The following is a 288,358-nucleotide window of genomic DNA, read 5'->3' on the forward strand; positions in this document are numbered from 1 at the left end:
CCTTCTCCTATACATGACCTGGGCATGAAAGAGCAGCCCATGGTTCCCCTTTAGTAAGGACAGTAACATGAGCGTGAGAGCACCAGAACTTGAGAAAGAAGCAGCAACAGGTCTCATTCATCTTTCCAACACTGAAACCAAAACACAGCTGTGGAAGGAAGGTGGATGGGAACAGCTTACTGGAGAAGGGCCAGGAGCCTGACACCCACCTCCCCTCCTCCAGCTGTGCAAGGAATTGAAGAGACATGGAAACAAGTCTCAGTCTATTAAGTTTATTTAAGAAAATTAAAGAGACAACTTGTTCCCAGTGCACATAAATACTGAAGCAAGGAGAAAATATCTGACAGCATGGTTGTGAAAAGGTGAAAGCAAGCAGGCTCAAGAAACAAAAGATGAAACTCAAAAATTGAGTCTAGAAATAAAGCAGAATTTAAATCATAAGGGAAATCATCTATTAAAAAGTAATCAGGAAAGAGTTTTAAATATATCGTCTGCCTTTCTAAAAGACAAGCAAAGTTCAGCCCCATCTCACTGGACTCTGACATGGACTCTATATTATAGCAGGTCAGACTAACTGATCAAAGATAACTCTTCCTGCCATACTGGCATTTTTTTCAAGCCCTTCTCTCCAGCTCTGCTCAGGTGTTTACTGGGTTACCAAGGTCCCAGACTGGGCACAGGCCTGGCCCACACACACCTGCTTCTCACCCCAGAGTATCCCTGCCCAGGGTCCCCAGCTGAGGCAGGTAGCCAAAAGCATCCATTTTTTTACCCTCTCAGACTGACTTGTTGTCTGATTTACTAACCTATTTGCTGAATTTCAATTTTTTCCTGGGATGTATTCTAAATTCTCTTTGGCCAGGAATCATAAGTGTCACAGAAAAGTAGATGCTAGCTCAGCTGGGAAACTTCTGCTCCTACCAAAACAGGTTTCTCTGCTTAGAGAAAGATTTCTGGATTATCTTCCATACAATGGCCTCCTAAGCTTATGCCTCACTTAGTTTTCTAGTTATAGGAGAGATGTCTTGGTTCTAAAATCGTAGTGTTTCCTTAAGACAGATAAGCCTCCCATTATGTTTGTGGCCCCACACTGGGGCCCATCGCCTTCTTTTTCATCGGTAAAATTGTTTGGCGTGTCAGCTCTCACCTGAAATTCTGCAGACTACTGAATTCACAAGGAGCTATTTGACCTGTCCTGCTGTCACAAAAGTGGGAATGCAGTGCTCTGTTATACCAACCAAACAAGAAAAGCAGTACAGCAAGCTTCCTCCCAGTACCTGCACTCTCCAGAAGTATATAGCAAGATTCTCCAAAAGGGCAAGGCTTTGAAGGACATTGGTTTCGAAGGAGGGTTACTGTTTCCTGCAAATAATGACCACAGTTCTAACAAGGACAAGGTATTAACAGCTAAATGAGTTTTTCTTTAGATGACAGTAAGAGTGAGTTACTTAGTTCCAAGGAGACACCCACCAGGGAGTTATTACCTTGTTCGGGAGCATCAGGCTCCATTCTTTCCCACACATGGAATAAACATTTTCCTTTCAAAGAACCTATGCCTGATGTGATCTCCATTCAGGCTGTGGTTTCATGTGATTGCAACAGCTAAGTGAGGTTATACCTGGTCAGAATTTAGCTGGGAAACCTCAAAGTATAAAGAGGGGTTGTAAGAAGTGGCAGTTTAATAGGTGATGCTGCTTCCTGAGTCAACACAGAAGTAATGTTCCAAGAGAAAGGTTTAAACTAACGAGGAAAGGCTGGAGGCGGCTGGATGAAATGTAAATCAGATATCCTGAGAACTTGAGGTGTCTGTTGTGAGGAAGATGATAACCTGGATGTCCTATGAAAACAAGTCATATCAGCCTAAGCTTCTCTGATAGCCATCAGTGCAAACCACACACCATTGTACGATAGTCCACTCCAGAGGGGCTGTGTTTCCATAGAGAAAGCATCGACCATTGCAGTTATCTGTAGAGGTGGAATTGACTCTTTATAAGTAAATATTTTATTGTGTTTAGAATTCTTACTTTCTTTTGAGAACAAAAATTCTTATTAAAAAATAACCAAAATTCTCCCAAGGCAACGTTTCTATGAATCAAGGTCCTATTTATTTTCATGTCTGAAATAAATTCTCAAATACAAACAGGTGAATAGAAAATTTAAGTGCTCAACTATTTACAGGAGATGGATGTATGAGACATCTGGTGTGTCAGAGCTCTATGGGACACTGAGGTGGTCCTCCCTCTCCAACTGTCCCAGGTCCCACTCAGTCACTAGTTCTGATGACACCTCTGTGAAGAGATGGTCCCAATCCCAGCTGACATCATCCTACCAAGAGGAAAAAAGACAAACATGCTGAAATGTTACTGGTGTCACCCAAAGTTCTCTGAACAATGCCAGAAGAGCAAAGAGAGAAACCCAAAGGCAACTGCCCTGACCAGGGAAGTCTCATATTCAGCTGGCTAGAGCAGGATTACTAGCCAGAATGAAATGTGAGTATCTGCTACAATTTTAAAATGTGGACAAAATTATTCCTGTTCTAAAATTCCAAAAAGGACATATTTGTTGATACTTGTTAGTATTAGATACTCCCAGGCAAGGCATAGAAAGGAGCCTTTCCACTCCTCTGCACTTCTGCTGAAGCATGTGCAGTTCAAAGCTGCAGAAATCCTTTGATGAAAGTCCTGGGCCCAGTTGTATTGAGGCTGTTCTGTCCTGCTTTAAAAACCCCGTGGCCAAACCCAAAATGCTTTCTGCCTTTGTCCCTCTGTACTTTTCTGTAGAACCACCCGTAGCTCATGGTGGCTACCAAAGGACAAAGCACTGTTTCTGCAGGGATCTCTGACAGTACTCGGCCTTTCACATTTTCCTGACCAACTTCTTCATACTGAAGGGGGCCAATCACAGTGATGCCATAAACTCACACCAAGAAAGCACTATCTATCTTTAAAATCACCTTCTGGGGAAATTAAACCTCCAACAGCTTGGACAAGCTCCTCCTCACATCTCTTCTTCACCCCACTGACAAGGCCTCCTTTCCTAGTACAGTCTGAGACAAGAAGTGCACAAGAAGCTTTTACCTTGTTGGTGTTTCCACAAAACAAAGACTTACCTCTCGTAGTTCATGCTCTGGAGCCAAAACTTTGGTGAGGAGCTTCAGGTCTACCTCCCCATCCTATGAACATACAGAGTCACAGTCTTACAGACACTGAGGAAACGAACACCATCATTTCACCAGATATGTTTGTTAGACATCACCACATTTGCCTCATAAGGGACACTTTGTCCAGGACAAGAGCAAGAACCTCATCTGAGCAACAGATATCATATCCCCATTATTTACAGACACAAACAAGTACAAAAGCCAAGCTGCAGAGAGGAATGGACTTACAGGGAGACTCCAAGTTCTCTGGATGATAAGGCTGTGTATTTTGTGCAGCTGAGTATCACTGTGGAGGATGTCATGAGCCCGGAAGGAGAGGGATTCACATTGGCCAGCCCATAGCAAGATCCACTTACCAGAGTCTGGAAGGCAGCATATTTCATTAGATCTTTGTCCAGGTCATGGTAGGTGAGCACTCGGTTCACTTGCACACTGCAACCAGAAAGGGTCACAGAACAAGCCTGCGTCAGTGTGGAAGCACGTGTGAGGAGAAGGCTGGCATGAACCGTAGTCTGATGACGTCTTGAGTGTCCACATCCCCCATGCAGACTCTTGGGATGGATGTACCCAGACAGAAGCACAGCTCAGTCAGCAAATTAACAGCCATTGACAAATCTATGTACCAGGTTGTGCACATGCATAAAAATAGGATGTGGAACAACCATGGATTCCCTCAGAGAAGCCAGTATGCCAAAAGAAGATCCATAGACTAATTGCAAGGGCTAGAAAGAAAAGAAGACCAAAGCAAGCATTCAAACAGCAACAGTGCCTTAGCAAAGGAGCCTCTGAGAGCAACACCATACAAGCTACAGAATAGTAGGGATTTTTGGCTTTTCATGTCTGAGCTGCATCAGAGCTATAAAATACGACTTCCTACAATGTAGCCTTCCAAGAAAAACATGGCGTAAGGGGGTGATACACTGTTGTACCACACCTGCCTTCACAGGTGATCCGACATGATAAAAAAGACCTCTATTAATTGAAATTGATTGTGTCTGTCCACAAAAATCACTTGTCCTTTCTACTGCAAGAAAACTATAAATACAGGAGGAATAGATCGCTTTATTAAAAAAAGAAAGAGAGAGGAAAAGAAATGAATTCCAGTGAGAGACATGGTAGTTTTAAATTTACTACTACAAACTGTCAATTATTTTTGTTAACATCTATATAATTACAATAACTACTCCACACTTGTGAGAGAGGCATCTTGGCCAGAAGTAAGATATCCCACCCCTCCAAATAAGGATCAACAGTCTGTAACCTTGGCAATCAGCCCAATAGAGGAAAGAAGACTTTCCTGGTATGTTTAAGACAGTACTCCAAGAACTTTAATTTCTTAAAACTTTCTGGTTTCCCTTGAGCTGACTCCAAGGGTACAGCAATAGCACCTTCAAACAACAGGATTGTACTTTTCAAATTAACTATGCACTTGAGTAAGGATATCCTGTGGAGGGCAAAGCAGCCTACAACCATCAAAATTAGAGTGTGTGATAATGCATGTGTATTGGAGACATTTGGGGTTATGCAGGCAACCTTAAATCAAGAAATTCCCTACTTTTGAGAGCTTGATTTTGCAACATCAAATACGTTATTCTAATGTAGGTTTTTTATGTAGAGAGAGAATACGCAGTAGTTGCTTTCTCTGTGTAATAGAAAACAAGAATTTTGCGGTGTTCAGCTTGGAGCATTACTGTCACAAAACACCACACCAAATCCAGCTGAACAGCACTGCTGCTGACATCCAAAGAGCATGAGTAAGATGGGTTTAATTTCACTAGCCAGTTTGCACTGCTGATGAGAGCCTCAAGAGCACCTGGCAGTGCTCTTACCTGGGGGGAGCTGCCACTTGCATGGCCAGATCTTCCTCCTGGACATCCTCCAAGTCAGGGATCACAGGAATGTCTGCAACAAGAGAAGGCAGCAGCAGTAAGTGGGGTGTGTTGTGCTGTCCTTTCACTGAAGACAAAGGTTCCCTTGCTTCACAGATATAAAGCACCCTGTTTCTTATTAGAGGAAAACACAAAAGGGTTATTTAGCAATAATTAAAAATATATTGTTTAATATTAAAACAAGGCAATAAAACTTTGAAGTCAGAGGTCACAAGAAATCTTGCAAGAGGAATAGATTGATCCAGGTAGGGCTCTATAGGCCACGGACTGTGCATCTATGAACACAACCTTGAAGCTGAAAGAAGCCACCTGTACTAAACCTTGCTATCATGAACTGGCATGAATTTGCTTGTTATGTGTTATCATTTATTCAGACACCAGTCACCTAGAATATGTTCAAAATGAAAAGTGGGGCAGAAACTGAGAGAATCCACATAAAACTACATGTTGAAGGATCTGCTATTGGGGTCTCAGGCTGTGTAGAGGCCCATGACCTTCCTCAGGAAAGAAGTGCTGGTGGTCTAGCAGATACAAACACTAGGGAACACATGTCTAGTTGTATTGTCACAAAACTTTTAATGATTTCCAGTGTCATCCTGGAATGGCTGAAGGTCACTGGGTATTCCCAGCATAAGGACAATGGCTACTCCAACTAAAAAGGATGCTAAAAACAAAAGAATTGAGGATAGGAGGATGAACTGAGTATGCTTTGCATCCTGCTAAAGAAGCAAGGCCCTGAAAGCATTGCAGTTCTGTCATTTGACAAAGCACTGCAAAAATTCAGTGCAAAAAAAGGAGAAAGAGAAGGCAAAGTAACTGCAGGCACAAAGGACAGAGTGCACCAATACAGAGCTCCTTTTAAGACTCAAGGCCACAAAGGCCCTCCAGAGACCCCAGGCCCTCAAGCCATGGAGAAGCTGGTTTGGCTCAGGGAAAAGGTTTCACTTGCCCAGTGTGCAGGCAGAGCCGGCCCTTCAGAACTGAAATGAGCAGCTTGCTCCCAGCTCCGCCGGCAGCGCAGCAACGCTACCTGGATGGCAGCAGGCAGCTGAGCCTGGCTTTGCCCCGTTTTGCAGCCCAGGCTGAGATGAATATTCAGGAGCTGGAGAGACATTCCCACCTGTGGTGCCCAGGGCTCTGGGCAGGGTGCTCCCGAGAAGGCCCTAGTCCTGCCGCCCGTCAGAGCTGCGCAGGTTCTCAGCTGCCCTCCCCTGCTGCAGCGCCGCGCGGGGCCTGGCCGGGCCGCAGCTGCCCATGGCCCAGCTGCGGCAGGGCACGGGTCAGCCGGGCCTGGCGCGGGGGCCGCCCGGAGCTGGCCACACAGTGGGATTTCTCGCTAATTGGTCGCCTGGCGGAAGGCTGAGAGGGACGGGGGCTGTCACGAGCACGGCCACGGCAAGAGTGGTGACAGCTTGGCCAGCCTCAGCAAAGCTCTGCCTTCGAGCTCCCCAGCCGCCCAAGGAGCAGGTTCTCCAACTGCAGCAAGCTTCCCAAAGACATTTAAAGGGAAACTGCAGCAGCAGCCCCTAGGCTGGCCCTTAGACGGAGGAGGCAAGAGCAAGGAACGTGTCACCTGTGTGTTGCTGGGCACTCGGGGCAGATCTCCCCACCTCTGCCTGTGAGGACAATACCTGCTGCTATCCCGCTGGTTCTTCCTTGCAGAGGCTTCCAGCTCTTGGTAAAACTTGTATCAAAATTCACTTATGGGACAAAAGCATCTCCAGGGACAAACGGACCGACACGTGGAGGCAGCTGGTAAAGTCTGCTCAGGGATAATGTGGGAGAAAGTCCCTGTATATAAGCAACAAGGACTAATGAGGGAACAGACTGGTGAGACTGGTCCAAGGCAGGGAATGAAGTTCTGTGCAGAAGTTCTGTTAAGCCCAGGAAAATGAGCATGGGAATGAGAAACCATTTAATCTCTCCTGGAATAATTTATCCTTTTATGATGAGACTATGAAAGTTTCTCAGCAAACACAAGTAAATTAAAAACTACCTGGGAACAGAGCTGTCTTCACCCACAGAGCAGGAAAGGTCAGATCCTTATCCACTTTTGACATCAGAAATGTAAAAGGTGTTTACAGGAAACTGAATTTTTTCACTCAGTGCTCATTTTGGCAGCTATTTCAGGAGTCTGTTCTCCCAGTTCTCTTTTGTTTTTGTTGATCTCTTTTTACACTAGAAAAAGGTGTAAGCTTAGGGCCCTGATCAGTGATGTCCATTCCATTTTGCAGGTTCACAAAGACTCCTGGGTTTCCTAGTGCTGATTTTATCTCATTGCCATTGAATACCATGGAGAGATTTCTAAACCCCTTGCAGAGCATGACCTCCACTCTGTACTAGCAAAATTCAGGCAATCACTTAGAAATTCTTTCCAAAAGAAATTCAAGGCTCCAATATTTTATAGACACTTTGAAAATATTTCAGACAGATGAGCTGGAAAAGCTCTGGAGGCCCCTGCCAGCCCCTCCAACAAAGGCCAGTGCACGCTTGTTCTTACTGCAAAGTGCAGATGCCTTGCCCATTTCTAGGCAGAAGCAATGCCCTTTAGGACTGTGAGACTGACAGGAAACAGTACAGAAATGTCTCAGATTTTAAGAGAATGCCAGGTCCCTGGGCTAACTGCTATCAGGGGCAAATAATTCCTGAAATATTTGGGTCTTTATTTCACTTGTTACTCATAATTACCTCTTTCCTCTGCCAATTCCAATGGTGCCACTCTTGCACTATCCCTCTCCCTTCTCTCTGTACAGGTTGCAAAGTATCTCAGTTCTGACCTATCACCAAGGACCCAACCTTACCCCCACTCATTCTGCAGCCACTTAATTGTTTTGGTTGCTCTTCTTGAGACTTTTTTTTCCTATAAGCTCTGGTAACACAGCTAAATTGTGGCACAATGTTAGCTGCAGGGGGAATAGCACAGCACAAACTGCTGCGCTGCAGGAGAGTAGGCATATGCTCTACTACTAATATTCCCACTAGCTGCAGGGAGGCTTTACATATAACATTAGTACATTCAGAAATGTTCACAGGACCATATCCTCCTAATCTCACACAGTATCTTTTTCCAACAACAAAGTTGCATGACAAACCCCCACTCTGTGTGCTTTGCCCCATGACCCACATTTTTCCTCTCCTGTTCAGTGTGGGGGTTACAGATCATTTTCCATAAGCCTGTGTTTCTAGTGCAGAATTTTGACACAAACTTTACTGGTCAGGCTCTCATGCCCATGTAGGCAAACCTTAGAAATGACTGCAAAAAAGGACACACCTTCACAGATACCAGTTCACTGCAATATCATGAACAATGAAGTGAGCAAATGGCAAAGATGAGTGAGCACCAAATGCTAGATGACAAATTCAAACTCCTCTCCATCTCCCAGATGGTTATGAACAAGTGAACAAAGAATGAAATCAAAATGAGTGCACTCATATAGAAGTTATGGTGGGGCAAGAGGTACCAGTACCAAATATTGGCTAATTGGAGAATTAAGTCACTGCACAAAACTGATTGTCCCAGAACATCTAAGTCCCAGCATATAATTAAGAATAATATTTTATTTCAACAGCTGAACTTAGCAAGATCTTACATAAAAAGAGCTTAGTGACTAAGTTATGGCAAGGCACCAATGACATAAGACAGAAGTGTGTGAATGGGAGGAGGAGAAGATGGAGGGGGAAAGAGTGAAGGCAACCCATGCTACATGCAGACAGTCAAACAATAAGCAGGGAACAGCAGCTTTTCAAGTCATGCAGAAAGGGGAGTTTTATGTGTTCATATTAAAGTACATGTATTAACCATCATCTTTTTTACCTCTTAGCAAATAACTTACTGACAGGCAAAGAAGACAACCACAAAAGCAAGGAGCAGGAGATGGGAGAACCTGTACCAGTCTAATACCCAGCTGCTCCTGAAAGTTGGTAAATTGCACCTCCTCTCCCAAGCACAGCTGATTTTAGGTTTAGTAGCAACATCTGCAGCCTGGGTGTCTTAAAGTCCTGTAAACTCTCAGTAGGATCTGGTCCCTGCCCAAAAGAACTAAGTTGTCTGCTAGATACAAGATGGCACATAAATAGGGAGAGACAGAACCTCTTCCAGGTCAGGCAACAAATCACTGGCAAAGCTACATCTCAAAACCATGTTCCGGTTCAGGCCTGCAGTTCTGTGAGTGTTGTCAGAGTGTGGTTGCTGCTTACTCCCTAAGCTGCTTTAAAAGTACCCCGAGTCCCCATCCTGGCAACTATAAACAAAGAAGACTCCATCTCACACAGTCTGATCCACTTTCCCCAGCTGGGTCAGTGTTTCAAAGGCCAGTTGAGAATGGACACTCTTGTAGTGAGTACTGTGCTGCCCTCCCTGTGCACACACCACCATATCCAGAGAACACAAAGAGGGTAGTGGAGCTGGGAGTCTCCTACCACCAAGCAGGTATAAAAATGAAACTAACTTTTTTTTATGTTGTTTGCTTATAAAATGTAAAACTGAAATAATTACGATATCTCTGCGGCTGCAAAACTTTGTTTTACTGAATGCTGTTACCTTCTGCATCACGTTTGGGGAATTTTAAACAGGCAAATGGAAGGTCTGATTGAAGATGAAGTTAAGTGAAAGAAATTGGTCTCATTTAGCACATGACAGGATTCATCTGTGTTCCCAGGTCCACTGAGGTAGCATCATGGGCGTTTCATATTCATGAGCTGCTGCGACACTGTGTCCCCTCATTTACAAAGCACTGTGTTCAGCAAATTCTGTCCCTGTGGACACTGTGCATTTCATGGTCTTGTCAGAGAGACATCAAACACTTCAGTAACCAAATACCAGAAAATGGCTTTAATTAGTGCATCTCAATGCAATAAATAATTTTTCTAAGTGGAAAAATGGAGAATAAAAAAAAAAAAAAAAAAGAAGTTAAAAAGTGGAAAGCAACAGGCAAAAAATCTTCAAAAAACCATAAAGAACAAGGGACACAGACAGCTTCTGCTGAACACACAAACAAGCTTGAAGCCTTTTGGAAGCTTTCTCAGGAGAGCAGCAGGCAAATGGAGAGAATAAAGAACGCTTCTTTGGATGCTTGGACATTAATTTCATAGGGATGTCTTTCCCTGATGGAAATTGCCCTCCTAGCAGGCCAACATAGAGCAGTGCACCTGCCTGATCAACCAGCAGGGAGATGAAAACAGTAGAGTGAAAAGCAGACAGTACTACAGCTACCAGGGCAGTGTCGCAAAAGCTGAGATAAGCGGAAGATAACCTGAGTGTCCCATGTCCCAAAGCCCCCTTCTGAGACGAGAATGCTAACAGCACAACCTGGCCAAGCTGATGGGAAAAGTCACCCTGTGAGCGGGTGCCAGAGGAGTCACAGAATGTAGGGAAGGTCATACAGCAGATTCAGTACTGACCCTACAGCCTTGCATTAAAAGGTTATACATTTGCTTTGCATAATATTGCATCTCACCTAGATGGATGGCTGGCTGGGGGGGTCAGGTGGTCCGGGAGACATTCTACTTGCTTCAGTAGTGTGGTGCTTTCACAGACTGCTTGGTGTGGCATGACTTCTTCTGCACCTGACAGCTTGCAGGGGACAGGCATCAGGCATTTCTGCTGCCTCCCAAGGCTGCTGCTGACACTGCTGCCCAGTTCCAGTCATTTGAAGTGTGAGGAGAGCCCTGTCAGATGGGTCGCTGGGCTCAGTGCAGGGCTTCACAAGCAGTAGTGCATGGCTTGTACTTATGTAAGAAATAGGAGCAGACCCTGACGGCTTTAAAAAGGTGACCAATCTCTTAATGCATAGGTTAGTTCAGAAGCAGAAGAAGACAGAAGCAACTGGAGGCCAGGCCCAGGACCTGGAGTCCACCATGCTCCTGGGGTTATCAGCATTTAGAGTGGTAACACAGCTCCAACTCTTACAAACGGCCTCCTGGCAGGGTGCTACACCTGCCCTCCTTTCCAGTAACATATGTTTTCCTCTTTTCAAAGGCTGTTCCCTGTTCCTTTGCAGTATTCCCCTGCTAAAACATACTCAGAAGGTAGTGGGGCATCAGATGAGAAGGTATGAGGTGTCCTGAGAGGGTCTAGTGAACTCAGAAACACAAAACCCTCTTCAACATCACTGGAGATGTGGGACTGCGTTAGAGCATTACTGGGGCAGGGAAAGCAGCTTCTCAGGATGCTCCTGTGGAAGTATGCTCAGGAGCAGGCGTGCCTGATTCTATTTCATCCTCTTCATGTTACACTGGAAAAACAAGACAAACTACATTTCTTTTATGCTAAATCCTTAGGTTTTTTATTTTTTCTTATATATATTTATTAAAAAAATGCCTCTTTGATCGGCAGCACCCATGACACCTCCACATCCAGCAACTCCTCAGAAGCCTCCCTCCCTCCACACAAGGCCACCGCTGCTGACAGCCAGCCGGGTTTGATCAGAGCCACTCAGAATCGGATTTTCATAAGACAGATGAGGAATCTTACTGCTGCTCTCTCTCATTTCAGATGAGAAACTGAGGAGGAGGGGGGATGGGTCCTGAGGGAACGACACTACAATCAAGGGCTACGCGGTTCTCTCTCGGTCCCTCCACTGCTGCAATTTTCAAAGGAGTTTGCCTCAGGCAGTTTTAAATGATGGTGTCTCAATTCTATAATCATCTTTCAAGAGCTTTTTCTTAAAGGGTATTTTAGGTAAACCTAGTCCGTCAACTCCATTTATGGACTCAGCAATCACAGATCCAATATGACTCTGTATCAACAATATCGCAGAATTTAGCAACAGAAGATGCTTCCCCAGACTGTCATTTTCAGCCCTGGACAAGCTGTGTGTGCTCCCTTGTAATTAAGGACCCCACTGTGCCTTGGCCAGTGGTCCACTGCTTCAAATAGAACTTCAGACAATCTCTTGGGACATACTCTCTGCTCCCCCCTGCCCACTGTGGCTCTCAAGAGATAACCTTCCTCCAGCATCAGAGGCTCTAGATCACACTGACAGCAGTTATTGGAGGAGTTCAAACTGTCCTGGCCCAACAGTTCAGTGGAAACCATCAGGCTGGGCTGAGTCTGCCCTTCAGAGACCTTGCACAGAGCCTCAGAGTAGTACATTGTGTGGGGGAGCAGCAGAGGGGAGAGCTGTGGCGTGCTGACAGAGCCACACACAAAGTCACAGTGCGGAGCCCCAGACACCCAACAACCAGCGACACTCTCTGCCCCAAAACCTTCTATTCAGTCCACTCATACCACTTCCAAAACAGCATGTCTTTCACTGTCTCCATTTCACTGATGCTTAGAACTTTTCACCCATTTAGCTCTCCCCAAATCACTCCAACACTGCCTTCTGAGCCTGTGAAGTACCCACTGGCCATACCCCTGACTGTTCCTGCAAATTCTGCCCTCTCTTACCCTCACGCACTCAGCCACTGCAGCTGTCCTTGCAGCTCATGGCCTCTGGAATCCACCAGCAATTGTTGAGCTCTGTAGAAACAGCAGCTCACCAGCAAAGCAACTGGCAAAATTGATCAGGGATAATAGAGCCAACAATAACTCTCATTGTGCTTTATTCTCAGATCTGTTTGGAGCAAGATCATCATTGGTGTATATTTGCATGCAGCTCAAGAAGTGTTGGATATTTTATGGCTGTGAATTAAAAGATCTCCCCCCTGACAGATATCACTACCCAGAAGAATTGGGGACCATGGCATCTGCCCACTTCCCCTCTGTTGTTCAGAGTCTGGACTCTCATCTTGTTCAAATGCAAAGGAGCAGCTGGCACATGCCAGAACGGTAAGAAGTCCTTCTAGAGGTTTGACATTGCATAGAGAGATCCAATCATCAGCTCTGCTTCCTTGAGGAGGCTTCCCAGCAGGCAGGAAGGGGTTTTGCCTTGAGGGCACAGATCTAGTGACTCTCTCCTGGCAGCTTTCCTCACCTGCAGGTCAGGTTCCAGTTGTCTGTGTAGCATAGTCAGGCTTTCATTTCAATCATCTGTCTCATTCACATACACTATCTGCTTTAAAATAACAAGCTGTTGTTCCTGCAGACAGGAAATCACACATCACATCCCAGTCTTCCAAGAAAAGCCCTTTTCTAGGAGCTATGCATCTCAAGAGTATCAGAGAAAGCAGAAAGGGACTTCTGATGATGGGGCAATAGTCTGTGTGGGAATAGCTGGGAGGGAGATTACAACCTTAGCTAGTAAGTTCCTATAAAGTGCTGAGGAGAAAAATCCAAGAGCAAAGTAGTAAAAGTAGAAAGACATCAAGTGGGAATACAACACAGGAGTGTAGAACTGGTGGACAAGAAAGGAATAACAGAAACTTCTAGCCAAAGGACAAATCAGATTGCTGAGGACGGGGAGGAATGTTAGCATTTCTTGACCTGACAGGAAACAGCCCTGTCTAGCTCTGTGCCAGAAAGAGACACACAAGCAAAGCCCTCTATGCCCTGCTGGAGAAAGGAGCAAAGGGAAGATAAAGCCCTTCAGCTTCAGCGTGGTTGTCCCATCTTCCCTGCCACCTCATGACAAAGGACAGTCTGCACGTGGCAGAAGCTCTTGGCTGCTACAGAAAAGGAAGCAGTGCACTGCAGATAGCACCTTTTAAATCCCACTGAGTCTCACATCTCCCATCTCATGCAGTTTCCCTGCCATACAGAGCTCAGTCACTGCTGCTCATTTTCCCTGTTGACATGGACAGAAAATTGAGCAATTACCCTCAAACTCCTCTCTCTCAGATTGCACAGATTGCTACATACAAAGCATTAAGCCCCCAATTGCCCCTGGCCAAAAGTGACTTAACTAGGCCTGTCCTTTAGGAATTAAACACTTTTGTGTTGCTTGTGAAGGTTTATTATTCCTCAAGTGTGATGCATTAAATCCTGCTAAAGCAGGTTTCTCACCATGCAGAGGACCTGGTCCCCCACAACAAGGTCCAGTGGGCACATACCCACTAACTGAGGTGTTATCCATTTGCTGTGCCTGGGTCCTCATGAGTACCAGCATGTGTTCAGGAGGGTGAGCACAAAGATCGCAGTGGGTGCTGCAGGAAATCAACCTAGCTATCAATTAGATAATCCAGGGCTACTTTTGGAGAAACACTACACTTTTTCAAAACTGTCTTCCATCTTCTGGGTTTCCCCAGAAACTGTAACGTATGGCTGAAACTGCAGATCATTCCGTGCATCTCCCTGTCTGCTCCATCCACTTACCACCTCCCATACTGTTTGTCATTCCACACAGCCTGAAAAGTTTGTCTGTCCTTCTCTCCCAAACTCCCACAGAGATAAGGAGTCAGATGCTATTTCATACACAGGCCAGGAGCAGTGAAAGAATTCTACTTTTATTTCTGAAACTACAAGGCCTATCAAGCCCAAAAGTCTCCACTTGGCTGCACAAACTTCCCTCCACTCTCCACCTGACAAATAGGGCTCTCTATAGCCCCTATACTTTTTTAACACATTCTCAAATGGGCTCCAAACTCAGAGCCTCTGGTTGTTAGTGATGTACAAACAATCACAACTGAGCACATTTCATATTCACAAGACCACCTTTTTAAGGGCATATACTTTTGTCCTTCATTCTTCTAATGAAAAGGTTGGATGGGGGACAATGTTAATGGAATGGTACAGCTCAGCTTTCTAATAGGTTAAAGGAAGGCGATCCAAATGTATTGGTTGACAGCAGCAATCATTACGCAACCGCGCCTGTTCATATTAAGGTGTACAAGCAAAGACATTATGCAGCACAAAATAACCGTGACCCATCCTTGGGGATCCATACACCAATATCTTGATTTTTGTATGTTTAGGATCTGAGCTTTACTGCTACGGTTAAGGACACAAACTCAAGTGCAGTTCTATGCAAAGGAGAGGCTGATACAGCTCAATTTACTGCACAGCCACAGCCACTGTGTGCTACTCCCTGCCTTCTACACTAGGCAGTTATTTGTATCTCTCTGCTTATTCAAAAAAGCCATTCTATTCTATTTCTGGAGTTTGTTTATATGTCACTTTTCTTCACTCCAATTGCTGAGCCCACAGGCAGAATTCTTCTCCCAGAACAGTTTACCTAATCTCCCTGTTGAAATAGGACCACAACCATGCAATGCACCATCTATTTAGAGATTTTCTATATGCAAATTAGATCCACAACCCAGCACATTTGTACAAGAAACTGCCTGGGTAGGAACCATACTATATCTTTCTTCTAATGCATAGATTTAATCCAAAGCCAAATGCCAGTTTGCAAACAATCCAAATTCAACTGCTAACCACAGGTTAGGCACAGATAAATAAGTGAAGTCTATTAGGCTTCAACATGTATTCATACCACACTCTGCATCAATTCTATTCTATATTTATTACCCAAGGTCCCTGAGTGCTGAAAGTCACATGCTACAAACAAACATGTGGCAAGCATTTTTATGCCTGGTTAGCAAAGACAGTCATACTCCAAGTACATGACCAAGGTTCAACAGAAAGGACAGCATGTATGCAAACAGTCAGAGGTGTTCAGAACAGACTACCAGCCTCACTGACATACGCTGAAATTTAAGAAGCCCAAGGATCTTCCCAGGGGGAACATTTAGTCTGTTCTGAAGATGCCAATGCTATAAAGGTGCCACTTCTGGCAGTCATACGTTGCAATGCTTAATCTGTCTGGAAGACCCAAATAAGTCTTCATTTAATCTCATAAACTTTACTGATGTCTGATCCTTCATGACTCCAGATAACTCCTCTGATGCTTGGTGATATTTTACACATGCAACATTTTATACTGTATAAAATTCTTAGCCCTTGAATACTGAGGTACCTCCTAGAGGCTTTAATGAATTTAATGCTCCCCACAGTTGTCTAGTGCTTGTCTTGAAACTCATACTGTGGATTTTTCCTGAGATTTCTCTTGACTCATCCAGTCCTAGAAGAACAGGTAATATACACTATAAAGAAAACTAGTGCTAAGCCAGGAGTCCAGCAGATTTCATAGTAGCCTGTACAGGAAGGAGATGGGATTACCCACCAGTGTCTATGTGTAGCTTATGATCTATGATCTTGGGTTAGGGCAAGCAGATTTTTTAAACTAAGAATTCCATCATGACAGAAACCCCAAGAAACAAGGGTATTGCTATAAATGATAACAGATGCTTTAAGGAGAGCCTACTATCACCTAAACTAGGGGAGAGCAGGGACTTCTTTCCCTGCTTTTAACCTTTTATTGTGCTTTTAGCTCTCATTTTCCCCTGTCCACTATTCTCCACGGAGGTAATTACAGAGAAAAGTGTGTCCTTGCCACTTTCCTGCTTTCCAATGGTCCTCTATAATTCTGTGTTCTTGAAGAGCCAGAGTTAGACTACAAGTTCATTTCCTCATCTTCCCTGTCCATCTCCTTTACCCTTTCTCCCTCATTCATCTGGGAAGACCTAAGCAGCTCCTACATTTGTATACTCCCAGAGTGGTTAATTTCCTTGCAATTTCTTACAAGATGCCTTTGCTTACTTAACTGGAGAGCCCCTAGACATGCATGAAGGTATTTCTTGCAGTCAGGTAGGTGATAGCTTACCTCCTCCATCATCTGATGCCTCCAGGCTCTGCTGTCTGAGACGATGGCTGCAGCAAAGCACAAGAAAGAATTTCAATTGCAAGCCCAGAAAAACATCTTGTTGTGCCCCCCTTTCTCCCCGCAAACTTCACAGCCGGTCAAGGAGAGAGTTTCCAAGTGTGCCTAGTGTGCAGACCGATCTTCCATTACCCCTCACTGCTGGGCTCAGCAGAAATCTCAGCTTAAGCAGGATGTACCTAAGACAAACCCCTAGGCTGCAGACAGTACGGCCTTGGGTGGGTCTGGGAGGAAAGCAGCGGCTTTCTAATTTTCCTTCTTTCTGTTTTATGGGAATGACAGAGCCATCATCTACTCCATATCCAGGGAACTACAGAATGACCAGCCCTGCCCCATCCCAGGACACATGATATAAATTCCTGACAGGCTCTGCATCCTTCCCAGCTTTCAGATCTTGGTGTACTGGTCAGATGATCAGATCAGATGTAAAAGTTGTGGAAGAAGTCTCAGCAACAATGGGAACTTACTCTTCTACTTCTTCTGCATGCTTTCTTCCCGACCTGCAAGACAAGGAAGGCTTATGTTTAGAAAAGGCTAGGGAGAATTAAAAACTTCACCTTTCTCCATACGATTGTGAATGTCAAAACAGCTTCTGCCTCAGGTCTTGTACAGCACATCACACCTTAAAAAGTTCCGAGTGACTATTCAGCCAGTGTATCAAAAAGTTCCTGAGCGCGACAGACTGAAACAAAACCATTTGGGTCCCAAAAGACAGCCATGCCCAGATATGGCAAGAACCACACTCTGGTTCTTTAGTTTCTCCGACACTTTTTCATCCCCTTTGCCATCAGCTGCAGGAAAAGCTGGCCATACCTGAGTAGAGAGGTTGGTGCATTAAGGAGTTAAGAAGGTGCTATACTTCTTCTCCCTACTCCTGAGAGATCAACAGTTTCCTCCCCATGGTTGTGCATAAAGACCTTCTGGTTGTCCTTCAGGTTAGGAGTCCCACCTGAGCTGGTTAAGCTCAGGTCAGACATGCAGTCACTGCAGAAAATCAGGGTTGATCTGGCTGAGTTAACCGGAGTTCATAATAATAACATGGCAGGGAGGTGCTGCCAAATGGCAGCTCCCTTGCTCTCCACCTCAGCAAGCCCAGAAGTAATTCAGTCCCGATTAGGGACGCTTGTTCAATATTCAAAATGTAAAACATGGAGATTGCTGAACCAGCACTTTGAAAAGTTAATTAAATGCCAGGTTTCTTTTTAGCAGATACTCCATCACTCGCTGATTGCTTTGGCCATTTTGCAGAGTGAAGTTTCATGTCTATGCGTTGGGAATAAATATTCTCCCCTCCCCTGAAGTCAGGGTGCCAAGACAAAGAATACATGGGACTCTCCTCCATCACATGCACTGTCCCAGGACACACCAAGATGTAAGAAAAGTTGCTTTACTGCCCTGCACTGCTCTTTTCAAAGCACTTTGTGACATGGCACAGGCCTCTCCTTATCTGCTCATCCGCAAGCCAAGTCTTCATCTAGCTCTCCTGTGAATAATCTATTCTTTTAAGAGCAAGGAGTAGGGCAGAGAGGATGTCTAGTTATATGAAGAAGATGTATGAGGAGAAGAAAGTCCTTTGTCTCTACTGCTCTCTCTGGAGCTTGCAGTCTGTGAGAAGCTAAGATTACACTGAATCAGTGATCTGAGCCCAGTAATATCAACTACTATAATCTGAACTGCAGCTGTGCGGTGACATCTGCACCTGGGCTTTCAGCTACATCTGCACCCTCTGTTCAGAGGGAGAAATGCAACATAACCAGGGATAAAGCTCTTCCAGTGAGGATGAAGTGTCCAGTTCCATCCTTCTCCCCAGTGGCAGTACAAAGCACTTTTTTGTGAACCTCCTGATACCATGGAGAAAGAAATAGATGGCTTCGGAGAGCCCCCCACCAGCACTCAATGGCATTTGGACTCTGAGGAGATAGAGGCAGAAAGATGATGCAAGATTTCTCCCATTTTATTCCTCCTTTATGCCTTCACAGAACTGGTTCCCCACATAGCTTTGCCCTCTCCAAGCTGAAACATCCCAAATGATGGCATTGCACAGCCATGCACAGTGAGATGATTTCCTGGGGGTTCAATTTAACATCTTCTTGGCATGCTCCCATTACTCTTGATGATTGTCCAACCCCAAGTAACACTCTCTTCCTTACTACTCACACTCCTTACATTTTTGCTCCTGTCTCCAGGCAGGAATGAAACACTCCACATGTTCATACTTCCCAGGAGAAAAGATCACTACTAGCCATCCCTGTAAGCAATTCCTGTTTCTTTTTCCTAAGCTCCCTGTCATGACTGATACCCAGGAGGCCCACAGGGAAGGCGGTCATGTTAGTGCTAGAGGCAGAGACTGCTTTGCTTATGTTCTGAGACTTAAACTTTCTCAACATTTCCATGTTGTTAGGAAAGGACTTATTCAGGACAATAAGCAAATACCTCATTATAAAACAGCTGCACTATACATTGGAAAGAAACAGTAATTTGGGGAACAAACTCATCAGCAGGGAGGGGGGGGAAATAGTACTGGCCCCTTTAATCCCAGAGCCCAGGTGTTAGAACACTCCCACCAAACAAGACCATTCCTTCCCCTTCCCAGGGCAAGTTACAGCCCCATGGTCAGTGCCCCCAGGAGAACACTGTAGTCCCTGTGTCACAGGTGCAAACAAGTGGCACTGTGTGAGGAAAGTCTCTCATGCTGACAGTACTGCTGTTTATACAGAGCATTTATATACTAATGGCACTGGAGTGGGAGCTAGAAATGACTGATCTTCTGTTTAGGAAAGACATCCGCTTCCAGTCACCTGTACTTGATATTTCTGTTAATATATGGTTTGGTACAGCATTATTTGATGAAACTAGCATTTCAAGCCAGCTCACAAGCTCACATGTAGAAAAGTATCCCAAAAATATAGTATGAAGCTTCTGTAGCACAGGAAAGAATTGTATGTTTTACACTCTCTGTGGCCTTAATGATCAAGCAAAGAAGATACCAGGCAACCTGCTATTTCCTCTATTTTTTTCATAAGGCTTCCTTTCATTTTGTTTGGTGCCAAATTACTTTTTGAGTTCTTGTTTCCGATTGGGGAAAAAAAAAATCACAGAATATTTTTGGTTTCACTAGTCTTTTGCTTTTTTGGCAAAACTGCAGTACCTAAATCTACGTAACAAAGTGACTCTGAGAGGAAAGACAAACTTTGTCTAAGCTTGTCTAAGTCCTAAGTTTTAAAATGTTCAAGGCAGCAAGACAAAGGTGCCTCACCTTCAATTCTGTCCATTCCATAAACTTAGCTGAAGGCTAATCTATACCTGGAGATAGTATTCCTGCAGAACCAATCAACAGCTTGTCTCTTTGCTTTCCAAGTACTATGGGGAGCCTCACAGCATTTGTTCCTGATGTTATCACATTGCTTTAAGGATTGTGGAGTAGCCCTTCCTAAGAATAGTCCCATCTTACCAACGCCAATTGTCTCACATTGAGACCAACATTTCCTTCTTCAGGAATATCAGGTCTGAGTAAACAGCACCCTCTTCATTCATCTCGTGAGCTTTCTAGTGGTGAGTGAAAGCAGACGTGGAACAAATCCAACTAAATTCAAGCCAGCATACACAGCTTTCTTACTCTTTTCTCATATTCTCAACAGCACAAAGTGCACTGCCCTGCTTTGTCTGCTGCAGCAGCAAGCACAGCCCAGGGAGGGCAGCAACAAGGACCTACGAAATGAGCAAGTGAATATGACTACAGACACAGTCACTCAAGTAAGGATAAACAAAACAATACAATCCCAGGAGCAGTGCTCAGAAATACATCCAGTCTGTTGTATTATACACCAGCCAGTCCCCATTTTTGTCAGACAGGGATATATCTGTTGTTTTTCACTTATGCTCCCACATGTATTGCATCTGGAGGGGCAAAGAACATGGACTCACTCCATCGCCTGGAGAGTGAGACCAGTGCTTTAAACTCCCTTTTCCTGAGAGGTCGCCAGCACTCCCAAACATAACCATAATTCCAGAATATTCCCTCTGGCTTTCGACAGCTGCTTACCCCCTCTCTATTTCAGGGTAATGAATAGCTGTGAAACCGGGTGAAAGACCCTGACAGTCCTCGTGTAACCCCATGTACAGAATGTAACTCCTAGTACAGAATACCTGTTTCTCTCCTAGCTCTGCCCTGGGGCAGAGGATATAGATCTGATCTCTCTCTCGAGTGTTGTCTTTGCTCAGTTCTGCCCAGCAGGAATCCTTCGTCCACATGAATGAGAACGGGTTAAACTTCAAATCCAAGACTTTACTCCCACACAACCCCCTGATGTACAGCCGAGCTGCATGCAACTTCTGTGCTGAAGGGTGAAAGGCAGTTCCAACGTAGACACCATCTCTGTTAAACTGTTTCTTTCTCATTTAATGGACAACCACGGAGATCTAAATGGAGATAAAGTGGCAGGGCTCAGAGAACAGCCAGGATGCTATCTTTATGCAGCATGACAATGTGCAGTGGTTAATTAGACACCGTTAACCTATTTTAGCAGAGGACATAACTGGGATGAATGGGGAAAAACGTCCTTGAAATCTTTTAATGTCCGCAGCTCATGAGAGCTCCAGACACACTTGCGTCCTGCGCCGCACCACAGCCAGGCTCCAAGGGACGCACTGTGCAGGACCGGAGATTCCGTCGTTCGGCCCGGGCAGGTGCGAGGGCGGACAGCACAGCTAAGGAAAAGGGAAGAAATTACCGCAGCTTGCTAAAAGGCATTCAGAGGCGGCGGGACGGGCACGCCCAGCATGGCGCGGAGGAGGAGAGAGGGCTGGCAGCTCGGCGGCCCGGCTGCGCTCCGCCCGGGCAGGCTGGCGGCTGTGCCCGCTCCGCTCCGGCCGAGGCCGCGGGGCCGGGGCCGCTCCGGGCCGCGCTGCCCGCGCCGCCGCCTCAGCCGCAGCACGGCCGGGCCGCGGCCGCCCCCTGCCGGGCACAGCGCGGGGCTGCGAGCCCGGGCCGGCCCGCAACACGCCGCGGGCTGGCCCGGCAATCGCCGCCAGCGCGGACCGAGGGCTGCTCTCATTTCACAGGGCAGCGCGGGAGAAATTCATCTGCCCGTGTGAGTGTTGGCGTGTTTCCTGGCATGCCTCAACCACGTCGACGAGTCACGTGGAACCAGAAAGCCGCTCCAAGCGTCTCTCTTGCTAAAAGAATGAAACGGGGGAAAAGGACAAAGTCGAGATGTTCAGAGATGCACTTTGTTTGGAGACAGCAGGGCGATCAAAGGGCGGGCAGAGACAGGCTGGATGCGCAGGAAGCAAGTCAGCAGCCGGCGTTCTGCCTCAGTGCTTCCGTCCAAAACCATGTCCCACCTCAACACCGAAGGCTTGGCTCAGCCCGCAGGGAGGCACGAAGCTTTTTGCCTTTCGGGCAAAGACTGTAATTCAGGTCTAGGCCTGAGAGAGGAGGGGAAAAATATTAAAAGAGACGTCGTACCCTCTTGCTCAAGTGTTCTTTAAGTGCCCATCACCACAGTGAGTGGGCGGTGAGCTAGGAGTTGCAACTTGTTCCATAGCCTAAGGCACAACTAAGTTACACATCCAATATGACACACAAGTGCTAACTGATAGTTCTCCGGGCTCTCCAAGTATGGGTCTGGGTCACTGCTTGTTTGCTGTGGCACATGAAAAGACACATTCACCAAGGCTGTCTGTAAATTACAACTACTACCCGTGCTGGAAAGCACCCCAAGGTGCCTTCTCAGCTATTCCATTGCACCTTCCCTGGGGCTCTGATCTGTTGTTTAAGTTTCCACCCTCCATTCTGGCCTGTGGCAGCCTAGAAAAGCCAGGTTTTCCTTTACAAAATAAAGGAGTTTAATCTTCACACCCCCTACAAGCAAGGCAAGTTTTGCCATTGATTTCAGTATGCTATGAGCCTTTATTTTTATCTTAGGATGTCACCTCACAGCCCTCCACTTCCTAGCCCTGGAATGCATGGCTCTCGGTATCATTAGAACGGGGTTTTGGGCAGACACACATTTTTTAAACTGTAATGGCCCTACCATCCACCTTCTGGCCCCTCACAAGCTGCCTGTGCTGGTCAGACTGCAAGCTGAACACACTGCCCCAGAGCATGGCTCTGGAAGAGGATGGATGCAGCAACAAGCAGGCATGCTCTGGGAGATGGGATCTGACAGACACTGCTGCTAGCCAGCTCCAGCTGAAATGGACTTGTGAGGCACTTAATCTCCAGATGAAGCGGTTTTGTTTCTTCTCATGTCCTAGTATGTGGGCTTACTTAACAGAAACAACAAACAGGAAAGCTCTGGCAAGCAGGACTTTAGGAACTGGCACAAAAGAACAAGCTGACAGAGAGTGTTCCCGAGGATCACTGAACCTCAGCCTACTCACTGCATCATCCCCGAAGCAGATGTTCCCAGGGTTCCCCCTCTCGCTCACTGCTAGAGAGCTGACCAGCAGAGCTGTTCAGAGCTCCCACTGAGCAACAGTAAAAACAACAACACTCAATACAAATTCCTGCTGTGTGGGAAAACAGAAAGCAGTGCTGCTGTTTCTAGAGGTATCCACCACATATCTTTGGTCCCTGAGAACAGAGGCTTCTATCCAAGTGATCACGTTCTTGACCTCCAGTAAGCACAAAGCCTAACTCTCACAAAAAAATGACTCTTGAGGTTACAGGAGCATTTCAGCTTCCATTTAAAGGAAAAAGCACCGTTCTGGATCCTCATGGTTACAGGAAAGAACTGACTGCTAAAGGAGACAGAACATGTATTTAAGGTTGTTTGGGATTTTTTTTCAAATCTCACAAAAGAGAACAAACCCATGATTACAAGGTTCAAACACCTTTCGCTTGTGACTGGCCTCACTGAAAACATTTACATGAAAAATAATGGAAATAATTAGGTGTTTATTACTGAATGCTATCTTGTTCTGTCATCTGAGAGCAACAGCTTCTGAACAAGGATATTTTAAGAACTTGGATTAAGAATTTGAGAATAGTAGAGGGGTTTATGGGGAAGGGGGCTGGGGGAGGGGGAAATAGGGCCAAGCAAGTAGATCAAGTCATCTCAGGTCCCTTTCAACAGGTAAACTGCATTAAGCTAAACTTAACCAATATACAGGTGACCTACAATGGCCAGACAAGATTTTAGCCTTGGTTATGACAGATACAAAAGGGCTGGAAGTTGCATGTGTTCTCAAAAAAGGTTTTGCTATTTTAAAATAGAAATGTTTGGGACAGAAATTATAGCATCCCCTAAATTTGTTGGGAAATTTCTTGGAGATGCAGAGAAATAAGGAAGGAAGATGCTTTGTCCTCAGTCAGTTAAAAAAAAAAAAAAATAGTCAGAGACTTCACCCTGAGAATACTCTGCAGCTTGCATGGACCATTACCAAAAATGCCACACTTCTGTTCCATTTTTGTCATGCAAGCTTCATTTCTAGGCGAGCAAGAGGCTGCAATCCTACTAGATCTTCCATTGCCCAGTACCTTTCCAGAAAAAGAAATCAAAGAAAACATCATTACCTGGGAAAAATAAGCAGAAATCTAGGTTAAAAATAAGAGAGAGAGGAAAAAAAAAAAAAAAAAAAGGAAAAAGAAAAAATGGTAAAAAAACTCTTGAAAAGAAAAAAAGGGGAAAAAAAAGAAAAAGAAGATGCAAAACTCTTTTTCCAGGCTCCTCTGAGCACTGCAAAGACTTAAATGGACATGAGTATAACACTTTCCCCTTGCAGGAAACTCTTGCAAGTCACACTAAGCAGGTTTAAAAGGAATAAAAATCCCCTGTGACAGCCAGGACACTGAGAGATTCTCAGGTGACTCTTCTGTCTTTTAGCGACATTTCTTTTTCTGCCAGTTATCTTTACTGAGTCTAAACAGAAACACCAAGGAGAGCTCACCCCAGCAATGACATGAAGGGACAAGAGGACAGGAGCTTGTTAGCATTCCTGGAACATCCAGCCTATTAAAAAAAAAAAAAAAAAGAAAGAAAAAGAAAAAAAAAAAAATAGAGGAGGGGGCAGGGAGAGAGAGGGAAAAACCCACCCTGGGCCGGCACATTGCAGCTTACCGCCATCTTGATGTCCTTGATGCGTGCCGATGGCATGGAGGTGGCTGGCACCAGATCAGCCCAAGAGAAGGAATGAGAGGCCAATGGAGATTTATGTGAGGAGAGTGAGATGGACAAGGTAAAATTGTCAGGAGGAGTTGTTAGAAAGTAAAATATATTGTGACAATTCCACTCCTGCCGTTCATCAATAAACTGACAGATCATTTAGTGTCAATTAGGAGTGATAGATGGACAAGTCCCCATGATCCTGGGCCAAAATTAATGGCTGGGAGGGAGAGGGTGATTGAAAATGACGGCTGACATTGAGAGGAAAGTCCTGAAGGTCCCCAAGGGGCCATTACTTGCCTCATTCCCTTGCAGATCAATGCAGGGACAAACCCAAAAACAGACACTTCAAGACAAAACTTAATCAGACTTCCTTTTCTTTCTTCTCCTTCTAAGTTGTGTCCCCTCACTTGGCAGCCTTGATCCTCTCTGCCTATACTCTTCACTTCACTGAGGACGTCTGCAGATGGCTGCAAGCTGCAGAGTGAGGCTGACATCTCCCATGCAGCCAAGAGTCTGGCTCTGCTCCTAACGTGGCAGTGTCACAGGGGATCCAGACAGAGACTCACCTCAACCCTGCTGGATTGGGAGTAGAGAACAGAAGCAATGACACAAGCTTTTTCCCACTGCTCCAGACAGAGAAACTCATGAGCACTTTACTACTCCCAGCTGCAAGATAGGGATGGCAAGAGGTTCTAAAACCAGGCACTCTCAGGGGTCATTTCTTACAGAGAGAATACAGGATAGTTTAAGCCCATATTTTTGAAACAGGAGGTTTTTCGCTTTACTTATCTCTAGAGACCTTGAATCATAAAACCCCTTAATCTCTTAAATAACTTTCCTCCAGCTCCAGGGCGCAATCTCACCACTGCCCAGCCTTCAGAGCCCTAAATGACATCTACACAAGGGCTGGGTTACCCTGATCTAAAGGTCACCCCAACTGCATCCTCTTCCTTCCTACAGGCACATAATATTCACCTTCCTGACAAATGCATTCCTGGACACCGTACCACTGTACCATTTCTGCTCCAAAATACTTCAGCATGGTCATTTTTCTAAACAAGCTTTGATTATTCAAATTCTGTGTGTCTTATCAGTCAGAAAGGGGAAATTCCAGTTGTAGCTGAAGCACCTGTTGAGTTAAACTGCCATGAGCCATAGAGAAGAAACGAGGTACACATGCAGGCACTGGAAGGAATTTCCTATTGAAAGCAGCACTTGTGTTTGCTTGCAGCGCCACCTGAAATAAGCTGTGTTTATTCTTCAACAACCCTAGCTGCTGGCCACAGAGCTGTAGGAATTTTAGGGGGCTCATTGCAAGACCAAAGGGATTCAGCACCCAAGTAAATTGAAAGAGACCCAAGAAGCAAAGAAATTAAGATACTGCTAGAGAGGAAACTGGAAGAAATTCTATGAGGAAGGTCAGAGAGATGAGATCAGAAGAAGTTGGAATTAAATAAATCATGGGAGATCCCCTCCTTTATCAATCCCTCACCAGCATGCAAAACTGAGTTCCCTTTTCCTTCTCCCACTAGCAGGCACTTTGTGTTTCTTCCTTTTGAGGCTTGAGATAGCCTGACAATAAAACTCTGCTTTGCTTGTCAGGAGTGTCAGCGCTGATGTCATTAGGGACATCAGCACAGCTTTCAGAATGGCACTTGGGCTCCATCCAGTGGTTAGAGAGTTGCTTCTGTAGAAAAACCCAGCTGTAATTACTGTTACTTATCTCAGCAGGCTACTAGGCTCTAAGCGGCTGCCCAGGTTCTTGGCTGCTCCGCTTTCTGCTAAACCGGTGTTAGAATGTTGCTGGAGCAGCAATGAGACCGCCTCTTCTCACAGAACGATTCTTCTGAGTACAGGTTTAGCTAGATACAGCAGATTCAGGTAGAGATGGCCCTGGTAGTATGGAAAAATTAATTTCCTGTCACTACTTTGAACCATTTAGTTGCTGTTTGCAAAGGACCAGCCTGGACGCTTGCTCAGACACTTACCAGTGGTCCTCATAATTACCCAGATGTACAAAATGGGATTCCCAGCAATGACAACTGTTCTATAAGAGTACTGGGAGTCCAAAGTAATCTTCCCACATTTGGCTTTTGAAAACTCAAGTAAAATAGATAATTTTGATAGTTCTCAGCAATTTAAACATCTGATACTTGCAAATACTATGGGAGAGCATAAAATACTGTATCTGATAAAATACTGTATCACACACACCATCTGTGCTAATTAATTTTTAAAATAATTTAGGCTGGAAAACTTTAAGAGCCCTCCTCCTCCTCTTCCTATCTTGCAACAGTCTGATGGAAATAATCTGCAAGATGGTGAGAATACTTACAAGTTTACATAAGCATGACATGAGCTGGGCAGGTAGGGGACTAAAAGAGAGCACAAAGGTAGAAAAACAGGTTACAAACTAAATTCTACTCTAACATGTGCCAAATGGAAATAAAAAGAACAATTTCAAGCGATTGTTTCATACTGATAAGACTCTGAACTAGAAATATAGCAGAAAAGCATCCCTGCAGGAAAAGCAATACATATGCAGTTGTAGCTGACTGAATCTGTCTTATATGCAACTAAAAGCTAAGATTTCAAATGGACAAAGAATAACATAAATAGTATAAGAACATTGCACAAGTGGCCGCAGTATGCCATCTGACCCACAATATATTTACATGACACAGAAAATCTACCTGTAGCCACTCTGCTCATCCTTTCTTTCTAAGTGAAAGGGGAAAAAAAATCAGATTTTAACATTGTCTGAAAATCAAATTACTTCTTACAGAAAAATTCCCAAGTGTAGGTTTAGTTATGCTGGCAAAAAAGGGCTTAAACTTAGATACATCAACAGAAGCATGTTATTCTAACTACATCTACACTAGTGAACTTGGAGCAAGTTAACTTGATGGGCTTCCAAACTGAGTCAAGTTGGTTGAAAAGCTGTGGGGAGATAGAGCCTGAGAAAACAGAAACAACAAAGCTACAGCAACATTGGTATGACATCAGCCAATGACTCAGACTTTTCACATGAAGGCTTTACCCTGGGATATATCACAAAGCAAGCCCTACAGACCAGCATGTCAGACCTTTTTTAAGGGAGAGAAGAAGACACATCAACTTGGGGAGAATACACAGGAAAGGAAAGATGGGAATTAGTTGTACAACACCCTTGTATTTCATATGACTGGAGAAAGTCAGAACAAACTTCATAAAATTTATTTGATAAAAACCCTTATTAAAAATGAACACTGTCAGATATGACATATTACATGCATGATGGAGCAAGGGACACATCTTGGTCTCATGTCCCAGTGTGCAGCCTCTCAGAGGCAGAAAAGTCTGCAGCCCTGAGCCCTGTTCTGCTTCTCCAGCTGAACTACATCCCATGTCATAGAAGCCTTTACTCCAGACACTTACAATGTCTTGTAACCCATGCAGTTGAGATGCTGGGGGAGCACCACCCACAGCTAATGCTGCAAATCTATAGGATAAAGCTAATGTCAAACAATGGAAAACATGGTAAAATAGCACATGGCACAGTGCTGTTACATTAGGAGCCTGCTCACTGTCCTTCAGGGCACATTAGGTACAACCCTGCATATGTATTACCTCTGATCCAGTCCTTCACCTAAACAATTACATAACTTGTTTTCCCTAAACAATGAAATTGAACCTTCTTGTCTGCTGTCACATTTCCATAAAGCTTCTGCTTGGTCCTACAAAGATCCAGGATCATTGGTGGCACTTTTTTAATACCCTGAGGTGGATGCATCTTTGCAATGACAATTTCTAGCTGCAGCCAGCCTATGAAAAATAACCATTATCAGGGTTAAACTGGGCAGCAACAGGTGTTCAGGCTGAGATCTTTATTCCCTTGCTTTATTCTATTCTCCAGATTTCCAGACTATTTATTTTTCAGAGACAAATAGAGTGATAATTTTCCCAGAAAAGTAATGGTTTTTAGAAAGGCTACCACAGAATACAGACCACCTTTCTCCCCTCCCAAGAAACACTGTCTGTATAACAGGTTTCTGGATGTCTTCACCCATTCTCAATTTCAGAAAAGAAAATATATAATTTTTCATAAATCAGAGTGCCTCCAAAGTATATATTAAGATATACAGACTTTTATTACGGGCCTTCAACTACACAAACAATCTCACATGACTCCACAACAGAGCCCTTCAGCTCTATGAATATGAAATACAACATCAGCATAACTTCTCAGCTTGGAAAACCACAACTATTTGAAAGCAAATAATGACCTCCCAGTCCAAATTATCCTTTAGTTTTCATACCTATTCTATTACCATGTCCAGATATTTCCTTTGTCTTACGTGTCCTTCATGTAAGCCTCAGGCTTCTCAACACACATTCTACAATTTGTATACTTTTTCCTCCCATCTCTTCTTGCTGACCATCTCCATCCATCTCCATTATACCATAACCCTATACACACATAAACATTGACAAATTTCACCTTTACTGTCAAGGCTGATCACTAAATCCTGATGTGTTCATTGCCCTCTTGCCAGTGTGGTGCTGTCATGTGTCACACTCCTGGAAAGGACGGAACCAGTCAAATCCCCCCACCCCAGCTCCTGCATTTCACATGCTTATTATGCTCTTGACTCATTGCAGGCACTGTACCAGGTAAGGAATACACTGCCTCTGGCAAACAGGGACACGTACACAGTTCAAAGCCTCGCCAAGTCAATTAGCCAACGGAAACAAGCAAGAGCAATACTTCAAATGGCTTGAACAAGTTACATTGACTTTGGAAACAGAGACCATCTCAAAGACCCAGGAAAACTGTTCCAATGTCTGTGACAGCAAGGTCCAACTAGTGATGCTCCTTTATTCCACACCTAAGTCCCTCTTAGTAAGGAAAGAGGTGAGGACTCACTTGGTAGGTGCCAGTACAGGATCATCGGCCCAGCCTCCTTGCCGGCGTGGGGGTTTAGGTGGTGGAACCTTTAGTAAAGAGAAGAGACATGTTACAGACAGCTCTGGTCAAGGCAAAGTCTAGCCAATTGAGACACCAGGCCCACACACACTAATGTAAGACTTTACCAAATAATGGAGAGATAGTGTTTAAAATGCTCTTTAATCATAAAATAAAAGGAAGACATAAACTACAGGACAGGTTTTAAGCTTGTCTGTAAACAAAAGATGCATCACCCTAATAAGTATCCTGACAAGTTTCAGGTCTGTGTGCCTTAGAGTTTTTGAGGACACACAATACAGTAACTGACTGATCCACAGAGGATGTGCTCCCCTGACAAAAGAGGGTTCACTGGAACTTGTTCATCACTGTTGCCCACATATCAGTGGGAGGTATCACAATATGCCTCTCCTAGGGTTCAAGACAGCATGTTTTACACATCGTGTTTTATATGAGGAATTGTTCCTAAAAAGTCTGCTTTTGTCCACTGCTTAGAATAGGAGGATAGATGCCAAGTTCAGATAAAGTGATCCATACCCAAACTCTTCCAAAGTTAGTTGGGATGAATCCCACCACTGCCACCATCAAAATCCAAAGGGGAAGATCATCTGGAGCTTAAAGACATCCCCTGCTATTTTCTTGCATTGTCTTGTGTGGCAGTCTGCCACATGGCAAGAGAAAATGGGAATTCAGCTTGGGGCTTATGATGGGAGTTTTCAAATGGGGGCATGAATTCCCACCATTTGGAAGCCGCCTGGTGCCATTTTACCGTTTTGGGCTTAGTTCCCCCAGCCTGAGGCACTCTGTACAGCACTGCCTTCAGTGTTCTGCATGGCAGGCAATGCTGAAAGCAGAGGTAAGGTGAACCCAGCTTACAGAGCTCCCAGTTGATGGTGCCCAGGGAGAGCAGATTGATTACAGGGACCTGTGAATATTAGAAAGAATGACTGGGTAAAAGATGTCCCAAAACAGAGAAAAAATGCTAACTGCAAAGGAATGGTGGGGGCACAGGTGGCTTTCACAGCTTTTATTAAGAAAGTGAATACGTGGGATGACTCCTTAGGAGTTTTGACTTCAGAAAGGACCTTGCATGTGTGGTGGGGTCAACCCTGAGCCAAAGCCAAATGGCCTTTTGCCACAGATGAGGACAGGGTCGAGCTAGACCCTGTCGGTAGGGGTCTCACATGTTTATTTCTTGAAGTAGAAGCATTGTTTGTGAGTGTGGGAAATTAACAGACCCTGCCAGGGGCAGCCTCTGCCTGCTGCAGGGAAGGGGTATGACCCTGCATAGCTCCCTGATAGGAGCAAAAATAGTCATCCTCCAAAAATAAACAGGGAACAGGAATGAGGCAGGAGCTGCAGTCCCAAAATACCAACTTTCTTCGGCAAAGGGAGCACAGGAGGGCAGAGGGACAGGCAGGGAGCGTGAAACGCAGGAAACAGCCTCCTTATATGGGCTCATCCGTAGGGGACAGAGCTCAGTCGACTGGAATGACCATGTCACAGAATGTGAAGCCTTCAGGGGCCCAAGTGAATGGAGTTTTCTGATCTTTATATGATTCCTCCAGATTCTTAAGATGCCAAACCAGAGAAGAGGCTATAGTGCCAAAAAAGGAGCATTTTGAATTCAGTTGATCTGGACACACCCAGAGCCCAGGAAAAAGCGGGAACACACACCACATATGGGCGTGCATGCCCACATAAACATCCCTATTCCCATTACACACACCCCTAACTCAAAAACACACTCCTTCCCACACAGATGCTTCCCATGCAAACAACCCCCTTTCCCCTCACACTATCCCTCTGACAGCCAGCAAGCCGTATTTCCAATACACAGCCTCAGAACTCCTCACAAAGGTGCATGGGGATACAAAAATGAAACCAAAGAACCTGGGCCATAAGGCTGATGGAAAATGCAGCATCTCCAGGACATTTCAATGCACCTGCAATTTAATTTACTCATCATCAAAACTAGGCTTCAGATCAAAGATAACTCAAGTGGGGCACATTAGATCAGAGGGTGATGACAATGTCTGGCCCAGTCTTTGCACAAGGCATGACTCCAGGGCATCTAGGGGTTTGATTCCAATGTCTTGCCAATGTTATAACATGTTCCCATTGATCATACACACCAGACAACCCTGAATGTCTGTCAGATCCTGAAAAACACCTCACATACACCTACAGGTCTTTTATTCCTCTTGCAATAAATCAGGTAATTCTCTCTGAATTGCCTACAGGAGCACTAGCAACAGGAAAGGCGATGTTAACTGTCAGCTGAGGAGAAATAGCTTTTCTTTGTTAGCTGCTTGGAAAGTGCTGCAATAACGTCACATGCCACATACACTTTTGTCAAGTAGATAAACTTACCTTCATATATTTTCACAATTCCAAAACCTCAGCATAGTTTACAATTGAGAATGCAATGTCGTGCTTTGCCATAATATGGTGACAGGTAGGGACTTTGCAGCTGCAAGCAAGAGCTTGAGGCAGAAAGTGGGACAAATGTCAACCCCAGAGGGATCAGAGCAGAAACAGAGTACACTGTTCTTCTGTAATGCAGCAAATGTGCTCCTAAACATACCTTTTTGGTGAAAAAGACTGGGGGATTTAAACAACCAGAACTTGTTGGTACCTACTCTTATACCTTAGGTAGGATTTGTATGTGTGTTCCCCAATGCAAAGCTATACATCCAAACAGTTTAGTGTTCAAAACACTGAGATTCCATCAGCTCCTGACAACAGTGTGGTCTCTCAGCCCTTGCTTCTCAGTCTCTTTCACAGCATCAACTAATCACTTACTTGCTGGGATTTGCCTTTCCACTTCAGTTTTGTCCGTTATTTATCTCCAGAAGATCTCCTCTGCTTGAGTTTCTGCAGATTGTCTCTTTTCCAAGGAAAATTACAATAGTCTGAGGTTTTTGTTTTGTTGTTTTTTGGGGGGCTTTTCCTCAGAAGTTCAGCTCACCATTTTTGTGACAGCATTCTTCCAGTATTTCTCAGGCCACCTTCCTTACCGACACTTTGATACTATATCCATAAATCAGTATTTTATCTCTCCCTTGGAAAAATTACTGGCCTGAATTCCATCTCTCCTTCATTTAAGTAGAAACTCTACCTTATTCTTTATTTTTTTTCAGGCCCTTTCTTATCAGACAGATGCAGAATTCTAATCTGGCTTCCCCATTAAAGCAGAAATTTCCAGGCTACTTGTCAGATCACGTCTACAGTTCTGAAGGTGCCAGCTGGATGCTGCTTCCCTCATGGAAGCAACTACCCTGTGTGTCTCTAAATCCTGAAGGTCCAGCAAAGTTTCTTTTAGGACCTACAACAACAGAGGCAGGTTATGGGCATGTTAAGTCCCTCAGATTCTCAGGTGGGTCTGGAAATACGGATTAATTTACCTTCATCAACATGACAACTCCTTTGAAACACTGAGCACTCTGTGCAGGGATGCAGGGATTCAAATGACATTGACAGCATGCAACAAAGGACACACAATTCATGTCATATTTCTTCTAAAAATATGTAGGATCTATGTTTTTCCAATATACAAACACTGTGATTTTACACAGCATGTAGGTGTCTTTTTTTTATCCAATATTGACCATGAAAGTGAAAAGAAAGAAGTACAGACAGTCTCAAGATTCTCAAGGATTCTCTTCTCCAGCAAGATGCCAGAGGCTCCCTTGACTGAAGAAAAGCAAATCTCCACAACCAGGCCTGATGAATTAGTTTTGATTGCTGCCATTTTAGGAGCTGTAAGTCAAACAGCCCCACTGCTCCTAAACAGACACATAAAATAATATATATTGATCTCAGAGCATGTATGATATCAAAAACACATCAATTCCAAGATCTAGACAAGCCTGGGCTTTTTGGAAAGAACAACCCACCTCTGCTGGCTCTCTTTATCCTGTCCATAGACAGTTCAAATAGTGCACCTGATCTTAATGAATGCCCTTCAAGGACTTCTGCATGTCTTAAATACCGAGCAGAAAATACTGGATTTGCATTTCCTCCCCAAACTGTCCTTCTTTTCTCAGTCACTGACTTTCCTTTACTAGGGAAAGAGTTATTGAGACAGAAGTTCTTGGGGGCTTTCAAATATTCTCTGCCATCTATCACAGGTAAAAGAGCAGTTCATATTGTTAACCAGCTACCAAGAATTGCTCCCCTAGAACAGTGGCCAGCTATTTGTCAGCTGACATGCTTTCCATGAGGAAAGCTGTCACCTTTGCAACATTTGACACCTTAACCTGTCTGAGGAGTTACTGCTCTTCCCTGCAGGAATCAGCACACAACAATCTGATTCTCCGAACAAGGGATCACCAGGCAGAATCTCTCACAACCCACAGTTACAGGGAAGTGCCCCTCCAGCCCTCTTAGGCATGAACATTTCTCAAACAGTTTGCTACCACTTTATGCTACATATGGTCAGACATTTCCCCATCCACCTCCCCACCTCCTGCAGTTCTTTTGTTGCCTTGAAGTGGGTCCAGGAGCACTCAAAGTATGAAATAAATGTGTGGAAAAGGAAAAGCTTTTAATAAAATTATTCTCAAGGAGATCGTCCCTAATCCACATCAAGGTAGACAAGCAGGCAGGATACTACTAGAAAATGCTGGGAAACATGGCTTACTAGAAAAGCTATTTCAGATGTCATCAAAAGGCAAGGAGATAAGCTCAGGAAGCTGAAAATAACTGCCCTGCATGTCAGCCAGTCGGGGTGCACGGGAGAGAGGCTGCACAAGGCCTTGGGGAGCTCCAGGCCATGCAGTGCTGGGGCTCACACTGGGGAAGTTGGCCTAATTAGGGAACAAAAGTTCAGCTGCATTTTTAAGATTCCTCCTGAAGAATCTGGCCAACTTCCAGATGAGAGGTCCCCAGGAGCAGGCTGGGAGTCCAGCATTTCTACAAGCAACCAGAAGACCTCTGGGAAAATTTAAAAAAAAAAAAAAAAAAAAAGCAAAAGATGTAAAATGGAAGCAGGTAAAAAAACCCAGTGCTTCCTTGGATGCTGGGTCCTTTTGGTGGAAGGTATTTACTAGAATAATGCAAGAATCAAAACAGATGACAGAAACTCTGGAACATGGAAGGACACATGCAGCTCAGCCCAGGACCACATAAATGGGAGGGCATTCCCAGTGTGCAATAGCTACAGGAAATTCTGCCTCAGAGAACCCTCCCAGGTTCTCAGAAATGCCAATTGCTTCAAGAGCTATCTACTGCCAGTCCACCCTACTCCCAACTGCATGCCTGAGAAGGCAAAACCCTGGCAACATGCTATAGACAAAATGCAGCTTCCCCTGGTGAAGGCTCCTCTACAAGCTGAAGATCATAGGAGAAAACAGAATGCTAGAGAAAAACATTGCAGTTAAGATCATAAGGTCTTTGGGAATAGGAAATTTTTGTTCCAGCCATACACCAACACTCTCTAGATCTTATTGCAGTGCAAATTGTAGATACAGAAATGACTGTAAGTGACTGCATTACAACTTCTGAGGTCATGAACTCTCTAAAGCAGAGTGGAAGGACAGTGCCCAAACCACTGTGATTATTTTTATGCAAATAAGGTCCCCTGATCAACACTTAGCGGAGTACAGCCAGTGCTGGGTTCCTCACTTATATGTTTCTAAGTTTCAGGGAATGTAGGGGAGAGCACTTGGGGGGGTGGCTGCTGCACAGATCCAGACCAGACAATGGAATGAGAGTTTGGAGCTGGGTGCCAACCACTGAGCAAGGGTAAGAACTGGGTCAGGAAAATACCGCTCTGATTAAAGGCCCTGATCATGTCAAGCCCCAGGCCATGTCTACACCGCAGGTGCAGACACACCTGCAAGCACGATCCATGTGAGTCAGCTCAAGTCTGGAAATTGGCTTGTTTTAGGTACTGCTGGTAACGAAGCTGGTACCTCCCCAGGTAGTGTGCAAGTTGCTTCTCACTAGGGGATCTCCACATCATTCTGCACTGTATTTTAGCATGCAAATACACTCACTCAACCCCACCCAAATGGGTGACCTAGCAATGTAAGAACACAACTGGCTTTAGATTACAGGTACTTACATTTTTTTTAACAGTTTTTCTTCCAACAGACATTCAATGAAAACAATTGTTCCTGATATGTTGACTTTACCTAAAAAGCAACAGCCCATTTTCCCACCCAAATATTTTAGAAGCACTGGCAACTAGAACTACAGAATGACTTTAATGGAAAGGTCAGATCTTCAAATCCTCTTTCCAGTTGTTGCCTTAAAGCATGTTGTCACCCAAACACTGAGTGATATAGAGCCACAGAGGCCAGCATCCACATGTATAAGGGTCAGAAATCAGGTGCTGTCCCTGGGTTTTTTTCTGTGAATAAAAATACTTGAGACTCCCTATGGCATGTCTACCAAAGCACAGCTGGAGGATGAGGTCCCAGCTGGACTCATTGGAACTGATGTCTTCCTACTCAAATGTTGCTGCCTTCAGTTAGAAGGTCTTTCCCTATGGTACCAAGATTCTTTTGGTTCCATTTGCAAAGCAGAGCAGTTTCAGGAGAAAGGACTGAGAGCCTTCTCAGATCCAGGACAGCTCATAGGTTTGTCATTATATACAATATTCCCTATGGAGGTGGCAAACATTACTTGCTGCATCTTTCTCAGAGAAGGAAGAGGACAATAAAATCAGTGTTTTCCAGCTTAGGAAGGAGATGGCCAGTTTAATCTCTATGTCTAAAGCATGAAGTTCCAACACTGAAATGAACATCTGCTTATTCAGGACCTGGAGGTCCCTGAAGGCAAGGAAAAGCCCTGCTCCACCTCTGAAGGCTAGAAAACACAGGATGGGGATCAGGGCCTCTCACTGGTAGTGCAAGGACATGCACTCCCAGAGCTCAAGGAATGGGGCCAGAACTCCACAAAAGGACAGGGCTGCAGACACACTGCCATTCCCAGCCACTCTTCACCATCTCTAAGATCCACCAGCCCATCCTGAGATTATCTACATACTATGTAGGCACCCAGTACAGGATATGGATTTTGTTATGAGGATACAGCATCTAAATCCCCATGTGGATCTATTTAGGGAATACCCACAGTGCTTCTGCATAAAGCTCTAGCTTTCCTTTCAGATAGGGACTAAAGAAAACTAGTGGAGGGACTTCTCCAAGGCCCCAAAGCAAATCTGTGGCAAAGCCACAAAAAGAACCTAGCAAAATCTTGGCTCACAACCACATTCTTACTCCTGTTTATTCTGCCTATGCAAATTAACAGAAATATTAGGATACACCCTTTATTATACCATTGATTAGCCTTACAGCCTTTGGCTAAATATCCCAGGCAGTCTTGGAAGGTGCAGCCAAATGAGTGATTCAACTGGCAAAAATTCAGATGCAAGATGAGTGGAACTTGCCAAAGGATGCAAACAAGTTTCAGAGCAGGCAGATAGCTGGAGGGCAGGACTTCAGCAGGTACGTTCACATCACAACCCAGATGGGGCTGTTTGTTAGTATTCAAGCAGCTACAAAGTTATCTTCAGCACAGCAAGAGGAAAGGGACCAAATCCAGGAAGAGATCAGATTGTCACGCTCAGCAAAGCCCAAAGGGAGTTCAGAGAAGGGTTATATGAGCCACCAGGGGACAAAGGGGCCAACTTCGGACAAATGATCCAAGAAGCCAAGTATTTCAGATTGGCCAGGCAATGACTAAGGGAGGGTTATACTGCAACAGGATTTGAATCACACTTTATAACATAAAGTTCCACTAGCAGTTGATTTGGAAGAGACTTATGATACAATTAACAGAAGGCTGTAAGCATACAGTAATGTAAGTTACAAGCAGCTTACTGATCAGTCAGATTTCTGAACATTCAGTTAATCACTTTATACCATTTACAGACTTTTACAAATGGAAAAATACTATAAAGTGTGACTGTCATGCTTAGGAGCATAAGCCTCAATAAAGGACACAGGAATTATCCAAACAAGAGGGTTTTCAAAGCAGGAATCCCCTCATGCTAAGTAAAATCTCCTTGCCAGGCACCATTGCATAACATCCCTGAAGCAACAATTGCTCATGTGGAAGAGTCACATCAGTAAAGTTATTTTAATGAAATTTAGCAGCCAGAAGCAAGAAGGCGCTTGCGGCATGTGACCAGTCAGCACTCAACAGCAGACCTTGGGAATCAATGATTTAGGGCACTGTATGGAGGTGGAATTAGTTCCAGTGAAATGACTGTAAGGACTGGTTCCAGCGAGGCGGGGGGGAAGATTAGATCAATTATCAGTAAAAATTTCTATTAGGCAACCAGTCCCCAAAACTATACCCATCAGTGGGAGGTCTCTTGGCCTGATAAATGGAAAAGTGCTCTGGGCATAGTCCTGAACCATCCATCACTGCCAAATAAACCCAGTGGATCTTTTTTACAATATCATCTCTTGCACTACCAAGAGAAAACTGAGCTAATCTGAATAGTCTTGACTCCTTGTGATGAGCATACCCTTCTGAGGCCAGAATTAATGAGATGGGTGATACGGGTTTCTTTTCTGGGCTTTATATTCCACAGACGAATCTACTGCGCTACCAGTACTGGAGTGGTCCTTCAGTAGAAGGAATTAAGAGCACAGGAGAGGGTGTTTTAATTATCTAACAGAGAGCAATTCTTGGCAGGAAAAATTGGGCAATGCCAATTCCATGGTTAGGAAGAGTGCAATGCATTTAGCCTGAAGACTTCAATAGAAACAGGCAGAACTTCTCAGGTTGTTCTGAACGGCATCATCCTGGCTTCTAATGCTAAATTAATGCTAAGGCATATTTTAGCTTTAGTGCAGGATAACAAAGGATATATGTATTCCTTCTCTGTGTGTAACAGGAGCCTGGTAAGAAGCACTATGACATTATTAATTACAGATTCTGGCATTCAGTGCTGGTGCAATAAAATGAAAAAACTCATACTAAATACAAAGGCACCTGTCCCTGTTACTACTGCCTGGCCTTCTCCTCTGGGGCACCAGCAAGACTTCATCATTCCTGAAGATAAGTTTTCATGTTATAAGAGCAAACTAACCATACTGGACAGCAATCTAGGTTCAGTCAGGTTTTGTACTCTATTAGCTGATTGCTTCCTGACTTTTAAATGAAAATGGAGCATCTTTTCAGTGGCCACATATACATCTGTGACCTCAAAACAAGATGCAGCAGCTGGTAAGAGCAGCTGTTTCAAAGATAATTAAAAACCTGTCAGCAACAGAAACAGAGGATGCAGGAAAGGACTGCATCCAATGCAAACTTTATATTATTCTCCAGTACTAGAGTACTCTCTTAAGGTAGCCTCCAGACAAATAATAGGTTAATCCTACTAGTCCCCTTCAGAGGAGCCAGTATCTACCTAGAAAGCCTCTAGTCTTACATGGTCAACCTTTTCCTGAGAGTCTTCATCCTAGAAGGGTCAGGAGGGAAAAAGAGAGAAGGAAGTTAAAATGAAGCGCTATGGAAGCCTCCACAAAACAGCTTGAAGATTGAAATTTATGGCTGTCCTGCAGCACATGCTTTGCAACCTTATTCACTTGAACAAAGCACAAACTTCATCACACCATTATAACATTTTATATCCAATCATTTATGCAGATGCCAACTGTGATACTTAAAGAAAAAAAAAAAGAAAAAAAAAAAAAAACCAAACAAACATAAGCAAGAAGATAACAGACCCAGTTCATTCTCCCTATAGCAAGATAAAACTCAAATTATTCAGGTGTGTAGGATCCTAGAAAGATTCATATGGCGAGTCACTGCAGCCATGCCAGAGAACAGAATTGATGCTGGACCAGTCATACTAGGGGTTATACACTATGGCAGGCTACAACCCTTTTTTCAGAAGCTATTGTTTCTCAAGGCAACCTCAGATTCTCCCCTGAGAGCACAAGCTGTAGCAGTTAGCGTAAGATAGGCACAACTCACATCAGTGTTAGCTTCAGCAAATGGGAGCACTATAAGGGAGCAGCTTAACGCTATAAAGAAGCAGCTTGGTTGCAGGGTAGATAAGTAACTCAAGAAAATCAACCTGTTAATCACCGTGAAAGTTGCAAACTGGTTGAGAACATTTAGATGAGCAGACTGTCAGTACAACAATCAGTGCTGTTAGGCACCAAATGCAAGGAGGTAACTAAGAACCCAATAATCTCTGCCCTGTTCTAGTAATCAGTGTTCAGAACCACTCAGGAGGAGAATGTAGAGTATGCTAGACTGACCTATGATCCTACACCAGGAGTATGCATAGGATGGCTGGAAAATCTCCACTAACCCATTTGACTTTTCCTCTGGATAAATCATCTCTCCTGTGGAACATGGAAGCCATGTGATTCATAAATTGCATATATCTCTGATGGAAGTGGTTTGGTATCTGAGTTCATTTTATGTCTTTGCTGTCTTAAGATCTTACTAAGACAAGAGCAGAGGGGCCTACATGCAGGTTAGGGCAGCTGGGGTACAAAAGTGTCTTTACCAATGAGAAGCACAAATGAAATCAGATTTGCCCAACTGGTAAAAATCTGTTGGAAGCATGTATCTGTCAGCCAGGGGCCCGCTTGTTCCCACAGCCAAAAGCAGAAAGGTTTCTGTGGGGTCCAACATGACCTAAGCTTCTCTGGACGTACAGAACTCAAGTGGGACAAGACTTGCACTAGCATGGAAGAAAATCCAGCTGGGCAACACATGCTGGGTTCCACCCTCAGCAATTCCCTCTCTCTCTCTCTCTCTCTCTCTCTCTCTTTTTTTTTTTAAATTCTTATTATTCTTTACTCATTTTGGTTAGGTAATGGAGTCCTGTTTAAACGATGCCTGGATGTCAGCCTAAAGAATCACTGCCAGCAGTGTTTGTAATATGGGTGGTGGAAGTCCAGATAGCTGCTTTGCAAATTTCACCTGTGGGAACATCCTTCCAACATGCAGCAGAGATGGCCCAAGTTTTTGTCTGCCTACCTGGATCTATGCTGAATAAGGTATTTTTTACAGCAAGAAATGCTTTTTAACTACCACCCAAGGACCACAACTACATAAGCAAACTTACAAACACCTAGCTAGGACAACAAGAGAAGAACATACTTTCAGAAGTGAAAGCACAGAGCCTTTCCCCAGGCTGAGGTGAAATGTGGCAGAGAGAACCAGCAGGGAATTCAATTTTGGGGCAAACCCTGATATAAAGTCATGTTGTCCTACCTGTCTGGAAATATTCTCAAAATAGGAAAAACCTTCATCCTTTAGGCTGATCATTGCCTAGTAAAGCAGTCTTCACTCAAAGGATCTACTGAGGGCTGCCAGAGACACGCTGACAAAATCATACTGAGACTGTAAGAGGCAGAAACCAGGGAACCCTTGAACAAGGTCCCAAGGGAATCACAACACTGTAGGATAAAGAGAAAATAGACCATGGAAGTAGGATAACATTCAAATATTTTTGCATACAGATTTCTTACAGAACAGCAAATACTTCATTCTTGTTGAGAGAAGAAACAGGAAAGGAAAAATCTGCTGATACACTTTTTAAAAAGGCTTTTCCACTCAGCCTTCCAAATCAATCTCATCAAGAGCTCCAAACCTGGCCCAACAGCTTCTTCTGATGGATGTCATCAAACCAACATTCAGGCTGTTGGGTGCAGTGATGTTAGAGCCAGGAAAAAGGCTTGACTTTTATTCTATAAAAGTGTCCAGAAGTCCTGTTAGGATGGGATAGCAAAGATCTTCAACAGATCTCATTATATGATCTGTCCCTCCCATTACACAAATAACATGCCTAGCTAGAGTTTCTCCCATTCTGTCAGAAACTTGATAGCATCGAGATGAGTAAATGTACCACATCAAGCCAGGGGATGGGAAAGGCCTCTCAATGGAAAAAGAGATACATTACCCTTCTGAAAATGAATGTTTGAAATGCAGAGTTCTGGCATGCAGCAAACAGATTTATCTCTAGGAATTCCCATTTACAGCATACTCCCCTGGGTGCCCAAGAAGTGCCTGCTGAATTGCCAAGGAGCTCTGAAGGCCAGGAATACACACAGCCTTTGCTGCAGGAGGGTGCCAAGTGCACCAATGACAGCAAATAATCATGTTCCATCTTGCCTGGTGAAATAACACATATCTGCAGTGTTGTTTGTTAGTACTTGTACTTCTGAAAAGGCAGGAATGCTCTGCATGTCACATGGGCAGAGTGTGAGCTTTGTGACCTTTCATAAGCCCCTTGAGGAAGTCTACATTTGAAGATGATGCAGGTACTTCCACACAGAATGGGAATTATGAAGTGGAGATTTGGGCAGGGGAATTACAGATTTGCTGCTGCAGTTAAGAATATTCTTGTGGGAGATACATACAGGCACTGTATGTACACCACAGGCACTGAAAAAAATACTAAGATATCACAGTGTTTTCACAGTGCTTGGGGAAAGTAGATTAGGCTACAAGGCACAAGACACTGCAACTATGCCCTGGGGAAGGGGGTTTTCACAACACATTTGTTGTATAGAGCAACACAGTTTGGAGCCTCTTTTGGAAGAGAGGGCCCAAGCCAAGCAGAGATCAGCAGTAACCTGATAAGATCTATGCTCCAAGTCAGATGATTTGCCTATTGACTTCAAAACAAAGATCTTTTTAATTACAATAATTGTTCGCCCCCTAAGTGAATTTCCTTGTAATAAGCCCAGATGTTGAAATATGGATAGACAGGTACTTTTTGCTTCCTTCAAGCAAGTTGCTCTGACTGGAAAACACTTCCTGGATGCTTCTCAGTATCATGAAAAGACCTGAACAATAGCACAAATGGTACGTTCATACCAGAAAATTGAGATGGGTAGAAACTGGGTGGAATGGCATGGAATTTTAAAAAAAATAATTAAAAAAGAGTCGAGGTGAATTAAACCAGTTTTAAAACTCTGAGGAACCTCTGAAGGCAAAATATATGGCAAAGGCTTAAGACAAACCCCTCTGTCTTCAAAATCAGTAATAAGAATAAAACCTTCTATGCTGAAATTAATTACACGAGGCCTATTCCACTGCTGCCAGTTCCAAAAAAAAAAAAGACTGTTTATTTTAATCTTACATTCCTTCTGGGAAGATTTCTTATAAAGGTTTCAAGATGACTAGATGGCTGAATGAGACATCCATTTTAACAGCTGACCCCACCACTTAACAGCAAGCCAAGGCCAAGCTTCCAGAAAAGTAAAAGGTGATTGCAATCTAGGGTGAAGGAAAAAAACAATATTAGTGCTGTTAAATACTCACTTTGTATTAAAAGCCTCCAATTTTGGAGCAAAGGAAAAGGCTGAGGATTATTTACAGTGGATTTTGTCTTTCTTCCAGTAGCTCCAAGGTTTTCAATTAACACAAACATTTAGCAACAAAGACCTGTCTGAAGGGAGACTATTGACACAAACTGATTCTTCCTGGTGGTTAAGATCCAGTACTAACATATCTGAATGTAAGGCATGGGAGTCCTCACCCTTCCGCTGCTGAAAAGCTCACTGCTTTCAAACAGAACACTGTAAATATTTCTTAGCCTTCTTCAGGGTTGCCCAAGGCCTGGAGCCCCTATGATCTCTTCCCAGCTATTGAAATGGTTGCGATGTGAGCAGTAAGCACAAGCAAACTGCAGTAAGTTACAGTCCACCAGCTGTACCTCTACATAATGCCCTGGTCTCTTTAAAACCAGGGAATCAGCCCATGAACTAGGATGGCCAGTTGCAGCGAGAGAACAATCTGACAGCAAGCCACCCTAAATGCAGAGGTGTCCCAGGGTGACTTTATGATGCCTGTATCCCCAGTTGTCTGTTCTGTTTGTGCTGGATATTGTGCCCTGTACCTTTAAGACTGATTCTGAGAGTGAAGCAGGGGAAAGAAGAAGCATGGAGTTTGTTTTGAGAAACTGCCCTCCCTCCTCCACAAACTGCTCCTGGACTGTGCTCGTCTGAGGCACGGACAGACAGGGGGACAGAGATCTCTTTGCTTTTACTTAGTTGTAGCTAGCTGAGGCAGAAAAGTTCCCTGGACTGGTTTTTTTTTTCCTTTTTTTTGGGACAGTTTAAACCTGGTCTGGACTGAAAAACCCAGAAGAGCATCAGGAGCTCACACCTGTGGCCCATTGGGGCCTGGACCTCGGCATTTTCCAGCAGCGCCAGAGGGACTGGGACTGATAAGAGACTGAGCAAGCCGAGCTACACCCACAAAGACTTTCTGGGTTTGCCGTCTCACCTCAGAGCAGTGAGACGTTTTATTATCTCATATTATTAATTTTTGTGCTTGTGAGCACTTTGTCTGTTCAATAAATAGTTTTTTCCACTTTTCTCTAAGGAGATTTTTTTTTTTTTTCCTGGATCGATTGGTGGTGGGAGGCATTTGGGACCCTATACAGAGGTTTTTCTCCCAAATTTGCCCTAAACCAGGACAGGAGGCCAGCTAATGATTACATCCCCTTAAACCACCAGCTGGTTTATTTAAGATTTTCTTTACCTATGAGGTTGACGGTTACTTCTATTTCTTAAATTGCATCTTCTGCACATTCCCTCACAAAATCCATCCTGAATGCCTACAGCATATCCAAGGGGAGAATCCCTAGGTGGATGATGATTCTCCATTATGCCTATCAAAATCAAAGAGCATGCTTTCTCCAGAAAAAAGCCTGCTCTATGAGGTGTCATTGTAAGCTAAGCTGTAACAGTGTTATTTTCAACAGCATTACAGGGTCTCAAAGGAAAAATCCCCCCACAACCATTTTGGCACAGATGTCTGGGACACAGCTACTAAGTGCAATAGGAAAGTTTTGTCACTGCACAGGAAATCGGGGAATAGTCACTCCAAGACAGAAAGCCACGGAGCTCTGAGCACAGTAACTTGAGGCAGAGTTGGTGTCAGGGTGGCCAGCAGGGCAAAACGGGTTTCCACTTTAAAGAAGCCAAGAATACAATATGCTGGAGACCATTGACTGGCACTGCAAAAAGGTAAGCATCACCTCATTTGAACAAATATCACTGCCAACATGGTAGAAGTTGGATGACACGTTTGTCCATCTGGTACGTGTCAGGGAGCAAAGAACTGGTATGTCATTTCTTGAGAGTTGCTCCTTCTAGCAGAAGATGCCTGTGGAGAAGCCATGCTAACATCCAACAGCAAGCTTCCAGGAAGAATTTCAGCACTCTGAAACACTAAGCAAAAAAACTCTTTGAAACAGTTCAGCTCTATTTCTGAATACCTGAGGATGTTGCCTCACTCTCCTGAGAAAGAGGGGTTTCTGACCCCCTTCCACCATTTGAAGATGTACTGATAGAACAGCCTCTGAACCAAAGTTTTCCTCCAAAGACAAGTGGGAGCTGAGTTTGCACATTATTACCCACAAGGAAAAGTCTCAGATGCTGCAAAGCTGGCTCCTACCATGACCTTTGTAGGCGTGCACAGAGAAAATGAAAAAGAGCATGACTACACAAACTTGATAGAGACCATACCAGATGTACTCTGGCTCTAGCAAAGCAAAGTACAAAAGTAAGGCATCTGTTTATCTGCCTTGCTACCATAGATGGTGGCAAAACTGGTCACAAAGTGGCGTGCCTGCTCGTATTTTAATTCTAGAAATTAAAAAATCAGGACGATATGCACGCACAGGAGGGAGAGGCCCCAAGTCCTGTATGATACTAATCTCCATACCGGACATGTGAGAAACCATAGCCCTGTGTGGAAACTATTATACAATCGGCAACACTAGGAAAGGGTCAGGGCAGTCACACGAGTCCCAAATCTAAGGATAAAATTCAAAGGGCAAAACACGCCATGCTTTGGAAGGAATCTCAGAAGAAATTAATAATTCTCTATTAGAGGCAAGAGCAGGACGACAGACAAGTCCTCCTGACAGGACACCCACCTCTCCAAGAGAAGCAGACGGGGAATTCTTCCTGCTGAGATTTTCATCTGCCAAGAGTTCTTGGCGGGCTCGACGGCCCATCTTTAGTACCTGTAGTGCAGGGGGACGCAGGAGCAGAAGGACACAGTTACTGACAACAGCCGTTTCAACGCAGGGAGCAGAACGCCAGGCACGGCCCTGCCGTCGCGCCGCACCCCGCAGGGCGGTGCCCTCAGTGCAGAGGCATCACCTGCCGCAGGTGAGAGCCCCGCAGCCGCCTCCCGGCCAGGCCCGGCCTGCCCCGCCCCAGCAGCGCTGCTCGGCCCCACCGGCTCGGCTCGGCCCTTCCGCCGCACGGCGCCCCCGGCAGCCGGGCCGGCCCCCGCGTCCGCTCCGGGCCGCGGTGCAAGGCCCCGCAGCCCCCCGCTCGGCGAGGCTGGGCCCGCCCCGGCCCCGCTCACCCCGGCGACGCCGCCCCTCCGCGGCGCCTCCGCTCGCTCCGGCTCGGCCTCCATCCGCCGCCGCGGCCGCCGGTGCTTCCGGCCGACAGCCCGCCCCGCCGCCCCGGCAACCGCGGGCACGGCCCCGCCGGGCTCGGCCGGCGGCCCCGCACCGCCCGGCCGCCCGCCCCCGCGGGCTGCGCCGCCCGGCCGAGCACCCGGCGCCTGGCAGCCGCAGAAACATCCGCCCCCGCGGCAGTCTTAAAACCTTGGCCTGAATAAGGGGGACACCGGCGCTGCAACACCTCGGGTACTCTGTTAGCCCTTTCTAATTCCACTCGCGGTGTGGCAGGCCAAGAACGGTCTGATGCTCTGCCTTCTCCAGCTTTCTGCCGAAGACGCTTTTCAAGTTCCCTGTAAGGCAGATAATCCTAGCCTTACAGATCTGCCTCCTGATAGAGGCTTTTGCCAAAGTCTCCTGATGGCTTCTGATGCTCTTCCCAATTCTCCCTGGCTCTCGGAGCTTTCCAGATGGGGCAGCCGGTCCCCAGAGCACACGGTGGAGGCAGTGCCAAGGATCAAATGTAAGCACAACGATCATTACACACGTCCTTCTCGACTGTGAGTTGTGCAGAGATTTCCACTGAGCTGTATAAAACGACCCCGGTCTGTTTCTTGGCGGGACAGATGTCTAGATTAATTGTAAATAGATCTGGTTTTAGTTCCACGTGTTTAACAAACATTTGGTTTTCCAGTATTTTGTCCCTTTGCCTATATTTTTTTTCTGCTATTTCACATTCCTTGCAATTTTCACCCATACTCATTAGCCTAAGTAATTTCTTCTGCTGCTGCAATAGAGAACTGTGCCATGCCACAAACTACATTGCTAACACTTTGCTACGATGAAAATCGACTCTGTAAGTCTAAACTTTTAAGCCTCCTAGGAATACCTTTTACTAAAGGCACCAGATTTTACTTCATACCTGCTTAGCTTTTGTAGAAGCTCATGATTTGGCTGAAGAACTTTAAGTCATCTAAATGACTTTGTATCAAATAATTCTCCTTTTTTTCCATTCCTACTGACATGTTCAAGTAGTTGTGCTCTGATGATCTAAGGATTAAGTGAAATAAGATTTGTGGGCAGAGGTAATAACTTTTTATTAGACCAACTGATATAGCTGGAAAAAACATACAAGAAGGGTTTCTGTGCCTGAAAGCTTGTGTGTTTTTTCCAGCTGTATCAATTGGCCTAATAAAAGATATTATCTCCCTTTACAAACCTTGACATGTTCAAGGAATTCAGTAAGTGAGACATGATTTTCCTTTTTTGAAGCCAGGCTTGCTGGGTTTTATGAAATTATGACCTTCCAGATACTTTGTTCTTCTCTTTTAATTACAGATTCAAGCATTCATGAGGTAGAGAGGGCAGTTTGCACCTAGCCCCATGCTTTGCCACCAGGACCATGGGAATATGGCCCTGCATTTCCCACTTCTCCCCAACTCCTCCAAACAGCTGTTGCAACAACACAGCTACACACATGCCAGGAGACAGAGAGGACTGTAGCTCTGGGGTTACAATACACTTACAGCTGACCTTCTTGATGAGAAAAAAAGCATCCTAAGAGGATCATGATAGCAATGATCCAGAGCAATGTTTTCTAAAACACGAAGGCATCCCTGGGGTAGGAATCCTTGGGTAGGAGTACATTGCCAGCTGTGCCCCCACACAGGTAGCTGGCAGGATGATCCTCCCAGAGCCAGGGTACAGCCATACAGTGTGCCATCCTGGACAGACAGATCATGAAGCAGAAGACCGGTGAGTTCACTTGTTTGGAACTGCCCTCCCCCTGCAAGCTTCTCCTCACAATTCCCCTGGGTCCCCATCCCAGACAGTACACCTGTACTTCCCATTTCCCCCCCAAGACACTCTGTGCTGCTTGCTGCCTATCCCAGGGAGAGAAGTCTCAGCCTACCTGAGGGAGGGTGAAGTCCATGTGAAGGAATGAATACATGTAAGGACTTGGGGAACTGAGCCTTGCCTCATAATTTTGACTCCTGACTTCAGAGTTTTTCAGTGAGAGAGCAGATGTGCAGAAAGAACAAAATCTAAAATCTGTCCTACCTTGAGTCCCTCTGGAGTCCACTTACTGGAATGGAGTTTGTCACCCACCGCTGGCAGTTTTGCCTATATGTGGAGGGCAACAGGAGGAAAAGAGTTTTCATCCATCATTTTGTTACTAAAGTGGATTTTGCTTTCCTTAAGTGTTGGAGTCACATTTTCTGAACAGTTTAATTCTCCTCTGTCCTACTGGTGACACCACAGGCAGCATTTGACCCTGGGCCTAGATGGGCTCCACTCAGCCAACCAAGGAGCCAGGTACCCTAGATGGGCTCCACTCAGCCAACCAAGGAGCCAGGTACCAGGACAAATGTCTGGTGCTGCTGTGGTTGTCCAAAGCTGTTTTCAGTGCTTGCTTTCTGTCCCGTTCAGGTCTGTTGTGCCAGGGTTTCTCTTTCCCAGTGTACAGTTTCAGGTGTATTCTCAGCTCTCAGTCTGCCTTACTTGTTTGGTTTTGCCCTCACTGTAAATCACACTGCTGCCACTCCCTCTCAGCTGAACAGCAAGTAAGAACTCCGCAAGCATTCCTTTCACAGACAAGTTCTCACATCTAAGCATGGACTCTCTCCATCTGGTTTCAGCACAAACCTGATCACACAGAATAGGACTAATAGAGTCCTCCACTAGTGCTGTTTATAGTTGATTTCTCCTTGACTCGCAGACACATGGATAGAGCTTGTATCTGGTCCTCCTATCCATGAGTAAGTCTGGGAAAGCAATCACACTTGAGCCCTCCCATATGCTTCTTGTCCTAGACCCTCTTTAAAGCAAAGGCACACGCATGTAATTAAAGCTACATGGTAGCACAATGACCACCTTATTCAGAATGGCCCAAAGGTTTTCTGAAGCGGCTCTTTGACAGCTGGATTTATGGGATGCGAGGCAATTCCAGTAGCAACAAGTGACACAGCACTGCACTTTCTTCCTCACCCAATCTTCACATCAGGCAGCCAGCCAGACTCCTGATTTTTGATATGGGCCAATTCATTAAAACATTAAGCTTCCACTGGGCAGCAAAGCACTCAGCAAAGACTGTTGCTATAGCCTGCTCCACATTAGCAGCATGCTCAGTTTAAGTTTAGCACCTCAGTTTAAGTTTTCTGCATTTTTTTTTTCCACCACACACCTCCCAGATATCTACCCCATCTCTAAGGCGTTTTGGAGGAGGGAAACAACTGCAAATATTTTTTATTTCTGTAGGCTCCAGAACAAAATCCCCTAGCAATTGCGAAGCTTCAAAGAAAATGTTGTTCCCTCTGGAAGGTGGAAGGGGCTTTGACAGGCAGCAAAGACCCACATGTTTGCCTGTCTTGGTCTCCATGAGGACAGATGAGGACAGCCCCAGCCAGAGTTGCCAAGTGTGCCATATTTCCTATGATACTCACAGGTTCAGTAGCCCTGTCAGGCTCTCCCTCAGCCTAGCTGGATTCCAGCATGAGCAAGACGTGCAGCCTGTTAATGACTGCTGCTCACAACCACCAGCATCACTTCCAGTGCATGTCAGACCATGGGGCTTCCCCACCTCTTTGCAACCCACAGAGCAACACTTGGAGCAGAAAGTGAGTGTCCCAGTACTGGAACCAGCAGGACACCTACATCCTTCTCCACTACTACTTCCAAACAGCAAGATCCCATTGCCAGCTTGTAACAGAAAAGTCTGATCTCAGTCATTAGCAACATAACCTTGCATTTTCTACTACTGTATTTCATCCCATTTCTCCTGTATTAGCCTTCAAAATTGCCTACCCCCTCCTACAGGATATCCCAGTCCTCCACTCTATCGACAATGCCTCCAGTTTTGGATAAGCAGCCAATTTCATTAGCACATCCATTTTGGCGTGCCAAGATCATTAATAAAGCCTGGGCCCAGGACCAGCCTCTGGGAAACTCTCGTAATTTCTTATAATTTCTGTACTTATCTCCATCTTAACTAATAACTCACCATGCGGCACTGCAGCAAATGGATTACTGGAGTCCAAAGCAATCAGTTTGACTGCACTGAGTGTGACCTCCAACCTGGCAGCAAGGTAGAGAAGATCCAAGTGTGGAAAAGCATCCAAAATTCATTTCAGAAGTGCCCAGGGAGCTCTAGAAACATCCACCCCAATCTACACAATAATATTCCATGGATAGTTAACGTCAACAGTCAGAATTTGCATCTTACTTCAAGTCAAAATTTGCCTGACATCATCTTGGAGCCACTAGATCTTGTTACATCTTTGCTCCATCAAAGAACTCTTAATTCCTCTTCCCCACGCAAAGCACAAGCAAACAGTGAACAGCTCACCATTACGTTTCCTTAGAGCCGCACAAAATGGCTCACAGGGCATCCAGCACCCCCAGCTGCCCCGTGGATTTTCTGTCAAGCTGTTTCACACTCCATGTCTTGGGTGAGCTGCTGTTCTCTGAGCTTGCAATGCTCTCCTAGCCCAAGGCCCCCGACCACGCAGGTAAGGGAATGTTCCCTGCAGCCGTACCCGGTGTTTCCAGACGCTTCCAGCTGTACTGTTGCCTATTGTTGCTGGACACCACCGCTCCAAAGGGCCACATGCCCTTGGGGCACCGCCTCTCCCAGAGCATGAAGATCCAGGACTTGCTTCCACAGAGGGTTGTGCCCACATCCCACCTTGCCCACAGCCGCGCAGGAGCTGTCCCTGCCCCGCTTTTCCAGCTCACCGCCAACCCAGCGGCTTGGCCGGTTCCTTTGCCAGCGCAGCCCGTGCTGCGAGTGGCTGCCATGGGTTGGGAAGGCACAAAGCCACTGGTTCAGGGGCTCTGGGTCTCAGCCCTCTGCTGGCCCCGGAGGAAGGGCTGGGTGCTGGGGGCAGGGTCCAGGCGATGCCAAGAGAAGGGCTCTCTGCGGACCGGGAAGCCCTCTCTGGTCCTCGGGAGAGCGGGCACGGGCCCAGCCTGCAGCGCTGAGGCGGGAGGCCAGTGTGGCGGGTGGCCGTAGCGAGGGGACACCCCGGGAGAGAGACTGGCATAGGCCCGGGTTATGAATTACAACCCCATCCACGGACGGTGCTTTCTCTCCCGCCTGTGGTCCTGGCCCCCTCCGAGAGCAGCGGATGCCCGACGTAGCCCCTTGACCGCAGCGAGGGCCGCCGTTACCGGGCACCCCCCCGAGCTCTCGTTGCCACCTGCCTTCGGGGCCGAGGGGCATCGCCCCGACCCTGCCGCCAGAGCGCTTCGGCCCGCGGGGCCGCCAGCCCCGCCGCAGCCCCCCGTCCGCAGCGCGGCGGCCGAACCCCGCCGCTTGGCCCCTCCCTCGGAAAGCAACCACATCGGGAAAGTATTCGGGGTATTTTTAGCGGCTTTTAATGCGATTTCGCGGTTGGAAGCGGGAGGGGCCTCCCCGCACCGCCCGGACCACCGGGAAGGGCCCGCCCGCCGCTGCGCGAGTGGCGCCAGCAGGGGGCGCCCGCGCGCCGCCGCCGGGGCGGTACGGCGGCCACGTCGGAGGGCGCGCGGGGCCGCCCCGCGCCGAGGGGCCCGGGGTGCGCGGGGCGAGGCGGCCCCGGCGAGCGCGGGGGGCGGCGGGGGTGCGACGTGGGGGGGGGGAGCGGCGGGGGCCGCGCGGCTGCCGGAGCCGTTAGCGCGGGGCTGGCGAGGCCGAAGGCCGGGCTTGGAGCTCCCTCCCCCGCCCGAGCTCCGTCCCGGGGACGTCATGGGAGGGAGGTATAAAATTTCAGCGTCGGGGCCGGGGGAGCGGCAGTGTGCGCCGGCGGGCCGGTGCGGAGCGGTGTCGCTGCACGGACCGGGGCACGGCGGCCGGCGGAACCCACGGGCGCGGCGGACGGCCCGGCGGCAGCGCTCCCGGCCGGGCGAGAAGCGCCGCGGCGCCGCGCTCCCGGGCGCCGAGGGCCGGGCGCCGGGCGATGTAGGGCGCGGGGCCCGGCGGGGGCATGAATGGTGCAGCGAGAGGGGCGGGCGCGGCGCTCCCCCCGCGGCGGCGGGGCGGCGCGGGCCGCTGACACGTGCGGCGGCGCGGCGCGGCGGGGCGCCCCCTGCTCCGCGGGGCGCGGGGCGGCGCATGGGGAAGGAGCGCGGCCCGGCGAGGCACGGCGCCTGCCGCTTCTCCTTGCGGAGCGCTGCCAGCTCTTCCTGGAAGTCCTGAGTCGCGCGCGGCGCAGTGAGTTCATGCACCTCCTCGCCAAGCCTCAGCCTGCGGGTTCTGGCGAGGCTGCCGCCAGCACACCGCCCGGTCCCCCGCGCCCTTTCGCCGCCGCTCGAGGGTCTCTCCCGGAGGCCCCCGCTGCCGCCCCCTCACACATGAAGATGTACGTGCAAAGGGCTCTGGTACTGCTCTCCCTGCTGAGCTTCGCTACCGTGAGCCTCTCGCTGTCCTCCTGCACCACCTTGGACCTGGACCACATCAAGAAGAAGAGGGTAGAGGCCATCCGAGGGCAGATCCTGAGCAAGCTGCGGCTCACCAGCCCCCCGGAGACCGTGGGGCCGGCCCATGTGCCCTACCAGATCCTGGCTCTCTATAACAGCACTCGGGAGCTGCTGGAGGAGATGGAGGAGGAGAAGGAAGAGAGCTGCTCTCAGGACAACACCGAGTCCGAATACTATGCCAAAGAGATTCATAAATTTGACATGATCCAGGGCCTCCCCGAGCACAGTAAGTGCGGGGCTCCCCCGTGCCGGCCGGGGTGCCGCGCCCGCGGGGCAAACTGCCCGGGATCCCGGGCGCGGGGGAGGGGCGGCCAGCCGGGGCCGAGGGGCGCCGGGCCCCCGCGGAAGGGGCCGCTTCCCCGGCGGGGCGGAGGCGGGCGGGGGGCGCGTCTCCGCCCGGCCGCGCCCGGCTACGGAGGTGAGCGGGAGCCGCGGGGCGGGGGGCGCTCGGACCGGCGGCAGGACGGCGCGGGGCTTGGCCGGCAGTGGGGACGGTGGGTGGCAGGGTCCGGGAGCGGCACCGGTCTAGGCCCCGGCCGGCAGAGGCGAGCCGAGCCCGCGCCTAGAGCCTTGACATCGGGACAGGGCGGGGAGGGGAAGCCTTGCGGGCGGCGGGGTGAATACTGCGCACCGGGCTGCGAGACGGCGCAGGTCTGGTGTTCGGGTGACAGCAGGTAGACGGCCTCCTCCCTGCTGAAGCTCCAGCGCCTGCCGCAGAGATACGGGCAACTGTCCGGTCCGTGCAGCACCCGCGCCGGCAGTAGAGAAGGTGGAGAGGCACTTGCTGGAGAGATTGCTGCTCGGAGGACACCGATGAAGGTGTTAGTCAGACAGTGTGAGCGTTCAGAGAGCTAGAAGAAGACAGCAGGGATGCTGAGCAGGTGTAAAGCAGACAGTGATGCCAAAGGGACCCCCAAGGGAACACAAGCACTGAAGAAACATGACAGATGTTGAGCAGGTGTGGAGCAGATGATGAGCAGGCCCAGATGTAGACACTAAACAGATTCAGGTGCAGAAGCTGAGCAGATACAAAGAGACTGAGCAGACATGAACCCACAGCAGATTGCAGATGCTGAGCACATGTAGGCACAAGCAGTCATTTTGGTCTGTTTAGGATTCTTTGGAATTGGAAGATGCGGTCATACCACTATCCAGGGTGTTCTCCTGTGATGTTGTGCCGTCCTGGGGATAAGATTTGAACACCAGCAGTTCTGGGAGGAGCTGTGACTTGGTGCAGGCAGTCTCAGAATGCAGTTACTCTGCCAGGTTTATGTTAATCTTGACATATGATGAGCTGGAATAAGCTACAATGTGGTAATGCAACAAATTTTACTTAATCTCTAGCAGACTGCATTCCATATGGTTATATGATTAGCTCTTAGCTCAGGAGACACCGAGATTCAAGGAACAGAAAGGGCAAAGGTTACTGTATTTCAGCATTTTTGACCTACTGAAGTATCATTCGTGAGATTATAAATATATGGGAAAACCAAGTGTCTGCAAAACAGTACAGCCACACTATGCACTAGCATTTTTGGGGGAAGAAAATGGGGAAAACACAGAGCACAACAGTGGCAAATGAAGTTAAGGGTGTGGATTTGGCTAAAATTTAGGGGAAAGTGGAATGAAGAAACAGTGCATGAAAAGGAGTGATGAGCAGGGATTGTGGCTTTGGGAAAATTCCTGTGGAAATGAATGATCCTGTCCCATGTCCCCATAGGACACTGGGTTCAAAAGACCAAACGGTGCTGAGATTAAATTTTTGTGAGTGGGCAGTGTGGATGCCACCACCCAAAGAGAGAGGGAACTTTGTAATTTGGTCACACTGGGGGAGACTAGATCCAGACAGGTCACGGTGGCAAGAGACACTCTTTTTGAAACCTGGGGAGTTTCATCGCTTACACCATGGCTGAATTTGGCCCCACATCTTCAGAAGTGGCTGGTGTTCAACTTTCCCATGACTCTGTCACTGTGCCAGGTGGTGATCTAAGAGCATTCTCTGAGCCAAAGTCAGTCTCCTGGGGGGGAGGGAAGAGGAGGACTACTCCGTTGAAGGAACTGCAGTGATCATACAGAGAAGTCTGAAATGTGTGCACGCTCACACAAACTGTTCTAGCTCCAGACTATTAGTCAAGTGTCACATTGGCTCTGAGAACCCATCCTTTTCAAAGATGCAAAGCCCAAACCTGAGGAGAGCTGAGGAGCAAAAATAGCAGGGGGGGAGAGCCAAGTTCTCCATCCCTTCTTTGAGTTGCCTGGTGACTCATGGAATGGTCTTTTCCCCTGTGCCTCTCAGGTACACTGCTTGAACTAAAAGTGATTTTCTTTCAGAGAATAACTCACTTTTGACCAGCCATTCACTTCAGGGATCTCATAAAACTCAGGTGGATCAGACCTCCTTAACCACTGACTTGGTTATGTTCAAGCTTGGGAAGCATCTGTAACAGTCCTGCAAATAGCTTTTCGCTTACCTTCCTGAAGGAAAAACAGATGCCATTTTCCAAGGCAGCTTGAGAGACAAGGCAATTAAAGTCATGGGTCACTAGGGCCAAGCATCTATTCCCTCCAAACTTGCCACCTGCAGAGTTCCAGATGGATCAACTTTTTTCTCTAAAGTCATGCAGCTTTGGCATGAAACACACCTTGGTGATTCAGGGGTATAATACAGAGTGAGGCAATACCTGCTCACAGACAGCCTACCCTTCCTTCTCATCAAACTTGAACTGCACAGCCATCAGCCTTCCCAGGGCTTGCCAGAAACAACTGTTTCTGCTGGATCCAGCAGCATGTGGTGAGCCTGCATCTCACTTAGAGCAGTGGTAGGAAGGTGGAAGCTCCCAAAAGAACCTACTCTCCGAATCACATTATCCACACAAAGAGGCCACCGGTCTCATCAGTGGTGCAGTGAATAGTTCTGGGCTGTTGACTCCACAGTAATAGCAGGGTCCAGTTGTGAGAATATGTCATATGAGACATAGCCTGGCATGGGTGCACAGTGTCACAGATTCCTGGTCTCCAGGCTTAGTTACTGCCACTGAGAGTTGTGGACTGGGAGAGCTTGCAGGAATATTGCCTCCAGGCCTTGTTCTGTGCTGGTGGTGAATAGGTCTGGATTCCAGTGTGATTAGCACACCTCAGCTGGGTCTGGACCAAATTCCCTGAAAAATCCCCTTGCTCCCTTTGCCTGTGCCCTCATGCAAAAAAGTACTTTGCCCCAAAGCTGTCAAGTTTCCTGGGAGTGAGACCTCTATCCTGAACCCCATGCTGTGAGAAACAGGCTCCAGTCTCACAGGGCTTAGAATGAAACAAAAAACACAGCTCCATTTCTGCATCACAGAGGACTTCTGTCCAGGGTACAAAGGGATCATGAAACTTTTAGGGAGGAGAAAAGAGCTATTACTGTTTTCACTGGGAAGGTCTCCCAAGACCAGCACCTTGATGGTGAAGTAAGTAGAAAGCAATATGGCTTGCTTTCTTTCACAGCAGGTGAAATTCAATAGAAGTAATGTCATGGCTGTCTAATTTAGCCAAAAACATTAAGGAGATGATAACAGATTAGTTGTTTCTCATCAGCTCTGTGCTGTAGGACCATATATGCAGACTCTAAATAGATTGTCAAATAAAGCACTGCTGTTGGAAACATACTGAGCTAGACTGACCAGTGGTCTGATGCAAAAAGGCATTTCTGATGATAATTAGAACACCGCTTATGGCCAGGCAGTCAGGTCTGAAATGAAAGAGCAGGCTGTTAACAGCACTATTAATAGGGCTAGGTGTACAAAGCAGCCTCAGGGGCTATTGAAGCACAGTATCTGCCTAGGCTAGGACACAGTCTAACATCAGTGTTAGACTTAAGCTAGGAAGTTGTCTTTAGGTACTTAATGAGAACTTTGGTTTTTGCTGGGCTTTTCTGCAGCATCAAGCCTCGAATTGGTCACAGGGATGGAGTCCCCACAGTGGGTGTTTGTGTGGCTGCAGGTACCCTTTGTATTGCAGGGTTTTTGGGCTGAGTGGGCCAGCTCGTGCCTGCAGTGGGGTGTGGTCTCCTGGGATTCGTGAACAGCTACCTCTTCAGTAACAGCCAGAGACTTTCCCGTATGGGAATGCTGTTCTGTTCATTAGTACTAATGACAAAAACTCCTCCAATTAAAGTCCAATGTCAGCATCTGGTCATTAGTTTACTGAGTAAAAATTCAGCACCCTAAAAACACATCCTTGAAAACTGGCAGGGTCCCGCTTGCTGAATTTGTGTGTAGCACAAGAGGAAGACCTTCATCTCCATCGATATGAGCGTACATCAGTGTTGCCGAAATCAGAATTTGGCATGGGAGGTGGACATCTGCACTCAGGTGCTGTTTGACACTATCCTATTTTCAGAAGCTGTTTCTCAGGGGAGATAGTGATGGTGAGGTCAAAAGAGGGGCCTGCAGGACTTCAGGAATGTAACCTGAAGATTGTTCCAACTAGGGCTTCTAGCCTGTTTGTCACAGGCTGGAACCGTGTCTGGGAACAGGTGATAGTTTTTCTTTCTGTTTGTTTAGAAGCAACTTAAATATTAGCAGATAAAAGAGCCTCCTGCTGCATTGGACAACAGTCAGACGTCATCTGAGAGACTCTGCAGGGCTGCAAACAAACCTGCATGTGGACATAGAGCAGGAGCTGCTGTGTCTTGTCTGCAGGAAGCTTTCATGATGCTAGAGCCTGGAAGGCTAACAAGGTCAATAGGAGAGAAACGACAGCAACAACAAAGACTTCCAGGAGACCAAAATGGCCCCTTTGATGAGAGTGTTACTTGCTCTGTTTTGGACCCTAAAGGTTTTACCTCCTCTCTTTTGAGGCTTCTGTGAAAGGGGTTTTTCTGTTCAGCAGGCACACATGGAAGCAGAAAATTGCTGTATTATTTCCTGTCCATGTGTGTGATCTCCACAGGCCCAGTACTATTCATGAATTCCTTCTCCAGTTCATGAGTGAGAACCAGTTTTAAACCCTAGTTCTTTCAGTACACACTGGATAATCACTGCCCTGAAGAGTCTTTGACACCTCATGCTTTGTGGTTTTTGACACTGGGTGGCTTTCATTCTAGGAGGCAATGTCAAGATTCAGCAGCAATGGGATCACTTCGTATGTGGCTTCATGTCTCCATCATGAGCAGAATAACAGCATCCTAGCTGTTGGGAATAGGCCCCACTAACTGCAAGTGAGGTCGTCCCATTGTCTGGGCTTAGGTTGTCATTTTGGTTGCAGCCAACTCATGAGTATTAGCAACATTTGATAAGCAGAGTTAGAAGACAAAATAATAAACATACTGTGGGTTGATCTTTACTTATTCTTCATCTTATGGCATTGAAATTATAATGGCAGTAAGTGGGAATGTTTGCAAAACGTTGCAATGTGGACCCAATTTGAGTTCATTCATCCTGTGTTATGTTGAGCTAGATTGCCGTGCTTCACAGGTGGCAAGATGTTTGAGTGACAAGTCTACTGGAAAGCTCTTTCTCAAACAATATTTATAATATTTATTTGAGATCCTGCCTCTCAGAGATGCAGTTCTCAGTGTTTCTATATTTATTTCTCCTAGATGAGTTGGGCATTTGTCCAAAAGGTGTCACCTCCAATGTGTTCCGCTTTAATGTGTCGTCAGCGGAGAAGAACAGCACCAACCTATTCCGGGCTGAGTTTCGGGTGCTGCGCGTGCCCAACCCAAGCTCCAAACGCAGTGAGCAGCGCATTGAGCTCTTTCAGGTGAGTAATCTTATCACTTTCCCCAGTGTCTGAGCCCAGAATAGCTTGAATCCTTAATGGCTGTCTCAACTGGTATGTGCAGAGCCATAGAAGAAGGAAGAAAGAAGAAAGTACATACTGTAACCCAGGCTTCTTCCACCATATGCAGTGATACAGTCACCTTCCTTTCCTTTTACAATATGATGCTGCCCTTTTCCCAGTTGGAAGGGGAGCCCCTCATCAGTGGAGCAGCTCTGAGCCTTCTATCACATCATGTGTAGGACCCTTGGCAGTTTTATTCCTTTGACTGTTGTAGTACAGTTGGTGCTAATCCAATGGATGGAGCTCTCTGTCTTGTCACTGATTTACTGGAAAAACAGTGCTTGCTTTCAATGTTCCCTTCAGCAGCAGCTCCCCAGAAGCACAATTCAGGCCACCTGTTAATCCAGATACTTCATCTGGAGTTTCCTTTGAACCTAGGGACTGACAGAATAAGGTCTGGGTCAGTCTTGCAAGTGGTAATAGGCTGAACTGGACCACATAATTACAGAGATTAGCACATTCCCAGAGGCTCATGTCTGTCCACTTTTCCATAAGCATGCAGCTAAAATTGTCTTTGGGTGGTAGTTCTTGAGGACTTCTTGGAATCCAGCATCAAAGGTCAGAGCAATTCTCCACCACACAACTGACAAGCAGGTGATCTCAGAACTTCTCCATAGGTTCAGTGGTCTGTGGAGTCGATCTGGGGTCTCCAGGAGGAAACACCTTGAATGTGCTGTGGTTGTTTGTCTGGAAGTGGAAAGAGATGTCAGAGCAGAGGCAGAGGTCTCCAAACCTGAACAGCCCTGGTGTGTTTTGACAAAAGTTGAAGAGTACAGGACACCTGAAAATGCCACAGTGAGCACTCAGTAAATTGGCTTCCTGGGCTGGTGACTTGTGGCAAGATGCAAGAACACTGGTGGTTGTAGTCTGAAATCCAGATCCATATTCCACAGGTGTATACAAAAACAAGTCCATCCATTAAATGAATTGTCGTGTGCTTCTGCCTCTATATGTGTGCTCCAAAACAATTCTGAATTGAGAGAGGTGGGCTGCTTAGGACACAGAAATAAGCATTGTGTAGATGATCTCTGGAGTTCCAGTTGGTTGTGAAGCATGTCCTTCTCACCTGACCCAGGGTATTCCTGGTGTCTCACTTGCCAAGACCAACCTTCTGAATTGGCTTTTAGCAAGCTGTGGGAGAAAAAAAGACAGAAGACTGTCCCTTCCTTCTACCCAGCACTCGATGATTTTTTTCTACCATTCCTTCTGACACAGATCCTTCGGCCAGACGAGCACATAGCAAAGCAGCGGTACCTCAGTGGCAGGAATGTGCAGACTCGGGGCTCCCCTGAGTGGCTGTCCTTCGATGTCACCGAGACCGTGCGTGAGTGGCTTCTGCACAGAGGTAGGGGTCTCAACTAGACTGGGTGTCAAGGCATCCACAGAACTAGGGATCAATGTTCACAGAAGTATCTTTCTGCTCCCCTTGTTGCAGGAGCTTAGTTCACAGAGAGGACAGGTTCTTTCGGTCTGAGAACAGGCCTTCCTCCAGAGAGCTTCCTCAATGCTGACACTTGCTAGATTCTTGCCTCTTTCCTGGAGGCCCCACCCTGTACCTCTGTGGGCTGAGTCAGAACGAGGATTCATTCCCTGGAGGAAATTCTTTACAACTAAGCCCAGAGGGGACCACTCTGCCTGTCTAAATGATCACAGAAAATGACAAATGCTTTGCTTAAATTTTCATGTGAATTACAGCAAATGTAGTATGGGAAAAAGCAGCAAGGATCCTGGTTTATTTCGCTGTGTACAGCTTGTCAGGTATAAAGGCGAGGAAATACCAGAGACTGACACACCTAGACAGATGGAGGCTTTAACACTGCAGAGAACGTACCTCTGCTACCACTGGACAGCCCAACAGATAGTTACAGGGCAGTTCCCGGCAAGAACACTGACCCCATTCACAGCTGGAGAGTAAGGCATCGTGACTCACAGCTGGATTGGCTTCACAGATAGAAGCTAGGTGCCACTGAAGACTGGAATGCAGGTACTGGCAAGCAGCTACTCCCTGAAAGGGTGAGCTGTGAGCTAGCAGGCTCCTCCTGTTTCAGGTAATCTAAGTTGTGTCCTGAAAGCTGAAGTTCAGAGCTGAAACTGCAGCAAGCTCTGGGCTGGCACACTAGCTGACAAGACATCACAGAGTATATATAGTACTGAGGAAAAAGGGTGCTAGGCACCTTGTCAATGCCCCAGGAAGCCAGGTGTTTTAATTCATGGCACAACATAAAAAAGGAGCTTTCATAAGAGTCTTATGTTCCTGTAGTCAGGCCCACACAGCATGACTGGTCCAGGAAGTTATTATGAAAGTAGATTTGCCTCTGGAAAGTCTGTGTGACTTAGACTGCTAGCAGTTCAACAAAACAGGAGGTTGCAGCTGCTGAGAAAAATCCTTCCAGTAAAATTACTTGTCCATATCCAACTTGCTTATTTTCAGATTTCTCCTTCAGACACTAAGCAGAAGCCAGATAATAGGTACTGAGGATGGCAAAACTGATTTAAGAGGCCAAACGTCAGCTCTTCAAAATACTTGTTTTCCCAGGGAAGCTCCTTGAAGCTCACAAATGTTTTTGGATGCTGAATAGCCTAAAAAAAGTAACAAGAAGCACCCTTCTTACCTCTCCAGAAAGTTCCTTTTAGCAAGATCAAGACTTTTGGCAAAGGTGAAGCTGGTGGATTTTTCTTCCTATTCTTCCCAGGGCAGCGTCTGTTCCTCAACTCTGATAACATTCCTGACTCTGAGACCAACCCATTGTCTAGGAGTTAGCACAGCATGTGTAAAACTTCCTTATGCCAGGAGCTGTCCCAGCTGAGAAAGACTGTTTCTCACAGAGTCGTCTTCTTTGCAGAGTCCAACCTTGGCCTGGAAATTAGCATACACTGTCCTTGCCATACTTTTCAACCCAACGGGGACATCTTGGAGAATTTGCACGAAGTGCTGGAGATCAAGTTCAAAGGTGATAAAGAGCTGGGTTAGGGGAGGCTGTTGGGGAAGGAAAAGCCTCAAGCATATAAAGAAAAAAATGAGGTCCTGCTTTGTGTATTCAAGTACTTTACATTGTGTAACATTTGTCTTAAAACATATACATCTGGGTTTGTGTTCGTTATATGGGTATATCCACTATATATACAGGTTACAAAAAGAAGCAAGGGCAGGCTGGGTGGTTTTGCATGAATGTCTGCAAAAAGGAGTAATTTTATATTTCAGCTTCTCTCTGGGAAGTTCAGCTTGATGCCTTCTCAGATTTCCACAGAGGTTCTACTTTCCAGTTAGGGTGACTGAAACACAAGGAAGTTAGGCATCCTGTGTGAGGTGGCTCAGAAAGTCAGTGGCTTGGCTGGCCTAAGAACTAGGAACCTCCTGGCTTACAGCCCTGGGCAGCAGCCACTGGCCCCCACAGGCTCCATTTCTGAGGCTGTTCTGCAGAGTGCCAATTATCTGACATCTTCTTTAAACCATTCATCTTCCTGCCTATCCTGGGACTCAAGCCAGAAGTGAGTGGGATGGATTAATGGCCCCACCAGCAGTTTGCAAATGGTAAAACAGGTGGCCCATAAGCCTCTATTTCAGGCCTGCAACAGTCAAATTCATCAGAAATAAAGGGGTCTGTGTGAGGGAAGAAGTAAGTAGACACGGTGCCTGAAACCTGGTTCAAGAGCAAACATGAGAGTGGTAAATGTATTGAAAGGTGTGGTTGCATCCTCCACTTCCATGCTGATTTCTTCTTCGTGCATCCTCTTTTTCTGAAGGCATTGACAGTGATGATGACTATGGCCGTGGGGACTTGGGACGCCTGAAGAAGCAGAAGGACTTGCATAATCCCCACCTCATCTTGATGATGTTACCCCCACATCGACTGGACAGCCCCGTGTTGGGAAGCCAGAGAAAGAAACGGGCCCTGGATACCAACTACTGTTTCCGGTTAGTGAGAAACGTGCTCAGATCCTGTGCCTGAGGTGGGCAGGCCTGGAGAGACTCCCTGCCACCGGAAAAGGCAGAGCCCTTCAAGTGGGTCACCCAGAAGGGCCACTGGCCAGTTCAGCAGAGGTGCTGTGTGCTTCTGGCAGAGCCACCGGTTCAAAGAGACCCACAGGCACCTTCCAGGAGCTCAGGCTGGGCAGGGCCCCGCAGCAGCCCCGTGGAGGTTGCTGGAGCAGCTGGGTGCTGCCTCGCAGGGCGGTGCGAAAGCCGCCTGCCAGCAGCACGAGCGGTGCCCGGCTGCCGAGCTGCCACCGCTGCCTGGCTGTGCCACGCCTGGCACATGCAGCCACCACGTCCCACCAGCACTGCTGGTGCGAGTGCTTCTGCTCAGGAAGGTGCATCTCGCAACTGCATGTAAGGCCCCCCTTTGGATTCACTGTGTCTCACTACTTTGTTTCAGGAACCTGGAGGAGAACTGCTGCGTGCGTCCTTTGTACATTGACTTCCGACAGGATCTTGGCTGGAAATGGGTCCATGAGCCCAAGGGCTACTTTGCTAACTTTTGTTCAGGCCCTTGTCCGTACCTTCGCAGCGCAGACACCACTCACAGCACGGTACATCAGTATATTATCCTGCCAGGGCCTGTGGCTGTGATTGCCCCTTCCTCCCTAAGTCTGATCAATATCCAGTCTCTTTAAAGCAGCTTAAGTAGTTCAGATCAATATTCGTGAAAAACATTGCAAGGAAACTGCAGAAAAAAGCCTTGGTGGTTCAGCAGGGAAAAGGTGCTTGCTTTGGAGTCAGTACTGAGTCTGCTTTCAGGTAAATCTTGAGGAGAAAGATGCTGTTGTCTCTTGGATAAGATGTGAAACAGCAGGACTGATGGTTTTAGGGTATTTACTTGGAGTGGTCGTAGCATTAACTGAATTGTTCACATCAAACATCAGTTCTGGTAATTATCTTCTTCCTAAATTTCTCCTGCAATCTGCACTATGCAGAGGATTTTTCAACACTCTGTGCCAGGCTGTCATGAAAAACTGCTGTGCAGTGGCATGTGCCTGCCATCTGCTCCTAAAGGGGCAGCTATAGCTCAAAAGTGCATGGAAATCCATGTCTGTTTCCAGAAGTGAACACAGCCATTCAGTAAGATCTCCTTTCTCACAGGTATCCTTTCCAGCTGCATAAATCCTACCTGACCTACAGCAGGGAGGAAGCTACTAGGCAGTGAGATTTTTGAGTGAAAACTTGGCAGAAAGCAAATGTCTTTAGGTAAATTAGGCATAACCTCTGATCTTTGGGAAGAATACAGTCTGAGCCTGGCTAGAGCAGAAGAAAATAAATAGAATAGCACAGGAATGGGAAAAGTATCGAGAGGAAAAGACAAAGGATCAGACAGCCCACTGCTGAAGCAGGAAAGGACAGAGGAAAATCATGTGCTTCTGCCCACAAAAGACAAAAGGCAGCAATCCAGATAATGCAACAGCTCACACACAAATTAACTTCAGATTTCACTAAAAAAGCTTCTGGAAAAAGCAGATTCAGCTGAAGAAAAATAACTAGGTAAAGATGGTATTTCAGAAAAGATGCTAACATTTTCTTGACAGCTTGGCAGTCTGCATAGCAGTAAGGTTCACTGAAGCTCAAGGACTAATATCAGTGGGAACAGCTGATCTGTGGGAATGAAGAAGTGAACAGATGCTGGGCAGTAAGCACAAGACAAAGCAAGGGAATGAACAGCTTTGAAAGGGTAATGGGCATGTAGCTTTACCATCTGGTTGTCCTGAGAAGCTCTCTAGAAGGTAACTGGACTGAATCAGTGTGAGAGACAGGGGACTTTAGAATGACTCCTAATGATCGTAAGCGAGAGGAAATGAGCAAGCGTTAAGGTCAGTGAAGTGATCAAAGAAAACTTTAGAACAATATAGCTGCTGACAGCTTGCCAGCACCACTTAGGAAAGACATGATGAAAAGAAAACTTCTCACCAGTCTGTTTAATTTGCTGTTGAGTAGTGGCCTCAGAGCACATGATACCCTGTGGACAGCTAGGGGTACTTTGCTTAGGATCCCAGAGAGTACCACAACAACAGTGATGGATGGATCTGGATGGTAGAACTGGATGTATCCTTAGCACCTGTCATTCCCAAAGATTGTTAAGTAGATAAAATGCAATGTGCCAACGTTTGTACCAGAGAGGCACTGAAAAGACCACACTAGTGCAGGTGAGATCATGCTCACTGCTGAGAAGTGGTCACCTCTGGCAAGAAATGTGGCAACTGTTCTGTAGTGGTTACGTGGCTGTAAAGTATAGTCATCTGTGGGCTGGGGCCAGCTGGGAGGAAGAATCCAGTGGGGTCCCACAGGACACTGTCCTGGCTCCAGTATTATAGTGTAATGACTTGGAGGAAGGAGTGGAGGGAGAAGGCATCAGACAGTTCAAAGCTGGGAGGGAATTGTGGATACTTGAGAGGACTGGCATCCATCCAGTGCTATCTGCAGATATTGGTTGAAATAAGCAGCATGGATATTCTTTCTTCTGGTTTCTTTAATAGAATCCAAGACAGCATGGCCCCAGGCTGGTTACACCCAACCTTTTTAAAAGCAAAAATTGTGACACACTGCTGTACCAAATTAGAGATTAAAGGAGACAACTACTTGTACTCCTTCAACCCTTAAGCATCAGTTGCAGAGAGCTAGGGTATTACAACTAGGAAAACAAAACAAAACAAAACAAACCCACAAAAAAACCCGCAATACCTCAAAACAAAAAATTCTTAAGAGTCAGGCCAGGGCAGGTGAGACCCTTTAGAAGCAGGCCATGATCAGGAAGTGACAGGGGAGTATTACTCATCTCAAGGGAAATACCTCTGATGAGCATAATACAAACACCTAGAGACTTGTTGACTTGGCAGCCCCTTCCTGTCCTCAACTAACTTAAATATATTCCTGACTTTGTCATGACATTTACTTTGTTCCTGCAGGTGCTGGGTTTATATAACACACTGAACCCTGAGGCATCTGCTTCACCCTGCTGTGTTCCCCAGGACCTGGAGCCACTCACTATCTTGTACTATGTCGGGAGGACCCCCAAAGTGGAGCAGCTCTCCAACATGGTGGTGAAATCCTGCAAGTGCAGCTGAAAGGCCCCCTGGCCCACCCAAAGCCAAGGAAAAAACTGTCAGCACCCACTCTCCTGCTCCCAGGCTAACAAAAAGAGAACAGGGGGTCAGAGACTACGCATGCTGAGGGCCAAGTGCCAAATCTTGAGAGTCTGGCAGCCCTTGGGGATTTCTTCTGGAACACTCCTTGGTCGTCTTGGCAGTGTAATGTTCCTTCTAGGAAGTATATTGTGATACAAAGGCCACACTCTCCAAAATGGCTGGACAGTTGGTTTGGAAGAAAAGGATAATGTGGAAGAACTGCTGTGTTTTTGAATGCTGGGTGGTTGAGATGGGAAAGCAAGAGAACGAGAAAGCACGTGAAAGGGAGAATGGAAAAGGGGAGATGTTTTCTATTCTTGCTTTAGCTATCTTAAGACCTCAGCCCTCCCCATTAGCCTGAAGTATTAAAGGTTCTCCCTGTAGTAGGAATTTTTGAAGGTTTCCTTAGAGAAGGAAAATGCACCAAGCAGGGAAGCTGCTAAGAGAAGAAGTGCTCAGAGATACACTTAAGACTTTTGTTCCTCAGAGCTGTGCTCCAGGACTCCTGCAACTGAAACTGCGTCTGCCAAAACCTCTAAGTTCAGTTGATAGGATCCTGGCTATTGGGTTCCAAATGCAAACTGCAAGGCTCCCAGTCAGCCTACCAAGGGCGAGCAAATACAAGGAAAGAGGGTGCTGAGTCCATCTTTGGAGAGACTGATGTCTCCATTCAGCTCATTTGCCTTCCTGGAGTTTCTAAGAGATGGTTTCGGGGGTCAGGGCAGGAGCATCTGTGGGTACCTGAATACGGGACCTGTTCATTTGTGATCTGATACACCCTGAGGACCTCTTGTCTGTTGTGGTTTGTGAGATGCTTTGGGGTGTTCTGCACCTGTTCTGCATGATGACCTGAACTTGGTCTCACCTGCCAAGACTTAAAAAATAGTAGTCTCAAAAACTTTATAAAAAATAAATATTTGGGGGGGTGGGGGGAGATGTAAATTTTTTCACAAGCAAGTTTTTTGTTGGAGGGTTAGATGATTTGCTGGTTTTAAACTGCTACTGCTATGGCATACTCAGTCTAAAATTTTTACCCTTTCCAAAATGTTTCTTCAAAAGAACAGATAGAATTTAGGTCAGCAAGAAAATCCAAAAATGGAAATTTCTTATTACCCTCAAACTGTACCTGGTGTAAATGTGCCCTGTTCCAACCTAGTCCTTCAGACATGTACATCACCGCTGGCATCTGCTTTTGATAGATTCATATAAAGCTCCCCTCAAACATAAAACACTTTCAGCAATACTGTTTAAATGTCCAAGGCAATGCAGTTGCCACAGCTGACAAATGTCATATGTGCATTTGAAGGTATGTATTGTCTGCCAGTACAGACATGTACATCCAGGTAGATAACACACCCTTCCTCTCATGTACCGATTTGATGCTCATAAAAAAGATTACAGATGCTGCCCGGGCAAGAAATCAATGTGGTCTTTTAAATGGGCTTTTGCAGAGATACTCACAGAGGTAAAAAGCTCTGGTGCTGAATGCCACATGAGACTCAGAGGCTGTCTCTGACTTGTCAAAACACAGCTACTTAAAGGTCATATTCTAGAGACCACAGAGGTTCCTCCCTGTCTCCTCCCAATTCCCGGCCCCCAGCAACTGAGTGTAAAATGACACCTAGCTGTTAATCACTTGCAGCCAGGGCTCTCCAGGGTCAGCTCAGAATCCAGCTCTTCCATCAAGCCCTTCACAATAGTGGCTGCTTCCATATAGTTCATGAGGCTGCCAAACCGTGTAAACTCAATTGTCTTAATAAACCATAAACATTTCCTGAACCATCACTGACTGGATAGAGGTTAGCAGCTGGATAGAGGCCAGTGTAGGCAGCCTGCCAGCCTATGTGCCATTTGGCCAGGGCACACGTGCCCTGATAGAGGCACTCCCCAGTGCTTTATCCTTTTCATCTCTCTGGGGCTCCCTGACCTATGTGATTGGTGTGATGATGAAAGCTCTGATCAGTCCTGCAGCACTACAGTATCACTGTGCACCTCTTCATGCCCAGGCTTCCTGCCACCTGCCCAGGGAGGCAGCAAATAAATGCACTATGACTACACCACCATGCTGATAGACAGGCCAGAAATTTACTAGCTACAAGAGAGTGTGTGTGAGAGAAATCCAGATGCCTACTGGCATAGGAATTCTCTCTGATCTTGTAGTAGAAGCCTCAAGGGAGGTTTTGGTTTACAAGCTGCAGTCTCTTCTTTGGTCATTGTTCCTCCCAAGCCCTGGGCTTGCTTTGCTCCCCATCCAACTGAAGGGCTTCCTTGCTAATAAACAGGGAAGCAAGGAGGGGGAGCTGCAAAGGGTCGAGCTAGAACACTTGCACACTCAAAGTTCTGCATGGTACTTGGAGAACATTGGAACCACCCACGGATTAACCCTGGCAGCCCCTTGAGATGGGACTGTCTTACCAGCCCTTGTTCACTGCTGCTCCTCAGAGACAGGAAGGGGCGGCAGAAAGACCAAGCCTTTTGCCTCTTGGCAAAGGAGACAAAATGGCAGTGGAAAATCAGGGGTGAAGAGTCTTAGGGTGTCCAACCAGTACAGACACAGGTACACTCATGGGAACAGTAATTTTTAAAATCCAGCACATTTCAGTTACTGCTTTTCTGTTCAGCCTTCCATTCCCGTAGCAACATTTGAGAATTAGATTTGTGAGACAGGCTCTGAATTAATTTTCTTAAAACTAAAGTAACTTTTCCAGGTGTGCTTTAGCTGTAATTCAGCAACAAACTATACTAACTACATGGGGCTTAGTAACAGATGGAATACACTCCTGGGCACAAGTGCACCAAAATGTTTCAGGACACTTGTGTGAGAAGGCAAAGGGCAGTTACTGTGCTGTTACTAGCTAGCAAATTGAAGAAGACAATGGGAAAGAAAAAGTGGGATCTTCATTGCCAACACTGAATACATCTCAACAGTTCCCTTTTGTTGTTTTCAGAAACAAACAAAAGCTGATGAAAACAATCCCAGCACAGTTTGTCTCTTTAACAAAGATCAATGGTTATAAAGAGTGAAAAAAAGCTATTCTGCAGTGCCGTAAGGCAGATCCTACACAGATGATCAAACAACCATCTGTGCAGTCCCTGTTTCTCTATGGCAAACTATTTCAGTTTGCAAAAGGCCTAAACCTGAACTTGAACACCTTGTTTTTCAGGCTGTAGTGCACTGTGAGGAACACTGCTTGAGTGAGTGCAGAACATACACTTAGAGCTCAGCAAAGAATGGTCTTTGCAGACTAAATGAGTCTTTGTTCCCTGGGCTTTGAATTGGATGGTCTCTAGCAATCCCATTGCACTTACATAAAGCCCATTCCTGTTACCACTGTGTGAACTGGGATGTGCTGCTCTGGTGTTTCACCTTTCCATATAACCATCAATGCACTCAGTGAGAAAGACAGACTGTGCCCCAAAGTAATGAAAAGACAAACTTACCTGTCCACTTCTCTGGCAACATCCTATCTCTGTTCTGCTGGGTCCTGGGATGCCTTGTATCGCTCTGTTGTAGCTATCAAATTTTCATTTTCTCAGTTCACAGACGCTTTTCTCATCTTTCTGTGCTGCTCTGAAGTTTTCCTTGTCTGTGACTAGAATGTCCTCACCAGAGCAAACACACAGGAGGTCTGGCTCAGGTTTCTTTGTAAAAGCCATCCCATGAAGAGGATCCATTGCAATGTATTATGAAGCAGATGTCTTCAATATGATCTCAAGTCCAATGCAGGGCAGGCTGAGTATCACAGTGACCAGAATGCAGCTCTAGAGCCAGTTCCACTGTGCAGGAAAGGTTTTTGCCCACTACAAGTGTTTCTAGTGGCATACAAAAGAGCATCTCTGTAGTACTGGCTTGTCTTCTCTAATAGGTGATTGAAAGGCAATGAAGTCAATAATGAAAATACAGTTTTCAATACATATAGAGTCAACAGTGTGGTATCTAGACACTTGGAAAACTATACTACTTTGTGGTCTTATTGGCTGCCTATAATTTACATTAGTTGTGGTTTAGAGTACCAGCAGCAATTTGGAGATAACGCAAGGATACAAATATGCCTTCTAATTCTTGAAAAATAACCTCTATTATTTTTTACATTCAAAATCAGTAGAAAATAGTGGTTAAAAGCTGTATAAAATTACTATGTTTAGTAGAAGAAGACCTGGACTTTCAGATCTCTGCTTTACCAGTATTTTGTTTCGCACAAAGGGAATTAATTTAAATCCTGGTTAATTTCTTATGCGGTCCCAGACGTGAGAGATGGAAACAACAAAGCTCAGTGTCTTCTGTCCTCTCTTGAAGAGAGGCTTCAGACACAAATGCAAGACCCTTTATCATGCAACAAGTCAACATAGAAGAGATGAGACGGTTTACTCATTATGAAATAGATTGTCTTAGAAATGAATTCTGGTGTATCAACAAGAAGTACAGCAAATGAAAACTGTTAATTTATGGTTGCCATTTAGAGAATGGTTGCCATTCTCTAAATGACAGGAATGCATCTGAGATGCCACTTATGCCCATAATTACAGAAAAATATGGTACAGCACTTTGGATGTCACAGTGTGTTTCCAGGAAACACCAGTTTCCAAGATTACTTGACTCAGTTACTTGGCTGCTTTATAACACTCATATAGGGCTAGGTTTCTTAGAAAGATGCAGAGATGGTCTGAAGGCATTCAACCAAGCAGCTGGGCCCTTTCCACTACTGGCCTATGATTTAATGAAAAATACACTTAGGGATAAGGACCTTTCTATCTGGTAATGAATAATGGTTTCTTTACAGCTGTGGTTTATGGCAAACCACTCCTCCCTTCCTCCCCATTATTGGTTTCCTACATCCTGCAAACTTAGTAAGCAGCTTCCAGCCAGAAACTCTGTCCCCTGTGCTGGTTTATGCTACTACTGTTAACTTAAACCAACCAATACCAAGTGGTACCATCTGAAGGCAAAGGCTTACTTCTCCCTCTTTCAGGAGGATGGTGATCTTTGTGCAGTCATATTCTTTGCCTCTCATTCCACTTAGTTGACTAGGAAAGATCATAGAATATTTTGTGTTAGAACGAACCTTAAAGATAATATAGTTCCAACCCCCTACCATGGACAGGGACACCTTCTGTTAGACCACGTTGCTCAGAGCTTCATCCAGCCTGGCCTTGAACATCCCCAGGGTTCCAGTATCCACGTTTTCCGTGGGCAGCCTGTTCAAGTGCCTCACAGTAAAGAATTGCTTCCTAATAGCTAATCCAAAGTTACTCTTTCAGTTTGAATCCACTCCTTCTTGTCCTGTCACTACATGATGTTGTAAAAAGTCTCTTTTTGTCTTTTAGGCTCCCTTCAGATACTGGAAGGCCCCAGTTAGGTCACCCCTAAGCCATCTTTTTTCCCGGGCAGAATAAACCAAATTCTCTCACTCTATCTTCACAGGAGAGTTCCTCTATCCCTCTGCTCATCTTGGTGTCTCTTCACTCATTCCAACACGTCTCTGTTCTTCAATGCTGGCGACCCCAGAGCTGTACACAGCACTGCAGGTGGGGTCTCACCAGAGCGGAGGAATCCCCCTTCCTCACCCTGCTGCCCATGCTGCTTTGGATGCAGCCCAGGGCACAGCTGGTTCTCTGGGCTGTGAGTTCCTGGCTCACCTCTCATCTCACCCCCAGGTCCTTCTCATCACGGCTTCTCTCCATCTGTTCATCCCGCAGCCTGTGTTGATACCAGGGTTGCCCTGACCCCGGTGCAGCACCTTGCCCTTGACCCTGTTAAACCTCATGAGGTTCCCATGGCTCCACTTCTTGAGTTTGTCCAGGTCCCTTGGGATGGCGACCCATCCTTCAGGCGTGACAGAAGAAAAGGAAGAAGACACCTCATTGCTGTCCACATGGGACTAATACAGGAAAAAATTAACACGTAGGCATTAGGCGTGTTGCAGAAAGCAAAGCAGGCTTCTTTTTTCTGGTCTGCCAACACTCAGCCATTTCTCACTAGCTGTTTAGACATTCACTCATCAGATTCAGAAATGAGGCATTATAATAATATATCATGGCCAGTGCATATACATCACTTGATGAAAGAAACCAGCTGGGTCATATCAAACCAGATTTCCTAGCCTTTTTCAGGAAGGATTTCTTTTTTCTCCTGAAGTTATTATCCTCTTCAGGAAGCAGACAAAACAAAGTTTTGCTGTGCAGCCAGGGGCAAATCTTACAGGATTTGTGCAATGCATGTAGTGTAATGACAGGGGAATGTCATGGTAGCCATATTCTGGCCCTTTCTTGAAACAAAATTTTAAACTTGAAGTGCTGAAATCCTCTTGCAGGTTGACTACATGCTTGGGACAAATCCACTGTTTTCAAGGATTTGTAAGAAACTCCACTTGCGGAGGAAAGCAGTAGCAGACAGTCTGACTCACAAGAAGAGTTTCTGAAAGACATCCAGCTTGCAACAAGCTGCCTTGCATGACACAATTTGATGTCTGCTCCCTCAGAGGAGACTTGCTACAAAAATCTCTAAGTATGCTTCAGGATCTGAAGATCTCATTTAGATACTACCATGCTAAGCACTCTGTCATGCTAATCTGAAGAACTGGAAAAATCCAAACATTACAAACAAAGAGAAATAAAAGAGATGGCAATAAAATCTCAGGAAAGTGTAGTGTGGCAGAAGTTACACTGCACTAAATACACATTTTAAATTTTCTTCATTTTTGTCATTTACCTGCCTTCATTCAAAAGACCCAGGCCACAATTTAGCAGAGAGAGCCGCTAATCTTTATTCCTGGGTAAATTTCAAAAGGAAGTTTTACTACACATATGGAGACATGAGTTTTGTAGGTCTGTGCATAAGGAAAAAAATAAAAAAAAATCTGGGCTGGTATCACAGACAAAATGTATTCCACATTGAATTTCTGGAATTAGAAATAGTGGAGAAAACACTTTCAGGAAGGAAGACAACCCCAGACTGAATGGGGGAAGCATCATGCAACTGGAAGCAGTAATAATGTAAGTAGTGGCACCAATGGGATGCCTAAAACTTCCCAGCCGATTCACAGCTCTCTATCTGCACCTTGAAGAATTGTGTATTAAGACATCCTAGGTGTATTAAATATATTAAATATATCTGACACAGCATAACTTTTTCAGAAGATCATACAAATAAGGCAAAACCACATGAAAACCATGAGGTAAATACAATAAATACTGGAAGCGGTGTGGAAAAAATCCCTTGTCATTTTTCTTCCCTAGACACAGAAAAAAACAGTTTTATAGTAGAATGAGGGAGTAATGACAGTCAAGCCTTTTGACTTGTCAGCACAGAAACTTTTCAAAGATTCCCTCTTGACTTTTGACATGATAATACTCAAGATATAGGGATCAGCTCACTAACCTCAAAATATTTTTGGTGGATTTTATGACTTTGGAACATAACTACACTGAATATTGTAATTTGTCTCCCCTTTGTGTAGGGGAAGGAGACTACACTTTACCATTGCTATAACTATGGTGAAATAAGATTTTCTAAAATATTCTTGCAGGGGCACCAAATTGAACAAATGTTCTAGGGTTGTCTTCTGTTGCACATCCCAGAACAGCAGAAGGCAAAATGTAAAATACAGTGTTGAAATTGCTTTTAGAGATAACAGCATTTCTTTCACCTGCCCCAAACAAATGACAAAAATTTTGTTAATAAATGACGCATTTTTAACGACCCCAAAATCCGTAACAACTGCATCAAATTTGGTCTTTGTAAGACAAATTTGATTTGTCCGATAGGTCAGATAAAGAAGCCACTTCTTTTCAAAGAATAGAAGATTTCTCAAGCTCACTGTCTGTGCCATAGGCATGGACTTGGAGACAAGAGGCCTTGTTAAGTACAGTCTTTTCCCTTGGGAACCACTATGATTCACTGAATACCACTGGCAAAAGCTTCATACCAGGGTCTCCACAGTGATCAGTGATTCTTCCCTTTTAATTCAAAACAGCAGTGAGAACTCCTTTTCAATGAGGGCCAATAAAATCCTTTTTTGGTAAGGTAATAGAGCAGACTCCTCAGGGCAGACATAGTGTTATTTGTCACCTTCAGTTCAGTGGAGTTGTCCTCTTGCATTACAACTGCAAAGGAAGACTCAGAATCCAACAATTTTGAGATCTTTCTTAACTACTCATCTCTAAGTCAGCAGGGAAACTTCATTCTTTGGAAAAGGACAGCAGTGTTCTAGGGTGGGAAAGAACAAGTTACCAGGTTCATTAAGACATGCTGCGGTTGCGCACATTCACCTTGAAGATGCTCTGCACTCCAGCTCCTTGGAAGACAAAGATGGCAAGAAGTGAAATGTGTATGAGTAGGATAACTTTAAAACTTCAGTTAGATGAAAGTTTTTTCTCCATGCTTCTGCGATTAACCATTTACAAGGATCATATTATGGATGACTTTCATATAACAAGCTACTTTCCTCCAAAATCCCAATTTGTCTAGAGGTGGATATTGGTGTCCCTTATGTTCTTTTAAAAGTTCCATCATTCTGAAAGCATTTGCAATATATAGTGCCCACCCAGGTGAAAGCATAGATAAGTTGCATGTGACAACTTGGCATATGTCAGCAATAGACACTCTTCTTAAGACAACTCAATACCACAAGATGAATTCTGATGGAACATGCTATTGTCATGAAAGTAGCTTTGTCTTGGCTGTTCTAGTAGTCTGTACTGGAACTGTCAAAATAAAAAACCCATACAAAGTCAAACTACAAGACCACCTAGCTCAGCTCTTGTTGGACAGAGGTCAACAGCCCATGCCTGATGCACAAGTTAAAAACTGGAACAGCCCACTGTGAGACTTCCCCAGAATAGTAATTTGAAAAGTCTGAGAAACTTCCTGTTTTTCAGTTTTAATACTTAATATGCCCTAACAGATTACTTTTTCATGGATTTGTCTACTTGTCTTTTCAAACCACATACTCTTTTCTGTATTTACATCTTGTAACAAGAAATTCCACAGGTCAAGTACATACTGTGGAAAAAAGCTGCCATCTCCCCCCACTTTATTTTTTTTTCTTTGAACCTTGTATCTGTTAGTTACATTTGATGCTCCTATTTCTAGTGGGCATGACTGTAAATTATTACTCCTTTTTCAACTTCTCCCATACCTCCTTGCTCATCTCTTTTCCAATTAACCATTTTCTGCATAAATAAAACTATGAATGTTAAGCTGTTGGTATAAGCAATCTCAGTTCTGTAAAGCTAAATATGGTTCTCCTGATGTTTGGTGTAGACAAAGATGTCTCAGCTCTAGAAACATGAGGTTCTAGAGGGAAAAAAAGCCCAGCCCCAGATTTAGATAAAGCTCAGATGTTTCTTTTGGAAGAAACCTATGACAGAACCATGAGAATAATGTGTCCAGAAAGGAAATAATTTGAAGAGGGTAAATCAGCCACTTACTGCAACCAAGAAAATAACCCATTCCGATTCAAACAGTGAGCCCAGGATTATCAGCAAATATAGGACAGAATGAGGAAAAAAGTCCTTGGCAGTTTTATCAAGCAAATCTTAAAAAATAAAACAGAAGCCAGACTACTTTTGCTTCCAGAAAATAATCCAAACTTACTGGAAGTGTGTATTAGTACAAGGTACAGGCCTTAGAGAATGCATGCTGAGAATCCAAGTCTGTTCTGTAAAGTCATCAGTGTACACTGCACATCAGTGAGCTCCTCAGGTAAAGAAGAATGGTCTAGCACTGCCAGCCATTCAACTCCATGCATATGGAGAGTATCTGTTATGAGGAAAAGGCAAAGCACTGAGATTCCGGCTAGTAAACAAAGGTCTTGACACCAAAACTTCCTTCCACAATGTGGAACCAGTATCAGAGACACATCTGTTGATCTTGCAGGCATCATAGTGAGGAGCATTTCCAACAAATCATGATTGTCCAAAAACATACCTAGTCTTAAGAACAGAAATTTCAGTACATCTTGTTGGCATCCAACACTAAGTGGTTTGTCTAGGGTCACAACATGATCTCCCACTGATGACATGCCTTGTGATGCTGTTTTAAAGGTCAACACCTAAAACACAGCACAAAATGCTGTATGAATTCACCATTGGCTTAGCCTCCAGGACTCTGATGTGCACATTACTGCTTTCAAGACTAACAAGCCTGTTTCTCTGTCACTAGAACAGGCTCTGTAATTTAGAAGTGATACAAACATCACATTATTCTTTGTCACCACTGAGATAGATGTTGAATGATTGTTGGGGCTTTCTGTTAGTAATTTTCTTGCAGTGAAGAAGGACACTTCTGATGGAACCACTGATGAACACAGAGAAAAAATAAACCACACTTGAGAAACACATAAAACTGTATTCCCCTTGTGCAACTATTATATATCCAAAATGGTTTGCTATTCTACTTCCCTCCCTTGTAGCAGAAAACACTTCCTGTAAAATGCCTTCTCTCCCAAGATGGCTGGGAAACAGTTCTGTGCTTCCCCACTGAATCTCTTAACTGCAGCACTGAGAGATTTATGGAAAGGGACATGGAAGTTGCAGAGCTGCAAAGAGACAAAATACATGTCAGCCTTCAGTACACAGTACCCACCATGCATAAAGGCATATGGACTCCAGGCTGAAGAATACAGGGGGATGGAAAAAATAAGAGGCTGGAATTGCAGGATTTGTTCCTGATTCTTCTCTATTGCACTTGTTCCCACTGTATCAGCATTTGATCTCATCAGAGATAAGATCAGCAGATGCTCAAGACAAAGGAATACTGCTATGTCGTTTAAGGCTCTGGCTGAGCACATCCTAAGAATAAACGTGAATTCAAGGTCTGGATGCTTGGCTTCAGGTGAAGGACCTGTCTTGATACTCCTGGGTTGTTTTTTTTTTATTTGTTGGAAGCAGAAGAAAAATGTTCTCAGGCAAAAGGATGCAAGTCTTCACTGCTCCTGACAAAATTCATCCCTTCAATATAAGGGTCTTAAGACTGCACTGTGCATTTTCCTGAATATTTAAAAAGTCTTAGAGACAGGATATTTAATATACTGCTACTAAGTCATCACAGTTACAGATGTGGGGGTTGGCTACATCTAACACGCAAAGCAAAGACATTCAGGAAAAATATCTATAACCAAGTTCAAACCATTATCCCAAAATGAGTGGGTGTGAGACCGGCAAAGCTGACAAAACAATTCACCTGTGTTCATAATCAGCTAGCACTAATTGGTAATTTTCTTGACAAAGATGTAAGAATGTTGCTTTTGACAATGATTCCTATAAGACAACCTCCTTTCCTGAGCTATCTCTGTCCTACAAACCTCTCTCCAGTCTTCAGCAGTGGCTGTGATAACCTGAGCAAACAAACTAGAGAATGAAAGCAGAGATAAGAGGTCCACAAGGATGTATATCCTAGAGCTATTCAATCCTGTAGATAAAACCCAGTGAAATAAGGACAAGTCAGATCCTTTGGAAGAAAGGAATGGAATTGCTATTTACTGAAGCTAAATCTTGCATGGAAATAGCCCCTCAGACTGAGCTGGAGGTGATAGCCAATACCACGCACAGCAGAGGAGGCTGTGAGAAGACAGACCTTGAGAAGGTGTATCTTGAAGCCCACAGCTGCTGAGAATGTGCACAAGTCTGAAGTAACAACTTCTGCAACTAAACTTTCACTAATCATGAGCCAACAAAAATGTGAAGAAAATGAACGTGATCATGACTGTTTAATGGAAATGAAAGATAAGCTAATGAAGGGAACAGCTGTATCAGAGAGCTGCATTTTGGACAAGTAAAGTATTCAATGTGTCACATGTATGAGTGCACCAGAAATAGAAAAATGCATGTTCTGTCCTATGAATTCATGCCTGAAGTGAGGGGTGGTGAAACTAACAAGGTATGAACATAATTATTTAACCTTCTCACAATTTATCTGGTCTTGAGTGACAGAAAATATGTGGAATACAAGACTGAACAAGAACATAATCATTTCAAGAGAAAACACCTTCCCCCTTTCTTCTGTCAGTCCTTTGGGTTGGTCACTATCTACTTGTCAACACATCTGAATGATCTCTTAACACTGACTATACAAACTAGGAAAGACAGAGGAAGGTGGAGTAAGAAAAGAGATCAAACAGGATGTTGAATCCAATCTCTGAAGACTCTGAATAAAGCAATAGAAGAGTTTTTGCCTTTAAGAACTATCAATCACACCCCTTGCTGCTGGACAAGGCAGAAGTGGCAAAATACTGAGTTTTCCTTTAACTTGGCACCAACAAAGAGCCAGAGCTGAAGCTGCTTCCTGATCATTTTAAGGATGGATGGATCTTCTGTCCAATACAATTTCCAGCTGCTGACATTATTTTCTAACACAAGCAAACTAATTTTCATAACACTAGGCAAATTTTAACTGCAGTGATTCACCAAGACAGTATTGCAACTGATAAAAGCCACCTGGGCCTTAGGGTTCAAGCCTGGGTCTGAAAACATCAGCCAATTAAAAAAAGTTTACGTAGTCTAAACAAACAGAAATCAAAATACAAAACAAGCCACACAGAATACAAGTATCCCACAGTGAAACAAAGACAGATTTAAAATCCTGTCAAGTATAACAACAACAAATATCTGGGCGTGTGAATTAATAACTGAAATTATAACCAAAACAAACAAATGAAATTGCTTTATTTAAACCGTTAATTTCTATGGCTCTGTGCCAAAATTCAAGATGGCAACCAACACAGACATCTTTAGTCACATGTTCTAATATTTTTCTCTGCTGATAGTTGCCATGTGATGAAAGCATGGAATCTTGACTATTACCAGACTAGAACAGATTGAAATGGCTGAGCAAGTGAGACTTTGTGCTCCAACCTGGGCTTTAGGAAGAACAGCTGCAGGAAAGATCTCCTCTTACAGAAAGATCTCACAGTTAGTGATCAGGAAGAAATGGGAGGAAGTGACAAAGACTCAGCAGCAGAAGCTCTCAGAATCATTCCTTCACCTCAGTTTGCAGGTGTATCACCACAATCTGCTTCCACAGATGTTTAGAGACTCTTTTCAGTGTGTTGTTCTCTCACCAAGGCCTCCTCTTCTCTCTATTTTGGCTGATACGGGAATGTGATGGTGTGGCTGCTGCTTCTTCCTTTGTCCATACTTGAAGCAACTCTTGAGATTCCTCACCTGGAGTTCTGTGTTAGTCCTTCTCTGCGAGCAGAAGCTGGGAAAAAAACCAAAGTTTCTTTACTCAAAGATTTCAAGTAATCATGGAGTACTATTTTGTGGGAAAAACTGCTGCATTGCTCTGCAAATCTCAGCCATCACCAGAAACCTGGGTGTCCCTATCACACAACTTCTCTGCCACAATAGATGAGATCATAGACCAGAGAAACAAAACCTAACATAGTAAGCTACTGTGTAAAAAGTACTCTTGGTGTTCCTTTCAAGCACCCAAATACCTTCTTCACTCTTGCTTCTGACTCATGTGACTCATCTCTTCACATGCACCCTCCTCTAAACCTTTCTCCCATATCAGTATGCTTTATCTCTTTCTTTGGGTCTTTTACTCATTTGCTTGCATAGGAACCTACTTCCCCACTCCAACACATGCTGAGGACCTTGGTGCAGGAGAACTAGGGGTGTGAAAACGTTGATCTTTAAAAAGAAACAAAATGGGAATATGGAATTTCGCCCACCGCCCCGCCCCCAGCCCCATTATGATAAAGATAAGTTTTGTCTTCTACATACTGTAATTTAGGCACATTATGAGAAAATGTCAATATCATCTTTACTTCTTTTACTTAAACATCCTTAGACAGCCCTTTAAAAAGAAAAATCCAGAACACTTAGAAATGTACCAAGTTTATTTTGGACTGCTTGCATTTTACGGCTAATCTAATAGGTAAAGCTTGTTCTGTGTAGTTGGAACATCAGCTTGCTTCTAAACATGAGTGACATTTGTTGAGAGCTGTTTATTAAAAATATTTCTATATTTAAAAAAAATACACTCTCCTTCAAAGTCCAGCATAGTGCCAAACAGCACAGAGCACAGAGGATCTGGAAAGCTGTTTTAGAAAGTGGAACTGCCAGCTATGTCACTGCACAGAAAGTTGAAAACTGAATTAGGAACCAAATATCAACCATGTGCATTACGATAGGATACCAGTCCAGAAAGGTATCCCTTGGCAATATGCTGAAATTAAGGAAACAAAGGCACATGAGAGAAGGCAGCCAACTTCAGCCTCATTTTCCTATTTTGAAGATGTTTGAGCCTTCCTATTCCTACAGAAATGCATAACACAGTTTGTCTTTTCTCACAAACTGAATTTAAATCACTTTCCTTGAGTTCTTGTATGAATACCTTGAGGACTCGGCACAGAGGGGCATTCCTATGTCTACAAGTAAATATGTAAGTTCCTAACAAGAGTGCAGATCGTTGCCAATTCAATAATTTTATAAATATTAATGTATATAATTCTTGGAAGTTTTATAATTTCAAAGCTACTGGTGAGCATTCCACCTCCTTGTAGTGGAGTAGATGAAGGTTCTGGTTGAGTAGGGGGAACAGAAAAAGAGCTCTTTGCTGACAGTAGCCAACATTAAGGATTGATTCTCCCCAGTGATAGAGTCATTGCAGTGAATCACCACATACAACAGCATGAGCCTCCTTTATTCTCTGCCTGCCAGGAGGTGTCAAAGCATCTACCCATACGTCTGTCCACATGTTTACACACTATTATGTCATCCATGACTGGACCTCAAAAACTCAGAACAGTCACAGTGGGAAGAAAAGGATTACCTCCCTTTTATGGATATGATTCTGAGTCACAAGAAAATCAAAGGAGCTGCATGAAGTCATTTAAGAGATATCTGCACACTAAAATTCAGTGCCATACAGACTTTCCCAGCACAGAAGTACATAGCCGTGCTCAGAAACCAGCACCAGATCTACTGTGCTTCCAAGCTGCAGGAATAAGACAGAGAAGAGCACAAGGCTAGATGACAGTACTGGGTCAGGAACCCATGCTAACATTTTTAACAGATAGTTTGGCCTGTTTCATCAAACCTGCAGAAAGTTTGTGGGAGAACTGAGCAGCATATTGAACTCTCCTGAATCTAGTGTTGAAAACAGGAACTTCCTTTCTCCCTGAAAAGCTAAGATTATCCTAGAAATTCAGGTGTTTTTTTTTTTTTTTTAATCCCAGTGAATTTCTGATCTTAGAATGATGCCCAGCATTCTTTTGATAATATATAGTATAACTAAGAAAGGCAATAAATAACTGGGGTTTATTTATATCTGTGGGTGACTGACACTAGCAAGCCAGGACAGCTGACAACAGAAAGCCAGCCTTCCCTCCCCCATATTTTGGGCAGAATTTCAACGTGGCTTGCTGGACTAGGAAGTCAAGGGAAAGCAGCAGTTCCAAGTCATGAAATTTTCTTGAGGGGTGGGGAGGTGTGGATGTCTGAGTGTGTGTGGGGAGTGGGATGTGTATGTCATGAACAGTACATACAACTGTATTCCAGGGAAGTCTGCCTGCATAAGAGAAGTCTTCCTGCATAAAAAAAAGCAGTGAGCATACTTGCTGACAAGTACAGAAATACCAGTGGAAGTCAGCATGAGCCTTCCTGCTCCCCATGTTAAAGACACTTACCACACCCCCATCCCAACTGCTAATGCTCTTGTGTACTTGACATCCTTCTTTTTGATTTCTCTTATTCACCTCTCTACTCCCTGGTTCACTGGGGCTCTCTCTTCTCTGGCTCTTCCTCACATTTCATTTTATAACTTCAGACACATGTTTTAGCCTATTCACACACATTTTGGCTTCTATTTTTAGCCTCAATAAAACAATGCCAGATTAAAACAAAATCCAATTTGGATGGGCAAAGTCACCCTCTCTATAGGTAGCTTAATGCCAAAGGACCAGATGTGAGACAGAAGCAGCCAAAATATTATATAACCTCTCCCCAGTCTTTGCACACCTGATCTTGAATGACATTTCCAACACAGCAAGGAAACACAGGCAGTTTGCCATCACCTCACTACTGAGAACAAGCAATGTCCAGCCTCCAGTCAGGCAAAAATGCCAACTGCCTGCAATCAATACTTATCCAGCTTCGGAGTTTATCAGAAGTGAAGGCTCCTAAAATGCAAGCTGAGCTCCAGCTCTTAGACAGGGAAGCTCATTTCTAAAGAGTGTTCTTTCCATTTTCTCCTGCTTTCTCAGGAAGAGTCCTGAGACATGGAATGTCCTTTCAGTAGCATGAGATCAGCAGCAACAGGAAAAAGCTCTTTCCTTTCATAAAAAGAAAGGCAAAAGTTTGAGTGAAGATGTGAGAAGCAGGTTGCTCTCACAAGTTAAGGAACAAATGCCATTTCTGATGATTAGATGTGAACACTGACCCTCAGTTCTATCTGAGAGGTGATGGCCAAGTTGGATATTGTCTTCTTAATATCAGCTGGAATGCTGCTGGCAGCACTATACACTCTGCTGAGACTTAATGAGACTTACATACACCTCTCAAATAACGGGGAAAACTCAAACATAGTCATGTTCAGTTGATAACCTGGATCTATTTTAAAGGTACTGATTTAAAACATCAATATTTGCTCATTGTTAGTCATAAGATAATGGTTCCCTGCCCCTCCAAAGAGTACTAAGAAATGGGGTAAAAAGAAAGCCCTTCTTTCCCTTCTGGCCCATCTGGTACTTCAGGCTTGTATGTCATTATCTGATCTGGTACTGATTCATCAGTTTAAGCAGGGAGTGAAATTATTTTTACCCCTTTCCTGTGTGCCCTCTTTATAAAACTGTGGAAGTCAGTAAGGGTAAGAGAGAAATTATTCAGGATGTTTTTGTGATGCATAAAAAACCCAATGGCATTAGGAAGATAACTCTAAGAACAAATGTGCAACTAAATATCCCCCATTGTAACTGATTCTTTGCCCTCCCAAAAAGGGAGGCACAACAGTAGGACTCAACTCAAGCTTCACTGCTTTCCAAAGTATTATAAAAGGGTCTAATTCTGTTTCCCAGTGATCCTTTCTCTGCATGGAGACACATTACAGAGAGATACTGACAGAACTGCTGTTAACAAAAGCTATATGCAGGGCAAGAGATCACACCACAAAAGTTTGATGCAAAGTGCTGGATATCACATGGGAGCTCCCTGTTCAATGATCCATGCTCTCAGCCCGACAGGTGGTTCTGAAAGGATTTACGTGGAAGAGCTCATCATGACTCCATTCCCAGACTAGGATAAGTAATGAGGTGACATCAAAAGTTGCTCTTTATTGTCATAAGATACCTTGTGCCTGAGCAGTCAAAGTAGTCTGAGGTAGAGGTTACTCGAGGTGCCCATTTGAAGGTCATCTTTTAAAGTGAAGACCATTTGTGCAGTCAATCACAGCAACAACAGAGAGAACCAGGAGTGTGCAAATGAAGACTGGAATTAACAGGATTAGTGAGAGGGAGGAGGCGTACCAGCAATGTGCTGTGTAGAAACCTGAGTGATTTCTTTTCCCAGCTGCTCCTGATGGAGGATTTGGAAAGTGTGGTGAGACCAGCTGAAATCATAGTCAAGGTTCCTCCTGGGAATGTGGTAACAACATAAAAATAAATACATTGGTGTTCAACAATCTACTGCTTTCCAAGGCTGCAGGGAACCTGGCAGAAGCTGAGGAAGTCTGGACAAGGCTGGGCAGCTGGGAATTCCACCCCACTGTAACAAATGGCTGAAAGTCTGACACAGGCCATGTGCAGTGGTAACAGTACATATTACATCCCATCCCCACCCTTTATGCTCCAAGAGAGTTGAGGGATTCTCATGGATAAAAGAATCTCCAAATTCCACATGGTTCTTTCTGTTTGTTTAGATCTGGCAAAAAAATAGGAAGAGATTGTGTGTGTCTTGTTCACATGACTGCTGTATTTACTTGCCTTTTTTTTTCCCCTGGACTAGAACAATTTAGAAGCCTGCATACCTCCTAAAGCAATCTAAAGAGGCTGCGTTTCAAGAATAATGTCCAAGCAGTGGGCAGACAACAGCCAGTCAAGACTTAGCACTGCCAACGTTAACTCTAATTTCAAGTCTCCATTAACAAGATATATAACAACATGACCTTATTTTGAAGGTCCATACAAAAATCCTGGATATAAAAAACTTCAGAAATATACAGTCTACTTGTAGATTTTCTGTAAAATAAAAACAATCCGGAGCGTGTTAGATGGTGAGAAGAGTAAGTACAACAGTGCTCATTACTGTCACTAGTTTACAAGCAGGCTCCATTCATTGCTCCATACTGGACACTGCTTACACATTCATCACATCTGGATGGCATTTGGACACTGCTCTCCACTTTAGCCTAAAGAAGGATATCACTAGAAAATGAAGAATAGCAGCCTGCCTTCTACATGGATTAAATCCAAACCATTTTATTAATCCCCATATTATTCTAGTCTCTTTGCAGTTCAGGATGCAGTTTTAAGCCCTTATAGATGATAACACACTTTATTTCAAAGAGTTGCATACTTTCTGGACTTGGCATTCATGCAGATACGAGGGCAGGTGAATGTCCAAAATAAACAGACAACTGTTCATCATCCTGCAACTAAGCACAGCTACAGAACTGAAAATCATGGGAAATAAAATCAAGTCTATACCAACTAGCTCAAGAAGATTTATCCTAATTTCAGACTGAGTTTTGACACTCATTTTCTGCATCAAGTACTCTCCAGAGAACTAAAATACAAATAAATTAGATTTGGACTCATGTTTTCAACCAGATTAGGTAAAGATCCAAGATTCTGCAAGAATTAGCAGTCTTCACTTCAAACTTGAAATGCATATTATTAATTTTTGCCTTCCCTAATTCTAACAGGTTTTTTTTCCTCTCAGCAGTCACAGTGGAAAAGTTACGTGGACACTAGTAATACAAACATCAGCACAATAAAACTGCATTACTGTTAATCAGTCTGATTATGGAAAGATGAAGGTCCTGTCAAGTTTGGAGCCAGACATCAGTCTTGCCCAGTTTTAATCATGATTCATATTTGTTTGTAATTACATAGTTTATTAGTACATTATGTTTTCATCATAGCAAACCAGAACCCCAGAGGTGTTCTGTCTTCTGAAGCTCTTAAAATAAAAGTGTCACAAAGTGTCAAGAAATCAGCAGCAAATGAAGGACAAAAGCCTAAAGAACACAGGTGTCATTCATACAGCAACTCAACAGGTGCTGTTAACCTTTGAAATCAGACCAAACCAAATCAACATGAGTGTCTACTCTACAGCTGCACTGAGGGGTTAACTATACTTTCAGACTGTTCCTATCTCCAGGCTCTTGCAGACAAGAGTCCAGTTCAGGAACAGAGAAGCCACTTGGGACTATGCTGTTATATTTTCATGAAGCGCTCTTCATCCTCTAGTCTCCTCAAAACCTCCTTTGTGTTAGCATTTTCAAAAAAAAAAAAATAATAAATAGAATTCATTTCTAACTTTAAGATTGACACATAACTACAAAAATTCCTCGGTATTTCTTGCCAGCTTGTTCAAAAGCTAAATTCTGGTGGAAAAATGACATCTTTTTTTTTCTAGACCTTCAGCATCTTGAGAAAACAAATTCACACACTATTTAACCTAATGCCACTAAAGAGGAAAGGAAAATAAACCAGCAAAACATGGCAAAATGTCTCCATACACCTTACATTCTTAAAATGTACAGTAAAGCAAAAATGACCAGCCTGACCATCATTTGATCTCAAGTACAGTCTCCATATATCAAGCACAGCCTCCTAAAGACAACCTGGACCTGAACAACCAACGACAGTACTTACTTAGCTGTTACTCAGCAAGCTATAGTCTGAAAAAGACTTTGAAAAGAGAACTGGTTCCTTAATTCAAAATCACCCTGTTTCAATAATCCTAACTGAACTGCTAAATTCCATGAAACAGGAAACAATCAGTGTAGTGCTGAGAGACCCTCAAAGTAAAACAGAATAAAAAAAGCAATGTGAGAATGGCTGTATTTTCCACCAGTGGCTGGGTGTTCAGTGAAAACTCAGGTCACAAGCAATTTAAATAGCCCCTAGAGGTAGTAATCCTTAGTCTTTCTTTATTAGAATAAATCCTGCTAAAGTTCCACAAATTTGCTAAGATTGCTTCTGCCTCTCGATGAAATGAGGATGAAGCTACTTTTATTGTAGTGGTGGCTTGTCTCAGAATCCTGAGCTACTTTGCAGAAATTTTTATTTTCCCTTTTATTTCAAAGGATCTGTTCTCAAGACCCTGAGCCCACTGCACAACAGCACCTACAACTGCTATTTTACAGGTAGATGCAGCACTAACCACTAGTAAACTGTCTTCTGGATAGTCTAAAGTTTCCATACTGCCTGACTCTCTTCCATTGAGCGTCATCCTGGCTTGAGCTAAGATCACTCATGACACCTTTATGCTTTTTTACAGAGCACCATAACTATTCTCAGATAGGCTGTTAGAGGAGAAGGCCTATTCAAGCTTCTCAGATGTTTTTGAACATCTGTGTGTATGTGTTTATATAGAGGTTCTGTCTGGTTCCTCTTTTATATCTGCAGGTTTTCACAGCCTTCTGTCTTTAAGTGCTTGCAGTTTATTCTGTGATTTGCTTTATGACTTGCATGTCCAACCTCTCTAGTTGGTATCTAAGATACTAAATACATGTGAAACAGTAACCCCAAGTAAACTGCTGCTGAGGGGAAATCAGAGCTTTAGTATAAGCAATCAATGGAGAGAGTGAAGAAGAAAAACAGCTGTTCCTGCAGCAAGGACTACTACTGGAGAACAGTTTCTGAGACACATAAACTGGGCACAACAGCCTCTGACACATACCAGTGGCTTGGTGCAAAACTGAAGAAAATATTCCCCAGTCTCCAAGAACAAACATTTTGCCCTAGGTAGTTTAATCCCAGCAATATTTAGCACTGTTCTTGGAGCTATGTACCTCTTTTAGCAGCAAGGAAGCTTTGAGTGACGCACCCACCATGGTTCTACTAGCCTACCCCTAGCCAAACCTGGGCTTTACCTAAACCCTGATACTCTTAGTCAAACAGCAGGATAACCCTTTGTTTCAGCTTCAGAGAGGGTAGTTTAGCACAATGCAGCTAGACCAGTTCCCCAGAAAGAAACATGAGCTGAAGTTCTCAATTTTCACTGGATTACAAGTATTCACAGAGAAGTGACTACCCTGAACTTTACAGTTCTTACCTAGCCTCCATTATTTCTCCAGCTCTAGCTGTTACATACCATCATTAATATTACCATCCATCTTCATGCATGCACTGTGTTGGTATTCACAGAAATGGGGAAGGGTAACAAAATGCTACCTTACAGTTATCATGGACACACATAACAGTATCCAGAGGAGATGGAGAGATTCTCTTGCAAAGGTTAAAATTACAGGGCAGCAACTACAATAGTACCCTTGAAAATGTGAAAAAGAAGGCAGAATTCAGCACACAAACACCTTCATGTAAGTCTACTCAACGAATCAGTTTTGTCAGTATATTGAGAACTTAATTTTTATATTTACTTTTAAATTTATCTGTAACCTTGCTTTATATACTGCACTAAAAACTCAAATTGCACTATACAGTAGACCAAAACATTTGATTCAGCTATACATATAACACAGGGTTGACATATTTTTATTTAGATAATCCCATTATCTGCCATTGGAACACTCATGTGGGTGTTTTAAAACATAGGGTGTTTTATACTGACTATGGAGATTCATCCTATAAAACTTCTGGTATGATAACTAGAGTTTTTGGCAGGTGGTAAAGTGTGGGAGGCAGGTTGGAACTGTATGTTAAGTGCATTAGCTAAACGTTTGTGCTAGAGAATCAGCAAAAAAATCACTGACATAAATAATGGAAATGTCATATTTTAAGTTTCAGAGATAAATATCCAAGAGATGAACTGGATAGTTCACCCCTCTACAAACTTTTCTTTCAGCCTCTAAGAACACAGAGATCACTGCATTAGTGATACTTAAGTCATGTTTTCATGATTCCATTGCAAAACAGAAGGTCAGAAGCATAATTTTTCAAAGCATTCTGGAACATAATGTGTCCATATATTCCATTACAGCACCATCACAAACCACTGTGAGCCACAGGTAGTATGGGTTTACAAGACTATGCTCTACCTGCCAATAGGTTTGCATAAATCAAAAACTGATTGGGTCCTCCTTTGCTGAGAACTTATCAGCAGATAAACCTGTTTGAATTAATTAGCCACTAGGGAATGACAAAGACTTGATTCTGTAACTCTCAATGATCTTCTTTTGGATACTTTCACCTCTACTGATTGACTTCACTATGCAGCTGATTCACAAGTCTCAGCCATGTCTTTATGCACTAACAGCTTTTCTGTGAGACCAAAGAAAAATGTAAAGAATGTCCTGGCCCTTTATTACAGGCCAAGCTTAAACACAAGAGCATCTTGAGCCAAAGTCTAAAGCAAAAAGGAACCATTTGAGCCAAGGTGAGTTTTTTTCCTCTCCAGCCATATTTTAAAGGGTCTTTCAACTCTATGAAACTCAGCCTCTGCTCCCTTCTGTTTAGTCTTTTTAATCCCAGGAGGTATAAATTCCCTGCACAGCTGAACCCAGACTGTTACCTAGGAACCACTACATGTAGAGAAGGCAGCTGTGTTTCTTCTTGCTGATAGTTTTTTCCCTGCCAGTTCTTGAAAAAGATGAAAGCATCCCAGCATGCCCACCCCCACTTTCACGGTCTTTGGCACTGTCACTCACCTGTGGAATATGTTCCTGACTCAAAGGATGCAGCACTGTGAAGGCTGTTCTGGAATCCAGTCATTTGCTTTTCAGTGGAGGTGACCCTAAGAGGTAAAACCATAAAATTAGACACAGATATGAAGTGACAGAGCAAGGAAGAATAAAAGTCTCAAAAACCTGAGAATTCCCCTCATTTACATAATCTCACTGGGACTGTAACCATGAAGCTGTGCCTGAACATGGTATGAAAAAGGCGGTGACAGCAACTGACTCCAGAAAAGCAGAGCAAGACAAAGGAACAGTCAAGCCACCAGGGAAACTTTGATGTGACTAAAACACTTAACTGTCTCATGTGCCTTGGAAGTTGATTCTGGGGAATAAAGAAGACAGTAAATTGTACTGGACCACCAACATACACTGCAACTAGTAATGCTATGGTCACCTTAGTCCAATGATTTGAATTTAAGTGATTAAGCAACAGTTGCACAGAAATGCACATGCTGTCAAAACACACTAAATTCAAGAGTTAAGTCTTTGCATCTTGCCTCAGCAGAGAGAGCTCATTTAGTCAAGACTTCTCACTTATCTTGCAAACTGAGACAAATGGGATGCATCTAATTTTCAGTAATCCAATGCCATTTCTCAAGCAGATACCTTATGCAAATCCTTCTGCATTGATCTCAGCACTCGAGTTACAGCAAAACTATACTTTGTAGACTACAACTGCACTTTAACTCACAAAGATTCATTACCAAACTCAGCCCATGTTCTCCTACAGAAAAATTGGGTCTACTCACAAGAGAATGTTTGCAAGCTATGGAGCTGCAAGGATCTATTCTGTCCTTAAAAATTTATACAATTATCCATCTGTTCCTGGTTTGTCCTCTCTGCCCTTATTCTTCCTTACTTTTCTTCCTTCTGGCCTAACTCATTTTTGATCACTACAGACTTCTGCGTGTACACTCATCTCTGACAGAGTTCTTCTTCACTCTTTGAGCTCTGCAGTGTTACAGTTGCTGTCAGCTCTTCCCCTGAAGCGCAGCATAATCTTCCATCCCCAAGGGATGCCCTGACAACTAACAGACTGCTATTCCCTGTTCGAATTTTAATTCACTGTTTAAACACGTGCAGTTTCTATGGTTTTATCGGAAACCTTTTGCTTCCATATTTCAAGGTCAGCAAGCTGCCAGTAACCCAAGTGTTTCTGACAACTAAAAGGTCTGTGAGGGACTCCTGAATCTTATTTCAGCTGGATTTCAGTGAAATGAATTGGAGTCCATAGATGAAGGGAGAGGGATGCAGATACATTTGCATACCACAACCCCTCACTTCAGTCAGCCTTAACTGGAAATGCTGTTGTCAAATAAGGTGCCAGTTCCTGTGTTCATTGTCTCTTGGAGAGAATTTTGGATCTGTGGGGACTTATGGGGGTTTTTGTGCTGATATTGCATGCTCCTTCCGGAAGCAGAGAATCCAGATGGATCTCTACGCTTTTTACATAGAAGTTCCATGCTGGTAATTAGCTTGTCCACTTTGTTAACACAGCAGATCTGACAGCCAAATTCAGCTCACCCTTCTGTAAGTAGAATGCAAGACTAGTAGTTTGAAAGTAATCAAGAATGCCAGCAAGTACAACAATAAAAAAGCAAAACAGGGAACAGTCACTCTTCTGCCTTGTTGTTCAGAGATTTTCTTTATCTCTACAGACTTGCCCTTCTCTGCCTACCCACAATGTTGGGTACCTTGATTCTTGCAGTTTCAACCGTCACCTCATTCAGAGCTCATTCTCAGCTCTGCTCCTGGGATCTCCCACCATGCTAAGCTCACTTCCTCATACTCTCTGTGCTGTCCTGATGGAAGCTTCAATGCCAGAACATATCCACCATTTAAACTGAGGTAATCCCTTTCCACTTTAGTCCTCCGTGGGCTGGCTGAAATCCTACTGCCTTTTCTCAGTTTCCTACTTTTAATGTCTGTGTTGTTTTTCCTTCCACTTCTATAGTGCAATCCATTGTTATGTTCTCCATTTCTTCTTCAGCACTAACAAAACCAGTCCCAACTGTCCCCTCCATTTAAATATCACTCATTGCTCTTTTCTATCTCCTTTACAGCTAACTCCTCCTCAAAACTGATACTGGCTTCCTTAATTTAGGTACTAGACTAGCACTAAACTGCCCAGCCTTGGACTACAAATTCTGTTCACATGTGAAAGAGAAATGCTTCTTTGACTGAATTTTGAACATCTTTGTTCTAACAACCTATTCCTGGGATGCTACAGATGCATCTAAAGGTCCAGTGGAACAATCACAAAAAGCCCAGGTTTGACAAGAGGACAGCAACAGATGTAAAGACCCAGAGCCAGGGAGGCTTGTTCCTCTTTGTTGTTCTTGGACAGGGTACCCCTGTATGGTATCTGTGTGTATGATCTCAGGCTAGCCAAGGGCTACAAGCTACAGGTCTAGTGAGCCCAGCTGTGTCAGGGTGTTAAATCAAGGCACGTCTCTCAGATGCACTGCTTTTACTGCCAAAAATATCTAAGGGTCAGGCAGCCTGATCAACCCAGATATTCGGGAGCTGAAAAAACAAGAGTGCTGCATTGAGCAGTAGCAAAACAGTCAAAGGGGTTCCAGTAACTGTTAGATGTGTGTTCTGCTGCCTGTCCTCTTCTCAGTGGGCACTCAGTTTATGTATGTGATGTATCCAGCTCACTAAAGACACTTCACGCATGGACAAGACAGAAGACAAAACAGAGCCAATGTTTTTTACAAGGCTCACTCTGTGTTCATCATCTGCTTTTGGCACATTGGCTAGGCTTGGCCAGTGTATCCTAGAAAAGCTGGCTACTTCTGTGTCCAACTGCAGTCAGGACTCCTCCCCACTCTGGGATAGATTTCCTGAACCCTGGAGAAATGGATCCCCTCTACCCTATTTCTGTATTAGTAAGAATAGAGAAGAACTTTGGCTCTTCTATTGCTGGCACCATGTAAAACAAAAGAGAACATGGTAGAAAGATTTTTGTGCTGTGGTGGTGGGACTTGAATGGAGTATTTATTTCAAAAGGCTTCCTTAATGGAGTTATGACATTTACAGAGAAGTACAGTGCAAGAAATTAAGCCATGCTCATCAATATCCCCGACAGTTTGTAATGTTCCAATCTACTGCTGGTAAACTTGGTGATCTCTCTGATAACATCTTGAAAAATATGCTCCTTTTCCCTACCTATCATTTTCTCTCCCTATATACAGTGGTCTAACATTGACAGATCAATTTTTCTGAGATGTTTTCTTTGACTAATAGTTCTTTTCACAGGTTGTTCAAAGCCTTACTCTTACTGACACTGTCACAGAGAGAAGGTTTCTGAAAAGTTACTTTGCAAATGATAGCACAGAAATGTGCATTTATTACAACTTAGTCTTTCCTAAAAGCTGAAAGATTTTTCATCTACCACCAGTTCACTCTGGTGAACAGCTGAGCTAATGTATTTTTCTACTTTGCATGCTGTCATCTGTAATGTGAAGATTCCATATACCAAATACTGCTTCCAGGGAACATCTGTCTCATTCCACAGCTTATAAATACTGTATCTGAGATCTCTATCTCAAAATATCAGCAGGTCTCTTCATGGTTCATAGACCTGTCAATAGCAGTGGCAACATGAGCAGTGGAAAGACCCAATCTGACTCTGGGAAATAAGAAAGACCTTGTGTTAGCTGTTCCAAAACTATCTATCAGTGATACAGGCACATTTAATCGAAATTACAGAGCCCTGTGAGACCATTTTACGGCACCATATTTCAGCATAGAGCTGCATACTACACCATTTCTCCCAGTTAATCTTTTTCCACGCCTTAATATGGGCCCCAGTTTTCAACTCTGTTAGTTTAAGCAAGGAGTCTGCTTTGGACACAATCCATTATAAAGTCAACCTACCACCTTTTACGAAAACAAGAGAAGCCAGGAACTGAAAAGACAAGACTGAATTGTCTGGCTGTTCCATTACTTTTTCCCTTTATGTTTCAACCAGGAAAGTGTCCAAGTTACTATACAGTTTTTGAATTAGTCGGTAATGTTCATCTTTAGCATCTCATTCTGTTTGCAGTTGAGTTTTCTACTTCTTGTTTCTTCCTTTTCTGGAAGCCATGTGCACTGGCTGGGAGAGAAATTGGTAAGGCATGCAAGGAGGAGATAGGTCAAAGAGACAAAGTTGATTTCAGTTTTGTCATCACAGTCCTTTCTCTGGAGAAATTCTAGAAACAACTTTAAAAAGATGATCTTTGTTAAGATGTGAAACAAAAGCCAGGCAGTGTAAGAGCAAACAGAAGTAAGGTCTGGCTTACTGAAATATATATAGAGAGAGGGGGGGAGAAAGAGACATGAGAATTTAACAACAGAATGGGATTAGTTTCATTGAGTCTTGTAGAAATAATACATAGCACTGAGATCCTCTTTGAAGAAAGAGATCAGAAAAACAGCCAAGAAGTATTAGGGAGTGAGAGAAGGCACCAAATCAAAAGTGACCTGACAGACAAATGAAGCAGCTAAAAAGAGGCTAAGGAGAGAGGTATTTGCCATGTCATAACCTAATGACATGGTAGTCTCACTGGAAAAGTACAATTTTGGGTCCCACAGTCCAAGCACTCTGACAAACTGAAGAAAATACAGTAAATTCAAGACAATTAAGGACTTGGTAGATAAAACTACTATCTGAGGTTGCCAAAACCTCAACAAGTCTAAGCTAAATTAGGTTACTCCAAGAAGTAAAAGGATATTCAAAAAATGGGAAGTATTTACATGAGAAAATGTTTAGGGTTCAGGAAGGAGGAACAAGGTACAACAGGCTGAAACAAAGGAAAAATTCAGATAGCACATCAGGAGAAACTAGGTGATTAAAAGGTTGTCTAGATTCTTAAATATATTTTTATAGCACACACTAGAGTTTCTACCACTGGACCTTTTTGAAAGCAAGCTACACAATATGTCCGAGAATACTCTACAAATTACCAGGGACTGTAGGAAACAGGCTGGAGCACTCAAGACATCTTTTTCCTCTCTAGTCTATATTCCTTTGACAGAGGCTTTTCTCCATTCACTCCCCTCTGCAGATGCATATCTGGTCTTTTCCTGACAGCAATGAATGGATGAAATTAGTCTGAGACATAGCAGTTTTTAAACCATCAGCTCTCAGCGTGCTGGAAATATAGCTAGGCACTGTTGTTTTCCATGTAAGTGAAAAAATGTTACTGCAAGATCCCATGAATGGCAAGAATGGGTTTGGAGCCTTGTGCTGGAGACTGAAAGGCAACTTGGAAAATATTTCCGGAGCGGCTCCTTGCAGCCTTCAATACTTGGATTAGTTTTCTAAAATTCTGAAGGAATCTTTTGCTTTTTTTCCCCCTTCTATGCATTTTTGGTGCTGAACTTTTTCCGGTTTTCCCACACTCCTGCCTGTCACAGAGCAGAAACCACAAAAATGCAGCAAAGTAAAGTCTGTCCAAGGAGCTGCAATTCCATCTCACAAGGATAAACATTTCCTTTGCCAAGAAGTGAGCACAGCACACCGGCATCTTCAAATACACATCCCTGCTGCCCAGCAGAGAAACCCACTGACACAGCCTGTCACCTGTACTAACAAGAACCACCCAACATGAAAGAAATCAGATAGCAAAGCTTCCAGAGCATACCTGCCAGACCTGATGCTCACATCTGCATTTGCTGAGCTGACAAAATTTACTAACATCTTGTTTTCTTTTTAAATAGTTTTGGCGGATTAACTCTGTGTGCTATCCCTTAAGAGAGGAAGAGTACAGGCAGCAAATACACAAACTTCCCCAAAGCAGTCCTGTTTAAGTTCCTTAAATATGCCCTGCAGTTCTAGATTTGATTCACACACAGTGACTGCATCTTCGTAAGGTGTCTTTCATCAGCGATCTAAAACTAAAACTTCTCTCTTAAAACAGGAAGTGAAAACAGAATCAGGAAACCTCACAGGAGCTTGCTCTGAAAGCTTTACAACTCTTCTGGCTGTAGAGTAAATACAAGGAAGGAAGTTATGAAATCAATTTTTCAGGATGAAACAAGTCTGAGGATAAATGAGGAAAAATCTGATGAAGGATTTAGACTAAAGCAGTTCTGCCATTCAAGAGGAGATAAACAGAGAGAGTTGAGGAAGCTGAAAACCCAGAAGTCTTGCTCACATTTTCTCATAATGCACAAAAGGGAAGACATACCAAGAAATTGAAAGGAAGGAAATTTACAATCAGTAAGCAAAATTTTATGGTGAATATTTTTGTTTGTTTTTAAAGACAGCATTTGTCTTTAAAGATAACTGTCAAATTCATCCACTTACCTTAGAATAGCAAGCATTATTTAACTAAAAGCTTACTAAAAGTTAAAAGAAGGATTTCTACAGTTAATGAGAAAAGCTGTCATTACATCAGGCACAATATAAACATTTCAAATGAAATAAATACTTGTGCTTGAAGGCCTAAATCCAACATAGTGTGTTACATTTTTGGGAAAACTTGGCTCAGGGGCAGATTATCTTCTTAAAGGTATTGAATTGCTTTGTTTTGGCTATTTTTTTTTGGCACCCTATTCTGACCCACCAGATTCTAGCCCCCATCAAAGATCAGAGAGAGGGAGTGACTTAAGTGCCTAAACATAGATGTACCATAATTGGTGCTCTCAAGTTATCTAAGACATCTGCGTGGGACTGACACATACAACACAAGAAGACCTGCACTCATCTGGAAGAGCAGCTGGAAGTCAGGTGGAATAGCCCTCGGCATCCAAAATGCCACTAGAAACCTGTATTTACATTCCTGAATCCCACTCTGGGATCAATCTGACATTTCCTATGTCCTTACCTTTGTATGATCCTACAGTTACCTTTCATACCCTTGTGAAACACACAACTGAAACACAGTGCAATGCTTATTTCAGTACGTACACCTCAGGTTATTCTGACATTTATCCTGGACAGCACAGCTCAAAAGATCTGTCAGAGTCAGATGTAGACAGTTTCTTCTCCAATATTCATTTTCACGGATTACCAGTGACAACTCCCTATTGTGGATGGAAGAGATAAAACTTACTTGGAAATCCTCTGGGCTGGAGCCTTTCTGATCACTGCCTGTCTGTGGTTTGTTGGAGGCTTTGGAACCAGCTGAGGAGCTGTACTCTGGGATGGATGTACTTTGTGCAAACTGGCTGCCTTCTGGATACTAGAAGTGGCATTTGATGTCTTGCGGGCATCAGAGCCAGCTGGCATAGATATATGACTGGTGCTGGATTGTGAGTAGTTGGCAAAAACAGCCTGGGTAAAAAAAAGAAAAAAATCCCATAGTAATTGGCGATTACCTCTGCGAACATTGCTGAGAATGCTGATGAAGGTGGGTAACATTTTTGTGAGGGATAAATCTGCCTGGTGAAGGCAACCCCAGGGCTCCAAGGAAAGTCACACACAAGCTAAGTTGTTAAGTCAGTGGATTTTATGCCCTTGGAAGCCAGGACTAGCCTCTAAGAAGACAGATAACCTCACTACTACCACAGAACTCTACCATTCTGGATTAAAAAACAAGAGGCTCAATCCTCAATCTAATCTTGCAGTGGGCTTCCATCCACAAAGAAGTCAAGATTTCATTATATTGACTTTCTGCATTATCTTGCTAAATTATTCTTTATGTGGGAGGTAGGATTGAGACACAGCTCTAAGAAAGAGAAAAGTTATGGGGAAGATGCTACAATGCTACTTATTTGGTCTAACTGTGTAGGTGCTTGGAATAACAGAAAATCTCTACGGTACCTTCTTCTGAGAAAGGAACTTTAAGTCCACCACTGACAAAAAGGAAATCCTCAGTAATATCAGGGAACAGAAAATACTTCTATTCCTACAGCATGTGGGAGAGGAAGCATGTTGGAGATACGACACAGGGAACAAAAGGATCTGCATGTTATGAGACACTGGAGAACTGAGCAATGGCCTGGCAAAGCAGGGAGTGGAGAATATTTCCCCTGTGGGAGTTCTGCAGACTGCTAAGCTCTCTTCAGAAAGGAGCAACCTGCTGGGACTTCTGCTTTGTCTTTCCTCGAAGTCGGATTCCCAGCACAGAGGCAGTACCGTAACCTTGTAATTTGGCATCTAGAGGTCAGTGATAGGAGATAAGCTGAGCCCTCAGTGTGACCCTGGGAGTAGTGCCCTTTACTGAGTTTGTCCTCAGTTTCTCCTCCACTGGAAAATACACAAAGCCACAGCAAATGGGCTCCAGGCTCCAGAGAAAACCACAGTCTGAGAGCTGGCTGAGTCTCAGCACACAGACAGGAAAAGCCCCTCTCCCCCGCAATTCTCTGGCAAATGGCATAGCAGTGGTGTGTGGGAAGGAGTTTCTGACAGGCAGAGTTTTAGGGAGAGAAGGAAGTGCAGGAGCCAAAACTGGCCTGTTTCCTAACTAGAGCTCACTGACAAGATGCCCTTGAGCTCCCAATCCTTCTTAACCTCTCCCTTCCCTGAAGCTCTACCTTGATTGCAGCTTCCAGATTCTCAAAAAGGAAGCCAGTACAAGCGCAGAAGTCTGGAAAACAGCAGTCACACTCCACCTCTCCCCAGAAAAAAAAGCTAAAATGGAACTTGGTTTAGTCTCTTGCAGCTCAGAGCCTGACACATCGTAGGGTTGCGATGGAGACCCTGAAGTGACTGTACCCACTTCTTATTCAGCAGTGACATTTCACCGTGAAATTATATTATACTTCTTTCCCATGAGTTCTTTTTGATATTATGCATTTTTATCTGTAAGTTCTTTTTCTTGTTACTAAAATCACTACGATCCTGGAGTCCACAACGCATACAGTCATAACCCTGTCCCTGCATTAATATGCACTGGGGCAAGGAGGTCCATGACTCTGAAGAAACAGCTAGCATGGATGCTCTAACAAAGTCTGATCAGCAAAAACTGTGTTGAAACCTGCCTAAAAAAAGGTCATGGATGTTTTTCTTGGGGGTTACAGACTTCTGAAAATGCCTTTGTCTCCACACTGTGCTGAGATTCTGGCTGTCTTCCAGGCAAGGATTGGGAGACTGGAAGCTGACAAGGACCACAGCTTCTGGATTCAGCTGCAGAGTATTCTGCCCTGCTGTGAACTCCATGGGGACAGGACGGGAAACCAGGAGAAGCTTCTGTGCAATTGAAGAGGACAGCCGGGGAGAGCAGAGCCTGACCACACAAGGGAAGGGTTGGGAAGCTTTCAGCACATCCAAAACACAGGAGACAGACTTTATCGCTCAGAATTCTGATGATTAAACTTTTAGGGAGAGCAGAAGCCCAGACAAACCCTGACTGATACAGTCCTGAAGCAGGCAGCACCCTACAACTGCTGCTTCAAGTGAAAAACTTTCAATTACAGTTCCCATGCTGGCAGATTTAACTGGAGGTTGAGGAGACATTTACACTACCCTAACAAGTCTCTAGGGCTACAAATCTGAGAAATACTAAAAAAGCTGTAGGATGTTTTAGCTAAAATTTCTGTAAATTATTAGCGAGTTAATTCTTGTGCACAATTTTCTGGGGAGGAGGAACAGCATTAACCCTGTCTTGCCCATGCAGAAAGTTAGCACTGACAGAGAAAGTGTTTTTCCCTACATCACAGACTGAAGCAGTATCTTCTTGCTTCAACATCTACACCACCATACACAAAGTATTACTTGTACAAAAAAAAAAAAAAAAAAATTAGAAAATCTCCATGTGCACACCTTGTCAGTAAGGACAATGAACATCTAAGAGTATTAGTCAGTACCAGTTAAGTGTGGGCTGTTAGTGATTAAAAGCAGAGAGGTAGTGTAGTACTTTGAAGAAAAGCAGATATATTAATGATCCTCAAAAACAGAAAGAATGTTCCTGGCACTTACCATCCCTGTATCTAACACCCATCCCTAACACAGTAATGGAACAAATGTTGCAAGCAAAAACATGTTCATTGTGTGACCAGAGGAGGTAATGAAGCTCATTTCCTGTGAATCTGTCTTACGGTATCTAATATAAAGCATACACCAAATTATGCCTCCCTTCTTGGGTCTGGGCATTCTTGTGTTGATTTTGTGCTGTCTAATTAGGAGTGGGCTCATGCTGCAGCCTTTGCCTTAATGGGGACAGTAGCTGAACCCCCTTCCCAGATACATGGCTCTTGATTTTAATGAAATTTGTATGAAACATAGCTGTGAGATTTCTATCCCACAGTCATTCACATTCAATTGAATCAGCAAGTCTGAAAAAGATGAGAGACACCGCAGCTTATGAGAACTGACAGACAGATGCACACAAACACATATTGCATAAAGATCCGTGGAGCTAGTTCCAAATCCCTGGCACTGCAAACTGAGATGTTTATAGGCAATAAGCAATAATGAGGTTTTCAGTTAAAAAAGAAAAAAAGAAAACCCAACAAAACACAACCCACCACTTTTAGAAAAGCAACTGTGTTTCAGATCACATTGCAAAAATACAGAGAATTAAAAGGCTTGGAAGATTTTTGCAGTCATATAAATTGTTTCGTGGAAATTCTTTTGAGCACATACTAATGCATCCAGTTAAATCAGTTTGGATACAATGGGTTGAACTGAAAATTCAAAGTGGCGATAAAGAGCAGGCTCAAAATGTACTATTAACTACCACAGTGTTAAACTGCACCAAGAGTATCTTAGGGTCTTAAAGAAGCACGAGCTCATGGTATGTACAGACTGTCCTGAACCATGTCCTCTTTGGTAAATTCTTCAGAGCAAGAAAAAAATATACTATATTCAGTTGACTTGGTGCCTTCTGTTTTATTTCTCTTGGTACTGCTAGCTCTCCTGGGGCAAGGTTTGGGCTGTACCATTGTATTGGAAAGACAGTTAATACATCTAGGCGTTACCATCATTCTAATAATAGTGACAGGATCAGAAACATGGGGACGAAAATTCAGCTGGTATAAATCAGCTCAGACTACTGCTTTCAGAATGGTTGGTCTGTTTTACTTACACTGAGACTTTGACTCATCAGTATCACAAGACTCAAATAGGAAAAATGGCAGTTAGCACATTTAGTGGGAAAAAAATCTGAGGGAGAAAGCTGCAAAACAAGAATGAACAAGAAACTGAAGGAAAAGAGATACTGCAAATCTGACAACAGTTCCCTATATAACAGTTTAGAAAATAGTTTAAAGATGTCCGAGGCTGCATTCAAAGATGCCCTGTATCCTCAGGCAGCAATAATATAGTTCTAGGAATACTAGGAATATTATTCACAGTACTCAGCATTTTCAGTCAGATCTAAATAAATGGTAAGGATGTCAGAAGAGAATCATAAATATTAAAATACAAAAGTTTGCTGAACTTCATAAAATGAGGAATACTTCAGAGGACATACTCTGAATTTTTAAATGATTGACAAGAGAATTATTTAAGGTTAATTTAGCCTAATCTTCTACAGTACAAAATCTACTTAAACTTGTGATTGAAAATGTGATCACATAACAGCCCACACAACTCATTAACATGATTCATGTCTTATTTAACATGAGCCTTTTTGATGTAAGCAGGACTGAGGGGGATAATTCCACCATACAATTGTACTTCCCTTGTTTTAATTTAGCTTTTTTTCCCATGTGAAATGTTTGGCATAAAAATTTAAACCCAGTAGATGCTAGGCTAAGCAGACAGAACATAGCCACACAAAGAAGGAACCTCCCTGACAGCTAATGGCATCTTTCCAGTACAGGAAACAATTAAGAGAATAAACAATGATGGTATATTAACTGTCTTGCCAACTGCAGCAGTGATAATAACATCTAGGTCGTAATGTGTCACATGAAGTCTCCTTTAAACGTTAAAAATACTGCTATAAGCCTGTTTTTCTTGTCTTTTATTTTGATTTTGTAATTAATTTTCTTTGATTTTACTGATACCAAATTTAAGCTTCTTGTCTCTACTCTCAAACTCTTCCCCTTTTTTCTTTTTGCTCACTTTTCTCAAGGTCTGTATTGTATCTGTTCCTGGTCCATATCATTCCACCTATTTGTTTGTTAGAGTCTCATCCAGTCAGTTTGGTGTTTTTCTTTTTGTCCAAGTAATCAAGTACCTATTCTGGCATCAAAGGTCTATTTCTACCATACTACATTGTGTGAACTAGCTTCTGCATACAATGAGTGAAAACTGTTCGTTATTATTCCTCTTCCTCCACCCACACAGTATTTGATATTCTGCAGATTGTTAAATGCCTGGAGAAATCATCATCATTCTTACATGTCTGGAAAGTGCTCAGTCAGGAATGGGTGCTGCAACAAAGCACACAACAAGTCTTCATGTTCACACACACAATTAAGACAGATCTACTGCATGGCAGATGAAGGGATTCTTATGACACAAATAATTGACTAGAAAAGTCCATGCTTTCCAGAGCATCTGTCTCAACATACTGAGCTGGTTAATGTACAGGAGAAGCATTTACTGTGTTATTAATCATGGTGCTTCTGTTACTTGATCACATATATGTAGTCATACACGTAACTAGTCCCTTTGGCAGAGACAGAAGGAAAGACTGGCATCTAGTCATGTTGCATTGTCATGCCACACTCAGGGAGTACCTCAAGATATATTAATTCCTAGATAGTTAGTCTGCCTTCTAACCATAGCAAGAACTTGAACAATCAGATGAAACAGTCTCAGAGATATCCTGCATGCATTCCCCAAAGTAGAGAGATGATGACACTCTTTCAAGTGATAGACCTTCAGTTTTGGGGGATATATTTCTTCTGCTGAGGGAAGACTGACAAATTTGAATGTAGCAGGCAAGACAACAAAGGATGGAGTAGATCTCATAACGTGGGAAGGGAGAGAAACAAAACATCAGGCAGTGGGAGATAAGTAGCATAGGTGACACTGTCAAGGAAATGTGGTAAAGCCATGCAGGCTAGGATAAGTTACATGAACTCTAGCTAAAAAAGGAAGACAAATGAGGGTCAGCATGAAAGGGTGGTGCCAAAGTCAAAGCAGTGTGAGTGGGAAGATGTAGGTCAGAGAATGAATAAACAGCAGAAACGAGAAGGCAGTTCTTAGGCCAAGTCAAAGGACTGAAGTCTGAGAAGCTAACTAGCATGCTAGAAGGAAGAGGTGAGTGACAGAAAGCTAGAGAGGCTGCAGGGGAAGACAAGGGCGGTGCCATGACTGGCAGGATGGGCATCAGAGGATTGATGCAAGTGTGATTGGAAGAGGAGGGATGGCTGGCTCTGCACAATGTCTTGGACTGGAAGTGTCCAAGAGACAATCATTTTATTAAGATCACATTTTATTCAAGACAGAAAGTCTGAAGGCCACCATGTTCAGCAAGCAGTTTCCTTCATTAATGTCAAACTCAGTGCAGCTGAGTCCTGCAGCATGGCAATAGCCTCAATACAGCAACTTCAAAATGCTTGGCTCAGAAGGAGAAGGGAGGGAGAGAAAGGCGGGGGAACTTTGTGGGGGTGAGAGGAGGTTTAACAAAGAATCATTTTAACAGAAACTCCTGAGTAATGGCTCTGCCCCAAGCCAAGAATAACATCAGCTCAATGTCAGCAGTTAGAAGAGGGCTCAGCCAGGCCCCATGGCCAGCTCCAGCCTCCTCACAGGCACAAGCCAGTTTATGGCCCTTTCCAGAGCTCATGAGCAGCCACATCTGCCCACCCAGAGCCCAGTGGACAGAGATGAAAGGAAGATCTTCTGTGCAGAGGGGGAGCAAGAACACTGTAGGTAAGAGAAGCTGAGGATGGAAACTATATGGCTAAGTAAGAGCCTTGAAAGAAGGAGACCAAGGAGCAAAAAAACCAGAAGGGTCTCTCCTTCACGATGCTCCCAGAAAAGGATGAGGGCAATTTGCCTATAACCTATTCTCAAGGACCCTGACTAATGAATCATCTGCTTCACAGGAGGGAGAGTGGGTGTCCAGACCTCCATGTGTTATGTCTGTTCATGGGAGTCCAGTCATGCCAGACTGCTAATAAACAGCTCCCTGCTATTGGAGACCAAGCTGTTTTGAATGAGGGTTTGTTCACCCAAAGGCTTCTTTCCTTCTAGCAGGGAAGCCTTTTGGACATCATTCAAGTCTCTCTCTCTCTCTAATAACAAAGTAATGTAACAAGTGTATCAATTAAGTCATTATAACCTTGAAAGATACTCCTGGCAGAATGAAAATACTGTTCCAGATATAGTGGTCCACCTTTGCCATCTAGGAGTCATCCAGAACATCAATAATACAAGCCCTTTTTCAGGTTTCCTCCAGTTCTTAAGATGTCAAGGTAATGGAAGAAGCTACTGGGAACCACAGTATCAAAATGCTATCAAAGTCACTGCAGGTAATACTGGTTTTGTTGCAATCCACTTTAAGAGCTACTTCCTTCCCAAAATCTCTGCCGTATGTACTGTCTCTGGGTTTGTTCTGCACATTGAAGGCTCAGTCAGCACTGCTACAACCCAGACAGGATTTTTTTGCGTTACCTGTTGCCGTGCTTGGTTTTGCTCCACCAGCTGTCTTGCCTGAAGTTTCTGCTGCTGAAGTTGCTGCACAGCAAACTGAAGCTGATAGCTGGGATGTGCCAGAGGACCCCGTGTCACCTTGTAGACGTTGTTCTCCATCTCTCCTTCCAAGGCAAAATGGTGATTCTCTGGAGCCCTGAGGAAAAGAGCCATCATGTTTTCACCATTCTGCATATAAGGACTCCTGCCTATAAGGCACTGCTGCTTCCAAAAAATCTGTTAATATTTAGCCAGCTATGAACATGTATTAAGTGGCTTTAACAAGTACAACACCCGCTAAAGGTGCCATGTGCCAACTGCTTCCTGCTAAGCACTTTCTTGAATATAGGCTGAAACTATGTTACTAGACATTCTCTTGAGGAAAAAAAAAGGAAAGGATAATAAAACCTCTAAACTGAACGTCCCTGTGGCTGATTAGCATTGAAGATAGGCAGAATAGCAGCAGTAAAAAAGCTGATTCCCATCACTAATGAGATAATTATTTATTTGATTTGTAGAGGCCTTAATACAGTAACACAAGGCTTATACTAAGCACATACATGCTGCAGTGACAATGGAAAAGAAACAGACATGAAGTACAACATCCAGAGAGGACAAAAGGACTGGTTGGATGAGGTTGGAACTAGGATACATATTGACTCCACACAGATACAATCCAAAAGGCCTGAGGGGAGTGAGATAGGCTCATTTCTTTCATCCTCAGAGAAATGCAAGCTTTTCTTTGAGGACAAAAGGCCTCCTGCAAAGAGACAGGAAGCTCTTACAGCCCAGGCTTACATGGTAGGAGTTCAGCTGTGGCCTGCAACATGATAAGTACCAACAGAAGCTCGCCAGCTTGCTTTGAAGTTTGTAAGCCTCGGCGAGAAGGCAGCACCAACACACTTCTACACAAGGCTGAGGGGCTTTGCAGAGAGCAGGTGGCAGACTGACAGGACCACGAGGTGTCCTGAAGAGGCTACGGCCCAGCAATTCACACATTCTGTGCTCACACGACAGATGTATGACCCACTGAATCCTGACACTGGCTAATATAACCCTCAAGCCTCAATGCCTGAGCTTCCCAACTATCTGTTGATCTCTGACATGTTTCTCTCAGCCACTCCTTCCAAATATTTCCTCTGGATTCCCAGGAAATATAAGGGAAGTCTGCCCTATCTACATCATACATAAATGGGACGTAAAAGATAATTGGTGTCTTTCACGCCACGATTTGGAGTGGAGGTCACAGTTTTGGCAAGGGAGTTAACTGCAATCTGTTTGCTTCAGGACCCGATCAAAACTTACAACCTAGATTCTTTAAACACAACACAGCTTGCCTTGAGTGTAATTCTCCTTCCCCTAAAAGTTTTGTCATTGCAAACCCTTAAAATATTCAGAAATAAGAGAATTCACTCAAGCACTCTTTAAGCTATTGATTCAAGTTATATTATTAATTCTAGAAACTAACATCTGTTCCAACTCCTCCCATATCTTCTTCAAGCTCAGAACCTGAAATACATAAAATTTATCCTTTGATCCAAAAGAATGGTTATGAAGCTCAGGATTGAGTGATTATTTCTAAAATGTAACAGCCAAGACAAAATGGAGGAGACGAAACTGATATAAACAAAAACTCCACTAAAACTGGACCTGCCAATAGCCAGATTTTGTGCCACAGAGATAATGTGCAATGACTGCAGTCTGCAGTACTGTGTGGCCCACTGTCTAAATGGCAACCTTTTAGTAACATTTCCCTGAATCTTCTTTCTTTTGTTTTGAGATATCTAGCAAAGGATTAACTGTTATGGAATTACAAATACTTAAGTCTGACTTTTTAAAAGTGCACCGAGATTGCTGCCTTTCTTCAACTTTTGTCCAATTCAATGAGGTCTCAAATTCTTTCATTGGGTTTCTAACTTGCTTTAACTCATGTTTTCCGTTTCAACCAATATACTGGACATAATATTGCCCAGGTAAACTTGGCTTATATTACCCAGGAAAGCACTGTTGAAACTACATTATTAAACCTTTAGGAAAAAACAAATTTAAAAACACCAAACAAAACCACATAACTTTGGCTAAGATTTTTTTGCAGCACAATCTTGTACACAACTCCCTGTGGTTCCAACACCTTCTCTTCACATGATAAAACAAGACAACACTTACTTTTTTTCTAGACACTATATTGAAAACACTGTTGCCTGCCTAAGCAGATTTTATCCTCATGGCCTGCAGAATCCTTCTGCATCAAATATGCTTCTGTTGGCTTCTAAGGATTTTTCTTACTTACAGACAGAAATCGAAGTAAATGCATTATTCTGCATTTATGCATTATGTTGCAAAACATAACTTCAGCCTTCTATAGTATAAACATACAATACTTGACAACAGAAAGCAAGTGCATTTGCCAGTCTTGGGATCACTTTCATAAAGAAATACTTCACCTGCACTTTTACAGAGTCCCTACCTAACATGTTATCAAGTGCTGATATTACATCTCAGGCAATGTTTGCCCTGGTGCAGAACAGGCTTAGGATCTGAGGCTCAATATACTGCTGCCAGAGACACGCTCCCGTTCTCAGTCTGTTTGCCATGCTCACGGGAATGCATCACGCAGCATCTCCTATTCTCAGTCTCTGCCCGTTGGATGATTTATCAAAACATGACAACACTTTAGCACCCTGAAGCAGAAATTAGTTCTGCCTAAGGAAATTACAACAGGTTCAGCACCATAATGAAGGCTGCAAAACAGCTGTAGAGGACCTCACACCTTAATGGATATTAAAGAGTTCACTTGTTAGGGAGACTGTATAAATACCCCAAACCAAATTAAAAGCTTTCTCAAAACTTACACTGTTTTAGGCAAAGCCAAAAATAACCAGGAAAAAACCTCCACACCCCTAATGGAAATGAGGATTGTAGAGTCAGTACTGACAGACCTGCTTGTTTTCAATTCAGGATTATTGCTTGAACACTAATGATTGAATATTCATTTCTTCACATGTACAATCAACAGATTTAGGCACAGATGCACACACATGCAAATAGGAAACAGAAATTCCTGCCTGTGCCACCAGAAAAGATTTGGTTTCATTCTGTCAGCCAGGCTGGTTGTGAGCAATCTTCTCACAGCTTGCTCAGAATTATTTATGAGTTGCTTAGTTTAGAGACCTGGCCAGGATTCAGGCCTTCACTATGCACAGGAAATCTCAGCCTTTGGCATTATGGCCCATCCTTTGTAAGCAAGATTCTGTCCTTCCAGCGGCTCTTCAGGCTACTCAGTGTTTTTGGCAAGAAACCCTCTGTGTTCCTTTCTTTCAACTGTAGTTTTTATAAAGGCTGGGCCAGAATTCTCTCTTCCAAATCACTGACAGCATAAAACCTCTCTGCTGCAGTTTTTTTGTACCACAAAAGATACAAGTTTGATTGTGCGACTATTTTCAACAAATCACTATGTGATTATGATTGGGATCCAGTCCAAAAGGGCTAAAACACCATACATTCATCTCCAGGTTTTCTGGTTCCAAACTACCTTTCTACTCTAACTCCCTTTTCCAATTTGTTAGCTCTTTTCTAATGTAAGCAACCTTTATGCAATCAACTAATTACATCCCGACTAGAAACTAATGTCAGTGTACTAAAATACTAACTACTAATAAAATGTTAATGCATTTTTTCATTGATTACAGAAAAAAAAAGTGTCTATGAAATCCAGTCTCCATACAGAAGGGATGTGATTATCAGCTCTTATAAGAAAGGAGAGAGCTGGCTTCTGTTTCCATTTCAAAAGAATTTGAAGAGAAGTCCAAGGATTGACGTTGTCTACAAGACCAGACCCTAGAACACCAGTCACTGAGGATCTCATAGTTACAAAGAACTACAGGACAAACAGCAGTCTCTACTAAAAGAATGACACATCAGGCTTACATTTATATTTCAACTGAAGCCTTCTTCCAATGGCACAGCTGGGCACATGCTTGATAGCAATTCCTATGTGGCAGGCAACAATACCAATTCATGAAGTACACTGGTGTTCTCCATATATCACTCACTAAGAAGGCACTTTTGAAATACTTGAAAAGTGTCTATATCCCATTGAAAGGCAATGCAAACTAGGCTCAAATTACTGTGTAAATGAAGCTTCAGCATTTACGAAGAATATTCCTCTGTTTAACCCCGCTTAGTTTGTGAGAACCGATAGGATCAGAGCAGAAATCCATATGTCTGGAGATATAGTAAACTGAAAAAATAATTATTTTCCTTCTAAAGAAGGAAACAAGCTGACAATGAAAGTACTTTGCATCCTTTCCTATAAAGGCTGGAGCTAAGGAGGAGCAAGAACCATTGCTGACAATAAGGGAACCCAGTGCATTTAAAAATCAGTGCTCCCACCTTGCCATAGACTGCAAGACAACGTTGGGCAGCAGTTTCTTTCCCACAGGGCATTCGGATGGTATGACAAGTCTAGGAAGTTTTCAGTACAAATCCTTGGTGAGCACCAGCTGCTAGAAAGTAGTTGGCATAGTAACTAATGATTTTGTCTAGTGTGGCAGCTCCCAGCATCCTGCTGACTTATGCTCAGGCACTCAGAAAAACACAGAACATTTTCTTTGGCACACTACATGCTTCTTCCATCCCTAACAATAGGTCCTAGATTGGGGCTGGCTACAGAGCAATGATAAACAGTGTGGGATGAAGCCCAGGACGCTGGGGTCCTGGCTGGGATGCAGGAGTTTTGGGCCTCTCACTTGCCTCGAGGCCTTTCTTTGTCTTTCTTCCTCTTTCCTTCCCCTCAGCTTCAAAAGCAATAAATTAAAAACTGAAAAACAGAGCAACCAGTCTTTGAGAATGGTTCACTCCTGGCCTCTGCTGTTATCAGGCGTGTCCATGAAAGAGTGACTTTGGTGCAGTTTAGTCAGCAAGAGTGTACATTTTAGCAAGGACTGTAGCTCTGATTGCCGGAACATGCAAGCCTCTAAAAATCTCCTGCTTTGTAACATAGCATGAGCTGTGTTACAAAGGTAAAGAAAAATAGTTTCACAAAACACCAAGGAGCGAACAAAGCATTTTGAATATTCCTAAAAGAGCTGAGCCTGGGATTCTGGAGATCTGAGGCACTGGGAGCTGTCCAGAACTTACCGTGGTACAGGTACTTGAAGATCAGGAAGGGGCAGGAAGCAATTGGCCTAGATAAAGTGAGGATGCCATCACCTGACATGCAATCTACTTTTGTACTCTTCAAGAGAAGCTAAGGAACAGCCTCTAAAGTTAATGAGCAGCTTTTTAAGCCTACATTGGTACAATAAACTTGCAGAACTGCATTTCAGGTTCAAATTCTGTTCAAACTGAAAAGTACAGTCTCCCATGGTAGATGTGGTGTAGAGATGCAGGAGAGTTTCTGCCACAGACCATCAATCAAAACTTTCCTGTTACTGATGAGGCACCATGAACTAGTTTCAGCCTTAGTTCTTCAGTTCCCCCTTTTCCCAGCAGTTCAAGCTACTTTTGCCTACAAAAGAGGATCTTACCATCAGAATATTTGTGTCACAGAAGATGAAGAGAAAACAGAAGATGTATAATATCCATGTGCAAAACGTTAGGAATGAGTTGGTTTAGGCAAAAACCATGAAAAATTGTTTAACTACAATTTTCAAATCCATTCACAGGTTAACTGTAAGAACTACCAGAGGCACAATTCAAGCATTCCAAAACATTTTAATATGCATAATATCTAGCAAATGTCAGGAGTCCCCCTGTGCTATTCTCACAATTCCCCCTTTCAGCTGAGAGAACTGATACTGTTCTAAGAATTTTACTCAGAAACAAATACGTGAGCAAGAGCATCCAGCTTATCTCCTTGTGGTGCTGGATCAACGCGCTTCAGTGGCTGTAGGAGTCCGTGTGTCACACTCAGCTGCACAACTACACAAGCAAGTATGCATTCAACATCAAGAATCTCCCCCAACATTACCAATTAAACTTAAATTTTCACTGTTTTATTACATGACATCCCTCTTATTTCAGGACTAAACCTTCACTAATAGAAATATGCCTCCTTTGAGCCCAACCAGCCTTGGCACACTTAGCTCTCTTCTTTTTCCTCAGCTCAGTCCCTTCTGGCCTTGATTGCACATTGCTTTTCCGTGAACTTTTTCCACTTCATTATTCCAGATGTGCATGCACAATAGCTATACAAGGAAAGCCCACTGCCTTTTCACTCCTTCACTTTTTTTCAACAACTACTATCAAAGTCCACAGGCTTCCTTCTTTTCTGCTCTGTGTTGCTGGATAATTTATTTCCTGCTCCCTAGCTTCTGAAAATTATTCTTGCTGTTTACTCGCCATTGATAAACCTGGGTTATGGAAGGTAAGTGTTTTCTTATAACAAAGGCAATGCGGATCAGGAATTAAGTGCCTTTTACATCCCAGGTCTCCATATACGGCCAAGCCCATGAGTGTTAAGTGTCTAATCTGCTAGGTTAGAAATGAGGTGCATCCAAACAGCCTTCTGATAGTCTAGGAGGGGGAGGTCAGCATGAGATTATGGAAATGATTTTATGGAAAACCTCTTCAGGAAAGGCCTAATCTCTCTCAGCTACTCTTGGATTTAACTGGCATTATCAATCAGAAGCACTAAACGCGGCAGTCTCAGCAAATTAAATCAAATATTTACCCTTCAGTGGAGACAATTTTTGCTGGGCCCCTAGTAGTAGCATCCTTGGCTTCATGCCTGTTACAAAATACTGTCAGTCTCTCTGATCTGGGGAATACTTGGCAGGTAAACAACTCTTTTTTTTTTTTTTTTTCCTTCTCTTTACACACGGCAGCTCTGAAATTCACTAGCAGAAAGGCTGAATCAAGAAGATAACCAACAGCCAGCTGACTGCAAAGTTCAATGTGTTCATCCAAAGGTAACTGAACATATCTCCTACAAGTGATCTAGACTAACAAAATCACACAGCCCTTCTACCCTCAGTTAGTGCAAACACAGGGTTGAGCTTTACTGAGTGGAAGGCTCTTCTGGCTTCATGTTTCTTGCACGTATTTCCACACCTGCAAACACAGTTAGAGCCTGCAAAACTATTTTAACAGCAAGACATATATACAGTAAGACTAAAACAGAAACCTGGTATCATTTTGCTGTCATAAGGAAGTTTTGGGGACGATTACCCACTAAACTCTGACATACAACTGCCTGAACTGTGTTGTGTGGTCCCACATACCCTACCTCCCATTTAAAAATATTAATTAATTAAGGAAGTCTAGACAGAGCAGGGTGGACCCAACTAATTTACCTCACTGTACCATCTGGATCTGCTTTTATTAAGGTAAGTAATTTAGACTAAGAACCATCTTAAATTTGATCACTTATCCTAGTCCAGGCAGACTTTCTGGTGTGACTATACACACTTCACAGAATCCAAAGTACCAGAAAATTACATGCAGTATTGCACCATTTATAGGTGGGAAAGGTACTCCTCACTGAGGAGGTTCCACTGTAAAAGGCTAGCATGAATCAAGTGGACCAATTTGATGAACATGAGTTGTAATAACATTCTTCTACTTTCTCTCTTTCACAGTAGACAAGTTTATTGAAAACCAAACTGAAAAAGACTTACAGGCTATTTATTTCTAGACATAAACCCTTTTTTAGTGCTTTATGCAAGCAGATTTTGCATTTTAGGGGTGGAGAGCAGCAGTAGCACACTAGGATGAAAACAGTAAATGGGCAATGTTATCTGTCTAGAATATGCTTTTGTCTGAGCTTGTAATTAAAGTCACCAATCTCCCCTGAAAACCCAAACCCATACTCCTTTACCTCTCTCTAGAGAGGCAGGGGTTAAGTCAGGACCACTACATTAGCCCTGCACCCTATAATGCCTTTGAAAAGCCGCTCATAGAGTTTACAGGGAAAGAGTGAGGCTGTAGCTGCTGTCCCAGCCAACATTTGGTTCCTATTACAGTGAATAAATCTCCCCCTCCTCCTTTTCTTTTCTTACCCCCTTTTTATATTTAAAGTCCATCAAACACATTTTTTTCCCTTTCATATTTTCCATTAAGCTTCCTCCTGCGTAAGCTTTCCCGGAGTGTGGTGCTCTTTGCTGTATGTGCTCAAGCAGCAGCTGCAAGATCCCAAAGTAAGAAAATGGGGAATGAAGAAAGCAGCTCAGGCTTCTCTTTAAACCCCAAGAGGCAAGTGAAAAGTTATGATTGGGCTAAACTGAAATCTAGAGCACTTGAGAAGCATAAACAAACAAACAAAAACCAGGCTGTTGAGTTTTGCAGGGTTAGGATTCATGAGATGGGGGAGAGTACTCAAAGCCCTGCCCCTGTCCAGAGCTAAATGCCCCTGCCACCATCAGAATCCCAAAAGATATAGCACAGGTTGGTGTTACACTAGAGGGCTTTAAGAATTCCTTAGGGTTGAGCTGTCCAGATTCCATACCACTTGAGGCCCAAACAAAATTTTTGTGCCACATGACCAGGTAGTAGAGACATCTCATGCACTTTACTTTGGCTATTTTGTTGTCTAAATGTTAAGTATCTAGTACACTGAAACCTCTAGGTTCCACAAAATTTGCACTGAAATTAATTAAAGCAACTAACTTGGCTTGACAACCAGTACAACTATCACTTTGTTAGATGGTAGATGAAGACTCTCTTATGAGTGCCGCTTAGAGAAAACTTGATAAATCTGGCAGCTTAGATAGTCTGTCTATGGGGACAAAGCAGCTGAAGTATACATCATGATGTCAGCTGAAGCCTAACATCATGACTATACATTTCAAGAATTATAGCCAGATAAGAGATCTTCACAAAAGAAGCAATGCCTCTACACTTATAATCTATATGCCTAAAGGGAAGGCTAGCATCTATTCTGCACTTCCTGAGCAAACACCTACAAATTCACCACATCAGGGATTGTGGAAAGTGTCACTTGAAAGCCAGCTGGCCAGTTATATCAAGATAAATGTTCCAGGTAAAAGAGGAAGAGAAACAGCACAGCATCAGTAAGATGCATCTGCTGTGCTACCATTCAGTAACACAGCTGAAGCTGTAAAACATCTAGCTGCTGAAATAAAGTAAAAGATGACAAAAACAAACCAAAATGAAAACTGAAGGCCACTTTTCTGGGTCCTTGATGTGAGGCAGGAGGCTTGTGGTTAATAGTCTCTTTTTTCTGAGTAATTCCCCAAGCACTGATACAAGGGCAAAGTAAAGGTCCTAAAGAGACCTCTACCATTACACAACTGAATTTTATCAACCTACATCCAATGTAATGAAGCTTCATTAGCTTCCCAATAAAAAGACTGGCACAGTCCCCAAGCCTGACAATGCTCACATGCTTGCCAGAGTGATGCCTCTAGCACTCTTATCTGCCCTATGTTAGAAACAGAATTCCATATGTATATATAGTTTCTGCTATCCTCATCCCTCTAGTGGACTTCTGTAAGCTAACAAGGTATAACACAAAATAGACTGTATCTGAGAGTGATCCCACTTGTTAAACTGAATGTTTTTCCTCCTCAGGTTCCTTTTGCAGTTGGTTTATGCTGGAGCTAAGGGAGAATTCTTTTACCTCCACCTCCTGTACAAAGATCGACTCACCTGCTGTGGCTCCCTGAACATTTAGCAATGGACTAGAGGAAAAAGTGACTATGTCTGTTACAGCACACACTTCCTCAAGTCTATAACCAAATAGTTACATAAAATATAATCGGGGGATGTTGGTAGAATGTGCTCAGATACACAATCTAGCATGGGTTGTTACCTATTGAAGAAGCTGGCCCAGTGACTATATGCTGCACAGGCAAGAGCATCCTATCCCACACATTGCAGGAAATTTAAAAAATACAATAAAAAAAGCTACTTATACAGGGACCATAGACAGATACTATCATGATATAGACTTTCAACCAGCCTAAGAACAGCATGGCACACTGACACCAAAGCAACACCAGGGGTATGGTGCTACCTGTTTCACAGCCTTTTTTTCTTTTTTTTTTTTTTTAATCATCACTGCAAGCCTCATTGATGGCAACAAAATACTGTATTTGCATTGTAAAAAGTAAGTGCTATTTTTCCCTCATTCCACCCAGCTTCCTCAGAGGTAACGGACGGTGCTTTACAAAAGTGCTTATTATTTCAACCAAGGTAGCATAAATTCTTAGGAATTATTTTCTCAGGCCAAAAGTGACAGAAGTTTTCCAGGTCTGTAGTGTTCCTTCTAAGAATCCTCAAGAGACACCCTATCTGGAGGAAACTACTTTTCAGAAAAGAGCAAATATGTTGTGTTTTGGTGATAGCTAAAATGCAGCCTAAGAAAAAACTTCAGAACAGAATGTCAAGTTCAATATTGATTTAGGTGTTATTGATTTTTAATATGGGAAGAGAAAAAAAACTTAGAAATTCTATAGCCAGCACTAAAACAAAGATGAAAACTGATAGTGTCATTTCCTTCCCAAAAATTTCTATGTATTTGTCCCCCTTTATTGCCTGGGTGATGACACACCAGAATCGTATTATAAAGACCAGCAAGAAAAGACGAGAAAGGCTTGTATTTATTTATACAGCCTTACTGGGAAAAGCTAGTACTGCAGAGCAAGAATCTCCCCATACTTTTGGACTTTGTCCTCCAGAGATAAATACTGAAGTGTATTGCCTTGCCAAAATAGACCATTCCAGTTCAGCAGAATTTTGGCCTCTTTGTTTTAAACTACACAGAATACAGTCCCCCTTCCACTCCTACCATTGGGATCTATCTGCCTCTTGACCTGAAAACAGAGCTCAGCCTCCAGCATTTCCAGTAAACCAACATTTCAACAAGCAAAATCAGAGAGGCGTTCACATTACCACAAAGAAGTTCAATATTAATAGAATAAATTGAGTGACACCATCTTATTTCTGGCAGTGAAGAGCTAAGTGAGTAAAGGGGAAATTCCCAGTGAACTACCTTCAGCAGAGTGTTGTCTGTTCCTGCTTTAACAGAGACTTTATATGAAGCCTTGGTTCAGCCACTATATTTCCCTGTCTCCTTCAATCCTTACTGGAAAGATGATCCATTCTCTCTAGACTGAGCAAGGAATTCTGGTGCACCATATGTAAATCTCTGCCTATTTTATGTGGTCATTATAGAACAAAAGACTAAAATTACTACAATTATTTTGGAAGCAGATATAAAACAGAAGAGGTGAGGAAGAAGCAATTAGAAAGGCAAAGAAAGCTGAAGTGAAATAGATTTCTTACTCTAACAGACTCAATTAAGTGCAAGGGCCTTCACTGGCATGAGACACAAGGCACTATAACTCAAAGTATAAAATATAACAAAGCAACACTATTGCTAATGCCCATGCTCTTGATTTAATTTAATTTATTTTATTTTCTTCTCTCCATTCTGGCAGTGCAAAGAAGAATACAATGCACGAAGGCTGGGGCCACAAGTGCTGCATAGGACTAAGGCACTATATCTAGCAGCTGCTAAAACAGAACATCAAAGTCTCAGCTCCCTTTGAAAACCCATCAGGCAGGAACCACTCCTCCCCTTCAGCTTCTTTAGGAGCTGGTACATGTAACCACTTCAGTGTGTTTGGCAATTCTACAACCACTTCCAAAACAGGTGGGGCAGTTGAAAATCATGGGATGGCCCCAAATCATTCAGTTGTCTACTTTTTCCCAGAAGGCAGCAACACAAGTGCTGACCAAGAAGGCCAGATGACAGAAAACAATTAACTTTGAGAACAGGAAATTTGTAATTAAACCTCTGAAACTACAGAAAAGGCTCAGGCTTATCTTGGTAAACTGGGTAAACAAAATCTTTCTCCAGGAAACTGATACATCTGATGACAGACCAAGTCTGTCATTAGAGGAAGATGAGTAAAAGCATGTTAAGATAATTACATTGTATAGTACGAGATGAGACAGCACATTTTAAAACACAGTTCCCAAACTTGCCCAGTATTCAATGAAAGATCCCTCTCTGTCAGATCTTGTCTGCATAAGATGTTCAAGTTGCACAAAACTTACTTGATCACTCACTGCCTGAAGTATTTTTTATGAGATTTCTGTCTCTACCTACAACTGTAAGATAGGAGAGAGAGACTGTAAGCACTAATTTTGTTTGCAATACCTAGGAAAAAAGCTTTTAAATTATCTCCATTTGACCAAGCACCTGTATTTGTGACGCTTTCTCCTCCAGTATGGACAGAAAAGTCTGTGATGCAGTTGTGCCAGCTCTGCTGGTCATCCCAGCTGCATACTGTTATCTATCTTTTCCCCTCGGGGTTTGAGAATAGGCATCTAGGAATGGTGCCGTTTCCTTAAAGACACAATTTTGCTGGACTCATTAATGACAGATTTTGGGTAAGCCTTTCAATTGATAGGTCTTTTTGGACTGTATATGGGAGTTGAATATTTCTACCGACTCTGAAAACCAAAAGCCAAGAGTAGGTATCTTCAGAGGAAGTGCAATAGCTTTCATTTGTGGAATTTGCGGTTAAACATGAAAAAAGTTATGCAATCCTATATTCCATTCCAACCCAATCCCTTTTTCTAGTGCCAAAATGAAATTGTTTCCTACAAGTACAGAGAAAATTATATAATTAGTCAGAAACTCCCAGACTCAGGAACACAGATGGGAACCATGGAATCTCTACCCCAGGAATTCCACCAAGTGATTGCATGTAATTCTGAGCATGAACACATCAAAGATGCAGATGCTAATCCCTTAAAAGGGCAGACTAAAATACCCTGGCCACTCATGGAACAATGTCCTTTCAAGACTTCCCTCCTATCATAGATAAGGAATCAAGAAAGGAAAATAACAACAGTGTCCATCAAGGAATCTCCATTATATGCTGCTTTTTTATACTTGATGCCTTTCATGATGTTTCAGCAAATGCTCTAAATAGAGCAGACTCAAAGGCAACAACTGGTACCTTTCAGAGAACATTTATCTGCGGTATAGGCAGGTAAGAGTCCAAACATGGCTTCCAGAAGGCTTGAGATGAAAACAGAAACATTTGCAAAGAGGTTAACCTTCATGTTGTGTATTGTGTTTAAGGCTCTAGAGACCAGTCGGAGTATAAGACAGCAAGAAAGCCCCCACATAAAGGGAAGTGTTAGAAAAAGACTGAAAGTAAATGGCAGGAGTAATCAGTACCTGGTTTTGCTACTAAACAATATGCACCATAAACACCAGAGAGAGACTTTAACAAACAATATACAAATGATGCCTTGTGTAGCAACAAGTATAACAATTCACAATTCATAGTGTTACATGATACCAGGAGTTTAGGCAATTTCAGAGCGAAACATGCAAACAGCAAAATACCCAGCAGTACAGTTCTTTCCCCTTTTGCAGAAATGCTTCTCAGTAATGTCTACACTCATATCCAGAATTTGCAATGCTTCAGAGAATGTAGAATGTTAACTTCTTTTTTTTCCTATTTAGAAAATATCAATAGAGAAAACCTCTGCATTACATGAAGCATAGTCACCTCAAAACAACCTAGAAACTGATGTATAAATTTTGTTCTCTTCATAGTGGAGGATACTTTCATATTTAAATCGTTCACATTATTATCAGCAGCAGGAAAGCGGGATTTCAGAAACAAATGAAAACACGACTGACCTCTGAAAAAAGAAAAATCAGTTACACAAAAAATGTCCTGAACAGAAAAACAAAATATTTAAATGACTAAATTTAAATGATTGGATCCAAGTTTCTTTAAATATACCAGAATAATCCAACTATTAAAACTGAATTTTCAAAATTTTTTACCAGTATCTATTACTTTACTAAATACTTTTAAATGTATTATATGTGCTTATAGAAATTTAAAAAAATAAAATTGTGAACTTTGGTAAGAGAGAAGTTATTATTCCCATTGATTTTTCAGCAAAACTAATTCCATATTAAAATACAGCTCCTCCTTGAGGTTTTTCAGCTTCGAAGAAAGATAAGCAAATTGTCAATATGCAAAACCAAACTCTATGAAAGACAGATGTTCCAAAGAATCTTAATTGGCAGCCTTTGTTGGAATTGTTCCTAAGGGATAAGTCTAAACTTCCCTGATTTTCTGGTAAGGAATTTTGAAAACAGAAGGCTAGGGGGATCACTGATAGTAGAAACCTAAATCTCACTCTCCTGAAGAATATCCTGGAAATATTATACGCAACTCCTTATTGGAAAGGGATTTGCTCCTCAAAGCACTGACTCTTAAGAACAGCAAAGTCTACGAAGAATCACTTTTGGGGCTGACTTTTTGGGCCTGTGCTTAAATATCTCACATACACTGCTGGATTTACTGATTTCTTCACAGAAGATGAGATTGTATTCTCTTTGTCATGTTGACTGCCTGAATGAGAAAGCCTTTAATTGTTGTTCAAATTATGATCCATCCAAAGATATTTACAGGGAAGCTAGAATCTTTAGCATCATGAGCCTGTCAAAGAATCACACCCAAGTGTCTAGAGGAGCTGAGATCAGAAATTTATTGAACAGAACATTCTTTTTAACAAGTTATTTCAAGCTTTTCCTAACACCACAGCTTGAGACGTTTTAAGAAACTGCAATGGGAAGTATAAGTCACTCCACTAAGGAGTACATTGTCTTTAGTAAGTAACAAAAAATTCTCATCTGAAATTCAAAATTTGACTGTGAAAAATTTTTCTGAATTTAGCAACAGTACCAATATATTAAATTCCTAAACTTACTCAATTTCAAGTTTCTGCATCTTCAACTTTTCAAAATGCTAAATGAAGATAAGCTGACACTATCCATCAGCATCTTTATCCCAATATCGAAAAAGAAACAGATGGTCCAGACTTGAGATTTTCTCCTCCTTTTTAGCTGGTCTACCAAACATGAAAATTTTCTCAGCTGAATTTTGAGAAAACTCAAATTTTCAGCACTGAAGATATTCATGGCCCAACCCGGCTAAATTCTTCACAGAGAAGATTCTAATTTTTTTTTTTTTTTTTTTTTTTTTTTCCCCCGTAAATAAAGAAATCTTTATGAATACAAAAGGTTTGGACCAAGGAAGTCACAGCCCTTTTGCTTTAAAGGATGAATCTTGCCCAGGCAAAGTATCCCTGACAGACAGCTGCCAATAGCATGTGCAGCACTGCCAGACCTTTGACTAACTTTTCAGTTAAGTCCCATATGCCAGAGAGCAGAAAGATAGAAAGGGGAGTGGAAGACATGATGAGCCAGATGTAATCTGAAATTTGAGCGAAGAGGCCAAGCAACACAGAATCACAGAACGTCCTGAGTTGGAAGTGACTCACAAGAATCACTGACATCCAACTCCTGGCTGTGCACGGGACACCCCAAGAGTCACACTGTGTGCCCAAGAGTATTGTTCAAACACTCTGGCAGGCTCCCCACTTCCCTGGGGAGCCTGTTCACATGCCCAACCATCCAGCAGAGCTCTCTTAGTTTTAAATTTCTTTTACTAAAGGTTGTTGTCTCAGTGCCAGTTTTAAACAGATTTGAATCAGCCAGGCTGGCCTGGCATCTCCCCACCTGGTTTGCTGTGAACAGTTCTTGGATAAGAAATATTCATAAAAATGCCATGTGTGGAATAGGAGAGTGTCTGGAAACTACTATCTTTTAGCACTACGTAGCTTTTTTGCCCACTCTTCCCTTCCTTTTCTTTTTTAAGAACATATCTTTCAACTACTGTTACAGAATGAAATCCTAGAAATAACTGCATGTAATAAAGGATTCTTGACATTTCCATCCTGACACTGCACAGCCCAGCCTTTACGGCACATTTACAAATTCTTGTAATTGGCACTGGTTCTAGACAATCCAGTAACAAGCTTTTTGAAGTGAGCCTTCTTGCTCATTACCAACCAAAGCTCTCTTATCCAGCGCATTTTGGTCAAACTACTCAATTGCTGATAGTATCCAGTGTCGAGTAGAGACTAAAAAAGTACTAATAACCAAAAATGTTACTCATTATACAAAATGTTACTCCCTAAACAAAAAGTTGGCGCTCCACAGCAGAGTTCCGGTTGCTGCATCTTCTTCAGATTACACAACATATCTACCCCTAGGACCTACTGAACAGGATCACCAAGCAAAGCCGTCACCACATACACAGAGAAACTGAAATAATCCTGGCAGAAACTGAAATAATCCTGGCTTTTTTACATTTTTCCCTTCCCCTTTTTCAAAAGATATTCTTGCTAAATACTGGACCCCTGCATGGTTCACAAACAGCTGCTGCTTGATACCTGCAGCCCAAAGAAACCAACAGCATGCAATTCGCAAACTCTGGTGGTCAGCTACAAAACTTTACCAGTCAGAAAGCTAGGGGAAATTAGGTGAAAGCAGAATTTTCACAGGAAAGGGCAACTAACAGTTTCAGGGACAGGAAAGGGGTTTCTTCATGCTTTTGCAGGGATTTCCCATTTATATCATGGTACAAAACACCAAAAAGATTGTTCATCCTGAGAAAGCCAAGCTAAAGCATGACCTTGGTCTGGATGGAAAATATCAAAGTGTATTACTGGTGGAAAGTTCACTAAACAATGGAAGATAGCTTGAAAACAAAGCCTAGTAGGAAGGAAAACCCTTTGGCCCTTTTTGCCACCTTCCACTCTGGCATTTGTACTTGGTCACTGAAACCCTTAACTCAACTGAGCTTGATTCCAGGCCCTTTGGCTGCTGACTTCATAGGGTTGTCCAGGGACTGCCCCACAGAAGGGCGGCCTTCTGGAAGGCTTTCTACATGGAAGTCAGATCACACCCTTCTCCCAGCACTGGACAGGCTTACTGAGATAGCAATATAATCCAAATTCAATTTCTCTTCCTCAGCTGTACAACACCAATGTCTTCAACACAGCTCTTCAAGACCTTTGCTCTCACAAGTAACCAAACTTCCCTTCTCACAGTACCCACTACACCTCCATTTTCTTGAAGTGAAAAGGTACAGGGCAGACTTGGTAATCTCCAAAGTATTCACAATGAGCTCAACTTCAGGATGGTCCTGGAGACCACGAGGCAAATGAAAGAAAAGTCACTAACCCTCTCTTGTCTTTCATAAGCCTGGTTTACAAAGGGGATTTCCATTTCCACAAAGCAGCATTCTGTATGCCTGATAGGGAAGATACAGAACATGCAGCCCCAAGATTTCAGAGTGCCTCTCTGTAACACATAGGAGCAGCAGAGTTCAAAGATGGGCCCATTCAATCCCTCTGTTCTCAGGCCAGATGGACCTGCCCTAAGATCAGTGCCAGAAAGGACATTCTTCTGGGAAACTTCCCAATGCCCTTCTCAGCTGCACAACTGTGAACTAATTCCAACAGCTATGGCATGGTAGCACGGCTTTCATTTACACTTCACTACGTGCAAGGCAAATCAACGGATAAAATTTCCTTCAAAGATCCTTGTGTGAGGAAGGGTCACAGATGGATAAAAATATTGTTAAAAGAATTAGGAAAGGGGAAAAACCAGACATTCGTGGGATTCCCTGACAGCTCTGTGCAGAAGGAAGGGCTGGGCTGGAAAAAACAGGGCCTCAGGTTCTTGCCAAGCTGTCTGAGGCCCGTCCTTTCCAAATTGCTCAAAGAAACAGCCAAGGCTCCCTTGTAACCCTTTCAGGACTCTTTTAGAGAGGAAGGCTGCTGTAGCCAAAGCCACTCTTACAGAGCACCAGAATACAGCATTCCTACAAGAATGCAAGGAGCAGAATAGAGCTCCCCCATGAGAACTACAGGCACATTAACCATCTGAAAACCACTCTGGAAAACAACTGTTTTAACGGTGAATGGGAGGTTTAAATAAATGCAGAGGAAAGGAAGATACACTGGTCACTTTGCAACATGAAATATCTAGAACTGATACAGTGTATTTCAAATACCTCCAAGATCAGGATAACTGGGGAAACATTATGAGTCAAGTAATGCAACACACTAGAAGATTTCAACTTGTTCGACATTGAATAAGGTGTTCAATAGAACAGAAAAGACCAAGCAAGTTCCATCATAGCCAACAAAATCCACTGGTGCAGGAAGAGTTGCCTAGCAAGGAATGGGAAAAGAAAAAAAAAAAAAAATCCCTGAAAAAAATTAACTACTTACACCTGTTGCTCAGTTTGACATTTACTGTAATAATCAAAGAAAAAGAACTGCATATTAATAAAAAACTCAGTCTTTAGCACGGTCAGAAGCCAACAAGATATTGCTATATGTAAGCTGAGATAGAAATTAAAGATACACTAGTGTTAATTACATGAAACTAATGTTTTACCCCTTCTTGACGTACTGTTTTCATTTCTTTTCATCTCTATAAAGATAGCCAGACAATTATTAAAAGGCCAGGAAGATTTCCATTTAGAATTTGAAAATAATGGAACTGTTTAGTTTAGAGAGACAAAAAAGAAGGGCGATTATAAAAAAGATAGAGAACAAATAGTGCAGAAAATAAACCAAGCATTTCTGTTTGCCTGCATGTGATCTTACTACAGGTACAGAGAGTTTTGGCAAGTTTTGCAAAAAAATTTAAAAAGGAAACTTTTGCATAATATGCACCACCTGTGGAACTCACTGCTACAACTCAATGGGACTACATTTTTTGCAGAAGGTAAAATACATGATTAATGACAATATCCACACTAGAGTACACAGAACAAAGTATTGCAAGACCTACATGCCAGCTGTTAGCAGTTGGAGGGCAAAATCTATCTCCCCCTCAGAAAGATAATTTCCCTGCTGCCCATCAGAATATTTTCTGTACTAATGACAGCGGAGATAGCTGCTCTGAAGCAGAGGATGGGGAGAATTGAAGAGATTGGCAGCCCAGTCCAGGACAGCAAATCCTGTGTTTACATTAGGGTAACGTCAGTTTGTGGAGGCAGCTGAAATAATTTTGCTGTATTGGACCGGGAGATGATTACTCGCCTCCACTTATCAACATGGGCTGCTTGCTCTCCATAGTATGCTGTAGGGAATAGTAGCAAAGATCCTCCTATCTCCTCTGGAAGTCATGCAGTCAGAAAGAAGCCTGGTCCCCCTCAAATTCGGAGAAAATGTAACTGTCCAAGGCCTGCGGATAAAGGCAATGCAGACGCCGTGCCCCCCGTGCTCAGCCAGGGCCCGTGCAGGGGAGGCACCAGGCCGCAGCTCCAGCAATGCTTCCCAGAAGCAGCTGAGAAGAGGTCACACTCGCACAGCTCCACCGGTGCCCTGCTCTGCCCTGCTGCGAGGCCCCAGTTTTCGCCTCCAGCTCACAGCCCCAGCGCTGTCTCCTACGGTCTCCCCGCACGCAGCAAAGCCTCCCTTGCCTCTGGAAAGGGTCCTGTGATTAATCTCACTTATTACCTCGGAAAAGTAACAGTGCGGCGGCTGCCAGCCAAGTCCGACTCAACAGCGTCTGGGGAGCTGAGGCTGCAGGGCCAGGCCTCAGACTGTCTGGGCAAGTCACGAGCTTTCTGCCTTTCCTCTCCTGGAGCCTCCAGACAGACAGAGCCAAGGCCTAGCTGTGGGAAGCAGGGATCCTTGAGGACTGTGCCAATCCATGGTGCTGAGGCCCAGAGCAATTTCCAAGCAGGATGGAGAGCAATTGGCCCTGACAACACAAGTTTTCTTAGTGTGACCAATATGTGTATCAAAAAAAAAAAAAAAAAAAAAAAACAAACCAGAATATAAGGCAAGCCATGTATTTCTGAAGTTGAAGTCAGCCTATATGCTTCCACACTTAACAAGTTGTCACTGGTGACCCTGGGAGACATGCATGGAAAAAAAAAACAACAAACAATTAAAGGCAAGAGGGTGTTGAGGCAGAAGTTACAGGCACAAATATGCACAGATGCACAGGGAGAAGAAGAACATGCACAAACTGGAAACAGGGTGACTTGCAAAAATGTACAGCTACCCAGGCAGTAGTTCTATTTTTCACCTGCCCTCCTCAAACCTCCTCTGAGCAGGAAGTAATAAACCCCAAATTCAGGGCTCTCAGAAACACTGTCTCTCGAGGACTGCAGGTACGACCGGCATGACAGAGCTGCTGAGACGATGCAGACAGAGATCACAGAAAAATCACTGAACCCACCCTCAATTGCTTCTCTGCCTCAAATAAAGAAATGGAATTAATTCAGGCATTAAGGTAAAGAGAAAAGAACAAGCACTGTGGGGAACAAGGAAAAGACATGGCTATGCTAGCACAGGGCTGCACTCAGAGCTGTTGGGCTGCTGTTGCTGTCACTTCTGTACTGCTTAGCCAGGGAGGTGTTAGGATCACTGCAGTTTGCACAAACTGAACTGAGAGCCTTCTGTGTCACCCTCGATGCTTACTGCTTTCTGCCGTCATTTCCTCCAGAGGCATCAGCATAGCAGAGCCTCCACGTTACCTTACACCTAGATGCTGTGCAAACAAATAGGCTCTGAACCCCTGGCAAACACAGAGCCAGAGAGCAGTCAGGTAGCCTTCACTCTGCAAGAAACTGCAGGGAACTTTAAAAAACTATCTGAAAGAGAATAAAGGTACCGTCAACCCGGAGCTACAAGGCAACACATACGTAACAGAGATTTATTCTTATAAAAACTTGGCGTTAGCTGCCGACATCCCAAGGAATTCTCTTGTCCTCCCTTCTAGCTGCAAGCCCATACATAGCTAACTCTGTCCCACAGCCCCACCTGTGACACCCGTGCTGCTTCTGCCATGCTAAGCCCACCACTAAGTCTAGCTCAAGAGTCTTGCAAAAAAGCAAGACTGTCCCATCAATTGCTCACCCTTCTATCCTTGTAAGAATCACCCTGCACATCCTTTGTCTATTCCAGTCTCCCTCTTCTCACTGCTTCTCAGAGCCTGTCTAGTCAGGGTCCAAGCACAACTTCTTATTTCACATTGCACACCTCCAAAGTTTAAAATAAAAACTGAGGAAACAACAAAGCCACTTTCACCTTCCCTTCATGTCAAACACAACCAACTGCCCCTTTGACACAAAGGACTGACACCGGTGAACCATAATTAGCTGGTGACTGCTGTCTAGGGTATTTCTGGATTTCTGGCAAAACTCAAAGATTCAGTGAAACTACAGAAGCCAAATACACCAGTTCAGAGAAAACTCTCAAATGAGACCTGGGATTCTTCCTCACAAGTCCAAATGATATACATTTGGTGTGATCAGAGCATCTGAAACCTAGAACACACATTATACGTACCCCTAGCAGTAAAAGAAATTGGCATGAAGCAATAGTAGGTACTAGGTGAGGAATCAGGACATCCACTACACAGCCAAGGCTAAGGAAGGCCAGCAATTAAAATCCCTGATTTGGGAGACTGTCAGGGGATGCAGCACAGCAATTTTAATTTGTGAGCTGGTGTGTGCAAGGGAGCAGAGTGTACAATCATTTTCCTGTAGAATGTTTGGGACATAAATTAATATATATTTTCTAGCAGAGCAGGCCCAGGAGGCTTTTTAAGTAGTACTGGATTTCCTGCACCTACCTTGTTGATTTGTACATGAGCAGTAAATATATACAATGTGACCCAGAAGTATCTGAGATGATAAATGTCTAGACAGCATCTTCCAGTTTTCCACCCTATTTGATACCTCTAGGCAAGGAAAAATAAAAATGGAAGTACCCAAAGCAGAGACTGTTTGGGAAGCTGGACATACAGCAGGTATGTGCACACAGCCTATGAGGCCCTGAGAGCTATTACCACCACTGAGAGTGATACCAGAGTAAATTAAACTTAAAATCCCCTTACATCAGAAATTTGAAAAAGCACGTGTTTATATAAATTTAAACCAGATTAGACAAGTCTACTAAAAAACCATGATTTCTTGATGAACCTGTGCACCTTGGCAGAAATTATGAGCTAAGAAGTATTTCAGACATGTCAAGCAAGGAAAAGAGGAGAATTCCTTTTCTCTGACTGCAGTAGCCCTTCACAGGCTCTCTAATATAAATTTGACTACCATTCTACCCTCTGACTGATGACAAGGAAGCCTGCCTGGCTGCCCTAACCAAATTAGGTAACTCTGTCAGAAAATCCAAGGGAAAAATATGCTGAGCAGTTTAGAAGTACAAAGTCAGTCTTCAGTTTGAGATAGATGCTATGAAAGAGCAAGAAGCTAATGAAACACAGATCTCAGAAAACACTGACCATTTCACTGCTGAGTTGCCAATTTACCGCCCCTATGAATTCTACAAGATGAACATGAGCAAGGATGGCTGCTGCTGAATCCAAGGTGCTCACTGAAAACACAGAAATCTGTACCAGCTAGAAAGAAATCTTTTTTGCTAGTTTTGGTCCAGGTCTTAAGGGACTTAGTGACCTGCAGAGCCCAAGCAATTCTTGGAGATGAAATCCACTGTCTTTTTTTAAAAAAAGTGGCATAGCAGCTGCAAATTCCAGTGCCAGAAACCTCTACTACCCTCCACCTATTGTCCTCACAACTAGGGATTATGCTGCTATTTGCTAACAGGTACTTCAAAGCTAGTTTATGTTCTGAATCAACATGTTTCATTCTGTTAAACACATGATTTTTTACCTTTAAACCAAGAATGCTTTCAGGAGAATGCTTTTTCAAGAAGAGCTGTGAGTATGGTTTTTGCTTCAGCTGACTTGCAGTTTCACTGGATAATGAAGAATCACTCTCATGGTTGCTGTCCTTGGATTACATTACTAAAATTGTGATAAAAATCACATATGGTCATCTTTAATAACTCTACTACAAAACATGCAATTGCATTTCATGCCTTTACAGTACAATGTGAAGGAGTGACAATCCTGCCCAATGGACTGAGTGAGTGAGAACCTGAGAGAGAACTGAGATAGGGTACTGAGATAGGACTAGGATTAAAGAAGGAGAGAACAGATTGGGCATAACTTCATTGATATACAGAGGGCAACAAAGACAGGCCTGCAGCAAATGTGGCAGTGGTTGATAATCATGTCACATTAGTCAGAAGTAAGGCCACTGCAGCTTAGAACCTCTTGTGCAGCCTTGCAGGCTTCTTTATCTGAGGTGCAGCAACAGGCTAGGCCCTCATTTGAGTGGAAATAGTGCCAATGCTTATAGAAAGTGGCAAAAAAAGAATCTCAAAATGCACAGCAGTTCAGATTTATAAAATAATATTTTAACATATCTAGAATGGTCCTGTGTCTCTGTATTACAAACCCAAGACCTCCTTTGCCTTTTGGCAAGCAGACTACTAATTTGGCACCTTATCTCATGCAAAGAAAAGGAATCTACAAAAGAAAGGATAACTTCCTTTGAGATACATTTAGATAAGTCAGTACTGGGAGAGTAGGAATTAAATGGGAAGATGATTTGTCTGAAAGAATAGACTGAATCCTACAGATTTGCAAGCAAACCAAAATTGTCTAACAAACGTCAGCAGTACTAAAATGGCTTAAATTTACCACAGAGGCATACAAAAACTGTGAGGACTGCACTGCAGAGACAGATATTTGAACTGGAGCTAAGTGTAAGCCAGATAAGAGACCTATTTAGAGAACATTTCCATCCATGCTGAATTCTGCAACTGATAGATGAGAATCTCAATGGAACAAAACAGGAAGCTTTTCTTCAGTCATCCAGCACTGAGCACAGGCTGACACCCATCAGATGTACCTCTATGAATTGCTTGCTCCAATGTAACAAATCAAGTAGCAAAAAAGGCATTTATAATACAAGATAGCCATCTCCATATATCATGACCTTGATATTCCTTTTGGAATTCTCTCATTAAACACAAGTTCACAGACCAAGTAATCAGCACTGCCTCTAGAATTTTTTTTTCTTAATTTCCAGATTTACACAAAACTCTTAACTCCCAGTATTTTGGCCATTCAGTAAAAGCAGCCATGAAGATAAAATAATTTAATAGGGAGTCTTAAGGCATCTTTCCGACTCTTGTTCTGAGGATAAAAACAGAGCAACTGAAGTAATGAAAGAATAAATGACTCCTAAAACGTTTGAAGTTGTGACTGGAAAATTCTGAAGTATTTTCAGATTGCTGTACAAAATAAAACAGAAACTTTAACTAAAGGCATTAAACTATGCACACAATGAGACACTACCCTGGAAGTCATTCAGAGTGGAGCTCTGGGCATTAGTGGTGGGGTTTGCAGCTGTCTGTGAGCCCATGCAAAGGTGCAAACAGAGCTGAAAAGGGAATGGAAGCTCTAGGACAGCCTGCATGCTGCTGCTCTCCCAAGCCATGTAGGAGGCGAAGGCAATTTACACCTGTTGGATAGGTTCTTTATTTGGACTAGGTAATAGCTTGCCTGGATGGCATCCAAGAGCAGAATCACCACCACTTCTCTCAATAACTTTAAACCCCTGAAGCAAGCATTGTGCTGGAACAGAAACAGGCCAGGAATTCATTTCTCACATTCCTCTCCTTTAGGCAGGATGAAAAGTAGTGACTGATGAAATAAGAACAATTTTACTTGAGCTTTCCAAATCCCATTACAATCTTTCCATTGAAGGACCCATTTGGGAAAGGATCACCATTCAGATCACATGCCTTCTGCACTGTCTTTTTCCCTTTCTCACTTCCCTCCATTTTCCAGTAGCATTTAGGCACCAGTGATAAAAATCAGTATTTTCATGTACGCAGTGCTTTCCAGACCTAAACTCATGTCTTGGAGGAGCTCTGCGTTATTATTCTGTTTTAAAAGACAAAAATGAACACTTAAGCAAAGGAATCAATATTATTTACTGGAGTGGCAAAGGAAGAAGTCAAATCTCCAGCAGTCTTGGGCTTGTATTCCAGCCTGGTTACTGCAGCAAGTTTGCCTTGCTCCTGGCTTCCAAGATTCAGACTTCAATGCAAGTAAATCTTACTGCTCTTTGAATCACAGGAAGAATGGTTTTACTGCAGAATCAGTCCTCTGACCTGATTCCAAAGAGTGTATAAGCCATAAATATAAATTCCAATGTCCAAAATTAATGTAGAACATAAAGAAGACATCTGGAAAAAAAAATCTGATAAACATTGCTCTTTGAACAATCTAAACTTGATATTCACAGAAAAAGCACAAAGATGAGGACTTAGCGGAGATTTTTGCAGCATCAGGTCTAAAAGTTTGTATTCATACATGTCTCAACACCAGCAAAACTAAACAACATGCAGAGATAGGAAATGATCAAGGAAAATCTGATATTTCCTTTTCATGCACCATGTTCATCTATGCCTTTATTTCACCATAAACCTGACAGCTCTGGGAACATAGCTATTTTCATCGGGCTAATTTCTAGACCTGAGAGGAACCATTACTAAGCCCTCAGAATCACAGAATTGTTTATCCTAGAAAAGATCTTCCTTGTAAGATCCTCAAGTCCAGCTGTTAACTTTAACACTAACAAGTTCACCATTAAAACATGTCTCTAAGTACCACATCTATACATGTTTTAAAAACCCTCAGGCGACCTAAGCGGCCTGTTCCAATACTTGACAACCCTTCTGGTGAACAAATTTTTCCTAATATCTAATCTAAACTTTCCCTGATGTAACTTGAGGTCATTTCCTGTTGTCCTCTCAGTTGTTATTTGGGAAAAGAGACCAACACACACCTTGCTACAACCTCCCTGCAAGGAGTTGTACAGAGCAATATTGTGCCCCCCACTCCCCAAGACTTCTTTTCTCCAGGATGAACAACCTCAGGTCCCTTAGCTGCTTCATATCAGACTTGTGCTCCAGACCCCTCACCAGCTCTGTTGCCTTTCTCTGGACATGTTCCTGCATCTGAGCAAGAAGCCAAACACAAATTACTTATGAACTCCTGAGTGATTGCATTCTTCTTCAAAAAGCTAGAGCAGCAATTTTAACTTACCTGACTTCTGAAGAGACAGATCTTTTGTCATCTCTGTGAGTGTCTGACTGAGCAGGCCACAGTGACCCTCTTTTGTTGAGTGGTGACCAGTAGCTCTGTTGGGCAGCTGCATTCCCCTTGCTTATAGCTCCACTTGACAATTCCAGGTTTGTTAACTGAAGAGGGAAAAAAAAACCCCAACAAATGAAAACAACAAACAAAATAAAAACAAACCCAAACAAATTATCATAAACAATTAGAAGCCAAGAAAAGAGAAAAAAGGTATCACTAAGTAAATGGGACACAGTATGTACTAAGAGAAGTAAACTGCTAGAAAGCGGGAATATTCAAATGCAAAAACACTGTACCAGTTGCATAAAGCAGAGAGAGATGACTGCTCTGCATAAAGCAGTGAGAGATGACCAAAATTCACCATGCCTGAGATGAATTCAGGGGCCAGCATGAAAATTACAACCCCTCCATTCACAGAAAAACAGAGAAGGAAATGGACAAAGATGGGGCAAAAATCCCAAAGTAAAAAAGTTCCTGCCGTGTGAGAAATGAAGTCCACATGCACTGATCAAAAGCTAGAAGCTTATATTACACTGAGCAGAGACCAGAGTATCTCTCCATTCACCGTGAGCTGTGTCAGTAAGCCAACCATATGCACCCATCCTGCCTCTACCCCCTCTATAAAAACATACAGGCACAACCCAAAAGCATAAGTACCTTGGACACAAAATTCAAACCAAAACTCAACCAAACATTAAAGAAACTCACACAACCACTTACAAAGAACTGTGCTCACACAAGGAAATGCACAAAAATCATGTTAGGTGTACATTTGCAAAATCAAGCTCTAAATTGCCATTTCAAAGCATGGGGGACAAAGAGATTTAGAAGAAAAGTTCTATAGAATTAAAATGCACAAAATATCATTTTAATCGAGCCTTAGTTTTGACTGGAATACTTCACCTTGCCTGAAGTGTTCTGAAAACTGAACAATAAGCACAGAAAACATTAACTCAAATGAATAAAGTTTAAGAACACTCTAAGCAATTGAAGACAAGATCTTACAGTGGGACAATATCAGGCAAGTTTAATAATGGGTAATGTTATCCACTCTATATGGAAAATAGTATTAGGTGTCATTTTGGTGCCTTTTATCTCACCCTTAATGTTGTTTTGTTCCGTAGAATTTAATTAAAATTTAAAGCATCTTCATTGCAGTAACAGAAAGCTTCAAATTAGATTTAGTTCTGACTGTGCCAGGCACTATACAAATACCTAACAATGGCAGTTGCCAGTCACAAAGAATTTATTGTCTGAAAAGAAGGAAGAATAGTAAATGATGCAAACACAGAAGGCAACATGGTAAATAAAATAGGTTATATACAATTCTTAGCTTGTCAGCAACAGTGATCACAACTTTGCTGACACATCTAATGTGTGAAATGAAGATTACTTCATCCAATTTTCTCTCCTCATCATCTTGATGCCAAGAACCATTTAGTTTGATGAAATACCAGCTCAATCCCACTCTATTACTGTGTCATGCTTTCCTTTTCAATTATCATTGTATCAATGTATCATTGTTTATTTGAAAGCTGTCTTTTTAAGACAGGTGAGCAAACACCTTAGCATGGGTAATAGTGACATTTCACACATTCCCGACAGACAGGTGTTTAAACTACAGCAGGATTAAAAACAGGCAAAGGATTCAGAAAGAGAGAGAGAACACCAGCAAGACTGTAAGGTTTAGCTGCAGCCAGCCCACCCAGACAGGTGCTATTACTTGTTACTGTGCCATGCTTTGAGACATGTCAGCTGCTATAATTAGCTGGCCAGGATGTTGTTTGGGAGGATTACTGAGGCACCCCCAACACATCTGTGCTCAGCAGTGGCTTCATTTCCTAATCTTCCTCTGCAACTGATGCAACCGCATTCTTCCCTTTACAGAGGCAAACACTTAGCAGCAAATCAGTTGGTACTTTGGTGTAAAAGGTAATGTAGAGCACCTGGACCACAACACCCATATAGAAGAGCTTGTAGCTTCAGAATAGTACTAACGGAGCAAAACCAAACAAATAAAAAAAAATCTCTCTGAAACCAAGAAAGGCAAGTGGGGCTCAAGAGAAAAGGTGGGTTTTGGTGTGAATCTATAAGAATTTAGTTAGTTTTCAAATTGAGTTGCAACAAGATGTGTTTAAACTCTCCTGCTTGGTAAGATTCCTGTTTTTCATTAGCAGTGATTGACTTCAAAGTATTTTTCCTGACATTAACAGTATGACAGGAGGCTGTGTGGACTGCACTGCACACTTCAAACATCCCAATTTTCAAACATCTCCTGTCACATCTACACATTCTTTGTGGACCTTGTAAAAGGCAAGACAATACACAGCTAATATCTCTCACGATAGACGGATTCATAAAGTTTTGCTCCAATTTTTAAACTGATTGGGACAGCAAAGATGTCAGAACCTGAAACAAACATGCTGACTGAAGAACACCATGACACAGTCAATCCCCAAAAGCTCTCACAGAAGAAAAAGAACCCACTTGATGTACTTCTATTCACGATAAAACATGAAAAAATGGGGGGAGGGGAGAAGAACATGTGGGTTGTCACAACCATATCAATAGACTGCTGTGTTAGAAACAGTACATATATGTACTATTTACTTCAATATAATGCTAACAAGCCAAAGGACAAATTATTGCATAATGCTGAAATACTTTTCTACATTTATTTTTAAATGCTATAAGGTAAAGTTATGACTGCAATACACTTGGCTTGCCAGCAGAGACACATAAGCTTAAAGGAATCGATTTCTACGGTCATGCCTTATTCAGGGAAATTTATTTCTGAGAAAACCTTAAGACTGAAAGCAAGGCCACAACACATTATGATATTCCACAGTGCTGAATATAGGAGTTGAGGAGTTTGTTTTTGTTAATCTGCTTTAAAAATTCAATGTGAAATATGAACTCTCCAAGTATAGATAGGAATAAAAACTTCAGGATAGAATTTACTTCCAATTAATAGCAGCCTACAGACAAAGATCCATTGTACAGTACTTCTAAGAAATCACAAGCAACAGTCAAAATAGAGCTTAATATCTTTTACTTTTCTGATCCACATTATACTAGTTCTTCAAGAGTTTCCCATTATCATATTCAATGATAATTTTCTATAATAAAGTTAGTATTTTCTTTTTGATCTTCTCTAATGGTTGAAATAAGCTAAAGCCACCAATTATAAGAACCAGAAAAAAATAATAATAATAATAATAATAACAACAACAACAACAATAATAATAATAATAAGTGTTGTAGATTAGCCTCCATGGATTCAAGAAAAGACACCTGAAACCCTGAATGCTTCTCTTGCTAGTTGGTAGGAATCAACCAGGGTGAACAGGGACACATCACCACTAGAAGTAGTTACTCTGCCCCTCTTGGCAGGCAGTGAAAAAGTGACTTAAATTTTCATTACCAACATCCTGAACAGCAGATCCAAAGTTTCACTGGACATGTTACAGCAAGCAACACACTACAAATTACCTACTTGATCTTCTCCAGTTGGCAGTTTTAGCACATTTCTGGCAGAAGCCAGTCATATCTTGTTGCCTAAAAAGTGGTGATATACAAAGTCTAAAGATCATTTCTCTTACTTGGAGCCACACTGCATCCTCGCAGTTCACACATCTCACATTTCCATTTGGATCTTTTTGACTGCTGAGGAGGAAAAGGGGACTAGAACTCAAGATATATTTCACATGTCAAGCCTAAAAGATATGCCAAAAGAATGTAGTACCCATAGGCCTACTTTGTCTCTTCCAAAAAAAACCTTCAAAACGATAAAATTTTCACAGTGAGAAGCAGGAGACAAAGTTTTCAGCACAATGTACCCTATCAACAGGTTACAAAGGCATACATGAACGAACTGTTAACTGAGAAACCTTTTTGTTTAAAGAAGGATTGGACAAGGATCATGATAAGATACATGTAAGATCACTACCCCTTTGCCTTAGGATCAGGCCAGAACCCTTAAATTGTGATGAGTCAGACAGGACAAGACGACACTGTATCATGAGCTCAAATAGGGAACCATTCCACTTGAAAACTGAAGATGTGCAAAATGTTTTGTAAATGTGTAGTATGTTCTCCTTTGCCTTTCAATCTATTTCTACCCATACACTTTGTAAGCATATGTATCCTTAAGTTTATACAGTTTGACTCCTTCAAAACCCTTCAGTCAATCCCTAATTCTCCATTTTATTACTTATTGTTCATCCAGCAACACCAACATTATCCAATAGCTTGCAAATGAACTGTGCTTTTTCTTTCATTACCCGGCTTCCACAGTCACAAGTATTTTCACTTGCCAAGCCTTCCTCAAACACAGATACCCCTAAGGCTTTCAAGATCCATGAAATCTTTAACAGAAGGGAAGAGCTAAGAACTTGCTACACAGAGAAAAAAAAAAAAAAAAAGAAATTTTGCTCTATTCTTTAAGTTAATTTTCTTTGTTCAGCCTCCAGAGATGACTGACTAGATGCTACAATAATATAAATACTCACTGTTAACCTGTCCTCTCCCTAGCGTGTGTTGCATTTTCCTAGCTTTACCACAAAGCTCCCAGGTACATCTGGGATCCAGGACAGGCTTGCAAGACTTGGTCAAACACAGCTTGCAGGTCTGCCAGTACCACTGGAAACAGTTCCAGCTGCCTTGCCTTCCTTAATGCATCAAGATACTGGAATCCAACAGTCTATCCCAGTATGGGGCAGGAGCGCGTAAGAAAAACATAATCACATGATCTTAACCTGCCTCCTAAGAGGCAAAGGAAATCCCAAATCACAGAGAAGACACACACAAAACCACTGCCTGAAAAGTGGTTAACAAACCATAACAAAATGCACCACTACAAATTCCATGAGGAAATCATGTAATACAAACAGATTTTTCTAGAACCACCTTTCTGTTACCCAGGCCATCTTGCTGACCACACCCCATACTAAGGCACCTTCATTTTACGTACAGATCTGAATTTGCAGTAACAACTGGCCAGGAGGGAAGAACCGGGGCTAACAGGCTGGGAAGTGTGAAATCTGTGTGTGTACCAAAGCTGATCTGGCCAACAGCCTGTGACATTCCTCCTTTGCTCTCTGAGCTTACCAGCTTACAGGATATACATATGCATACAGAGCACAAGTGTTCCAGTCTCCAGAAAACGTTCCAGACAAAGACCTGCCAAAGACATTCCTGGGAAACCTGACAAACTTGCAAATTCCTTTGTAGTGTCTCCAGCATATGCATCCATTTAACAATGAAAAAAGAAAATCCAAGTTAGTGCTGCTGCTGGGGATGGTTGAACTCCTCTTCCTTCTCCTGAAAAAGTCAGGCTTTCATTTAGACACTGCCTCAAAACTTCCAGTGGGAGTGATTTTTACAAGGCACAATCCTGCCAAAAGTTTGATGATCAGGGTGTAATCTTTCCCATAAAATGAGATCTAGCCGCTCAGCCTGGCCTGTTTGGTGACTATCTGCAGATGTTGCTGCATCATAACAAAACCCTCTGCCTCTATTCCCTGCGGAGCCTCAGAGCAGAAGGAGTTCAACATGAGTACTGCAGAAACTACAGTGATATTTTCACTTCCTACAACCTCTGCTGAGACCAACTAGTTCCATTATTGCTGCTGCTACAAATCGGTAGTAATAAAAGTAATTCCAGCTCCTGTGTGAACAGCTTGAGTGAAGAGAAGGTGGGGCCCTGTAGGAGTGCAGAGGTGTGTGAAAGAGGAAAGAAAAATGCCCCCCAGAGGTGATTGCCTGCTTCTTGCTCTTCTTAATAATTACAGTAGGATCCCTTTTTTCTTTACACTTCCCTTTCTCTCCATCGGTGGAAGTGTAAAAACCAAAGAAATGGTCACGTAAAGAAACTAAAATTAAGACTCAGATGAAGTGGGTTGAGTCAAACCAAGGGATCATGACTGAAAAAAAACCCCAAACTCCTCAGTGGGAAAAACAGCCTCACCAAACTTCTGTAAGTATTTGCTGCACCCTAAATTTAATGCTCTTGTTGTGCTGTTCAGGTTTAGACAGGAAAGAGCTGATGCCCACTGGGATCTGTGCAGTGCATTTTGGCAGAATGGCAGTTTGCTCTGCAGAGGACAAGGCAGGCAAGGGTACCACACGGTGTAACTAAGACAGCTGAATCAGGAGTGCTGTGGCTTCCAGTATTGCTGTAGCTGATATTAAGATGAAGCTCACCATTAGGGAATTCCCATAGAATATACAGGGTCCCTCTGAGACGTTGTAAAATGTTTAATTCAATTCTTCCTTGCTCCCTCTCCCTGGTCCTAAGTTTAGTAAATTCATCTGCTTCTTGCTCATTTCCACCTTCTGTCTAAATGAAAAACCTAGAGTAAGACCAGCGCCCCATCCTCCACTGGATCTGTCAGTATGATTGCAGGAATTCTGGCTGCTGGATCTTGGGCACTGACTGGCTGCATACCACAGAAGGAGGCAGCTCTGTATAGCCCTTGCCTGGGTGGTCTGATGTTATCCCTGTGATAAAACTCCCCGGCTGCAAGAATTGGAGCTATTCCTGATGATAGCTGGGACCTGAAATCTCTCACTCTCCCACACACACACACACAGAGTCAGAGCTCCCACCAGCTTTCCCCTCCTTCTCTTCCTCATTCTCTTGGTCAAGCCGGCCAATTCGACACATTCTTCAGTTCCCTAGCATTAATAACTATGAAGTACTACAGCCTGCTAGATATCAACTGCTGCCCCCCTCACCAGGCAGTGATAGAGACCTCACACAGATACTGCATTGCAGAAGAATTTTTACCTTACAGCATGCTTCAGAAAGAAGTAGCATGTCATTCACAAAGAAAAACACTCATATGCATCCAGGATCGAGCCACCTGGCTCTGGATGTACACACATGCTGTGTATTTTCATGGCCTCCCTGCAGAAAGTCTTGCAATACAAGCACATGGAAATGTTTTATGCTAAACACACATGAAATAAAGACTTTAGGATTAAAGCCTGGTATAGAAGGAAAAGTAGTCTGGGTAAGTCTTCATCCATCTGTCCATCAGGACAGACCAACGGCTTGCAGTAGGCACAGGTAAAAAAGCCCTCTTAGTTCAGCTGTCCAGAAATCACAGTGTCATCAGTAAGATCTCTACATCACAAATCAAGGCAAGAAAGGCAATTAAGTTCCTCTCCAATGAAATGGGCTTGCTGAACTGTATCTTCAGGCCTCATTCCCCAATTCTCCACTAATATACACCTGCCTTGTTCTTCCAACAGTACTGTCATCATCTTAGGCTCATGCAAGGCAATGAGCAAACTGAACAAGAAAATTTTGGGAAACTGAAAAATTGTATTGTTAACATGCACCACTAACCACTACGCTACACACATTGACAAAGACACCATCGTTTTATAAAAATAATTAGGAAGCATCTGATTGACGTAACTAGGGAAATCATCAGTTTCAGATACCAAGTTCCTCCCAAGTGTCTCAGTACCCCCTTATCATAATGAAAAGATTGACTACAGTAAAGCAATGTAACAAAGAAAATCTCATAATTACAGAAGCAGCAGCACAGCACACGTTCTTCAGTATAAAAGGCCAGGTCAGATCAATGGCCCAGCAAGCTCACTATCCTGTCTGACATATGGCAGAAAATGGAAGCAATTTCAGTTTCCATGCTTTTAACAAACATCTTACTGATAAGGCAGATGAATCTCTTATTTCTGTATGGTAAAACCTAGGGATCTATCATTTGCAAAATCCTCATTACTCTGTCTGAGGCAACTACGGCCTACTAATTTTGCAGCCTTAATGGTATCGCGTTTCAGGAAGTTTCAGAAGGTAAATAAATTCTGTGACAATAACTATTCACTTTTATCATCATTTTTTCACTCCAATATCTTCCTGCTAAACTGAATATCCTCCTCTTATTATGAGAAACATGAATTAAATAAACTTTATTTACCTTGCCTTTCATTGCTCTTTGTAATTCCTTCAAACTTATCTCCTCCCTCAAAAAACTTAATGTTTTCACTTCCTCATTAAAACTGCATTTGCAGCCAATCATCTGTGAATCCCAGTTATTTTTCCTAAATTCACTTTAGAAATGTCATCCAGAAGTGAAAACAGTTTTGAGGGAGGTCATATAATTGATGCTTACACTAAAACATATATATCTTATCCTGTTCCTTAAACACACTAATCATTTTTCTTTGCTGACTTTACTACTTAACTTGAAACAGGTATCTCCACCGAGCTTTCAATGAAATAAATTACTTTTTCTTCCCTAAAGAAATAAACTTTAGATTAATCATTCAAGATGTTAAAAATATTGCTTATCATATAGTCAGTTACTCATAAACACTGAACTTCATCTGATTGTGTCTAGCCCAATTAACACAACTCTTAAATTTCTACTAGTTTTACTCATAATAATCAAAAAAAAGAATGCAAACCTAGTGACAAATTACTAGGAGGTAGGCTCAAGTTTAAGTATACAGCACACACCTAACTTCACTGTAACTGAACGTGGGACTCTCACAGCCCACATTATACTGAAGGTAACAAGAAATTTCCTCATGTAGTAAACAAGCTGAACAAACATGGATAAACACTAGAGAATAGTTAATCTAGTGTAAATTCACACCCTATATTACCTTGCAATAATTTGCCTTTATATTCATACTTTAAGTAATAAAATGCCTTATCAATGTCCGTATGAACCACCTCCTTTCAAACCTTTAATTTTACATTGGATCATGTACATTCTGTATTATGCATCTTCAGTTATCCATTTGCTATATATCAAATTGACAATTTGGGGGGGGGGGGGGGTGGGTTATTTTTTGTCTTTTTTTGATCTATAATAAAGCTTCCTCTATCATCCTATACACACCTGTCCATCCTAAGAGCATTTGCTGAAAGCTTGTCAAAAACACTGGAAGTCTGAATATGAACAAGTTACACTGAATGCTATCTTTCTCAGTTCAAAGGTCTCTAATATATAGGACATAATAGATCACTCATTTTCTTACTGAGCTCAGCTACCTCATCAGCCTACTCAGCCACTGCCTTACCAGGTTAATGCTGGGTCCTCAAAGGCACATTTGCCATAGAGATCTCTGTTGCTTGCTCCCAGACACATTAGGTAGTTAAAAAGAGGCACACTGTTCTCATTTTGGATGCTTCGGAGTACTACAGTTAGATTGTACATACTGCAAATATCAGGCAGTGTCTGAAATATATAGTATGGATAGGGGTACCTAAATCCCGCTGTTGTCATAATCTCAAAATGAGCTCTATTTAGAAACAGTAGAAAAACACAACTTAATGAAAGGCAAAACGTTCCTACACACTTCGTGTGACAGTCTGTGAGAACTAAAACCTGAGTACAACAGAACAAAACTGCACATCAGTAAGGCTTTACCTTCCTACATCTCCATCTCTCATATACTAAGAATTTTATATTCTAAGAGTATCAGTGTGAAGTTCCCATCTGATGTTTCAGAAGTGAATGGAGAGGACTAAGACAGAAAGCTGATGTAAACACAAAAATATAGTTTTCTTAAGAGAACAGATCTTAAACATCTTTTTCAAAGTTTACCAGATACTTAAAATTTTCTCTTTGGATATTAGTATTCTAGCAGTAAATAATAAAGTAGTATCAATAATAGCAATAAAATTATATTAATAAAAAATAACTCAATAATAAAGTTATTTAAGTTAGAAAACAAGAGTGTGAAAGAAGAAACACAAAACAGGTGCTTTGGGCATGGGTAGAAAACAGTGAAGAACAGCAGGGATTGGAGAGGGACAGAGATGGACTCCCAACCAGAATGACACCACCATTCCAAGCACAGCTGCTGAGGCTACATTCCTGGGAACCCCAGAGACCCACACTACTCTATGGATACCAGAAGCAATTCTCACAAAAATGGGAATGGAAAATAAGCTTCCTGGCTGCTTTTGGAAGGAGGTATGTATTCACAGCACCCCAGCCTCCAAGACACAGCTTGGCACAACTGAAGCAATGCACAAAGATATTCAACTCTCACACAGAAGTTCTTGCCCTTGGGGGAAATAAAAAAACAGCACACAAACCAACCCCCACCCCCCCCCAAAAAATACAGTCCACAACACCACCAGTATTTTCAAAAGTCACTCTTTCATATACCTCCTCCAAATCAATGGTCCTAATCTTATCACGAAACATAATTAAATCCATATATGAAGTCCTTTTCATACCAGCCAGGTACTTTCCAACAAGGTAGACTAACTCCAAGTTTCTGGAATGGCTTTAAACAATTGTACTATTTTTATTATTAGGTAAGTAACGTTCTAATCTTCATGCCAATTTATTTAAGAATGCTTTTTAAAAAATACTATCATATTTCAAGGGGTTTAAACAGAGAAGTGAAAAGGGGGAAAACAACAATTCAGTTTCCTGTATAGAAATGTATAGGAAAGTGTTTAATTAAGTGAGGGTAAAGGACTCTACACGAGCCCTTTCTCTACTCTCCTCTCAGTTTTCCATTCCTTAATTCTCCCATGCTAAAGGCATCAGATTTTCATAACCTAGAGCCCTCAAACACTCCTATCTTAAGCCTTTTCCCCTTTCATCTTATACCAATAGTCTTTGACTTCCCAGTTCGCTCCAGGTGTTTACTAAATCCTCTCCCACATATTTCTCTATATCATCGGCCTCTGCCTTCCCTCTCCTGGTTCAGGCCAAATCCTGGTTTGCCCAAATCTAAAACCTTGCAGCACTCCCAGGTAGCTTCAACAGTACCTACACTCTTTTGCAAATCATTTTCCAAACTGCCAGCCTATTCTGCAATTCCTGCACTTCTTTTTAATCAATGCCCTGGCTTCAAATCCACCTCCATGCCTAGCAGTTCAAAGACATCCTGGTTCCAGGTCCCTCAACAATAAGCCCAAGCCTTGCTGCCCTACTAGCATGTTTTATTGTACACTGGCACCTCTTACTGTCCTTGTTGTCATGGCAGTCCTGTCTTCTCACAAAACCCCTGAGTCCTTCTTGCAAGACAGGCTTTAAAATCCAGGCTGGATTTTAAAAAATAATCAGAATGACTCTTTAATGACTGATAGAAGAGTAGAATGTGTCCTTGTGAAAAAAAAAAAAAAAAAAAAAAAAAGCATAAGCAGTGACTGCATGCTTTAGTTATGATACACTGGGCTTTGCAGCTACATCTGAACCTTCCAAAACATCACTGTTATAAGTGTGCTTAAAATAATGGTCTCAGCTTAGAAATTGCTGTGTGCCATAAATTCAGTACTGAAGAAACAGATTGCCTTAAAAACTGTTCTCAACTAAATCCAAATTTTCATACTAAGCAAGCTTCAGATTCAGATTTCATCTCTCCAAAGGCATTATTTAAAAAACATGGCCAGAAAAATCACAGTAAAGAGCAGATGCCTAGAACTAATGGACACAGGCTCAGGAAGGAAACTCATTGTCAGACAGAACTCCAGCTCTAAACTTCTCATTGACTCATGAATTCCTTTTTACATGGATCTTTTTCATGATGACACAAGATGATAATGACATAACCCAACACATTTCTACCTTTCACTACTGAAACAAAGCCTGTGCAAACACTGCACAGTTGAATACAAAACATAGCGGAGTCAGAAAATTGGCAGTGTCTGCTAGGAGCTGAGGTGTCTTTTGTTTGCTTGTAGCAAAGCAAACTGGCACCATCATTTTCCTACTTTGCAATTCCCACCTCTTCTGTGGGAAAGGATCTTGGAAGAACCCAGAAGCAAAAGCAATGCAGACACATTACTACAGCCAATACATGTCCAGGCTACCTATGCCCTTCACAGCCGCTTTCACTCTCGAGTATATGTACACAGACTGACTGACTGCTGGCTAAACAGGTTTCAGCTGCCACCACAGCATCTATCCTCCTCTGTCACCCAGCACAGCTGTGCTCAGGAAGCTGCACTGCCCTTCCCACGCAGATCTTCTGAATTCCTTTCATAATTCCCCCTTCTATACTTCCTAATTTTTCTAGGAATAACTAATCACGGTAGGAACACAGGAGTTTAAAAATCATTTAACAGCAGTTGAAGCAGAATGGGTAATGAATGATTTTAGGGAAAAAGTCTCTGAACTTATTTTTTAAAGATCTTTTCTGGAAAGACTGAAATGCATCTATTTCATTTCAATTTTTTTCCCAAGTATTTGTTTAGATACTAACTTTTATCCAAGAAGGCAGTTTCCATCATATATTTAGCTTTCAACAAATCAGCATTTCCTGAATGAAAACATTTCACTATCAAAGACTGGAACAGTTTTAGCGACAACACTTCATTAAAAACCAACTGAGAACTGACAGCTCTGAGTATTACTACACAAGCAAATAGGAACGAGTCATCTGTGTAGGATCTGGCCTTATGCACGACCAGGCCTCAGCATCACAAGTATAGCCAGTGCTCACATTCTCTCCAGAGTCCATCAGCAGGAAGGGACTTTATTTTTTGACATATTCTTTAAAAACTGAAGACCTATCTGCAAAGAAAAAACCTGTTCAGCTTCCTAAAATTATAAATGTACCCCACATTTTGAAATAAATATATTTCTAATAGCATAACCAGATATTCAAAAACCAAACATATAAAAATAAAATTGAAAGAAGCAAAGAGAAGCAAATACAAGCAGCTGTTGCAACTATTAAACATGCCTCAGAAAACTTAGCAAAATATAGCTGTTAAAACAGTAATTCCAAAATACAAGAATCAAACTAAGACATTCAAATCTTTTGTCTCCAGCAAGTAAAGAGGAAAAAAAAATTACTGTCCAAGGTAAAGTGCCTACACTAGAAAATCTGCAGCTGGTACATTAATTAACTGAGAAGTACGCAACTTGAACACCTTTGATGAGTTAGACTATAGCATATTATAAAGCAAAAAAATTGTGCGTAGCGATTTAGGACATAATTCAACAAGAAATACAAAACTAAGTGGAATTCTACCAGAACTCAAAGTACATTTCATGTGTATCACCATGTTTGACGAAAGGATTATCATTCCCCACGCTAGTAAGCACTTCATTATGTCTTTACAGTATTATTGAAATACAGAATTCACATCAGAACCCATTCTTCAGACTTTCACTGCCAGCACTGTGATGACATACCGGAGGAACAAGGAAGCAAATTGCATGGAAGCACAAATCTGAGAAGATTTGGGTTTATTGTCTAGTAAGACAAACCATAGATTCCATTTTTTATAACATATTTTCTAATCCTCTGACTTTTCTCCTATAAAATGATTTCAAGACATTCTTGTCATCTCACAGAAAATCAAAATTTTGGCAACTGTGAACACCTCGAAACAACGGGACAGAGATGAATTTTCATGAGATTTACTGCTTGCAGCATATCTCAGCCCAGCCCAGCGCTCACACAGAAGCCTGGAACAAACTTCTCCCTGGCACAGGGACTCTACCTCAGTGCTTACATACCTGCTGTGTAAGGAGACGGACGTGGCTCGATGGGGATTGCTGGCAGGCTGCTTGCTTTTCTGCCAGCTGCTGCAGGTCTGCTGCCACCACACTGGGCCCGTGACGTTTGCCCTGGGAAGAAGCATGTTCTGCATCTTTGTGCATCGTGGCTGAGCCCACACACTGCCCACCCGAACTGCGATGGAGACCTACCAAACAAACATTTCAATGTGCTTAATGAGCGATATGTCACTCTCAGCCTGCTGGTCACAGACACACAAAAGCACGTAGGATACCAAGAAGAATACAGAAGACACCTATTCTAAATGGTTATTGCCCACATGAACAACTAGCAATTCCAAACCTGTATTCTCTTTATTACAATGTAGCTAATGGTACCCAATTCCAAAGATACTGGCAGCAGTTACCCAAGTTAAATCGGTAAGGTTTTTCCTTAAAAACAAATGGATCTCTTTAAGTAAGCTACGCAGTTGGGAAGTAAGATGTATTTTAATGCTAGAGGGGTTGTCAATATATATACAGCAACCCTAGTAAACATGTGCTGACCCTGACACACAACCTAGAACAAAAAAATACCATCAAAACGCAAAAAAATAGTATTACCAGGGCCACAGCTGTTAGCCTGTGTGTGGTTCCCAAAAGTTTCCAAATAGATTACAGTCTGCATGCAATTTCCTACAGTTTCTCCTACTCTTCAAATTCTTTACACTCTGAAGCTGCATTGCTTAACTGTGTTCTACCACAGCATGATAGAGGAGAGGTCTCTAAATCTTATTTCTGGGATAGCCTTGGATATGGCTGTGCTGAAACACCCTAGAGAATGACATATGGTAATGATTCATTCAGATCCTTCTCTTCTGGAGGTCTTGACACACCTTTAAGTACTCAACACTTAGGAGGTTTCATTACAAGATTTCTATGCTTGACAGACAACCAGAAAACTAAGAACAGCACATAGACTGAGACAGGACTTCCACAAATGAAAACAACATTAAACTCACTAAAGATAGACGAGATCAGTAACATAATAAAAAAAATATACAACATTTAATTTCACAGCTCTTTTTGAACAAGTTTAAAGGCTGAGGGGAGACCTTATCACTGTAACTACCAGAAAAGAGGGTTTTGTGAGGCAGGGGTCAGCCTCCTCTCCCAAATAAAAAACAACAGCACAAGAGAAAATGGCCTCAAGTTGCACCAGGGAAGGTTTAGATTGAATATCAGGAAAAATTTCTCCCCCAAAAGGATTGTCAAGCACTGGAACAGGTGGCAAGGAGTCACCATCCATGAAGATATTTAAAAGACATGTAAATGCAGCTCTTAGGGACCTGGTTAATGCTGGACTTGGTAGTGTTAATTGTTGGACTTGGTGATCTAAAAAGGTAATTTTTAACCTAAATGATTCTATGATTACCTTTCATTTGGTCAATAAAAGTGCATCTGCCTAACAAGGGCTGCATCCCGCACTTCTGCTTTCTGTGAGAAATTCAGCACCAACCAACAAGACTCAATTCTGGAAATGTAACATTTCTACCTATTCCACAATCTCTGTACTGAACTAGCAGGTTATTATGAATTCCAGAACACTCACCTACTTTTGTAGAGAATGGTTGGGACAGTCTTTGGCTGTAGATCTGAACAGCTCTCTGAAAAGATGAGACTGGGCCAACGGTGTAGCTACCAGAACGACGATGTAACCCTGCAAGGTTACAAGTCTCCGTGGACGCCGGGTTTGTGAGGACAGAAGAGCTATCAGGAGCTGTGCTCTGCAAGGAGGGTAGTGGGGGTGGGGACTGAATCAGTCTGGGAGCAGCTGGAGGAGCCAGCAATGAAGCGTGACCAGCCACCTTTGAATTTTCAGAGGCTGCAGGCTGAGATGGCATCCAAGAATTGGTACTTCTCTGGAATATGGCACCAGGAACAGAGGAAGAAGCACCAGGAGGGCTGCACTGAGGTAATTTCACTTCGGCATTTAAGGAGGTGAGTCCTTCTGGAACTATACAAAGATAATGAACATGCTATACAATGAAAAATCTGCTTTTTAGGTCCTTTGATAATATCAAGACACCAAATGCCTGTATTCAGACACACTGATGCCAAAATGACCTCATCTACCAGCAGAGACAAGAAGAAGCTCTACATGATAAATAACCTCTTCCAAAGCCTGTCACATCTAGATCATCCCCCCCAGGGAGGGGCAGCTAACTCTTTCCCACTGCCTACTCTACAGTATCTTCTCTTGTGTTTAAAAGTAAAAGTTGGTCATTTGCATCTCTCAGTTTGAACCCAAAGGTTCCAACCTTTGTTAAAAACAGTATTAAAAACAGTACATGCAGTCAATTTTTTTTTTTTTAATGATTATTTAAGTCAGTTCACTTACAGCTTGATTTAGCTTCTTTGGGTTTACAGCCCTTTAGTGCTCCTGCAGACAAATCTGCAACTGAACTTTTGGGATGATCACCTTTTATTTTTTTCACCTTCTCAGGATGCTCTGTAACAAAATCAAGGAGTTAGGAAGTAGAACGTTGAAGAAGTCACCAGAACAAAGCTACAGAATTTACCCTTGTATAAATGACTTTATTGCTAATACTTCCTGTAGACCACACAACTTCACTGATGACAATTATGCTACCATGTGCAGTAGCATGGACTACTAGATATGTATGGCTGGCACACACTTCCCTGGAATGCCTAATTAGGCTCAAATATACAGTGTCTGCCCTTCAATAGATACACTCACTGCAGGAAGCAAAATTTAAAACCTTGATTTCATTCATCCCTTATTTTGATTTTAGAATTCTCTGTTCATTTCAATTCTTACTGCCTTCAGTTTGTACACTCTCATTTCAGTCATGAACTACCATCTCTAGCTCCTTATAAATGCCATTCTAAGTACAGCCCATTTCACTTCAGGCAAAGAGAGCAGGAGAGAAGTTACTCCAGTCTTCACATAAGACCAAGTTAAAAAAAAAGAAGAAAAAAAAAAGAAAAAGACATGCAACCTCAAAAAACCTGAGTAACACTGTGGAAACGCTGTTCTCTTTTCACAGACTTAAGTTAAACTAGATTTGTCTGGGCAACATCATCTCAGAACTGCCTAGAAAACTTACCACCTGCAGGCTGTTTCTCTGACTGGAGACTGCTGTTGCTGTGTTTTGTGCTTGTGGATTTTGTTCCTAGGAAGACACTTGCTGATTTGGTTTTGTGTGTGTAAAACGTCAGTACTTCCTCCAGGTCACTTTCACTGCAAAAAGGACAGAGGAATGAATGTAGAGTGAGGACACTAAGCTTTTCTGCATTCATGTAACAAACAATGACAATAAACGATAAGAAAACTGGAGAGTGGAGTAGGGCAAAAAAAAGAGATGACACTAGACAAGCTAATGATCTGCTCAGTTCTACAGGGTAACGGCAAAAGGAAGGCAATGTGCCCTGGATAAATCTGAGATTCCCACTAATATACCATCTTCTTATGCAGTAGAAAACTGAAGGCATTCAGGAGCCTTCCCAGGATAAATAAAAAGCAAGAGAATACTCCTAACACAGCTCCCCACATTTGGGGAGATTAGCTCAACATGAGATTCCATTCACAGCTAAATTTGTGAATCTTCTGCAGGTGCTCTTTAGAATGTGCAGCTATCTTCCCACAAGAAAACTCAGCTCAGCCATTATTTCATAGTCACCATTAGTATTTTCTGTTCAGCAGTAGGGGCAGAAGAAGGAAGGCAAAAGCTTGTTAATTAGCCAAAACTGCAGGACAACCAGGACAGTCAATATTTTTGTGAAATTCACAAAACTTGCATATGTTTTCATTTTGTTTACAAGAACAAAGTGGGACAGCCCCAATATCCTAAACATCTGTTGGTCCCAAACCAGTATCAGTTACTTGGCCATTCTTATCAGAGCTTGTGCAAGCTGTAGTTCCAGTTGTTTGGTATCTAACATGCTTTCCCTTTTGCTGCCTCAGCATCAGTGAGCGGGTGTGCGGCATGGCAAAGACCAAAGCAAGTTGCATAGTGCCAGCAAAGCAACACTACAAGAAAATGTAACACAGAAATATAAATTAGTAGAGCAGCAGTTAGAATCTTTCAAAATATCCTCTGAATATCACAACTGTAACTAGTATTAGCTAGCCTAAGCTTTGGTAAAAGCCATGTCTAAAGCTGATATACTGAAGTTAGCAGCATGCCCTGAAGATCCGAACTTCACTTTTTCTCCCAAAATAGAAGTGAAGAGAAAATACAAGAATGAGAAGTTGTTGGTGGAAAGGTGCTTTAACCTTCGAAATGCATTTACCAGTATGTATGTGCTTTTACAATGCACTGAAGACATTTAGAATCAATGGTCATAGCATATGTACAACTAAATATGATGACATCCATGTGATATCAAAGTTAGCGAGTCAAGGAGACAATCTCAATTAAGAAGAAACATTTATTACCCCTTTTCTTCACTGTTGCATTTACTGTACTGCAGAATGAACACTCAAAATAGAAATCTGTCCCCTTTGCTTGGCTCCAACGACTTACTCACTGATTTAAGCCTGAAGCATAGTGCCAAGTAGTGTCAGATATCAGTTTTCAAACACACCTCATACTTCATAAGAAGCAGAAAGATCATTGCTAGAAATTGCCTGATCATTGACAAACTATTCTGTATCACTCAGTCAGACAACCCAGCAAAAATCTCCAGCCCCAGCCTGGACTGTGTATCAGGCTATGGGCATGGTAGCCAATAACACAAAACCAGAAGAATTTGCAGTTCTGTTCCAAGCAGCTATCTCTTAACATTTCTGGCAAAAAGGAAAATGACATGCCCAGGACACAACAGACATTTCAGTGGCCAGAATGGTCAGAGAACCAAAATCACACCATGGGCCCACGTAATATGCATTTCTAGCAAGAGCATAGATCCTACGGTGTATGGTAGTCAGGCTTCTTTATCTGAAAATTCTTCTGCGCTCCTGTAAATCTGTTGCGTTAATGACTCCATCAATTATATTAGCAAAAGGTAAAACACTTTGTTTTCATAAGAATGTATCAAAAGACTGAAATCACCTGAATTTACTTAGGATGCCTCAGCTACCACCCTTTTCTAATCATTCACTATTAGTGCTATCCAAACAGAAAAAGAAAGAACACTTTAATAAGTAGTTATTCAAAAGAAGAAGTGACCAGCAATCTTCACAGAGAAAAGAGGATGGGCATTAAAAAGGTAGGTAAACTCTGCCCAGATATTGACAGGGGTTTTTGCCCATATAGGCATGTCATATATTGACCAAACAATGGAATCCGAGACTTTGAAAACATAATTGCATTTCACCGAATAATTTCAGATCTCTCCATAGTCAGGTAGTTATAATACCACTGTTTTTCATACAACGCTGCAGGCCCTAAGGAATACTTAACTATTTTTAAAATATGTTTGTTACCAAAGTCTTTTAAGTTTAAAGCAGATAAAGTGCAGTGATAGAAAATGCTGCTTTTCCATTGTGAAAGTAACTGCTTGCACGGAACTGCCTTAGCAGGCCAAATAAGAGGCCTAACTCCCTTTCTTGCCCATCTCCGAAAACCCAGACCTGGAAAATTCCTGAAGAGAGGCAGCAAGTATGAGATTTTTTTCTGAGAGCAGAAACTTGAGTCAGAGCTGTAACAACTGTTCAATCACAGCAGTCCAAGATCATCTGAGCAGCAGTTCTGGTTTCATTCTCCTTCCGAAGTACTGCCTTATTTGGTCCAGCATCACAGGAAAGAAAACCATTAACTCACCAGCAGCAGTTTGAAATTTACACAGGCCAGGGCAACCACTGCTGTCCTTTGGGAAGTTACTTAATGGTCAAAACATCTATTGTACACTCTTCTCTACGCACCAGGTGATGATGTTACAAGTGTTTGATTGCTGGAAGAGAGACAAGAGAAGACAAGCCCTCTGTCCCTCAGCAGGAACAGGTCCTTCAGGCAATAAGGGTATCTAGAGGCTTTAGATCAATCAAATCACCTTTAAAACAATTCTTCATGGCTGCAAGATCATTTATCAAAGGGAAATATAATCTATTCCTACCTTGCTCTGGCAATGAAGTTCTGAAAACATTCAGGATTCACTCCCTCCTCCATGTCTTCCTGTTTCTTTTTTGATTGTTTCTGAACCATCTGCTGTGTTTCCTGTTAATAAGCAGTATCAGTAAGTGTCTTTATGTTCAATGGCATAGCTACAGCTCCCAGAATACAAAAACCAATTCCACGTGATCTAAGAAAAAAAGAAGACTGCTATGCGCAACAACATGAGTAAATATGGAGAGACCCAGAGACAACATCCTAAGCATATACTGAGTCCATTCCCCTACCTGACACAGCTGATTTGCTGAGAAAAGATCAAGTTTTCAAAAATATGTTCTGTTCCTTCAACTACACTCTTTGCAAGAACATAAGGAAGTATGGAAGGAAAAAAAAAAAAAATATATATATATATATCATTGTTTACAGATATTAGGTCCCCTCTCCACTTTGTTATTTCTGCTACAGAGTTCCCCCGAACAGCTTTTATTTGTGCATATGTCCCAGGAGTAGACAGATAGAAGAAAGGAGGGAAAATGTATAAAATTAATCTCAAAAAAAACCCTGAAGGATGTCTGTAGAAAATCAACAGATTTTCTACTATGAACTAGTAGTTCTTGAGTTATTTTCTTTTATCAAGCAGCAAATTGCCACTTGAGGGCTTATACACATACCAAAACCCCACTGCTTTAGCAAGAAAGTAAAACAATACAGCCTATGGCAAACGTGTTTATACACTGAAACATACTGGAATAAATGGTAGGGCTTTGTGGGTGAAAATGGGAGCAAGTTTTCAGATACAAAAAGTCTATTTTATGCCAGTAGAACTGGTTGGCACTAGAGATTGGATTGATATAAACATTTCTGTTCATCAAAAAATCCTTTAAGACCTGTCTGAAATACCAGTACCGGTTTAAAAGCTTTATCTGACCAGACTTGACCTCCATTTCTTCCTGCTGTTACCCTGAGCATTCCCAGGAAAAAAGGGTCAGATACAATTTTTGAAAGATAATTCAAGACAGGGAAGAAAAAGCCAGTTTGGGACATCGTTACTCTTTACTACTTAAGTAAATGTCTGGATAATATGTGATTTATTTCATTTGCTGGAGCTGTATTCTTTTCTGCTGTGTCATTATAGATGATATATAATGGCAAGCAGGTGTCCCTATTAAATCTGAAGTTACAAGTCAATAAAAGAAATCTATATGTTGGAATCAGAAATCAAAAAACCTCACAGCCCAAAAGTCTCTCAAGGGCTTAAACACGTATGCCCTGAAACCTCAAGTGATATGTTCTCACTTGTTTTAACTGAGAAGATCTGTTTATGCACTGATTTATTACGAGTTACACAGCTTCATTTTGTGAATTTACTCAAGAGTTAGTAGAAATTCTTAGTGTTTGAATACAATTTAAGTGGAAATTATATCCAAAGCAGCTGCATTCTTCACTCACCACAGAGCCACCCAAGTGTTTTGTGGTTCCTCCTAACAGAGTACTTCAGTGAGCATTAGGCATACAAGGCACTCCCTGGAACAGACTTGGTTCAATACCAACCTTGATTAGACAGATCAAGTTACCAGATGTCAGTTCTGACAGGGTAATGTAAGTGAACATCCTCTCCTAACACATAGAAGCTCGGAGGCCTCTGCGCAGCAGCCTCTGAAAGCTGAATTTCAATTACCTTTGTTCTAACACTGAAAAAATGCTAGGGGGCAAAGGAAAGGGGAAGCTGCTCTTGCAGAACAAAGATTAGGGTGAAACCACTATTTTAAGAACACCTCCTACATATAAAGATGTGAAAATTACTTAAATTAGGACCTACATCTTAACACTGAGCAGTGCAGAGTACCTTATAGCAGATATGTAGCAGTCCCTCAGTGTATCAAGTAAATAGTAAAATACGTATTTCATGCTGTTCTGTATAAAACAAAATATCTTTAAAGAAGCCCCATAAAAACAAGAAGTGGGAAGAGGCATTACAAAGCACTAAAATAAAAGACAAGGCAAAGAAAAAGCACACTGCCAGTTAAATTCCACTTCATTTCAGCACTTCTTTTTATGTACATAATTACTGGCCTGCACATATTATGTAATAATATTGTTGTCCATCCGATCATTTCAACAAAGTACCATTACTGGATGCACAGCTGCAAGCAGATCATGTAAATAACAGATGAGTGCCTTTGAAACAGCCTGCATGAGACATTTTGTAAGAAGAAAGGAGAAATAATGATTAAAAAAATTTTAAAAGGCTAAGTCACCTTGTTGTAACAGATTATGAACTCTCCCAGCTGGCGAGCCAGGATCCGACGACGAACACCCAGTCCTACATGACGGCTGGGGAGCAGCAGCCTCAAGGACTGACGAAGGTTGCTGGCAGCTCGCTTCAGAAAGCGGATGATGAGCTCCTGCAAGCAACAGAGATGGAGTTAACACGCTACCTGCAAGATGTGGGGAGAACAGAGGTACTACAGCAGCTAAGGACTGGCAGGAACTAACACGGTCCTGAGAAAATGAGCTGAAACTGGCAGGCAAAAGCATTCTGCAATATGCACTTTTAATACAGCCCTATAAATCCAATGTCAGGGAGAAAAACAATGGTGTATCTTGCCTGAGGTGGGTCAGAATTTTGAACACTTAAAAAGTGTCTCAAAAGCATGGCAGATAAAGGAAAAAAAATAACCAATCAGCAAAATGCAGTGAAACATAATAACCTGTAAAGTCCAGTATCTTAGGAGACTGTTTCCAAAAACCCACCTGCAATGTGTTAAAGAAGGCCTGTGAAAAAGTGCACTGACATAAAACTCTCTCAGCAGTACCACAGGAAAGGGAATCTTGGTCAGATATCTCCACAACAGTGGGTAGCCCCATTTCATAATTTTTCATATATATATATATATAGGATATTGACACATCCTCTCCACAGCAATAGATGCCTAAATCTACAGCCATGTAATTCCAGTTCCTCACCATGTCTGTTTGACCTCTGGTGAGGGAAACATACAACAAGGCAGATCTTAAGGCAAGATGCATCCTGTGGGTGTTTTGAACCCTTTCGGTCTCGCCTCTGGATTTGCTTTTGCTTAGTGCAATGCATAAATGAGCAGCCTCACGGCCAAACTATTGGATTTCACAGCTTGCCTCTCACTGCCATTACTCCGGGCTGGTTTGATCTGTTATTTTAAACATAATTCTTCACAGTACAGCAGACAAAGTGACTCTCAAAAAGCCCGTTTTAATTTCCACTTGGAAAGAGCAGAGGTAACATTTTCCACTGAGTTGAATGATTATTCTTGACACACAATTTTATCTCTGAACTACATTGGCTGTTTCCCTGCAACATGCACTCAGTGAGAATATATGCAGAAAGCTCAAGAGCCTACTGTACAAAGCTCTTTTAAGAAGGTTTGTGAAGGGATCTGGGCTTGCTACACTTCTTAAAATGCATACATATCAAACACAGGACTTTAAAATACTGACTAGAAAAATCCATCACTTTTACATTCTCTTCTCAGTGGCTTTTACTTTAATTTCCTCTATCTAGATTGCAAGTAAGATTCATAAACACAGATGTCTGGATATATCGCAAAAGTACATAAGAGAAAAAGCTTAACTGGGTAGCTGTTCTATTTGAGTAGATGAAGACTCTGCTTAATGCAGCAGAAACCAGATCCTGACAAGTAATCTTACAGAATCTCCTAGAGAAGAGTTCAAGAGCAGGTAAATTCAGCAATCAATGAAGGAGCACCAACAAGAGATCTGAGCAGCTTGAATGTCAACAGGAGTCCAGTCATTAAGAGCTGTCTATCATTGCTCTCAGGTCAGTAAGCAGTCCTACTTAATCTGTATATTAAAAATACAGCACTGGCAGCTAGACAAAAAATGAACAACCATCATCTCAGTTGGACCTCTGTGCTTGCAAGGACGGGAACTGACCTCAAAACTCTCAAGGTAGATTTCAACTTGGCTTCTCAGCCTGGCCAACACAAAGTTTCTTACCATTTGCTCATCCTCTTTGGCAGCCCAGGCAGGATTCTGGATCTGTTCGCCAGCCTCCTTCATCAGTCGGAGCCGAACATGCTGTAGATAGGCAGAGAAAGCTGTACGAGCTTGTACTTTGCTGTGGACAAAAAGAATCAATCAGCTATCTCCAGAACAGGAATGGGAAGAGTTACAGCAGTCAGGCACGGCCTATGGACTAAAGTACAGTCAGCAAGGACCTCCTAAGTGCCCTAATGCTGAAGCTCAAAGAAAGGGTGACCCCTTCACCCCATCAGCATTTTCAAGCAGACCTTCCAAGATGAGGTAGGCATTGCAGGAGGTATAAAAGATAGTAGACACTCTCTAAGATAAATTCTTAAAGTGGAATGTTCTTCCTGCCTTTTACAGCCTTGGTTACTCTCCTCTAAAAGCCAGTAACATGGACATCAGCAAAACTGTGTATTTTTAAAACAAATTCAAGGCTCTACTGGGCCTCTGTTTTCACAAACATTTTGAACACCACAACAACAGACCATAAAATAAACAAAGGGCTTGGTAGTGGTGCCAAAGTTATAACAAAGGCCCTGTAATTCCTATTGGAAATGAAAGAATTAAATCTGTGAAAGTGAGCTCTTCCCCTGCTGGCTCAGGGATACAAGCCAAATTTCATTGAGCAAGGCACCACTGAGGAATGAAGGAACATCAGCAAAATCTGCTGTGCAGCTGGCTGAACATGTTGGGAAGCTGTAAGCATGAACTGAGGAGAGGACTGGGAGGGACACAGCTTCTCATTCCCTCACAATAGCAGCCACTTTAGTATATGCATCTGTTGTGAGAGAAATTGCTGAAAGCTCTGCCTAATTCTGCTCATTGTCCTCTTGGTCTAAACCCTATCCTCAAACATTCTGCCCTCCCAGCCTCTGCTCTTCCTTAGTTTTCCCCACAGTTGCTAGAAGCTGTTTGTAAGGATATAGCAGCAGATTGGCTTTAGGGCCAGCAACAGATTTCCCTTTCTATCACAGGAAGTGTCCTAATACATTCTGTAGAATTTTACGTTTCATCTTAAACTAGAGTTTTGAACTCATTACTTTCCTGAAATATTATTCTAGAACTTACTGTTCTAATAAATAAGAACCTCCTCTTACTACCCAGCCCAGCTTCACTTATGAGCAGTTTATAATTGCTTTTACTTTCTCCAACATTGTCCTGTATCTAAAATATAATCCCTGATGGGTCTCTCACCTTGAATGTCTTTATTAACAGTTACATCCTTTCGTAGTTTTCATTTTATTAGTGTGAATTATCCCCATCTGCCAGTGTCTTCTAACAAAGCCCCCACAATGGTGACAGGACGAGACCAGCAGCTCACCTCCACCTGTGTTCCACTCACAATTTGCCTTCCATAAATATGGGTGATTCAATACTCCACATGAAGTCTCAGAAGTATGTCAAGTGATAAACCCTGGAACGTATTTGGTGTTTTCATGCATGCATGAGCTAGGGCTTCACAAAGTTCCTCTGATCAACCAGCATGCAAGATATTTTTCCTTATAATTAATTTCTAGTTGATGAACACCCAGCTGACAGAACTTCTGCTGTAAATTATTAGTTCTTATGAGTATCCCACTGCACTTTGTTCTACTGAATTTCATCCTAGTTATATTATTTATATCCTCAAGGTCATCCAGGTTTTCTCATATTTAGTCCACTACTTTTTTCTCATAGTAATAGCTCCCAAATATTTTCCATCAGCAAATTTAATTAGCACATTTGTTAATTTTCTGTCATTCTTGAATTGATTATTCATTTCAGCCTCAGACTGATTCCTGAGGAACCTCACTGTATTTTTTTCTACTTGTTCTCTACTTCTTATGAATATTCTCAGGTACTTATATGGTCCTTATGACTCCATATGAGTCCCTGAAATGCTATTAAAAACTCTGTGTAGCAATTAAGTCTTTCTGGTTTATAGATCTGTAAATTTCAGGAACGCTATATCACAGTGTTACACAGAAATCATACCATAGCGACACTTAAAGAGATCAATGCATCAATTTAGGTAAGAATTGAAGTTAAAATAAAACACATTGGAAGTATCCATGTATCGGCTTAATTATCAACTTTTGATGCTTCTGGAAGGTCACACAGGTCAAAGAGGGGTTAAGCCAATGACAAGTGCCAAAGAGTCTCAGGATAACATCCTCTGTTAATAGCTGTACTGCAGCAACTAAAACATCACGAAAATACCTGGTCACAATTTCTGTCTTCCAGGAACATCAGTGAACTCCAGAATGCACAGCAGGCCTTGTAACATCTCTGAGCTCTGTATGCTACTAGTCACTATATCTACCTTTTCTTCCTACATGGGTGAAACACTGGGAGAACTCTCTGAATCCTAGCTGAGAACTGGTACTCTCTACATCAGGCTACCATGTATCAGAAAAGGCTCTCACCTCAGCTCTCTAGAGCTGTCAGGTTTGCTTTAGGTACAACTCAAACACCTCATGACCAGTTCAAGATTTGTGCTTGATAAGGAGTCCCCATTATCAACATTTTATCAGCATAATAACGCAGGTCAACAATATTATCAGCACAATAATACAGGTCTTGGCCTGCACCTGAGACTTCTATGACTAAAAACTAAAGAAGGTTTTTGTTCAACACTGCCTCTCCTTTGGACTGGGGGATATTTAAGGCTTTAAATGCAGGAAAAAGTAACTTCCTTTTCATTTGGCTTCCTCAGGAATGGCACAGTTGGGGTAACAAGTTTCCTTTGACTATCATTTCTTCACTAGTAAGACCTGATGTGTGGAAGGTAGGTATTTCCTCACCAGGCTGACTAAAGGAGAGAGAACTCCTACTAATTACAAAAACTGATTAGAATGGGCCTGGTTTCTCTTGGATGAAAATTTTATTACTTCAGCCCCTCTGCCTGTTGAGCCCACAAGCAAAGCTTACATCAATGACAGATCAGATGGGGCCAAGGCCAGCAGAGTCTTGGAACATGAGGTCACCACAAGCCTTATAACCTTCTGTGGGGAATCCCAACAGCGCTTGGTGCTGAGCAAGATTCCGCCAGGAACATCAGACAGAGCTTATGTTCTTGGCAGAAGTCAGTTCTATAGATATAGACACAGCATCACTATGTTTATCCTCAAAAGAGGGTTCAGAATCTTCCCTGTCACAGCAGTAAATGTCCTTGCCACAATTAGACATCAGAACATTCTCCAAAGTAATTGAATAATCCATAGTTTCTCCCAGAAACTAAACTAAGAAAGCAACAAGAAACATTTTCTCTGCCTTTGGACATTTTTCACAGAAAACATAATGCTGCTTCTTATCTAGAAGATGTAAAGCCCTCCTACACAGACATATATGATCATGACTTCTTTTTCAACTTTCTGTCCATCTGCAATTAGTTTTGCTACCCACATTCAAGGGAAGGATCATATTTCAAAACATCTTGTTAAGACCTTACTTGGTGTTTTTCTCTAGAATCTCCTCCAGCACATCTTTTTTCCAAGAAACAGAGTCATGCATCAGAACACACTCTTTTCCACACCATCATACTCAACTACATGCAATGAGATGTTTCAGTAATTTGCTACTCTCAAATTATCTCCTAATCTTGCTCTCAGGAGGAGATGACCTTGAGCAAAGAATACTACAAGAGGTAAAAATTCTATCATCAAAAATAAAAGTATAAAAATGAGAAAACTAATTTTATGGAGAGACAGCACTGAGATATTCCTATCCAAGCGTTCTTGGATAATTTAACATATGTCTATAACCACTTCTAGGCAAACGCAAAGAATAAGAAGAAAAAATTTAGAATTCGGTAGTAGGCATCCTGCATTAAGGCAAAGAGGCATTTTAGAAGCCTGACCTGACAAAGAAAAGCTTACATCATCAGATTAAAGAACAGCAATGGAAACCATAGGGTCATGCTTTACACTGACCCAAGAGGTCAGGCATTCAGGTAAACTGTCAGACTTTGCAAGGGTCTCCCTTCTCTGTCAACAAGATGTTAAGGCAGCCCACAGTTAGACAAAAATCCAGACCCCTTTTCTAGGGTCTTCTTATCTCTTCACTCATAACATACACCCTCCATATTTTAACTCATATTAGCTTCAAATCAAAACTAGAGGCAATACACAGAAAACTCTCACCTCAAGTTTCCTTGCTTTTGAAGAATCTGAAGCAAGTTAAACTGAGGTTCTGAGTCTTGTTTTTGCAGAAACAGCTCTTCTCCATCTCCAGTTTTCTTCTCATGTTTTTTTGGTAACTTCTCCTTATAAGTAGTTTTCACTGAGTCAGAGAGCTTTGGCTTGTTTTTCACCTGGGTGTCCGAAAGAGAACAAACAGTTCGATCTATCTCTTCATCTTCATCTTCATCTGCATCCATCTCCTCTTCCTCCTCGCCTTCCGTGTCTGACTTGAGGGACAGCTTTGTTGGCTCTGATGTGCCTGTAGTAAGGAGAAATCACTTAGGCTGGTTAAGAAAAAAGAAAGGGGAGAGGATTGTTCTACTATTTATACCCTTTGGTTTACCCCTAAACTCTTTTCTGCTAGAGGGACAGAACACCACCATCAGAACACATCTTAAGTGTGACTGTTCTATATTATTCTTTCTGTCTTTCTTCTTGTGCATTGAACAGTTGAGAAGCCCATTTTCCCAATATTACAGAATACAGATCAAGATTCTTGTTTTAACCTTGCAAACAAAAAAAGAATGTCCACACAAAATCAAAGAGGCAAAGACATTTTTCTATCTTTTATCCTGATTCTTACATATATACTGACATACATACACCCATACTTGAGATATATATATACACCAAACATATTTTTGTATGTTGTGTGTCAAAATAACCAAAGCGACAAAATCTAAACTTCTACATGTGCCAATAAAAATCATGTATCTTAACATAGCAGCAAAAATCATCTTGTAACATCCAATCTCTCCTATTACAGTCAGTATCACACAGTTATTAGAAAGAGTTTAGATAAAGGCAGGTACAGTCACTTGTGGGGGATCATTCACCTCTGTGCCCTTTTAAGTTTTTTTCCAACATCAGCTTGAATAAAGATTTCTCTTCCCAACAGCTTAAGAGTCACAGCTGTTTAGGAGAACCAATCTGAAAGGTCCCATCTTTCTCTGAAAAGCTGAAGAATTACAGAAGCACACATACTGTTGAATTCTTTACCCGAGATGCAACAACAAGCTCATCTCCAAGTAAGCACTGATGACCTTTCATCATATACATGGAGGTGTGGAAAGGTGGGAATGAAATTCAAGGCAGCAAAGAAATAAAAAGCTCAGAACTAGAATGAAATGAAAACTATTAACATTTGAAACCAAACAACCCCATTCACACACATTTCAAATTAAAAAGTCCTTTGCTTGCTTGTTTTTGACTAGCTGCTCATCTAAAACTCTAGCCATGCATACCTGATGCTCCCGTCTGTGCTGCTCTAGCCTTGCCGTGGTATCGCTGCTGCTCCCGTAACTCCAGTGACACGAGCTTTCTCTCATAAAAGAGAGCGTGAGAGTCCACGGCTTCCAGCCTCATATCCCGCCTTCCATTGAGACCTGCTCTGGGAAGCAAAGTACACAGCAAAATACACTCATCACTCTCCCTTTGTCTTTCTCTCCCTGATGATACAAGAGACCTAGTAGCTCTTCAAGAAACATTCTTCCTGATAGTTACCATCAGTCTAACTCTGCTCTCCTCAAGCCTGTAAATATTTCAAGAGAATCTTGTACATACTTCACAGAACATCTCTCAAAGCCCCAAGACGCGCTCACCCAACGTCACACTTTCATGACTGAGCAGCATCTGCCCATCATGCAACAGCTCAGGGCACAATTAATAGAGGAAATTGCAAGAATACAAAACAATGATGAGGAATGGAAAGAGAGCACATTGACACAAATCCAGTTGTCTGAACCATTTATGTAGACAGCTTGCCCTTCATTGATCAGATAGAAGAATTTTAACATTAATAAAAGTGAAAAATGCCAAACTTCCTATAAGTTCTACCTAAGTCAAGGGACGAGGAGCCCAGCCAGACTCCTTAAGGGAAACATACAAAAGTAACAATTTTCTGCCCGTGCACAAAGATCCAGAAAAGTGCTCCCTATGATATAAGTGGAAACAAGCACAGAAATGCTTATTGTTTCATTTATCCTTTTAGGTGTAACAAAGTGAATATGTGAGTATATGAAGTCCAAAACTCTTGTGCATTACAAGATCTTTTGACAGAGCTCAATGATGAGCCTTATCAATATGGCAGGAATAGCAAAGTGAGAAGCCTATGAGGAGAAATTTTAAGGCCCAATGAAAACATGAGTTCTCCATATGTAGGCATAGTCTTTTCTCACTGTATTTTTGTTTCTAAAATTATTTTCATGGATTTCAGGTAGAAAACTTGTTGACTCATATCTTGGAAGATGAAGCTAAGGAAATCTAAATTTCGAATAAATCCTACATAGCATAAATTATTTAATTCAGAAGCTATTTACCGGGATCTCCCAGTGATGAACTCTCTTCTCATCTTGCCCCTACAAAGAGAAAAAGGTCAAAAACTACTCTCCATACTGGATCAGCTTTGATTAAAAAGTCTCCCTAGTCTTTCACATGTACAATGGAAAGATCATATTTACAGAATTACTTGTGAGTTTTATCTTAAAGGAGAAAACAAAGAGCTCCAAAAGAGATCCCTGAGCAGCTGTGCTACAACTGATGCTTGCATTTGTCTGGTTTAAGCTGAAGAAGGTATAATTCAGAACTACTCTTTAGACACATCCCTGGACATAACACAGAGAAAAAAAAAAAATGTACAGCACTGATGGAGGAAGAGTTTCTGTAAATATTCTCCTTTCTCAGCCACCTTGTCTTTAGTTGGTAGTTACTTCATAGTGGATCTCAACCTTGCACAAGAATTGTGGAGAAGGAAGGGCACTAAACGCACAGTGAAAGACATTGCAATACAGCTCTCAGTGGAAGCTCAGCTAGTGGCATGACTGTCATTCCTACCCAACCACAACTCAGAAAAAGAACCATCAAATCACAACTGCAGAGGTCAAGACACAGGGATACTAAAACACTGGAGAAGTCAATTTTAGGGCTTACTTTACGTGAAGACGAGCTTTAATGTACTTGAAATTTGAAACAAAAGGTAAGCCAGGACTACCTATAATCCCTTCAGAGAGAAACCTAAGTGCTTGAAGTTTTTTCATGTCTGTAGTAATATCAGTTCTCCAACGACACCCATGCCTTTTGAATATTGTCCTTTTTGCCCTTGGTTTCAGAAGAGCAACAGAAATATATGAGCAGCAGTCATTGGCACACTAGGGAAGAGATTCACAAATACTACCACCCCTATAAATCCCAGACTTGTGTCTATAACATCGGGTAAGTGAGGAATAAATCCTTTTTGTATTGTGTGTGCCCTTTACCTCTCTCCCAAACAGAGAAGCTTTCTACCTGTCCTTAAACAGACGTGTAGCCAGCATATAGTTCATTGATGTCTTGTGCTCTAGAAAAGATCTAGGAAAAAAACAAAAACAAACAAACAAAACAGTATTATCATGACAGAGCTCAACAAAATGAAAGGTAGCATAATACAGAAATAAATGGCCTCTAAAAAAAAATCCCAGAAGTGGATACAGACAACATGCTGCACCACAACAGAAAAGACAGAAGGAGGAGAGCTATCATTTCTCAGCTGAAGTTCCTGGTGATGCAAGAGACAGAGAATACATTACAGACTGGAAAAATAAACTTAGAAAAGTGTAATATAGCATAGCTTTCAGAATGAGTGAGTCCTATATGGTGTTTATGGCCTAATGACAAGAGTACACAGTATGCAGCTTGAGGATGCAAAAGTAGATAGCAAAAATCTGAAAGGAAGACATTTTTACTCTAACAGAAAAGCAATACCAGAAATAATGTCCAACAGCTTTCCACAGGGTGCAGTTAAGCAAAGCAGCAGCTGATAAAAAAAGGGATCAGAAAAAAGAATATTCAACACTGAAATAAACTCTGCCAAAACTTTCAATACATCTTTTTGAATGCCAAGAGGGCTGATCTACACATATCTAACAAAATACCCCTCAACACGGAGCACGAGTGCCATCCTATCAGATTTTTACTCTTACCCATAAAGGTCCCATGTTAATGGGGTAGGGAATATCCGGACGAAGCCTCCTCTCCGTTCATTCTCCTCTCTCACTTGTCGAAGAACTTTGATCTAATTAAAAAAAAAAAAAAAAAGAAAATACCCAGCAAGACAGATAATAATGAAACATGAACCTTCCAAAAAAATCTCTGAATTTCTGAAAACAAAACTATTTAGTCCTGCAAATGGACTGGGTAGATAAGATATCCTTAAGGAATTTTGTCTTTCATTTAAATTCTGAAGGAGTCTATCACTGCTTCAAGCACTTCTCTGCTTGGCATGATTGAGGGCAAGGGCAATACCCGCAGTAAACTCAAATTCTGATTCAAAAATTATACTTCTGTCACATTTTTCATTTACATTGCTCTTTGTTGAGTAAATAACCCACATACTGCATGAAAGCCAAGGTAAATAAAAACTATTTATTAGCCTCCTTACCTCCTCCATGCTAAGGCCTATCACAGAGCTGCTGTGCCTTCCTGTTGCCTTTTCTCTGCCTAATGACATCGAGCTTTTAACTTCAGCATCGCTGGCAGACAGAGGACGGGTACGCTGTAGAGACAGTGCAAATCCAGATTTTTTTTTTCTCTCTCAATTTTCATATTAAAAAAATTACATTCAAATTCCAGGACCCCATTCCCAGCAGGATCTACACTCCAGAGCACTACAGCCAGAATTCACGAATCCACACAGCAGCTGTTGAAGAGTCCACACCTCAGATGTCACCGTGAGTATTTAGATTCTTAGATTTTAGCACAGGAGGCACAATTCAGCCATCACTGCCAGTATTTACACCCCTGGCCCCTTCTGGAAAAGCAGGAGACACACCAAAAGCAGCAAAGTCAGAATGTCATACAGGAAAATCCTCATCCAAGGGGCACTAGAGTCAGCATTCACAGGATGGAAATACACCTGGATTCACACATCAATGGCACCAGAACCATGATTTTTTCTTCTAGCTGAATTGCTACACCAGAACAACAGAACTGCAATTCCCTGGTGAGATAAATGTTGCAGGGAAAAGTACACCACCTGTTATTCTTCTGTTACTATATTGCTGAATGTCAACTTGCTACTTCTCTCACTTAACAGACATATCCTGCAGATGTACACAGTTACATCATGCAAATTTTTTAAAATAAGAAAAGCGATAATTGGCAGACAGCGTCACTAAGCTCACTTTTAACCTGATGGGCAGTCCTGGCCAATTCTAACAAAATGACACGAATTCAGTATGTCTCCAAATCATCAGGATCATAAAATTTTAAAACCCAAGCAAGATAGAAATCTTTGAACTCGTGCTCAAGTACATTTAAGATGGTCTTAGGCTCAGTTTAGATAAACTACCTCTGTAAAAACATCACTGAAAGAGCCTACTGAGAAGGTCTTAAGCATTTATACTAAATTCGAAGTTTCCTTTAGCTCTATACTGAGCAAAGAATGCACAGAGAGCCCTAATCTAGAAAGAAGAGAAAAACACGACAGACACCTTAAGGTGGATAAGTTCAGGGGAATATCCCATACTGCTCAGATACAGAAAACATCCTTGGTAAGATCAGGATGCATCTTTATTTGTAAAGACTATCGGAATTGAACTCCATTCTCCCCGTTTCATTAGAAACGGCAAGCTGCTATTCAGAATCTGTAGATGAGGCAACAGCAAAAGCAACAGGCATTGCACTGGACTAGGTTATACTGCAGTGACTGGCACAGAAAAATCCAAAGACAAAACACACATAGCAGGTACCAGTTGAAACATTTTGTTAAGCCTAACTAAAACTGATTAAAAACAGAAGAGAAAACAAGACAATCTGGATGAGAAGACAGGAGACACAGGCAGAAGAAATAAAAATGCCAGCAATAAAACAGGTTTGCTTGATGCTGTGGATGGCACTAAGTCGAGAGATTTTAGTCTTTCTTGGTAAGCTTTCTTCCATTTCAAATCCACAGCTCAAAAACTTTGCTTAACAACTTTCTCTAAAACCTGATAGGTAACCTTCTGTTAGAAACCATTTCCTGGCACTACCATAACAATCCATCATCATGTGAGAACTACTGCTCCAAGAGAATATTACAGAAAATTCTTCATCCTATTAAATGATCTGCTTTACTAAGGAAACACTTCAATGTAATAATCTCCATTGTCTGAACATAACAGAGATGACTTAATTGATGACAAACAGTAAACGTGATGTCTACGCATTGGCAACTCTGACTCCTTCCTGAGAACAAAATCATAGTGCTGTCAAAATGCTAGAGAAAACTCTAGCTTTACTGGACTTCCTGCACAAACAGTTTTTTCCATGTTTCACTACAGAATACCCTCTGGCTGTAGCACAGAAATGTCTCCAACTTCACAAAGATCTTGTTTCCTCTTTGACCCAGCTTATCTATAGAAGGTATAGATAAATCCAACCACTCTGGTATATCTCCAAATTCTGCAAGTATCCCTGGTTCCCAAATCATGATTCTAATTTAATAAGCACTGACAGCAGCTGGCACAAAGATCTTTCCTATTTTCTACAAAACCTTGTTATTCAGTAACTCTTTCCTCTGAGCCTCAGCTAAGCTTACTCAGAATGACAAACAACAGTGAATAGACTGAATTAGGTTTTCAAGATGATTCCAAGTGTTCTACCTCCCCTTCCTGACGGGGAAGCTCATTAAAAAAAAAAAAAAAAAGAAAAGAAAAGAGAATAATTCCCACTACATTTGTACAGGAAGCCCAGCAGCAAAATAATGCCTAACACATCCCCACAGGGCCAGGTGCTTAGAATTGTAAACTAATATCTATTTGTCTATGTGGCTTGCAAGAAGGGTGACAAATATAACAAGGTAGATTAGTCTCACTTAGGTTAACAATAGTCCCATATTTTTCCATTAACTTTAAGAAATCCTTCTTTTCTCTGCATCTATTTTGACCCAGTTCACTCTCAAATTTTTGCAGTGTCCTTCAGAAGACTGTCTCACAGAAAATTATTACTTCTCTTGTAGGACCACCTGAATTTTGTCTGCATAGATTCTCCTGTGTTTACCTCATCATTCAGACTTGTAGTCTTAAAAACTTTGAGGGATTTGATCCAGCTGAGTTTGACTCTCAGTACACTTCACCTACTTTTTCTTTTTTAAGCCACTAGAAGTGATGCAAATATTTTTCCAACATGTGCTTTTGTCACACGGAAAAATGCTAGTGCCATCTCTTCTTCTCACGTTGACTTCCCCCTCCCCTCACCCTTGCCCCAGGCTACTCTAACAGTAAAATATATTTGGGGAGTAATTATGCCAAAAGCACTGTACACAGTAACATTTGAAACCGTAGCCCTCACACAGGTGATGGGAGCTGTAAGGGTACTTACCAACCTGCTGTTTGCTGTTTGTGACTGTGCAGACACAGGACGCTGCAAGAGACAGAGAATAAAAATCTTGTGTTCCCCAAGACACTATGATCCCTGCTCAAGTTGTTGGGGACTGGCAAGTATCCTAAACTAAGCAGTATAAGCAAAGGGTGGTGAGGTGCTGGAACAGGTTGGCCAGAGAAGTTGTGGAAGCTCCAGCGTTGGAACTGTTCAAAGACAGATGGATGAGGCTTGGAAAAACCTGGTCTAGTGGAAGGTGTCCCTGTCCATTGCAGTGGGGTTGGAATTTGAAAATCATTGAGGCACTTTCCAATCCAAACCGTTCTATGATTCTATGAAGTCCAGAGATAAAGCTAGCCACTTACCATCATCTCAGTTCTCATCTTCCTCATATCCTGCAGAAACGCATCCTGTCCCCATTGCAAACACAGCACTCATTCTAACCACAGATGTGCTCAACTGTGCAGAATGCATCTGGACATAGGGTTTTCAAAAGCACACTGAACTCAAGTGTAATGACCAAAATTCGTATTTTTGTAAAGTCAGTCACCCGTATAAAAATATTTAATAGCTAAGCATCAAGAAGAAACAGATGCTGTCAAGCAAAACTGTTCATAGAACAGAGGGGGTAAAAAAATAAAAATCCTGTAATTTTGCAAGTAATTTCATTTAAATATCTCAACGGTATTCCAGTTCTTGTGGAGAAACAAGGTACTATTTAACATTCTAGCACAGGTGTAGAAACATCACAATGTCAAGAAATAAACTGTATTACTTATCTGGTATCAGGCCTGCAAGTAAAACCAGTTTAAGGACAGGGACTGGTTCAAAAGAAAACAATCAACAGTGGAGCTTAGATTTTTCTTGCCTTCAGTGGTATTCAGGCTGTCTTCCTCCTCTCCAACACCCAAGAGGAGCAAATGGTGTAAGAAAGAATTCTCAGGAGACTTATCTATCATTTCTAGCTGTACTACTGACAAGTTCTTCTCTACAGTTGGTCTATTCAAAACAGATCAAGGTCCCTTCATTACTTATGATTAATTGAAAGAGCTCCAACCCAAATCAACAAGAAGTTACAAAGAAAGCAGCTAAGTTGTCCATTTCCCTAGAGGAAGAAACACTCGAGGAGTCAAACCAAAGAAATTGCACAAGAAACTTGCAGTCCAGTCTGGTGAAACTCAGAAAAAAGAGTAACAATCTCAAGATGGTGATTCAAGAGAACTCTCAAGAGCACTGGTACCAACAGTTCTTTTCCAAGCAGCAACTTTCACAATGATTAAAGACAGCCTGTGTGAATGATCAAAACTTAAAGACATCATGAAGGAGGTAGGAAAAAACCAAAAGATATTACATATACCCTTTCCAGCAGAGTTGACAGGTATCAAAAATCTTAGATAAAATGTATTCAGCAAAGAACAAGCTAAAACATTCTGGGACTATGGAAAGACCTACACATCTATTTAGCCATAGGATTTCCACTTAGGTACATAAGAAAAAAATGCTGTAAAACTTCATCACTGGATTACAAACCCGTTCCTGTCAAACATAGGTTAGGGGAACCACCCTAATCCCATCTCTCAACCAACGCACTGTGACATGAACCTTCACACTTTTCAACTGGCAAGCCTTACATCTTTTTGTGGGTATTTGTTAAGCAAAACAAAATTGAAAGCATCCTTAAAAGGCAATGCATTACAACGGCGCAGTTTTCTGAGACAGTATTGTGTAATTTTGTCAAATCATAGGATCTGATCACATTACTCTAAGAAAGCAGGCTACTTTTTTTGGAATGGTTCCTAATTTATCTCATGTACCGTTTGTCTGCTACGAAGAGCATCTATGCAGTCACAGGGATCTGTATTTAAAGAACTATTATATTTGTCTTAGAAGTTTCAGACTCAGACATGCATCCTAAAGACACTCAAATCCCATCTTACCAGCTATATACCTCTCTCACAGTGACTAAAGACTCTGAGTTTTACAAGAGACAAAATATTGCAATTTCTGTGAGTTTTCCCTATACCAAAATGGACAGTGTCTTGGTACACGGTCACTGAACAAAAAGAACTTGTCATTTCCTAACTGAACATGAGCTACACAGCCATGTTGCATGTCCACCACAGCACCATCAGCTACAGAGATGTCGAGAACACCATCTGCCTATTTGCCCGAGGAGAAATGAGTTGAAAGTCCAAGTGATGTAACAGATCTCCCTGCCTTTTGTGAATGCTCCATTTCCACAGATATTTATGGAATCTATTTCATAGTCAAAAAGAGATAGAAAACAACTGCCCTTCAACATAACAGTGCTGAGAAAGCACTACCTCAACAGAAAACGCAAGCACATGAGGCCTCAGCCCAATGATCTATGGGAAAGAAAGTGAGATTCCAAAAGAGAATGGGAAAGAAGCCTTAAACTTCAAATGCAAGAAGCTGTTCACCTAGAAAGAGGTCTTGGACACATTCATAAAGCTCTAGGGTTCTGGAAGCTTGCTGTCCACAACAAAAATCGAAGTGGCTGAACAGCCCAGAACTCAGGTGTATCCCCTGAGTCTCTGACAGCCATAGAATAGTTTGGGTTGGAAAGACCTTAAAGGTCTTCTAGATCCAACTCCCCTGCCATGGGCAGGGAAGCTTCCACTAGACCAGGATGCTCAAAGCCCCATCCAGATTAGTCTCAAACACCTCCAGAGATATAGAGTCCACAAACTCTTTGGGCAACATGTTTCAGTGCCTCACAACTCCCACAGTCCAAAATCCTATCTTCTGTAGTTATGCTAGAAATCCAGATAATGTCGCTCATTGCCTCCCTCACCTGTAAGTCAAATTCAGTGAGAATTACTTCCTACTATGCTCCTCAGCCGGGTCTTGTAAAAGTCACTTACCTGCAGCTTCTGATATGGATTTCTTCTGACAAATTCAGATGAATGATAAATGGTCCGGTTTGACCTCTGGCCTGGATCCTGGCATACAAAGCCTAAGGGCACCAAGAGCCACATGAGAGCTTTAAGACAGACAAATGCTGAAATATAAATCTAGCATTCCTGTTCACAATCTTAGTCTGTACATGACTTTCTTGTCCCTGCCCAAGGACCAATAAGGATAACTTTCTTTTTTATACCTTACTCTGTTTAATCCTAAACTGTTATTGCATTACATTTTTTGAATAAAAATTGCTTCAAGACCAAGTACTTAAATCAATAAATGGGCTACTGAACAGCAGCACAGAGAGACTTGGTTTTTTATACAGCTGAGCAGGGTACCTGACAACAATTCTACTTCTTTCACTATTGGAGCAAATTTCATCAAGCAACTAAATCAAGATACAGGGGACACTGTGCTCTAGACAGTACTCCAATTCTAGTAACCCAATCAAAACCCACACATTCAACCTAAAAAATGCATGAATACTAACTCTGAAACCTAAAGAGAGTGCAGTGTCTTCAAATACCAAATTAGGGACTCTTAAAACCATCTAAGCATCACAAACAGATGATTATTCTGAAGCTGAAATGTCCATGCATCAATTCTCAGCGCTAAATACCGCTGCTCTCCTTAACTAGAGTTCACCTCTATTATACTCATCTAGTAACATGCAGCTCATAAACCTGCCTCTTACTGGTTTTAAATGAGGGAAAGTTCGAAGGACTTGTTTTGTTTTACTCACCTACAAGAGTGAACATATCTGAGAGCATGCTAGCTTTGATCTTCAGGTCCAAGGGGGAATCACTGTCCCCACATGCAACAGAGGATAATAGGAATTATTTTTCTGGCATTAAATGAGAGGAATGCATCAGTATTCAGTATATCTCCCAATACAGTTTCTTTGCCTTCTTAAAACAGACAAAACCAAGAAGAAAACTAGGTGATTTTTACCTATGACATACATAGGTAAAGATCAGAGAGCAATGGATTAATCTGTTCATCCTTTTTCCACAGCTTTTAGTATCCTAATGCAGACACATACAGCTTTGTTTAACTTTTCTTGGGGCTAGAAACATTTTCTTTGAATGTATATGTTACATTTCATGAAGTAGATAAGAGTTGCTGTCATACAATTCTTAAAAACCACACTTAACTATGCCTCTTCCACATAAAATCATAGCTGAGAGATCTACAAAAATAAATCCTCAATTTCCATTAGAGTATGAGGGTCAGCATAAGGGCCAAGTCAACACTCACTCTTTACAATTTATCTGATTATAGTACTAGACTGAGCCCAAGAACTTCTCCACATACTCAAGTAAAGTGTAACTGATTGAACTCTGCTTGGACTACAAATTCTTAAAGCTTCTATCAGCCAGGAAGATTGAAATCCAACACAATAGTCTGACAGAGCTCCAAAATTTATCTACGATGACAGATTATGAAGCGTCAACAATGATGATGGAAGAGAAATAATTAAAAAGTAAATGGAATCCCAACTGGGTTCTTTCAAAATCTATTGCTGCAATGTTTGTTTATCCAAAGGAAAAAAGCAAAGGAATATCCTGTCTGCCAATCAGCTGTGGAACAAAATCTGCAGGCATCATGAAATCATGCCCTCCTAGGACCACAAGTTTCAAGTACAACCACCTCTATCAACAGTCTCTGCCTCTTATTAAATTGGGAATCACTTACCAGGCCAATGATGGGGACAGGTTCACTTCCAACAGCCAGGGTTTCAGAGTGTCATCGATAAGGACATCAAAACCATACAGCTCTGAAAAGACAGCAAAAACTAAGTTCACCTTACTGCATCTTTAAGCATTCAGGTAAGGTCCAACATTTGTCTCTACCAGATCATCTCTATCTAAATTATTTATGTTAAATCCAGTAAACTCTCCAGGGATGAATAAATAATAACATTCCTCAAGTGGCAATTTTCACTTCCTCAGAATCAAACTTAAATAAATATGTTCTGCCTGTGGGGGAAAGAGAGGAACAAAAATATTAGGAAAGCATTATATGGAAAAAGAAAAACCTCTTTACTGCCCACAAGCCGTAGTTCACACAGAACTCTACTACTTGCTTTCACACAGAATTGACAAAAGCATAGCAGGTTCAATCTACTTCTTCCACTGGATCCTGGAAACAACAAAACTTCATTCTCCTGTCCTCTTTTTAATCCCTTTATTCATTGTTCCAGTCAGCTAGAGAAAATCTTGCTTTTTTTAAGCATCAGCTTCTTTTCAAATATTCTTGTATGTTTTCTGAAATATCTCCATGGGGTTACAGAGCAGACCTCTCCTCGGCACTCCATCTACATGGACAACCTCCCATAACATTTTAGCTTATTGACAACTTGCCACTTCGCAACAAACCACAACAGAAGTATTTTTTCCTTAGTTTCTCAAATATTCATAACATACTACATCTGCTAGATGCGTTCTGCTCTACACAGGTCAGACTGAAGCCAGCTTCCCATTCCAAATCCAATTTTACTATTTCACTCTCTATACACATTTTCTCTAGTTTGGAAAGAGTTGCAAGAAGGATGCTACATAAAGATGAGTGAATCAGAAGTTGCATTAATGCAATTCCTTCTACCAGCATTAAGAAATACACTTAATAATCATCAGGGTAACTTAAGCAATTTTTTTTTAAAAAACACCACAAAACAGGGTATTGGAAGAGAAGGATTTTCATGGAATTAACCAGTTCCCCCGTGCCTGAAATAAAAGCAGGAGAACTCCTTTGCCATGTTTCTTTCCTTGAATTCTGGCCTTGGCCTTTTACCGCCTGCCTGACATTGATGCTGGCTCTGGGGAGCTAGACTGCTTGACAAGATCTTCCTACACAGACAGCTGTGCAAAAGCTCATGTAGCTTATAATGGGAAGTTAACGAGCTGGGACAGGGGGAGGCTTGGAAGGGAGGAAATGGCAGAAGAGTGAGCATTGCCTGCTCACTGCTGTAGAGTCTGTAGCCAGACATTGAACGGGAAACAAAACAGCAGAGAGTTAAAGAGTTGGTTCACTCCAAAGAAATGAGGCTGAATCTGCCTTTTGCTCTCTTGCTCCCCAGACAGGAATGGCTGCAGTAGAGGGAAAAAGAGAAGGTGGGGATTGTAAGTATAAACCTTAGCAAAGCATTTTGACCAGAAGAAGCTTCTGATGCTTTAATACATTATTTCAAAATACAATCTCAGGTTTGGTGAAGCACAGAAAACTTAGCAGCTCATGCCCAAGGCAGAGAAGCAATGAGTGGGTCTGCAGCAGCTGCTGGTCTGCAACCTCCCAGCCTCAGTCAGGAAGCAGTGCATTTTGTTTTGACTAGCTCCTACTTCTTTTGCTGCTCGCCATTCCCTTCCTTGGCCCCTCGGAGGCCCTTTCCTGGTATTTTGGCTCCTCTGACTTTGTCCTGCTCTCCCACACAATTCTCTTGCAAATTGCTTGCTCTTGAAAGCTCCATCTTTCCCACCCAGTTACTCATTCTGTCCACTTTTTCAAATACATATGGGAAACCTTTCGACCTCAACGAGCTCTAACCATGCTGCTGGAGCTTCACATTCATTTCCCTTGTGCCTGCCTTACTTTTTAGGACAGTAAGTTCTTCAGGGTATCCCTGCTGACTCATTTCCATTGTTAAACACGGATTCCAAAGCCACTTGCAATGACTTAGGGTCTCCTAGGGTCTCCACTGTTGCTCCACAGTGCCCCAAGCTTCACATATTCTGAGTCATATCTACAAACCCTAGACAGATGTCTTTGCTACCTAAGGGCATCAGGAGCTGTGTAATATCCATGTTCTGGCAAATGAATCAAGCCTTACAGATTCCACGCAGGGCTTAGCACAGAGATCTCCTCAACAGTCCAAAGTTTACCCAGAAATATCTGGCTGGCCCTCTTCCACATTTGGAAAATGTACTTTCTAGATAAAACAAGTAGTCGTAGTACCCTTTCCACTGTGAAACTCCACTACTGCTTGATAAAATAAATCCATAGGACAAAGATGTGGAGTAGCATGAGCATAGGATAATCAAAAGTATATCCTCTGCAATTACCAACTTCAGCAAGGCTGCCATTTCCCTCTGCAGAGAGTAAAGAGAATGACTGAAAGAGCAAAACATGCCTCACACTGTGGTAATGGTAGGTTCACCACAAGCCACCCAGTGCCACTGTAGTTACTAAGGGAAGAACAGAAGAAACTAAGATACCAAGTTTCCATAGTGCCTTCTCTTGCTACTAGAATCCCCATAGTTTGCTAAAGACTGGAATTATATCAGGAGATACCAATGGTTTCCAAGACTCTGTAGGAACAGCCTGCCTCTTCCTCCTCTAATCCTCATGGAGAAGTCACTGCTGACTGAGCTTCCCATTCTCCCAAAAGGAAGCCTAGCTTCAGAGTGCAGTCTAACTGCAACAGTTCAGCCAGAGACTTTTTTTGCCAAGGACATCATCTAAGACTAAGATGAAGGCTAGAGAGACAGTCTCAGGCTTTTTGATTGTAGTAAACTCCCGCGTATTCCAAGTTTATTTTATAATCCCCTCCAAGACTGTACCGGTATCCTCTTTTACAAAATACCCCCAAAGAATTTGTTATTCTCTGTAAGTATAGAAACTAAGTCACACATGATAGCACAGTAGCATAAACAAATTTTTCATGATTTTGTATAGCATTAATAAGCTCAGTTCCTAAAGGGTCACTGCAACTCTGGTCTTTCTTTGCAGATTGTTCCCAGGAGAAAAACAAACAAACAAAAACTTTACTGCAAAGTACATACTCTGCACTTAAATGGAGACAACCTGAAGTCATAAAGGGACACAAACAGTGGGAAAAAAAATTGCACAGCACACAACTCTTGCTATTGCAATAAAAACCCATCTCCTAGTTTTATGTAGGAGCATATTTACAGACATTTCTAATGCAAGAAAATTTTGTCACTGAAATTCAAGTCTTACATTTTTCCTTCCTACTCTTTCTGTTCATATATTAACGCTTATTTCCCTTTTTAAGAGAACTTTATTTTAACAGAGAAAGGTTTTATCTCTATGTTATCACAGAAAAGAGCCCAACAAGAGGGGAAAAAATTATTCCACATGTTGGTGTTCTTGTCTACTTCATGAGATGCAGCTTGCACCAGCCAGAGTTTGTCACGCTAGCACAGCCAAATGTGACTGCCTCCCTCTGAAGTACTCCCTGCACTCTAGGTATCCAGAGAAAGCCTGTCATTCATAAAAACTCTTCTCTGCAGAGAACCTTCTTTATTTCTACTGAAACCTGAAGGACAATTGTTCATATTCTCAATAAAAGTCTTCAAAAGTGGATTAATTCCAAGGTACATACATAGAGTCAGAGAATAACTTAGGTTGGAAGGAACCCATAAGGATCACTGAGTCCAACTCCTGCTCCTCACATGACTACCGTAGACTAAATAGCATGATGTAAGGGATCATCCAGGTATTCCTTGAATTCTGACAGGAATTGTGCTGGGCTCCCTGGGGAGCCTGTTCCAGTGACTGATCACTCCCTCTGTGAAGAATCTTTTCCTAACATCCCACCTGAACTTCTCCTGATGCAGCTTCATTCCATTTCCTTGTATCCTGTCACTGGTCACCAGAGAGAGGTGATCAGCACATCCCTGTCCACTGCCCTCCCTGAGGCAGTTGTAGACTACAATAAGGTCACTCCTCAGCCATCTCCAGCACCAACACACCAAGCAATCTCAGCTTCTCCTCAACACTCTTACCCTCAAGACTTTTCACCATCTTGGTTGTCCTCCTTCTAGATAAACCACTGCTTTCTTTGTTGAAGAAAAGATTACAGCTGAGCTTAGCTCATCATCTATACCAAAATCAGACTCAGAATAACCCTCCAACTCTGAAGACAGAAAAGTTATTATGGCGATCTTCAAGGCTAACATCATAGAATGGGACAGATCAATCTAGAGATAGGAGCTGATAAGAGCTCATAAATTCCTTTCACCTAAATTACTGCTGGTCATACTTGCTCATCGCTGACCTAATCCATGGCAGGAACCCTTGAACTCATTTTACCCTTCAGATTCAGTTGACAGTTTAGTTAAACTTGAAGATACAGTTACATTACAAAATCTACCTTGCCCATCAGACCATCAAAACACCTTTCTTGAAGGGTACAGGCCTCCTGAATCTGCTTGTAGCCAGAGGATTCTATGGACAACCTTTTTCAGATTACAATGGCATCATTACATACTGGCTTCAAAGCAAAGACTGATGGTCAGGCTATAAAAATAGAATGGATTAAGCTTTGCCAAAAAAAGGTAACGGTAGGAAATCCTTGTTCAGCTTTTCTGTGACATGTCATGTACGAAATCAGAAAAACATAGGAAATACATATGGTATATGTATGGCTGACTTAAATCACTAAGCACAGACTCACCTCACATCGAGTAAGTTTGTACAGAAAATCCTTAAGAATCTCAAAATTTTAATGTCCTACAAAAGTCATAATGGAGCAGGTCAGTACTGTTCAAAACTACAAAAGGCTTCCCACAAATAGGTGAACTGCCACTACTAAGAAAGTTAAATGTCCATGAAGAACAGCAATATGGGCAGTTAAGAAACTGGTGATTCAGCACAAATGAAGACTTTTTAAAGTACTTAGCTCTAGGTCAGCACCACTCAAGTTATACAATAGTTTATTGTTTACTTTTATCTCAGTATAGATGCGATTAGAAGCAAAAACCTGACCAATTCAGCCTTAGGACACAGAAGCAGCTAAATAAGAAACTCATTGCTTTGGTGGGATCAATATGCCCATTACCCTCTCCTGGCCTACGTTTCTCGATTGCAGACAAGCTCAACAGTGTCACAGCCATTTTACTAGAACATTAGTGAAACAAGAGGACTTCAATCTGTTGCTTCTTTAGGCTCACATTTCAGTGAGTGCAGAAAATGGTGCTACGCTGGCTGCTGGCAAAAATACGCGCTGCACCCAGCCACCTTCATTTTATACCCTACTAAACCATCCCACAGGGAGATTTTTCATTCTGCCTGAAACCAGGCCTTACTGCCTTTCCCAGCCTACCCAGGAGTGCTTACATCAGGAGGCAGAAAAATGCAGTCTGTAATCAGCTTGGGCATATGCAGCTCTATTGTACCTCCTGTTCCCACACCGAGATGTCGTGTTCCTCAAGTAAGTGCAAAATCTATCTATCTTTCTCTTTAAGAAGGCTCCAGAGGTAACCATCAACTCAGCTGGTGACCAGCTTCAGGACAGTGCAGTGATTTGGAGAGCTGTAGCATGCCCTCCTCTGGAGTTACTCACTCGGTAAAACAATTTTTACTAGGAGCCTAATTTTACATAAGGAATTACTAGCTAATCACAAAGAATAAAATAGAGGTCTTGGATCACTTTGTTAATAACAGTGCATGAACAAGGCAACTAAATTATGTAGTACTTGTAGTGCTTCTGTGATGTACTTCAGAGGAATAAAACTGAGCATCCCAAGTCCTTTGAAAACTGATTGTTACTAGAATGCAGTAAATAGCTCACATTACATGGCTAAAATGGAACTCACAACACTGTACACAAACTGTCACCAGCACTCTGCCTTGACATTAGAAAAAGAACCATCCTCACCTACCACTCACACTTTCTAGGTAAGCACCGATACCAGGAATCAGCCTGTCTCACCAGTCTTACCTTAGACAATGAAGAAGTCATGAATAAATTCTCTTCCTTTAAATCTAGGAAACATGTACATTACATATAAAAACCACTTACTTGTGAAAGAACTGAAGGACCACAACAGTACTAAACTATTAGAGAAATAGAGTGGGCAACCTCATCTGTATTACAAATAAGTACTCGTGATTTAATCTTTAGGAAGAAAGTGGCAATTGTACAGGAGTTCTATTCCCTAAAACAGCATTACAAACTCTAGAGTAAAATACAACTTAGTTATATTTTTTAGAAGTTTGCCAAACAATACCCATCTCTGCATCTAAATTTCAGATAAAGGTTTCTGAAGTCCAAGATACTTTTCACATGATCAGCCCTTCTCAGGACACACACTCAGTTTCACTGATCACAGCTCAGAATGAAAAAAAAAAAACCAAAAAACCCCACAGCTCTTGTGAGACTCTACATTCCCAGTTTTCTCCTTCATGCTGACAGCTATGAGGTTAAAGGTTGTACAACCAAAAAGTGTCAGAACATGACACAGAGATGACAAATGAACCATACAGCACGATGGAAGTTCAAATCCTTGAGACAAGGACCACCACTTAATTGTGGGGGAAGGTGGCAGAAAGCACTGAGCTCTGGAAATGCCTAAGTCTCCCTAGGGAAGCAGTATGGCTCCTACTTAAGCTCTCTTTCCTGGGAAGCTCTTAATTTATGTTTACACTGAAATAAACGGAACAAAACAGTTTATTTGTGGGGGAGCATCTGAGAGGGTGGTTAGTGCAGCCCTGGGGAGGCAGCAGGAAGTGGGATAACCTCAGAGCCAGGCCCAGCAGAAAGTACATGAGGAATATTAGTTTCCATATATACAGCTGTAGAGGCACAACTGGGGAAGGAAAAGGGAGAAGCCAAAAAAAGAAGCAGCTAAAGTGCTTTTGATGTGTCCTTTTTCCAACTACACAGTAAAGTGCCACTTCACTGAGACTATTCTCTAACTGAGAATTCCCCACGTATAACCAGGTCCTTCAGCTTTGAACAAAGGCATCAGAGTCAGTCAGGAGAAACTACGATGGGAGAGGTAGCTAGTTTTGGGAGGTAATTAAACAACCTATCAATCACAGCTCCCTGATTCTTGACTGTCTTATCATCTCCAAACATGCAGAGATGCATTTATGCTGGAGCGTTGAAAGCTGCAGAATTGTCCATATCTAAGTGCAACTCAAGGACCACATACATGGATTTGACCTGCCACAGCTAGTTTAAATGTAAGTTCCAACACCTAAACACAGGATAGCCCAAGCCAAGCTCGGCCTTTGGTTTAAACGCTGACTGAGACTTCATCTTCGCGCACGCATCCACGGGCGAAGCACGGCTAGCAGCGGGAGGAGGCCTCTTTAGGGAAGGCTGGGAAGCAGCCACTGGAAAGCGGGAGAAGGCACAGCGCGGTACCAGCCGCTGCTTTCTGGAGCCCGTCCCGGCGTGCGCTGGCAGCGAGCTCTCGGGGCCGGCGCCAGCACATAGCTGTGCGCGCAGCCCGGCCAGGAAGGGGCTTGGCCGCCCCCACGCGGCGCTCCCGCGCCAGCACACGCCGCCGGCCGCACGGCCGCCGCAGCGCCGCGCACACCGACCGCCCCAACACACCGCACGCACCGAGGAAAAGGCAAAACTGCGCTGCTAAACGGCTCAGGGGAAAAGAGCAAACGCTCTAAAAACGTGTTTCATCTCCCACAGCTATTCTTTGCAAAGGCACTAGTAAATAGCCAGCTTTCCGGCACTTCCCCAAGCTCCCTTTCAAGTCCCTTTTCATCATCCGATTTTCATTTTCTTGCATGAGATTCTGATCAATGGTACTGACACAGGGTGAACTGTGCCCTCGATTCCTCCTGCCCTCACCGAGGCTTATGCTGAGGAAGAAAAACCAAAAAAGCAAACCAAAAACACCAAATAGGTATCCAGCTTCCTTGCACTAAGGAACGGAATGCAGGTTTCTCTCTGGCATGACAAAGCTGGAGTCCCAAACAGTACTCAACAGGCAATCAACAGAGATGTCCCCAGTGTCTTACCAAAGCAGCTGCCACGATGTGAAAGAAAACTTTTACATGCTGAGGCAATGGATAGCTCAGCAGAAAGTAGAGTCTTGATAATCAGGTCCTCCACGCTGGCCATCAGTGCTGCAAGGAGGGGAGAGGGGGAGGAGGAAAAAGGAAAAAAGTAGATTGTGAAGTACCACATCGTATCCAGAAAGGCATGAGAATATGCATATGGAGATACACCTTTGTGAATCAAAGCACATGAGACCCTACAGATGACAAAGCAACGATGCTTGGAAATCCATGCAAGCCTAAGTATATAGAAACATGCATAAGTATCCTTGTGCAAAAGTACTCACAAATGAGAATGTGAGAATGGTAAATGTGAGTATATGTACAGTGCAGATAAGCAGAAACATATGGCAAACACATCGGCACAAGTCAGCTGGAGTCTGACCACTGCCCACTCAGAGTATTAGGAAGGATTAAAAAAGTGGGTTAGTGAGATAAGCCCTCAAACTACAAAGAGCAAGTCATAGCACTGAGGTATAAAAATTATTCTTGTGAACTTTTATGAGTTAACTATTCTGTGACACTGCACCTTCCTTTAAAGCAGCTGTTCCCATACCAAAATTAATAAATCTTTTCCAAGTTTTATGACTGGTGACAGCCCCCAGTCTTGCTGGCCTATAGATAACCCACAGTAAGAAAGCGCTCTCCAGCTCCTGCATGAGCCTGTGAACAGAGCTCAGGAACAGGAGTCTAAGCAGACAGAGGAAGCAAAAGGCAAGAAAAGATGCACATTAGACATAGACCTGGATTCTACACTGGACTTGGGATGAGTCATGCGAGAGAAAGAACACCACACTGGTTTTGTTTTCAAGGGCAAGCATAGAGAAGTGAGAGAAGGGAAAAATTAACAAATACTGGAGTCATGGTCTCAGAAGTTGGTAAGGATGAAAGGACATCCTCCCCCACCCCTCAAAGCGAGCACAAGCAAATCCACACAGACATCTGGCAATCCCTGCTTCAAAGAGTATCTTCTAGAAGCCACTTGACTAGAGAGTTTACTTTAGGTCTACAATTACTGTTTCTCATGCTCAGATGATGACATGCAGGGACCTGAACAATTACAGAAAGAGCATGCAAGCAAATTCAGATGTGAACTTCTGTACCACAAAACAACTACGTGAAACCAACACAGCATGGAAACATCCCAGCACACATAAACAACCCAGAGCACAAAAACCCTGCCAGCCCAGACAAGGCCAGCACTTTTCAGCCAGCATTCTGCCTCCCTATGACCAGAACCAGATGCATCAGAGAAAGGTGCAGGAAGTCTTGCAACGGACAGTTAAAGAAATCCGCTTGCATTGCTCAGTAGTTTACTTAATTATTAAGAGTATATATTTTATACTTGAGGTTGGGGTGAGGCATGGAGATATATCAGTATTAGTAACTATGCATTCACAGCTTGCTGAACACATATGGTGCAAGGGATTGGACAACCATGCACACACATGATGGAAAAAAGTCTACTTCCATCTGAAAGCCAGATTCAAACCCCTTTCTCCAACATTCGAGTGCTCCTTGGCAATATTTGCAATATGGGCCATAGCTGCTAGCAGTAATTTTACTACTGCCTCAGTATCACAGGTAAATTATCCCTTAAAGGATACACTTGGATTCTACTCTGTAGATGCAGTTACTCCCAGCAGACCTGGCAAAGGTGTGGAAGAGGGAGCTGTTTTATATGAAACACAGACTAAATGAAAACACTCAGCAAAAACCTGAGCCATGGAAAGATGACACCACATCCAAGAGTCATTCAAACTGGCACAGCTGTCCAGAGGTTGGTCACTCATCAGACTGAGCAGGCCATGGGAGCAGCAGAGGGAGGGAAGCTTTTAGAAGGAATGCAATGACCTTAAGAAACGGGAAATGTAGGTAAAAAAGTAAGAAACATACCCTGAGAAAGTCTCAGAATACTAGTTGCAAAAAGGAAGGGGTTAGGCCTTATCGCTGGGGAGAGGGAATAAATGCACAGCTCTAGTGAGTAAGGAACAATGCTTCCCTCCACCCTGCTCTGGTGTTTAATGGGAGTCACTGGGGCTCTTCCTTGACTTCTTAGAGTTCACACTAGTGAGATGATCAAAATCCACCAAAAAAATTAAAGAACAAGATTTTTACTGACCTGCAGTGTCTCTCCCCTCTTGTTTTAAGTACCTCAGCATTGCACTCATGCTCCATTTGTTTCCATAATCCTCTACTTCAGGATCATCACAGCTAAAAATAAATTAAAGAAGGAGATTGACACCACTGGCCTACCTCTATGGATCAGCATTAGACCAGCCTCTAAAGAACAAGTTCCATTTTCCAGCCAAGTACCTGACATAATCTCCACTCTTCTTGTTGACACTGTAGTTGGTCAGATGCATGAACTGGTTTTTAATGTTCCTGGATGCCTGGTCATACCTCACTGTTGCAAACCTGTGAAGAGAAATAAAAATTCACAGTATTTCTTGAACAAGTGGCATTCTTGCTACATATAGCAAGCATGTCACTACAAATCACAGACTACCACACAGCCCACTCAACAGCAACACCTAGGGAGAGAATGCATGTAATGAGAGTTCATCAAATGCAAAATACAGTTTATCCTCAAAGGACACATCAAGCAAAAAATAATGTAATAGAATGTGAATATAACGTAACAGAAGAGTTGCAGTTGGAAAAGATCTACAATAGTAATCTAGCCCAACTGCAATCATTTTCTTACACTACCTGTAAACCTGATTCAATACACATTTTAGGCCTCAGACTTTGGAGAAAAATTAATTTTAAGACATTGAGAGCAAAATCCAGAGCATCTGGTAGGTAGAATGACCACTATGAGCCACTGATAATCACCATAGCTCGTAACACCAAGCATGTTCCAGTTCAAAAAACCCCCAAACAACAACAAAAAAAAAAAATCAACAAGAAAAAAAAACACCTTCACTCTGACAATCCTCCTGTACCACAAGAGCTTAAGATGTCAGTATCACAAAAGAGATAAAGGAGGGGGGTGGGTAAAGAAAAGATAAGGGTAGAGTCAAACACATGCTATCCAAAGAAGTCCCAGCAAGAGGAAAAGTATGTACCAAGGAGTGCAGCGTTAGCTGCATCAAAAGGGGAGTAGATATGGGGAAGCCTCAATGCAGGAAAAATAAGGCAAGATTCAGGAAAAATGGAAGAGGGAGAGGAAGTTGGATCATCTGGTTATGCAATGAACAAATGTTCAAAAAAGAATGCATCTGCAAGTTTTTTGCAATAATAGTCATCTATCTTCATCCTTCCCCAATTATTTCCCATAGTTCAGAAGAAGCTGAAGAATACAAAGACAGCTAACAAGTTACACCAACAACAAAAAAACCAACAAAAGCCACAATCCTTCCTTTAGAAAGAACTGCCAAAAAACCAAAGACCATATTTCTCAGTTAAAACAATGCCACTACTGCCCTCACTAAGTAGCCATTTTGAGAAATACCTGTTGCCATAAGAACTATACCAGCAAATTCATGAAAATGCTTGAATTTACTCTTAAATACTCATGTGGAAGCAGGGGGGGGAAACACCCCCCCCCCCCCATGATATAACTAATTTAAAATTGCAAGGTTAAAAGAGTGAAAAATATTTTGTATTTTATTTTTCTCAGCTTTAACTACGTATGAAGTCAGAGCAGCTGGCAACAAAAGCATTTGGAAGTTTGGATCCCCTTTCCACATATTTCCACAGCTTAAAGTATTTGAATTTCTTTTCAGTTTAACTGTAAGTTTCCTGGATTTAGCACTTCTGTTTTGAAAAGAATGACGAAAGCCCTGTCATATATTTTGTTCTTATTTATGATTTCATCATCTCCATCTTAACAATCATTTACGGGCAGCTTACTACAAGTATTTGTTGAAATATACTTTCAGCCAGATCCTGAAAGATATCGAGCACAGAGGGCCATTTCAAGTTCCCCTTGGTACTTCCAAGCAGAGGGCAATTAGGTCCATCATGCTTTTCAGCTTATGCTTTTAACTTTTTATCTTCAAATATGAGAATAGGAACCCCTGGCAGACACAGACAATACTCAACAACAGTATTTCTGTACCTTCAAATGCTTGCATCAGCTTCCTTCTACAGAGACTATCCTTAATTATTAGGTGGTCTGAGCTCCATGCTCAGAATTTTACATTTCCATAGGGACTTGTCTATTCAGAAGATATTTCACTGTGTTCCAGAGCTCCCAATACCAAGGATGCTATCATCTAGAAGGACACCATGGGCAACTACTGCAATGCACCAAAAACCCCCATAACATTAAATTACTCATATCTACTCTCAAAAAAGCCCAAGCTTTAAGCAACACAATTCAATGATTATTAATACATTCACCCAGAGCTGGTTTGACCAGCCTCATGCAAAGTGCAAGTCTGTAAATGGAAAATCCAAGCTATTTCTAGAACTTCTATCAATAGTCTCTGGAGAGTCAGAATAGTAACAGATCAGAAGTACAAGGCTAGCAAATAGCCCACACTCCTCACACTTATGTGTTTTGCACTTACTTGAGATGGAGGAGTGTTAGTACCTCTGAAATACCAGTCACAATTACCTTTAGTACTCTACAGTTCTACAGAGTATACTTTACTGTATTGTTCTTCCACTGTAGTAACTATGCTGCTCATCCACCACACTTGTTCTCTCCAGGCAGGACAAGAGACTTGCAGGCTACAGAATGTCTTCCTTCAGTGGAAATTTACCAGTATTTTAGAGAAACCAAGGTCATAGGAAAAGGCCTTACAGAAATAGTGAAAAATAGAAAAAAATGAAAATTAGAAAACCTGATTTCTAGGTGTTAATCTGGAATTAGAATAAACTCTTGAGGAATCTTATAATCTTTTAGAGGATGACTTCATTTAAGGGCAATGTTCTTTCCAATTTCATTCTGGGCCACTATTAAGAATAGAATATATGTTATTTAAAAGATAAGAGCCAAGATCCTAAGGGCAATTCAAAAACTATACACTAAGCAGGGACAGAAAACAAAGGGCAAGCCTTGTGTTTTCCTAGTAATAGAATTTACCACAAGCATACGCTTTAATATTCTGCATGAACTATTTTTCTAAACACTGAAGGCTTCATGCCCAGGTGTCTCATATTGCTATAATCCAGCCAAAGAGTGATGAAGGCACAAGTACGTGAGTCCAGATCACCATCTGCCAGGACAGGACTGTTTCTGAGCCAAAGCATTACTCGTGGATGCTGCTATGTGGGAGCCTGCAACCAGACAGGAATACAAGGATACTCCTAAACCAGAGGCTGAACTGTCCACACGTGGAGGACTATTTTCAGCCAAAAAAGAGTATTTTACCAGGGGAAACTCATCTAAACACTATCTTCTGCTTACTAACACCATCTCTTCTTACTCTGCTTCAAGCAACTGTCACTTTCCCCCACTGTGTTCTGTTCCTGTCCAAGTTCTGGACTATTCCATAGGCCTTGCAATGCAGAGACCCACTACACTTAACAGGCATTGCTGATAAAGCATGCATAGGCTGAGTGCTTCAACAACTAGATTGACACTGCTTTTAATTCTTAAAAAAAAAAAAAATAGAATTTTCCTGTAGGACTTGTCAAATGTGAAAATAAAAAAATTTCCACTATTAGTCAGACAGAAAGGTTTTCTGCCACTTCAGTGCATTCTTCTGCCCCCACTTCATCTAAACCAACAGTTCTTATTGTTAACAATGTGAATTATTATGCAGGTAGCCAAGAAAGGAATGGATGTCTGTTCTGTATCCACCATCAGAAGAGTATCAACTCTGTTTTGGCCTGAATTCAGATTTGCTTTCTCTAGAACACAAGTTCTAACCACCACTTTTCAAAGCTGAATGACTGAACTTACATTCACCAGCCAATGTACTTGGAGAGAGTGCAGTAGAAGATGCAAGAGGAATCATCCTCTCTGACAGCAGAGAGATATGTATTACACAGAGATAATACAGTTCACAGCAGTAAGAATATAGGAAGCACCTTCCCATGTCCTGATGTTATGTATTGCTTGCATCCCAAAATTAACTGCAAGTGATACTAAAGATACTCACTTTCATTAACTTGTTTACCTGGCCTTACTGCAGTCCCATTCTCTCAAAGATCCTCCCCTGCTAATGAATCTTTTAAAGCCTGAGGAAATGGTTAAGAAAATTAAGGACACATTCTAACACAGTATACGAGAGATCAGACTCCAAAAGCCCCTAAGAAAAAATATTATAGGAGCACTTCTACCCAAAAACTACAGCTGGAAATAGGAAAGGTTAAATTGAGGTTGACTGTGTATTGTTAAGTTTCCACACTTAACTGCTGCCTGCAATACAGCCTCCCAGGCAGAAGTAGCTGCAGTCATATTGGGAACAGCCCTGCCAGCCTCCCTCCTTTTCACTGCAGCTTCTTTTTCCCCAGCAGGACTGAGGAGATGCCCTTCATTTCTGAATTCAAAGCTCAGAATAGAGAAGTGATCCTCATACATTCCACTGTTCTGATACATAGCTCATGTCTCAGCTGATCACAGCCAAGTCACACAGGCATATTCCAGCTTGGATGAAGGCAACAACCCATTCTCTATACCAGCAACCACACACTATTACACTGCTCACCTTCCCCAACAGCACGTTTCCCTTCCCTCTGTACTTCATCTGGGATCAGAAAGGAAGGAAGAACAATCAAAAGCAAGCAGAAGGGTGGCAGTAGCAGCAGCAGGTAGCCTGGGCAGCACAAAAAGAAAGTTAAGGGAAAACTCCTCACTAATTCTGTCAGACTCCAGAACTACTCTCAACCACCAGACTAACAGTGTAACATCTAGAGACATCACAGCTCTCTGCCTCTCTGTCATGCTTCAGGTTCACCTTTGAGATTCAGATACTGACAGATTCCAGTCCTCCTTCCCTTTCCTGTAAGAGTTCATTAAAAGCCTAATAACCACACTTAAGCCCTATCTGCAATAGGTCACCTTCTCCACAAGTGCCATGCAAGCTTTTTCCCCGCTCATATACCAATCTACAAAACATGTCAGAGTTCACAATGAAAAATCCCCAAATCCATCACGCCAAACTTTGGCCCTTTACCCACATCCCTACACCACCTTAACCCAAACAGCTACACTTTTTCTGTCACAGTTTCAGGCAGGACAGTACCCAAGGGATCGTACAATGCTCTTTGCCTTATCTCCAGCATTACTCTGGGAAATTAATTAACCACAAGGTAAAGTTTGCAAGTCATTTCAGAAACATGTAAACTGGATCATTAAATATTTACAGAAGATGTTACGTGGTTTTGCATGAAGCTTGACAGCTCTGGAATGCTTATTTGAGGCATCTAGTCAGAGCCTAGGAAAGGAAGGGGAGAAGGGAAGAGACTCTGGAATGGGAAGAAGGAAAGAATAGTTAATCCCCCTTCTCTCAAATGAGTTCTACAAAAAGCACACATTATGATAGACTTTCCCATGATTGCACACAGAGTTCCTGAATACATGTCCTGGAAATAATCAGTGTAGTACTTTTAGAAGCATGCTCCTCACATTTTACACTTGGAGTCACCTTCCCAGTCCCTCGTTCCTCCCATGCATTAGACTTTAGCCTCCCTGTTAGTCTGTTAGCTGCCGCTTTGTTTAGGGAACATAGTTCCCTTACAGTACGGGACAGAAAACAGAAGGCTAAAGACCATCACAACTCCACTACCTGAAACATTAATATGTTTCACAGCATCCACCTGACATTAGTCAGTAAGCAATCGAATATGAACAGGAGCTAAAGCTTGTAAGGGAATTATTAAACATAAAAAGTAGTTTTGGTGATATCTCCTACAATCGCCGTTTCTCTAAGCAAAGCTGAATTAAATTACTCAAACAGTTCTATGTTAATGAACAAGATCCAGGAGCAGTTTTACCAGATGTCTACAGGAACAGAGAGGAAAAATAAAAGACTTTAAAATCTTTTCACAACAAATTTGTGTGTTTTCAATTTATGGATTGCCATTAACAGGATTTTGAACCTTTGGAGCAGAAGAAAACACCATGAGGATAACCAAGCACTGGCACAGGTTGCCCAGAGAGGTTGTGGAGTCTCCTTCCTTGGAGATATTCAAAAGCCATGGTCCTGGGCAACAAGACCCAAATGGCCCCAGTTGAGCAGGGGGTTGGACTAGATCCCTTCCAACCTCAGCTACTCTGTGATTTGGTGAACTTCTCATGTTCTGTTTCTCACATTCTCTAATTTTTCATTGTTCAGACTGTCAGCAGCTTTAACAACTGAGATGACCAGCTTTAACAACTGCTTAGTAGCCTGTCTGTTAAGCACAACAGTAGGGTCATGTAGTTATACACCTCAGTGATCTGAATCTGATTATCTTAATTAAAAAGTAAGGAAGCAGCAATAAAGCCTTCTGGCTTGATGGTCTACCCACTGGCCTGAAGTTCAGCAGGTACATCTAGTGAATAACACTGCTCCACAGCTTCTGCATGGGGCAGCATCTACTGAAGTGGCTGTAGCCCAGTCCCAGGTGTCCACACAGGAATAAATGAGTTGCACTTCCTAAGGAGCAGAGGCTGCTGGGCAGGGGTTACTGCAAGAGGGATGGGGCTGCTGCAGCTGGCTCAGCCAGCTCTGGCCTAAGCACAGCCTGTGAGCTAATGTGAATTCCTTGGCACAAAGCAAGCACCTGAATTCTTTAGAAACCACAGGAATCCAGCACAGAAATGGTGAATATCCCAGAGGAGCCAGTGTCAGTTAGGAAAGCAGGCTACTGAAAGAAGGGTGTCACAAAGCTGAGTGCTGTGAGCTCAAGTGGCAGCATGGCAGCTAGGTGCTGCGAAGCCCAGTGGTCTAACCCCAGAGCTAACTCTGGTGTCCCACCGGAAAGTCTCCCCAAGCTGCTGCTCCCTGGGCCTTTTGCAAGAATGTCTGGGTTTCAGCTCAGTTTTGCTGTTTCTTTTTCTCTAATCTATTTTTCAAATTCAGTGTAATCTGAACAACAAGTTCCTGGTGGTCTATGACCCTTCCAGCTATTCAAGCTCAGAAATAGGGCAGTCTAAACATGGTTTAGGAGAAAAAACAGTCTATCATGAAGTCTCCCCAAAACAAGGAGCCATTTCACTATGAATTCCCCACACTGTGTGTCAAGCCCTCATCATGCCTGCAGGCACCAAGCAAGAGAGGTCCACCAGGCCCCTTCCTGTCCCACACAGAAGGAGGGGAAGTTAGACAGGAGAGAGAACTAGCAAAACAGGGAAGGCTCACAAACTCACAAGCTATACCTGGCCCTATGTTCTCTTCAGCTGTACTTCAGGCACAAGTCAGGCTTGCTATTCTCTATGAACATGAATGCCCCTCCAAAAACCAGCATAATCCACCAATTCAGCAGTTGGCTCTAAGTGAAGCCTTGGGATACCCACTTAAATGGGCTTGGTGAGTCACCTTCAGAAGCATGTCAAAGTTTACAATTACGACTGTAGTTTACTAACAATGTACCTCTTGTTCAAACTAAGATATAAAAGGTATGTCAATAAATATATTACATCGCCTATTTTGGAAATCTCAGATAAATAAAACTACCAAGATTTTTAATGTATGATCAGATGACAGAGTTATACTCTCAGGCAAACCTGGACTAAGCTTGCCATCACCATCTCATTTTCCAAATCTATACCCTCAAGGTCCCAGCTACAATTCCCCAGGCTGTGATCACAGACAATCAATCTAGATTACAACTGTCCTTTCCAGTACGAGTTACTAAATATCTGCCAGTTTAACAGATGTATTGCAGTACATTGCATCTACTTATTTTTAATATGTACTAGAAATGTGTTCAATTTTACAATCCAACAGGAGGATCTTATGCTACCTAGTGCTGCTTTATGTCTTACACACAGCTTCAGTCTTGTTTCAAGCTTTAAATAAGAGAAAAAAAATCCCCACTCCACTCCCTCCAAACAGATCACTGAATATCTCCAAATTAATCTACTAGCAGTGGTCCCTCTAGAGGTCCACCAGGCACAAAATATGCAAGGAGTTTTGACAGAGCTGGAGGGAGGAACAATTAGAAAACTTGTAACAGAAAGTAAAAACAGAGCATGTTTACTGACACCACGCTTAATAACTCTCCGAAAGTCTGATAGTTGACTCTGTTCACTTGAGGATCTGTCCCCTTATACAGCTTATTCCACATGGAGTGGAATGGGAATAGCTAGAAAAGGAACCTATTCAACATCAGTGCATCCTAAGTTCTACTCAGTATTCTTTGAGAGGATAAACAGAAAAAAAAAAAAAAAAAAAACCAGAAAAACCCCACACAAACCCACAAACATTTCAAGTCAATATCTTCCTGAAAAACTGCATTTAAAAAATTAATAAAAAATAGAGAAAGAACTTTGGCCAGGGGGCAAACCAAATAGTTATTTAGTACTTCAAGTACAACAGCTGAAGGCTTTGTTACGCACACCTGGGTATATACCCTTCCTAGCTCCTTCAGATGAAACTTGGAAAGTGAAATAGAAGGTACAAAAGCGTTGGATCCACAATCTCTTACTTCTCCTCAGCTCTGAAGCCTCAAATTCCACTCTAGATCATGCCATGACAAGTCTAGCTGTGCCAGAAGAAACAAGGCCTAAGGAAATATCTAGTCAAACATCACAAACATTTGTTATACCAAGCCTGTTCCTTGCAAAGATCATTATGTCTTATGGTTTCCTCATAACACTCCTTTTCTGGTAGAGGCCACCAAGTTTACTGAAACAGTCAGGTTCCTCTTGGAATATGCAAAGCATAACGTTAGAGAGGAACATGACCTTTCAGATAGACTAAGAAAATGGAAAAAAAAATTAAAACACCAAGCTAGGTCATCCTTACTACACTTCAGAGCCTATGTGCCTTCAGAAAGCAAATTCAAAATATGGAAGTCACCAGAGTGCACCACAAGCACTAGCCAAGGCTCCAAAACTACATTGCTTTGTTCTGCTGGTATTTTTCGCCTTGGCTTGCTTCTACACCACCTTTGATTCCAGACCCTGAAATTACCTCCCAGTTCTCTGCTAGAAATTGTTTCTACCGTTAAAGCAGCATGGGTTTTTTTTTTTTCTCAAGCAAAGTGTTAAAAACAGCTGCTACTCCCCAAGGTTAAAACATTTCCTTCTCCCTGCAGAGCTAAACTTTTATCCCAGTGTCCACAGTCACCCTAGGACACCCAGCTTTAAACCAAAGCATTACACTATGTGACACAATACAATGCTCTCTCCCAGCATGTAACTCACACTGTAAAATGAACAGCAAAACAGCTAAATAGGATGCCATACTCCAGTGACTCCAGGCTCTTTCTCTCATCAACTCCGTCTGCAAATGCAGGGTATGGGGAAAATGCAAATTGCTACAACTGAAGACCACTAGTGCCATCTGGAGGCCACACAAAACAGCCCACCTAAAGTTTTATCAGCCTCTGCTCGCCTTGAGCATGGTCCTCCAAAGAGAGCTTGCCAGCACTTGCAGCATGGACATACCAGCCATACAGCCACAGTAGATGGGAAAAACTTAAGGATAATTAAAGATACTGTCTGCAATAAACTCAAAGTTATCATGTGAAAGCATTCAACTACAAGTCTTTAGCCATAGCTGACACTTCAGCTGAAATTGCTCAGTGGGCAGCTGAAGCTTAGTAACAGAACCAGAGCTACTCCCCATAGCCCAGAGTTATCTCTTGGAATAGAGATAACAGCTCATCATTTTCATTTCCTCTACACCTCTTCCATAGCTGTACTGGTAGAATGGACCATATCACAAAGTAGCATTAAGATACCTACTGCCACATTTAGTCGCCATAAACTATCTACCTCCCACAGAAAGCTGAAGGATGGGATGCAATTTTAAAGAAAGGAAAACATTAATTAGTAATATTGTGGTGTCCTGTAGATATATGTTCCACTTGTCATGTGTGTCGACACCACATGCACCAGATTTGATTATAGTTTAAACAAATGGAATCTAGACACACGTAAAACTGCCAAGGATTTCAGAACACTGAAAAGTGATTTGCAAGTATTGCTGCCAAATGGACATCGGGAAGATGGGCATGGAATATTGAGAGTCCAGAATTGCTGAGACTGATGTTTCTCCATGGATAGCCAGATATGCACTTCCACACTCTTACCCCTCAAGCAAAATATATTACTCTACTGGCAAAAATGCACACTTATCCTCAGAGTAGAATACCTGTGTTTATACACATGGATTTTTCCAAAAGTAAACTCCTTTGTTAAAACATCAGCAAAGTCACCTTTAACATATTAATGACGGTGCAAATCCTATTTTTAAAGGCCTGCTATGTACTGCCCATTCTGAAAACATGCTGGAATTCTACACTACCTTGTTGCCCTCTTCACTTTCCAAAAAGATGCAATATTAGCAGGTAACAACTGGCAGCAGTTTAGCTGCCAGCTCCCAAGAGAAAAGTCTTGGATGACTGGCATGTTTAAGGCTCCATTCCTAAAGTAAATACAGTTGTTAAGCTTCCCACTTATGAAGACAAGTTTCCCCATTCTGCCTCCTTTTAGGGAAAAAACTGTGTTCACATTATCTTTGCAGACAGAGGCACATTACAACACACCTGAAGAGCATTCATCAATCTAATAGATATTTCTTGTGGGATCATTATTTATGTATTATTTGGAATTCATTATCTTCTTGGGACAAAGATAATTTGGATTCTGTATCTAACCAAGTCAGAGCCATAACAGGCATGAACCCTTGAGATATTCTGAATACATCAATGTGCTTGTAAGAAAGACACAGCATTACTTAAAATTGTTGCTGAAGACTGCTTTGCGATGTTCTTTTCTCAAACATCACTACAGTTAAGATTCTGATCTGTTGGGAATCCAGGAGGGGTGGTTGCTTCAAATCCATTAGTTACTACAGACAAATATTTTGCTAAACTTCTGGGACAAAGAAAACTAGGTATTTTTGGTAGATGAGTATTGATTCTAGGGAATCCCAAGTGTCTTTCACGACTTACATACAAAGTAAAATTGTTATCTTGCAGGGAAAAAACAGCCAGCTAGCCTAAAACCACTTAGTAGATACTGCAGAAAATAAAAATGCTGACCTAAAATTTAGAAGAGTCATTGAAATGAATGAGTCACTGACCTCATTAATTAAGAGGTCTCCCACTTTTTTTTTTAAGATAAATTTGAGAAAGCTTGGATTTACTTTCCCTTGGAGAATTGAGAAGAGGCAAAAAGGTATCAACAATCACAAGTTTCAAGAAGAACTCAGCTTTGAGAATGAACATGCCAATGACATTGTGTTTGGCCATTCGACCCTTGAAAGTTGAAAACTTGCTTTATTAATTATATAATATATATATAAAATCATTCATTCAAGATCCTATAATATATATGAAGAAATCTGATGAGACACAGCATGATGAAGTATCTTCTATTTAAACTCTGCACAATTCCCTAACTGGCACTTTCCTCATTTTACTATCGTTTCAGGAGTAGAGAGGCAAGCCAAGAAATGTCTGAATCACCAAGTGCAGGTACTGAAAAAGGAAGACTTCTCCCATACCTGGCCAATCCTTCCTCGTAGAGATAGATGACAAGTGGATCATAGGACGTAACCAGAACATAGAGACGCACATCAAACTTGAAATCTGAAATACAGTTGTCAAGAGTCAGTAACTACAAATATCTTTCAGACACCATAACTGGTTGAGGAATTTCAACAGACCCTGAGAGCAAAAAACCATTATCTGCTGTTGACACAGATGCCTGAAACTATCCCAGTTGAAAAGCTTCCACATTTTAATGAATTCTCTAGTTATATTAGTCTGATGCTAGACCACTCCATCATTCAACTAAACTCCTAGAAAGCTCGCAGAGATCGTCAGATGCAGGGTGGGAAGAAGGGAGAAAAGCAATTCCTAAGCACACTCACCATCTATGAGCAAGGGATTGCTGATGTAACGAGACACCAAGATGTTGTCTTCCACTACAATTTGGTTTGGCTGTAGAAGAACAGAGAATTTAAGAGTGAAAAACCAGAAGATGTAAGGAATAGGAAATTAGATCAAATCCACCATTTTTTCCTGCCTTTCCCTCCTAAAGCCACCCTGTACCAATAAGTATGTTTGGGGAAGGAAGAAATAAAATCAAAAGGAAAAAACATAACTGTCAGTCACAACACATTTAAGGTAATTAGATCCTAAAGAGAAGTCTAGGAATGATTACACTGCCAAAACAACCTCCTCACTGAATTTTCCAGTAAAATATTCAGAGTAGCATATAGATTTAACAGCCACGTGGCAATGATGTAAAATAGGCAGGAAAAAAACCCCCTCATATCTAAGAAGTAACTGTTACTCTGTTTGCTTCTCAAGGGTTTAACCAAACACATAGAGAAGGGGTTTAGAAGACCCAGGATGGAGTACATAACTACTTCACTACATTGGTGAAGTCACAAGTGAAAAAAATGACTCAACTTGTGATCTTTATCTGCATCCTGGGCCGGTATCCAAGGCTGGTAGCCTTTTTGCCTACCTTCTGCTGAGTGTCAGCTCACAGCAGGAGCTCCTGTACCCAAAAGAAGCTACACTTGTAGGTAAGAACAGAAAGCTCCAACTATGACAAATACACATTACAAAGTTATGAGATCTGTTGAAAAAGCTTTTACTTTTTGCTGTACTCAAGGTTCTCTTGTAATGACTTTCTTGCATAACACTTTCTGGCCTTCAGTTTGCAAAAGAGGCAAGAGAATCACAGGATTCTGCCTTTATGCAAAATTTTGCATCTTTTCAGCCACAACACCAGCATCATGAGCAGAAAACCTAAGCATATAAAATGCTTACATAGGATGTGAGAGAACAAGCTCAACTTCCCTCAGAATATCACATGAAAGTGACACGCTGTTTTATATAGATCAGGGAAATGCAAGGTTTGTTTTTTATTTGGAGGGGTTATTGTTGTTTTCAAAAACTTTTGTGATAAGATTCTGAGAGACACTCTTTTAATGGCATCACACTGAAGGAAACTGGCCTGTGGGCCAAACTAGCTGCACTGTTTCTCAAACAAAATACACAAAGGGATATTAGTCCCAGAAGGGTATTTTCCCCAGGTCATGGCCAACTGCCATGTGAGCCATGTGAGCTCATTCCTCCCTTTCAAGCAAAGAAAAAACTGAGTGCAGTTCTGGAAATACTTACCTCATACACTTGGCGAATTGCTCCCCTATTTTATGGGAAATGATCCAAGTAGAGAACAGATGAGGCAGCATGACCCCTTCAGAGCAGGGAAGGCTAAAGGGGTTTGAATGAGTGAAAACAAAATGACTCAACAGTCATTTTGCTGTTGAACATATTTATTGGAATCCTCTCATTTGTTTGGCTCCAGTTCAGATGTATTTGTTACCTATGATGACTTAACTCCCTGCAGAGCCCACAAAGAGCAAAAGACACTAAAACCTGCACATTGATCTCAAAGAACTATCCCCATTACACCTCAGGAAGGCCACATCAGCCTTTAGATAACATAGCTCTAAGATTGATACACTTCCTACTCTATCAAGGTTCATTTAAACTGGTCTTTTCCATGGGGAAGTGGGAAACAAGGGGTCTGTTTGAGGACTGTTTAGGTCATACAGGGAAACAACTAAGGAGAGTTCTGGAAATCTCCACAAGGTCAGCTTACCATCAGCCACAGAGAGAGCATAAAGCAGCACAGCTTCCCAAACTGTCTCAGGGTATATAAACTTGCTCCTAATAAGCTAAGACCTGAAGGTAGATTGCAAGATGAGCACAGCAAACAAAGAGATAGACTGCTTTTGGTTACACAGCACAGGCCAAGGCAGGCCTTCCAAGCTGCTCCAGGCTGTTGAACTGCTCACCAGTATATGGCTGAAATTGAGAGTAAGGCCAGTGTCCAGTTAAATGCCTCCATGCCTCTTGCCTGGAAGCTGACATAGTTTTGAAGACAGTGTTACTAAAGAGCAGTCCTTTTAATGAACACTTACATTATTTATCAGGTAGACACCTCGACCTCTGGAAGAGGCCACAGGCTTCACTATCCAAGGGCCTCTGTCCTTAGAATAGGTATCTGATTAAAAGAAAACAGCACAAGTCTGTAACATTTTCCATTTTGCTTATTAACAGGGGAACAAGAATCCAGAATGTTGCCTATGGTCAACGCTTCTGAGAACTCCACAAGCAGATCAAAGTCTGCTTTTTCCACATGCTATTTCACCCCTTTGGAATCACTGCAATTATTACAGCCCCTTCCTGAAGCCCCCTCTGCTGCCCCCATAGATTCATTCTTCTGCCTTACACCTCCTTCTGGCACTTCTCACTTCAGTACTCCCAGGCATTAAGCAGGGATATTGTGAAGCTAGTCATCAACAACACTGTGCACAAAAAAACTCCTCCATTTTGGAGTCTTTAGCCCACATAAGCTTTTTGAAATCTTACACAGGTATGGAGTAAACAGCAGAGTATAAATTACATAAAGAAATCATGTGGACCTTTTCTACTGTCTTCCCAGCTTCCTCTAATTTTGTTGCCTTAACCACTGGCATGATCAAAAGGCTAGGATATTAAAAATAATTCCCTTCCCCCCACATCCCATTATTTTGTTTTATGTCTGAGCATCAGCAGCCATTCACTTACTACAGAAGTCCTGGTACTCTGTCGGGAGGATAAAGGTCTGAGGTAAGATATGGAATGTCTTGAACCCATGGGCCAGCTGCATTCGACAGACATTCTTGTACAGTCTGTCCTTTCGTGTCAGTTCATATGACCTGCAGTCCCAAAACAAGAGACTGTATCTATTTTTTTCCCTGACATGACAGCAACCCTTTGTCCTAGTTATTGAAGAATCTGTAGCTTTGACAGACGTCTAAACCCTGACCCACAACTACTCTCAAGGTTTACTGCCTCTACCTTACAGCAGTATTAAGATAGTTTGTGGCACTTCCTGCAATTCCCAAGACAGACTGAAGCACAGCAATCTGTTATAACAGTGGTTACAAAATTTAGCTGGGGACATAGGACTATGCTTCTAACTAAAAACCCAAAGTCACAAACAATTTATCATCAAACAAAGAAAATAAAATTAAAAATCCAACACTTGGGCTACAGACAAGCATTTTAATTCATATACTGTTCCCCAAAAACCCCTAAGACCATTAAGAATTAAGACAGCATGTGGCACTTGCCCAGTCTGTTGGGATTTTACAGTACCATGTATACTCTATTTTTGGGGGAGTTCTATGTTCAGATTTATGCAAATCCTCAGAGAGATGTTCAACAAAACATGGCATAAAGGCCTTACCTAGGGAAATGATTGACTTTCTGAACATCTGTAAGGGTACGCAGCAAGCAGGGCTTCAAGTGCGATCCCGTCCACATGAGATTATAATCACTGCTATTAGGGTGAACCTAAAAAGCAACATAAAAAACACCACACACAAAAGCAACATCACTTTGTCCCTAGATCTACAAGGTCAAAGCAACTCTAGTTTAGTCTAGTCTCCTCTACTACCTCTAATACAAGGGCAACTCCAGCCAAATAGCTGCCCTAAGGTATCCCCAGTGTTGCAAAACAACCATGTCAAATTTTTCTAAACAAAGTTGTGAGACTGTTATTTTCATAGAAAGTTTAAACACAGTTTATAAAGCATTTTAAATCTCTTCAGGAAACCTGTCAGATCAATTCTTTAAGTGGCTGTTATTCTGAAAAAAAACTACCCTACACATCACTCAAATTCTCATTAGCTGCATACAGGACATTCTTTAGGGCAGGACAAACGCTAGAAGAGAAGGGTGAAACACTACATCAATACTTCTGAAAGCTTGTAAAGGCTGAGAAATTATATCCTTCAGATCTTCCCAAGGGTGTGACACTTTAAAAGCAATAAGAGAAAAAACACATGAACAAACTTCCGCATTTCTTTTTCCCTATTTTTGAAGGCTTAAGACTAATAACTAAGGCTAAGGCTTCCCTCTCCTTTGAGAGAGCAAAATGACATATTTACAGTCTGACTAGCAGAGTACATTAAAAGACAAAGCCAAAAACCTCAAGGGGGCCCACAGCAATTTCCTGGTTCTAACCCTGCAGACTTAAAACAACAAAACCCACAAAAATGCCAAAAACATTATCATCACCTCCCAGGCCAGCACAAATCAGCTCAGAAGTTCATTGCACTCACCTCATGGAATCCATGGGCGGTCAGAATGCTCCGAACCAGCCGGCTGTCTGTTCGCACAATCTTATATGACATGTGGAAGCGCTCTGTGAAGAGGCAAAGAGACACAGGGTTAGAGTCTGCACCTGGAAGAATAAACCGAAGTCACTCATGCTGCCAAAGAAAAGGACTCAGACAGTACAGCTGCACTTAATTCACAGAGAGTAGCAGCACATAACAGGCAAAGTTAGGAGATAGGAAATGCCAACATCAACATCACCAAACTGACATCAATCCTTAGCCATAATATAGTAGCATCACAGAACCCCACTATATAAAAATAAAGCACAGAACGGCCTAATAAATACCCAGATTTTTTTTTTTTTAATATTCTATTATATAGACTGCTTTATAACACTCCAAACATGATTTCAGCTTTCTTCTCTATTGGTATTCCTAGCTAAAAGTAATCATGTCTAATGCCCCTCATTGATATGGCTAGCTCACGTGATCACTTTTCAGATCCTGAAAACCCAAAATAAAGCACAGAATTTTTGTTTACATCTCATTCACCTGTACCAATCTTCCAACAAGTAACTGCAAATCAGTAAGAAATAATGCAAATAGTACAAGGAAATAAAAAGATAAACTCACTATGCAAGTAGAAAGTCATAGAAACAAAAGCAGTAAGCAGCCCTGGAGGCATAAGATAAACCAAAAGCAAGTAGCAAGACTAGAGGTCAGTTGTAATACAAAAGGTTGTGGCCATCCAAAAAAGAGTTCAAAGACAGTAGAGAAAGAAATTGCAATGCTAGAATACAGAACTGCCTAGAAAAGGCAGTTTACAAATTGATTCAAACTGAGAATAAAAGGGTGAAGATTAGATTAAACTTCAGGAAATATGTTCTATCAACAAAAGTAAGTCAAAAAAAGTAAGAAGCATCATAATTGGGAGTGAGACAAAGCTAGAGAAAATTTAACAAGTTGCACTATGTCGCACTAAACTTGTTAAACCGTGTGAGAAAAAGCAGAAGAGAGCCCACACTCCAGTAAAAATGTGAGTTACAATTACCATCAGCTCCTGGCACCATCCAAGTATGTTTTTAACTCACATGAAAAGGATCAGGAGTTTCCACATATAAATCACCTTCTCCACCCCTTACCCCAATGCGCCAGAAGCATTTCTGCTTGGATAATATATTAGAAATGAAAGCACCAATTACCTAAGAAAGGAAAAAGCAAGAGAAGAAAGAAGTGTCAGCACCTTTCACAAAAAAAGCTGAGTAGATTTTAGCTTTTCTCCAACTCAGCACATCCAGAGCAAGCTCCCAGCTGTACACACCCACAAGTACTAACTTTTCAAATCCAAAGTGACTGTTCATAACAACCCAGCCTCTTTAGACGCTCTCCCTTATTTGACGCTAGATAAGTTTGGTCTCCCAACTCAAATGCTGCCAACAACCATTTTGTTTATGGCCTTCTTAGGGTCATGAGGCTGTAGACTCAGATTTGTCACTACAGCTTATTATTGTTCAACTGTGGGGCTGGCTGCTTTATTTCCCAATGAAATGCTCTCAAACCCACTGCAATGATTGATTTTAAGGTCTTAGCTATGGTGAATTTGTATTCTGGTACCAAGTTCTAGCATGATGTTCAAGTTCAATTTGCAAGCAGGCAGTTCTAACTCAAAACACAATCAGGGCCCAGTGGAGGGACAGACACTTACCATAGTCCAAAGACATTATAAGCATTCAATGTATTAAGCATTTCTGAATGTCTCAGAGGTCAGAGACAAGAGAGGATTCTAATTTCTTTCCTATCATGTCCTCTTCCCACCACAAAGTGAAGGGAACATCAGGTAAGAGACTTTTACCTCACGCCTTCAAGCCAAAAGCTGGCACATAGCAGCACCCACCTCCAATCAGACGGAGGTAGCTGTCCTTAGTCAGAATGGCTTCAGCATGAAACACCAAGATAGGGACCCGCCTGCAGCCACCACCGGTCCACTTGATACATGGATGATCCCTGAAAGGACAAGACAATCAGTACAAGCAACTGCTGAGCTTCATACATGCAGCAGTTAACTACAGTAATGACACAGCAATTCTCCATACTTAACCACCTAGCCTGTGGACAGGACACAAGCAAACACGCTGGGGAAAGTAATGGATGATTAGTGAGGAGGACTGTTAGTGACTTACAGCTTGGGTGTAGAAAAATACATGTGACACTCTTAACTGTTGTCTATTTTTGTGTATTTCACAAGTAGAACATCTGAAGTCAGCACAGCACTGCAATAGACTTCAAGGCACTCTACTGAACATGCTTGAGATTCCTGCCCTACAGTGGGAAAGGTCAAAGCAGGTGCAAGCAGCAGCTTCAGTGATCCTCTAGCAAGGATCAAGCTCCACAGTGCCTGTCTCTCTGCTTGCGTGCCTCTGATGCTGCTTTGGGGATCCCCCAGTGAGCAAGGTAACAAAAAGAAATCTACTCTTTGCATTTCAGCTGCAGTTTTATGGTTTCCCCTAAGCTCTGCCTGTGCTGACTCAACACACACAGGCTAGGCATCTGTGGTGGTTCCAGGCTGCACCCTGGCTAGATGCCAAGCACCCACCAAAGCTGCTCCATCATTCTCTTCCACAGCTAGACAGGTGAGAAAAAATTTTCTACAAGATTCATGAGTTACAGGCAGGGAGGGATCACTCACCAATTACAGTCACAGGCAAAAGAGACTCAAGTGGTGGAAACTAATTGAACTTACTACCAATTAAAATCAGAGCAGGATAATGAGAAGTCAGTCAAATGTTAAAAACACCTTCCCCCTACCCTCCCTCCTTCCCAGGCTTAACATTATTCCTGAATCTCTACCTCCTTCCCCTCAGCAGTGCAGGGAGATGTGGAAGGGGGGTTACAGCCTGTTCATCACATGTTGTTTCTGCCATTGCTTCCTCCTCAGGGAGAGTCCATACTCTGCTCCAGCATGGGGCCCCTCCCACAGCAGAGAGTCCTCCACAAACTTCTTCAGTGTGAATTCTGTCCATGGGCTACAGTTCTTCATGAACTGCTCCAGCATGCGTCTCTTTCCACAGGGCACTCTACTTAAAGAAATGGCTGCTCCAGCATGGCTTCACCACAGGATTACAAGTCCTGTCAGCAAATCTGTTCCAGGGTAGGCTCCTCTCTCCATAGGTCTGGAGGATCCTCCCAGGAGCCTGTTCCAGTACAGGCTTTCCATGGGATCCCAACCTTCTTTTGGGCATACACCTGTTTCAGTGTGGGGCTCCTCCACGAGCTGTAGGTGGATCTCTGCAGCCCCACAGATTTTCACGGACTGCAGGGGCACAGCTACCTCACCATGGTTTTCACCACAGGCTGCAGGGAATCCCACCTCTGGTACCTGAAGCACCTCCTTGCCCTCTGACTTTGGTGGCTGCAGAGCTCTTCTGGTCACATATTCTCACTCCTCTCTTCTCTGAGCACTATTACCCCCACGCAATAACTTTTTTTTCCTCTTCACAGATACGTTACCAACAGTGGTGTTTCTACCATTATTCTTGGGCTCCTTCTTGACCAGTGGCAGCTCCATATTGGAGCATTGCCTCTGTCAGACATGGAGGAAGCTTCTCGCGGCTTCTCACAGAACCCACCCTCTAGCCATCCCACTACCAAAACCTGGCCACACAAATGCAATACAGCACCCTTGGTACTCAGCTACAAAGGGAATCTTCCTCTTTTTGAGTTGGTCTTACCAGCCCGAGTTCTGTTTAATCCTGTTTAGTTCTGTATTTATTTTGGTGGGTATAATTTAGGAGAGGCCTCAGGAGCTTTCACAGCTACAGTTCTTTGAGTTTATAGCCCGAAAATAAGATCTATAATTCATGATAAACCACAATTGCCGGTATCCACACAGCCAGACCTTGCAATGCAGGTTCAGGCCTCCAGTTTTAGAACTGCAAATCAGTGCAGTCTGCCTGGCTGTAATATTGGAGTCTGAAGTGTACAAAAAAAGCACTAAAGCCGAGTTTGAGAGACCAGAACAGACTTGGCTCAACACAATGGATAAAGCTGTGTATTCTTCCCTTTTAATTCCTGTCAGATTCAGTGGAATGCAAGGAAAGAATTAAAGAACAGGCTCTGAGATGCAGTGATCAGTTCCATACAAACCAACAAGACTACGCTGGGAAGTATCATCTCCTCAGAAGAATTAAGGACACACACACAAAAAAAAAAATTAAGTCCTGTTATATCAAATTCTAGGATCACACAAAGAAAAACTGTCAACCTCCCCAGGCAAATAAAACTCTGGCTGTTTATTACCACTGCACAAGGAAATTAAGAACATGATAAAGTTAACAGAAAACAGCGACTGAGGGGTTGGAGAGACATCTCTACACTAACCAGAAGAAATACAAAGACTGACAGAGAAGTACAAAAGCATTTGTCTATAGAATATGAAAGATCATTGTCTGCCAAAGGTTTGGAGAAGCTACACAAGACAAAACACCTCCAACCCTTAGAAAAAAGGAACAGAGACAAAAGGGCAACTTTCTGATGCTAGGACAAGGACTCTTAAGGGTAGTCTTAGTCCTCTTAACAATGCTACTACCATTAACATCCAGACAAATTAACTTCACAGCACTCCCCTCTGCTCCCACTACCTCTAAAAATATTTTTTTTTTTTAAATCTACAACTAACTGGGGTTTAATTAGCTACTCAGGCTGGAAGGGACCCAAGAAGCTTCCAGAATTTACACTACAGGCCAGAGCCTTATGTAAGTGGAAGATGAGCAGAGGCAACAGGACAGGAGTTTATACTAAGCCTGTCCTGAGGATTTGCAGCAAGGCTCAATCCTCCAGGTGACAGTCATTCATTCCTAACATGACCCCTGGTCACCTGATGCAGACACAGTGCTACAGTTACATCCTAGGTGAAGTTAGTTCTGAACCTTTCCATCCATGAGGATCTAGCAAATCCAAGCCAACCACCTGCTATGAAAGCAACGTTCCCCTAAATGTCTTAAGTCATTGTAGTCTGCAGCTAGGCACTCAGTCACAATGTGCTCCCAAGAAACCCCTAACAGGACACAGTGAAGTAGGTCCAGGTGAAACCAAAGTGATTCTGCTATGAGAAAGAATAAGGGAGCAATTCCTTCACAAGCAAAGCTAAAAGAAGTTACTAAACAAAGACGGAATAAACATTATGACTTGTTACTAGTAAGAAATATGAAATCTAGTAGTTGAATTATCAAAAGAAGTTTTACAGAAATGACATAAAACATCATATATCGATTTACTCTACAGATTTCTAATCACTACAGCAGTAAAAGCTAAAAAAAAAAAATCACAAATAAACACACAAGAAATCCACACATACAAAAAAAAAAAAAAATTTAAAAAAAAAAAAAACCAGATATCATCAAAACATTCCCATTTTAGGAAAATGACAGAAAGAAATTCATGAAACTATGCACTTCAGAGCAACCAAAGAACAGTTGCACATCCAACCCTGATGAATGTGGTGGTCTTTTAGGCTGCAGATGTAGATAGCCTGCCCATAGGCTTGAGGCCCAAACAAATAATTTTTCACTTCATAGGTAGGAGGATAAGAGGGTAAGGAATGCATCTGTCTTTTCAAACTACTACAGAACCACCAGAAAGCACAGGGACATAGAAACAGTTCAGAGAACTTTTCCTACTTACTCCAGTCCATCTACAGCATCTTCTTCCTCCTCTGAGGATGAGCCAGTTTCCTCTACATCTTTAGCCATCCCAGCTGGCATTTCCTCCGGGAGTTTTCATACAGCCCAGTCCTAGTCGCAAGAGCAGTTACCTGCAGTAAGGATTAAATGCTGGAATGAACAGCTAAGCAGGACAGTGAGAGGTATCAGGTAACTACCACCTCCCGCCAGTACATATTTCTCACGGGACTATCAACAAGTCTGTTAAACATTTGCGATCTGTCAAACATCACCTCCGAGACACGAGAGCGCAGAAAGAAGCAGCACCTTCCAGCAGATTATTCCGCACCTGCCCGTGAGCTCCACTCGGGCGCTTACCGGTAACGCGCGTCCCGGCCCCGCCCTGCCTCGCCTCGGGCCGCACACCCACGCCAGGCCGGCCCGGTCCTAACGGGAAACGCCCGCCAAGACCGCCCCGCTGCCCGAGGACAGCCGGACACCGCAACGCCTCCACCGGCGCAGGAGAGGCCCTCCGGCCCGGAGGGGAGGCTACGGCCCGGCCTACCCCGCGCCGGGCCAAGCACGGCGACCTCCGGCAGCCCCAGAAGAACCCAGACCGGCGGGGAGCGCCTAAGGCGGCGGGTTCCCGTGCTAGCCGTACCTGCCCCCGCACGACCGGGCCCCGTCGGGCCGGGCGCACAAGGCAGCCCCGGCCCCTCCCGCCGCTTCCCCGTTACTACAACAACCGACGGGCGGCGGCCCCGCCCCGGCGCGCGGCCGCCCCCGCCGCCTCACTGCGCAGGCGCGTCTGACTCCGCCCCCTGCCTGCACCCCCGCCTGCTCCCTCGGGGTGGGCGGGGCTGGCAGCGGGCCAGCCTCCCTCGCGGCGAGGGATCCCATTGGTGAGAGGCGGTTACGTCACGTGGCGCGCGCATGGAGCGGCGCGCAGCGACCAATTGGAGCGCTGGGCGGGGGCGCGGGCGGGGCTGCGCTGTCGCCGCGGGAGCGCCGCCGGTAACGGGGACCCATCCGGGGCCTGGCGGGCGCGGGTCGAGCCGGCCGGGAGGATGAGCCGGTTCCTGAACGTGCTGCGCAGCTGGCTGGTGATGGTGTCGGTCATCGCGGCCGGGAATACCCTGCAGAGCTTTCGCGATCACGGCTTCCTCTCAGAGAAGCTGTACACCGCCAGCCCCGGCCTCGGTAAGGCCCGCGCTGGCCGCCCTGGCGCCTGGAGGTCGCCTTCTGGCCGTGGGCCTTGGGCTCTTCTCGGGATCCCACCTCTGAGGCCGGGGAGCTGCCTACTGCCCCGGCCTGCGCCTCCACGGCGGGACTGGGGGTGGCAGGCAGGGCCGTGCGTGGTCTCCATGTGCTCCCTCCTTCTTTACGCAGTGAATGGGCTCCAGGCTCGGACCTTCGGCGTTTGGACCCTGTTGTCATCAGTGATCCGCTGCCTCTGCGCAATCGACATCCGTAACAGGACGTATGTAGAGCAGCACGTGAGAAATCCATTGATTTGCTTGCTAGACACAGCCTGAGCTTAGGGGGCGGCACAGAGGAGGTGGGGAATCAAAAGCTGTTCCTGAACTTTCTATAGTGTTGACAGCATTCCCCTGAAGAAGCTCAAATAATAGCTCAATAATATGGGATTTGTGCAATGGCTGCTGCCCCCCTCCTCCTCTGTGGGGAGAGCCTGTGTGTTTGATTTCTGTTCTTAGCTCAGTCAGAAACTGGTAGATCTGAGAACCTCTTACTGTCACCAACTAATGGGCTCCAGCTCGGAAAGCATTTTCTGAATGGTGTTACTGCTCTGTTAATTAAGCAATTGCTAATGCTGTGGCGTGACTGATGGTCAATACTTCTTTTACTATGACAGCTCAGCTAAAGACTGGGACAGTTTTAGGTGCCCCATTACAGTGGCCTTAACCGGTTACTTTCTTTCCTACGCTCTTATCTGGGGCTGATAACAAGGCCTGAGGGGCAGCCTGATGCCTAGTGGGAGACACACCAATTCTCCCTCTGCTAAGAGAAGTGTTTCTGAGAGGGGTTTCCAAGCAAGCTGACTTGAGGTCTGTGCTAGACAAAGCCTTTATTGGAGGTTGCTAAAACACTTTTGTCACTGCTTCCCTCAGCCCTGCAGCAGAAGTCACTGTTCTAGGCTTATCTGAGGTAGGGAGGTGCAGGGACTAAATGATATGTTTTTAGGAGGTGGTAGCCAGTTACCAAGAATCAGTTGTTTCTTTGATGAATTTCATCTTCTATCTCTTGAATCTGCTCCCTTTTCAACAGCTGTGGCCCATAGAGGGTAGCAGAGCACAGGTGGGAAGACATTGGGTGATGCAGCCTGAAGTCAGCCAAGTCCTGTCACCCTAGTTCTCTGCTCATCCAGTTCTCACCTGCTTTTTATGTTTGCACATACTTCTCATTTCACTGGTGCCCAACTCATGCTCTCCCCTCTTCACCTTCCTTCAGGCCAGATAATGCCTGTCACATTCACCATTGAACATGCTGCCCCATTCTCCTCTCAGCTTCGCCCAGGGAGATTTTGCACCTCACTGGGCAAGGGACAAAGTCCCCTCTGTGCTGCCAGTGAGAGCAGATGAGACAGCATGCAGGTTTACCTTTTCTTCCACTCAGCCATATTCATGCCCATAGTATGATATGATAACCTGCTTTTTTCTGCTCTTCAACAGCCTCTATCACATCACGCTCTTTACCTTCTTTTTGGCCCTTGCTCACTTCCTCTCTGAGGTCTTCATATACCACACTGCAGCCTTGACAATTGGAGTTATGGCACCCCTCATGGTAGCAAGTAAGTAGAGTTCGGCATACTCTCCATGGAGCTATGACACCCCAGAAAAACTCCCTGTGCAGCTATGGGCTGAGGGGACGCCTCATCTCTTGTCCAGCATCTTCTACACCACTCATCCTTTATCTCTGTCACAGGTTTCTCTATTATGGGGATGTTGATTGGGCTGCAATACCTGGAGATAGAAGCGCTATCACAAAGCAAGAAGAAAAACTGAAGTTTAGGCCTTTTTGTAGGTTGGTGTCATCTTCTACCTTCACTGCCAGACTTCTACAGAAGCCCAGCTGAACTTCTCCAGGACACCAGTCCTGCTCGTGGGTCAGTGTTGGACTCTGTCAATCACTGTTGTTACCAAGTTGTTTTTGTCTTGTCCAGGCAACATTTCAACTGACTGATGTCAAAGACCAAGTCCCAGAGGAGTTTGTATCAAAGCCTGTGGGAGGCAGTTGGTGACTGACTCCCTGGGTAGTAGGCAAAGTCTCCAGCATGCCCAGAGCACTAAGGACTTATTGCCTGCTATACTTGTGGGGACAAGGTGCAGAACTATCCAGGAGCTGCTGAATGCTTCGGACCAGAAAGAATGGGTGCTACTCCTGGCACTGCTGTGTAACTTGCATGTGTGTGTTCCCCAGGGGTCATTTCTAATAAATGACAAAAAAATGGGCTATGTTTGTCTTTCTGCTACACAGCAGTGGGTAGAAGATCAGAGCCAACAGCAGCTTCCACTGTATGTTGCAGAATACATCATCTCTTTTTTCAGCAAACCTACCGTGCCCTGACTCCTTGCCATGAAGTTCCAGGTCTGACTGCTCTCATAACACATGAAGAGGGTTAGTGACACTCTCTTCTGCAGCATGCAGAAAGAGCAAACAGCAGACTCAAACTATGCATCTGTGAGTGAGGACTGAGCTTCCTGTGTAGTGAGTTATAACTACAGAAGATGGAGAAAACAGGAACAGGTTCTTTAGACCTGAAGAAAATAATGCCCAAAACAGTGGGCAGCATACAGAATGCAGAAAAAAAAACCCCCCAAAACAGCAGGAACTTCTAGTTGGGAAGACAATTCACATGCAGAAGAAAAAGGAAACAAAGGGATGAAAAGAACACAGCAATAGCACTGGGTAGAAGATTATTTTTCCTTCTGCAGAATATTGCAGGCTATTAAAGGAGCCACATGTAGACTGTTTTCAACCATTTAATATGAATGTGTCAGGTTTCATTGTACACTTCAAATGCTTATATTTTACATTGAAATTTCTATTGAAAATCATTCTAAATCCCCGTCCTCAATCCCAACTATCTAAGATAGGACTTCAATCATAGAATATGCTGAATTGGAAGGAATTTATCAGGCTCACAGTCCAGCTTCTGGCCCTGTACAGGACCCCTAAGAATCACACCATGTGCCTGAGAATGTTATCTAAGCACTTAACTGAACTCAGACAGGCTGTATCAAAATGTAATGTATCAAAAAAATTAAAATTCCACAAAAAAAAGTTTTGTCAAAAACAGTTTGTCAGAGAGGAGCATTTTTAACCATTGCACCTCAGTACAGCTTTTGTCCCCTGCCTCAAATAATACATAAATAACTGCATGATTTAAGGTGCGTAAGGATACCTGATGTCTCCAGCAGGGGCAGGATGCTGGAAAGGATGGAGAAGTGATAAAAAGATCTACACTTGTGTTCAGAAGATAAACAGCATACAGATGGGCGGTGTCTGTAAGACACAAATGCTGGTAAGTGAGCACCTTCTCCTGTTCTCTATTATAAGTGGGAAGTTTCCCCACTGGAGCAAAGCTGGATTCCCATCACACCCCTTGCTGGGGCTGTGAAAAGCAACACAGCCTTGGTTGGTTTTCTCAGTATAACACTTCACAAAAGTTTGTACATAATGTTGAAACATGCAAAAGGCACTTCATTGTTGAGGAGGAAGACACAGTCCTGAGCCCAGGGAAATTGTGGTTTGACTCACTTCTGTTGCTAATGTAGTGATGAGCTAGATTTAGGCTGCAGTACTAGTCCTTGCCTCGAGCTAGGAGACATTGGTATCTCTTAATTATTCCTAATATGTAGGAACATCAGGGCAACCCCAGTGAATTCTGAGCAGAAGTTTATCCAGATTAAGAGTGCTTCATCTGGGAAAGCCAAACAAAAACGATAGCAGCAGCTGGTTAACTGCTTTGCACTTGCTGGTAACGTCCTGAGGCCTCTACTACTACCTGTGCAACACAGCATCATCAGAATCAAGGCACAGCGATCCCTTTTGCCTAGAGCCAGGTCTTCCAGGGCTGCTCAGAGAGTAAGTGTGGTCTAGCTTCTGCCTTTCATGACACAGCCACAGGCAAGGTGCCACCGTCATGCTCAGGGTTCGCCTGGTACTGTCGCTTTTCTCTCAGCACTTTTTCCAAGCATACACGGTAGGATTGGGGGGGACACAGCAGATTTTCCCAACTTTTCCTCCCAAACACCAAAACAGCAAGATGCAAGATAAAACTGACAAAAGCAACTCCCCCTCTTGTTTTGCTCTTTCACACTCTCCACAAGCAATTCACAGGGCTCCTGTCCTGAGGCTGCCGCACTCCCATGGGGATGCATGTTACAGGAAGATGGTGCAGGCAGAAAAGATGGGAATGAGGGGGGCTGTATCTCCCAGCTTTGCCACCCCTTCATTTCACAGCCGTGATTCCTCAAGCACTATGGGATTAGTGTAGGCTTCTGGCAACACTTTCTGCAAATCAGAGAAAAACAGTATGGTTAGGATCCTGCTGGCCAGACCCAGGCTTCAGAGACATCAGCTGGCCAGAGCCTGGGTAGTTCATAGCTCCCTGCTGGTGCAGAAATCCCCAAAGAAAAATCACCATCCTCAGAGACTGCTGCTGGTTCCCTCTTCCTCCTCTAGCCACTCTGACTGCCCAAGCAAGGGGCACTGGGGCAGAAGGGCAGTGCAAACAGTCCAACTGTTTAAGCTACTTGCTGTAGTCCTCAGACCATTACTAATTCACTGTGGGGCTGATACCACCGAAGGTATCAGACCCACAGCCAGCTCACCAACATTTCACTGTGACACAAGCTCAGCCTCAAAGCAGGAAGTTGCAGGGCCAGTTCCCTGGGCAAGGGAAGGTGCTGGGAACTGCTTCATGCCATGAGGCATCAGTGTCTGTGCAAACACCACAGAGAACTTGCTTTTTTTACATCCTCAGGAGGCTCAGCACAACCACTAGTTCCCCTGTGTTCTTACTCCAGCATGTCTAAGGCCTCTTCCACTCCCAGACACATTGCTTATCTTGCTTATCTTCAAGTCTTTTCATCCCCACCCACACAGCCCACTGAAGTGCTAGCACCCTCTGTCCTGCTTCTTCCCTTTCCCCAGCTTGGATATATGGCTGAGTTAATTCCACAGAGTGGCACTTTCTTCAAAGTTCGCTACTTATACTTTAAAGAGATGTAAGAAATAAGAGGCAAACATAAAAATGTATTTTTCTCCACAAATCATGTAGAAGAACTAGCCTAATTTCTTGAAACCTTAAGCTGGAGGGAGCTTTTCCCAGAGGAAAAGCAAGGAAAATGGAGACTGCTGTCCAATTACCACCCTGTCCTCAGCTTCATGGAATAAACTGTCACAATTCCAGTTCAGCTTTCCTGGGTGGAGTTTGACAAGCTCAGCTTCTGAGCCTTTCTGGGGTGTGTTAGGAATAATCTTGAGACTTCTTCTTGCCCTAGTGGGTTTTTGACACCTCTCAGGTTCTGATTCTGCTTACGGTGAGACAGCCCAGCTGTCACCAATTCAGAAGACAGCACACAGACTTGTAAGGGTGAATGTGAGTTTCCTGCAGCCTGGACTCTTGAGTTTACTCACTGTAGGGAAGACTGACATCTGAGGCTGAAATCAGAGGTGCAGAGGAAAGAGGTTCACATCCCCAGTTCAGTTCAAGAGAAATCCAGGCAGCATGGAAGCAAGAAATATGAAACAGTCTCATTTTGAGAAGGCACTTACACAATCTTTAGGTGAAAAGGTTTTACAGAATTCAGCAGCAATGTTGCAAAGCAGAGGAGTGAGATAAGGAAAGCTTCAAAGAGACGTCTGGAAGCAAAAGCCAGGAAGTGCAAAGAGGGAACTTCAACAAGCAAGAAGTGGGGAGGGTTTCATGAAGTAGTGCCAGAGGTAGGAATAAGGGGAAATCTGCATTTAGACTTTAGAAACTCCACCAGAATGCACCATGGAAGCACTCAAGCAACTCAGAACAGGCTCCCCAAGCACCTCTGGGGTCTCAGCACCAGCCATCTGCTGAGGAGGTATAGGAGCAGAGAGTTAGTCTGCAGGGCTCCACCACCTTGGGAAAGGAAGGCTGCTCTCACAGCTGTGAATGACAGTACTGGAAAAGGGCATAGAGATGGCCTGTCTATGGCTTTGGGACAGGAGAAGGCTGCTTCCCACACAGTAAACACAGAAATGGAGTAGGGAAGTTTGGGAAACAGAGAATGGGTACCCATTGTTTATGCCTATTACACAAAATTCCAGCATTTTTCTTATTGGCAGTATTTCACTAGAGGCTAAGCATGGTGCAGCTTCCGACAGAATCCAGTAAGCTACTGAGGGTGGATGCTTGTCCTAAAACTGCAGAAGATCAGCAAAGATGCTTTTTCTTAACGAAAAGAAACAATACAGAAACAATAAAGGTTTGCATGGATGCTGAAAATCACAAGCAAATGAGCACAAGCAGTACATAGCATATTCATGAGTATTACGTGTGTGCTGAATCAACTGACACTACTGTAAAATCTTAAGGCAAAACACTGGAATGGCTTCAGATGCATTTACAACAAAGGCAGCACACAAAGAGCCTCATTATCACATAAAAAAGGCATTTGATCCAAGTGTCCTGAGATATAGAAAGCTAACCCAGCTGGAGCTCTGGGAACTGAGACTGACTCAAGTGGGGAGGATTGTTGGGACCACACTACAGCTTAATTAATAGAGGACAAGGTGTACACAGTGCCATCAGGCTAATTTAATCTACTAACTGCAACAGTTGTTTAATTTTAACCACAGCAGATAAGGGCACCAATAGAAGACAAACTGCTACACACCAATGGTACAGTGCTTCAATGGAAAGTGAGATCTGCACAACTCCACAGCTGTGCATGCTCTGCAAGCTCACAACCAACTCTCGTCAAGTCTTCTCCTTGCAACAACCACAGAATTGTTTAGGCTGGAAAAGACCCTTAAGATCATCAAATCCAACTACAAACCCAGCACTGCCAAGTCCACAACTAAACCATGTCCCTAAAACCCACATCTACATGTCTTATAAATGTCACCTCCTGGGATGGTGACTCTTAACATTTCCCTAAGCAGCCTGTTCCAATGTTTGACAGCCTTTTCAGTGAAGAAATTTTCCTAATACCCAATCTAAATCTCCCATGCTGCAGCTTGAGGTTGTTTCCTCATGTTTCCCGTCACTTGTTACTTGGGAGAGGAGACTGACCCCCGGCTCGCTATGATCTGCTTTCAGGTAGCTGTAGAGAGCGAAGAGGTCTCCCTTGAGCCTCCTTTTCTCCAGGCTAAACAACCCCAGCTCCTTCAGGTGCTCCTCACAGGACTTGTGCTCCAGACCCTTCAGCAGCTCCATTGCCCTTCTCTGGATATGCTCCAGCACCTCAATGTCCTTGTACTGAGGGGCCCAAAACTGGACACAGCGAGGTGCAGCCTCACCAAGCACAGGGAGACAATCCCCTTCCCTGGTCCTGCTGGTCACACTATCTGACATAACCCAGGACGCCACTGTCCCTCTTGCCCACCTGGGCACATGTTGGCTCATGTTCAGTGGCTGCTGACCAGCATCCCCACATCTTTTTCAATGGGCTACTTTCCAGCCACTCTTCTCTAAGCCTGTAGCACTGCCTGGGGTTGTTGGGAGTCAGCTGCAGGACCCAGCACTCGACCTTGTTGAACCCTATAAAATGACCTCAGCCCATGGATCCAGCCTATCCAGGTCCCTCTGCAGAGCCTTCCAACCCTCCAACAACACTCCTGCCCAACTTTGGTCTGCAGCCTGACTAAGGGTGGACTCAATCCCCTCCTGCAGGTCATTGACAAGGACTGTCCTCAATACTGAGCCTTGGGGCACACCATTGGTGACCTGATGCCAGCTGGATATAACTCCATTTACCATCACTCTTTCCCTGCCCATGGGACTCTTCCTCATACTTCCATCAAAGAACAGCAACTCCATGGTCCCTGTAGAACATTCCCTAATCTTAGCAGGGTTAAGGCTGGTTTTCCCAATTGACTCACTCTGCTTTTGCCTGTGGCACTAAATGATACACACAGTCTATCACACCTTGAAAAGCAAAGGGTAGCATGGGTGACTTAGTAGACCAGCCTGTCAGTGTGAAGCAGAGGACAGTAAATAGTAAAGCATACCACCCCAAGCAACAGCTGAGAAAATGCAAAATACCACTGAGATTCACAGATCGACAAGAACAGAGCTTTATGATTTTCAGGCATTCTTATACCACAAGGCACCAAACCAATGACTCTGTTCTTGCTACACGTTTTTAAATTTCCCTCCTGAAGTTGGCCATGCACCCTGGCTATGATCAAAGCCAATTCTTTAGAGGGTTCCTGGTATCACCTCCAGCCAAGAATCTGGACTGTAAAAATAGTATCAGAAAACTGGCTCCAAATGTCTGCACCTCCTGTCCCTAAAAAATGACTGACAGTTCAGTTCTTCATCTGCTTCAGCACCAGGCTTTGCTTTGCTGCACCTAGCTGAATCCCTACATCTCTGTCTGACATGAGTCTGGGGGGATCTCCACTCTGTTCTTGGATGCTGACTTGTCTTTACTCTCAGATGAGTACCTGAGAACACCAGAAATATTCTTGATACTCTACAGCCATTGCAGTCACCCCAGAAATACCATTGGCTTGGTGCCTGTGCCACCCTGTGAGTGTTCAGAGAAGTAGATTAGTGCAATTCTCCTACCTTGGTGTGTTTAAGCTAGTGAGCAGGAGTGGGAATTGATGGGGTTAGTTACAAGCTACAGTCCCATAATCCATGATCTGATTGCTGCCTTGGAGTCTCTGTAATGATAGTCACAAGTCACCATCCCAGAAAATATGGAGTCAAGTAGGAAAAGAAATGAAAGCGGTGCAAAATAAGAAAGGGTAACAGGCAACGGAAGAAACCGGTAAAATCACCCAAGCACGTGTAGCTGTGCCACGCAGAAAACTCCAGTACCTGACTTTGTCAGAGCTCTCCACAAAGGCAGCAACAATGCCCAAGCCCAGCTGGCTGATCCCCTGGCCGAGGCATCCATCTTAGTGCAGAACAACAGATTCAGCCTACCTTCAGTCGAGCACCTGTGGTTGGTTGTTAAGTTTGAGAATACTCAGGTGAGCTCAGCCATGTGGAAGACACATTTGGGTGTGTGGTGGGTATGCAACATGACTTTCTCAGAGCATGTCTCCTCAGAGGGAAGGAGCTGCCAGTGAAATTTTTGACTGACTGAGACCTGTTATCTCACGCATATCCCTCTGGTTCTTACTACTGTCAGTTCTGGAGACTTTTAGAATTGTAAAAATGACATTGCACCACCTTTGCTCTGGTCGCATTGCTCTTCCCCATGCAGCAGCAAGCTCTTACAATAGTATTTAGACTGAAAAAGATTTATAGTAAAAATGGCTTACAAAAATGTACCATTCATCTTGTTGAGAGAAATGTCTGACAAAGGGAAAGGATCTTACTACTAGAAGGCTTCACCTGCACTGCCAAAGGACCTCAGGCCCTGTCCTGGGCCTTCCACGTACCCGTTATGAATTTAACTCACAGTGCCACCAGCACTAGAGGAGGGCAGCACTGCCTTCTGAATAGAGCTGCCTCAAGACAGCAGAGAACTGAGACTTTCACACTTTGCTAGTCATGGTTGCTGATGGCTGCCTGAAAGTTAAGTGGCTATCTCTGCTATCATCCTACAAGAAGAGCCCAAAGCAACAGAAAAATAGCCTCAAACAACCAGTCCCTTCCCCTTCCCTCCACGGAGAGCTTCCAACAGTATCCACTGCAATTGGTTCACCAGAGGCTTTCTCCCATGTGCAAACAGCTGCATTTATTTCACAGTATGCCACGGGGACATCACACGCCAAACTCCGGTGTGCAAGTATGAACTAGCAGCCTGGTCAGCAGCACTATGCAAAGTGTGAGCAGCCAGGTTGCTCAAGCCCTCACTTGGGCTTTGTCACTTTATCTTCCTCCAGTCACATACACTGAGCCTCACTTGGCAGCTGATGGCAAGGAGTGAGAGGAATAACCTGCCAGCCTAGGGGCCTGAAATGTAGTTACTCAGCTCTAAAAAGCAAAGCCCTGAAGGCCTCAATACACTCTCAAGGAAGAGAAGCAAGCACAGCACTGCCCTGTATCTGGCCCTAGCCAGTATGAAGATGTGTGAAGCCCTGCAGAACCCCAGAGGACCAGAGCCTACAGATTCTGCATGGCACTAACACTGAGCAAACACAGGCCTCAGCAGCTGGCAGAGCTGGGATTACATCCAGTTTGAAAATGCCAGTAAGGAGCTTCCCCACAAACCACCCCCTTTCCTACAAAGAGAAGTTAGGTGATGTCCTGAGCAGGGGCACAGCAGGGATTGAAGGGGGGTTTACTCACTGTCTGTTCATTTTCCAAATTGGCCTGTTGTCTTCGGAGATCAGCCTTAATGAATGCTGGAACAGATGGAGGAAGAGAGATGTGAAGGCAGTCAAGTCACCATGCAGTGCCCAAGTCAATTTCCCCACGACTCAAAGTAGCAGTAGAAGCCGCAGGAGAGAGAGACACATTACAATGAGCAAGAGAAACCACTCTCCTGGACAAAGCTGAGAACGCTTCCAAAACAGGCAGGATAGAAATTCTTTACTGCAGCATGTAGAAGGTGCAGCTTTTAGAATCCAGCCGGAGCCAGGGCAAAAAGCCTTGGCTCTTGTTATAATGCAAACCAGACACTTAAAGAGGAACAGCATTGCTATGGGACTGCTGTGTGGATTCTGGCCTTTCCTGCAGGCACTGCACACAAAAGCCTTCAATTAATGTGCCAAGCCCAAAGCAAAGTCAGAGCAGAAGAACACTGAAAATTTTAATTACCTGTCATAACGGTCCCCAGGAACAGGACAGAACAAAGCAAGAGGTTTCCTGCCTTTGTCCCAAAGTGATCCATGATTTGCCCTTGGCCAATGGTGAAGGCAATACCAAAAATCTACAAACAAAGAAAGGAAATGTCAATCTGTACTGTTATTATAAAGCAGCCCAAACTCTTTCCAATTGTTACCAAATTATCAGAGCATACAGGCCAGTCAAACAGTTGGCCTAGTGAAGCTAAAGTTTGGTTATAACCACATCCAGAGGCACCTCCTTACAGCTCATGGAATGATAGATGACCCTGACAGCTGGAATCTCACCTCTCACTGGAGAGGAGGCAGGACTGTTAGGAGCTATGTTGGAAAAGGCAGGGATGACTGGCACCCTGAAGTATTTTATTAAATAGAAACTGAATGAGTGCCACTACGGAAATGCCATGAGGAGCATCATTCAAAAAGCCAAGTCCCAGGGTGCTTAGATCTGCAATACATTACACCAATAATGGACAAGAAATAGGACTCAAGGCTTGGAGCTACAATTAATTCTTTTTTTGCCTAAAAAGCAAAGGGAAGACAGCACACCTACCTGTGCTGAGACATTAAGGAGCCCTGATGATGTTCCTTCTGATTCTGGGTATGTCAACTCTGCAGCAAACTCGAAGCCCAGGGGAAGGTATCCTGTCATGAAAAACCTGTAATGAAGTACACAGAAGGGAAGACTCAGCAACTGCCAGAAGGAAGACTGAAGAGGTACAGTATAGACCATAACTCTAAGGGCCATCACTCCCAGCACAGTCAAACAACCATGCCAGCCCACATGCTTTTTACTTTTGTCCACTGATCATCTATGGGCCTGTGGGTACCACTTGCTTTCCAAAAGCTCCCCTCGATTACCTGGAACAATTAAGGTGGCTGCAGCTGAGCAGGGTCATGATAATGTCCCTGATTCTAGTGAAACACATACCAGTGAGAGATGGGAAGGGCAGATAATTTTGTCCTTAAACCATGCAGGAGCCATTCAGATGCTAAGGCTTTCCCCCGTGCCTCCCACAGCAGGAGTTCTGCCTCCCTGCTCATCCACTAGCAGTTCACATGCTGAGGAAAGCAGCCTGAGCATGAACTTACCCCAGCAACCCAGCAGTCACAAAGACCACCCAGAGGTGGCCTAGGCTCAGAGTGAAGGTATAGACTATCATTCCCACCAGAGACATGACATAGACAACTAGCGTTGTTTGCCTGCAAGAAAAAGCAATCAGGGTTTTATTTAATCCAGCCCTCCTTTTTGCCCACAGACCTTAGTACAGCTCATAGCACATGTGTAAAAAAAAAAAAATTAAAAAACACATTTAAAAGTTGCTCAATCTGCTGGCACCCGTATCCAGACAGAGGAACTGGACTGACAGAGAGCATGGAAGAGCCTGCATAGAAAGCATCACAGCAGAAGAAGAAAGATCCTACCACAGGTTGGCAGGTGCCTGGCCATACACAGGTACATGCCACTTGAGGGGAAGAACAAGTGCCAGTCAAAGAGATCATTAATCTTTCTTGGGCATCCTCCATACTATAGTGAGTTGAATATGCCTACTTATAAGCAGGAGCCAAGGAGATCAAGCACTCTCAAGCAGGAATGTAAAGGAAAGAGGTGTCAACACTGCTAGAGTCTTAAGGGCCTGTATTTTTCAATGCTGCCTGACACAGCTTTCATTGCTGCTCCTTTCTGTTGTTTAAACTACCTGCTGTATTTGGAGATGCGACATGCAAGCCAAGTTGCCCTCACAGCCTCACCCTCAAGCCATGTGAGCATTTAGCAGGGACAGTGTTAGTTCCACAGCCCACAGCAGCTGAGCCACCAGCTCTTGTCTCTGTGCAGAGAAGACAAAGACACCCTGTGCTCAGGAAGTATGCCAGTCTGGTCCTTGAGTGGCCTGGCTGCAGGTCTGGCTGTTCCCAGGATCATCAGTGGACTCAGTACTGCAAGACACAGGCAGCAGCCCAGACCAGCTTTTACTGCAACATTTAGCAATTGTCATCCTTGACTACACACCAAGAAAAGCCTTCCCACACTAAAAAAACCCAAGGCTCTTTCTAGTACAAGAAGCAGTAGTAGATCTTCACAGTACACATAGTTTTGAGCAGGGAAAGGAGGGAAAGGTAAATACTTTAGCTGACTGAAATTCCACCAGGATTTTGAAAGCAGAACAGTTACCAGAGTTGATAAAACCTCTTGATCATTACCTTTTAGGAAGAAGTTACATGTATTACCACAAGCTACTTGTGTACTTTCTCCCAAATTGAAGTCTTAATCCATTAAAGAATGTGTTTAATATAAGTTCCTAGAATTCTACTGAAGAAACTAAATCTCAAACTATTTTCACTTTTCCTCTTTAATGCAAATGATCACTGTCAAAAATCCAACCCAAGTAGGCAGTAAGTATTACAATGTGTAAGAAAATGTTTCCAGTACACTGAATTACTACAGATAAATCCAGACTGTTCCAGTTAAGGTTCTGTCCTCCCTCACTGCTGCAATGACTGCAATCAGTGGGGCTCATACCCATATGTCAATTCTTATCCAAATATAGGCCTGAAAAGTTAATTTCAGGCTTCAGCTATTGATCCCTACTAACAAGGTTCACCAGGCTCATTTAATATATTGAAAGGCTAAACAACATGCTATGGAGAGTAATTTTGTTATGTTTCAAAGGAGTATTAAATCCCTTAACCTCTACTGCTGTATCATTTGTAGAGTATGTTCTTTCAAAAGTTTTCACTGAGAGAAAAATTCATCTGTGAAGGATGGGATAATGGGACTGCTTACTTCTGTTATAATTCATTGCAGAGAGCTGCTACATGGTTGGCACAGAGCCTGCAGGATGCAGAAGAAGAGCTAAAAGACTGACTGAACAGAGAGCAGTCCCAGAGAGTGAAAGAGATGCAAGTAAAAGCCTTTTTCTGTTCAATACAGGTTCCTCGGGTATGTCCCGTGAGTTCTTATGCCTCCCGTGCCTTGACAAGCAGCCATGGAGGATAGAGATAATTAGGAAAGGAGCTCAAAGCTAGAATTACAGCTCTGTACTTGGGCTACATGAACCAAGTTTGGACTGGACGCTCCTTCCATAAACAGAAGTCTCCAAACTACATGGCAGTCAGTACTAAAATACTGTGCAGGCCTTCAAGAGGTGCCAGCAGCCCTTGGAAGTTTAGTCACTGCCAGCAGGGACACTCAGCCCATGGAGAGTTTTATAATTCTTTCTCACCACAGCCAGTTTTGGGCTCAGTGCAGAGGTCACAGGACAGTCACACAAAAGCTCACTCAGTTTTCTTGGCTTATGGTTCAAGTATCCCAAATGATTTATATCTTATCTTATTCAGTGTCCCGGCAGTTGCCAAGTGTTGCACTTCACCCCTCATCTCCAAGCAAAGGTGAAGAATGAGATAGTGACCAGATGTGGTCAAGACTTTGTTTCACATTGATACTATGTCATTAATCAAGCTGCAAGAGAGGAGTTGCCAGACCATGCTGTGCCCCACTGAGAACCAGAGCAGGCAGACTCATAGCTGCAGGCAAACTCTCGAAGGTGTTCTTCGCTGAAATTGAAGAACTATGCAGAGGACAAAAATCACAAAACTGATCCTGCCATGGGTACCTCATCCAGCAAGTTTTCCTCACTGACCTCCCTGAATCATTAGGCTGCAAAAAGACAAAATTAATCAACAGACCTTTGTGAAAGAGCAAGACCACAGGCCTGAGTCTTGTGGGAATCCCAGACCGTGAAGCACCATGAAGCCATGAGCTGCTGCCTGTCACCATAGCCCCTCACAGGATCTGAACAGACAGCAGTGAATGCAAATTTTGCTGCAGGAAAAAGCATTCAGCACACAAGCAGACTTCTCCTAAACCAGATTTCAGCAAAATCCTCCTCCCCTGAGCATACCACTAATGACAAGAAAAGGAGATTTAGTGCTCAGCAGTCCAAGAAAGATTCAAAATTTCAAAGAGGGTTCACTGAGATACTGGTAGACACTGGTGCACAGGGAAAAACACCCTGGGGAAAGACACAGAGACAGAGTGTTCCCAGGAAGTGGCCTTTGACACCCTGTTCAGCAGAGGACACGAATGCTCTGTGGCCCTAGGGGCACCGGGGCATGGAAAAATGCCCAGTTTTAGCTTAATAAACCTCTTATCATAGCCATAAATCTCATGGGAGTGAGAAAAGCACGAAGGAGGAGATGCAGATTCACAGAGCACATCAGCACTGCATTCTGGTGTTTTTAGCAACCTACTCCCATGACGGCTCTACAGGGACTGACAATTTTCATTGTGTGGAACAGGGACTGTCTGCTTAACAGGCTGATTAGTGCAGAGCATGCAGGCTGGAAGTTAGACATCCTGCCACATTACCTTAGAAAAACTGAGGTTAACGCAACCCTGTGCTCTGGGGTGTCGAAAGGAAGCCCGCTGCAGCCATGTGGAAGCATTGCTACAAAGGCACCATTGCCAAGTCACTGTGGCAGAGCCAGAGGGAGATCTGTGAAGGACATGGCGTGCTTGTCACTCAGATGAACCTAACAAGCCCTGACATTCATCTGCCCTCCCAGTCACATTCCCAAGCCCTCTGAAGAGAGCTCACACAAGGGACTGTGAGAAAAGAGAGACCTTGAGGAAAAAAGCCAGACAGGGCCAGCACCAGCAGAGAGCAGGGCTGAAATGAAGAACACACCTGCTGTTCAGTCAGCTCCAGAAGAAGCCTCAGAGTAAGGAATGGGTATGGCCCAGCCCAGCTTTGTCTCACAAGGTCACTTGGATGAGGAAAGCAAAAGTGACAGGACAAGACTCAGAGGGGATTGCAGCTGCAAAAACACTGGAGTTGAGCAACATCTGAGGCAACAAATGATCAAGCTGAGAGCAGGAGGTGAAATGAGGGGCACAGCCACATACAACAGTTTTAGCTGCTCACAGGGATGTTGTGTGCAGCTCCAGCATGCTCTGCTGTACGGATGAGGATGACAGATGGCCTCCACAGCCTTTGCCATGAGGACAGCACATTCCAGGCTGCACAAAAGTCTGAACAAAGGCCTTGTTCCTATGCTCCCAGAAGATCTCATAGCTGAAGACACGGAGGTGTCAGATGCTGGAGAAAGGGATGAATTGGAGGAGACTGCTTTGGTTTTCACCGTGCCCTTATCTTTTGGCATTCAGTTTTACGCCACTTTCTTCCTGTATGAAGGTCAGAAGAAAGGACAGTCTTGGTAAATTATTTATATAAGACAAATGGCAGGACAGGGTGAAGACACGTCCAGTACACAAGGACTAACGTTGTGTAAAAAGGGCTACAATAGGAAGGCCCAAATTGCAGGTCAGACTAGGCTGAGAGTGCACTCACCTTTCAGTGGAAGAGGCCCAAGTGCCCCATCCTCCACTATCTTTTCTCCTTCCCCCAAATTTTTGTACTTTGCATCTGTACAGACCTAAAACAGCACTTGGGGTCCTCTGCCTAGTCAATGGAGAGAGAGATGGATATTTCTGACATCTTGCCTTATAAAGATACAGTGATGGAACCGGAGAGTGCTGGCTGCGACCAGCTTGACCTGAGGCCATGCAAACACTGCACTTAAAAGAAAAGCACAGACAAAGAAAAATTACTCATTCAGTCCCCAAACACCTCCTTCTGAGCCAGACTACCCTACAAATACTAATACACCCAGCAGTCTCCAGGTGTCACAACCTCATCCGTCCTCCGAGCCAGGAACTCGATGTCAAAACTTTAAGGGTCTTCTGAGTCTATGATTCAAAGAGATGGGCTGTTCACAACAAGCCATACCACCAAAGACAACCCCAGTTCTTGCACTGCTCTCTTGTCACTACATAACTCATGTATTTATTTGAATGGACCAAAACTGCACCTGCTATTCCAAAAACAAAAACAGTGCAGGGGCTGCTGCAGGGACTTGCCTGCCAAATAAAAGCAAGAGTGCAAGGCCATTTGGTGCCCAAGCATGACAGATAGGGAAAGCCTGACTTAGCACAGCCTCACCCTTTCAAGGAACTGCTGATGGTACAGTAAAAATCAAACATGCATGTAGAGCTCTGCAATTCCTTCTGTTATTAACCTTCCCCTGCTCTCCTCAATCACAGCTGGATCCCATTCATTTGCTTCCCTCTCTCTCCAAGCTGACTAAAAAAAAGACTTGATATCTTTCCTTCCTGATTTTCATGTGCTTACCATTTTATTCTTGATACTATCTCAGCAACAGAGGGAAGGGGGAGGGTACCCACCTAGAACATCTGGCATCTTGACAGCTTTTTTAAATAGACTTTTAAATGGGGCTAAATAAAGACTATGTAGCACTCAGAAAAAAAAAAAGTGCTAGTTTCACAGAAATCCATTTTGTAGGCTGTAATGAAGAACAAATTCTTAGCAGGGTTTCTCCTCACCTAAGGCTGAAACTATCTCCCAATAGTCCCTGGGGTCTGTGGGATAAGCTCCATGGATAACACAGTCGTATTTTTCTGCACTGTTAGCCAGCTCTGCCTACCTATGTGATCCCTCCAAGGAAGGAGGATACAAATACAGGATTTGTGCTTTTTCTCTCTCTCCCATTCTACTGAATTTCAAGCTGCAGCTGTGCACAGTGAGTCACAAAGCTCTTCAAAGCTTCATGCTGCAACCTAACCTCACTTATGGAGAACCAGGAAGATCATCCAGTCCAGCAGTGCCAGCTGAGGTTACCTTACCACTAGCCCTGGGCTGGAAGGAGACAAGTCATATTGCATAGTTAGCAGTGCAGTTCCAACAGTTGTATTTCTATTTCCCAGGACTCCCATATGAGAACTACTCAGTGCTACACAACTACCTAGACACAGCAACAACCTGCCAGTCCCAGGACTCCTTGCCTACTGTTCTTTCTTATTAGAAAAGCAAATTTTCTATTTCTGATCCTTGTACTTTACAGGGAGCTAAGGCCAGAGGCCACTTCAAAAGTTGTAAGCTCACAGCTAGCCAGATTAGTCTAAGCTGTCTACAATGAGAATGTGCATTTCTGGCCCAAGATATGAGGTAGGATAATGGCAGTAGGACTCTCCCAGATGAAAAACTGCTGCAAGGAATAAAACTCTGAAATTGCTTTCAAGTCATCACTAGCACATTACCAGTAAATCTCCCTCTCACCCAACCTGCTCAGCCAACAGGTTATAGCACAGTTCTCAAAGCCAGCAGAGAAACCAAAAAGGTGGTTGGAGCCCAGTATAAGACACAAGAGTCTCTGTATCCCCTGGGATATCCTACAGATATAGTTTCAGTGAGACACAAATTCCTGAGGACCGGGAACTGTAGGACAAGCAAAGACTCTTAACTGTCCCTTTGCAGCTGGCAAGTTATGCTGGCCAGATCTGCCTTCCCAACTCCCTGGGCAACAAACACAGAAATCATCTAGCCGTAACCCCAATAACCCTTATTCCTGCCCTAAATACAGCAACACGCCATCAACACAATGCCTCTGGGCACTGGATTCAATGTGCCTTTCATTAAGCTGGACAAAAATTCACAGAGGCTGGTTTGTAAGGGCTGAGAAATGGTCTGGTACAGTCTTGATTCTGCTTGTGCCAAGAACTCTCTCATCCCTGACGAAGCAGTTACTGGGCCATCTCATCTTCTCTGTAAGCCTCCCTAGAGACCACTAACACCAGATCTTGTATGGGCCCAGTTACTGGCTAATGCACAGCTCTAAACTTCACTTTAGACTAACTGGGTTTTGAAGAACCCTATTTTTTCCCTCCAAATCCTCCCAATGAATTCAGTCTCTGGACTGCCAACTTGAAACTGCACAGGGTTGCTCCTTGCACAGTATGGAGGACGAGCACAGTCACGAGGGCACAGAGGCAAACAAGGGACTTACTTGTAGGTTTTGGTTTTGTCCAACCAGATGCCGGAGATCAGAGCCCCAGCCATCCCCGACAGTACAATGGTGAGTCCAATCCTGCCAGCATTCACCTCCTCCCCCTGTGGTGAGACACATACACACTCACACAAATGCAGGAGCTAACCCATATCCAATAAAAAGCAAAGTGCAGAAAACCCAGAGAGGAAGAGACACCAAAGTAAGTCTTCATACATGTTTTCTGCTGGTAACACGCTAACCAGAATTAGCCTTTGTAGTAACATTTTTAGGCCCACTTTCTGGTCCATGAAAAAAAAGTGGTCTGGCAATTGTGTCTGAGCCAGCCCTGAGAAAAAGGTGTGCACTGGCCAGTGTGAGCAGATACTCTCAGAGGAGTTAGCATAAACTCTCTGAAGCTCACTCATAATCAGGATTTGGACCAGACTGACTAGGAAATATTGGGACTCACTACAGGGCAGCACAGAAAGGAGCTCTGTGGCATGCAGCACTAGCAGTAAGGTGTACAATAGCTCAGGTACTGAGGGCACCCCACCCTTCTGCCACCAGAGCATGAGCATGGGCAGCCTACTGGGACAGATGTCCCAGTAGAAATCACTGTCTGAAACAAGGAGAGGAAATTGCTGGAAGATTTTCTAAGAAGGAAAATGTTTTCATTTAAGGTGCAAAGGAGCTGTCTTTTCTAGAGCTCGCCAGCTTTTGCATGGGGGGGTGTAAAGGAAAAAAGGAATAGCCAACCTGTGCTAGAGCCAGCCAGGATTGCTGTGACGCTGCCTTTCTCACAGAGTCTCCTTTGGCAGCCAGCAGCAAGCATCAGAGAGGGCCATGAGGGTTGGATGCACTTACTGGGTAGTGAAGGATCACCATGCGGTTCAGCAGAGTGGACAAGGCGTAGAAACAACCTACATTCAGACCTGAGAAGGGGATAAAAATGCAGCACATTCAGAGCCTGCTACTCTCCTGCTGGGTTGTGAAAGGGTGGAAATGCAGAGAGAGAAATCTTTGGGACCATAAGTCCAGAACAAGGCTGCAGAGTCTCAGGAGAGTGAGCCAGACTAGCTAGACACAGGTTACTGAAAGAAATGCAAACCAACATGCAGGCCTCAGCATGCAGGAGGAAGAACCCTGCACTTTCAGGATGGTTCTTACCTAAGCAGCTAGAGGAAGGGCTGTGCACATTTCTGGTACTGAAAGGTCTTGCAACTCCTTCACAGAGTCTCAACCCTCTCTCACAGCCAGATCCATCTTTAGCACTGCAGTTTTCTCCTTTGCCCCCAGCCAAGTCAGAATACTAGAAAAGCATCTGCCTCAGCATCACACCTTGAACAAGGACCTGAGATTCAATTAACAAGTGTCATTGACCTATGTGTTTTCCTCCCAGAGAAGAGCCTGTCAGCATTCTCCCTGCTGACAGCCAGTAAACAACATTCTCTCCAAGCCAAGAAATGCCAGGAGACAAGTAGGAGCAGAGCTGATTGGTGAAGCTCATACAGCACTACCTTTGGGCACCTGGGGTGTCTGTCTGCATGGGAAAAGTCTTGCATTTTAAAGGATATCACTAGGCCCGGAAAAAAACAACAAACAACAACAACAACAACAACACAAAACAAAACAAACAAAAAAAACCACAAAAACAAACAAACAAACAAAAAAAACACAACCAAAAACAACCAAAAAACACCCCCCAACACACACACACACACAAAAAAAAAAAAAAAAAAAAAAAAACAACCACACCACCAAAACGTGAGAGTAATTGTATTTCTGAAAGAGAACTTACATTAACTGTTACAAGGATCAACCACCTGGTGAAGGTTTCTCAGTATCACCCAAGGCGAGAATGAAACTTTTGGGCAGATACTGGTCAGGCCCTATTCAGACACTGCTCCATCTCACATGCATTTCTTGTTGGTTAAATGCCTTCTCAAAAGGGCAGAAAACCCAACAGCTTTGTTCAGCAGGCAAGAACGTGCACATGTGCACTAGACCAGCAGTGTTGCAACGGCTACACTCTCACCTTGGGTGATACTGAGAAACCTTCCCCAGGTGGATGAGGTCTGTAACAGTCAGCATAACTTTCTTCTCAGAAAGTCATTTACATTTGCAGTTGGTTTCTCTTCAAGGCTTCAGTGATTCTGATGGGTGGAGGGAAAGGGACAGATTTCACCACTGCAGCTCACACATCTATGTGCTCCAAAAGGAGCCATGGGTTTAAAAACAGATTTTCAGGCACAGATGCCTGACATCCTGACAAAATACATGTCAAGTTCCCCCTTCCTACTTTTCCTCTCTAAGCCTCAGCTAAAAGCAGAAACTAACAACACAGGATACAGAAGTGCAGTCTAGCAGGCAGAGCTTTAACAGAGGGAATAAAGCCCTGAACTCTCCTAACCCTGAAATTCCCTAGCTCCCCTTAAGTACTCAGCAATCCTGCACCTAGCCCAGTCTTCCACTGAGCACTGGATACCTGTTGCAATACCCAGCACTACGAGGGGCCACAAGATTGGCTGCTGGAGGGTGCATCGCACTTCCTTCACACACCATGTCTGACAACATTACAGTTTACAGTGAGGGTGCTGAGGCACTGGAACGGGTTACCCAAAGGTGTAGATGAAAGTGCTTAAGGCCAGGCTGGGCTGGGCTCTGAGTGACCAGGTCTAGGGGGAAGTGTCCCTGTACATGGCACAGAGGTTAGAACTAGATGATCTTTAAGAGCCCTTCTAGCCCAAACCATTCTATGATTAAGCAAAGTTCACTCTGCAGTTGTATGGCACAGACAACAGATGAAGATGCACGTGATCCCAAATATTGCTTGTGACACGGCTTCCCAGTTCAAAATCATGTGTCAGAAGGTTAAAGGAGAGGCTGGTAAGTTGAGTGACATGCCTGTTAGGCAGGAGAATCTGCCTAATCCTTACCAAGACTTAATCAGGAAGGCTGGAAACTCCAGCAGGGCCAGCAGCCAAGGATGGGGGAGAATAACTGCAGATCTCACAGCAAGGAGGCGCCCTCCAGCCTCGAAAGCTGTCTCTTTGCAACACTTGGCTATGGGAAAACAGCTGACACACCCTAAATCGGCTTCATCCTGTCTCCACTTGTGGAGCACCCCACTCACTAGGTGACACCAGAAGCAGCGCAAGGACACGGGGAGTATGGCAGATCAGCACAGTCCTTCTGCTTCTTCACTTCAAAGCTGGGTATAAACATTAACCACTAATTTGTGTACCTCTATTTCTCATCCAGCCAAGAGGACAGCAGCGTTGTGAAGACAGTCAGATGCTGCTTCGGTACCTAATGCTGTCAGTAAACCAGCATTAAAGCAGCTCTGTGATCCATGCGTTTTCCAAGACAGAAAAGGGCCCCTGCTCCCAAGCTGGACAGAAAGTAAGAGCTGGCAGCAACACTTGGCACCAGAGACAGGCGAAACATTCTAAGAATCAAGACAATGTGTCAAATTTGCATATGTGAGGGTTGAGAAAAGCTGTGGGCACTTCATATGTCACAGTTGCTCAGTGAAGCTTCTCTGAGAATTACAGCTGTTTGAACATCCATAGAACAGTTAATGGTTGTTTCCAATGGGAAAATGGCCATTTGCCCACCCAGATGAGGGAAACCAGAACTAGTAGCTGGGAGCAGGACATCGGAAGGTCCAGCACTACCTGATTCTTTAGCTAGTTACTATGGTTTGTAAGGTAGAATAACGTTTTTGATACCTCAGTGTCTCCTCTATTTTAGAGAGGCCAGGATGGGGAAGTTTATTGCCTACAGCTCCAGAAGGAGCCCTTACAAAGTCTCAGACTAGAACCCAGGTCTCCCACAGGTAGGCAGCCTATTACCTACCTGTCAGACTCTTGGTCTCTCTCTTGCTCACCCTTGTAATCCTTACACAGTTCTCACTACCCTGCCTCCTCCTCGCTGCCCCATCACCATTCCAAATGCTGATTCTTTAAGACTGTCTCATGACACCCATTCTACCAGCCTTTCCCAGAATTTCCCACTCTATTCCTGCCTATTGCCTCCCACTAGCAATGTGTTCTCCAGTGCAAAGCCCAACCCCATAGACTTGGAATTCCTTAATGTCCATTCCATGTTATGCCTCAGTTTTATAGAAGCAATGTCAGCAGCCTTGGGGAAATGGTTCTCTGAGGGCTCTCCTGAAAAACAGCTCACTAGCACTAACAAAGCAGCAGTGACACCACTGTTTCCAGCACTGCAAATCTTGCCACAAGAAAGGAATCATTGCCTGCTGGTAATACCAAGACCTTAGAGGTCTGCAGACCTGTTCTGACCTGGCATTGCAGAAGGATCCTCATTCTTTCTACAGCCATGAGAGATGAACAAGCAGCAGCTTTGCCCCTCTCTCCCCTGACACATGCTATGATAACACAAAAGCTAACAAACAGGCTGTGGATATCTTTGTGTTAGGTAGGCAGAATGACTCAGTTGCACTCATGTGGCTGCAGATGTCTTAAATCCTGGCCAACGTAACTTTTGACTTGAGTAGGAGAAACTGTCACCATTTTAAACCCAGACACGCTTAAAAAAAAAAAAAAAAGTTTCACAGCATAGTTCCCTCTGAGTAACAGTCACTCCTCAAGTCAAGCTGGAAACTGGCATGAGAGGAACAGAATAAATGCACAGACCAGTAGCAAGAGAAAACGAATTATGAGCCACTGAACGGATTTTCCACACTGTTTGTGACTGCCAGAAAAGAATTATCCCAGGAGGGTCAGATTCTAAACATGCTCTTTGTACTGAGAGTCCTCCTCTAAGACTTGCTTATGCCTATAAGAGCAAATGCTTTCCCCTTTCTTTTTCCTGAAGGGTAAGTGTGAACTGAGCAGATGATACAATCCAACTTTAGATACAGTCTGCCTGACAGGTTTTTCTGTCTTCAGTTTCTGAGAGGGCATTATGTATTATGGGGGGGGGGGAAAAAAAAAAATCAAACCCAGCAGCTGCAATGCAAACCAGGAGAGTTTAAGAGCAATCTGAGAGTGGCATTTCTAGAAGTCTGCTGCACTGAGAAGGAAGGGAGCAAAGACTTCAACAACTCCAAAGACCATTAGCACCCTCGGCAAGTACAAGGCCACCATCTAACTCTCGCCAACCTGCCTACTCATCCACAAGGTCTTTCAGATACAATTGCTGGCAGAACATGCAGAACTTTCAGCAGTATTTTAACTGTCCCCCTGAGAAGTTTCCATATCAAGCTGGTAAGGAAGAGTGAGGACAAAACTACCCACAGACTAGCTGATTACATATACCCTATTATGCAGCCAGGCACAGACCACAATGGCCTTTCTGCTAGTAAGAAAAACACTTTTCCATATGCCAATTCAGCATCAGGGAATATATTCAACACATCACACTGCCCTCAAACAAACAGACCAAGACTGCTGATGAGAAGGAAGCAGCAAATTCAGCATGCAAGGACAGATGGCATAAGATGTTCTCTAGCTCTTCTTTCCAATTGCTTCACAGGGACTGCCTAGGAAGCTGACAAAGTCTGCTTCAAAGTCTGACATCTGCATACTCCACCTGACCTCTACAGAGATGCTTGGCAGTCATTCATATCCTTGCCTTCGGAAATGACTTTCACTCAGTTCTGCGACTTGCACTCAGACACTTCTATGTATTTCTTATGTAAGCACTTAGATCGTGATGCAATTAACTAAATTACTGGAAAAAAAGAACAGATTAGGAAATCCCCTGAAAAGCAAACAGTCAAAGACTGGGAGAACAGTTGTAGGGGCATATCATCCTCTCTGTGTTTGCCTTCCTCTCGTTCTTCCCCGCTGCATTTGCTGGTAACAACTGCTGAAGAGAACTGAGCTATAAAGATTCCTGGTCTGTAGCAGCACAGGGGGGGCTATCTTTATGTTCCCCTAAAATAACTCAAGCCAGTTACTGCCCCAGCAGAGCACAGAGAGGGAGGGAGAAGCCACGATAACTGCATAAGAAAAAAGGCCAGACCTTACCATAAGTGACCATAAGCAGCAAAAAGTTAGCATTGCGGAGCAGACGGAGGATTGATTGCACGTAGGAATACTCTGCAGTCGGTCTTGACTGGATCGAAGCCTGAGCTCGGCTTGGAGGGTTCGGGGGCTTCTCCTTGAAGACTGAAACCAGACACAAAGTACATCTGTTTGTAATGGTGCAGTTGAGGGGCCTGAGCACACACTGGGCCATTTGAGGGACAGCAGAGGAGCTGGTAGAACTAAGTGTATAAAACACACCATCTTCCTTAAGCTTTGATCTCCATGCACGCGCTTATCCAGGAACAGGAAAGAACAGCTGTCTTCCAACAGTAACTCCTGCCACCTTCCCAAGGAAACAACTTGCCTTCAATTAGTTTTTTGTGTAGGCAGTGTCCAGCAGCACCGAAAGAGTTCTCAGGATTATTAATGCTTTTGTCTCTAGAAGGATGACCAGCAAGGTGCAAAAGTGTTATGTGGATTTACAAATGGAAGTGGAACTAGACACGTCAGTTGACAAAGGTGGCCTAGTGCTCTGCAGTGGCTAGTGCCCAGGGAACAATAACCTTTGCCAGGTTTTATTTCAGGCCAAGCCATCTGCTGCCCCTTACTAGCATTAAAGTAGCATCCAGAAATCCCAGTCACAGGCAATACTGCTGTGCCAGGTGCTAGACAGGCATTTTTGTACCTTGTCTATTCCATGCCCCACATTATTTGAAGGCTACATCTGACTCAGCCACCAGCAACATGAATAAACTGGTAAAAGGAACCTATCAAATAAATTGCATAGTATTCAGCAACCAAACTCAGCTTGCCAGTGAGCATGCCAATCTTTCATACTAAAGATCTGGCTTCGACTCCATGTGTTAAGAGGGGGAATTTCACCTCTTGTGTCCTGCTACTGTCCTCCATGCTTTATTCTCTCCACTCATAACTGGGAACAGCTTGTTCATGTGATGCCATATAATCTGCCTCTTTCTACGCTTAAAGTGTAGTCAGGTCCCAGATGTAACCCAAGGCCCAGCACCCTGTTTGCAGGGAAGATGACTGAAGCCTGCAAAAGATATCTTTTGGTTTTTAAAGGACTTACTCATGCCTGGAATTTATTATGCAGGCAATGGACAAAACTAACAATTTGGCAGGCTTGCTGACAACCTCCCTTCTACATGTGCTGTTCATCAAGGGTTTGAAGCAGCAAGATATAGTATTGCATGACCCTGTCAGGTGCATGGTCCGACACATCCCCAGATGGCCCACCCAGCCCACTTCCTGGCACACAGGCCCCCGTCACACATCGGCTGATCTCAGTCCCATCTGGCTCCATGTTCACGGTCCCACCTCCTTACCTATGATGACCAGGATGAACAGGGCTGATGCCACACCTGCAGTCATGAAGAACATGATGCTGATGTGGTAGGCCAGCTTCTCCACATCCTCCACATTAGGGATCAGAACTGGAGGGACCAGAAAGCCTGCAGCAATGCCAAGCTGAGGAGAGAGAGGGGATAAACAGAGGCATGGCATGAAACCACAACAGTGCCACTACCCTACAGCTCAGTACAGGCTCAACTGAGCCTAATCCAGTTTTGCAACCAAGATGAAAATCTTCACCGCCTAAAAATTAAGATATAAAAGTCAGATACCCATTGCAATTAGGCCATAAGAGAGGTCTCCCCATTGCATTTACAACTGTCAGGATATTCAAGGCAAGGTTTTACAACAGAATTGAGCAGAGTGAATATCTGGCTCCATCAAAGTGGAGGTCTGGCCTGCCCTTACCTCCCCCACAATTATATGTTCCTGTTCACACACACATCCCATTCCTCACCTTGCCCCTTCTCTAGAGCTGGCCCAATCACCTGGTAATTCAATTATGCTCATTAAAAATGGCAGAAAACAAGACCATCAAAACCAACCAATATTTGCTGGGTTAATGAGTTGAACCAATTTATTTTCCAACCACATGAATTCAAGGGCCGAGGCACCTGACCACTCACATAATTGAGATATTAATCTGGCTCAGCCAACTTTGATACAGTTTCAAATGAGCAGCCTCCCAAGACAAGGCTCACCCCATGACCACCAGGAGAACACCTAGAAGAGCATCAAGGCTGAAAGCAAAGGAAGTGTTGACAGCACATTTGCTAGATGTTGAGGTTGTTTTAGTAATGGAGGTTGGCAACTGTCCCTGGATAAACTGCTCTGAACTATACAGAAAGCAAGGACTAAGGAAGACAAGTTCTGTGCAGCCCATAAACCTCATGGAAGCATGTCAGCACAGAGCAGATGACCTAAGCGCCCTGTAACCCAGGCGCGAGCTTGGGTAACTTTCCCGGGCTGTCTTCTAGCAAAACCTCCTTGTGCTTTCTGCATGCCTTCTCTTGCTCATGTCATGCTTTTTCTGACATGCCTCCATGTTTCTGAGATGCTGATAGACTCATTCTGGAAGACCGACTTACTGGCCAAGACAAAGATCTCAGAACAACTATATTTCATATATTGCCATATTTGGTAGTTAAGCTAAAAATCAGCTTGTGCCTTCCAGCCCCCGAAAACTCTCCACAAAATCCCTACTCCTCCTTCCAGCTAGTGTATTTTTGAGACAGTAAGAATGCTTAGGATTCAAACAGACCTATCTGCTACCCTCAGGCACCCTATTTAGCTTACAAACTAGTGACTTTCAACTATGCCAGGCCAAATTTCTCCTGTGTCAAACAGTGCCCTCCACTGGGACCAGGAATATTCTGGGTCAGGATCAGAAACAGATATTTACACTAAATTCATTCTTGGTGCTCAGACACTGCAGGGAGCTAGTGAGAAGGGCCACCAAGAGATCACAGATGTGCCCCACCAGTTCAAGGCACTGTCAAGAATAAGAATATAAGAATAGACTGAAGACAAACCCAAGCTGTGCCATCCCAGATAGCAAGTCAAGGACTGAAAGAGTTTAGGAGAAAACTTTAAAAACCATTAGGGAGGATAAACCTTCCTAACATCCACATGGCACAGAGAGACTCTGACACGGGACTAAACTTGCCAGAGCGCAGTTTTGTTCAGATATGGCCTATGCCCAGCCTCTCAGCACAGCGAGTCAGGCTGGCTCTCCTCCTCTGCACTGCCCACTGACTACAGGGAGCAAAACTATCACGGTTTAGAGGCTTCAAGCTCTAATCTCCATCAAATTGCATGCCTCTCCTTCCCTACACAAACCCACAGCTGCACAGAAAAGGTAATGGTGTCAAACACAGAAGCTCGCAGAGACCGCTGACAGAGGGCAGAAGCCTGCTTGTCCCTCCAGTACATTTATTTTGCTCTTCTTGCGGCCAAGTGCAGGCCTGTGCCTCTGATGTGCCTGGTCAGCCCAGGACACAGCCAGCCTGGGCTTCACTCCTATCTCCAGAGCATTTCTAAAGATTTAACCTTTGAGGAAGACACTCTCAACATTGCTCCTTTCCATTTGAGGGAAGAGTCCTACTGAGTCTCATATATCAAGTCTTCCATGTGCCCTCCACCCTTTCCCAAGTAAGGTTTACAAACACTTGACTGGAAACTGATTCTTTGTCTTACCACTGTTTCATTATTGGAAGAACTAAGCTGGATTCCTGTGCTAGGTACTTCTTGGCTTCCTTCTCTCTGCAATCACATGCTAGCCACATGAGCTGCTGAACAGCAGCAAAACAACAGGAGATGAGAGATCCACACTTTATTCTGACCTCTGATATAAGTTTCTCCAGGACCACAGCTGAGATTCAATCTTTTCCAGTCTCCCTCCAGCTGCTCCTCCCTGAAAAAGGATCTATCTGATATACCTAGCAGAGAAGGTATTGAGAGTCTGTGTTACAAATTGTTTAGTAATCTTTTACTGAGAGGTCCTACAGTCATCACTTACCCAATGGGTCACAGACTTACACAGCTTTCTTGAACTACTTATTGCCTTTTCAAAAGAATTTTCCTGAACAACTTTCCAAACCATAAATGGATGTTTTGTCCTTTCTCTTCTCCCCCAAAAGGAAGTAACTTTTATCCATTAGGAGTTCATTATACCTTTTGATAAGAACGAGGTAGCAGAACGGACAAAAAAATCTTAGCAATAGGAGCTACATTTGATATTTCAGAGCAACTCATGCTAATAATTCTGTGAAGATGAGGCCCCTTGACTCGACTAAAACTAAAGATTTCCTGAACGACACTCACAGACCCTGGATTATTCATACCATTTTTAGCAAAGAAGACAAGTTCTCAACAATATGATGACTATTACACTGCATATACTTTACCTATTACAAGGAGATTTTTAGCCTGATTCTCAGCAGATCAGTGTGAACATTACCATCAGTCCACAGAAACACTCTAACCAATTAACCAGAAAATTTAAAAGATGCCTTAGAAAGGGAAAAATAACTTTTCTCCCTTCACCATACCTCGCACATCAGGGAAAATAAAGCAATGTAAAAATAAGATTAGTTCTGCAAAAGTCCATGCTACCCTCCTTACAAACACTACCAGTCATAAAGAATCATAATGAACCCTCTTATTTAATTTGCACCTCCAGCCTTTATACCGGCAGATAGGTCTCCAATACCTATATAGATAAGCTTGTTCTCAAAATTTGGTACATCACTCAGAATCCTCTCACCCGAAACACCCAGCACTGTCCTGATCTCTGAGGATCTCTCCAGGAGATCAGGCTGCTGACACTTTATTTTAAAAAGGCTTTGGGGTAATTTTTAAACACACTGCCAGGAAAGTCAACAACTACAGCGGAGTGCACTGTTCAGACGACTTACTCTTTAGAGACTAGTAAAGGATAGAAGGAATGTATTTCATACCTGAATTTTGCCAAGGACCAGTCACAAAAACAACATCACATTCAATATTCAAGTGTGCACAAGAACAGGCAACAAAACCAAAAGTAGCTAAGAAGATAGTAAAAATGTACCCAAAGTCCTGAAATTGAAAATGACATGTGTAAGGTTAGCTCTTAAGAGTCTCCTGAAGGAAGATAACCAGTGGTGTATCAGCATAAAAATTGTAAATGAATGATCAGTGGAGGAGTGCAGGAGTGGACCTCCACCTCAGAGAAAACTACAAGTCAGCAACAGGAACACAGAAGCCCTGTAAAATTCCATAAGTAGGTATAAAATGTTGACAGAGGGGACCGCCAAATCCAGAAGGTCAATTAAAATGTTAAAAAAGAGAGAGAGAGATGCTGCAAAAGCAAAAATATACAACAGTAAGAAATTTTGACAATGCCCTTGCAAGCTAAATAAGCATCGTGACAGGCATGATGCAGAGACTGCATTTTTGGATTCCATAAATACCCTTTTCCGAGGGAAACTTATAAGAGGCAGCACAATTTGTGATTTCAACCCAAAACAGCACAGTGTGACTATGATTAATATTACAGAATGGTTCTGCACTGGACTAAAATTCAGCTTCCTTGCACCAGAGACAGAAAAAAGGAAACACCCTCCAAAACACTACAGCAATATATAACTCACAAGAGGAAGCTGCCTAAAAGGAAAGAAGTGTGTTAAATGGAAATGAGGAAGAAAAGCCTAAGAAATTAAATGCTTGCAAGTGGCATTAAGATTGTGCAAAGACACTGAATCAGAGGCTCAGTGTAAACCTAGAGAATATTAGCAAAATATTTTAGAATAAAGGAATCACAATTACATAAAAAACAAAAACACAAAAAACCAAAACAAGCAAACAAACAAAACAAAAAAACCTACAAGAACATAAACCACCCAGATCTAAAACTGGACATTATTCCTTCAAGCAAAGAAAAATGACAGCAAGCTGGACCAAGCTAAAGTCAAACCATAATTAGGCCAAAAGAGGCACCAGAACAGCTTTACAAACTAAGTCAAAGCTCTTCAAACACAACAAAATCAGGAAACCTGACGGAAGGGTCAAAATATGATCAGTTTGGAAGGAGAATATTCGAGAAAGGGGTCTTGGCTCATTATTCATGGCATGATGTGTTATGAGTGGAAGATATTACTCAATTTATTTAAACTTATTTCTTCTATGAGGCATCAGGACCAGCTGGTACTCATCTAGGAGTTCAAAAGAACAAGTCAACAGAAAATCTACACTACTTGCACACAGACATACCAAATAGTCTGTTACCAAATATTCAAATCAGGAATGGAAGAAGGGAAAAGTGATGCTAAATTTTAGGAGGCTCAGCATAAGCAGGAGTCCCAGGAAACCCTGAGACCTGCAGCTTGCTGGTTTGGCCAAGTGGACAGAAAATGTAGCAATCAAAAATATCTATGTTTTGATAAACACAATAAAACAGGCTTTTCAGGCGCTGTGATTTCAACATGGTCTTAACGAGTTCCCAAGCCAAGACTTTGGAGAGTGAGGAGGATGCACTCCTGATTCCCTCTGGATGCACCCATTTGAGGAGGCGTTTGTTCCAGAGCTCTGGACAACACAGCATCCTCTTCTACTCTTGTCTGAGTATCAAAGCTCTGTCCTAGGCCCTCCCTCCTTTTCTAACTACAGGTACCCCTCAAACTGTAACCATGACATTTCACAAGAGCAGCTGAACCTTCTGACCCTGTAATTCATATATCACAACCTGCAGAGAGCAGGCAGCTACCCCCTTCTCACACCCTGTGCCTCCCAACTGCACACTGGCTTCCCAATACTTTGCTATCAGCAAAGCTCCCAGTCTTTCCACATAAAAGACTACAGGAGAATTGAAAATGCCCAACTGAGGTGCTGTTTAAGCAGAAGCTGCCAATTCCTACACAGTAAACTTTTGGATGAATTGGTGTCCAGAATACGCTCCTTCCATACCACTGACAGCAAAATTAGAAGAGCCTGTTGAAATCCAGATAGTCAGGAAGCCAGTGTGCATATTTCACAGTTTACGTAACTTTCTTGCTGTGTTTCAAGAAAAAGAAAGAAGTACACAAGTTGTGAAAGGAAAAATTGTAATCGAGCCTAATGATGAGATAAGACAGGGCTTATGCTCAATTTTACTTTCCCACTAATGTGGGAGACATTTTGTTTTTTCCAAACTGCACTTGCACAACCAAAGCTCATCTGAAAACAAGGCAAACTCGCTTCTGCAGCACACTTCTGCTTCTGTGGCATCATCTCATAATGCTTAATATGATGCAATGCTGTACAGTGAAGACTATTCCCCTGTGAGAGTCATTCGGGGCCTGTCAGCCTTGGATGCACCTTCCCCCAGCCTGCTGGGCAAGAAATGCAACACAGCAAAACAACAGCAGCAGACAAGAGAGACAACAAAACAGTGGGGTTTCGGCTCTGACAGCTACCTCAGCTGCTGCTAGAATACTCAGTGAGGATACGCTTAGGTCAAGGACCTACTCCAGTCACCTCATACAGATAATCCTGGACATGCTGCAGGGCAAGTGCTGAGGGTGCTTGCTGTAGGGTGGGCCCTCCAGTCAGAAACACTGCAGACATTTATTTAAACTCCCAAGGCAGAACTTAACCCAAAAACCAACTTCTGTGAGACAGAAAGGGGAACTGCCTTCAGTGTATGTCTGGGAAGGGAGCATCAGATGAAATGGGTAGAAAAAGTTCATTTCAGGCTCTCATGTCCATTTATAGATGTGGAGGCATTCCTTCAAAAGCCACATTGCTATTTGGTCAGCACACCCTCCCACACTGAGCCACATCCAGGATCTTGGAGAGCTGGCCACATAGCACTCCTTGAGATCCAAGCACTCTGATCCACCCTGCCCTTTTTTTTTTTCACGGAGAGAAAGGAGACAGGGCTGGAGAATGTCACCTATTAACTACTGTCACTATGAGCAACTATGTCAACCATTAGCTACTGCCACTAAAATCTTCTCTGTTCTGACAGCTAAAACTCTGAGAGATACTGTGCCAAGCTAGAGAGCTGTGAGACAGATCACCACCTGTCCATATTTCTAACAGGGAATCATTTGAAGGAATGGGAATCCCCTAGCAGAGACAAAGCAGCCAAAGAAGGTCTAGAAGTCCGCTCAAAGACTGGAAGACAGGGATTCCACGGGACATGATACATTTCCATAATGCTTCTTAGACTTTTAAGATGCTGCCTTCCCTGAAGAGCAAAAAGTACAGAACAGTTATCAGTGAGGCATCAAACAATGGCACATGCTCAGCACAAACAGCACTGCAGGATTACGAGCTCAAAAGCAATGGCTTTTCAGATGTGGCAGGTCCAACTACATGTCAAAACCCACCTCAGCCACTACCCCAGGCAGACTTTTTCCCCCAATTCAAAACAGAGGAAAGGACCCACCAGGAGTGAAAGAGAGAACATTTCCCTGAATTTCATTCACACCTTATCACCAGGTTTGTCCGTTTCAAAAGCCATCATCTAATCACTTTGAGACTGCCACTCCCAGCTGCCTGCAGATACCACTTAAAACCTCTGCCTCAGGCTGTTTCTGTTATGGATGCCCTAAATCTCTGAAGCCACATCATCTCTGAAATCACATTGCAGCTACATCAGAACAGGGACAGATCCTAAGATCAGTAAGGTTCTGCATGATTTTTCCCCTAAAGCAGAGCTTACTATGAGGCTGAAGTTTTCTTTCCTCCCAAATCACATCACTTTTTTACAAGCCCTGCTTAAAAAAAAAAAAAAAAAAAAGAAAAAACTACTGCAAAAAAGATCATTTAACAGGCCCGCATCCTTACTCTCAAGCCGATGAGTCGCTTGTTTCTTTGTCAAAACAGCAAGAAAATAGAACAAGGTCTCTCTCAATCAACAAAAAAACCAATACTGGTGCCAAAGCAAGACAAACCCACAAACATTCTTTGTTTGTGTGCAACATAGTTATACACTCCTCTCTGCACACTGCCCATGCCCCTTGCGCATCAAGTGACAACAGGGAGATAAACTAGTAAGAGTGAGATATGTATAAAATCCAAGCACAGCACTTCAGCATGCACCACAGCAGCTGAAGGAGAGAGCTGGTACCTGGCCATCAGACTCCAGCTTATTAATTTCAAAACGCTATGAAAACCTAACTCACTACTTGAACATCCTCACCACCATGTTAGTGCTGTCACACCAAAGGACCGTGTGCTTCCTCATCCCCACATTACAGAGGAGCAAGCGTGTTAAATGAAGGGACAAGACCTGCTGCTCCAGCAAGCAACACCCTGCACATGCCAGTATCTCAGGAGAGCGTTTCTTCCCACTGCAATCCTGTCTCCAGACAGAATGATGGACAGTCTGCCATCAGCACAGAAGTTTAGAAGCCTGTTTGCTGCTGCCTGTCAGGTCTGAAGCACAGTCCCAAACAAGGGCACAGCTGATGAATCAATACAACAAAATGGTCACAGCATGGCCTTACTCACACCACGCTCTCCTATCCACCTTGTGTGTGCGGCTTCACATAGACATCCAGCACCGAGGTGCTCCACAGGGAACACTGCTGACGCAGCAGGCACACTACTGCTGACAGCTGTATTTCATAGGCATGTCAGACAAATTCCTGCCAACATTAAAATACATCTGAAGAACATTAGTGAGCTCTCCATAACATTTCTGCTTTACCCCAGATCTTCAGCGTGAGGAAGAGTTCCCATACAGATTTTTCCTAGCCTTTCAAGCAATGAGAAGCCAGTAGTATTTCACTGACACTAATATATTAATGCCAAAGCATCTGACATGCAAACTTCATTCTATACCTCCCCACACATGAACTTCCACGACAAGGAAAAAAATAGAAAAACACCTATGCATCTTCCTGCTAAAACATGGAAAAAGTAAGATGCCATGAAAACCAGCAGCGGGTAAACACGAGAATGTGATCACATCCACAGGTGTTCACACTCTTCTAGAAGCTCTCCAGCACTGATTCAAGAGTGTTCAATCTAAGTTTTTGTATTTCAAATACCACAGCCAACATATGGCCAGCAACAAGTGAGGTGATTCTGATACCCTACTAGGGATTGTTTGGTTTTTTTAAAGGGTATTTAATACCCGGTCTGATTGATTCAATGATTTACTCTTCAGGGCTAACTTTGAACTTGTAGGTTACCATCAGTCAGCAAGCAGAGGCAGTGTCCTGAGCAAACACGGCCCCAGCAGACTGAGATGAGCCAGCTGACAGGGTTTTTCTCAGCACAGCGCTGCTGAAGTGCAGCCTGGGGCCAAGGGATCAAGAGCAGAAAGAGGGCAGATATAGCAAATAAAGAAGCAGTGACACTCCCCTGCTTCTTCATGCAGTTGCTTGCAATTCATAATGGAGAGGGACAACAGTGCTTGGTATTCAATAATAATAATAATTAAACTAAGTGACATGGCAAGGAAAACCATACAGTTGTAGAGAAACGAGCATAGGGAATAATTTACCATGCTGCAATTACAAAACCACTGTATTATACCCTTAGCTAACACTCCCTAATACAGCCTTTAACTGCAGTCAGGAAAAATGTATGCCTCCATTTCTTTCCCCTGCCCAACCTCACCAGTAAACAAAATAGCTAGTTTTCATTCACTGTGATTATGCTTGACTATGGGAATGAATAGGTCTTCCCTATGGAGTATACTCTGTCTTTAGTCACTACCATTTCTGACTTAACCCGATTCTCTAAAAGGAAAGTCTGGGCTTACAAAGCAAGGACTGTGCCGAACTGAGATCTCATTGTCATGTCAGTTCAACCGCCAGAGCAGTGTGGAGCACCAAAAGGGTAGCCAAAGTTTGCTTTTCGCAACCTTCACACTAAGCCACTCTTTTTTGGGATGATGATGACTCCACACAGGCAAACAGCACAGGCTGACAGCCTCATTGTTTGGATTTCTAATGCATACTCATACTCCACTTGAATAATTTTTAAGAAATATGACAGCAAAATGCTCAGTTACTTATTTGCTCACGCCAAGTTAGATGCCTAACACTCTAAAGATGCATTTAAAATCATAAAAACCAGCCCACAGAAGGGATGATAAGAGCAAAAAGGAAAGCTGAGACGCACTCGAGGAAAGATGTTTTCTCTTTCCAAAAGATGCGAAGCAGTCTCCTCAATACCTAGTGCTCGTTCAGCAAACTACTGTTCCTCAAATACCATCTCCAAGCATTCACCTCTTTTTGCCCCAGCAGTATCTAAATAAATACAGAAACACAGGAAGAAGCAGCCTGCATTAAAATCTCCCTGAACTGAAAACCATTCAATTCAGAATGGCAGCCACTCACAGGCTGAACGGTCCAGGGTGGAGCACGAAGTCATAGGAGATGATGTGACTTGAGTCACACTGCATCTCAAAGCAAGGGGCACAGGCCCAGCCTAGCAGCTAATGCCAGGTTCCACTTTCCTCTTCTTTGAGTCAGAGCTGCAGAGCCGGGCTCCCCTCACTTACACCACACTGCATCAGTATTGGCTTATTCACTTGATGCAGTTGGTATGAGCAGGTGTTCCGGTGCAAGGGTCAAGAAGCGATTTCCCTTATCCTTTCAAAGCTGTATAGAAATTTATCTCCTCCGGCTACGAGAAAAGACAGTCACAGCTTGAGCAAGTGTGGGCCACTGGCCTCCAGCACCTGCACTGATACAAGAGTCCTCGGGGAGCTGACCTCACAATGGCCTGACAGAACTTTTCTCCTTTTCAAAGCAGCTGCTTGGGGAAACTCTCTATCTACTTTTAAGAGGTATGAAAGTGCTAAAGTCCTTTTCCTCCCGGGCCCAATGACAATGTTTCAGCGGACAGCTAATCTCCTTTGTCCCATCTAGTTGTGAGCAGGAAGAGGATATTGCAGTGTCAAGTTCAGAGGCAACTGCAGATACAAGATTTGAAGGACACTGCCTGAAGCAGTTTCTCAGCACTGTGCTCTCCCCCCGAGGCCTTTCACAGTTCTACTGAATCACAGCCCTGGACTGGAGATTCACACACATAGGAAATGGAAGGCACTGGACAACAGCCTGAACCAAAGACCTCTCAAAGCCACAATCACACCTAATCCCCATGCTGCCCTGAACTCTGTAGATGGAGGTCCCACGTGCCTCTACCACCACCATCAGCCCTCAGGCTAACACCAGCGGCATCCTTCCAGATACCAGCTGCCTTTTCCAGAGGGAATTTCATGTAAATTCGTGTTATCCCTGCGGCTGCCCTTCAAGCCACGTGTATCTCCTATCCCTCCCTGGTCTGCTCCCTTAGCACTCCCAGTCTCGGGCCAGGCAGGCGACAGCCCGCCCCCACGTGCGTGGCCAGCCGGGGTGCAGCTGCCCATTACCTGGTTCCCAAAGACCGCAATGGAGCAGGCGGTGGAGACCTCGCGGGAGCCAAACCAGACCGACGCGATGCGCGAGGGCATGCCCAGGATGAAGACCTGGGCCAGGCCGCAGATGACCTGTCCCAGGACGGTGACGGGGAAGAGGTGCGGCTTCAGGCTGCCCAGCTTCACCCAAGCACCCACGGCATTAAGGGCCGAGCCAGCCAGGGCGATGAGGCGCAGGCCCCTCTTGTCCAGCAGCCAGGCGACAGGGAAGAGCAGGGGGATGTAGATGAGCATGTAGCTCATGGAAAGCCAGTCGATGGCGAAGGCGCTCACGTCGTAGAAGTGCACGAAGACGTTGTTGATGCTGCCGTACTGGATCCACTGGAAGGCGTTGCACAGGGAGTAGCTGCTGAAGAGCAGCAGCACAGCCCAGCGAAGCCGGGACAGCCGTACCTCGGCGGCGGCATCACCGACCCCTCCCGCCGCAGTCGACAGACTCGAAGTCCCGGCGGGCTCCCGCAACACCATGCCGGCACCGCGGGCCGCACCCGGCACGGCTCGGCACGGCTCGGCACGGCACGGCTCCCCGCCGGCACCACCTGCCCTAAACGCCCCGCCCGGCCGCCCCCGCTGTGCTCACTGGCGGCCGCAGCGCGGGGAGGTGCCCCCGGCCCGGCCCGGGCCGGCCCTCACCGCCCTCCGCCCCGCCCCGCCGCGAGGCGGGAAGGGCTCGGGCCGCCGGGGGCGGCGCGGCCGGCCCTCGAACCGCCGGGGCACTCGTGAGGCGGCAGCCCTGGCCCGGGTCCCCCAGGCACTGCCCGGGCCCGCCGAGAGGCACCCCCGGCGTTAGGAGGGCCGGGGCAGGAGAGGCTTCGGCCGCCAGCCGTGAGCGGGACGTGCGCTGAGCAGAATTGTGACCCGGGGGAGGCTGTGGGCGAGTCGGTAATGCCCGACGCCGCCGGAGATGCCACGGTGGAGTCCTGGAGGAGGAACAGGTTTGGGTTTCGTTTGGGTTGGCCTCTGATGGTTTTTTTCACGGTGGCACACTAGAGAGTGAAAATATCCAGTAAAATTAAAATTAAAAACATCTCAGCGTCACTGAAGTAAAAGAGCCAAAAGTGGTGTTTGTTCCATTCTCATGGGGAATTCGCAGTTAATGAGTCAGCGCTTGTTTTCCCATTACTTGAGCAACACGCCACTGGCAGATGCCTGCCTGGAGATCGTTTATGATCTACAGTTCATTTAATTAGCATCATGTTACCTGAATTGCATAAACATTCCTCAGCACAAAGATGCGGGTTTGCTGCTGGCGTTCAGCTCTCTTCCAGCATTTAACACAGACGTCAAAATTCATTTGGAAAATGGGAGCAGTGTTTGGATGTTGCTTTCCTGAAACAAGGGAATACAGAGTATGAAAAACTGAAGATTCTCTGGCTTGTATTTTACTTGATAGCTGCATCATAACGTATTCTTTTTGCATACTTGGTGGAACACTGTCAGAGGTTACTGCTGCTGTCCTCTGAGTTATCTACTTACTGTGAGGAGCACAGACAGACAAACAGCTTTGATGCCTTTATGTTCTTGTTTATCATGAAAGAAAACAAACAAACAAAACCCCAAACCAAAAAAGCTTCGCACAAATTATTCCAAGGAGCACAAACGTCAGTTCTTGCTGTGTATCCTCACAGAGCTTATTCCTTGTCACCTGCCTGGGCTTCCTTCTCCCGGAAGCAGAGCTGGAGACAAACAGAACCAGTGCCATCTTCCCGACGTACTCTGCTGAAAGGGCAGAGCTGCAAACCCTCCTGCTCTCTCCCTCCTCAGCCCACAATTTTGCCAATGAACCTCCAGCCTCAACGTGGATGTTTCTCACAATGGTACAACATAGTCATAATGTAGCCCTTTTACATAATAAATAAGAAAGACAAATTCAGAAGCAAAAGCCAGAAAAGAGGTTTTCGATCCCATTTATTATTAAATTAGGCTACCAAAGTCAACTCGAAGCTCTGCACTGAGAAAACAGAAAAAACAGAGGAATTTGTTGTGACAAATTTGTAATCTAAATGTTATCAGGAATGCAAGGAGTGATGGCGGTGCAGATAGGGCAGAGGTGAAGTGGAGCAGGAAAAAGACTATCACGGTTCAACGACTGCTTAGTCTGAGAACTCTAAGGATAAAACAGTGAGATAGTATAGATTAACTTCTAGGTTGATAAGATTTGAAAATACCTTTATAAAATTCTCCACAATATTATACAGAAATCAAAGTTACACATAGATAATCACCATCATTGATTAAAGAGCAGTCAAAAAAAAAACCAAAGTCAAGAAAAGAAATGTACAGGCAATTTTTAGGATGGCAATCTGGGTTTGTTCAGAGGACCATCATTTATTAACCCTTTAGCAGTGCAAGGAACAAAATTTGCAGATGGTTAAGACATTACTGAGTTAGTCAAGCCTAACTATGTCACCTACATGTTGTATTAAGGTTGAAATTACTTTAGGACTGTAGCTTTAGCTATCTGTAACTGAAAGTATTATCACAGTCCATGGCATGTTTAATTTGTAAACTCAGATAAATGCAGGACAATGGAATTAGGTACTGTATGGCAGTCTGCTGTCATAAGGTCTCCAGGCAGCAAAGAGGAAGATATCAGTGACTGACTGTGGTTTTCAGAAAAAGAACAAGCAGAGAAAGTATAAATTAGGACAAATTAGGAATTGAGGAGATACCGTTGCACATCAGGAAGACACAGAGAACAGTTAAATTTCTTAGTGCATGACTAAAAAAAGAACACACATGCAATAAAAATCTTTAGATATATGGGAGATGACTGAGATACACATTGGGTCTTTTGCCTCCTGCAAGCTCTGCTCCAAACTGGGGTCAAAAACAGTCTGCCATCCTGAGTTTTGTTTTTGTCCCACCTTCAGCTCCTAAATTTATCTCAAAAATTCTTCGGTTTACTCAGCATCCCCATAAGATCTGCAGCAAGTCAGAGCCTGCCAAGCAAGGAGCCATTTGCTCCAGTGTCTTAGTCCTGTCAGAAAAGTCAAATGGTAAGTCAAGAAAGACTAAAACACAGACTCTGCTGACAATAACAGCTGAGATCAGATGCAGGAAAACAATGCCCAGCCTCTGGTGTCTGCAGCCTGTCAAGTGAACATGAGCCAGGCAAGGAAGCAGCACTGGTTCCTCAAAGCCGAGTCAAACCAGGGTTTTTCATACATACAGGCCCACACTTCCTTGAACTCCAGCCCTTGGATTTCAGTGCTGTTTTGTTACTAACTCTGTGAACTATTCAATCACCCCTTTATATAATTTGCCAATTTCTAATTATAAAATACTAAAATAAAACCCCTGTGCTTTGCATTTTCTCCTCTATTGCTGCATCTGTTTCTACTCACATGCCTCTTTCCCTTCTTGAAGCAACAGAGCAGCTGCTTTTGGATTTCCCTCATCACAGCATATTTATATAAAAATTTCTTAGCCATGAAAAATTATTTATATTTCAGGACAACCCCTTGAAGTGGATTTTAAAGCTAGAGGGAAATCTCCTTTACATGGAGATTAAGAGAAGTGCTGAAAAGCTTATAGGATCATAGAGCCGAAAGTATCTGTGAAAATTGGAATGCACTAAATCAGAGGAAGAAGCAGGACCCAAATTAAGTGTGACAGTACAGGCCATAAGGTAGAGCCTAACCTCTATAATCTTCTTCTCTACTGATCTCAAGAAATCCAACACTGACAGTCTTGGAATATATGCTGCCTTTATGACCAATTAGTACATACAGTTCCTTTCTGTTATGTAAATCCTTGCAACAAGCTTGCTATTCTCAACGTCCACCCCAAAAATATAAATGCTAGGGATGGTGACAGCAATGATAATCCAGCTGGCAACAGGCCTCAATGACAAGCAAGGCAATATGAATGGGTGAAGAAAATTGACTTTTCCTAACAGGGTGTATACAAAAGGTAGAAAATTATTGTGAAAATAATGTGTCTTTTCTCTCCATGCTGGTTCAGAGATTCAAGGAGTAGGTGAACAAAAGAAAAAAACTGCTAAGGAAAAGAAAGTACTCAAGGATTTACCAGATTTTACACCCATGCAGTTCTTTAGGTTCCTTTTGAATGGGAAGTATCTAACCTCAAAGGATCACAGGATGTCCCTTGCTTTCAAACACTCAGCCTTGTCATTTGTGCCTCTAAATTTCATCATCGCACTTACAAACCCTAACTAGCTTACTTCTTAGATGTCTCTATCACATTTTGACTGACAGCATTCAGGTCTAGAAGAACTGTCAGCAGATATCCCACACAACATTTCACAGCAGACATTGCAGGAAAGATTACAAGATCTTTGTTAACAGAGGGAGAAGGTTTTATTTTGGGTTCAGCACCTAAACTGCTTTAGTGAAGTTCTTCAGAGGTCAGGTAGTTGTATCATAAGACCAAATGACAAGACTCGAGCAGCTGGCAGAGCCACTCATTTCGGGGTCACACCTGGATGCAGTGCTGAGCTGGAGACACGCAGTGAAGCATGGGCTGGCAGGGCTCCTGCTCTGGACAAAGCCAGTGGTGTTCCCTGATGGAGCAGGAAACCCTACAAGCCCTCTGCTGGCACCCAGAGCTTTCTGCAACCCCGGAGCTACCCAGAATACAGCTTATAAAGGCAATGAATTAGTCTATTACTGTAGTTCAGATACACAATTATTTTGATACCCTAAACCCTTAAGAATCTTTCCTGTTTCATTTTCAGTGTGACTCTCTGGGTACATGAACAGTGGTGGAGAACTCCATCCATAACAGTGCAGCAGGCAACCTCTGCAGCACTCAAAATTTTGCAAAAATTACCTTCCCCTAAACAAAACACAATGACTTAGTTGCACAGTCTAAAACCTCATCTAGAGAAGACTGCAAACCTCCGAACAACCAAAGTTGTGCATGGGGCTAACTTTGAGCACCCAACCTGTATTACCCAAAGCTTTAGGCCTTTCAGAGTACAGCTCCAGGAAGGGAAATAATGTTTTGCTCCCCTTCAGCATATTTCATGTGTAGCTCTCACTCTCTGGGAGCTTTAGCGAGGATGCATCACCTGTGTCTATTTTACAGGGGCACAAAAAGTTGTGGTGATTTGTGTGGCCCTGCCAGGGGCAGGATTTTTTTCCAGTTTGACACCTTCCAGCCTGGGCTGCAAGGGCTTGCCCTAGAGCAGCTTGAATTTACCACTCCTTTGCAAATCCAATCTCCCTGTTCAAAGCCTGGCTTCAACAGAGCGGTGGCTTTAATTTAACCCTGTCCAGTTCAAATGTGATGTTTGTGTGGATCAATCATCTAAGTGTGAAGAGTAGATGGAAGGGCATGGCTGAAGTGCTAATATTCATAGCTGCCTCCTTGCAGTAAGAAAAAGATGCAAAAGGAGCGCACAGGATGGAAGAGCACTTGCACGCAAGGTGCCTCAAAGGTGCCGGTTTCTGGTTAGCACACAGCCCTCCAGACACGGGGTGCTTGTGCTATCTCTGCATGGCCTTCTGCAAACACATCAACTTGCTCTGCCCCATTCTCTGATCGGGCCGGATGAGAACCGACTCTAATCCAAAAACTGTGCAGCTGTGGTTAGCCTACTGTGCTGCTTGAGTATATAAGCCCAGTTCTTGACCTTTGCTTGTGAAAAGCTGTGGAGATACTGACAGCTTGAGGAAAGCTGCGCATAAGCTCTGTTATCAGAGCAAACCCATCTCACTCCTCTGCTGTGCACCAGGCATGCACATGAGATACGGAGATCTCTTTGTTCAGTTCAGAATAAAAGAAGTGAAAAAAGATTGAGTTAGCCTCAAAATTCAGCCATAGATTTCCATGTGCAGTCCAGATCAGGGTCACAGATTAACCCCAAATACCAAAGCCTGAAATATATAAGCCCTTCTTACTCAGCATCCTCCAGCCTCCATCTCAGTGAGTCATACCAGTTCATGGCAATGACATGAGAAAAAGATTTTAATCTTCTATAGCTTGCAGATGACATTAATTAATAACAAAAGAGTGCTGGACATGTGCATAGCCTCACTGTTGAACTCAGGCATTTCCCTTTTCTTTCTCCCACTCACACTGCAGCAAAAAAAACAAACCTGGGAAAAGTTCTGAGGACCATGGCACCAAAACTCCGCTGTTGTGAGGGGAGAAAAGTTGATCGTGTCTTAGAAAAAAGCACAGAACTGGTACAAGGGTTGGGGGGAAGGTCTCTTGTCTCTGCGTGAATGTCTCTGAGGCAGAACTCACAGGAGCCAGTGTTTGCAACCTCAGCTGCAATAAAAATTACAGTCTCATGTTCTAACCCTAACACACTGATTGTGACCCTGCCCTGGCAAGCAATGAATATATGCTCCCTAACATTTAGTTGGGTAGGGTTTTTGAGTAACCTTAAAAAACTTAATGGATACATATAACTCTGCCTCACTGCTCAAATCTCCTCCAGATCAACAATCACTAAGGTGGCAAAAGCACAGCAGAACACAGACGAAGTGAGCATAGGGCTGTTTACTCAGAGGAAATCTTAACAATGCCATGCTTTGTTTTTTCCCTTCTTGACAACTTGCAATTTATAAAAATACTTTGTCTCTTAGTAGTGATTCCTGATCTTCTCTGAGCTCTGTGTGCTGAAGTATTAGCATCCAGGCAGCATTTTCGTAGGACTAGTGCTGCTTTGTACACTGTGATCACTGCAGGAAGCAGAGGGAGGGTCTCTTTCATGGACTGCTGCTTTGGTTCAACATACAGGAGTTTATCCTCTTGCTGATGCAGGCTGGCAGCGCTGACAGAAGTGAATTCTGAGATGAGATTTGTACAAAAAGCGCATAAATACTTTGGAGCCACAGCGAAATGAGCATCAGAGCTGCTCGCTGTGTCCCTCACCGCAGCGGCTCTGCCGAGGGGAGCGCCCAGCCTCGCCCAGCAGAGGCCAGCACACACGCAATGTTCGCCGGCTGTGCTCGCAGAGCAGAGCGCTCTCTCTCCCGTCTAGCCTTCCCTGGCTGGAAGAGAGTCTCTCAGCCCGCTGCGAGCTCTCGTTTACGTACTGCTTTGAGAGAGGTTTTCAGTGAGGAGCTCCGCAGAGCCGCAGAAGGGCGCTGACATCCTACTGGGGCAGGGACAGGCTTCCACAGGCCCGGTCATCACCCGCTTTATCCAGCTATGTGCCCAGAAGCATCCCCTTCCTTTGGAGCAGCCGGCAACTCGCTGCTCCTGAAGGCCGGGCATGGCCAGATAACACACACAACGCTTGAGGAATGCCAGATGCCAAGGAAATTAAAATTACAGGAATTGCGTTGCTGGGAGGAGCAGACAATCGAAAGCAATCGGCGGTGATTGCCCTGGCCACCTCCTTGCACCTTGCTCCTCGTTTAGGCTCATTTGCAGTTCATTTGCAGATAACAGTGTGGGCCACACCAGAGGACAGGCACGTGGCTACTTAGAAAACAAAAGTAGTGCGTGAGGAGTCTTGAGGAGAGGCCAGGAGCCCGGAAAGAGAAGCAAGAGACAGCAGCAGTACAGAAGTGAAGGAGTCTCCTCACACAGCTGGAATAAGCAGTTTGTTCAGCGCTGCAAATAGCCTTAGGAAAAGATTTTTTTTTCCCCTACGCTGTTTGAAAGGGCAGAAAGGATATGTTGTCCCTTGCTGCTTGGGTGATAAGGACATTCTCCCAGGAGAACCATTCTTTATAACAAAGAGAGACTGCCTCCCAAGTACCTCACAATTACAGCGGGCGGCAGAGGTCAAAACCAGCTTGAACCATGCAGATCAAGTTCTGTGATCAGGTTTTTGCGGGCAAGACCGGGCAAAGCCAAGTCAGACTGGAAGGTGTGTCTCCTAGGACCAGTGAACACAGAACAGCTTGGCTTGGCCAAAATGGCTGAGCATAACACTGGCAGGAGGCCTTCAGCTCACAGTCAGACGTGCAGAGGGAGGACACATTGACTGATGATGCCAAGAATATTGTTTAGGTTTTGGAGAGGATGTTGTTGCAAACCCATCTCCCAGTCTCACCACTAGCTGGTTATTTTCGTTCTGAGTTGCAGTAATACGTCTGAGACGTTACCAGTGACTGGGTCTAGCAATTCTATGGGCATTGCACAGAACCTCACCCAGCCTGAAGGAGCTAGACTTTGACAGCTTTGCAGCAAAAATATTGGTATCTGAGTGGGCATAGGTGACATGTACATCATGGTAGGACCTTCTCCATCTGCAGCTAAAGCCAAGCTTAGCATTTTACAGCCATGAGAAAATACAAAGGTCGCAGCAAGGGTGGAGATCTCTCACTGTAGGCAACACTGCAAGCTTTGGTGAGACTGTTGCATCCTCCAGTGAATAGCATGAGCCTGCAGTGCCTTCCACAGCAAACTCCAATCAAGGCAGCAGTAGCTTTTTCCTCTGACTGTACACCAGGAAGCATGGTCACATCAGAACCCTAAGGAACAGCAACAGTGAAAGTGAAAAATCTGGGAGAAAATCCACCAGAAGCTCAAGGAGCAGAAGCAGAGCCTGTAAAGACAAGCTCATCTAGAGCTGGAGTCAGTTGTCTCTCTCAGGCTTAAAGGGACAAATTACAGAGAAAAGCACATTGGGAAGAGCCTGTGTAGCCTGACTGGGTCAAAGGAAGGTTGCCTGACTGTGCAAGGAATCAGTAGCTCTGTTTGTGGAACCAGTGGTTAGAGTGAAGCCTATTAGTGTGAGATCTAGCAGAGAGGGATGGTGTAAGATACACTGAAATTGTTCCTGTAGATGTATTCTACATGTCATATACAGAAACCCAGCTCCCTGGCTGGAATAACCACCGTCCTTCCCTTTGTCCTTCCCTAAATGTGCTCATCCCTCATCCCAGAGCCACACAGATGGGGAGGGCTAGTGCAACCACCCATTGCCTCAGCACTGCTTTTGTAAGTGATGCCCTGGGTGTAGGGTGACACCCAGGCTGATGTGCTGACAGCGGGCATCTCTGACCACGGTGCTTCCCTTGCTGGCACAGAAACTGGAGGCAGGAGGCTCACAAACCTCTGAGCAGACCATGGCAGGAGAAATCACAGTGCTACCTGCACCTATCCTGAGGACAGCTGGCTGAGACATAGCAGTATTTGGTTATCATCTTGCTAGTGCAAACCAGAGAAAGAAAATGTGCACAGCCCGGCACACTACCGACTTTACCCACCTTCTCTTGAGGGCTATGATTATGGGCCAAAACCCATCTGGAAATAGGCTTCTTCTCTGTGCCTGCAAGAAGGATGACTAAAAATTTGTCTATTTCCCTCATTTTAAAGCCTACATCAGCAGCACTGCTTGTGGTACTCTATGCTGAAAAGATTGCAGCGGATGCTCCTTGAAGATCTGAACCAGTCTGAGCCACTGTTAGCAACAGAACCATTGGCAGGTGGGCTTCAGACTTGTGTATAGAGCAGGGCTGATAAGTGGACTTTCTGGTGTAGGGTAAGGTGCAAAGATTGCTTGTATGGACTGGCCTGTGTTTCCAACAGATCAGACTCAGAAGTACTAATATACTCCTCTTTGATCTTTCAGGTTTCATCTGTTTCAGTGCATGAGGCAGCGCAGCAGCCTTTTGTGAAGCTGTGACTGATGGGCAAGGGGAAAGAATGTAGGCTGCAGCTACATGCCTTAGCGGGTACCTTGGAGCAAGAGTCCTGCTAGGTCCTGCTTCTCCTGTGCACACCAGGAAAACACCACCAGCTACACCACCAGCTCCCTCCATGCCATGATGCTCCTTCCCAGCTGTGCTGCTGGCCAAACTGAAGGCTCCAGTAGCCCCTCAAGACCTGCCTGTGAGCTGACAGCATGGCAGTGCACCTCCACACATGCAAGGGGAGCATGTGAAGGCATAGCCACAGTAGCAGGAAGCTGAGAGGCCCGGCAGAGAAGGGAGCTGTGATACTTCGTGGCATGTCACACTCATTAACCAAGTCCAGCCCTGCAGCAAGGAGGGACCTATCCTCCCCAGGGACCTCATCACCCCACAAACCATTGCTCCTCAGCCTGCCCAGCCTACATGCATGGGCCCCTCTTTTAAATGTGGGGCTCTGGCTGCCGGCCCTGGATTGGACTCCTATGCAGGCAGGGCTGTTTTCTGGGCTCCGAGTTCTCCCCTCCTGCTGCCTGTGTCTTCACCATATCATGCCAGGCCTTAGGAGTGACTCAAATCCTATTTTGGAAAAAAAGAGTTAAGCATTTTCAATCTTTATTTTACAAAAATAAACCAGCTTTGCCCTGACGCTCTGTGGCCCCCAACCTTTCCCTCCACCCCTGCTCCCTTTCCTCTTCCCGGAGGTCTGGCTGTTGAGTGTCACAGCCAGCTGCTCTTATGGAGGCAGCCGGTGCTGCACGCTTCTGTGAGTCTCCCCAGACAAGGACCAGAGAAGGGGGTTGGTGCCCTTTTGTGACTGCCTCTTCCTCCCAGAATCCAAGCTGGAAACTGGCCAAAGATACCTCACGGTTGCTCTGCCATTTCTGCACAGGGAGCAAGTCTTAGGCAAATCACTCAGAATACATACTTTAAGAAGGAATGTCCATCTGTCCAATTCCTTCCCTTGGATGGAAAAGCAAGCCCCACAAAGTTACTTTTCCATCAGTGGAGCTGGCAGGCTGCTGTCCTGCTGGCTGGCTCAGTGCTGGAAGCGTGGGGAGCTAATGTGGGGCTGGTGAAAAGAGTGTGTGGCATAAAGCACTTCTGGAGGTGGTGGAGGGGATGTCAGGATGGAGCAGAGCGGTTCATGGGAGCTCAGCATCGAGGTGAAGTGTTTCATTTCCTCTGTCAGCTGCTTGATCTCCCGGCGCAGGGCGGCATTCTGTCTCTCCAAGTCTTCGCTCTCCTGAGGAGACAAAACCACAGGGGCTTCCTGAGCATGGGACCCACAGGGATGAGGTAGGGGCACGAGGGTTGTGGTCCTTCACCTCTCTGCTGCACAGAATTTCCAGAATGCTGTATTTCTGGTAAATTCATCACAGAGCCACGCCTGGGCAAACCCTCCTCCGCCAGCTGGCCAGGCCGGGTGTGGGTGCGATGCTGGCAGCCCCAGCCACGCTCCCCGGCTTACGAGAATTGACTGTGGCTTGCTCCCGCCCAGGCTTTCTCGCTCCCTCTCATGCACACACACATCTCCGGGCGCTTCCCGGGCAGCCCAGCCCCCAGGGGAGAGCACGTTGAATAACCGCCGTCTTTAACCAGAAAACCACCTGCCACAGGAAACCTGTCATGGCCCTGGAAAGAAGAGACTCACTGCTTCCTGCTAGCAGCTGAGGAAAGCGGCGGCGTGATGGGGAGGAAGAGGAGACGCTTGAGTCAGAAGAAAAGAGAAACTAAGGCCTCAGAAGAACTGAATTAATACTGGTATTAATGAGAATAACAACAAAGGGGTTAATACTGGTGCTCAGCCTTGTCTCAACAATTCTGAAAGCATCAAAGCCTTTGCTACCTCTGCTGCTGCTGAAGTGCAGCCAGCTCCAGGATGAAGCATTGCAGGCATCAACTGGCCATGGGGCCAACAGCCTGGGCAGGACCAGAGGTCTGGAAACTCAGCTGGGAGAGCTAAGGCAAGACCCAGCACTCGGAGGCTCTGGAAAGCCGCACCACCACCTTGTCAAAGTGAACATTCTGCTCACCCCTCCTCTGCCATGCTGATTCCTGGTGGTGCCTACTCTGTGCACAGGTTGAAATGCACCCAGCAATTACACCTGCTGTCACAGCTGGAGCCCACACAGCAAACAGCATCTCTCAAGCATGACCAAATGGTTTGGAAATCATGACTGTTATCGAACTGAGGAACTGATGGGAATCACCCAGGGGCCAGGAGTCCCAGCCTTCCCATGACTCATTCCCCTCAAAACACAAGGTAGAAAACCCTGGGGCAGATGGAGCTGGTGCCTCCTTTCATACCACCATAGCTCAAAAGAGCCATGCTTTTCTCTGAGGAACCACACCAGAAAAACAAAGGCCCTGATGTAGAATCGACCAAAGGCAAAGGGTGCTCAGGAAATGAATCCAGGAGCAGCAGGGGGTCACTGTACACTGGAATTGAAAAAAAAAAAAAAAAGCAGAAATTTACCATCCATCATCTACTTGCCTCCCTGTATTTTTTCATCTGCCTGTCAAGATCCAAACTGGACTTAACCCCACTGCCCCATCCCAATGGGCAGGCAAGGACTGTGTACTATCAATGCTAGCTGAGCAGTAGTAATCTCATAAGCAAGTGGTTTGTTATCTGCTCTAGGAAAAGCAGCCCAATTCTGCTTGGTGCACAGCCAGGCAGGATTTCTCCTGGGGGAAGCTCAGAGCCCATACCTACCTCTAGGATTACGGACTGTGGAGAGAGCACGGACCCCAAGTCTGTTCTCACCTCTCTCAGAAACAGCTGCCCAGAGCCATTGCTGCTGACTGATGTAATGCAATCAGCCTAGAGCAATGTCAGCTCTAGAAGGCTCATCAGCTACTGAGAAAAGAGTGAAATCTCTGTCTTAAACCTAGCTCCAAGCATGGACTAAGGGCACTATGTAAGGAGGAAGGTTTGGAACAGGATTCTCAAGAATTATTTACAATAATGGGAATATGGAGACTGCTAAATCAAAGGAAGTTTTTTCGAACATGAGCTCAACTACCACTTTTCAGAGGACAGCCAAGCCCAGCACATGGATGAAGATGGTTGCTGGACACTGCAGGCTGCATGTTCTTCATCGTTCCCACCAGTGGCCTAAAATACATGGGACTACACTTATCAGGGTACAAAATGCAGAGCATCCCGGCCCTTATTCTCCAACACTGACTACACATGCCTGCCCAAACACACACAGCCAGAAGTGACCAGCCCTCCTGAAAGGCAGGTATCTAATTCTTTGCACCTGGAAGAGCTGTTGCGTGTGCCCACAGTGCCACAGAAAAATATCTTTGTATGCTGTTGCATCTCTGCATAATTGGTGGCATGAATCTCAGACCTGGGAAGAGCCAATCCAGGTGACACTGTGCTTTCAAAGAGCTCAGTCAGAAGAGATTGGGAAAGGAAATCGGTAATGAAAGACTGAGAGATAAAGTTGGATTCCAAACAAGCTGCAAAACTAAATACTTCAGTGGCAGTCATCCTGGGCTGTGTGCTCTCACTGCAAGCACTAACTCCTACATCCTGTCCTAGCCTCACTTCTCCTGCCCTGCCTCCACTGAGCATCTCTGCTCCGAGTCCCAGGGGAAAAGCAAATTGTCTCTTATGAGTCCTCAGCACCAGGGGAAGGTGGGAGTGCTCACCAAGTGCAGTGTGTCTGCTTTCTGGGTCTGCCTCAGGCGGCTCTTCTGGGCAGCAATGCGATTCTTCTCCCTCCTTTGGACTTTCCTCATGTCATCAGAAGAGTCCTAGGGAAACAAGGCATGGAAATGACTGGGTAATTCTCTCCCTCACCTTTCTCCTTCAGGACAATAGTTGGGAAAGGGACACAGCAGGTAACATCATTGAAGCACGGGACACACCAGTATAAAGCTGTAGCCCAGGGGATGTGTGATGTTTTTAGTACCCCTGTTGCCAGAAGGGGCACATCTGACATCCTTGAGGATCCCAGCACAGCTGGGAAATGACCACTTTCCCTTCACCAACACACTGGCCTGAGATATAGTTTGATGGACTAGAGTAAGGACCTTCCTCTGGAAAAAAGACAATTTGAATTCTAGTACAGAAAACCTTTTCCTTTCCTTTCTCTCTGCAGTGTAATGGCACTGCAGACATTCCAGCTCCTCAGAGATACCATTTTCCCAGATATTCAGCCTGTGTTTTCCTCTTTTCACCCCTGTAGGTCCCTCTTAGCATCCATCACCCTTCTACCTCAGGCTTTATTTGTTGCAGACCCTCACAACACTTTAACTAGACAAACTCAGAGCTTTTGTTTTTAACACAGATCTTATTTGTTCCATCTCTCTGATTTCTGTCCTTGCTCTTTTCTGGAGTTCCCTGTTAGTAATGCCTGCAGTGTGACTGCAACACTCCTGAGCCACTTAGGCAGGGGACAACAGTGGTCTCCAGGCTTCAGGTCATGAGCTTCATCCACCAGATATTCTCTGTTGAGATCTCGTCCTTCTGACAGTTGAAACTGTCACACAGACTTTCATCTTCTATTTTCATATTGCACTGCCCCTCTTGTGGACTCTTTAACATTCACACCACTGCTTCTCCACAAGACTACAAAAATCAGCCACAAAAGTTATCTTAGCAGCCCATCTATCTGTCCACATCCTCTCCCCCCTCCCCCAATCCAACATATTTTTCTTTGAGCTTAACTGTTTTATCCTTGCCTTCAATACCCTGAAAATGTCTCAGATATAGCAGCTCCCATATCCTGCATCAAGTCCAGTTCCTATCCTTTGGAAAACCATGTGCTTTATCCCTGTCTTTACCAGGATGCAAGCCAGGTTGCATTCCCATCCTTGTTTGGAAGCCAAAAATCATCTGCCTCGATGAACCCCGAGATTTCTAAGCAAAGTCTCAGGCACTTGCTCTTGTTGCCATCCCTAGAGAAATGGCAAATGACAGATAAAATAAAGTTTAGCCAGAAAAGGCAGTGAGAATACTTCAGACTTGTGTCTGGATCTGCCAGCAAAAGACCTACCATTAAGGTATGCAGCGTAACAAAGTGAAATCCCTCTGTGAAGCATCACTGACATCTCAATCTCTCTGCTGAGACTGAACAGTAAAGAAAGCAGATCTGAAGTAGCAGGGATTTTCTGGGTTCTGAGTGCTGTCCACAGAAGCAGGAAGCAGGCAGATTGCCCCTGAGCCACCCTGGTCCACGGGCAGGAGGTGCCTGCTCAGACTCCTTGCCCGACCACCAAGTCACGCCAAAGCTTCCTGCGTGCCTGGCACGTATCACAGGATCCATCATGCCTGGGGTCCTGGCCCCCAGCTGCCCCTGGTATAGCCCCAGGTAACCAGGTCATCTCTCTCTGCCCATACCCAGCTCAGTGGCTGAGCCCTGCATGTCTCTCCTCACAGCCATTCTTAGAAAGCTCTGCCATATTGCACTGTGAAAACACCAACAGTGGGTACCACCCTACTTCCTGCCCACCCGTGGCCCACCCTGAAACAGCTGGGGAGAGCTGGGGAAGGGCCCCCGCTTTACCTGTTTGCTGGGAGGGGGAGAGTGGCTGAAGCTGCTGGAATCACTACTGTCGGAGCTGTGGGGCATAGCTGCTGTTTCTGGCTCCCAAGATCTCTTCAGCTTCCTTTGTGCTCTTGGTGTGCCTGCTTTCTGTCTTGCTCCTCTGCCTCTGCTTTGTCCTCCGCTGTCACCTCTGATGTGGCCCTTGGCTCCCTGCTCTCACCCGTCTCCGAAGCACTCTGTCCTCCTGCCCTCTGACACTTTCGCTGCCTCTCCTCTCAGAGCCCCTGCACCTTCCCTTTAGGTCTCAGCCTCCTGTGGTTTCTCAGAACCTCAGGGATGTAAGCTGAAAGTCACGTGGCCGGAAACTTTAAGGCAAAGAAGAAAAGTTACAGAAAAAAAAAAAAATTTAAAGACCGATTAAAAAAAAAAAAAAAAAAAAAAAAAAAAAAAAAAAAAAAAAGAAGAAGAAAAAAGCACATCTGGGAAAAATGAACTTCAAAATAGCCTGAAAAACCCCCGAAAAACACCTTCAGGCAGCTGAAAAACAACGCGATGGGTTTTCTCTGAGACAAACAGCAGAGATGGAAAGGAAGAAAAGCCCCAGCTCTGGCTGTGAAACTTGGACCCTCAAAGAAGGCAGCGTGGAGGAGGTGGCACTGGGAGCCCCGGAAATTCCAGGGGCACCATTTTCCATGCTAGCCCTATGCAGGCAGGAGGTCAGTCCAGCCCCAGGCAACCTCAGTCACCCCAAGGCAGCTGAGGAAATTCCCAAACAGCCACACATCTCCCCACAAGCCAGCCACCCCCTCCTGCCGCCCCCGACACCACTGACGCGGGTCCCGGGGAGGGGACGGGCACCCTCAGCATGTGCCACGCAAACACTACTTGTGCAGGTGGTTCATGTGGGCACCATGCAGCACCAGTCCCATTTAAGAAGAAAGGCTCGGGATCATAGAACATTTGGACCGGGTTGGGTAGGACTAGTATTTTCTACAAAGCAAAGCTACTTAGCACTTTAAAACACTCATTAGGATGCCACCAATGGTCCTTAAGGGAATATCAACCCTGGCAGACAGAGTGATCTAAATATAAGAATATAAGAATATGGATGAGCCCATGCAGACAGCAGCAAGAAGAAGCTGCTTTGGATCCCCTTCTTTGTCCCCCAGTCTGTGATGTCTGAGACTACTTCTATCTTACTACGAGCCTCAGAAGACTGAAGATGTGCAATCAGCCCCTAGGACAGCAGTGCTTCAGGGGTACCCTGGGAGTACCCCATGCTAGTGGCTCTGGCGGTGACAATGCAGCAGTAGGAAGTGCCAAAGCAGGGACCGTTTGCTTTCTGATCTGCTCATGTCACCAGATCCAGCAGGGTGAGCCAGGGCCACATGCCAACAGGCTCCCCTGTCCCCAACAGACAGGAGCACATGACTTTGGAGCTGCTAAGTTCTTGTATGTGCAATAAGGAGCAGATCTAGAAACAGACATGAACCCATCCACAGTAACCCGCTCCTGTGGAAAAGAGCAATTCTCAGTTCCCAGCTTACTGGGTTTTGTTGCCCGTGGCTCTTTTGGTTGAGTTTCTCCTGCCTCAGGTAGGAACAGCTAGGCAGTCTAGCAGCAGGACATAGGTCAGGGCACCTGAGATGCAGTCATCATTTGAGAAAGAGTACTGGAAATAATTTCTGTATTGCAGCACAGAAAACACACTTGCAGAGAAGCACATGCTTGGAACACTGCAGACTTGCAAGGGCACTGCTAGCATTTCTTCCCATCCTTGCCACTCATGGAGCCAACACAGGAGCAAACATGGCCAAAACCAAGAACTGTATGGGGCTGGCTGCAGGCTTGGTGGCTCAGGGAAATTTCCTGACTTTGCTCCAGCAGGGAAACTACTCCATTTTGACCCATTTCTGTCTTTAGAAACATCCTGTGGCACTGGTGTTCTACTCTTAGCCCTTTTATCTGAACATTTCACAGCACTGAGTGTATTTTTCCTCCTGGAAAAAGCTATATGGAAATGCTAGGATCCACCACAATTTTTAACATGGCTGCAAGGGTTTGCTTGGCACAACCCACAACCCACATTGGCACAACCCAATTTCCTGGAAGCACAGCCCCCCTGTAGCACGCAGGGCCCTTCTGGTGCAGCTGGCTCCAGAAATGGAGTAGCCAAAGGCATTGGTGAGGTGAGAGGTGTTGAGTTCAGCCCTCCCAAGGCACTGGCTAGCAGCACAACCTTTGAAGGATCCATCAGCTTGCTGCATCGCTACACTTCCTCTGAACTCCGCAACCCTGTGCAGCACTTCCTTTCCAGGAAGCACACTGCTGGATTCCCACTCTCCTGAGGAAACCACACTCCTCTGCTGGTGAGCAGGTTTCAGAGACTGCCTGGCCTGTCCTGCTCTGCAGGCTGCTGGATGGAGGGAGCTCCTTCCTTAGAGAAAAAATATCCTTGCTCATTATTGGACAAGTTAGCTGAACTCCTTCCTTTTGTGCCTAGAAGGGCCAGCATCTGGAAGGCAGTTGGGAAGGCAAGGGAAGCTGAGTGTCCTGGCAGGAGCTGGACAGTCAGTGCAAAACTGTCCAGAACGTGGCTATGGCAAAGGCCATAGCCTTTGATCACGTTCTTCAATCCAGAGGAGGAAGGTTTTGAGTGCACCTTGGTTTGTTCAGAGCTGGGCTTTTATTAACAGCTGATGAAGATACCTCAGGAGAGAGCAACAGCATGGGAGAGGGTTTGGACACTTGGTCTTTCTGAGCAGGACTAAGAGATCATCCATTTTCCTGCCTTGTCCAAACACACTCTTTCCCCTTGAACTGGCCATGATGTTAATGAATTCCTCCCACTTACAAACTAATAAGCATCTGTAAGTGAGACAAGTGTCTCCTGGTGGGAAGCTGGGCAGAGCCTTCACAATGCTCCTCTGGGCTGGGCTGGACCCCTGTTGTCTCCCCATAGGCAGTGAGAGCCCCCAGCCATTTCTCTGATCAGAGATGTGATCCTCCAACCCAGAGCAGCAGAAACCACCAGTATGGCTCCACCAGCATCTGCTCACAGCTTTGTGGGAACTGACCTGGGCATCTGCTGCAGGCACAACATGGGGAGTGGATTTCCTGCTGCCCCTGCCCAGGCTCCCCCCTTCTATGAGGGGGAGATCCAGGAGTCAGTCTCCTAATCCCTGTGCTTGACTTAGGCGACTAAATTTACACTGTGAATAATACTCCCTGACTTTCTCTGTGGGATCATTTAGCTTTCTTTGATCTTAATCGCAGGACCTGTGAAATCACTGTCAGTGGCACTGGAAAAACTCACCAGTGCTAGGCAATTGCCATACCAGCAGCTTGATGGAGAAGGGATGGTTCCAGGGGTTTTTAGGAGAAGGACAGGACCAATCAGTCCTGTACTTGTCCCTTGTAAATTAGAGCAGGCAATGCTGAAGGGAGTCTTGTTCTCCTAGGACAGAGTGGCTGCATGGACTCTGGAGCCTGGGCTTAGTGTGATCTCAGCTGCAGAGAAATGGTTTGAAAGTAAGAAGATGCAGTTCAGCAAGAACAAATGCAAATGTAAAGCAAAGCGAGGTGTAGGCAGAAGATCTGGGGAATAATCAATGAGGCAGCAGAATAGCAGGGAAAAATCCAGGGGTTGCAGAGGACTGAAAGCTGAAGCTTTGCCAGCAGGAAGGGGGTCAGGTATTGACTTGGGGTTCTGGGGCAAGGCAGAGGAGATGACTGCCTTGTGCTGCCTGTACAGGACCCATTCAGAGTCCTAAGCCCAGAAGTGGAGTAATCTGGAAGAGAACAATACAAAGCATAAACACACAGAAATATTGCACTAAGAGAAAGGAGTGAAGAAGCTGGGCCCATTTAGCCTAGAAAAGAGAAGTCTTGGGGGTAGGAAGTGGGTGGTGAGGAAGGAACAGTCTTTCATATGTTGTAATGGAAAGGGTAGTCAGCTGGTTTCTGCACAGCCAAAGTAGGGTAAGAAGCAACAGGCTCCAACTGCAGCAGGAAAGATGGAGGTCTGACTTTTGAAGCAAGATGAGGTTAAGAAGACCTTGGGATGGGCAACTCAGGAAAGTTTTTCAAGCCCCTTTATATGAAGTGGCTGGGAAGAAATGTCTCTCAAAAGAAGTCCAAGTTGAATCCTGCCTCTGTGATGGGATGGATTATGTCCTGAATTATGTTCCCAGGGTTTAAAGAAGGGGGAAAAAAAAAAAAAAAAAAAAAAAAAAAAAAAAGGCACTACTAGGATGGGTTCCCCAGAAGCAAGAGAGTACATAGGGTATTTTATCCCTAAGTCCCACATGTGCCACCAGCTTCCGCAGCACAGATGGGTGCTAGAGTTTCCTTGTAAACCTGCTGCTCCAGAGCTCTTGTCTGCAGCAGGGTTATGACAACAACATTCAAAATGGCATCTCACCCCATCCACCTCACTCATCTCATTTGCACAGCCATTCAGTGCATAGTGCTATTTAAAAATCCAGCCTCGAACAGTTACCAACTTCAGCCTCCTGCAAACCACTGAGGTTGTTTCTGCTTCACACGTAGCATTTTATGCAAATAATTTCTTACAATATTTGGACAATTGCAGCAACTTTTTAATAAATTCTTAACAGGAGTTTGAAACCTTTACATAGAAATCAGGGCTGAGAAGAGATGTTAAGTGAATGGCTGTGTTGAACAAAGTCCCTGCTCTCTACCAGATGCTTCTGTCATGTCCCTCTCTGCCAGCATGTGTTATGCTGGCTGCAACATGTGCAGCTTCCCCAGTCTCTGTCACCAGGGCTACTTCATCTTGACTGAGCTGAGTGTGAGAGTGAGGTTGTGCCAGGAGAGCTGAAGCACAGTCCCACCATATTCATCCCACTTGGCACAGAGCAAACACCAACACTTTCAGTCCTTACCGAGTGCAACCAGCCAATGTATAGGAAACAGGCACTCTACACCTGGAACGTCTGATAAATGACAAGGGTTGTAAGTCAAGCACTCAAAATTATGGAAATCCCATAATTAAATTCCTAAAGCACACTGCATTTACCCCTCATGCTCCGTAACATGCTGTGCTCTGTGGCTGCCTGATCCACTAGGGTATATTCCCTGGGGTGGCTGTGTTACCTTCATCTTGTCCTGCAGTCAGCGTGCTCCAACATCCTGCTTTTCCGTTTCTTCATGGACTCTCTCTAATGCTCATCACTTCAGCACTGAGTGAGTGCTTCAGGGCTATTAATGAAGCTATTTTCTCAGCCATCTTTTCAGGTCCAGAGCTGGGGATGGGGGGATGGAATTATACCTATTTAACAGGTGCAAAATAAGAGACAAAAGAGATTTAGGTCATAAGCCCTCAATAATTTTGGATACAATGTTTTGAACCAACTAGGATTAAATTTTTTTATGGTTTTGGCACTATATAGCACTTAGTTTAGTCAAACCCCAAATCCTGATGTCTGTGATTGCATCTGCAAATCTTTAGCACTTCTGTAAAGCAGCTTGGGAAATGAGAAAGACATGGCTGCTCCTGTGAAAGCTCTTGCTTATGTGGCTCACCATCTCACAGAGTAACTTCAAGGCAGGGATAGACACAGACCCAGATCTCCAAGGAGACATCAGCTGTCTACCCAGGAGAGCCACCTTTCTTTCTGCAGTCTCTTGCTTCACCAACTTGATAGGAGTTTCCAAGCCCCACTAAGAAAGGGGGCAGCCTTATTGCTCCTTCCAGCCAAGGTCCAGCCCAGGTGCTGAAGAGGTAGAATGGGCAAAATGTAGGAACTGATCATATGCACAAGACAGCATAGGCTGCCCAGGCAAACCCATTTCTGGCAATTTCTAGGTTTTCAGTATTTGGCTATGCCACTTTTATGGTTGTTTGGTTGGTTGGTTTTGTTTTTGTTGTTGTTGTTTGTTTGGTTTTTTTTTGTTTTTTTTAATTGAATGTCATTGTCATTGAATGTCATTGTTACTGCCTTTTTTTTTTTTTTTTTTTTTTTTTTTGTGTCCATATTTTAAAAGAAGGAAACTGTAGAAAGAAAATGCCAAATGTGCTAGCTTTGCAGATGTGGACACCAAGTACCAGACAGATGGGGTCTATCTGACCCACCTGGAGAGGCAGAGCAAGCCAAGCTAGAGCTGAAGGGTTGACAGGAGGTTGGCAGGGTCAAACCTCCTGCATATATGGGATTTTCAGTCTCAAGATACCAATTATTAGAGTTCACCCCAGGCTATTTTGAAGGGGTGAACCACATTCTTCTGTCCTGTACAGATCAACTGGTTGTGTCTTTGGTTGAGCAACCTCTAATCTGTTTCTGGCAAGGACTTAGCAGCTCATGAGCAAATACTCAAATGTACACTTACAAGAGTCTCCAGGTCAGCAGATCTCAAACCCTGGCAGAGTACATCCATTCAAGGCCAAACTTTCTCTCACCGCTGTCTTCACAGGCCTCGTCTACCTTCTGGGATCAGTCAAAAATGAACCAGATCACCCAGCTGCGCTTGGGACGCTGAAAAGGTTCAGCTACCAGACGCCCCCCAGTCAACCAGGGTTTCTTTGCTTCCGCTGCCTGGGCTGAGCCCACCAGTTGAACTATCCAAGCGCATGGATGTGGTGTGCGGAGGGTGCAGATGTTGTCTGACGGTTTGACTCATCTCGGTGGCAGTCTCGTTCGATGATGACGGGGAAGGCCCAAAGAGGAAGGGCAGTGACCCGTTTAACCAGAAGGGCTGATCCACCCAGGGGTAGACTTACTGGTGATGGCAAGGGGCCATGGCCCCAGCTTCCTTTGTGTTTCCCAGTGTGTGAATTTCCAGATGATACAAGAGCAGGAGAGGCACATGTGGCTGTTCAGCCCAGCCACGGTGGCAGCAGGACTCAACCCTGGGACTCTGCTACTGCTGCAGTGAATCCAACTACAGCAACCAAGCATCAAAAATTGTGCTCCCAGGGGATGAATGATGCTTGATGGAGGATTTGATGTTCACAGGCCTTTGGTTGAAGCCATGATCCATGGCATGGGGGTGGATGGTGTCTCTTAAATTAATACATGACTCTTGAGTGTATTACTTTGCTGCTTCATGAGTTCCTCCACTCAGAGGAAAATGTCCTTCAACACCACCCATCACTACAAAACATGTTCAAGGCTCCCAAGGGTAGAGTACAGCTTATTTAGGGTATGTTCTTGCAGATAGACTCTGAGACACCCACCTCAGCAGGAGATGGCTGTGAACAACACTCATGCTAGTACTGGACTCTTACCTCAAGGGGACCTTCTTCACTTTTGGATTATGGGGGGGTGTACACCAGTTTTCCCTTCTCTCCACCCCGTTTGGTAGGAACAAGAGCTTCCCAAATCCTTCAGCTCATGCAGCATGATTGGAGGAGGTGTTCAGCACAAGCAGCTGCACTGGTGGGCCCACATGCAGTGAGCTTGTGCCCAGGCACGTGTGGTGCTTGTGCAAGCAGTGCTGGAGTCCAGCACATCGTAGGCAGCATGGGCGAGGACAGACAGCATGGAGCAGAGTGGCTGTGTACACTTGGTGCCTGTGCAAGTAGCACTGAATGGCAGAACCACACTGGCAGAGTTACCAAAACACACAAATGGGTATAAGCCCCATCAGCCTGGACAAAGCACTGGCACGTGCTGTCACACCCTGGACACAGGTGACCTTCAACTTCCCATTGCACCACATCCCTCATGGTGCTTTGGAGGCGGGACGAGGGAAAGGTGCTACACCCTAAGCCATGCCAGCAGTGATGGTGCAAGGCCCTGACTTGAAGACTTGGTCCTCCTGGTGCCACTTATAATGCCAAAACTGGTTTCAAAGAAGAGACAGGAAAAGAGATGCTCCTTGCCACCATTCTTTACCTGAATCCCAAAGTAGATGTCCAAGAATCATGCCATCTTATTTAAGTCAAACTTTTTAAATTCAGTTTTGGGTATCCTTGCTTTTCATATCAATACCTGATCCTTTGTGAGCCATCTGAAACTGTTGGCCAGCAGGGCATCTTGTCCACCTGCACAAACCAGTTTACTGGCTCTGTGAGAAGTGTGTCAGTTTACCAGTGTGAAATGAGTTGTCTTTCCATTTCTTTGAACATCTTGTGAGGGGGTGAGCAGAGGAACAGACTTATCTTTAAGCCAGGAATTGCTCTGCACATCTCTATCATGCAGCATTTCACTAGTTTCCACTCTAAACTAGTGGGACTTTTAGTACCGACATAGGGAAATTTTCCTGCAGCCCTAATTTAGGTCAGCACCCATCTTTGGATGTCTACTGATTTCACAGCAGGGAAGACAGAAGCAAACACAGCAGCCGAGGGAAGCTTCCCCCCATCTACCATGGCATTACATTTATAAGGGATGGATGTACTCTTCTTCATCCCATTCCCCATGCAGCCTTCCTCCTTTCTCCACCACTGCACAATGAGAGGGACACACCAGGTAGCTCTATCTTGAATTTGGAGCACAGCCTTGAACCCTTTTGCACTCACATCTAAACCACCCAGGTGCCGGCTGCTACTTAGGCAAACTCCAGAGCATGGCTGGGAGAAATGCAGAGGTGCTGCTACCCCAGCATGCCAACTCAGCTGCCAAGCAGTGTGGGACCTTGCAGCCACAGCAGTTGGTTGCTGTCAGATGAAGAAATGTGCTGCTCCAAAGCCCTGCCTGAATGAGGCTCCATGTCATGCAGGGTACATTGGCTGCTTGCATTGCTCCTAAAACTTGTGCATGTGATCCAGTAACCCGCAGGTATTCAACAGACAGCAGAACAGGTGCCTACATCCACTTTGTAGACACGGAGAACAACTTGCACCTGCAGCTGAGGGGGTTTGTTTGGACCAGTGAGCTTGGCTTTGCCAGCCTGTTACACTGGCTGCACAGGGCGGCATCATGCTGCCCAGTCATACAGCAGTGCCAGCATGCACCAGCACAAAACGCAACAGTGCCTCTGCTTGGCACCCATGGAGTTTGCCTCTGTCATAGAAGTCAGTAGCCCACGTACTGAGAAGTACTTGCCAATACCCACATGTTAGCTCTAGTGCAAACCCCTTCTTGCTGCTTGCCTGGTCACCAAGCTTTCAGCACCACCTTGAGATAAGCTGTCAGTAGCCATTTTATCCTCAGCCAGAAACAATGTTAGTCTGCTAGTGTCTCCATTGGATTTGGGAGCCCGCAGGCCTGCAGCACAGCCTTGCTGCCCAGTTCTTTCTGACAACCCCATGACATTCTGACCTTTCAGCACAAGCAGGTATCCAGCAAATCCAACCAGCCCAGATGATGCTGCTGGAATTGGGGCCATGGCAAAGCAGATGCAGGAACTGCAGTGTCAGGAGCCAGGACTTCCCCTGATGGTGTCACAGATGACAACTCAGCAAGTTCATTCTGCAGAAACTAGATAACATCAGCACAAGGTAGTGGTTACTGGCAAACGATCCTGTTCCTGAAGCTTCATCTGAGACGTGACAGGCTGCAGTGAAACCCTTTTGTCAAAGGGACCCAAACTCTGCTTTTGCTGAAACTCATGTGGGCTTCTGGAAGTAGCTTCATGCTGGTATTTCCTAGGAGCTCCAGGTCGCAATGCTGGGAGCCAGGGCTGGAAAAGTCCATCACCTTGCTAATACGGGGCCTTTTTGTCTAGAGAGTCCCTTGAACTAGACAGGGATAAAGAGCTGTCAGTCTTACCCACAGTGATTCACCTCCTGTTTTGAGCAGCAAAAGCTTTTCCTTCTCCACAGGACCTAACCATTCTCCAATCCCCATGGCACCCCACTTACTCTCTGCACAAGCACAGCAGGACACAGGACTGGAGAGAGGAAAGTCCGTCCGTCCGTCCGTCCGTCCTTCCTTCCTTCCTTCCTTCCTTCCTTCCTTCCTTCTTTCCTTCCTTCCTTCCTTCCTTCCTTCCTTCCTTCCCTCCCTCCCTCCCTCTTGGAAATGACTGAAGTTCAATAAACCCTTTGACAGATGTTCTTAATCAGCATTAAAGCAATCATAGTACAACTGGGCTCACTCCCTACCCCCTGGGTAGGCTTTGCTCACAAAGAAATTATCAGCACAGGCGGCCATATCACTGTCTGGTCTACCAACTATGTCCCTGGGCTGAAGTCTACTTGAGTTAGTCACTCCACTTAAAAAAGCCAAACCAAAGAAAACCCACTTTAACTCCTGGCAAGGCATCTGGAGGGGTTTTTTTCACCACCAAATTAGCCCATTACTTTAGCTAATTGGGAATAACTTCTTGCTCACCTTGACAGACAAAACCAAAGGCTCAGCATCATTAAGGTCTCTCATCCCACAGCCACGCACTGCATCTTCTGCCCAAACTCAGCCCCAGGTGATGCACGGGCTGCAAAGCCTGGTTCTGGCCTTAGTGACATGCTCTGTGTTGCCCTGCCAGCCTCAGCACCAGCTCCTTCACCACCTTCTCTACAAGTGAGTGGTGGGGAGCTGAAATGTCTATGCTGGGCAGGAGACCCAGCTGCATGCAGGCAGAGCCACCGGGGCTGTCACGGGCACTGAGGCTTGTGGGAGCATCACAGGCACTGGCTGTGCCTGGAATTCCAACTTGGTAGCAATGGAGAAGTCAGCCTGAGCTGACAGGTGCTCCCAAGGCTTCTGCTCCTGGGATTCAGAAGCAGAGAAAAGGCAAACTCCAGCCACGATGTCATGGGTGCCAGCCCTTCCTGGTGGCCCTGACCAGCAAGACCTCCTGGCTGCAGGGAAGGATCTTTTCCTCGTATGGAAAGTGTTGGTGACAGAGCTGCTGACAGCTAGCTCTGTGCCATGGGGCTGGCTACACCTTTGACAGAAGCTGCCCTGGCTGCCTCCATCACCCACCCAGGAGATGACCTTGACCACCCCACCAGCTGCATGGTATGGGGAGACTCATGCCCCTAACCAGGGACAAGTGACCAACCCAGCTCCGCCCACAGAGCAGTTTCCTGAGTCCAGCAGGAGCATGATGCCTCCATGCAAGCACAGGATGCACATGGACCCTTTGCTTGTGCCCCCCTCCCACTGTCTTGACCCCCCTCCCCACTTCAATTGCCAGCAACCAGTGATCACAAGTAAGTAAAGACTGTGCAAAGCCATGGGGAGCCAGGTGATGCTTCCAGGCTCGGGGAAGCAGCAGTTGGGTTTTCTCATTTCTCTGTGAGCATCCTGGCAGCACAGTTTTCCCTGGCTCCGGTCCTGTGCCCAGCCATAGGCTGTGCTGCTGCCAGTAGTGCTCAGCAAAATCTGGCACCTATGGTAATCAAAGCTGTTTCCGTGACTCTCGGTAAATACCAAGGCTGGGGATTTTTGGGGCTTGTTTTCCAGCAAGTTGAGTAGAAGAACCAATAAGGACAAAGACAAGTGAATACCTGTTGCCCTTGGCTCAAAATGAAACAAGAGAGACAGGTCACTGGCAAAGGTTAGTTAATACCACTTATCACAGTGCTACGGAGTCACCCTCAGACACTGACAAGAAGGGCAGGGGAGGCAATTTTTCATAGACAAAGTGAGAACAGTACGGTGAAAACTGCAAAGTAACGACCCCCAAACATCCTCTGCTGCAAGCTGAGGGAGGTAGGGGCTGGATGCCCCCGTCCCCAGGACTGCACACATACCTTGCCTACAAGGGGATGGGGGCAGTGGGTTGGGAGAGGATGAGGAGGAAAGGAAGAGGGCCACAATGAAGCTTTTGGGAGCATGATAGCCTGCTCAACCTCATTGGGATGAGCTGATTGCAGGAGAGAGGGGTGAGGAACAGGCAAAACACTTCTGGGGAAACAGAGTTCTCGCTGACCATGGACCCTGAGAATTGCCAGGGGTCCAGCAAGAAGAAGAGAGTCAGGCATGTAGTGTAGAGCACTGACACCGAACTGCTGTAGCTGGATTCCCAGCCCATTTATCCCCCACTGCCTCAGGCCTGGTGATTTTGGGGAAAGTGGTACCTACCTTTCCTTAGGAGTGAAGGGGAAAGGGTGGCTTTGCAGAGGGAACTGGGGTAATGTGTGAAGGGCACCAGAGAGCTGTTACAAGCACCTAGATAGAAAAGTAATGCTGCTCACCTGCCTGGGATTCAGGAAAAATATGGTATCACATCACTATGGGGAGAGCTCTGGCCTGAACTACCAGTGAGTGTGAGAAGGAACACAAGAGTTAGGACATGAATGTGGATTTCACAAACCAGAAATGTGTGTGTCCTGGAGGAGGCTTGCTGGCACCCTGGAAACTCCTGCTGGTGGTCCAAGTTGTTAGGCTACTTCAGGTTAGCTCAGAAGAAGAGAGGCCTGCAGGTGAAATGGCCAGGAAGCACCAGTGTTGCCAAGTGGGCTCACAAGTTTAACAAGAACCATCTGATGGAACCATAGGATGGCACCATGAACCACAAAATGACAGAAAGGTTTGAATTGAATGGGATCTTTGAATGTCATCTAGTTTCAATCCCCTGCCACATGCAGGGACTCCTTCCACGAGACCAGGTGGTTCAGAGCCCTATCCAACCTGGCCACAAAGACTTCCAGGAATGGGGCATTCATCACTTCCCTGGACCTGTTCCAGCGCCTCAGCCCCCTCATTTTAAAAGGTTCTTATATACAATCCACATCCTCTTTCAGTTTACAAGTGTTGCTCCTTGTCCTGTCACCGCAAGCCCTGGTAAAATGTCCCTCTCCACCTTACCCAGAGACCTTTAGGTACTGGAAAGGTCTCTCCAGAGCCTCCTCTTCTCCCGGCTGAGCAGCCCCAGCTCTCGCTGCCTTTTCTCACAGGAGAGGTAGCTGCGGGCCCGCTGCGGCCCCGCTCTGAGAGCTGCCCGCCGTGCCGGGGGCGGTCAGTGCTCGGGGCTCTCCCGAGCCGCGGGGCAGAGCGGGCGCTCCGGGCCGTGAGGGAGCGGGCGCGGTGCCCAACCCGCCAGGCCGCACGGCCCGGCCCGGCCCGGCCCGGCCCCGCGGCGCCTCCTGCCGGCGGCCCCGGCCCCGCCGCCTCCGCCCGCCCCGCCGGGCGCACGGCGGCTCTGTCCGCGCCCGAGGAGCGGCGGGGCCGGCGGCGGCAGCGGGCGCTGTGAGGAGCGGGGCCACGAGAGCGGCCCACGGGGGGCTCAGGGAGAAGGAGCGGCCGCACCCGCCCGGTGCCCGCGCACTGCCGACGGGCTCCTGCGCGCCTGTCTCCGGACGCCCCGTGTGCGGGGTTGGGGGAGCACGGGAGAGCTTCAGGCTGGAGCAGCCAGAGAGCGAGACGAGAGCTGTGTGCCAGCAGCGACTGCCGTCCGCAGGGCTCCTGCGCCCCGGGCCAGCAACTGCGGCTCTAGAACCAGCTACAGCTATCCACCGGAGGAATCCACGTGTGCGTGTGTGTGCGCCCACCAGGACGAGGGAGGCAGCCCGACGGCTGGCTGGACCGGGGATGTGGGGCTGGCAACAGCCCCACAACTACCAGGCTACCGCTCCAGCACCACCGGCACCAAGCCCTGTCCCAGAAGCATGAGATCCCCTCAGATCTGCTCCAGTAGTGGTCCACAGCACAGCGAACACAGGGTGGGGTGGTGCGGTAGGGCCGGGAGGTGGCTTCCTGGCCTTTGAGAAGTGGCAGTTGACTTTTCCAACCAAATCCGCATTACCAGTCCGTGCATGAAGTGGGTCCAAGTGCAAGGACGCTACCAGCGGTAGAAGCAGTGCATTTTAAGTTTGGGACCATGTTCTGGCATGCAACAACACAGGTGGAGCCTGGCATGTGCCCTCTGCTCCTGCCCATGCCCAGGAGACGTCACTGTAATGCACAAGGTTGTCCAGTGGACCATCTGTCCCATAACAAAATTTTTAATTCTGAGACGGTGGGAGCTGGGTTTTGAGAGGACAAATGCTACCAGACTCAAGAACATCAAATAGCCTGTCTTCTACAGGAACCCAGAGGGGTATGCAGTATAGCATACTGCACAGAGATGGAACCTTTTCCATTTAACAGTCACAGGCTGCGGCATAAAGAGGAAGAGGCCTCTCATTTAACTTTATTATGTTACAGCCCAACCAAGCTGCCTGAAAAAGAAATGCTCTAAACTTTGAGTGTCAAGTGCCTTGGTACTGACTAGACTACAGCAGAAGTATTTGGATGACAGAATCAGGGAGTGGATTAGGTTAGGAAGGACCTTAGAGATAATCTCATTCCAAGCCCTGGGCATTGCTAGGATTCAGCTCCTGTCCCAGCCTTGGCTGGAATAGCTGAGCATTGAACTGATGTAGATACATCACTCTTCCACTGTTACCTTTGCTAGCTGATTCTAGTATGCTGGGTTTCAAAGGGCACCTTTTATTTCTCTTCCAAGCCAGCTATTTTTGTAGAAGAAATTTTTCACTGCAGTGTGGCTATTCACCAGAGGAAGGCCATTGCCTGTACTCACAGCATTGCCAGTACTGCAGGAAGCTGTGTAGCAGCTAAGTGAGAGGCCTGAGTGGAGATGAGCACACAGGTTCTCCAGGTGAGCAAAAAGTACAAGATGCCTGGATCAGCCAGTACGCACAGGGAGCTCCCACTGACCACCAAAGGAAATTTATCACCATATACACTTTGTAGAGGGAAATAAAGAGGCCCAGCACATGCTCTGCTTCCTTTCAGCAGAGCTTGATGAAAGGCAGAGGTATCACATTTTTCAAACAATGAAGATTGGCTCCTGACAGTAGCTGAGAAATGGGGCAGATCTGAACCATGAACTCCACAGTCTGGGCAGAAGGAAGCACAAAGGCACATAAAGGGATCACCAGCACAAGGACATCATGATAGCTCATTCTTTCTCACGCCTGAAATGCATTCAAACTGCTGTATTTGGGACACAAAGGAAACAGTTAAGGATGACATTATGGATGGCCAGTTCAGGTCTCCCTCTGCCTTTCCAAGTGGCAAGCCATGCCTGCCTATCCTCTTTGGTGCAGCACTGAGGTACTTCTTGCTTGACAATAAGTCAGAGTTACCTCCAAGGTTCCCAGCTTTCTAGGGTGAATTCTGGCCCACACCTGCTAACAGCACCACCAAAACAAGCTCTGGTATCTGCTCCACTGTGCCACTCAGCCAAGAACACACCTGGCCAGTTCAGCCCTGGCAGATGCTGCCACAGTGCTGACCCAAACAGAGCTACAGGAGGACAGCATACGCAAAGGTAACATTTACTGAGAGATACAGAACTGAGTATTATGAAGGACATACATGGATGGGAGAGGGTAGCGACACCACTGCAGAGGGCAGCTTGGACCCCCTTCCCAGCATGCCAGGAAAGGAGCTGGATGCTACCGGACAAGTAACACAATGGAGATAACTGCGGCATAAGTGTTTGTAACAAACAGACCATTATAACATACATTTCTATGGGATCACATCTAGTGATTATATAAATCCATATAGAGATCACTGTATAAAAACTTTGTAAAAAATACTTTAAAAAAGTGTAAAAATGTGCATTTAAAAGCACGGCCGACACGGACAGCTGGGCTGTAAACATTATACTGAGTGTGCTTGTGGGGGGCGCCTGCGCCACCGAGCCCTGACAGGCCTGCCCACCAGATGGGGCTGCATCAAGTGTTTGCGGTTCTTGGGTTTGGGTTTCCCTCCGAAGCGTGCGCCAGGAGCAGCGGCAGCCTCTGGGCAGGGTGCTGGTGAGCACTGCACAGCCGTCGCTCCTCAGCCTGCAGCCCCTGCTACCCACGGGCTGTGTGATCCTTGCGGGACACGCCATGGCTCTGTGGGTGTCCCAGGGCTGAGAGCAGGCTGAAGGGCTGCGATGAGGTATCACAGGGAGGTTGCCCTCACTGGCACCACCAGCCCTGCTCCCAGGTTCAGCCTCAGAGTACATGGTTGTCAGGTTCCTGATCTCCTCAGTTCCCATGTTTGGTCCATAATTCCCAAGGAAGCCCACTGGGTCCTGGCTGCACCAGGCCTGGGTGCACAGCTCTTCGTACAGTACATACATGAGAGACCCTGGAAGACCCTGTGCCACTGTCTCCTCCTCCTGGCCCTGTGCCACCTTCACTTCTTCTCCAGCTGCTCCAGCAGTGGGTTGGCTTCGCTCTCAGGCGTCTTGATGCTGTCTGTCCGCACGATGCAGGTGGGACGGTGCCGGTTCAGCATCAGGATGAGCTGCTGCCTCTCCTGTTTCAGCTCTTCTATCTGGGCCTTCAGCTCAGCATTCATGAGCTCTAGACGCTCAGACTCCTAGCAGGACAGGAACACAACCGCATGTGACTTTATCTAGCAGGACAAGATACAAGAAACAATTTGGCCAACATGCCACCTCTGCTCAGTGCTGTCCCTCAGCCCCTGCAGCAGGAGAGCAGACTGAGGACTTGCCAAGGCATCACATCCCTCCAGGCAGTTCCCCCCTCCAGCCCTGCTGCCTTCTGCTACTTAGTACCATCACACAGAAATACACAGCCACCACCTGGGGCAGGTTGCTGCTGCACCCCAGCAAAACCTCTGCCTGGCTGCTTTCCATGGTCTGGGAAGGTGTTTGGGAACCAACCCATGTTTAAGTTTTCACCCAGCCCATATGTACGGATCTACCCTTGTGAAATGACTCCTTGTCTCGTGCTATGTCATCTCCCCATGCCTCACTACTGTTTCCAGAAAAACAGCAAGGTGGTGTGACAGTTCTTCTGCCTTGGGGTTAGAAGTGGAGGGGTCATCTGGCCTCTGAGTAGGAAAATCTTTAGGACTTCAGTCAAGGAACCAGCACACTGCCAGCCCCTGTCCTGTGCCACACTCTTGTGGGTGATCCTGCTCCAGCACTGAGACAGAGACATTATCACTCCTCTCTCACCACAAGCCTGGAGCCAACCTCCAGCCCTGGTACCATGGGTAAGCTCTTCCTGGGCATGTACATGGCCACCACCTTCACAGCCTCATGAAAAGCAGGAGCTGTATTTTCCCAGATAAAGGCACTGCAGCAAGGGGCAGCAGAGGGGCAGTTCAGAAGGCAGCATTGCCTGTAGCCGGAGTACTGTTCGAGGGAGATCCCTGCTGTGCCCTGGGACACATTGGGGCACCCACCCGCTGCAGGAACTCTGTCCTCTCCTTCTTCTTGTTACGACATCGTGCTGCTGCTACTTTGTTTTTCTCCCGGCGCCTTTTCCTCCTCTCCTCTTCCTCATCCAGCTACAAGAAGACAGAGAAACCCAGATCAGAGCCAGCAGGTGTGGGCTGGGGCAGGAGGTAGGGGCGAGCACGTGGCAGCCCCACCCATGGCAGGACAATGTGGCAGCCACCCAGTCATGGGCCACCAGCAACATGACTTAATCCTCACTGGGACCTGGTGTGCCACTGCTACAGCCTCTGCCTCCACTTTGTGGGAACACAGGTGGGAGACCTGCACCCACAGCTGAGGCCATGGCTGGCAGGGGACAGACAACCCTTCACAGGGCCGCTCCCTCCCTGAGAAAGGGAACAGATGGAGAATAGAGCCCCCTCCCAGAAACATGGGTGGTGTGTCACACAGACATCTACAGGCTCAGCTTTGTGAGCATAGACATTTAAGGCATCACACACAGAGCCAAGGACAAGAGGCAGAAAAACCCAGAATATACTCCAGCTGGGCCTGCCCTATTCCAATACCGGGGACTGTCTGCTGCACTGCCTGAGTCACAGGGCCACCACAGTAAGGTGGGGACAGGTCCTGCATCCCCTGTAAGGAGGCAGGACACAGCAGCACCTGCACTGTTCACCATGACTCAGTTCTCTGAGCTCTTTGACTCAAAGTGCACAGGCCAGGCCAATAGGCCCTATGGGTTAGAAACCCATAATCAATGTATTTATGGATGTATACTGCAAAGCCTGTGTAAATGGCCTATGGCATGCCTACACCCAAGAACCCAAACTAGCTCCTTCAAGGAAAGTCTGAGTGCTGGAAAGCCCTGTGAAGTCAGGTTATATTTTGTAGCATGGATAGACTATGAAGAAAAGGTCCCTAGTGCCTTCATCCATATTTGGCCTGGGTATCTGAAATCTAAGGTGCCAGACTGAACTGCCTCATTCCTATTGACCGATACCTGGCCACAAGATCACCCCACATGTAGACACACCATAGTGCCTGATGGTAACAAAGGCTGCAGGTGCCATCATCCACAGTAGACTGTGCACACTGCTAACAGTCACCAAGTCCAAAACCCACTAATCAAAACATCCCAGTGTGATGCACAAGGACTGGATGAAAGGCGGACTCAGCAAAGGTAGGGTGAAGGGGTAGTTTAAGTAAGCTGCACGTCCAATATACATCACACAGCATGCTGTGGAAGGCAATGTCTGAGCTTTATAGCACTAATGGTTTTGCATCTTTTCTACCTTACTTTGCAAGCATTATACCAAAGTTGCTATTTTAGCTGGGGCTAAAATATTAAGCAAAGCCAGCATAAGCTGTGCACAGAATTCCATAATGCCAGGCTGCCACCATCCCTTTGCCAAGGCAGTGTTATGGGGCACCAGCGTAGCACACTTGGGAGAATTAGGATTGGAACTGCACTGATACCCCCAAGTTCAGTCAGGAATGGAGAGCTCACAAAAGCACCCACATAACTTAGATGTGACAGGTTAGCAGAAGTAATCTGGAAAGCACTACTCTACATTCTTCTGCCAGGTCTTACAAAATTTCCTGAAAGAAATTAAGAGGCGGGCATCAGGATAGATGCAATTCCCCTCTGCACATTTACCAACTACTCATATACCCCTAAGACAGCTTCTTGGACTTACAGGATTCAAGGATTACTAGCAGGATGAAGAGAGGTAACATGTGCACAAGGCTCCAAAAACACCCCCAAATTTGGCTTCAAAAGTACATCTTGGGCCATAACAGCAACTGGAAGAGCAACCAGCAACTGCACCAGCCCTGGGAACTGCCTGACATTTCCATGCCATGTTGGTCCATTCAACTAGAAGCATGGAACAAATGACCAGTCTCTACCCCACAGAGGGCCCAGCAAAGGTCTGTGTCCTTTAGATGGAGTACAGATGCCCAAGGAAGGTGGCCCAAGACACATAGAAGCAGCTTGAACTCTTGGCTCTGATTTTTGACCAGAGCTCCTGTAGCTTTATAGAAATATAGAAAGGTTTGGAAGAGATCTTAGAGATTACCTAGTTCCAAGCCCCCTGCCTCAGGCAGAGCTGCTGAAAGCCCTGTCCAGCCTGGTCTTGAACGCTTCCAGGTATGAGGAATCCACAAATTCTCAGGACAGAGAAGTTCTCTTCTTCAAGCAAGCAGGTTTTCCCCATCTGCTTTTGCTTGATTTCAATTCAAAAAGGTGACATGGCCCTGGTGCTCAGGGTTAGCATATTATTCAGAGGCACATGGGGCAGCGATGATTTCTCACCCAATAGCATGTCCCAGCAGTAGATCTGCAGGGGATCTCTGTGGGTAGAAGGTCTGGGGATGCCTCCTGAACTGCTTTAGTCAGCAACCTCAGAGACTGAGGTGATCACCTGCTTGAGGGGCAGGGCTCAGTCCTGGAGGGACCACCCCAGGTGGTATTCAGTGGTGGAGGAGCCCGGCAACATCTGTCTACACCCGCCCAAGAGGAGAGCAGCTTTCCCAGTGGGGTTGTCCATCACCCTGCAGCGAAGCCAGCACCCAACACCCACTGGGTGGGCTTTGTGTGTGCCCAGGCACAAACACCCCAATGCCAGGAGATGCTGGTGCCCCCAGCAGAGCAGAGAGAGCTGCCTGTCCTCCCAGGCACCAGAGAGTGGCATGCCAGCACCCAGCATTCCTGGGCTCCAGCGCACTGCAAGAGGAAAGCAGCTGCAGGCTGCCTTGCAAAACTATGCGTGGGCAGCTTCTTGGCTACTCATGGGATAAGCAGCTACTGCTTCAGCTCCCTCGGGCTTTTGCTGCAAAGCCTTGCCAAAGGCAGCTCCATTTGCTGTCTTCAAGTCCTCAGCTTCACAGGCCACGCAGAGAAGGAACCAGCTGCATGGGAGGTAGCTGTGCAAGGGCTGTCAGTGGGTTTTCTCTTATCTTTCCTCCACATGGTGCCTCAACAGCTAGTTCAGAGGACACTCAGCAATTCCAGTACCTGCTATGGGGCAGAACTGCCCTGTCCCTGTTACACAAATGCCAGTGACATCACATACCCATGCCCACAAAAATCAAAAGCAGCACTTGCAGGGCCAGCTCAGAGGTGCCCAAGATGCCCCAGGAAAGGAGCTGGGCCCAGGAAGACAGCATAGCCACAGTCACCCTCTTTCTTCCCCACCCCGTGAAACAAGGCAGGCACTGGGGACCATTTGCTGCACTAATACTCAGGCCAAGGGCCTGGAAGAAAATTTGGCTTCAGCTGCAAATGTGTGACTGCTTTGCCCATAGAGGAACAAAAGCCATTAGCATCCCCCAGGGCCTTATGATGGCCTCCCACAGTATCCTAGCCTCACCTCTTCCCATTGCAGAGCTGCCCAGTCCTTCCCAGGCAGCCTCCAGGCTGCACAAGCTGACTGGACATTCTCTTGGGCACAGAGCTCCTGTGCAAAGTGATCAAATGGACTACATCATACCAGTTTTACCCACAGGAGTCCATCCCAACTGGCTGGGGGGAAAGAACAGGGATGCTCTGTACAGGACAGGTGGGCCTGGCTGCTGAGCTTCTGCCAAAAAAATTGGGCTAAATCAAGTGTCAGCACCATTTGGAGAGCAGGTTGCTCCCTGGAACTCCTATCTTATTCCTTTCAGCCCACAGCTCATCACAGGCAGCTTTTCACATCATCCAGCACCTCCTTGCTCACGCTTCCAGAGAACACACACCACCCTATCCTCATATGGCATCATCTGAGGTAACTTCACCAGAGCAAATGCTTTGTTCAGAAGGCTGTTTATTGGACCTTTTAAGAGCAGCCAGCACCCTCACCAACACAGGACCTCCGAAATGGTGGGTTCCCAGCTCCACCTGCAGGCAGTAGGAGGTGCAAACACTCACCACCAGTTCAGCCGGAGTCAAAGACTGGATAACCAACACATGGGACAGCCATATAACCAAAACACGGTCCAAGCATCTCCCCAGTCCCTTCGGCCTGGTACTGACATGGCAGCCTGTGGTACCAAGCAGAAACTACCCACCTTCCCCATGCCAGGAAACTCAAGGTGAAGCCAGGGCCCACCCCAAGCAATGGGGCAGGGCCAAGTCCCAGGCAGCAGCACAGACTGAGTCACTGCTGCACACCGCTTGTCCACACAGCCCATCCCCACTCGAGAGGCAACGCCAACACCCGAAGTACCAAGGGCTCGTTGACACGACGGACAGGTTGTGTGACTTCTACTCTGGGTGCATGCCCCAACCCCAGGGACATGGTTGCACCAGACTCCACCTCACATGGAGGGTGTGAGTTCAGATGGCTGCCAACTGCTGCACTGGACCAGTCAGATCTGGGACACTGAAGCTCCCACTGCCAGCCAAGGACAGAAAATCAGGCAGGGAGAAGAGGCAGCTAGTGGAGCAGCTGCTAACATACACGCACAGCACCATGCTGGCCACCCTGCTACAACAGCCAAGCATGGCTGGGAGGGGAACCCAGGCAAGTGCAGACAACAGCCCTGCAGGGCCACCTGCAGACAGCAGTCCCCAAGACTCACCTCACTTTTGACAGGCTGGGGTCTCTTCCCAAGCTTCACCTCCAGGAACTGGAGCGGCGAGATCATGGCCCCGATGTTGCGGATGTCGGCGCACTTCAGCTCCTCGGCAGTCAGGGCTGTGCCAGGCAGTCCTGTCAAGGGGCCCAGCCCAGGCAGCGCGCCAGCCGTCAGCGACGGGTCGGGGATCTGCCCTGGCATCATAGCAGGGGAAACGGCTTCCTAGGCTGGAGGGGACAGAGACAGCACATTACAACGCAGCTACAGGGCCTCACGACACAGCACAAGACAAACTCGTGCTACAGTCCCAGCACCTACAGGGCTATGGATCAAGGAAGGCAGACATTTTCTCCCAGGAAGGGCAAAGGCAGAGAATAAGCAGAATCTGTATGATAGAACCCAAAATACATGAATCCTGCCAGGAAGAATAGGCTACTGGGGTGTAGATCTGGAAGGGGAGAGACCTGAGAGGCAAAGCACCAGAAGAACAGGAGCTGGCTGCAATGACAGTGCTTTGATCCCATGGACACCATTCTCTGGAGTACAGCAGATCAAGGTTTGCTTTTAACTGCGTTTTGCTTATTCAATGTGTGGATTATCAGTACAAGAAGAAAATGGCACGAAGAGAACTGTAATATGCCCTAGGCTGGATTTCTTCTGGGCAGGCTCAGCCACTAGCCAGGGCTGGGACACAGCACACTGATAAAACTGAAAGAAAAAAACCTGCCAGTGTACAAACATCTCTCAGCACAGACACAAGGAAACAAAGGCTGCAGGGGAAGGGAAATGGTGCAAGGTTCAAAAGTCTTCTCGTATCACGAAAGAAAAAAAGCAAGAATAGAATCAGGGCAAACTTCAGCAAGTCACTTATAGGGAGGAGAAAGGGAGTTATCAATAAGTATGAAGAACAAGCAGCAAAGAGGTAATAAAATTAAACCTAAAATGGGAAATCCATAGAGCTGGAGCTGTTACATTAGTCCAAAAGCCATGGGAGCAGATGGTTGTTGGCTGCAATGCAGGTACATCCTGCTGTGTAACTGGCCTGGGACACTCACAAGTTACCTATTTACAACATTCAGAATCAGCTTCTGTCCACACAGCAGCCATTTGCTCCTCTTCTTCAACTCAACCACATGTCCCAGTGTGCATGCACTGCTCTCCTTGCTCTGCCCATCCAGAGAAGTCCCAGCACAGTGTAGGAGCCCATTCTGCCCCTGTGCAGGAGGCACCAACACACCAGGGATAAGGACCAGCAATGTCAAGAGAGAAACAGACTAAAGAGTGGACCCAAAAATCTCACTGTGCAGTTTTCTGCAACCACAAGAGTCAGTTACAAGGCAGGATTCAACAAACAGTTGGAAGAAATTCGCGGAGGCTCTTGCAGCACCCATTGTCAGAGAAAGGAGGAGCATTAAATGAAGGATAACGTGCACTTGGCCTGCTCTTTCCAAAGCATCCACTCTCATCTGCTGAGAGACCAGGTAACAGACCATACTGACTTTTGGCCCAGGCAGTACAGTCATGCAGACACACACACACACAAAACACACACATAGCCAAGCCAGCTGCCACAGCTGCTCAGCCATCCTGGGATGACAAATCTATGTCAGTACCAGGCTGAAAACCTGAGTGAAGCTGCATGTGAGACAGAACTGCTGGATCCCAGAACCACAGAACAGTTGAGACTGGGAGGGATCTCTGGAGATTGCCTGGTCCAGCCACTCTGCTCAGGTGGAGTCAGTGGGAGTTGGCTGAACAGGGTTAATCATGACAAACAGAGAAGTTAAGGATTTCTTGGCGCTGGCACATCTCTTTACCCAAGAGGTTATTTAATACATTTGTAATGTGAAGGAAGCAGAGATAAGCAGCAAAAGGGAAGGAAAAACAAGCACAGAGGCTAGTCAAGGGCAGAGAGGCTAATGCAAGTTCCACAGCATCCAGCACGGGTGCTGTGCAAGCTGTATTGGTGTGACAGAATGATTCGCAGCAGAGAGTGCCTACAAGCTGCAATGAGCTGTGAACTATCATATAGTCTAATCTGCCAACAAAGAGGTCCAGGTGTCAGCATGAGATGTCCCCTGGCAGGGTTTGCTCAGCTATGACCAAGAAGACTTGAGAAAGAGCAAGGCAAGCAGATGCAGCAAGACAGAAGCCATAAAGAGGTGGCAAGCCCTCTGCTCCAGTCATCCTTTAGGACACAAGAAAGGAGAGAGCAAGCCAGTGCTCATCAGTGCTGGAAGCACTGCTGGGGGGAGAGGAGGTGATCTGCATAAGGTCATTAATGACTCAAGAGAAGAGGAAAGACAGACAAGTGACTTCTCAAGAGAAGTGATACTACCTGATGAAATGGACTCCTGCCCATTTGGTGACAAAAAAAAAAAAAAAGAGAAAATACTTGGTAATGATACTTGACCTTAGAAAAAACTACTCCTTGAGATTGCAAGGACCTAAACTGATGCAAAGCATTAATTCTTCCACAGAGATCTCTAAACTAGAAAACTGTAATTCCACATCTGCAGTGCAATCTTGTACTGAATCTGCACCAACATCTTGTGAAGTGTCCAGAGATGCCCAATGCAGCTGGGCTCTGAAGCTGCACGCTACCTCCCTCCCCCTTCCTTTCAGTACTATACATGGCTAAGATGCTTCATTCCTCCAGAAATAAGCACCATCACACCCTTAGGCTGCACTCCAGACAGGAAAATACAAGTTATTTAGGGAGTGTGGCTAAATCACTACCACCTTCCTCAGAGGTCATCCGTCTCCAGCAGGAAGGCCCCGGGACAGTGAGGTGACATCACAAAGGGCAGGTGAATCTAGAGGTTCTTCCTAGGACCCCTTGCCACAAGACAGAGCTGTATGGAGTTAAATTCAGTCTACCATTTTGGGATAGCTGTATACATTGCAGAGCTGGCCATTTCCCTGATGCTGTCACCAAGGTGACATGCTGTGGCACTGGGGAAGACACCTGCCAACAGTAGCACAGCCCAGCCCATCCGCTGCGCAGCCCTCATTGGCAATCCCACAGATGTCCATTCCCAGTTTGAACAGCTTACATAAAAATTTAAAAAGAAAAATTATCAGTAGCAAGAGTATATGAGCATCCACTTGAGGTTTCTCACAGACTGATTTGGGGCCCCAACCCATCCTTTCACAGGGTTCAGGATGAGAATTGACTTGAGTCCAGCCGGATGCCAAAATCCATTCTAGACTTGGACGACTTGGCTTTAATTTATTCACAGAATCATAGACTATGTTGAGTTGGAAGGACCCATCAGAATCATTGATCCAGCTCCTGACCCTGCATAGGATAGACCAAGAGTCACATCAAGTGCCTTAGACTGTTGTCCAGACACTTACTGAGCTCTTGTCAGGCTTGGTTCTGTGACCACTTCCTCGGGGAGCCTGTTCCAGTGCCCAACCACCCTCTGGATGAAAAACCTTCTTCTGATATCCAATCTAAACCTCCCCTGCCTCAGCTCCATGCCATTTCCTCAAGTCCTGTCACCAGTCATAAGAGTGACCCCTCCTCTTGCCCTCACAAAGAAGTTGTAGACTGCAATAAGGTCTCACCTCAGCCTCTACTTCTCCAGGCTGAACAGACCAGGTGACCTCAGCCACTCCTCAGTTTCCCCTCCAGGCCCTTCACCATCCTCATGGCCCTCCTTTGGATGCCCTCTAATGGCTAAATCTCTTTTCTCTATTGCCCAAAAACTGCTCACAACATTCAAGGTGAGGCCACACACGTGGACCAGAGCAGGACAATCCCCTCCCTGAACTGGCTGGCAATGCTGTGCTTCATTTTCTTTCATCATGACTTGCAGTTGACAGCACCCAGGATAGACAGTCCAGGTCTTCAGACAGACTGAATATATGGTCTCAGCAATTCATGAAATAAGGAGCAAGGAGAAATCCATTCTTCAGACTGTGGGACAACCTCACCACTCAGCACCGACCCCCCCATGCACTCCTGAGCCTGGGGCAGATCCCTGGGGACAAGTGGCTAAAGATTTGAGAAAACACTGTTTTCTCCAGCACACCTCCTCCTTCTGCATCTTTGATCTGGTAGCTTAATATGCCTTGAAATAGCCTCTGTACCAGTGTAACACACAGCACAGGTCAGAGTGAAGGGGATGGCCCAGTATCCAATATGCTGTAAAAATTTATCCTGGATCCAGGGACTGCAGTGCCAAAGCCCACATTACACCTGCATCAGTATAAACTAAATTTTAAGGTGATCAAACCAAAGTGCTAGGAGCCTTCTGGAAAACCACAAACCTGCACATTAAGATGAGGTGAGAACTAGGTGGAAAGAGGGGAAAGTGTCTTCTACAGGAGAGAGCTTGCTCAGGGGTCAGAAAGCTCAGGAGCACATTGAGAACTGCCAAGAGTCAAGCTGAGTTAGGCCTTGGAGAGGAATGTAACACCATTCCCAGCAGGGCTATAACTGTGGAAATAAAAAGGAATGAGGAGAGGTGCCATCCCTCTCTGCAGAGCAGGGGTGCAGTAACAGATCATCTCCCCAGTTCTTGAGGGCCCTCAGCCCCAGGCGTTGTCGTCACTCCCACTGACTGGAGGGACTCAAACTTGAACAATTCCAACTTTGTTCCACTCTTTTGCTTCTTCCTAATGTAAGCACAACTTTCTTTTTATCCCAAGTCCCAGATAGTTCGCCCTTCTTTTCTGGTGAGTGCCAGAGGTAAGTTATACTTTGATCATGTAAAAAAACAAAACAAAACCCACTAGAGTATGGAATTCTATTTGCTACTTCAGTCTTCTTCCCAAAGCCATGGACATGCCTACCTATAGCTCCAGTATATTTTTACCACATTGACATGGTAGGACAGAACTTTAAAGTTCAGGATCTGAGTTTGACCTTTAAGTTGCAGCTCTTCAACAGCCACATCTTGCTGGATGAGGTGAATACAGCTGGTGTCTTGCCAATTATTAATTCCTTTCTGGATATTTCTTTGCAGCATTTGCTATTTCTAAGGCACATGAACCAACTCATCTCTATATTCCTTCACTTTCTAACGTGATGCTTTTGTTGGGATTCTTATTAGATTTTTTTTCTTTTCAGAACTTATTAATATTGCAGCCTTTTTCTGTCAGTTCCAGGTGGTCTTTCAACATCTCCTTACAGGAGCTTGGAAATGTGGTGTCTTCAGTTTTCTGGTGTCCTACATTTGAACCACACAACTCCTTTGCACACATTGTATCAGCTATGCTTTTTCACATAATGAAGCCAACAGCAACATGGCAAGGGGAAAGAGAATGTGCAGTCTTGCATATGACCATTGGATCAGCATGACACCAGCTTCCTGAGTTTACATTCACCATAACTCTGCCTTCTGCACCAATACTATTCATCATTTTGTGCCATGACATCAAGATGCTCCAGAGTGAATTAGGAGACAGAGAAGGCTTTCTTACAACTTGAGTTCAATGATGAGTAGTTTATGCTATTCATTGCTCTGTTCAGCAACTATCTTTGCAGCAAAAATCTGGTAAACACATGATTTCACAGATCAAAATTCAGTTTTTACTTCCTCAGCTTTGCCTCTACACTCCCTTATTCTGGTTAAAATGCTGTAACACAAGACTTGACCTCTTGCCGAAATGTCTGTAAACCCTCCTGATAATTGCAGCAACTTTTGCATCCTTGCTTTGGCACTGTTATTCCTGTGGCTTCAGTCAAGTTGGTTACTTTATCAGCAATCTCACCCCCCAAAAGCTGACAGCAGTACAGCTTTCTTTGCTCACCTTGGTTTTGTTGCATCTTTCCCACCAGTTTCAAGCGTCGCGTGCTTTGTTCCCCAACTATGTCCTTATGGTCAGCAGTCTGTGACACTGGTTGATTTCATATTTCTTAGAGGCAGCACCCGTTACTCTTAGCTTTGCTCCTATTGCCAGAGTCTGTTATCTTCTGGAAACCAAAACCTAGAGGGAAGAAGCTTTACCAAGTTGTTTCTGTCCTATACAGTTACTCAGCTTCCTCAGTGACACTGTCTCCACATACCCTCCTATTCTTTCTCCTGCAGTTCTAATCTTCATGTTATTTGGCTTATTTTTTTTAATGAGTTAGGGTTTTTTTCCTCTTCCTATACTGATTTGGTTGCTGATTTTTCAGGGGACTTGTTGTTTGGTTTTGTTTTGTTTTTTTTTTAAGAAGTTGATGTTTGCACAGCAGTTACAGCATAAATCTAACGTGTGTAGGCATAATTCGTGGAACCCAGTATCCCTCGGGGCTTGTACTCCAGTTGCTAGCCTGTATTCACACCTCTCCTGCCACCTCTTCACTGCTATTCTTACCCAGACTAAAACTGGCACAGAAATGCCTACCCGTGTTGAAATCATACATTCAATTCCCTGCACATAGACTGTGCCTCAGTTCATATCCACCATCCTATGTATCCCCACTTATCCAGAGATGCTGTTTGTTTTCTTTATAAAGAAAGTGCACTTGCTACTGTTGCATCAAGAGCCTCATCCTGCAGAGACAACCGTGACGTCCCAAAGCAGGCTCTGACAGTCACATTTCAATTTAACTTGCCATTACTGCCTTATCTCTGGTGTCAGCTTCCTCGGTGAGAGTAAGGGCTATTTTGCAGCCTTATTTTCAATTTTGCTGTCAATAATACAATCACAGTTTCTTACAACATAAGCTATTTCACATGTGCTGACATCTATAATGGTTGATCCAAGTACCCTTCTGATGCTCAGAGAGCCAATCTAGCATTTAATATTGCCAGCCAGCAGATTCTGACACTCCGTACCTACCAGCATGTTTCTCTTTTGCCCATGTTAAGCACTGCACTAAGGCACAGTCTGTCCTACCAGCCCCTCTCCATGCTGCCTGCAGGATAAAGGCCATGCTTGCCTGGTATTCTCTCACCAGGCTCAGCCTGGGTGCCTGCCATTACTTGTCAGCTGCAATGCACCAGAGAACTGCTGAAGTCTGTAAGCCACCATACAAGCAATCTTTGACCTCTTCATTAGTGTGTTAGCACCTAGCACAATATTGCCATTTGTATGTATTGTCTTGGAGCACCCAAGTCACAGTAACTGGCCTTTCACCAGCTCCTGGCCAACAGGGAATGATAATTCTGCTTTGGAGATCAGAAGCAGCACTACCAACTTCTAGTTCCTTAGATTCTACTCTGGCTTTATTGCCATTTTAAAACTATTTTTTAACTGCTGGCTATCAAGCTACCTCAGTCTGTATGTCATACATTGACTCTATCTAGTTCCTTCTGTGAGCAGAAGGATGATTTATATGAAAGCCCTTTCCTGACATACCCAACTTCTCATGCCCCAAGAATGTAACTTCCTAAACAAAGACAGGGCAGTTGGCTATCACTCCTTCTCTGAAGCTCTGAGCCACTCCTTTTTTCCATCTGAAAAGACTGCAGAGTGCTGATGGTCTGAAGCCTACAGACCTTCTTCCACTTCTGCTTCAAGGTTCAGGCCTCAGTGGGGGCAGATGAAGGCAGGAAGACACTGCCCCATATTCCCAGCGCCACAAGTACCTTACTGTGCAATTAGAGTTTTCTTCTGCTGTCTAAAACACAACACTCTCCCATTGCCACACAATTCTATCTGCTCTGGATGTATTTAATTTTGAGTAGTACCTTATAGTAATATCTTCTGGCTAGCTGCTTCTGCTCTACACTGTTAAAAGCAGTAACTTGCAGGGTCAGTGCCAAGCACCACAGTGATCAGTGTCAAAGTTATTTACCAAACATCAGAACACAGCAGCATTCAAGGCCTTTGGGGGTAACCAGACTTTTCAGATCCCCATGAAGCAGCTCTGGTAAATATGGACTTTAACAACAGCCACGGTGCATTCATTCAGTCAGTTGCTGAACCTGTTGATGCCAAAGAACCCACCACCTATAGCATACTGAAAAGCTGCAGTGACACCAAAGGGGATAAAATGCACCAAATGGGTGCATGCTCTCTCTTCACCGAGCACCTAACATTACTCACTGCTTTACAGCATCACAGAAATTCCCTCTTGCTTAAAGACCAGTTAAAGGCATGGTCACAGCACAGCCTATCAGGTGCAGTGAGGTGGAACACACCACCTCAGAATGCAGGACCCTGTAGTACCTCCACACTCCATTTCCATACCAGGAGGGAGACAGCTCCTACAACCAGCTTCTAGGTTTGCAGACCCAAAGATGCATCTGTGCCCTTCCCACAGACACTTGGAGCTGCCATTCTCACTGTTCTTTCCTCCCACAGGCAACCCCATGTGGTGGGAGAAGAGTTGCAGGGTTTGTGAACACCCATCCGTGTAACCTCCCATCCCCAATTCACAGAGTGAGTGGGGGGGCCACAATGCTGAACAGAGGAAGGAGGTATGAAGAACTGTTTCTCAGGAGGTGGAATGCTAAACTTACTGCATGAGTGGGAACATTCTGGCTCAGTCCTGCACATCTAGCTGGCACAAGGAATATCCGAGTCATTGACAGACAGAGGGCTATGAAAAGCTTTCTAAAAACAGGAATGCAAAGAGCCCTGCTGCCCTCCCTCCTCTTCTGCATCAGGGAAGCTCAAAGTTTCCTACTCTGTGCACATGGGACAGCCCAGAGCAGACAGCATCTCCTTGGCAGAAATGCCATTTTGCAGCCCTTGTCCAACTGAGTCTCACCATTAGACCTCCACACCTGCCTGTCTAATGCTTTGACTTCTTGTCCCTTTTATGAGGAGGGATACTGGTTCTCCACTCCTCAACTTTAGAAATAATCTTCATTAGCCATTAGCAAAGCTGTCAGCTCACAGCCCTTGCTCCCTGAGCATTTTCCTCCATACCTTCACAGGACAGCAAAAAGCTCCGGTTTAGCGGCTCCCACCACTGCAATGCAGCGATTAACTTCCAAGCAACCTGTCACAGGAGGGTTTTGTACAGCACCTAGTATAGCAAGGCTCCCTACTGCAATAGTTAATTGCAATAACTGCAAAAAAATGCCATTCATTATCACAGTATTATTAAGACTGCAATTAATTATTTGAGGTTGCACCACCCACTGGACAGCACTACACAGCAGGAAGGTAAAAGCTATCCTATTCAGACCTGAAACAGCTCAAAGAGATTTGAGAAGGAAGGAATATCCTGGTCTGAGAAAACCTCAGTGTCTGAGCTGCAGCCTAACCTCTGACTTGTTGAAATTACCCAGGGCCTTCCACAGCACATGTGGTCAGGGCTAGAATCTTCAAGAAGACAATCCTGCTCCAGCACAAAGCTCTGCCCTCAGGGGCCAAGGATGGCCTCAGAGATGACAGGCCCCATCCCCCCTACAAACTCCTCAAAATTATGCCCTGAATACCAGGGTCATCCACAAAGACCTCTAATCCATATAAAGACCAGCTCTGGCTAGTTTGCAACAGCACTGCTCAGCTGAGAGGCCTGTATGTGCCTTCAGCTCCCTGGCTGCACATTAAAATAGCCTGCAGTGTTTGGACTGATACTCTGGACAGTCCAAGCAACTGAGAAATGCAACCAAAGACAGATGGCATCAGGTTTTCAGTGCCCCCTCCCTGGTGCACTGGCACTGCAGGAAACACACATGCTGGCAAGCGGTCCCATGCCTCACTGTGCCTCTGCCTCCCTTGCTCTTGGGGCCAGGCCCACTAGGAACAGCCACTGCAGTGAAAAGAGCCTCTTACAGCCTCACATTCAAGACATTGCATGCTGCCAAATACCCGGCCCAGGCAATGCAGCTGAAGTAGCAAACACTAGCAGAGGGAAGGACACCACAGAGCAAATGCTCAGCACTGCTTGAACACTTGGACACACTGCTCAGATGGACAGGGCAGGAGGAGGCAAGAAGTCTGAGGGAGTATTTACTCTTCCTTGGCAAGGAATGTAGCACAGGGACCTCTGCATCCTGTGAGGAGCAAAATACTCAGCTGTGGAGATGCAGGGAAAGCATCCATAGGTGTCTCAACGAGGAAGTAGAGACAATAACCTGCACACTAACTCAGCAGATTTTGTTAATTCCCCAGACACCAGGGGCAACCAATTGCTACATGACCCAGTAGTGGTGTGGACAGCAGCTCCTGCACCCACATACTCATCCCCTAGATGGGCAGGTTTTTGCACTTTTAAATCACTAGGACTCATAATAAGAATCTGAAGTCCAAAGACGCATTCACAGATGCCCTCACGCGTGCTTTTACCAACCAACTCCCAGGGCAGACTCTGACAAGAGCCTCCAGACAGCAGGTTTTTCATGCAAATTTCCTCAAACCCAGCTAAAAAATCCTGGTCTGAGCTGCAGAAGCATTTGCTTCTGCTGTGCTCTTGGAGTCCAAACACACACACACACACACACACACACTCACAGTTTGGCAGTGGTTGTGTTCCAGGGCTGGTAATGCAAGCCATGGAGCAGGCTGCCAAGACAAGCAAGAGAACGAGCCAGGCCCCGTTTCATTGGCCACCATACGCTGCATATGGCTCTGGAACCAGCCAGCACAGTGTTCTCACCCTCCTTGAAGGCATAGGAGACCCTGTGTTTTCAAATATACCTCCACAGGGCCTTCATTAAAGGAAAATGGAAACATAATGTGGCTCTTGCTCCCCTGGTATTTCTCCCTTTCCCTCAATTTGCTCTCAAACCTATTTCCCTTCCATGGAAAAAAGAAAAGCGCCTCCTGGAGCAGAGCGTGCAAAAGAATGCAACTTCCATTCAACTCCACGCCTGACTGCTAAAGCGGACTTGGGACCGCGCGGCGGGGGCACCTCCAGGGTCCCCTTTCCTTTTCCGGGCCTCCCGGGCTGGAGACACGGCTGGCGACGAGCAGCCCGCCCGGCCCGGGCCGGCGGCCGCAGGGAGCCCGCGCCCCTCACCTGCGCGCCCAGCCGGCAGGTGAAGCGGAGGCAGCGAGAGCCCGAGAGCGGGGGGAGGCCGCCCCCGCCGCTCCCGGTGCGGCAGCAGCCCAGAGCCAGGCACCTCCAGAGACAGAGACGGCCCCAGCCCCCGCGCGTCGCCGGTGCGGGGGTAGCAGCCCCGCTCCGAGCCGCCCGTGCCCGCCCCCGGGGAGGGTCTCCCCGCATCTCCGCGGTGCGCCCGACCGCCCGGACACCGGCACCCTGCCCGCTGCCGCGGGACGCCGGGATACTCCTCCGGGCGCCCCGCACCCCGGGCCCCGCCGTCGCTGTCCGCCACCCCCGCGGAGCCCCGCGCCGCCGCCCGCCCCCCCCGCCGCAATCCCGGCCCGCCCGCGCCCACACCCACCGTGCAGGGCGACCGGGCAGCCGGGGTGCCCGCGGGGCCCGGCCGTAGGGGCCGGGCGCGGGCTGCAGGCTCGGCCCCGCCGCCTCCGCCGCCGCCCCGACCCCCGGGCCCCGCCGGGTGCCGATGTCGGTGCCGGCCGCCGCCGGGGCGCCTCGGCCCGCCGCCGCCCGCCGCCCCGGTGCGCGCCTCCCGCAGGCTGTGGCAGGCGGCGGGGTGGGTTGCATCAGCCCCGGTTATATAGCGGCCCCTGGGCTGCGGGGAGGGGTCGGGAATGCGGAACCGGCCAGGCTGCCAGCGCCACACGTCAGGGAGGGCGGGGGAGCGGGGCCGCGGGGCGGGGAGCGCCGCGCAGGGGTGGGACCAGCCGGGGCACCCCGACATCCCGCGCCTCGGCAGCCCGCACCCCACGGCGCGGCATCCCCGCATGCTGCACTCCGGGACTCCGCACCCGCCACCCCTCGGGAACCCTCTGCCCTCGCAGCCGGCATTCCCGGCACGCTCCGGCACTCTTGACCCCTCCGCACCACGGCGCCCCGGGACCTCGCAATCCCCGACCGGGTGCGCGTCTTCCCCGCGCTCCCGTTTGCGCCCTTCCACGCACTCTCTGCTCCCCTCCACGTCGCTCTCGTTCCCCGGCGCACGCCAGGACACCGTCCCGGTGCCGCCACAGCCGTGCCCAAGCTAGACCGATTTGTGCGGAGCCTCCGCTCCCCAGTCCTGACCCTGGGAAGAAGGAGGCAAAGGACGAGAGAGAGTATCCAGTGCGCCCCAGCATCAAGCCTACCTCACCCAGGATAGCAAAGGCACGGGGACAGGGAGGGCTGAAAGGTCACTCCACTGTCCCGTGGGAGGCAAGAACCTTCTCATCTCATCTCATCCCTCCCCCAGCCTAGCCTGCTCATGTCCCACACAACGCTGTCTCACTCGCACAAGGGCTAAAGGCTGTCAGCCCCAGCTCCACCACTGCCTTGACTGGCCTGGAGAGTAACCAGGAGGAAGCAGAGGGGTTCAAGGTTCCTATTCCCAGGTGTTTTGCTTTCTTATCATCAATGGGACATCAGAGAGGGACATTGCCTGAAGCACAGGTACATTCATGGTGTCCATGATCATGGAGCAGGTGACAGACTGGGGCCTTCGTGACTGATTTGTGTTTGTTTCTTTCCTCTTTCTCTCTAACACTGGCCTCTTCCCAGCTGCATCAGCCAAACTGGTCTGGGGAAGCAAAGCTTTGCACAACTGGAGGACCATGCTGGACCTGCCATAGGTACTGGATTCTCCAGTACCTGTTCTCCAGGGCTGTTGCTCCTAAAGCATTCCAGGACAGAAAGGCTCCTTTTCCTTTGGAAAGACAACATCCTAACAGTAGTTAGCAAAACCACCGGGGTGAGCAGCACTACCCAGCTAAGCGACAATGCCACCTCTCTGACCCACCTAACATCACAGAGAGGCACCATCCACCTTACCTTGTTTTCCTTCCCCTGACTTGTCAGTCATTGTTTCTTTTCAGCATTCACCAATTTGATTTCTTTTCACAATTGAGGATTCACACTATTCATCATCTACAAGTTCTTGCCATCAGCACCTCCAGCCTTGTCCTCTTCATTTGTACCTCAGCAAGAGAAAGAGAACTGATATGGAGAGATCCGGGACTGAGCAGGAACATGGGATCAGAAATGCTGTGTTCAACATAGGATATAACCTGCCCAGGTTGTCCTACAGAATAAGGTAACATCTTGGCATGGCAGGACACTCCACATGTATCTTCATTACCAATCTTCTCATACTGTTGTTCTTTTGTTTGTTTTGTTTTCAGAGAGGCAGACTACTTTTTATACACTTTTGCATACAACCCAAACATTTCCTTATTCTGGGCACCTCATCTTGGGGGGGAAAGGAGAAATGTCAGCCAAGATGTATTTTTTCCATATGCATTCCTTCCTGCATCAGATAGGACAGACTTTTCTATTGCCTTAAGCTGCAGGTATCCCAATGGGATTGACAAACAATATTTCTCTCTGGCAAATCAGACAAGTTGCCTTCAGGCATGGCAGCTTCCTCACAACTGCTGCATCCTGAGGGAAGGGAAGAGGGCAAACCAGAGGGATTTCAGAAGAGGCTGATGACCTGGTTGAGCAAGGTCCAGTCCAGCACATGGTTCCTCCTGCAGCCTTTCCCTACCCTGGGGAAGGTGGGAAAGTGTCATTTCCCCTTCTTTGCAGGGGGTTGCTCTGTCTTCCA

The 288,358-nt window shown here is 44.4% G+C and overlaps 7 protein-coding genes and 1 long non-coding RNA gene across 24 annotated transcripts; 3 read left to right on the forward strand and 5 right to left on the reverse strand.

Moving 5' to 3' along the window:
- Window positions 1–2,082: 2,082 nt before the first annotated feature.
- IFT43 (intraflagellar transport 43) lies at window positions 2,083–46,114 on the reverse strand. 3 transcript variants are annotated; one of them, XM_058421214.1, is made up of 10 exons: window positions 46,026–46,114; window positions 45,586–45,675; window positions 39,100–39,129; window positions 29,667–29,734; window positions 17,117–17,149; window positions 16,593–16,639; window positions 4,990–5,062; window positions 3,517–3,592; window positions 3,110–3,172; window positions 2,083–2,325 (listed from the first exon to the last, which is right to left on the reverse strand). In XM_058421214.1, exons 1-10 carry the CDS (start codon window positions 46,077–46,079, stop codon window positions 2,215–2,217), a joined length of 645 nt encoding a protein of 214 aa, XP_058277197.1. In that variant the 5' UTR covers window positions 46,080–46,114; the 3' UTR covers window positions 2,083–2,214. The 3 variants fall into 3 exon arrangements, with proteins under 3 accessions (XP_058277197.1, XP_039924523.1, XP_039924524.1); XM_040068589.2 differs by lacking the exon at window positions 39,100–39,129; XM_040068590.2 differs by lacking the exons at window positions 39,100–39,129; window positions 46,026–46,114 and adding an exon at window positions 45,815–45,873.
- Window positions 46,115–46,569: 455 nt separating this feature from the next.
- LOC131378574 (uncharacterized) lies at window positions 46,570–47,982 on the forward strand. Its single transcript, XR_009207996.1, has 3 exons — window positions 46,570–46,588; window positions 47,735–47,820; window positions 47,958–47,982. It is a non-coding gene; the product is annotated as an uncharacterized LOC131378574 (long non-coding RNA).
- A 4,204-nt stretch (window positions 47,983–52,186) lies between these two features.
- Window positions 52,187–67,517, forward strand: TGFB3 (transforming growth factor beta 3). The gene is made up of 7 exons (XM_040065936.2): window positions 52,187–52,747; window positions 58,100–58,263; window positions 59,560–59,689; window positions 61,188–61,295; window positions 62,089–62,260; window positions 62,721–62,874; window positions 65,239–67,517. Exons 1-7 carry the CDS (start codon window positions 52,264–52,266, stop codon window positions 65,395–65,397), a joined length of 1,371 nt encoding a protein of 456 aa, XP_039921870.1. The 5' UTR covers window positions 52,187–52,263; the 3' UTR covers window positions 65,398–67,517.
- A 10,572-nt stretch (window positions 67,518–78,089) lies between these two features.
- TTLL5 (tubulin tyrosine ligase like 5) lies at window positions 78,090–200,924 on the reverse strand. 8 transcript variants are annotated; one of them, XM_040065930.1, is made up of 34 exons: window positions 200,823–200,924; window positions 200,184–200,313; window positions 196,399–196,508; window positions 194,508–194,590; window positions 193,631–193,737; window positions 192,967–193,097; window positions 192,318–192,400; window positions 190,248–190,317; window positions 189,879–189,963; window positions 178,633–178,734; window positions 178,439–178,530; window positions 176,278–176,385; window positions 168,247–168,328; window positions 167,294–167,355; window positions 166,512–166,603; window positions 163,627–163,668; window positions 160,709–160,822; window positions 160,251–160,342; window positions 159,577–159,639; window positions 158,613–158,651; window positions 157,539–157,684; window positions 156,256–156,553; window positions 152,105–152,225; window positions 150,367–150,513; window positions 148,113–148,213; window positions 145,163–145,296; window positions 144,433–144,543; window positions 143,644–144,048; window positions 142,053–142,240; window positions 128,530–128,684; window positions 102,711–102,885; window positions 95,308–95,528; window positions 88,232–88,317; window positions 78,090–78,655 (listed from the first exon to the last, which is right to left on the reverse strand). In XM_040065930.1, exons 2-34 carry the CDS (start codon window positions 200,261–200,263, stop codon window positions 78,615–78,617), a joined length of 3,966 nt encoding a protein of 1,321 aa, XP_039921864.1. In that variant the 5' UTR covers window positions 200,264–200,313; window positions 200,823–200,924; the 3' UTR covers window positions 78,090–78,614. The 8 variants fall into 8 exon arrangements, 7 of the variants coding, with proteins under 7 accessions (XP_039921864.1, XP_039921866.1, XP_039921865.1 ...); XM_040065932.2 differs by lacking the exon at window positions 200,823–200,924 and adding an exon at window positions 200,540–200,648; XM_040065931.2 differs by lacking the exon at window positions 200,823–200,924 and adding an exon at window positions 200,455–200,485.
- A 228-nt stretch (window positions 200,925–201,152) lies between these two features.
- ERG28 (ergosterol biosynthesis 28 homolog) lies at window positions 201,153–203,629 on the forward strand. Of its 4 annotated transcripts, XM_040067648.2 has the most exons (5): window positions 201,153–201,361; window positions 201,551–201,641; window positions 202,852–202,970; window positions 203,105–203,203; window positions 203,343–203,629. In XM_040067648.2, the coding sequence occupies exons 1-4, from the start codon at window positions 201,229–201,231 to the stop codon at window positions 203,182–203,184; spliced, it is 423 nt and encodes a 140-aa protein (XP_039923582.1). In that variant the 5' UTR covers window positions 201,153–201,228; the 3' UTR covers window positions 203,185–203,203; window positions 203,343–203,629. The 4 variants fall into 4 exon arrangements, with proteins under 4 accessions (XP_039923582.1, XP_039923581.1, XP_039923584.1 ...); XM_040067647.2 differs by having other exon boundaries at window positions 203,105–203,629; XM_040067650.2 differs by lacking the exon at window positions 202,852–202,970.
- Window positions 203,630–203,879: 250 nt separating this feature from the next.
- FLVCR2 (FLVCR choline and putative heme transporter 2) lies at window positions 203,880–238,729 on the reverse strand. 4 transcript variants are annotated; one of them, XR_005701364.2, is made up of 11 exons: window positions 238,193–238,729; window positions 227,316–227,457; window positions 225,973–226,113; window positions 220,838–220,905; window positions 219,992–220,095; window positions 213,221–213,331; window positions 212,682–212,787; window positions 212,103–212,214; window positions 211,632–211,687; window positions 210,210–210,331; window positions 203,880–205,696 (listed from the first exon to the last, which is right to left on the reverse strand). XR_005701364.2 is itself a non-coding variant. In XM_040067646.2 (11 exons), the coding sequence occupies exons 1-10, from the start codon at window positions 238,703–238,705 to the stop codon at window positions 209,999–210,001; spliced, it is 1,407 nt and encodes a 468-aa protein (XP_039923580.1). In that variant the 5' UTR covers window positions 238,706–238,729; the 3' UTR covers window positions 203,880–205,696; window positions 209,955–209,998. The 4 variants fall into 4 exon arrangements, 2 of the variants coding, with proteins under 2 accessions (XP_039923580.1, XP_039923579.1); XM_040067646.2 differs by lacking the exon at window positions 210,210–210,331 and adding an exon at window positions 209,955–210,052; XR_005701365.2 differs by lacking the exon at window positions 203,880–205,696 and adding an exon at window positions 209,992–210,052.
- Window positions 238,730–248,398: 9,669 nt separating this feature from the next.
- BATF (basic leucine zipper ATF-like transcription factor) lies at window positions 248,399–263,174 on the reverse strand. 2 transcript variants are annotated; one of them, XM_040068383.2, is made up of 6 exons: window positions 263,077–263,174; window positions 259,659–262,953; window positions 258,426–258,600; window positions 253,326–253,672; window positions 251,467–251,571; window positions 248,399–249,046 (listed from the first exon to the last, which is right to left on the reverse strand). In XM_040068383.2, the coding sequence occupies exons 4-6, from the start codon at window positions 253,389–253,391 to the stop codon at window positions 248,840–248,842; spliced, it is 378 nt and encodes a 125-aa protein (XP_039924317.1). In that variant the 5' UTR covers window positions 253,392–253,672; window positions 258,426–258,600; window positions 259,659–262,953; window positions 263,077–263,174; the 3' UTR covers window positions 248,399–248,839. The 2 variants fall into 2 exon arrangements, with proteins under 2 accessions (XP_039924317.1, XP_039924316.1); XM_040068382.2 differs by having other exon boundaries at window positions 259,659–263,157.
- A 5,972-nt stretch (window positions 263,175–269,146) lies between these two features.
- JDP2 (Jun dimerization protein 2) lies at window positions 269,147–280,892 on the reverse strand. The gene is made up of 4 exons (XM_058421149.1): window positions 280,638–280,892; window positions 274,878–275,101; window positions 270,320–270,424; window positions 269,147–269,485 (listed from the first exon to the last, which is right to left on the reverse strand). Exons 2-4 carry the CDS (start codon window positions 275,076–275,078, stop codon window positions 269,300–269,302), a joined length of 492 nt encoding a protein of 163 aa, XP_058277132.1. The 5' UTR covers window positions 275,079–275,101; window positions 280,638–280,892; the 3' UTR covers window positions 269,147–269,299.
- Between the last annotated feature and the right edge of the window lie 7,466 nt (window positions 280,893–288,358).

The sequence above is a fragment of the Hirundo rustica genome, chromosome 6 (genome assembly GCF_015227805.2).
Source record: "Hirundo rustica isolate bHirRus1 chromosome 6, bHirRus1.pri.v3, whole genome shotgun sequence".
Lineage (NCBI taxonomy): Eukaryota > Metazoa > Chordata > Aves > Passeriformes > Hirundinidae > Hirundo > Hirundo rustica.

Bases quoted from the DNA above. Each gene is read 5' to 3' on its own strand.
- IFT43 (XM_058421214.1), bottom strand. From the start codon at position 46,079: ATGGAGGCCGAGCCGGAGCGAGCGGAGGCGCCGCGGAGGGGCGGCGTC. The intron at 17,150-29,666 runs GTGAGTCCTCAC...CTTGTCTTGCAG, and splicing joins CCTGTACTGGCACCTACCAA to GTCGGGAAGAAAGCATGCAG. The intron at 5,063-16,592 runs GTAAGCTATCAC...CTCTTGTTGCAG, and splicing joins GGCATCAGATGATGGAGGAG to ACATTCCTGTGATCCCTGAC.
- TGFB3 (XM_040065936.2), top strand. From the start codon at position 52,264: ATGCACCTCCTCGCCAAGCCTCAGCCTGCGGGTTCTGGCGAGGCTGCC. The intron at 59,690-61,187 runs GTAGGGGTCTCA...TCTTCTTTGCAG, and splicing joins TGAGTGGCTTCTGCACAGAG to AGTCCAACCTTGGCCTGGAA. The intron at 62,261-62,720 runs GTTAGTGAGAAA...ACTTTGTTTCAG, and splicing joins GATACCAACTACTGTTTCCG to GAACCTGGAGGAGAACTGCT.
- TTLL5 (XM_040065930.1), bottom strand. From the start codon at position 200,263: ATGCCAGCTGGGATGGCTAAAGATGTAGAGGAAACTGGCTCATCCTCA. The intron at 196,509-200,183 runs GTAAGTAGGAAA...TTGTCCTTTCAG, and splicing joins GATGCTGTAGATGGACTGGA to GGATCATCCATGTATCAAGT. The intron at 166,604-167,293 runs GTGAGTAAAACA...TGGTGCCCTTAG, and splicing joins AGATATGTTCACTCTTGTAG to GCTTTGTATGCCAGGATCCA.
- ERG28 (XM_040067647.2), top strand. From the start codon at position 201,229: ATGAGCCGGTTCCTGAACGTGCTGCGCAGCTGGCTGGTGATGGTGTCG. The intron at 201,362-201,550 runs GTAAGGCCCGCG...TTCTTTACGCAG, and splicing joins CACCGCCAGCCCCGGCCTCG to TGAATGGGCTCCAGGCTCGG. The intron at 202,971-203,104 runs GTAAGTAGAGTT...TCTCTGTCACAG, and splicing joins GGCACCCCTCATGGTAGCAA to GTTTCTCTATTATGGGGATG.
- FLVCR2 (XM_040067645.2), bottom strand. From the start codon at position 238,705: ATGGTGTTGCGGGAGCCCGCCGGGACTTCGAGTCTGTCGACTGCGGCG. The intron at 220,096-220,837 runs GTAAGTGCATCC...GTCTCACCACAG, and splicing joins TGGTGATCCTTCACTACCCA to GGGGAGGAGGTGAATGCTGG. The intron at 212,788-213,220 runs GTAAGTTCATGC...ACTTCATTACAG, and splicing joins GTGACTGCTGGGTTGCTGGG to GTTTTTCATGACAGGATACC.
- BATF (XM_040068383.2), bottom strand. From the start codon at position 253,391: ATGCCCCACAGCTCCGACAGTAGTGATTCCAGCAGCTTCAGCCACTCT. The intron at 251,572-253,325 runs GTAAAGCGGGGG...TTGTTTCCCTAG, and splicing joins CTCCCCCTCCCAGCAAACAG to GACTCTTCTGATGACATGAG. The intron at 249,047-251,466 runs GTGAGCACTCCC...TTGTCTCCTCAG, and splicing joins AAGCAGACACACTGCACTTG to GAGAGCGAAGACTTGGAGAG.
- JDP2 (XM_058421149.1), bottom strand. From the start codon at position 275,078: ATGATGCCAGGGCAGATCCCCGACCCGTCGCTGACGGCTGGCGCGCTG. The intron at 270,425-274,877 runs GTGAGTCTTGGG...GTCTTCTTGTAG, and splicing joins CCCAGCCTGTCAAAAGTGAG to CTGGATGAGGAAGAGGAGAG. The intron at 269,486-270,319 runs GTGGGTGCCCCA...CTGTCCTGCTAG, and splicing joins GGACAGAGTTCCTGCAGCGG to GAGTCTGAGCGTCTAGAGCT.